This window comes from Anolis carolinensis, chromosome 2 (assembly GCF_035594765.1).
Source record: "Anolis carolinensis isolate JA03-04 chromosome 2, rAnoCar3.1.pri, whole genome shotgun sequence".
Taxonomy (NCBI): Eukaryota; Metazoa; Chordata; class Lepidosauria; order Squamata; family Dactyloidae; genus Anolis; species Anolis carolinensis.
The window spans coordinates 48,506,067-48,794,424 of record NC_085842.1 but is presented as its reverse complement, the minus strand read 5'-3'; the positions used below and the strand labels follow the sequence as shown (position 1 = coordinate 48,794,424).

At 40.6% G+C, this 288,358-nt stretch overlaps 1 protein-coding gene and 1 non-coding gene across 4 annotated transcripts; both read left to right on the top strand.

Annotated features, from left to right (window-relative positions):
- The first annotated feature begins 26,721 nt into the window (after positions 1-26,721).
- On the top strand, positions 26,722-26,805 carry mir5418 (microRNA mir-5418). The gene has a single exon (NR_130018.1). It is a non-coding gene; the product is annotated as a microRNA mir-5418 (primary transcript).
- Positions 26,806-52,451: 25,646 nt separating this feature from the next.
- Positions 52,452-286,014, top strand: pdzrn3 (PDZ domain containing ring finger 3). 3 transcript variants are annotated; one of them, XM_062973821.1, is made up of 10 exons: positions 52,452-54,700; positions 75,609-75,695; positions 77,783-77,890; positions 252,537-252,784; positions 259,104-259,191; positions 274,601-274,699; positions 276,874-276,936; positions 278,149-278,253; positions 281,952-282,068; positions 282,937-286,014. In XM_062973821.1, exons 1-10 carry the CDS (start codon positions 53,972-53,974, stop codon positions 284,473-284,475), a joined length of 3,183 nt encoding a protein of 1,060 aa, XP_062829891.1. In that variant the 5' UTR covers positions 52,452-53,971; the 3' UTR covers positions 284,476-286,014. The 3 variants fall into 3 exon arrangements, with proteins under 3 accessions (XP_062829891.1, XP_062829892.1, XP_008103572.2); XM_062973822.1 differs by lacking the exon at positions 77,783-77,890 and having other exon boundaries at positions 52,453-54,700; XM_008105365.3 differs by lacking the exons at positions 52,452-54,700; positions 75,609-75,695; positions 77,783-77,890 and adding an exon at positions 218,957-219,677.
- The last annotated feature ends 2,344 nt before the right edge of the window (positions 286,015-288,358 follow it).

The window sequence follows — 288,358 nt, the reverse complement described above, 5'->3', positions numbered from 1 at the left end:
ACAACCAAGGTAATTTCTGTCCTGAGAAAATTGGAATGCAGACAAAATTATGGACCTAATTCTAATATTTTGCTTAGAGCACTGAAATGTGTTTACACTAATTGTGCATAAAATATATTGCAGATTGAGGCACAGCATCTACAGATGTTCTTGCACATCTGTACAAGTTGTTTACAAAAGAAAGCATATAATTTGACATGTTTAACACAGACTTCTAGGCATGCATCCAAATTCTTCCAGAAAACATACACCTATTTTAGCCTTATAATGCCTAGCTATTTTAAGAGAATGTTACAGACTGGATTCTATTCTTGGCACATACACACTCACTAGTATACCAGTGCCTGATAGTAGTGGTAAAGGAAATGATATGAACAAGCATATAAAGGTTGTCGCTCTCAGGCGCAACAATGGAAAATAGAAGTCTGCCAAGCAACTTAACCTTATTAACTTTTTTAAAACCCTCACTAGTACTCAAATTGTTTTTTAAATGTAGCTTTTATTGGTTTTAGTAATCTGTTGTAGGAGCCCCCAGTGGTGCAGTGGGTTAAACTGCTGAGCTGTTGAACTTGCTGTCCGAAAGGTCGGTGGTTCAAATCCGGAGAGCGGAGTGAGCTCAACTGTTAGCCCCAGCTTTTGCCAACCTAGCAGTTCAAAAACATACAAATGTAAGTAAATCAATAGATACCGCTACAGAGGGAAGGTAACAGCGCTCCAGCAGTCATGCTGACCACATGACCTTGGAGGTGTCTATGAATAACACCAGCTCTTTGGCTTAGAAATGGAGATGAGCACCACACCACAAAATCAGACACAACTGGACTTGATGTCAGGGAAAAATTTTACCTTGACTAATCTATTGTAAGACAATAATTAGTACACCACTCTCATAAGACAGCTCACAAAGTAATTATTTAAAGAAAACACATTTTAAAACATCTACACCAATCAATTACAGCAACAATTAATGTGCCGTCCGCCGGACAATAAAAAGCTATAAAACTGAAACGTGCTGTCCTTTATCCGGGCGAACTGCAAATCCCTATAAGCTGTCCTATAGATATTGAACGACTGAGTCTGGATAACTTCAAAAAAGGATGTTTATTCATACAAGGTTGTAAACCTGGCGCAGATCTTAAAGTTGCAGAAAATGAAACAAATTTCTATAGGTTTTAGTCACAGAATTATCCCTGGTTCCAGAAGGCAAAAGTGATTATAAAACCACTATACCCTAATCACGCTGCCTATATTAGAAGGAGAAACTCTTTCCTTCCCTATCTTTACAGCAAAGATTAGTTCTAGAAGCGATGGAATAACTCTGCTCCTCTAACTAGATTTCCTATTCCAGATCAATATAATTCAATACTTATCTAATTTGGATAGGCTTAGATTGGCCTGGTTTTGAGGATGATTTGTCCCAGTTAGCCTTGCACAGCTCCAGCACGTTGGAAGACTATAGCCAGAATGAAACTCTAAAATGGAGACTAGACCCTGGTAAAAAGGGCGGTCCTAAGATGTTGCACTCTTTGACCAATCACTGCAAAGAAAACTGCAGCCAGCTCTTGCAGATTCCAAGCCACTTTTCCTAGGCTTTTGCAGCCAGAGGCTCAAACAAAATGCAAAGGAGGGAAAACAAACAAACGACCAATAGGTAAGGCAAACCATCGTCCTGGGGGACGGAACACTCCCCGCTAAATTCCCAGGATGTGGGAATTTACCAATCAAAAACATACAAACACCTTTGTATACACAACAATACAACAGTATAAAACTTTAAACATCTCCAATAAGCAACACGAGGTCACTAATTGGTCTGTCCAGGACAGACATTTTGTCCTTACTATGAGTCTTTACTTGAACTTTTCTAACCTTACCGTCAGGGCAAGGAAAGGTCTTTAGTATAATGCCCATAGGCCAGGCATAGCGGGGCAAGTCTTTGTCCTTTGGCAACACAAGGTTTCCCACCTTGGCATTGTCCTTTGGGGTTTGCCAGAGTCTTCTGGTTGGAAGCTGGCTTAAGTATTCGGCCTTCCACCTCTTCCAGAAGTGGTTGGCTAAGGTCTGCACATGCAAAATTGGTGCCACAGTCCGACCAAATTGACTTAATTGGCCCTCTGAGGGCTATGAACCTTTTCAATGCGTTTATGAATGATGAAGTGTCCATTCCCTCTGCAACCTCTATATGGACAGCTCGTACTGACAAACAAGTAAACAAAACCGCACATCTTTTGTTATTTACAACACCACCCCTGGTTTTCCTAGTGACAACCTCCCAAGGACCAAACACATCGATTCCCACATGGGAAAAGGGTGGGTCTGTCAAAGTCCTATCCTGAGGTAGTTCTGCCATCAACTGACTTTGACAGTTTCGTCTGAGTCGCCGACATTTGACACATTTGAAAATACAACTGTTGACCAAACTTTTAGCATTTACCACCCACAGACCTTCATTTCTAAGGGCTGCCTCAGTTAGAGTTCTACCCTGATGATGGATTTTCTCATGGTAGTGACGAACCAACAACAAAGCAATATGGCTATTGGGGGGTACAATGATAGGGTTCTTTATACACACTTTGAGTTTAGCTTTGGCTAACCTTCCTCCAACTCTCAAAATACCCTCCTTGTCTAGAAATGGGTTTAACTCATTTAGAAGACTTTGATTAGGGATGTTGAGCCCTTGCTCTAGCCTAGCTATTTCCTGCTTGAAAGCAGATCTCTGTACTGACTTGAATATGACGCTCTTAGCCTTTATCATATCCTGGACCTGTAAAGGCTCACTATCTTTGCAAGCTAAACGATGTATAAGCCTAGCTACTGCTCTAAGAAGACTGTGCCACTCCGAAAAACGTTCAAAACGGTGTGGTTCCAGGCAAGATCTTTGGCCCATCTTGATTTCTGTGGTCATCTTGCAAACTTTCACCTCTGCACTTCGTGAGACTTGAGCATTCATAATGTCCGAAAACCTTTGCTCATCTTTCGAGAGCGCTGTGGCTTCGTCTCTCTCAGAGACTTTGAAGATGGAGGAATACTCTGGAGTTATTGCTTGGCAGTAGACTGAGATGTGACTTAGGCAACTGCGCACAAGTGTAGGACGTCCACCTTTAAGCACCTGTGCTTGATTGGAGTCCAACGACGATGGTGGGTGCATCTTGTTTATGCACACTGGGCCTGTAACTGTCCAGCCTAGTGGTAGCAGCTGAGCAATGGGCGCCCCTGGAGGTCCCTTAACTTGGTCGTTCACATAGAACAAGTTCGGACAGTCCGCACCAAACAGAAGGGCAATGTCCACATCTGGCTGAAAGGCTGGTATGGCATTCTTTAACCGTCGCAAATGTGGATGAGCCTCCACAACTTCTCTAGTTACAATTTGTTTTTTGTTCCGAGGGATGGAGGAACACTCAATCAGGTCTGGCAACTTGAACTGTCTCTTCTGGTCGCAAGAGGAGACAACAAAGCCAGATGCTATGCGACCCTGCAACTTCTTTTTTCCTGCACACGTAGTCATAGTGTAGTCGACCATCTTGGTTTTAAGGTCAAACATGCGGAAGAACTCTGGAGTAGCCAGGGAGGAGTCGCTCTGTGAATCCAGGGCCACATAGAGTCTCTTTCTAAGCCAAGGGCTCTTGGCTGGATATACATCCGCTAGGCAGATAGGATGACAAACTCTGTACTGGTGCGAGTCAGAACACAGCTCTGTACAGACGACTGCTGAAACTTCCACCTGCATCTCTGGTGCGGCTGGCTTGTCGGTGTCTTCGACTGCTGACTTTTCTTTTGGTGAAGCGTTCTCTTTGGGGTGGGAGATGATATTGGAGTTGTGCATTGCGGTGCAATGCTTGAGGCTGTTGCATTTCTCACACTTGATGTTTTCTTTGCAGTTGGATGCAAAGTGTGGAGTTGCTCCACAGCACCTAAAACATATGCCCAGCTTCTGTACAATCTGTTGTCTTTCTTTATAAGGCTTCTTGCCAAATTCCCGGCAGTTGGCCAAACTGTGAGGCTTTTGGTGAATGGGGCAGAGCACCTCCTTCACCTCTGACTTGGATTCGTTGGCCCTGTGCTGAGTTTCAACAGCCTTAACACTAACCGGTCTTTTGGCCTCTCTGGATGGTTTTTTCTCCACTTTAGGTGCCTTCTCTGGCTGGGTCCCTTGGTATAAGGTGGGGAGGCCCGTCTGCGGATCATTCCTTTCTCTGGCCGCCCTGGTGATGAACTGTACCAAATGAGAAAATGAAGGGTATGCCTGGGAGTGGGCCTCCTTGTAGTTGAAGACCTCCTGTCCCCAGCGTTCTTGCAAAGTGAAGGGCAGCTTGGTCAAGATCTGCCTCTGGGACAGGTGCTGATCGAGGCACTTCAAACCGGGCAGTTCTGGATTCTCCTTGGCCGACTCTAATTCCGCAAGGAGATCGCTGAGGTCCCACAAGAGTTTGAAGTCTTTGAGTTTTAAAGCTGGGAACCTTTGGAGCTTGTCCATAAGAGATGCTTCAATCTCTGTGCTGGCCCCATACCTCTGCTGCAACCTGGCCCAGGCCTTTTCCAGGGCTTTGTCGGGATCGGCTACGTGGGCTGCGTAGATCTTCTTAACTTGTGAGGATGAGGCTGGGCCCAACCATGCAGCCAGAAGAGTCAGTTCTTCCTCCGGCAATAACTTTAAGTCTCTGATTGCTCTCTGGAAGGTGGCCTTCCAGAGAAGAAATTCCTCAGGCTTGTCCGAAAACTTTTCGACACCCTTGTCCTTAAGATCTCTTCTGGGGCTTCTGATGATGGAGACAAGCTGGGACTCTGGCGTCGAAGGGAACAATTGAGGAGTTTGCTGTTGTGGAGTGGACTCCCACCGTGTACCTTGCGTCAACCTTTGGCCTCTTGGAGGGATGACATCGACCACTGACGAATCGATGGTTCCCTGTGCAGCTGTCTGTAGGGGCCAACTAGCGCTCGGCCTTGGGGCCCTGATTGACTGACCTAGGGTTTTAGCAGGAGGCACAGGTAGCTCGAGCAAGGGTGAGCTCCCCGCTATGACGCTCTGCTCTGCAGGAAACTCAAACGTGACTTTGGGGCCCTGCTCTGGGTAAGGAGAGAAGTCTTCCTGTTCCTCATCCGAAAACTGGCTGTTCATGCTGCCAAGGTGCGCAAACACTTTGGCAGAAGGATCCTGTATTGGTAACTGGCTTACATTTTCTTCTGTGAGTGGCTCAATTAGGGCCTTGGCCAAAGTCTCAGCCCTTACCCTTTTGGCTGCGGCATCCATCTTTATTCTAAGCATCTCTATACGAGCCTGTTCTATTTGCATTTCGCTTTGTCTTTGGGCCTGTTCCATTTGCATTTCGCTTTGTCTACGGGCCTGTTCTATTTGCATTTCGCTTTGTCTACGGGCCTGTTCTATTTGCAGTCGTTGCTCTTCTTCTTTAAAGGGAAGGGTGAGATCAGCTGCCTTAGCATCAGCCTCCGCCCCCGCTACCTTGCTCTTTAGCTCTAGACGTGCAGCCTCCTTAATGTGCAAGGCAGCTAGGGAAGAGATGGCACTCCCAGCAGCAGAAGACTTGCTAGAGTGGCTATGTTTAGATGATGCACACTCCCTTAGTTTAGATACCTGGCTAGAGCGGTTAGACTTAAGACTAAGTGCCACAGCAGGTGATTTTAAAAGATTGGTCTCATGGCTGCATAAGGAAGACTGATTTCCTTTTGGCTCAGACCTTAGATTAACAGGTGGAGAACTAAATTCCAAGGCATCTAGAATTGCCCTCACCTTATTTTCTTTCTCATTAGTGTCAGCTAAGACACTCACTATTTCTAACTCTGAATCCTTGGCGTTAATGCGCTCGAGGACCTGGACTATCTTAGACACCAAACCCCTCCAGAGACCGAAGGTCTCTTCAAGGTCTGTCTGTAATATGGATGGCACCCTTGTAATACCCAAGCTCTCAATTCTGACCATCAATGTTACAATTCGCTCCCATGCCGAACCTAACCTCACATGGAGGAGCTCCTTTTCGTCTATTAGATGGGCTAGCATTTTGCCGTCCGCCGGACAATAAAAAACTATAAAACTGAAACGTGCTGTCCTTTATCCGGGCGAACGGCAAATCCCTATAAGCTGTCCTATAGATATTGAACGACTGAGTCTGGATAACTTCAAAAAAGGATGTTTATTCATACAAGGTTGTAAACCTGGCACAGATCTTAAAGTTGCAGAAAATGAAACAAATTTCTATAGGTTTTAGTCACAGAATTATCCCTGGTTCCAGAAGGCAAAGGTGATTATAAAACCACTATACCCTAATCACGCTGCCTATATTAGAAGGAGAAACTCTTTCCTTCCCTATCTTTACAGCAAAGATTAGTTCTAGAAGCGATGGAATAACTCTGCTCCTCTAACTAGATTTCCTATTCCAGATCAATATAATTCAATACTTATCTAATTTGGATAGGCTTAGATTGGCCTGGTTTTGAGGATGATTTGTCCCAGTTAGCCTTGCACAGCTCCAGCACGTTGGAAGACTATAGCCAGAATGAAACTCTAAAATGGAGACTAGACCCTGGTAAAAAGGGCGGTCCTAAGATGTTGCACTCTTTGACCAATCACTGCAAAGAAAACTGCAGCCAGCTCTTGCAGATTCCAAGCCACCTTTCCTAGGCTTTTGCAGCCAGAGGCTCAAACAAAATGTAAAGGAGGGAAAATAAACAAACGACCAATAGGTAAGGCAAACCATCGTCCTGGGGGACGGAACACTCCCCGCTAAATTCCCAGGATGTGGGAATTTACCAATCAAAAACATACAAACACCTTTGTATACACAACAATACAACAGTATAAAACTTTAAACATCTCCAATAAGCAACACGAGGTCACTAATTGGTCTGTCCAGGACAGACATTTTGTCCTTACTATGAGTCTTTACTTGAACTTTTCTAACCTTACCGTCAGGGCAAGGAAAGGTCTTTAGTATAATGCCCATAGGCCAGGCATAGCGGGGCAAGTCTTTGTCCTTTGGCAACACAAGGTTTCCCACCTTGGCATTGTCCTTTGGGGTTTGCCAGAGTCTTCTGGTTGGAAGCTGGCTTAAGTATTCGGCCTTCCACCTCTTCCAGAAGTGGTTGGCTAAGGTCTGCACATGCAAAATTGGTGCCACAGTCCGACCGAATTGACTTAATTGGCCCTCTGAGGGCTATGAACCTTTTCAATGCGTTTATGAATGATGAAGTGTCCATTCCCTCTATGACCTCAATATAGACAGTTCGTTTTGACAAACAAGTAAACAAAACCGCCCATCTTTTATTATTTACAACACCACCCCTGGTTTTTCTGGTAACAATTTCCCAAGGACCAAACACATCGATTCCCACATGGGAAAAGGGTGGGTCTGTCAAAGTCCTATCCTGAGGTAGTTCTGCCATCAACTGACTTTGACAGTTTCGTCTGAGTCGCCGACATTTGACACATTTGAAAATAACACTGCTGACCAAACTTTTAGCATTTATCACCCACAGGCTTTCATTTCTAAGGGCTGCCTCAGTTAGAGTTCTACCTTGATGATGAATTTTCTCATGGTAGTGACGAACCAACAACAAAGCAATATGGCTATTGGGGGGTACAATGATAGGGTTCTTTATACACACTTTGAGTTTAGCCTTAGCTAACCTCTCACCCACTCTTAAAATGCCCTCTTTATCCAGAAATGGGTTCAGCTCACACAAGAAACTCCGGCTGGGGGTGTTAAGCCCTTGTTCTAACCTGGCTGTTTCTTGACTAAACTCATGCCTCTGAACTGACCTGAGTATTACTCCCTTAGCCTTTAGCATGTCCTGAACTGGCAAAGGCTGACTATCTTTGCAGACTAAGCGATGTATGAGCCTAGCAACTGCTCTAAGAGGACTGCGCCACTCTAAAAAATGCTCAAAGCGGTGTAGTTCCAGGTAAGATCTTTGGCCCATCTTGATTTCTGTGGTTGATTTGCAGGCTTTCACCTCTGCACTTCGTGAGACTTGAGCATTCATAATGTCCGAAAACCTTTGCTCATCTTTCGAGAGCGCTGTGGCTTCGTCTCTCTCAGAGACTTTGAAGATGGAGGAATACTCTGGAGTTATTGCTTGGCAGTAGACTGAGATATGACTTAGGCAACTGCGCACAAGTGTAGGACGTCCACCTTTAAGCACCTGTGCTTGATTGGAGTCCAACGACGATGGTGGGTGCATCTTGTTTATGCACACTGGGCCTATGACTGTCCAGCCTAATGGCAATTGTTGTGCGATAGGTGCACCTGGAGGTCCTTTAACTTGGTCGTTCACACAGAACAAGCTCGGGCAGTCCGAGCCAAGCAAAAGGGCAATGTCCACATCTGGCCGAAAGGCTGGTATAGCATTCTTTAACCGTCGCAAATGTGGATGAGCCTCCACAACTTCTCTAGTTACAATTTGTTTTTTGTTCCGAGGGATGGAGGAACACTCAATCAGGTCTGGCAACCTGAACTGTCTCTTCTGGTCGCAAGAGGAGACAACAAAGCCAGATGCTATGCGACCCTGCAACTTCTTTTTTCCTGCACACGTAGTCATAGTGTAGTCGACCATCTTGGTTTTAAGGTCAAACATGCGGAAGAACTCTGGAGTAGCCAGGGAGGCGTCGCTCTGTGAATCCAGGGCCACATAGAGTCTCTTTCTAAGCCAAGGGCTCTTGGCTGAATATACATCCGCTAGGCAGATAGGATGACAAACTCTGTACTGGTGCGAGTCAGAGCATAGTTCTGTGCAGGCGACTGCTGAAACCTCCACCTGCATCTCTGGTACGGCTGGCTTGTCGGTGTCTTCGACTGCTGACTTTTCTTTTGGTGAAGCGTTCTCTTTGGGGTGGGAGATGATATTGGAGTTGTGCATTGCGGTGCAATGCTTGAGGCTGTTGCATTTCTCACACTTGATGTTTTCTTTGCAGTTGGATGCAAAGTGTGGAGTTGCTCCGCAGCATCTAAAGCAGATTCCCTGCTTTTGAACTAGCTGTTGCCTTTCTTTGTATGTCTTTCTACTAAACTCCCTGCAGTTGGCCAAGCTGTGAGGCTTTTGGTGAATAGGGCAAAGCAACTCTTTTACCTCCGACCTGGGTTCGTCAGTCTTGTGTTGAGTTTCGACTGCCTTTACGCTGACAGGTCTATTGGCCTCTCTAGGTGGTTTCTTGTCCACTTCAGGTGCCTTCTCTGGCTGGGTCCCTTGGTATAAGGTGGGGAGGCCCGTCTGTGGATCATTCCTTTCTCTGGCTGCCCTGGTGATGAACTGGACCAAATGAGAAAATGGAGGGTATGCCTGGGAGTGGGCCTCCTTGTAGTTGAAGACCTCCTGTCCCCAGCGTTCTTGCAAAGTGAAGGGCAGCTTGGTCAAGATCTGCCTCTGGGACAGGTGCTGATCGAGGCACTTCAAACCGGGCAGTTCTGGATTCTCCTTGGCCGACTCTAATTCCGTAAGGAGATCGCTGAGGTCCCACAAGAGTTTGAAGTCTTTGAGTTTTAAAGCTGGGAACCTTTGGAGCTTGTCCATAAGAGATGCTTCAATCTCTGTGCTGGCCCCATACCTCTGCTGCAACCTGGCCCAGGCCTTTTCCAGGGCTTTGTCGGGATCGGCTACGTGGGCTGCGTAGATCTTCTTAACTTGTGAGGATGAGGCTGGGCCCAACCATGCAGCCAGAAGAGTCAGTTCTTCCTCAGGCAATAACTTTAAGTCTCTGATTGCTCTCTGGAAGGTGGCCTTCCAGAGAAGAAATTCCTCAGGCTTGTCCGAAAACTTTTCGACACCCTTGTCCTTAAGATCTCTTCTGGGGCTTCTTATGATGGAGACAAGCTGGGACTCTGGCATCGAAGGGAACAATTGAGGAGTTTGCTGTTGTGGAGTGGACTCCCACCGTGTACCTTGCGTCAACCTTTGGCCTCTTGGAGGGATGACATCGACCACTGACGAATCGATGGTTCCCTGTGCAGCTGTCTGTAGGGGCCAACTAGCGCTCGGCCTTGGGGCCCTGATTGACTGACCTAGGGTTTTAGCAGGAGGCACAGGTAGCTCGAGCAAGGGTGAGCTCCCCGCTGTGACGCTCTGCTCTGCAGGAAACTCAAACGTGACTTTGGGGCCCTGCTCTGGGTAAGGAGAGAAGTCTTCCTGTTCCTCATCCGAAAACTGGCTGTACATGCTGCCAAGGTGCGCAAACACTTTGGCAGAAGGGTCCTGTATTGGTAACTGGCTTACATTTTCTTCTGTGAGTGGCTCAATTAGGGCCTTGGCCAAAGTCTCAGCCCTTACCCTTTTGGCTGCGGCATCCATCTTTATTCTAAGCATCTCTATACGAGCCTGTTCTATTTGCATTTCGCTTTGTCTACGGGCCTGTTCCATTTGCATTTCGCTTTGTCTACGGGCCTGTTCTATTTGCATTTCGCTTTGTCTACGGGCCTGTTCTATTTGCAGTCGTTGCTCTTCTTCTTTAAAGGGAAGGGTGAGATCAGCTGCCTTAGCATCAGCCTCCGCCCCCGCTACCTTGCTCTTTAGCTCTAGACGTGCAGCCTCCTTAATGTGCAAGGCAGCTAGGGAAGAGATGGCACTCCCAGCAGCAGAAGACTTGCTAGAGTGGCTGTGTTTAGACGATGCACGCTCCCTTAGTTTAGATACCTGGCTAGAGCGGTTGGACTTAAGACTAAGTGCCACAGCAGGTGATTTTAAAAGATTGGTCTCATGGCTGCATAAGGAAGCTAGGATTGCCCTCACCCTATTTTCTTTCTCATTAGTGTCAGCTAAGACACTCACTATTTCTAACTCTGAATCCTTGGCGTTAATGCGCTCGAGGACCTGGACTATCTTAGACACCAAACCCCTCCAGAGACCGAAGGTCTCTTCAAGGTCTGTCTGTAATATGGATGGCACCCTTGTAATACCCAAGCTCTCAATTCTGTCCATCAATGTTACAATTCGCTCCCATGCTGAACCTAACCTCACATGGAGGAGCTCCTTTTCGTCTATTAGATGGGCTAGCATTTTGGCTGAAGGGTGCTTTATCCTTTGGGGCCTTTCATTCCTACTTTCAGCCTCAGAAGGAGGTACGCCATCTGTATCATCTTGAAATTGCATAGACATTATGTATTCTCAATAGCAAGTAAATTTACAACAAAAGCAAATACAACATACCAGCAAGTAAATTTACAATAAAAGCAAATGCAATATATAATACAATGCACAACACTTAACCATAGCAATATATATCACTAAGTAACTATACTTTACAAAGATTGTGACCTTTGGCGCCAGACTTTGGTGGGCAAGCTGCAAAATGTCAACTGACAGCAACTTGCCACTTGATACCTCCCTTGCCCGAGTGACGTAAACTGCCAAAATGGCGACTTTGCCAAATTTTCAAGCACCTCGTGCTCTGCGGCTCGAGGCCTGCCGCCGAAGGAGCACCGAGGCTGGCTTTGGAAAGGAGGAGAGAAGAGACGCCTCCTCCCCGCTGTGAAGGGAGGTCACCACCGCAGGTCGATGAGGCAGGTCACCACCGCAGGACGATGAGGCAGGTCACCACCGCAGGACGATGAGGCAGGTCACCACCGCAGGACGATGAGGCAGGTCACCACCGCAGGACGATGAGGCAGGTCACCACCGCAGGACGATGAGGCAGGTCACCACCGCAGGACGATGAGGCAGGTCACCGCCGCAGGTCAATGAGGCAGGTCACCACCGCAGGACGATGAGGCAGGTCACCACCGCAGGACGATGAGGCAGGTCACCACCGCAGGACGATGAGGCAGGTCACCACCGCCGGACCATGAGGCAGGTCACCACCGCAGGACGATGAGGCAGGTCACCACCGCCGGACCATGAGGCAGGTCGAAGCCGGCCGAGTGCTCCGGCCGAACTCGCAGCAGAGTTGCCAGGCCTGTCCAGGTTCTAGCCTGGTTCTGGGGGGCTTCACGCCTCAGAGCCAGCCAAAGAACTGTCGCTGGTGCTCCGCGGCTCGAGGTCTACCGCCGAGGGAGCCCTGGACGTTGCTGGGAACTGCACAGCCTGTGCAAACCCAGAAAGCCACTGGGCCACGTGCGCACACGCGAGCCAAATAGCAAGGAAATAGAGCCCCACTATTTGACTCCTTCAGGTCTGAGAGCGGGCTCCACTGCCTCAGACGCTGGTAGAGTCTTTAGGTATGCAGACTGAGCTCAGGCGGAAAAGCCGCGGCCTATACTAAACTTCCTAAACTATAAAAAACTATAGGCTGTGCAAGCTAGCTCAAGCGGAAAAACCGCTGATCTACCTCAAAACTGTGCCGTCCGCCGGACAATAAAAAACTATAAAACTGAAACGTGCTGTCCTTTATCCGGGCGAACTGCAAATCCCTATAAGCTGTCCTATAGATATTGAACGACTGAGTCTGGATAACTTCAAAAAAGGATGTTTATTCATACAAGGTTGTAAACCTGGCACAGATCTTAAAGTTGCAGAAAATGAAACAAATTTCTATAGGTTTTAGTCACAGAATTATCCCTGGTTCCAGAAGGCAAAGGTGATTATAAAACCACTATACCCTAATCACGCTGCCTATATTAGAAGGAGAAACTCTTTCCTTCCCTATCTTTACAGCAAAGATTAGTTCTAGAAGCGATGGAATAACTCTGCTCCTCTAACTAGATTTCCTATTCCAGATCAATATAATTCAATACTTATCTAATTTGGATAGGCTTAGATTGGCCTGGTTTTGAGGATGATTTGTCCCAGTTAGCCTTGCACAGCTCCAGCACGTTGGAAGACTATAGCCAGAATGAAACTCTAAAATGGAGACTAGACCCTGGTAAAAAGGGCGGTCCTAAGATGTTGCACTCTTTGACCAATCACTGCAAAGAAAACTGCAGCCAGCTCTTGCAGATTCCAAGCCACTTTTCCTAGGCTTTTGCAGCCAGAGGCTCAAACAAAATGTAAAGGAGGGAAAATAAACAAACGACCAATAGGTAAGGCAAACCATCGTCCTGGGGGACGGAACAATTAACGATTTTTTTGGTTGAAGTTTGCTATCAAATCAACTTCAATTTTTGTCAATTCTATGAATGAAAGACTTCCAACAAGCCCAGTCATCAACTGTACTGCTCACATGTTGCAAACACAGTGCTATGGCTTCCTTGATTGAAGTAATCCATCTGCAATTAAAATAACATTCTTTTAACAGCAAGAATAAAAGATCCAAAGATAGTTTCTCCTATAAACATTCACACTCTAATTAAAGCAAGCTGAGATATTTTAACAATTGAAAGGTATTCAGAGTTGAGGCGATGTATCCCGCTGTAGGTAAAAATTAAAAGCTTTTCTTTACCTATCATAGGTAAAATGCACACTTCTCTGTTTTGGTCCTCATGAGCTCAATGAAAGCATATCTACTAACATGTAAAAGAACAAGGCAACATTTTTCAATTGACAGGTGTTCTATTGAAATTGTAGAGACAAAAGGTGCCTGACCAATTGATGTCTGAAATCTCAAGGTCCATCCAGTTTGCCAGCTCTGATCGATTCCAATGAAGACATACAGGGTAGAGGACAGAGTCAGAAATTGCTCCAGTTGGCCACAAAAAATCTAAAACTTTCTTTTACTTCTTTGTATTTGTATAGTGAGGCAAATAACAAGCAGGATAGCTTTAGGGACTGTGGGCACATCTATACTGACCACAAAGGGCACCCAAAACAGTTCTGTGGCAGCCATTCATCCAGGGTAACATGGGAGCAAGGTCACAGTAACATAGCCTTGTCCTGTGTCACTGCTAATCCTTGTTGCTGTTCTTGCTGTCGGCTCTGAAATCATTTCCGATTAATAGTGACACTAAGGTGACTCTATCATGGAGCTTTTCTTAGCAAGATTTGTTAAGAGGGAGTTAAAATTAGAAGAAGGCAAAGGGAACTTTCTTTGGGTTACCTTAGACAAGAGATACTGTGACTTGCCCAAGGTCACCCAGTGGGTTTCCATGGCTAAATCCTGGTACCCAATGCCATAGTCCAATGCTTAAACCATTACACCACACTGGCTCCCTGGCTGCTGTTGTTAACTGCCATTAAGTCAACTTTGACATATCAGTGTGGTTGCTGAGAGTCAGGAGAAGGTGAAAATGGACTTCAGTGTGTGCCCATTTGTGGTCAAAATCTATGAAAGAAAGGTTCAGCTGTTTCATTGGCTCAACTGCTAGGAAAAGCCCCATGAAAGGCCCTGGCTGTGGAATAAACATTCAGTTTTAAAAACAGCACATTTTGTATTTCTCTACTTTAAAATTCTTATAAAGATATAGTTAAGAAATGAAGTTTCTTCTTGTGCGTGGGGGTAAAAAAAATAGCAGTTGTGTTTGCTTTAAGTGAAAATGTCTAACTTGCAGTGAAAGAAAATGTACAGCAATTCTTTTTGCTAAAGTCTTTGTAAAAACTATTATTAGATTAAGCTGTGGAGGAAGAAAAAGAGGTAATTGAATTCACATTACCAGAGATATGGGAAACAAGCTGGCGTATGACTGAATAGTATAAACTGTATCAGCAGTACTTTGAATAATTTGGAAAGTACATGAAATTTTTCCACATCATGTTCCTCGGCCTACTTGGAAATAGAAAACACACTCTGATACTTGAATGTTGAAAGACCCCATTTGTAAAGAACAAAATAATGGAGGGGTAAAAGGAGCCATTCAGTTTTGTCTAGTTTCCTGGGTTTGGTTCAATGAACTCGGCATTTATCTCACAATAACACGATGAGGTAGTTTGGGCTGAAAGATATGACTCGCCTGAAGCCACCTACTGAACTTCATACTCAGCGGCAATTTGAAGCTGAGTGTGTAATAAATCCCTAAATAAGGGTCTGAAGATAAATATGGCACTCTTATCTTCAGGAAAAAATAAGGAAGAATAGTGATGTTGCTTACAGATGATAAAATTAAAAGAAAATGGTGTTAGAATGCTGGCTGTGCTTTAAATTGCATCTTCCCTCCTACTCTTCTTATCTCTATCATCCATAAAACATTCTATTCATTGAGCTGTTTAGCTGTCCTGAATACAGCAATGCTTCCAGTGTTCTGTGGATCTGTAATAATGATAGTATGTGCCTTCACATTGCCTGTCAACATATGGCAACTCTGAATGTCAGAGGGTTTTCTTAGGCCAGGAATATTCAGACACCATTTCTGAATGTCTTCTTTGAAATCTGTGGCCATACTATATTTTAAAAGTTCTTCATTTTAAAATGAGTTCTTCTTAATCTAGATGTATATTTAAGGATTCATCTGCACTGTATAATGAATGCCGTTTGACACTGCTTTAACTCTTTTAGAATAAAAAACAGTATATAAATAAATACAACAACAACAACAACAACAACAACAACAACAACAACAACAACAACCTGACATGGATCAATGCTATGGAATCATGGGAGTTGCAGTTTGGTAAGGCACCAGCACTTCTTGGCAGAAAAGGCTAAATACCCGGTAAAACTTCTACTCTCATGATTCCATATTATTGAGCCATACAGTTAAAAAGGTGTCAAACTGCATTCATTCTACAGGAGTCGTTCTCAACCTGTGGATCCCCAGGTGTTTTGGCCTACAGCTCCCAGAAATCCCAGCCAGTTTACCAGCTGTAAGGATTTCTGGGAGTTGAAGGCCAAAACATCTAGGGAACCACAGGTTGAGATCCGCTGTTCTACAGCATAGATCACCTTACATTCTCTCTGTGGATCTGATAGAGCACAAGTATCTGTTAAAATTAAGAACGCTTTTAAAATATGCCTAAAACAAAATAATTGCCATTGAAGTTTGTCCTCTCTTTGAAGACATGTATTATTTGAATGGGGTTTCCAATCCTCATCTATTTTTAAGCATCACAAAAAGGAAACAAAAGAATAGCAGGCTGCTCTGGCACATATAATACCTTGCCATTGTCCTCTGATAAGGCATACTACATTTTTCCACTGTAATTTTCAGAGTACTTCCTATATTTCTATCTATATGTAAGTTCTCTTATCTCTGTATTGTTGAAGGTTTTCATGGCCGGGATCACAGGGTTGTTGTGTGTTTTCCAGGCAGTATGGCCATGTTCCAGAAGTATTCCCTCCTGACGTTTCATCCACATCTATGGCAGGCATCCTCAGAGGTGTTGAGGTATGTGAGCTATACCTCAACACCTCTGAGGATGCCTGCCATAGATGTGGGCGAAACGTCAGGAGAGAATACTTCTGGAACATGGCCATACTGCCTGGAAAACACACAACAACCCTCTCTTATCTCCCTTTTTTGGTGATGCATTTTATCTTTTATAGTGATACATAAGTGGTCACCCTCCATAAAAACAGGTCTTTGTGTGTGTAAGTTTGTCAATGAAGAACAACCCTATGAATTTTATATAAAGTTTTCTGAGGCAGGTTATCCTTCCTTTGAAATATAGCCTAAAGCACCTGCTGTTCATTGACTGTTTCCCATCCAATTACTAATCAGGGCTGATCATGTTTAACTTCCATGTTGGGATGGGGTTTGGTTGGTGCCTTTACCCATAAAACATGTATTTTCAAATATTTGTTCTGTCCAGCTATTTATACCACTCATGGCTCGAGGGGATGACACAATAATGCAACAAAATGGGCAAGTTCTAGAATTAAGCACAACAACATATTTGTTATATCCAACAGCCAAAAAATATAGTGTATCAAAGCAAGAAAAAGAGATAAAGAAACACAGCTGTGTTTTGAGTTGGGACTATTAGAAACAGTACTTTTCAGATGAAGAAACTCTCTGCTGTTGCAACAAAGCTTTCTACTCTGACCTCCTGCGTGTTTTCTGTTTAGCTTCGATAGTCTTTAGACCACACTTAGTGAAATGCTGCATCAACTCTTACCATGAAAGGCCCTGCTTGCAATCTAGAAGGATGTGGATCTGAGCTTGGTAGGAAGCCAGCCTTCTGAGCTGTGTAGACTGCCTGCCAAGAACACCCAAGTAAAAACAGATGCTGCGCAGAAATATTCAGAACAGATCAGCAAAGAAAAAGAAAGAGATAGACAGACAGACATATGTGATTGTGTATAACATTTAAGGGTCTTGGAAACAGCTCTTTTACCAAAAGTGATAGGAATTGTATTACTCACATAAAAAGTGGGGACAATACCCAGGTAAAAGGAAGGTAGCAAAAATAAACAGAAAAGCAATGAAAGAAAAGACTTTACTGTTTTACTGAGCTCATATAATATTCTCAGGGAGAGGAAGGGGAAATTAAACCAAGTATTTCAAGACTAGTTCCATTACTGAAAAGTACAAAATAATAGATCAAGATGCATAGTGCCTAGGGAGGGTGTTTCCATTTTGGCAACTGTAGATTCCCAGTGCCCATAACTCAGTTCAGTACCTTTCAGAATTGATCTAACTTTATAATAATTAAAATATTCCATCAAAATAGAATGAAAAGTCTTTGAGGTGGTTAGTACATAATTTTTCTTGTCCCATCCCATCCCACAACTGAGACATAACAGATATAACTTTTACACTAGCACTATTGCATTTATTGTAATTTACTTTTGCAGGCTTTTTGTCAGCAGTGCACAGGTCTTCTGCTTTTGCGCGTGAAGTACGATATCACTATGTAAGACTATAGGAGATTTCCTATCATGTGGACAGATATTTGGTCCATGTAAACTCATATTTCCAACTCTGGCAGCTGCTCTTTATAGTTTCAGTTAACCATCCCTTTTAGCTAACAATCCCTTTTATCCAAGTACTATATTGAACTGACCGGATACTGCTCCGATTTCAAAACAAGATGAGATTTGTGTGTTTAAGGTGGAGTGGGGTACATTCAAAATGGGATGGAGATTAAATATAGGATGTAGAACTCTTAAACTAAACTGTTATGTGTCTGAATGTGTGATCCTCAAGCAAGGGCTAGAGTGTATTTAATAGCCTTCCCTGTGGCAATGAGGACAGCAGAGAAATTCATTGCTGCCAACATTGCATCTGCAAAGAACCATCCAGCTGAGCTGTTTCAAGTGGTCGGAGGGCTTTACATACTGGTGTTCAAGGAGAAATCCCTGACCATTCAGCAGCCTGCTGTGAAGAATTTGCAGATAAAGTCACTCAGATCAGTTCCGACTTGGATGCTGTTATTGATAGAGTTCCAATGAATGTAATTCTGGCTCCTGCTTGTCCAGTGTTGATGGAGCCCTTTCAATTTGTTAAGCCTGAGCAGAATCCTTGGAGAGGTGAGAGCTACCACATGTATCCTAGATCCTTGCCCTTCCTGGCTGATCAAACAGGCCAGAGCGGGACTGGCAAAGTGGGTGAAGGTGGTAGTCAGTGCCTCCTTGGAACAAGGCAAAGTTCCAACTTGCCTAAAGGAGGCAGTTGTGAGGCCTATATTTTAAAAACAGCCATCCCTGAACCCTTCTATCATGGATAATTATTGGCCAGTGTCCAACCTCCCCTATTGGAGCTTGTGGTGGCCTCCCAACTCCAGGGATTTCTGGATGAAACAGATTATCTAGATCATTTCAATTTGGTGTCAGGCATGGCTTTGGAACAGCTTTGGTCACCTTGGTGGGTGGCCTACACAGAGAGTTAGACAGGAGGAGTGTGTCCTTGTTGGTTCTCCTGGCTCTCTCGGCGGCTTTCAATACCATTGACCATGGCATCATTTTGGGTCATCTCGCTGGGATGGGACTAGGAGGCACTGTTTTACAGTGGCTCCTGTCCTTCCTGGAAGGTCGTACCCAAAACGCGGTGCTGGGGAACTCCTGTTTGAAAACCCTGTCCATTGACCAGCGGGGTTCCTTGGGGTTCTGTGCTGTCTCCCATACTGTTTAACATATATGTGAAACTGCTGGGAGAGGTCATCCGGAGTTTAGGTATATGGTGCCACTTATATGCAGATGACACCCAACTCTATTACTCCTATCCACCTAAAGCCAGGGAAGCTGTCCTGAGCCTAAATCAGTATCTGTCATCAGTAATGGACTGGATTAGGTCAAACAAATTGAAACTTAATCCAAGCCAGACAGAGGTACTCCTAGTCAGTAGGCTTGCTCAAATAATTCGTTTTCCCCGTTTACCGTTATTGATTCGTTATTTTCGTTTGTTTTGAAGCAATATCGAACCTTGGTTGTCCACACGCCTGGATATCGCGGTTTCGAACCGCGATTGGCCGTTTTCCGTTATGGCGCCTTTTTTTCGTTTTTAAAAAATGCTTTGGCAAATCATCCAAACTTGTTTAAGTCCACTGGGGCAATCTAGCGTGTTGTTTGCACCTTGTAGCCAATCAGAGAGCACGTTTAACCAGGGGGAGGGGCTGGTAGGACTGCACACGCCTCGTGGCTCAGTCGCACTGGGAATTTTGGAGAGGGTGGAAGGGAGATTTTGGTGCAGGCACTGGCAGGCAGGAAAGATTGCTGCGTCACAGCATGGCTGTGTGACGACCGGGAGAAAAGGTGGGGTGGCTGGCTGAGTTTGGGTGGTGTGTGTTAGTTGGGTCTTTCTTTTTCTTTTGTTTTTGCAAAGGGCTGTCCTGTGGGTGTTTTTTTCCTGGTGCTGCGCCATTTTTCCTCTTGCGGGCGGGGTGGGCTTTCTCCTTTCTTTTTTCCACGCAAAAGTGTTTTTGGAAACAAGGGATCCGAGCCAGGGACACTTCCTGATAATCCTAAGCCAAGTTTGGGAAAGAGTTGCATATCCCATACTTCCCTGTACAAAATACAACTCCTTTTGGGGAAAGAAGGGGGTGCCTTTGTCCCTTCACTGCTCTCAAACACAAGCGGGGCTGCTTGTGTCTCAGCCGGGGACGCTTTCTGATAATCCTAAGCCAAGTTTGGGAAAGAGTTGCATATCCCATACTTCCCTGTACAAAATACAACTCCTTTTGGGGAAAGAAGAGGGGGTGCCTTTGTCCCTTCACTGCTCTCAAACACAAGCGGGGCTGCTTGTGTCTCAGCCAGGGACGCTTCCTGATAATCCTAAGCCAAGTTTGGGAAAGAGTTGCATATCCCATACTTCCCTGTACAAAATACAACTCCTTTTGGGGAAAGAAGGGGGGGTGCCTTTGTCCCTTTACCGCTCTCAAACACAAGCGGGGCTGCTTGTGTCTCAGCCAGGGACGCTTTCTGATAATCCTAAGCCAAGTTTGGGAAAGAGTTGCATATCCCATACTTCCCTGTACAAAATACAACTCCTTTTGGGGAAAGAAGAGGGGGTGCCTTTGTCCCTTCCCCAGTCTCAAACACAAGCGGGGCTGCTTGTGTCTCAGCCAGGGACGCTTTCTGATAATCCTAAGCCAAGTTTGGGAAAGAGTTGCATATCCCATACTTCCCTGTACAAAATACAACTCCTTTTGGGGAAAGAAGAGGGGGTGCCTTTGTCCCTTCACCGCTCTCAAACACAAGCGGGGCTGCTTGTGTCTCAGCCAGGGACGCTTCCTGATAATCCTAAACCAAGTTTGGGAAAGAGTTGCATATCCCATACTTCCCTGTACAAAATACAACTCCTTTTGGGGAAAGAAGAGGGGGTGCCTTTGTCCCTTCACTGCTCTCAAACACAAGCGGGGCTGCTTGTGTCTCAGCCAGGGACGCTTCCTGATAATCCTAAGCCAAGTTTGGGAAAGAGTTGCATATCCCATACTTCCCTGTACAAAATACAACTCCTTTTGGGGAAAGAAGAGGGGGTGCCTTTGTCCCTTCACCGCTCTCAAACACAAGCGGGGCTGCTTGTGTCTCAGCCAGGGACGCTTCCTGATAATCCTAAGCCAAGTTTGGGAAAGAGTTGCATATCCCATACTTCCCTGTACAAAATACAACTCCTTTTGGGGAAAGAAGGGGGTGCCTTTGTCCCTTCACTGCTCTCAAACACAAGTGGGGCTGCTTGTGTCTCAGCCAGGGACGCTTCCTGATAATCCTAAGCCAAGTTTGGGAAAGAGTTGCATATCCCATACTTCCCTGTACAAAATACAACTCCTTTTGGGGAAAGAAGAGGGGGTGCCTTTGTCCCTTCACTGCTCTCAAACACAAGCGGGGCTGCTTGTGTCTCAGCCAGGGACGCTTTCTGATAATCCTAAGCCAAGTTTGGGAAAGAGTTGCATATCCCATACTTCCCTGTACAAAATACAACTCCTTTTGGGGAAAGAAGAGGGGGTGCCTTTGTCCCTTCACTGCTCTCAAACACAAGCGGGGCTGCTTGTGTCTCAGCCAGGGACGCTTTCTGATAATCCTAAGCCAAGTTTGGGAAAGAGTTGCATATCCCATACTTCCCTGTACAAAATACAACTCCTTTTGGGGAAAGAAGGGGGGGTGCCTTTGTCCCTTCACCGCTCTCAAACACAAGCGGGGCTGCTTGTGTCTCAGCCGGGGACGCTTCCTGATAATCCTAAGTGTGCTGTGCCAGGACCATCTCCACATTGTATGTGTATGAGCCCCAATGGCGAAGTGTGTTAAAGCATTGAGCTGCTGAACTTGCAGACCGAAAAGTCCCAGGTTCAAATCCCGGGAGCAGAGTGAGCGCCCGCTGTTAGCTCCAGCTTCTGCCAACCTAGCAGCTTGAAAACATGCCAATGTGAGTAGATGAATAGGTACCGCTCTGGCGGGAAGGTAATGGCACTCCATGTAGTCATGCCGGCCACATGACCTTGGAGGTGTCTATGGACAACACTGGCTCTTGGGCTTAGAAATGGAGGTGAGCACAACCCCCAGAGTCAGACATGACTGAACTTAACGTCAAGGGATACCTTTACACACACACATATGCAGGGACTACACCAATTTAACAAAGTTTCAGCCACAAAAACAAAGTTTCTGAAGTAGAGCAATGACTTTCACAGTAAAGACAACCCAATTTAACAGGAAATAAGACTTTCAAACCAGGAACAGATTTCTGCAATTATTAAAAAATGTTTTATTATAAAAGCTATGAAAATTTGCCAAAAATCAGAGGATAAGGGAAACGTTCCACATTTTGGTGAGCTATCAGTGTTAAATGTGTTCTACCACTGTACCAAGTTTGAAGAAGATCACTCAAAAAATGAGGGCAGGAGAGCCCCCTAAGTCCCCCCCCCTTCGGGCTGTTTTTGGGCCACCGCGCATGCGCGTCCGCCATTAACGAATTAATTTCGAAAATAACGAATTTTCGTTAATTTCGAAAAATTTTGGGGGCCAAATTCGTTAGTAGCAACAAAAACGAAAAACTGCCCCCTCTAGTTTTGAAACGAGTTTAGAATCAAATTTTTCATGGATCGATCAAGCCTACTAGTCAGTCGTAAGGCAGATCAAGGAATAGGGATCCAGCCTATTGTGCTGGATGGGGTCACATTTCCCCTGAAGACACAGGTCCACAGTTTGGGGGTCCTCCTGGACACGGCGCTGAACCTGGCGGCCAAGGTTTTGGTGGTGGCCAGGAGGGCCTTTTCACAATTAAAACTTGTGCACCAACTAAGCCCATTTTTTGAGAAGCCAGATCTGGCCATGGTGGTACATACCTTAGCTACATCCCATCTGGATTACTGTAATGCACTCTACATGGGGCTGCCTCTAAAGAGTGCTAAGAAACTACAGTTGATTCAAAGAGCTGCTAACTGGGGGTGGCTATAGGGAGTGGACAACCCCCCTGTTGAAGCAGCTCCACTGACTGCCAGTCTGTTGCTGGGCACAATTCAAAGTGTTGGTTATGGCCGCTAAAGCATTAGATGGTTCAGGTGCAGACTATTTGGCTGATGGCATCTTTTTGTATGAACCTGCCTGGGCCCTGAGATTTTCAGGAAAGGCCCTTCTCAGTGGTTACCCCTCAACTCTGAAACTCCCTGCCTAGGGAAGCCAGAATGGCCTCATCTCTGCTGTCCTTAAGGCGGTAGGTTAAAACCTTTTTTATTCAGGCAGCCTTTTAAAGAAGACAGTTTTTAAGATCATCAGGGGCTTCTGTGATTTTATTTGCTTTTATGATTTTAACCTGAATGATTTTAATATTAATGATGTTTAGTGCTGTTTTAATATTTGTATTTTTGTATATTTTGTGTATTGAGTGTCCGTATGGAGAGAAAAAGTGGGATATTAATAAACATAATAAAATAAATAAATAATAAACTTGTGAAATATAACTACTGAAGAATGGGTCACTGAGGATCTTATCAAACGAAGCAGTTATCCCATAGCAATCACAGGTATCACTTTCACTTTTTCTATGACACCTGTCTATAGTCACTGCAATAATTCATAGATCCATAGTCCCACAGTCATATGCCTAATTAGCCTCTGCTGCTCTATAAATGTTTTTAAAATCAACTTTGCAATTCCAGGAAATTTGGTAACCCTACAATATATGTCATGAAATGTGAGCATTATTTTTCATATGTGCTTGGTAGTGGGGGTGTAATAAAGCAGGGACCGTGTTTGGTGGAGATGGCAGGATTGATATGTTTCTGAAATGTCCTATATTGTTCTATAGTTGAAAGCTACCTATTCTAGCTTCTATCCATATATAGTCATAGACTTTGGGGGGGGGGGGGTGATAAGATCCTAGAATATGCTCTCTAGACTCTAATCCTATCTATTTCTGAATGGTCATGATGATTTGGAAGCATGATTGATAGATTTTAGCACTCATTCTCAACCTAAGAATTTGAATATTAGCAGCAGCTCTCCTTTTTGGTATTCCTTCACTTTCCCAGTACTCCCTCCCATATATACATATGCTTTTCTAAGATAGAGCAGGCATAAAATATGTCCAAATATTCAGGCTGGAAATCACGTACTACAGAGCTATTTCTCACATGCTGGTGATTGGAAGAAAGGGACAGACACGGATTGATGATTTCCTATTAGTATCCCTAGCCAAGTGGTGGCCTTACTTGGTGCCTTAGCCTTAAGTGAGACCATTTGTTGCTGCCAAGTTTCCAGAATTATGAACACTGAATAATACAAAGCAAAGGGAGCAATTCTTCTGTGACAACATTGCTGCTCTGTTTCCGCCTCTCCACCAGTGCCCCCGAGAATGGCTCCCCCTTAAGTAACACCTCATTAATCACACTGGTTTCTCGTTGATGTCATCATCATTGCATAGAGGCCACAGTAGATGAAAATGTATCCTTTTGTACTTTCAAACTCAGCTATAGATTGAACCAATGTGACTGAACGCATACTTATTAGTCTATATGCCCAAGTCCAGGTGCTTGATGAGTTTTTCCCCAAGCCTGTTGTTTTTACAATCTAATAGATACTTTCATAAGGAGAGCTGTTCAATTTTCTTCAATATCAAACACTCCCCCTCTGTCCTGCCAGGGGAAATGATACTATAAAGTTACAGGTGAAAGAGACAATAGGGTCAGGGTCGGCCCTAGGTAATTTTCAAGTGTAAGAGAACAGAATTTTGGTGCCAGCCCCAAATCAATCACTGAAAAATAAAAGCGTTGGATAAGCAAAAATCTTGGATAATAAGGAGGGATTAAGGAAAAGCCTATTAAACATCAAATTCCATTATGATGTTACAAATTAAGCACCAAAACTTCATGTTTTACAACAAATCATCAGAAAAAGCAGTTCAATACATGGTAATGTTATGTAGGAATTACTTATATTTTCTAATTTAGCACCAAACATTGAACTGGGATATAGGGCAGTGTGGACTCAGATAACCCAGTTCAAAGCAGATATTGTGGGTTATTCTGCTTTGATATTCTGGGTTATATGGTTGTGTGGAAGAGCAGTGAGGGTCCTTCCACACAGCCATATAACCCAGAATATCAAGGCAGATAATTAAAAGGCCACCGAAAAGGAATCTGGCCGATATTTAAAAAAACTCTAAAATCAGGACAGTAAATAAGGAACAACACTCTGAAAACAGGGGAAATCTAGACAGGAAACAATCAGGGCCAACTAACACCTCCCAACCAAGGATGCCCCCAGGGAGGAAGCAGCCAGGATTTGAATCTGCAAGGCCATTAAATGCTAATCAAGCTGGCCAATTGCAACATTCAAACTAACCTTAAACAAACAAGAGCTCTTTCTCCCACCCTGGACTTTCCACAGATATATAAACCCCACTAGCTTCCAACAAACCTCACAACCTCTCAGGGTGCCTGCCATAGGTGTGGGTTTAGGTGGGCCTGGCCCTGGAGGCGAAGGCGGCCACAGGCCCCGAAGCAGCCACAGGCCCCAAAGGCGGGCCCACGCCCGAAGGCGGGCCCATGCCCGAAAGCGGGCCCACGCCCGAAGGCCCGAAGGCGGGCCCTGGTGTAAAGGCGGGCCCTGCCCCGAAGGCGGGCCCTGGCATGAAGGCGGGCCCAGGCCAAAGGCTAGCAGAGTGACCCTGGGAGGAGGAGGCGGGGGTACGCACACACAACCTCTAGGATGCCTGCCATAGGTGTGGGTAAAGGTGGGCCTGGCCCCAGAGGCCATCCTGGCCCTGGGCCAGGCCCCAAAGGTGGACACAGGCCGATGGCAGGCTCATGCGTGAAGGCGGGTTCATGCACAAAGGCGGGCCCACGGCCGAAGGCGGGCCCAGGCCGAAGGCCTGAAGGCAGGCCCAGGCCAGAACGACCCTGGGAGGAGGAGGCAGGGGAGCGCACGCACACATGCACACATGTGCGCATGGGAATGCCTCAACTGTGCCCCTTAGAAGATGGTGTCACAGGCAACTGCCTAATTTCCCTCGCGGTTGAACCGACCCTGAATAGGGTCACACAGAGAAGAACTGCAGTATGGGCCAGATTTGAATCAACAATATAGTCTCAGAGGAAGCCATCCATTGACAAGTCATGTTTTTGGTCCTTCTAGCTGAACAATTTCCACATGGATAAGCAGTCATTTTCCAAGATTTGAGACATGATACTTTCCTAGCCTGCCTAGAAATACCAAGTATGGAAGTTCTCCTAATAGCATTGCCAATTCAGGATCATCTGAGGCCCTGAGATTTCTGGGGCAAAACCTGAGACCAAAGGACAATCCCTGGTGCTTATGCATGAAGTATCAACCACAGCTTCTCACTGCTTGTCTTTCTAACTCACAGATCCTACAGGTGAGATGACAGCACTGGACAGGACCTTTCTCCTATGCTTCCTGTTTCTGCATGCCATATAAGTCTGTTTCACCTGGCAAGGGAAGGGATGAACCAGATGCACCTTTCTTTCTCCACTTGTCCAATTTCTCACTGTCTTCCTCCCTCTCTGACGCAGGAAAGATAGTGAGGTAGGAAGGAATCGGTAGGGAGGAACCAATAGGTAGGGAGGGAGGAACCAATACCCCTTTCATTTTCTACCTGCTGCCTTGTTCACTGTCCTGTTGAAGGGTCATAGCGAGAGGCGGTCCACCAGTGAGGCCAGTTAGGCACTTGCCTGTGGCGCATTATTACCGGGGGCGCCGTCGAGGCGCCCCCATGTGCGCTGGGAGTCCTGGGCCACCTAGGCCGCTCCGCACAGCGCCAGACTGCAACAACCACTCTGCACGGCGCCAAGCAATCAACCGCGCGGACGGGTGGGCCTTCCGTGTCTGCGCGGTCAATTGGAAGGCCTGTGCACGTGCACAGACCCATCAACCATGCTTTTTGGGAATGGGCCTGTGCGCATGCACAGGCCTCCCAATCGATTGCTTCCTTCTCGCCAAGAAGGCATTCCTCGGTGCTTTACAGACCAGAGAAGCGCCACCCGCTTCTCTGGTCTGCAAAGTGCCAAGGAACGCCTTCCTTCCCCTGTTGGGGGGTGCCAAAATTCTGACTGCCTACTCTAAAAAATTACCTAAGGACAGCTCTGGTCATAGCAAGCAATCGAACAGATAAATGAAGAGAGGAACTGGGCATCCTTCCTTTCTCAATCTGTTGCATTGCATGCTGTCTTCCATCTTCCATGTAATGAGAAAGGCAGGAAGAATTTAGTGGAAAAAGGAAAGAGAGCCCAGTTCCTCCCTCTCTCTCTCTCTCTCCACTTGCCTGATTCAGCACTGCTTTTCTCACTGCCCACCCATGCCTTTCTCTGCCTTCCCTCCCTACCCCCTTCAATGCCAGGGCAACATAGTTACATTTATGCAGTCTTACAATTACAAATGGTCCTTTGAAGGCAACCATAAGGTTGATGTGGACCTCAGTGAAAATGAGTCTGACAGTCTGATCTGCTAGCTGAGCTGAAGATTTGTATGTCACCCATTCCTCTTGCCTCAAAATGAAGCCACCAAAAGTGGAAAATTTGCATCTTTATGTGGAAGTAAACCATTAAAACTGGAGACTTGGGTCCAAGCTCTGAGATTTGGCAACCCTGTTCCCTTAAGGACCTGTGGCCCAAATGTGTAATACCTTTCAGCAACAGACTTTCATTGAAAAGTTCAATTTCTCATTCTAAAAAGTGACTGCCCAGATTTTCCTTAGTTCTTGCTAGAACAAAGTTTAGCAGTGCAACATTTATGAGACCACAAAAGCCTGGACTTTGAAATTTGCAGAGTCTACAGTCCAGGAAAGTGGATTATCGAGAAAGTTCTCCCAAGGTTATTTGGAGCGTATAGCTCTCGCCAGCCCTTTTGCAATGTGCTCTACTGGCCCCATCTGCCCCCACTCAGTATCCTTTTCTGAGTACCAAAGGCTGCAAGCAGTGTATCGAAAAACCAAATAATGGGCTTTGTAAATGCTCTCTAATGGGAAACAAGTTTAGCAGAACATGAATAAAATGCTGTGGAGGGCAATCTTATTATATGTGCATTACTATAGAAAAACAAAAGCACCAGGACTCAACCAAGCAGCAATTTCTCCCTACAGCATAAAATTATTGCACATACACATTCACAACACAGTAACAGGCTTGTAGTGTGAGGTGATTTTTTTTCCTTCTTTTTGGTTTTCTGTAATGATGTGGGCTGTATTTCAGAGAAAGGCAATGGAAAACCACCTCTCAGGGCCGGCCGGAGATATTTTTAAATGTTAAGCGGGGGTGCTAAAAAGCGCCCCCGCCACCGGCCCCGCCTCCCACGCCCTGGCCCCGCCCAACATGCCCTGGCCCCGCCTCCCACGCTGCGTGGGAGGCGGGGCCAGGGCGAATAGTGCTGGGGGCGGGGCCAGAGTTGGCCCCGCCCCCCGTCCAGCGTGCCCTGGCCGCGACCAGGAGGTAAGGCCCGAATGGCCTAGCTGTGCTGTGCGCGTGCGCACAGCACAGCTAGGCCATTTTGCCCTTAGTCAACAAACTAAGGGCAAAAATGGCTTATCTGGCTGTGCGCATGCGCACAGCGCAGATAGCCCATTCGGGCCTTACTTCCTGGTCGCGGCCGGCGATCGCCCGGGCGATCGCCGGCCGCGACCAGGAAGTAAGGCCCGAATGGCCTAGCTGTGCTGTGCGTGTGCGCACAGCACAGCTAGGCCATTTTGCCCTTAGTCAACAAACTAAGGGCAAAAATGGCTTATCTGGCTGTGCGCATGCCTTACTTCCTGGTCGCGGCCGGCGATCGCCCGGGCGATCGCCGGCCGCGACCAGGAAGTAAGGCCCGAATGGCCTAGCTGTGCTGTGCGCGTGCGCACAGCACACCTAGGCCATTTTGCCCTTAGTCAACAAACTAAGGGCAAAAATGGCTTCTCTGGCTGTGCGCATGCGCACAGCACAGATAGGCCATTTTTGCCCTTAGTTTGTTGACTAAGGGCAAAATGGCCTAGCTGCTTGTCGCGGTTTGGCGTGGGCGCGGGGATTGAAGCCCCGCGGGCCCGCGCCAAACACCGGAGGCGTCGGTGGCGCTACGGGTCGCTGTCGACGCCTCGACAGCGCCCCTAGCAGCCAGCGCCCGAGGCGGCCGCGTCAGCGGCCGCCTAGTAACAACCGGCCCTGCCACCTCTGAGTGTTTCTAACCTAAGAAAACCTTCTAAAATGTATAGGGTTGCCAAAAGTCAACAGAAAGCTAGGTAAGCAATTTAAAACACACATTCAGATTTCATAATACTGAAGAAAATTCGCTAATGAATGATCTCTTTTATGGCTTTTCTCAGTATTGCCTCAGGACCTGCCTTCTTTTTAAAATGTTTGGTGTTTCAAAAATGTATTATTGTAGCATAAACACCATGTGCCCCCTCTCCCATTCAGCAATTAAGAAAGATTCAAACTATCTATCCAGACTACTTGGGAAACTGAGCTTTCACTGCAATCTATCTTTTAGGTAGAGATAAAATATGTGGGTCTGTTTTCTTGCCAATGCTTCTCTGAAAAGGACAACATGCATTTATTTGGGTGGTTTTTTAAGTGATAATTTGAGCAAGAGATGAAAAAAAGGAACTTTTACTCTTTCTATTTTCTGGTTTAGTTTATCTAATATAAGATGTAGAGAGTGCCACCACATCCAACCTGGACTACTCTAGTAGGTGTCTGAATGAAGCATCACCAGATACCAGAAATATCCCAGGAAAATATTCATTCAACCCAGGCTATAATGCTAATTTGGTGCATTGATATATTTATGAAATTCACTGTCATTAGCTATTATGTGTGTCTTCTCCTTGTTTCTCCACGTTGCTGTAACAGAGTCACATGGAGACAATCATATGATGCAGGGCAACTTCAGGTAGGATTCCATGGGACTCTGTTGGATGTCATCTACATATAGATATCACTGCTCTCCCAAGCTCCAGATGATCTCTCCCAGTGCTTCATTGTATATGTTGAACAGCATGGGGACAGCACAGACCCCTGAGGAACCCCACAGGCCAGAAACCAATGAGTCAACAGAAGTCCCTCAACACCACCTTCTGAAAACATCCCTCCAGGAAGAAACAGAGCCACTGAAGAACAGAGAGGTGACTCAGAAGGATACCATGGTCAATGGTATTGAAAGCCACTGAAAGGTTCAAGAGAACCAGCAGAGACACACACCTCCTGTCCAGTTCTCTGTGTAGGTCATCCACCACAGTGACCAAAGCTGTGTCTGTCCCATAACCAGCCGTGAAACCAGACTGAAATGGATCTAAATAATCTGCTTCATCCAGTAACCCTTGGAGTTGCAAAACCACCACATACTCTAGTACCTTGCCTAAAAATGGGAGACTGGAGACTAGTCTGTAGTTGTCCAGTACAGAGCGTTCTAGAGAAGGTTAGAAGTGCTCTTATCACAGCCTGCTTGAGGCTTGTGAGGACTCTGCCCTAAGGAGGCATTAATCACTTCCCTGACCCACTCCACCAGACCCCCTTTGGCCTGTTTTATGAGCCAGGAAGGTTTCAGAGTACATGTGGTGACTTTCACCTCTCAAAGAAAACCATCTACATCCTCAGACTGCACAAATTTAAAAGTATCAATTAACACTGGACAAGCAGGTGCCAAGGTTACATCCACTGGAGTTGTATCAACTGTAGTGTCTACGTCAGAGCGAATTCGAGTGATCTTATCTGTAAAATGGTGGGCAATCTCCTCACAGCATGCTGTTGTATGGCCAACATTCTCTTTTGGGCCAGGTTGGATTAGTCCTCTAACCACCCGAAACAGCTCTGCTGGATGATTTTGTGCTGCAGCAATAGTACAGTAGAGTCTCACTTATCCAACATAAACGGGCCGGCAGAACGTTGGATAAGCAAATATATTGGATAATAAGGAGAAATTAAGAAAAAGCCTATTAAATATCAAAATAGGTTATGATTTTACAAATTAAGCACCAAAACATCATGTTATACAACAAATTTGGCAGAAAAAGTAGTTCATTACACATTAATGCTATGTAGTAATTACTGTATTTACGAATTTAGCACCAAAATATCAAAATGCATTGAAAACATTGACTACAAAAATGCATTGGATAATCCAGAACGTTGGGTAAGTGAGTGTTGGATAAGCGAGACTCTACTGTATTTGTACAAAATGCTCTTTTTTGCTGCTTTTATAGCCTCACTATAGCTCTTTTGAACTTTGGTGCTGGAGGAAAATTCTGAGAGTGCCTTGGACCGCAAGAAGATCCAACCAGTCCATCCTCCAGGAAATAATGCCTGGCTGCTCACTGGAGGGGAGGATATTAGTGGCAAAGATGAAGTATTTTGGCCACATCATGAGAAGATAGGAAAGATTGGAAAAGATCATGATGCTGGGTAAAATGGAAGGAAAAAGGAAGAGAGGCCGACCAAGGGCAAGATGGATGGATGGTATCCTTGAAGTGACTGGCTTAACCTTGAAGGAACTGGGGGCAGCGATGGCCGACAGGGAGCTCTAACATGGACTGGTCCATGAGGTCACGAAGAATCGGAAACAACTGAACGAATAAAGAAGAAGAAGATAGATCTTCAGATACCTTTTTGCTTGTGTTCGGTTGGAATCACTCTCAATTCTCTATCACTGTCTCTCTAATCCGCATCTCATGCATTTCACTGCTGCCAGCTCTTTAGTGAACCAAGGGGCTCGTGAGAAGGGGTGCTTCGGAGCAATCATGTCTATCACCCCGGTCATTTCCCCATTCCAGAGATCGGCCAGGGTTTCAACAGGATCACCTACCCGGTTAGCAGGAAATTCCCCAAGAGCCGTCAGAAATCCACCCAGATCCATAAGCCTCCTGGAGTAGGCCACTTTAATGCCCCCCCCCCCCCACCCCTGCAGAGGTTCTGAGTCCCAGGCAGTCTAAACCTGACCAGTAGAGGGGGGCAGAGCTAATCTGAAAGTTGTGTCACCTTAAAGAATCACCAAGCTGAATTATTTCCATCCCTGGTTGTTGTCGAAATGGTAACTTTAAAAACTGATGGGTTTTGTTCTTTTAAAAATTTTGTTTTAGATAGTTGTTTTTCTTTCTTTCCTCCTTTCCCATCCTCATCCCCTTTCTTTTTTATATATTTTACCTTGGGAAGTCAGTCTTTGTTTCCAACTCATGGGATCTATTAAGGTTAAGTTATCTCAGGGTTTTCTGAGTAAGATTTGTTCAGAGAGGATTTTCCATTGCTTTCCACTGAGGTTTGAGAGTGTGAAATGCATGACTAAGGAGGAATTTGAACACTAGAGTATGTCTACACGGTAGAATTAATGCACTTTGACCCACCCCCTTTATCTACCATGGCTTAATGCTATAGAAACATGGGAGTTGGAGTTTTTCAAGGTCTTTAGGCTTCTCTGCTAAGAGTGCTGATTCCTCACCAAACTGAAATCTTTGGATTTGATAGCACTGAGCTATGGCAGTCAGTGATATCAAACTGCACTAATTCTCCAGTGTAGATGCACCCAAGTCTCCTGGAATTATGGCCCACTACTCAAATCACTATACCATGCTGGCTGTCTCCAGGGGAGGTCACTTGTTATTGCTGCTGTTGTTGTGTGCCTTCAAGTCACTTCCAACTTATGGCAACCCTCATGTGAACCTATCACTGAGTTTTTGGAGCAAAATTTGTTCTTGTTTTTATCTCTAGTTTTGCATCTCACTAATTTAATTCCTCTAATTTAATTCCTCAACCTGCCTTATAATTGAACTTATAAGTTCAAATACTGTGAATTCGCAGGGATGGCTTATAATTTCAAGATCACATAACTAGTTTGTCTTTGGATTGTTAATCCAACCTTGCAACCAAAAGCTCGGATACAACATGAAAAGACTTTTTGTGATTTTGAAATTGATCATAATTGGTTGATTTAGTGTAATTGATGTACATGGTCCTTTAAAAGTAGAACAACAACAAAACAGTTCCTTGTCCTTGTGCTTCCAATCTAAATAAGACAGGACACACAAGGCAGTGTGGGAGGAGATTAAATCCAACAGATATCTATCTCCAAGCCCAGGACAGTAGCAGTTGGGATGGATGGAAAGTTCCCCAATCTATTTCTGGGCCTAGGTATTATAGAACTTTGCTTGCCTCTTCCTCTTCCCTCTCTCTGATGCCAGGCCAGTATAAATTTATGACTTATGATTTATGTCATAAACCTGGAGGATTTTGACATTGCTGCACATGAAAGAATTATTTTACCAATCCATGTTAAGGTGAAAAGTTCTGCTCATAGTAAATAAGTACTCCTAAATAGATTATTGTTAGGCATGCCAGGCAATGATGTATATTTGGGATGACAAGGGCGTATTTCAATTCATGAGTCCCCACATAAAATATGCTGTTGGTAAAAAGACATGTTGAAAGCTGGCACAAGCAAGAAGCTGTACATCTCAGCTACCGCTTTGAGTGTCTCAACTGTCAAAACCTTGCTGGTAGAGATGTCTATGTCTCTGTTCTCCTGTCTGTGAGAAATGTTCCCATAAGCAAAGAAAATAGTTGCTGCAGGAAGAATTTATTCTTTCTTGACTTCCACCTAACTTTCTGCCCCCTGATCTAGTGAAATCTAATGTGAGTGAGAACTATGTTCCATGGAAAGCAGCGGAGGTTAAAGTAATCCTCATGTATAACTCATTCCGTTGGTTACAAATTGAACTTAGTCACAAATAATATAGGTTTTGTTAGAGTATGATCAGTTCCAAATTGCTACTCGTTACCATACATTCATCTAAGTTACAGCATGAACATTTAGTGTTATGGAATCAAATTTGCTTTGAATATACATCCAAAGTTATGAAAATTATTGAGATGAAATGTTTTCAAAAATGACCTCCATGTGTTTTAAATCAAGGTTTTGTTAGACATATACTAAGTAGTTTACCACACCACTAAATTTGAAACCAGTTTGTCTTCCTGTATCAAAAAAGGAAGTTCTTGATCAATTACATCATTTATTCATTATATCAATTGCTGGATTGTTTGTGTTCTTACATACAGAACTATTAAGTTAATTACAATGATACCAAAACCACAGCAACAAAACACATAACATTCCCAGAATTATCAATGATATAGCAGTAGATTCCATGTCATGCAATGTTACACAAAGTTGCTTGTTGCTTTTTGAAATGATATAACTAGCAGGAAAGTCTGTTTTTGAGAACATTAGCTAATCGTTTTTACGCACCAGCAGACCTCTGAAGAGGAGGCATGGTAGCCCGGTAAGTTTTTAATTTTATTTTAAGGCTTGGAGGGGGGGGGGGGGGTGTTGGTGGCCCTATGCCAGTGCAGAAGTTACCGCATGGGAACAACCCCTGGGAAAGCCCGGTCCATGGGGGGAGCAATTTTCCTCCTTGGCCCACTCCCCGCCTCCTGGCGCATCATTTCCACATGCCAGGAGGCCTCTGGAGAGGAGGCATGTTGGCCCGGTAAGTTTTTCTTTTATTTTAAGGTGAATGTGGGGGCTGGCTCCCAGGTGTACCTAGTAGTCAGTCCCCATAGGCCCAATACCCTATTAGACCCAGGCCTTTCAGGAAGGCCTGGGTCTAATGGGGTATCAAATTAATTTGGGGCAAAGCAGGATTTTGCTTTGTCCCCAATTAATTTGCTTTTACCTGAGGCATTGCTTGGATGCCTCAGGTAAAAGTCTGACATTTTGGACCCTGTCTGGAAGGGCCCTAAGAGAATGTGACTTGTCCAAGGTCACCAAGTCTATTTCCTTGGCTGAGATGGGATACAAGCCCTAATCTGCAGAGAGTCATTGTGGTATAGTAGTATTTGTACTACTATATCATACTGACTCTCAATTAAATAATTTCACATTCTCATAACTGTGTGACTTCTTATTGCTTTCATCACAACTAAGTTTTATTTTTATTTTCAAAAAGATTCGGTTGGTTTTCAAGTCATATTTAACACTGTAAAAGTATGGAAAGGAAAGATCTTGGATGTGATTAAGCCTACATTTTGAAAGGAAAAAACAGGATTTTTTATCGTGTCAGAAGCAAATTGAGAGCATACTGCAAGTCACTTCTGGTGTGAGAGAATTGGCTGTCTACAGAAATGTTGCTCAGGAGATGCCCAGATGTGTTACCATCCTACTGGGAGGCTTTTCTCATGTCCCTGCATGAGATGCTAGGGCTAACAAATGGGAGCTCACCTCATCTCACAGATTCGGACCATCAAATTTCAGGTCAGCAGTTCAGCCGGCACAAGGGTTTAACCCATTGTGCCACAGTGGAATGGTACTGAAACACTGAGAAAATGCAGTAAGGAATTGTACAGGAATGGTACTGAAACACTAAGAAATGCAATAAGGAATGTTTCCAATTAAGGAGGAGGGGTAGTGATGGATATCAACAACACTGAACAATATAATTAAAATAGATCAGTTACAGCATATTATGCAGAAAGAACAAAAATACAATGATCAGTTGATAAGGAAAAAAAGGTTTCAAAATACAGCGAACACTATGAATAGTATTTTTACATAATAAAGATCTGTTTATTCAGTCTTCACATTTGTATGCTGTGGGAACTCCTCCTGTGTAAGTTAACTGTTCATTTAAACTTTTACTTTTGCCCCCTCTAGCTTCCAAATTTGCTGTGTGTTTTGTCTGCTTTGGTGAAGTGCAAATCTATTGAAGTCCTAGCCCAAAGATCTGCCCTATTAGCACAAGTTTAAAACAGGAATGAATACACTGCTGTTTCCAGCTACTTATCATTATCTGGAAACCTCTAGGGGGTTGTTCTTATAACCTTTTTGGTGTGTGGTAGCTGTAGTTTCCAATCAATCTATGTTCATTTTCAACTGCAACTGTCTATGCTATGGCTAACATGCAAATGCAGACATCAGAGCCACAGCTCTGCATGGAATGAGTTTTTGTGCATTACCACACTTCCTTAAAGCATTGTGTGAACAAGAAAACCCAACTATAATGAATGTAAAACAACTTCTGGATTCTTCAGGGCAACAACAGCTGAACATCAACACATTAGGACAAGTACCAAAAAATTGAGCTGTTGCCACAATCCCCAGCTCTGTTTCCTTTTGGCTTGCTCTGCTTTAGAGCTGCAGAACAAGTGAATGTCATTGAAATGTCCATCTTGATTTTCATGCAGCATTACTATATATATATATATATATATATATATATATATATATATATATATAAAAAAAAAATTCTGACTATCCTTCATTCCTTACTGTTCAATTGACTTGTGCCATTTTTGGCCTATTAGGCCATCCAGAATCTACTTACAGGCATTCACAATTCAACAGCTGGCACCCTTCTTTTTCATGTGGTCAGCTGCTCGGATAATGGGTGGTTCCAGATATTAAAGGAACTAGCCATGGTTTTAAAATCTATTCTCAGAATAGGTTCAGCACCTTGAATATAGGCCATAATTGAAAACCCACAGTATACTCACCATCCCACTGGTCCCAGAGTCACCTTTCTGTCCCACCACAGCTGACCTCTATTTAAGGATTGCAGTTTGACATCAATGAGTATCCCCCTCTAGAGCTTTTGGGAGTACTTTTATTGTGTCTTCCTGCATGGCAGAATGGGGGTGGATTGGATGTCCTGGTGGTTTCTTCCAATTTTAGACCTCTAGGATTCTATTATTTTTCTTACGTATATGTTTTGCCAATCATTTCATGTGACACAACCCTAAAACCAGATTTTTACTGTGCAGGTTGGGCATCCCTTTTCCAGAATTTCAATCTGGATTCGGGGGGGGGGGGGGTCAAAACATTTCTGGTCCCAAGCATTTTGGATAAGGAATACTCAACCCATACCACTCAAAGTACCCATTGTTCTCATAGCAAATGGGGAAAGGAAGTATGAAGAAAATGTTTCACTGGAGTATTTTCCAGCAATATGCATCCCCCTCTAGGATCAGACCAAAATGTGTTACCTGAAGGAAAAGGCAAAATGCTCTTTCCTTTTGCATATCTTGGACAGTGCAAAATAAATAAATAACACGCTATTCCCAGTCCACCAACTGGTACTTGATTCTTATTCCAATACCAGTGGTGGAATAGTGTCCTCCATTAAAGTTGATGAAGTAAAATAGTCAAGGGAGCCCAGGGCATGATCTGTGGCATACTCAGCTCTGCCCTTCAATAGAAGGAAACAGCTGGAAGATTCAAGAGCATTTGCCATTCCTCCATCCATCCACCCCAGGACTGTTCCCTTCTTCATGCTCCCAACTTATTGCTATTCACTGGAAGTTAGGAAAACAGTCAATGTGGAGGATGCATAGCTGATTTTGCTTGCAGGCCACATCTTATGGAATGGAGGAGGGAACATGGGTTTGGTCTGGAAGCAGAGTGTGTGACTCATCCAATGGGTTTTCATTGCCAAGTGGGAAATTGAACCTGGTTATGAGAGCTGCAGTCCAACCCTCAAAGGACTACATCATGCTGTCGCTCTAAGGAAGCTGCTGTCCATGTTATAAGAATGGATTATAAACATTCAGGTACTTCCAGACTGAGGGTCCTGGAATTACCAATTCAAAGACACGGTGAAGCTTTCCCTCTTTCAGGGATTTTCTGTTCCAAGAAGAAAGACAAAAGCACTGGGAAAACATAGCAGGGCTAGAGGAATGAAAGTTTGTGCAAGACCCCCCCCCCATTAAAGTTTCATTAAAGAAGCAAAGAGATATCACCAAAGAGATATAAACAATAACACCAGTTCTTGAGAGCAGTTGTGTTGTAAGTGTGTCCATGCAACATTTTTGACTTAAAATGCATTTTTAAAACAATACAAGCTTCCTAGTATAAAACACTTATACATTTTCCTCTTGAAAAGGTGGCATTTCAATTCTCTCAAGAGATGTTTTTGTTCAGAAAGATTCAGTTTCAGAGAGACAACTACTTCTGTTCCTATCGATGGCAAATGGGAATTAGGTCAGGGACTTCAAAGGGAGAAAAAGGCTGAGCTCAAAGTCTTCAGAGGTAAATAAAAACCTACCTTTAATCCAGAGGTTTTGACCTTTCAAGTTCTCACGTGTTTGCACTATAAGCTGTAATTTCACTGTAAGCAAAGCACCCTGCTGAAATAGAGATGAGTGAAAAGCAATTCCCTATGTACTGTCTTCTGTGTTCTCTTTTGTTGTGAAAATAGGTTCATAATAAGGGATTTATTTAACACCATAGCTATAATCCACCCAAACTTAAGCAGCCTTAGATTTCAGTGGTTTCAGTAAGAAAGATTAAAATGCATGAGCAAAGAACACTGAAAAACTAATGGAAATAAGAAAAGCTTTACCTGGATCTGTCCCTGACTGAATGGTCACTTGTACTGCTCTGTAACATTTATTACAATACCTTTTAATTCATCTCTGTACAGTTGATGTCCTATACTATATTATAAAGTGGATGGCATTTTATATGATGAAACTGTGGATTATTATTAAAAATTGATGGGCAACAGTAATGGACAATAACGGTACAAACCCCGGGAGCGGCGTGAGCAACCGCTGTTAGCTCCAGCTCCTGCCAACCTAGCAGTTCGAAAACATGCCAATGTGAGTAGATCAATAGGTACCACTCCGGCGGGAAGGTAACGGCACTCCATGCAGTCATGCCGGCCACATGACCTTGGAGGTGTCTACAGACAACGCCTGCTCTTCGGCTTAGAAATGGAGATGAGCACCAACCCCCAGAGTCAGACATGATTGGACTTAACGTCAGGAGAAACCTTTACCTTTACCTTATTAAATTATAACCCATCAATCTGGAATTCTAGCACTCCAGTGTTGAGAGAAATAAACTAAAATAAAAACAAATATAACAATAAAAATTATTAAAACACAATTAAAACACCTCTAGGTGAGCAAAATGGGCAACTATTTAACCATCATTTTACAGTCAGCCCTCCACATTTGCAGATTTTGCTTTTGTGTATTTGATTATTTGAGGATTTGATTAATATGTTCTCCCTAGGAATATTTAAGTCTTCTAGCGTGATGGTCAACTTCTTCCATAGAATTGCACTAGAGCATCCAGAAATTCTTAGACTGAACATTTTTGTAGACATTTGTAGGTTCTAAGAAGGTTGATTATAGGGTTATGCTGGAAGACCTAGAAATCCCTACAGGCCCTGCCCCATTTACCTTCCAAGTGCCAAGGACAGAGAGATAAGTGGGTTTAGGGTAGCTCCGATGGAGCAACCTGTGTTTTTTGGGCTCTTTCTCATTGGTGATGGGGACAGGGCACCAGTGCACCTTGTCTCGCCCATTTTTTTAATAATTAATTTTTATTTACATACATTAACAACTTAGAACAAAACACAAAAGCAATGAACATTTTACAAACACATAACCCCCCACCAAGGCCTGAACAAGTATCATTTCCTTTACCATAAGATTTATAAGTCAACCATTAAACAAATATCATATCCAAAATTCCTGACCAACATGATTATATTGTTTTCCCTTTTCACTTTCTAGAACATATTTAATAAAAACTGGCCAGTATAAACCAAAATCAGATCTATTAGTTTTCCCCCTGAAGACCCTCATTTCCATTGATAATTTATCATTTAAGGCTACATTCCATACCTCCCCATACTATGCTTCCAATGTAAGATTGGTTACTATCTTCCAATTCCTTGCAATTATAAGTCTCGCCACTGTGAGTAAGATAATCGCCAATTCTTTCTTTTCCATTTCTAAATTCAACTTTGTTGCATCCATTAATAATGCTAACCTAGCATCCGGAGTGATGTTTGTTCCTATAATGTTACTGATTTCTATAAATATGTTGTTCCAAAATCTCTTCAACTGGGGGCATTCCCACCATAGATGAAAATATGCCCCTTTGTGCATGCCACATCTCCAACAGAGGTTACTTTGCTTTCTATCCCTCTGGTGTAGTTTAACCGGTGTGGTATACCATCTCCATATGACTTTATATACATTTTCTTTTAATTTTATTGACAAATTCTTAACCACTCTCCACTTTAAAACCCTTTTCCAATTGAAGTCCATCAGAGGCCCTAGGTCTCCTTCCCATACTTGTCCCGCTCTTCATATGTGATGGGGAAGGAGGCAGAGCACATGGAGTGCCATGAGGCAAAGTGGCACAGACCCCCCCCCCCCCCGGACATGTGAAGAGGTCCCTAGTGCAAAAGAGCCCCTGATCTTTTCATTTTCCTATCACAGTTGAAAGGCAGCTTTCACATCCTAAGCACTGCCCTCCTGGGGAAGTGACACAGAATATTGGTCCATTTAATGTCACATGGGGCGGGGGGACACAACAGGAAATCCAAGTCAGTTGTATTTCCTACCCTTCTGACATATATGAAAAGTTTTACAGATTTCCTGGAATTTTTAAGGCATGAACAAAAAGTGCTTACTTTTATATTCAAGTCAATGTAATCATCATTGGAGGTAGCTAGTCAGTTATAAACTCCCTGCCCCATCTACAACAGATTTCTCCAAGTGTGTGTTCTCCAGATGTACTGGAATACAACTGCCATCACCCCCAGACAACATGGAACCAGACTGGGAATGTGGGAGTTCTCTAGACAAGATTGAAGTTTATAATTACCGTATATACTCATTTATAAGTCAACCTCATGTATAAGTCAAGGGCAGGATTTGTTGCCAAAATTATGAATTTTGACCTGATTCATGGATAAGTTGAGGGTCATTCCACAGAGAGAGAAAAGCACTCCTGGCCATCATCACTACCATTTCTTCACCCAGGTATTTAAAAAGGCTGGAAGTGATGCCACATCTGAGAGGTTTGTGTGCTTCTTTTAGGTTCTCTTGGGCCTTTTCCATCCCAAAGAAGGGAATAGTTCCTTTCTTGATAAGAACTAAGGTACAATACTCACACTGACCCAGGTTGATTTTTTGATGAAAATTTCTAGACTTATATATGAATATATAGCGTATGTAACTTTAGGGATTGTTGAAAACAGTCCCTAGCCTTATGCTTGCTGGAATTAAGAGAAGAAGTGAATGAATTTTCAGTCTATTGTATATTCATGCATAGCCAAATAAAGACTAATGCAGGGATTTGGTAGGGATTTATCATCTTCCTTTCTGGATTATTATATACTATTTTAAAATTTTAACTCCAGAAAATTTTATAAGACTTTATGTAAACATCCATCACTGAATAATATCTCCTGCTTGCCTTATAGCAGAACGTGCCACAAATATTAAGCAAAGTGTGTACATAGACCCACCCCTGTATACACTTACATAGATATGCGCACATATACATTCTGTAAGTGTAAGAGTCTCTATAGGCTTCTCCAACCATTTACTGAAGGCTCACCATGGCTTTTAAGTAAGCAAAACCAAGAGAAAAAAGGAGTGCCAAATTCATAAAACTCCATAGAAAAGGATTTATTTCCATGGCTATGTTATGCGGTTTTCCTTGGGTATCTTGTAGCAAACTGTTCCCCCATTTTTTAAGGAAAAGAAAAAAGTCTCAAGGAATGCTTTCTCTTGAGATGCAACAATACTTTTGTTTCAGAATTGTGTAGGTGGATATGAAAACTGGGCCGTTGTCCAAGAACGGAAAGACAGAGAAGGCTGGCTGAATGGGATTTGCTCGATGGATTTTGCTGCAGTAGGGAGCTTTTGGCTTCATTGCTGCAGTAGCAGACTCAAATGCACACTCACACACACATAGAGATACAAGGCTAGAGACCTGAAAGAGACCCACTGTTAAAAACAGCCTGCTGCAAAAAACAACAAAAATTCCCTGTTGGAATGGGACCAGGGCTGAATCCCTGTAGTATAGACAAAGCACCTTCACAAGACAGCTTGTGACAGCTACCAGCATGTGTGGAATGAAACCGCCCTAACGGTTTCAAGAATTACTCCACCCTAATACACTACCTTTGGTCTAGAAAGACCGCCAACTGACTGCATACAGTTCCTCCCTCTCTTTGGCAGCAGAAATCCATCACTGATGGCAATTATGGGCAAAAGCAGGGCTTCCAAACCTCAGTTTGAAAAGGCATTAAAAAAAACAATTTTCGGGGGGAAAGGGGATATGATGCTGCCTCCTCTTGGAAACCCAAGACTCATCACTCCAACTGAGAAGAGTTCCTTTCATAGTCTCTTTCCCCCTCCTCCTTTTCCCCACAACCAACATGTAACGGCTTTTCAAGAAGGGATCTGAGCTCCAAGCCAATGTCAGCCTTTCAAAGTAATGCATGGGCTAAATGCATGGCACACGATGGGTGGCTGGCTTGGAAATCAGATTTCCTTGGCCCCATTCATAAACAAAAGTCTCAGCTCATGCTGAGCTAATATTCAAATGTAATGTATATTTTAGCAACATCAGTATCAGCAGCCAGAAGAGAACCTCTAAAGGAAAAGAGTTTTGTTGACGTTGTTGTGGCAGGCATTACCTGTATTTTCCATCCTAAAATTTATGTGGGATCTTGAAGACACCGTGAAGATTCTGGCAATCTGGGCCAGATTTCTAAACATGCTCTCCACATCATAAAGGCTCCTACTGGGGTGACATTATCAAGGAGATTTTTTTTTATTTCTGGCAGGGAACATATATATACATTCCCTGCCTTGTAAAAATTCTCCTACAGCTCACATTGTGATTTCCTTTGTCCTGGAGGGGCAGAAACAGCAGCGGCTATGTTATGCAGATGCTGGAAGGAGAGAGGCCAGGACTGTGGAAATCTGCAGAACAGGAGAGTTACATTCTCTATACTCAGGCATGTTTTAAAGGTAGCCTGGGGAGGAGCCTGTCTCAGCTCAGGACACGACAGCTGTGGAAAAGGCAAATTTCATGCTAGGGATTATTAGGAAAGGGCCTGAAATAAAACTTTCAATCCAATCATGCCTCCTTCACACAAATGTATGCCATGACTGCATTTGGAGCACTATATACAGAGTTCAGTGTTCTCAAAGGATAATGTCGAGTTTGGAAAGGATTTCTCAAAAATAGGGTATTGTGTAGAGGTTGAGAAACTGCAGGGAAAGGTCCAGGCAAGCAGTGAGCTTGGGATGCCTTCCTTCTGAGGTAACATGGAGAGACTGTGGCTTTATTTTTGGATGACTAAGGGGATCATCATTATCATTATTTTAATGCTGTCATCTTATGGTATTGAGGAAGTGGATGGGGCGGGGACGCGGGAGTGTAGGCACTTCTTTCACATTCATAGCACTTGAACCTGGAGTTAACTATGGATTTTTAAAGTCTTTCACACAATGCAAAATTCATTTATGGAATTCACTGCCACTACAAAAGCTGTGCTGGGGAGAAGTCCCCTCAGTGTCCCACCAGTGGAAGAGGGGCAATATATTGTTAAGGGGGGGGGGGGGTTAGGATGACATGGAAAAAATCTTTCCCAGCAGAATACCCTCTCTTTAAAACTTTGATTGATGCAACATAGGTGTCATTCTAGCATCAAATATAAACATGACCTTGAATACTTTCTGCCATTACGGGCATCATAATTCAAGAATAATTTTGACAAAGATCTGAAAGACTGGGCCTATGAGGAGCTATTTAGGGAGTTGGATACATTCAGCATGGAGGCAAGAAGGTGCAGAAATGACATGAAAGCCATATTTAAATATTTGAAAGGGTATCATATTGAGGAGGGAGCAAATGTATTTTTGCGGCTCCACAGACCATGTCAGGACCCAGACTGCGGAGCACCAATAACCATGCACAGAGATCAGAATCTATCTAATATCTTTATTAAGGAAATATATAAAGTCAATAAAAATAAGTGTAGAATATAGTTCAGAAGTAGACCTTTCAGGAAAGGTCAAATATAGTCCAGGGAAACGATGTCCAATATGAGATATTAAAGTCCAAAGCTGTAATCCAATAACCGAAACACACACTTTGCCAAGCAAAGTGAGGGGAAATGACAAGGTCCTTTAGTCCATGGAGCTTGATGCAAGGCTGGAGGGCAAACTAGATTCTTGGCAAATAAGGCTTGATTCAAGGTAACAAGAAGCGAGGAACAAGAACAGGGTCCGTGGCAAAAATCCGTGGCGAGGTCCAGGGAACAAGGCAAGGCGGGAACGAGAACAAGGTCCTGGAAACTGAAGTAGCGTAGTCCACACACAATCTACTCCCGAAGTTGACGAATTGACTCCGCAAGGAATCCTTGTGGCCAAACACCTATATAGGATCTTGTTTTCCCGCCAAAGAACACTTTCTCTGGGGAACAAGAAACGAAACCTATTCTGTGTCCAGATGCAGGACTCCTTAAACTTTCCTAAGGGAAACAGACTTAATCATCTAATTGTCTGGCAGCAATCCTGGCGCTCCTGCGAGTCGCCTCCCGAGCGCTTCTATCTTGATTATAATAAAGGCGGCGAGAAAATGGGGGAGATTTCTGCTCAAGGCTTATTTGGCTGACTTCTTGTGGGCAAACATCTTGCAGCTGCAAGGGCTCCAAATCCGGAAACCCAAGTTTTCCTCTTCATCTGTCACAACAGTACTAGGAACGGGATTACATGGCCCATGAGTCATCACAGACCAGGACAAGGAGAGTGGATTCAAATTACAGGAAAGGAGATTCCACCTAAATATTAAGAACTTCCTGGTAATAAGATCTACTCAAAAGTGGAATACACAGGCTCACAGTGTGGTGGAGACTCCTTCACTGGAGGATTTTAAACAGAGGCTGGATGGCCACCTCTTGGGAGTGCTTTGATGGTGTGTTCCTGCATGGCAAAAGGGTTGGACTGGATGGACCTGGTGGTCTCTTCCAAACTCTATGGTTCTATGGTTCTAAGGCATTCTTAGCTTGATTTTTTTTCATCCAGATCTGCATCTTCGCATGGTTTTAAACTGTTTTAACCGGTTTTAAACTGCCTTGTTGGAAGTGTACAAAATTGATCAAATTGATTTTATTTTATATACACTCACAAACACACATTCATTCATCTATCTATATACTAGTGGTTCTACACAAACACATAACTCAGGGTGAAATTGGGGGAATTATGGTCCATCCATACTGCCCAGCCACACTAAAGCCGGTTCAGTACGGCTGAGCAGGTGTCCGATGTCCACCGCCTCTTCCACCCCATAGCTACCAGCTACAATTATATAATAGCATAGTAATTTTATTTTTAACCTGCCTCTCCCTGTGACTTGAGGGGGGTTCAACATGGTTAACACAGATAGAAACAACACTATTAAAATGTACATACTAAAAAGACATATAGAAGACCAAAACCAATAAAATGCAGGTTAAAATTTACAGTTTAAAATGGACTGGGTAGGGCTGCCGAAAGAAATGGGTCTTCAATTGGATTTTAATTCTGACAGCTCATTTAGTTGTTGGAGCTCTTTCGGCAGGTCGTTCCACAGTCTTAAGGCAGCAGATGAAAAGGTCCCCTGGGTGACAGTTGTCAGTCAGGTTCGGGCAGTGCTGGAGTAGATACCTCTCCGAAGACCTAAGTGTTTTGTGTGGATTGTACAACAAGAGGATCTACAACATGGCCCTTTGCTAGTCATATGAAGAGAAGCTGCCAACCATGTGATAGGTCCCCTGTCATCCTTGTAGCTGGTGGGAGATAGTTGAAGGGGACAGCCATCCCACATCTCCAGTCCACCTGAGCACAGGAAGTATGGGATCGCTGCCGAAAAACACCCACTGCCAATTCTGCACAAGAACTGGATGTCTACACTGCCTGAACACAGGTGAATGCCCTTCTCCTGCATCTTCCTACAAGCTGATGTGTGTGTGATTTTCCAGCAGAGCTTTTATGTAAGATATTCTGATGGCTTGGGATTGTTAATTACATAAAGCATTTTTGAAATACTTTTAAATGTGAGAGATATTTAAGAACCCATCCTAGTTAACTCCAGGTTCTAGTTCTATACATGCAAGATACATACCACCACCCACGTTCTCAATACCATAAAACAACTGCAGAATAAGATAACAGAATTATAAACAAGGAGGAAGAAGAACCCCAGAGAGAGAAAGAGAAAGAAAGAAAGAAAGAGAGAATGAGATTGCACACAGGGTAAATCTCTGAAAGGCTATGAGTCACAATGACTAAACAGAATTTCTATGTTTGCATCTCTTCTAGTACATGGGCCCATTCATCTCCAACTAAAGGGGAGGGGTAGACTGCCTTCTCCAACAACATGCTGCCAAATCCTTGCTTCTACGGTCTGAAGTGAGCACTTCGGCTACTGATTTGAGTTTTAAAGGCTTCTAGATACTTCATTGTTCATAGATTGAAACTTTATTGAAGTTTTTATCTCAAATACTTTCCATACCTTCCCTGTCCCCTTAGGTATCTTAAAAACTAATGTGTACATTACCTAAATGCAGTTAACAGCAGTGCTATATTTTCCTGGTGACTTCATACGTTGGCCATCATCCATGGCTTGTTATACATTGGCCATCATTCGTTGTGAGCTGCCACCCTGTGGATATGGCCAGAAAATGTCCTTGTGCCACACCCAGCCTGGCTCTAAAACCAAACAATCCAGGCTTAGTTTTCAAAAGACAGATATATTGCAATGGGTAGTTTAAGTGCATGTTCATAGTAGCATTTCACTCTCTTCCCTTCAGAAGAAACTCAACATATTTTCCAGATCTTATGTATCTTCTAGTGTGGTCTTACATACTAGCTCTTGATTATACCTTCAAGAATGCACAGAGATTATATATGTATTGAAACAGATTTTCCAAGTACTAGGCCTCCCTGGTCTTAATGCACACACACATAATTCTCAATGACAGTATTAGGACAGTAATAGACCACACAGCATAGAAAACATATTTTTCCATAAAGAGACACAAGTGTACATGTGGAGATTCATTGCTTCTGTGTGACAGCCTATAATCCAGCTGAGAAAGTGAGTCCCTCATAACTACTGAAATGGTTCTGTTTAGAAAAAGTTTATTAGTACCATCCTCTTCATCTTTAAACATATTTCTCTGGTTATCCCATCAGTTCCAATGGGATGACCTTCTAGATCCTATCCATTCAAGAATTAGTCTTATATATTTTATAGGTGTATTAAGTACTAGACAAAATTTGAAACTGGACAGCTTCCATTTCCAAGTTTGCAATATGAAAGCAGTACTTTAAAAAACTTTAGATTGTACATAAAAAGAACATGACTCTGAATTAGGAATATGGCTGAGATGTGCATCTACACATTGGGATTAATGCAGTCTGATACCACTTTAACTGCTGTGGTTTAATGCTATAGGATCACAGCAGTTGCAGTTTGGTGAAACACCAGCACTTTTGGCATAGAAGGCCAAAGACCCTGTAAAACTATAACTCCCATGTTTCCATAGCATTGAGACATGGCAGTTAATGCGGTGTCAAGCTGCATTAATTCTGCAGTGTAAATACGCCTTAAATAGCAACAGTGTGGTTCAAATGTGGCGCAGTCATCCTACTAAGGCCCCATCTACACTGACCATTTAATGCAGTTTGGATCTTGCTTCAAATTGCAGTCTCCAGACAACAAACTCCCAGAAAGATGCACAAAAGTAAGCCCTTAATGTACATTAGTGCTCCATCGTGCGATTCCATAGCACTGAGCCACGGCAATTAAAGTAGTGTCAAACTGCATTAATTCTAGAGTGTAGATGCATTCCCATTGTTGTCCAGTATAACATTAAGAGTTCTACAGGCAGAAATCCACTATAATTGCTCATTCGCCATCCTCACAACTCAGTTTTGCTGTGAACAGCAAAATAAACAGAAGGGGGGACCAGAGTACTATTTCCCGATACTACAAAGCCATAAGCAGACAGGAGGCAAAGCAGATCAATGGTAAGATCTGAAGAGGACTCAGCACATGATGTTATCACTCTGAATCTTGTTATGGGACCAAGCCAAACACTTTCCCAAAATATGCCTGCTGTCTAAAAGCCACAGCATGTCCATTCTGGGGGAATGTTGCAGAATAACCATGAATTCTGGGGAAGCTTTGCAGAGACGAAATGCCTGCATGTGTCACTAGTAGGATGCTGGCCAGATGCTGGTTGGTTGCAAAAAATGCCTATGGGAGTCTTTGTCACTCCTAGGCTGTTGCATTTTGCCTATATATAATATTTGGATATTTGTTTTGGAATACTTTCAGAAAACTTTAGATTTTGGGTGATTGAAAGTATTTACATTTTTTTCATTAAAACTCTAATAATTATTGAGCTGGGAAGGGACTGAAATCCATAAATGCAGGGCTACTATCAAGAAAGCCTGGCTGCTAATGGGCATAAATTTAATAAATACTAAGGATAAAACAAGAAATTAACCCCCCAAAACTGACTTGTAAATAAACTATAATACTGATTCAAATTAAAAGAAACCTCTAAAATAACTCTCTTCTGTTTTCTTTCCTGCACAATTGAATTCATGTATCATATGAAAAAAATTGAAAAGAACTAAAAGACATTTTGATATATTATATTTATATCCAATTTTCCCTCACCATATTCAAGGTAATGTCCATGGTTCTTCTCTTCATCATTTCAACAGCTTTTTGAGGTATAGCAGTGGGAATTATTAGGAATGGATCTATGCTAACTAATCCAGTTTGATACTACCATTAACCATGGCTCAATCATGTGGAATCATGGGAATTGAAGTTTGTAAGGCACTTGACAGAGAAGACTAAAGACCTTGTAAAACTACATCTCCTATGATTCCGTAGCATTAAGCCATGGTAGTTAAAATAGTGTCAAATTGCATTATTTCTACCATGTAGATGAATCAATCCTTGCTTATCCAAGGAGTCCAATGGGTCAACACTGAAAGCTGGATCATCCAACTAGCATTGAACCTCATAGGTTTTTGCATTGCTTTTTCATATGTGAACCTGGAGACATAAAGGCACTGTCATCTTGCTGTATTTTAGATTTTGAGTGAAATGAAGTAGACAGATCTGTAGTGAAAGTTGTAGGAAATTTTAGTTTTGACAAACATCATAAGAACTGCAGAGATGTTGTGCTGCTTGAAGAAAGTCTGCAAAAGCTACATTTGGAATCTTAAAAACCAAAAGTTTAAGCTGGCAGAACTCTCCAGCATGTAACACCCCAGAATTCTTCAGTTTTCCTTGAAGTTTACACTAGGAGGGCACCCTTGGCTATCAAATAAGCTAAAACACAAACTTTTTAGTAACTGCTTTTAACTCAACTCTAACCCAAAAGGTTTCATGGCTCTGTTCTGTGCTTTTAGCAAATCTGTACTTGATATCATGCTCTAACTGCTTATCCAAGGATGAACTTCTCATATTTATACTACAAGGAGGAGGGAGGATTTGAGATGTGGTTTATGGCTCACTCCAAGCCCTTTGAGCAAAATTTCTTACCCCTGCCCTTCATTACCTGCCTTCACAAGTCTGCTGAGGGTTGTTTTTAAAAATGCGAGACATTGTCCTTTGACCCTCGTCGGCTGCCTTTTCCCCACCTCCACAGTCTGCTAGGAGTTAGAGAGGGTGAACAAAGGCACTTTTGTCACCCTATATGAAGCAGGAGGGTATGGGATAGGTAGCCAGATGTCCTATATTTTCCAAGGACTGTGTTGGCGGAAGGGTGAGAAGCTCAGTAGTAAAATAAATGCTTTGCGTGTGAGAAATCTCTGGTGTATCCCTATCATCTCCAGAATGTGCAGGGCTAGGAACTGTTTGCAAACCTAGGATGCATCTGCACTCTCAAATAGATGTAGTGTAAAGTTTCACTTTAACTGTCATGGCTCAATATATAGAATCATGAGAGTTGTAGTATTACAAGTTCTGCAGCCTTCTCTGCTACAAAGTGCTGGTGCTTCATCAAACTGCAACTCTCAGGATTTCATAGCATTGGTTAAGGTGATGGCAAACTGCATTAATTCTACAGTGTAATTGCATCTCAAGTCACATTTCCTCAAGGATTAGGAAAGTAGCCTTCTCATCTCAGTAATTGATTCATATCACTAGTTTCAACAAGGATGGATCCATCCTGCTTGGCCAGGACCTTGGAACTCTCTGCTAGAGGGCTGCTAGAATTTCATGCAATTCCCTTGAACTACAGCTGTGGAGGATTAAAATTACTCCACTGCCAAACTATAAATCCTAATATTTTCTAGGATAGAGATAAAACAATATCAGACTCTAGTGCCAATACACAATATGCTCGTAGAAACAATCCAGTAGTACTTAAGAGAGAGAAAACATTCTACCCAATAGACTGGATAATTAATTATTCCTCTCCAGTGTTTATTATAATGCTCTGAAGAAACAGGGGGGGAAAGGTGAAGCAGATTGCAAAGGAGTGGGTGGAGTTGTAGTCTCCTAGAATGTTATAATTGCCATCTTTTGATCCATCAGGGATCAAAATACTGTGTCCAGTTCTGGGTACCACAATTTAAGAGAGATGTTGACAAGCTGGAAGGTATCCAGAGGAGGGCGACTAAAACGATCAAAGGTCTGGAGACCATGAATCCCTATGAGAAGCGTCTTAAAAAGCTGAGTATGTTTAGCCTGCAGAAGCGAAGTTTGAGGGGAGACGTGATAACCATGTATAAAAGGGTGTCATAAGGAAGAGGGATCAGGCTTGTTTTCTGCTGCCCTCGAAACTAGGACACAGAACAATGGGTTCAAATTACAGGAAAGGAAAATCCACCTGAACATTAGGAAGAACTAATAACCATAAGAGCTGTTCAATAGTGGAACTCTGCTTCAGAGTGTGGTGCCCCTTCCTTCCTTAAACAGAGGCTGGATGGCCATCTGTCAGAGGTACTTTGCTTGTGCTTTTCCTGTATGGCAGACTAGAAGGTCTCTTTCAGCTCCATGATTCTATAGTTCTACCCTGTAGAATTAATGCCACCGTTTTAACTGCTATGGCCCAAAGCTATGGCATGTGGAGAGTTGTAGTTTTAGAACTCATGTGTCAAACTCAAGGCCTGTGGTTTGAATTTGGATGTGGCCCTCCAGATCTTATGTGGCCCCTGAGATGCTGGACTATAACTCCTGTATTCCTCATCATGAGACATCATGACTAGAGCTGATGGGAGTTGTGATACAATAACATCTGGGAGGCTGGAGTTTTTTCTGTTTAGTCAGGACAGTGGGGTTTGTGAATATGATGTTTAACTTTAAAATGTCCTTTAACCTTTTCTCAACCTCAGAGCCACAAATGCTGTTGGGTTGCAATTTGCATTATCTCCAGTGCACATGGTAGGTCATCAAATGCGATGGAAGTTGCCATTCAGTAACATGTGGGGACCCAAACTGGATAAAAACTAAAGAGCACCAACCACAATGTAATGTAATGTAATGTAATGTAATGTAATGTAATGTAATGTAATGTAATGTAATGTTGTCCCTCTGTATCCATGGATTCTCAGTCCATGGATTCACCAGACCTTTGGAGACAACCACAAGGCTGAAGTGGCCCTGGAGAAAAATGAATTTGACACCCCAGTATTAAAAGGTCTTAAGCTTTCTCTGCCAAAGTGTGCTGGTGCCTCACCAAACCACAAATCCCAGGATTCCATAGCATTGAGCTATGGCAATTCAAGTGATGCCAAATTGCATTAATCCTACAGCAGGCATGGGCAAACTTTGGCCCTCCAGGGGTTTTGGACTTCAACTCCCACAATGCCTAACAGCCAACCGGAAATTAAGCAACTGAGGTTTATATATCTGTGAAAGGTCCAGTGTGGGAGAAAGAACTCTTGTCTATTGGAGGCAAGTGTGAATGCTGCAATTAATCACCTTGATTTGCACTGAAAAGCCTTGCAGCTTCAAGGTCTGGCTGATTTCTGCCTGGAGGAATCCTTTGTTGGGAGGTGTTAGCTGGCTGTGATTGTCCCGATTTTAGAGTTTTTCAAGGAACATGAAAGTCACTGCAGACTAACTCAACCAGAGAAGTCCGTCATAGCAGAGCACTTGATGGACCAACCTGGACACAGCATAATATTTGAGAACACAGAAATACTGGACCACTTTAACAACTACGTCAGACTACACAGAAAAGCCACTGAAATCCACCAGCATATGGACAATTTCAACAAAAAGGAGGAAACCATGAAAATGAACAAAATCTGGCTACCAGTATTAAAAAAATACTAAAATCAAGACAGTAAATAACGAACAACACTCAGAAAATTGGGGAACTCCAGACATGAAACAATCACAGCCAGCTAACACCTCCCAACAAAGGATTCCCCCAGGCAGGAATGCTAATCAAGGCAACTGATTGCTAGATTCACACTTGCCTCCAACAGACCAGAGTTCTTTCTCCCACCCTGAACATCCCACAGATATATAAACCCCACTTGCCTAGTTTCCAACAGACCTCACAACCTCTGAGGATGCCTGCCATAGATGTGGGTGAAACTTCAGGAGAGGATGCTTCTGGAACATGGCCATACAACCTGGAAAACTCACAGCAACCAATGATTCCACAACACGTCTTCAGATCTCTCTGCCAAAGTGTGCTGGTGCCTCACCAAACCACAAATCCCAGGATTCCATAGCCCTAAGCCGTGGCCGTCCAAGTGATGCCAAACTGCATTAATCCTACAGTGTAGGGATGCACTCCATGGACTGTAATCCTCCCCGCTGTACACTCAAGAGATGCTACGTTCCGGAATAAACCCAACTCCCAGCTGTGCTAAGTCATACAGTCCCTTCCAAATGTGCGTGTATTTAACCCAAAGGAGGGAAGTAAAGCCAGCCAGAAAAGGAAAGGAGGAGGAGGAGGAGGAGGGGTCTGCTTATTGGGGAAAAGCAGCGCAAGAGGGGGGAAGAGGGGAGGCGGAGGAAGCGGCTGCGCTCCCATTCGCATCAATGCGGTAGATGATCCCTTTCCCCAGCGCGTTCAAGGAAGTCTGAGGCAATTCGTCCAGTCAGTCGACAGCCCCGCAGCCAGCCAGTCTGGGCTGCTCCCTCCAAGGGGCTCTGTCCAAGCGGGGACCGGGCTGCTTTCCCTCCTTTTGGGGGGAGTTAGGGCACACTTTCGGGCTGGAGGGGGTGTTCGGAGGAGGGAGAAGTTCGTGCGTGGCTGGAACTGGGCTTCGCGTGTGTCGAGGAGTTTGCCTGGCTCGAGTTTGGCTCTGTTGATGTTTGAGGGCTTTTGTGCAGCTTGAGGAGTTCGCCTGCTCTTTGAAGGAGTTCCTGGGACGGGAGTTTGTGTCTGCTTATGTGTGTTGCTGTGTGGGGAAGCCGTGTAGCGTTGGAGGCGCTTGAGGAGGAGTCCGTGTCGGGGTGTGTGTGTGTGTTCTTGCGGGGTTGCTCTCCCCAATGCTTTGCGAGTAAGGACCCCAAAAGGAGAGCGGGGCAAAGCGTTTGCCTAGAAGCGTCTCCTGAGGGGAGAGTTCTTTCCTTTTTTGGATTTGGAGCGGGAGTGGAGGGCTTTCTTTTGGGCTCGAGTGAAGCCCAGGTTATCTTAAGCTTGTGTCTTTGTGGGGTTTTCTTTTGGATCATTGAAGGAGTTTCTGGGACTAGAGTTTGTGTTTGTGTGTGAGTTGCTGTGTGAGGATGAGCTTGTGTGTTTATGGGGTTTTCTTTTGGATCAGTGAAGAAGTTTCTGGGACTGGAGTTTGTGTTTGTGTGTGAGTTGCTGTGTGAGGAAGTCGTGTGGCGTTGAAGGCGCTTGAGGAGGAAGTTGTAGTTTCCAATGCTTTTCAAGGAAAGCGGGGCAAGGCGTTTGCCTGGAAGCATCTCCCTTTGGGTTTCCCTCCCTTCTCCTGAGAGCGTCCTTTCCCTTCCTTGTTAGGATTTAGAGAGAAGGCTCTTTCTTTTGGGCTCTCCTGTGAAGCCCTCTTTTTCTTGAGGAGCTTGTGTGTCTGTGGGGTTTTCTTTTGGGTCATTGAAGGAGGTCCTGGGACTGGAGTTTGTGTGCGTGTTGCTGTGTGAGGAAGTCGGTGTGGCGTTGGAGGAGGTGTCAATCCCCAATGCGTTGCGAGGAGAGCGGGGCAAGGCGTTTGCCTGGAAGCATCTCCCTTCGGGCCTCTCTCCCTTCTCCTGAGGGGAGAGCCCTTTCCCTTCCTTTTTAGGATTCAGAGCAGGGAGGGGCTCTTTTATTCGGCTCTCCAGTGAAGCTCCGTTTGTCTTGAGGAGGTTATGTGTATTCTTTGGGGTCTTTGAAGGAGATCCTGGGACTGTGAGGAAGTTTTGTGGCGTTGGAAGCGCTTGCGGAGATTTCTTGCGAGGCAAGCGTCACGTCACCCTTTGGGTTTCTCCTGAGAGAAGAGTCCTTTCCCTTCCCTTTGGGGCTTCCTTTGGGGATTTAAAGCAGGCTCCCTCTTTCCTTTGGGCTCCCCAGTTGTTGTTGCGGAGCCTGTGCGTGCTTGTGCTCGGTTCTCCCGTTCTTTTCCCTCCTCCTCCTCCTCCGCCATGGGCTTCGAGCTGGACCGCTTCAGCGGGGAGGTGGACCCGGACCTGAAGTGCCAGCTGTGCCGCAAAGTGCTGGAGGACCCGCTGACCACGCCGTGCGGCCACGTCTTCTGCGCGGGCTGCGTGCTGCCCTTCGTGGTGGCCCGGGGCAGCTGCCCGTCGCAGTGCCGCCGCGTCTCGCCCAAGGAGCTCAACCACGTCCTGCCGCTCAAGAGCCTCATCCTCAAGCTGGACATCAAGTGCGCGCACCGGGCGCGGGGCTGCACGCAGGCCGTGCCCCTCCAGCAGCTGGCGCGCCACGCCGAGAGCTGCCCCTTCGCCCCGGCGCCCTGCCGGCACCGCGGTTGCGAGGAGGTGCTCGACCGCCAGGCCCTGGAGGGCCACATGCGCGACGCCTGCCCCTGGCGCCCCGCCGGGCTCTGCCGCCAGGGCTGCGGGCTGGCGCTCACCCGCCGCGAGCGCGACGCCCCCGGCGCCCACGCCTGCCTGCCGGCCCTGCAGGCCCACGCCGCCGCCCTCCGCGCCCAGCTGGCCGGCCTCGAGAAGGAGCTCAAGAAGGAGGCGCTGCGGGCCGGGAAGCGCGAGAAGGCCCTCCTCGCCCAGCTCGCCGCCGCCCAGCTCGAGCTCCAGACCACCGCCCTGCGCTACCAGAAGAAGTTCACCCAGTACAGCGCCCGCCTCGAGGCCCTCGCCGCCCGCAGCCTCGCCCACGCCGCCCGCGCCGGAAAGGTGAAGCACACGCACATACACGCGGGAAGGAGGGAGGGAGGGAGCCCACCTTCCCATCTCTCGCCCGCCTGGCTGGCCTGCCTTCTCTCCCTCGCTTCCCTTCCCTCTCTTTTCCCTTCCTTCCTTATTTACCATTTTTATATCCCGCCTTTCCCAACCCCTGGGGGGGGGGGGGCTCAAGGCGTTTTACAAAAGGCCCACATAGTGCCTACAGAGTAAAACATAAGTTGCATTAAGATTAAAATAAAGGTAAAGGTTTCCCCTGACGTTAAGTCCAGTCGTGACCGACTCTGGGGGTTGGTGCTCATCTCCATTTCTAAGCCGAAGAGCCGGCATTGTCCATAGACATCTCCAGGTCATGTGGCCAGCATGACTGCATGGAGCGCCGTTACCTTCCCGCTGGAGCGGTACCTATTGATCTACTCACATTTGCATGTTTTCGAACTGCTAGGTTGGCAGGAGCTGGGGCTAACAGCGGGCGCTCATTCCGCTCCTGGGATTTGAACCTGGGACCTTTTGGTCCGCAAGTTCAGCAGCTCAGTGCTTTAACACACTGTGCCACCAGGGTCCCTAAGATTAAAATAAGCATATATAAAAACATTTAAATGCAATCCAATGTTAAGACGCAGCATCCACAAGCATGGTCTAAGGCTGATCCAAGGTCAAGTGCACAATTTTCACATAAACTTATTGCACAACTATTTCTCAAAAGCTTGCTCCCAAAGCTAGGTTTAAACTCTCTTTTTGAAAACCAGGAGGGAGGGGGCTGACCTGACATTGCTTGGGAGGGAATTCCACAACCAAGGGGCCATCACTGATAAGGCCCTATCTCTCGTCCCCACCAACCGCGCTTGCGACGGACGTGGGATCGAGAGCAGGGCCTCCCCAGATGATCTCAGACACTGAGGTGTTTCGTAGGGGGAGATACCTTCGGACAGGTAGACTGGGCTGGAACCGTTTCCTCCCTCCCTTCCATAATCATCATCATCATCATCATCATACACTTTATTTATATTCCACTTTATTCCTCCAAGGAGATTCAGAGCGGATTACAGTTTAAATATATAAGGCAAACATTCAATGTGTTTTTACACAATGAACTACAACATAAAATACACAGAGAAAGGTAAAGGCCTTCCCCTTTCCCTCTCCGGCATCTGGAGGCGATGCTCAACTCCAGCCATGGGGAGATACTCTTGTTTGGCATGTCTGCATAGAGCATCCTTTTTACTTGCCCACCGAAGTGGCACCCATTGACCCACCCGCACTCCATGCCCCGAACTGCTAGGCAGGTAGAAGCTAGGGCTGACAGTCAGGAGCCCACCCCCGACTTCCGGCTCCGAACCGCTAACCCTACAGTCAGCAGATTTCCTGCAGCAGGTTTCCTTTCTTCCCTCCCTCCCTCTTTCTCTCTATCCGCCATCTTTATTTCTCCCCGAAGGGACTCCCGGCAGCAAACAAAATAGCAAAGCCCCGCATAGAGACAATACATAAATCTAAAATGATAAAACGATAGAATTACAATCACCCACATACATAATTACCATGTAAAACATTAAAATTCATAAAATGCAGTCATAGCTGCAGATAAAAACCAGCTGTTTCGATTGACACAGCCCAGTGCTGATGTGATGCCCACAGTACGTCCTCGTACTAATCCTTCAAAACCTATGAAGCATCAAGGCTTGCTTTAAAAGCCATGTTTTTAGACTAGATCAAAAAGCTTGAAGGGTGTGGGCTAACCTAATCTCTCTAGGGAGGGCATTCCAGAGCCAGAGTGCCACCACCGAGAAGGCCCACTCTCTCGTCCCCACCAACCGTATTTGAGCTGGTGGTGGGACCGAGAGAAGGGCCTTCCCAGCAGATCTCGATAGCCTCACTGGTTCATAAAAGGAGATGTGTTCTCCAAGATACATTGGACCCAAAGCATGTAGGGCTTTATAGGTAATCACCTGCACTTTGAATTGGACCTGAAAACTTGTTGGGAGCCAGTGGAACTGCTTTAGGAGAGGCATGGTATGCTCTCTAAAGCTTGCCCGGTTAGTAATCTGGCTGCCGACCTTTGCACATCCTTCCCTCCTTTCTTCCCATCTCTGCCCTTTCCTCTTACACTCCTTCCTTCCCTCACTCTCACTCCATCCCTCTCCCCTCCCTGCCTCTCTCCCTCCCCTATTCCTTCCTCCTTTCCTCCCTTCTTCCATCCCTCTCCTTTCCATCTTCCCTTATTCTTCCTTCTCAACTCCGTCCTTCCTTCCCTTCTTCCTCTCATGCTTTTTTATTTCTCATCTCACTCTCTATGTAATAATAAGAACAACTTTATTTTTATACCCCACCACCATCTCTCCAAAGGGACTTGGGGCAGCTTGCATGCGGGACTAGGACAAAAGAATGCAGGAAGATTACCAACTAAAATGCAGTTAAAAACATAGTAACATAACAGACCAATTAAGCAAATTTAGACAGCAGGTTATAAAACATTGATTAAAATGTGTCAAAGCAAACCTAATGAACCAGTAACCAGAAATATGGTGGGGATGATCAGAATTGGAGAGGGCTGGGTATGGGTTTGTGAAAAAAGCCAGGACTGGGGTAAAGTGCTGAGTACAATCTATCAGTCAATTAGGGCTGGATGTTGATGAGCATCATCGAATGCACACTGGACCATCCAGGTTTTGAGGTCCCTGCAGAAGGTGGACAGAGTGGGGGCTAGCCTAATCTCCCTGGGGAAGGGAGTTCCAGAGCCAGGGGGCTATCACCAAGAAGGCCCTCTCCCACCTCCCCACCAACCATTCTTGTGATGGAGGCAGGAATGAGAGGAAGGCCTCCCCGGTAGATCTTAAGGCCCGTGCTGGTTCATAGGAGAAAATGCAGTTGCAAAGATAGGCAGGACCCAAACCATTTAGGGCTTTGTAGGTGATAACTTGCACTTTGAATTGGGACCGGAAATTTACGGGTAGTCAGTGGAGCTGCCTTAATAGGGGCATTGTCTGCTCCCTATAATTAGCTCCAGTTAGCAACCTGGCTACCGAACTTTGCAACAGTTGCTATTTTTGGGCCATCCTCAAAGGCAGCCCTATGTAGAGTGTAATGCAGTAATCCAGTCATGATGTAACTAAGGCGTGGACTACTGAGGTCAAGTCAGGCTTCTCAAGGTATGATCGCAGCTGGTGCACAAGTTTTAACTATCCAAAAGCTCTCCCAGCTACCGCCGACACCTGAGCATCAAGCATCAGCACTGAGTACAGGAGGACTCCCAGACTGCGGATCTGTGTCCTCGGGGGGGGAGTTTAACCCCATCGAGCACAGGTTGCCACCCTATACCCCAATTGACTCCGCGACTGACCAGGAGGACGTCTGTCTTGTCTGGATTAAGCTTCAATTTGTTAGCCCTCATCCAGTCCATCACAGTAAAAGAGTAATAGAGTTGAATGTTATCTACATAGAGATGGCACTGAACTCCAAAACTCCGGATGACCTCACTCAGCGGTTTCATGTAGATGTTAAAAAGCATGGGAGATAGAATGGAACCTTGCAGGACCCCACAGGTCAATGGCTAGGGGTCTGAGCAGGTGTCCCCCATCTTCACCAACTGGATATGATTCTCCAAGAAGGAGCGGAGCCACTGCAAAGCAGTGCCCCCAAGACCAATTCTGGAGAGCCACCCCAGAAGGATACCATGGCCAATGGTATCGAAGAAGTACTTTTCCTCTCTCCCTCCCTTCTCTCCCTCCCTTCTTCTTACCCCCATGCCTCTTGCTTCTTTTTCACTCCTACCTCTCTCCCTCTTTTTCCTTCCTTCCTCTCCCTTCTTCCCCTCCCTTCCTGCCTTTCTATCTCTCCCTTATTCTTCCTTCTCCCTTCTCATCTCCCTCCTTCCTACCTCTCTTCCTCTCATCCTCCCTTCTTCCCCCTCCCTTCCTGCCTTTCTATCTCTCCCTTATTCTTTCTTCTCATCTCCCCTCTTTCCCTCTTCTTCTCACCCTTCCTTCTTTCTCATCTTACTCTGTATGTACTTCATTCCCTCTCTCCTTCCCATCTCCCTCCCTCCTTCATTTCTTTACTCTCGCCTCCCCTCCCTCCTTTCTTCTCATCTCAATTCTGTATTTCATTCCCTCCTTCCTTCCCATCTCACTCCCGCCTTCCTATTCTATTCTTCCTTCCTTCCCTCTTTTCATCTCTCTTCCTCCTTACTTTCCTTCCCCACTGCCTCCTTTCCTCCCTTCCCCTCTCCCTCTCCTTTTTCTTCCTTTCTTCCTCTCTCTCCTCTCTTTTCTCTCCTCTCTTCATCTCTCTTCCTCTCCATCCCATTCTTCCCTCACAGCCCATCCCACTCACCTTCCTCACTTGAGGGAAGGTGACAAAGTGCCTTGTGACTTCTTAAAGACCACAGTGATTTCTAGTGGTGTGCTGAAATCATATCAAACTGCTACCTGCAGTGTGTAATGGGGGTTTCACCCTAAGGGGAAAAAAGAGCCTTGTGGCATCTTAAAGGAGACACTAGTTTTAGCAGTGTCTGCTTTAAGCAAGGCAGTGGTTTGAACTGCTCATTGAATGCTGAGATTGTAGTTTGTCAAGAGTTCTAAAACTCCTTGATGGAGTGCTCTAATGCTGCAATACATTAGACTTTCTAACTGGCGAGTCTCAGTATTCACCCCACACAACAAATCCCAGAACTTTATAGACTGGGGTGTGACAGCTGAGGTGGCATCAAACTGCTGTCTGTACTTTGTAATGCAGATTGCACCATAAAACAGCAAATCAAAAACTTCAGGCATTGGATGATGAGGTGCCATTTAGTTTACAAAAGTTAGTCTGATGTTTCAGTAATATAACATCTTGAGCACAGAATCATCCACCACACCAATATTCAGGAAAAAAAATGCCACAGTACAGCTAAATTCTCAGCAAATATGCATGAGATTGTGTTGTAAAACCTACTTGTATTCAAGATGCAGCAAAGACAAGGCTTTCAAGCATGCTACTCTGGTAGGATTTGTGAGATATTGGTGTTTTTTGGGAAGAATGTGTCACATTTACTAAACTGTTTGCTCTTTTTCCTTCTTTTGGCCCTTCCTTAGTCTGTTCTAAAAAATATCATAAACACTCGGCTACAGGATGCATTTGTTCCTTTCCTGCAACTCCCATATTGGATTCCTACAGGACAAATGCTTTCTAGAGTTTGGGCTTCTCAGAATGCGCCACACCTTCACTTTAGAGATTTGGCACAGATGTTTTGGTGAGAGGAAATATTGTTTTTGGAGGGGGCAGGCAGCCCACACCCAAGTGCTACACTCCTATGCATCCTGTGATGAAAGAGCAAAGTCTGGGTGTGCATATGCACTGGGAAGAGTAAAAAGTTAGAATGAGCAGATGGGACAGGGGGTTGTTTATCCCCCCTTTTTCTTTATTAGTAAATATTTGGGAGCATACATATCACCCCTCTTTCCTTTGAAAGCTGTTTCTCTCCTCCTTTGAAAGCTGTTTCCACATCCCCTTGTCTTTTCCCTTTGCTTGCAGGCATGTCTGTCAGCTGGGGCTTCAGCCAGCTGGAGGGCTCAGCATGAAGGGCAAATATTTACAGCTAAGCTCCTCAGCACTAAGGAGAAATAGGACCTGCCTTGGAAAGGAGAAATACAAGAGGGAGGAAGGAGAGAGTGTCAGCAAAACTTAAGAGGGCTGGTTCTGAGTTCCCATGTTCAAAGGCACTGTATATTTCAAAACAACAGGAGAATGTTTCTCTGTAGAGTTTATGCAGTGCGATATTTGCTTGCCTCTTATTTCCTTTTAAACACAGATACCTCATTTCCCTCTAAAATTGTTGTTATTCTAAATCTGACACTTTCTCCATTACTGTGAGTTTGATGAGTTTAATGTCTTGACTAGAGTTTGGTTGCAGAGAGAGACTCAAATGGATCAAATTCACTTAAGAAGTTGATTAAGTTTCATGTTTTTCTGGTTGCTTTCAAGATGATTTTGGTAGGTTAGGTTTATGTATGTTGTAGCACTTTTTCATTTGTGAATCAACTAGATTTCCCAACATAATTTTTATAATGTCATCAGGACTGAAGCACAGGTTTCTTTAACAGAAGAAAAATCCAGGTCATAGTTTATTTTCCAGATCTCCCCTATTTCTGCCCCCCAAAAAGAGGACTTTGATATCCCACAACTGGGATTTTAAAGACCTAAGCAAATTGAGAGGTTGAATGCCTGAAATCTGCTACTAAGAGGCAGAATCACTGACTAAAGAGTTGCTAATATTTGGTCTTGCAAAATATGGTTATTCAGTACATTTCATTAATTCTGGAATTGGTTAAAGTTGGTAGGAGTTCATGAGCATCAGTAGTTCTTGGTGCACAGATCATATCAATCTATAGATTGAGTTGAATAAGTTTTTACCACATAGTCTGTAGACCTGTTCTGTTTACAAGAACCAATCAGTATGTCACAAAGACAAAGCCAGATCTTGGGAAAATTGCTCATTTGGACTTGCAACGTATAGAATTATTCAGCTGGAATACTAACTAATAGGTTCTGGAAGTTTTAGTGCAAAAAGAATACAGCTTTTGTAAGAACACAGAAGGCGTAATACTGGGTAAGACTGGAGGCCCATGGAGCAGCCTACCATCCTGCTTCCCACAACAGCCAGACAAATGCCCTCAGAAAAAGCTAGACATGAAAGCTTTGTAATCTCACATTATTGGTGTCCAACAAGTGACATTCAATGGCATAAGGTTTCTGGTTTTACTGGTGGTTCTGCATAACTATTATGAGTAATTGCCCTTGATAAGCCAACATTCAAAAGATCAGGATGAGGAATGTGATGAGTATTCCAGAAGATTTGCATGCAAATGCTTGCAAGCAGGACAGAGGCGATTATGACCTTACTTGGTCCTGTGAGTTGCTCCCATTCTTATTGCTCCAGGAACCAGCAATCACACTAAGGAAGGAAAGAAAGAGATGTCCACACATGCTACAAGGGCCCCGAAAAACCATCCTTCCCCTCCAGGAATGTTAGGACACTCTTTATTAAAGCTCGGAAAGTTTTCTATGGCATACCCTCCCTGCTTCTCCAGTCTCAGAAGTAAAGTCTGGCCTTAGAGGCAAGTGAAGTGGAGATAATGGAGGTGAGCATGTTGAAGGCAACTTCCAAATGACAATGTCAATCTGCAGTTACTATTTTTCTTGTATACAAGAACAAACATGATCAAAAGCTTCTCTCCAAGTTTCTTTAATGAAAATTTTCACACTCCAGAAATGTTTACATCAATTTTACTTAGGCTTTTTAAAAATAATGAACTTTGGTTTTTCAGTGAAAACCATGGTTTTTTTTGTTATTGTTCAAAATACATTTTTGTGAAAATTCCTTTATGACAAATTTCATCTCAATATCCCACAAACTGAAAAAAGTTGTCCCAATGTCCCACAAAGTAGCTGATAGTTTTTCCAATATCCTATTGAGAGTTCTTTTCTAATCAATAATGAGGAAACTGGTATGCAATTTTATCCTTACTTCAGAAGGCTTGATGAGCAGAAAATGCTTTCAACAAATCACTCCTTTCAGGGACCATTCTAGGATGCTCTTTAGTTGAGTTGGGATCTGTCGCCCTGATGTAGATTGCTTCCCCATACATTGGTCATCATCAACGTATTGTCATCATTTTATATCCCACCTCTTTCCCAATAATGAATGATAGAATCATAGAATGAAATTTAGAGTGTCCTACAACTTATTAAAAACAGTATCAATAAGAAAATATAAATGTACAAGTTATTTAAAAATAGACTAGTTGTAAAGTTGTAAAGGCCAAAACATCTGGGGATCCACAGGTTGAGAACCATGGCTTAGACAAATGCAGGTAGAGGGCTAGAAATTAACAGGATGTCATACTAGTTGGGTCATCTTCAGGTAAATGTTAGAATACAATGCCCATGGTGCCATCTCACCATACAACCAAGTAAAATGGTTATAGTGTCAATGGCTGTTGTAAACCAACTGTATAGCCCACCTTCAGTTTCAGACAAGATCCTGGGGGTTGTAAGGCCAAATGTATTTTCCAGTTGCTCATTCATGAGCAAGAGAGTATGTAGGCTATGGAGGAGGGATGTGATCTTACAAGCAGTTTGCCAATCTACTTCAAAAGTTTGATGTGGCCCAAACGAGCTGTCATAATCTGCATTCAGTCCCGTGTTGATTTTCTCAACTTTTAATCTGTAGAATTCCACAGCTAATAGTTGTGATTTTATTGTTCTTTGCCCTTTTTGCAGCTGCTTATCTCATTCTGTAACTGAAGTTGATGTGTAACATCACTTCTGCCTGAACTACAACCTGAATGGTAGCTTTTTTTTCATGTAATACTTCATTGCTGACTTCAACTGTTCAGAGAAAACATCTTTTTCTGAAATTATCCCTCTTTTATGACCTAGAAATGCTGAGTTTGGTGTCTGTATGCCAGTGACAGATTGGTCTGTTTCTACCTTTGTTGTAGCACAGAGCGCTGAGGTCGGCTTCACCAGTGATGATGAAATATACATAGGCTGTCATGTCCTTTTTGTAGTTATGCATGTATGCACTTCCTTTATGCAACATTCTGTAGCTTAGGAACCACAAGAGTTGGATCAAATGTTTTTCAGCAACAATCAAACTTATTTTCATGGAATGTGTTTGTATTACACTTCAGTAATGATGGTGGATAAAGCTCATCCATACTAGTGTACTGACTTCCTTTGCCTGAGGGTCAGTCATTACATTTCCTTCCCAGATATATTCAATATCTGGGTACCTGCGAGAGTGTGATAGATGCCCATATACACTTTCTTTGCTTTTCCTATGAATTGAGCACAGTATGACCCTTGTATCCATGAGGAGTGCATCCACAAACTACGTGTGGATATACGAAACTGTGGATACTAGCAAACTACTGAAATGAAAGACTTCTGACCCAAGAATATCATAGAGCCATGATGGAGGATCTTGAAAATGCCTGTAGAGGACATATTTGTAGTGTGTAGATAAATGAAAACACTGGTAAAATTCTTGTGGATATGGGGGTCATTCTGTGCTTGACATTTTTGACATCTGGTTTTTGAATTCCCAGTTACTAGGGAAGCAAGTTCTGTACAACCCACAATATGTTTTCATGAGTGTCCAGACACAGAATGATCTCATTACTGGAGTATGTAATGTCTGAATCAACGTTTTTGCTGTTCAGCCGTGGTGTTATTAGATTACTCTACTGGGTGCTTCAGTTTCTTTTCTTTCTTTTTGAAAAAATGTCTCCCATAGTGCCTGCACTATGCAATGTGTGTAGCAATGTTTTCATCAGATTTATGGACACAGCTGGTTAACATGACTGTTTGTTTTCAGCCTGTCCACAAAAAGGCTGTTATGCACTTTTCAGAGAAAGGCAGCGTGTAATCTGCAGAAAGCCAAAAGGTGTCATGTCGCCACAAAACTGTGGTGTAGTGCTCAATCAATTACATGTCTTTCATAGCCTTTTGGGCAACTTTCCAAAGTTAATAGTTTCAGCCAGAAGAAATCCAGTCAGAAAATATACATCTTTGTGCAGTAGAGAATGGTGAAGGAAGACCAGCACAAGAATTGTCCTTCTAGGTGGCTGGTTTATGTCTGTAGACTGTGTGTGGGGAAAGAGGGGATGGCATTCTTCCAGTATTTTAATCCTCGGATTATTTAATCAGGCAGCGATGTCAACATAGTTATGTGCAGTAAAGGGCAAAGGATCTGAGCCAGTGGTGGGCAGACTCCACTAGGCTCAGGGGTCTCTTCCAATATGTTCTGGTTAAATGTTGTATATAATGTAAAATAGTCCCATTCAGCTTTGTCAGAGTGGACTCACAACCTTACTGTTTGTTGTGATGACAGTTGCTCATATTTAACATACTTTGCAGTCCATTGCAGTTGCTCAACCAGTGTCAAAACATTCATTGCGCTGTTGAGCTATATAAATAGAAATAATTGGTAAAATTCTTGTACACAAGTTTGTTTGTAATCATGATGATTTGCATGTGTGTTGCTGCTTATTGGTAATCTGTAAGTGAAAAGCATTTATGCCATGTGATTTGATTGAAATATGGAAGTAAAGTAAATCAGAAGAAAATCATAATGTGCTCTTTTGTTGAAAGAGTCCATTTGGAATACAATGCTGTAATCCAGTTTGGAAACCTAAACAGGAATGGGGAGAATTTTGTAGGTATTTCTTACGTAGTTGAAATTCCATTTAGAAGTCGACAGTCTGAGGACCCTTCCACACAGCCATGTAACCCAGAATATCAAAGCAGATAATCCCACAATATCTGCTTTGAACTGGGTTATCTGAGTCTACACTGCCATATATTCCAGTTCAAAGCAGATAATGTCGGATTTTATTCAGCTGTGTGAAAGAGGCTCAGGCAAATTCAAGCTACAAATTGCTCTTTCTAGCAGGGTAGACATTTATAGCTTCCAGACACAGCTTCTCTAAGGATCTTTGTATTTTCCACCTCCTCAACATTGTGGAGACATGTAGCTTCCAGCTCAAAGGTCATTGTATTACCACGCAGCTATTGAAATGTATAAATGCCTTTTCTCATATACTTTGATCATGGAAGTCCCCAGTGGTACAGTGGGTTAAACCCTTGTGCCGGCAGGACTGATGACTTGAAGGTTGGGTTGCTGGTTCGAATCCAACCTGGGGAGAGCACAGATGAACTCCCTCTATCAGCTCTAGCTCCATGCGGGGACATGAGAGAAGCCTCCCACAAGGATGGCAACATCCTTGCAGATGGCCAATTGTCAAGTTGCTCCTGACACACACACACACAAAAATCATATAATTAGTTCAAGGTTTAGTCAAAAAAGGTTGTTTCACAATCCTGAAAGCCCACCTTGTTGCATATGGTGTTATTTTCAGCTTTGTGCAATGCCATCAGCTTGTACTCTCCTGTCATATCCCATCTGGGAACATTGGTTATTACGGACATGGTATCCTGCTGGCTGAATATGACATATTCAGTGTAAACAGGTAATTCCAGTGTCCTCCAGCAAGTTGAACTGTTATGTTGCCATTTAGTCCTTAGGCCCTACTCTGGCATAGTGATTACTCTGCTTTACCAATTGTGCCACGGTTGTCATTTAAGTTTTAATATCTATTGGTCAGTTTCTAGTACTCATTTTCATGTGTCTATTGTTATTCACACAAATGCTGTGAAAATAGTCTAGTACTTTGTCATATGCAGCCAGTTTGGAGCACAATGCTATTCCCCATCCAAATGTTGGTACTCCAAACTGGATTGTGATGATACAAATGTGTGTTTCCAGAGTAACCCATTATGCTTTTTTCTGGTTGCATTTACTGGTTGAATTTCATTCCAACCACTAGGCATACACCATTTGCCATGTGTTTTCTTTCCCTCTACCCACACACATTGTCTCCATTTACTTGTTCTTCACTTTCTGGAATATGTTCAACATACTTTAACCTTGTGCCCTTTGTGCGTGGGAGACTATGCTTCCCATAACTTCACTGCTATGGTTCATAGAATTAATGAGATACATGAATAGTTCCCAGAATTAATAGTTATAAGTTACATGGAGGGGTCAATAAAAGCTGAGTTGCACATGTGATCAACAAATAAATCTTAAGGAACAAAAACATTTCTTTTAGACAGATTCCCCAACCAGGGATACTCTTTGTTGTACTATGAATCAGTGCTGACAGGAGAAAATGGGAATTTTGGTCCAACACATATGGAGGGCATCAGGTTGTTCAGTCAGTTTTTTTAAATCAAAGATCTGTTGTCCATATATTTTTCATCCATTCTATCTAGCCTAGGAATGATCAACAGCCCAGTAGTTCCAAACTGTTCTAAGGCTTCCTTTTTGTTCATAGATCATGCTCAATTTTGTATGTATAAATGGTGTAAGTCCATCGCTTGCCTTAGGGTTTTCTTGGCAAGATATATTAGTAAGAGATTTGTCATTGCCTTCTTCTGAGACAGAACATTTGACATGCCCAAGGTCACTCATTGGTTTGTTGTGGCTGTATGAGGATTTGAACCCTAGTCCCTCAGAATCCTAGTCGAACACTCAGATCAGTTTATCACACTGTCTTACACTTAAAATGGCTTACAGTATAAGATTAAAATAAACTTATGATATATGGTAGAACAATTTAAAAATGAAATAGGTGATCATATTAAATACTGAAAGCGCAGGGTAAAACACTAGATTTTACATAAAATACATAAAACATTAGATCAAGCTTTGGAACAGTTTTTAAAAAACTCTTCTGTGGTTTTAAGGCCACATCTACACTGTGGTGGTATAGACTCATGTACTTCAGTTCAAAGCAGTTAATCTGCATTCTGAAACTGGATTATCTGGCAGTATAGATCCAGCCTAAGACTGAAGACCTGTTTAAATAAAACAGTATTTGATGGTGGAAAAAAATCACAGAAGAGGTCAAGCTAGCCTCTTATAGTAAGTAATTCCACAGCAGCAACCAAGAGAGTTTTAGTTGGGTAACATCAGCCCTATTTGGCAGAGAAGGCTAAAGACCGTGTAAAACTACAACTCTCATGAATCCATAGCATTGATCCATTATAGTTTAAAGTGGTGTCAAACTGCATTAATTTTACAAGTTCTGATACAGCCTAGGATGATTTTTTCCTACAACCATGCCACCTTACCTGAGGTAGTTGTGGGATATAGAAAAAGGACTCCTCCAAAGTTCTTAAGGTTCAGGGAGACTTGCACAAGGAGAGATGGTCTTTCAGACAGTCTGGATTTAAGGTGTTTAGGTCATGACTAGCATTTGAATTATGATCAGAAATCGTCTGAAAGCCAGTGAATCTGTTTCAACAGTACTGATCCATGTTCCCTATAACCATGATCTTATGACATGATAAACCAATGGAGCCATGTATCTTCTGTACAGTCATCTACCATGAGAACCCTAGCAAATGGTATGCTAATCCAGCCTGTCCAATTGTTAGTGCTTGCTGTGGAAAAACTAAAACTACATGGCTGCATTCTGTGGTCTGTTTAATGTGTTGACCGAATGAGAGTGCTTTCTCTTCTCAATTTCCCCCTTCTTCCAATAAACTAACAAAACAACCCCAAAACAAACCCTTGATTCTTCCTCTGGTTTGTTGGGAGAAAAGCCAGCCATAGAAGAGAAAGTATCTGTGTTTAAACAACACGATCAACAGACCACTGAACAAATTTCTGTGGGTTTTTTCAAGCCATTTCCATTGCAAGTGGTAGAATTCATCATTCTGTTGTTCATAAGCAATGAGAATGGCTCCTGTGGCTAATTCGTCAGACAACCTTGGCAACCTTGAAGCTGAACCTAACATCTGTGAATCAGTACGCTAGCCTGTTCTGGCTAGGCTGGCTGAAAATGAGCTAAGTTACATTATTTCCTAATAAAGTAAGAAGTTTAACACTCCCATGTTTGGAAAGGAAGTAGGAGGTAGTTCCAAAATCCTCAGCTGGGAACTGATGCAGTTTCTAAAATTAAATTTAAGAGTTTGACTTGGTTGCAATGAGATGGACATGCCAAAGGAATTGGATTTGTTGCAGAATTGGGTGATCTGAGCCTGGTGGGACTCGGTAAGTCATTTGCAATGAAACACATTATAAAGACAATGATTAGAGTGATAGTGCATGACCTTTGGTGAGGGGATGAAGCTGATTGGGCACCCCCTCATCCTCTTGCTTGGAGATATACAACCTGTTGGCCATATGTGGGTCCCCTCCCCAGACATACTTTTGTGGCCTTTGGTACCTCCAGAATCCTCAGGCTAACCTTTTTCTGTCCAAAAGAATTGCTGTTCTTAAAACCCTCCAGTTGCAACATAGAACCTTTAAAATAAATTGCAAGGCTCCCTGTTGAACTTAAAAATATCTTTTTAACAGTGGACCTCTGGTAGCTTGGATGTTTCACAATATCCCACCCAGCTCTGAGAGAATATGCTCTAAATATGGTTCCATTGTGACCTAGACCTGGAAACTGATGAAAGGGCTTCCATATTCAAACTTCACTTCAGTGGCTTGTAGGCACAGCACTATTATGTTTAGGCACAACAACTTGTGAAAGCCCCCCTCCCATTATCCCAACTGTCATTGCTAGGGCTTCTAGTGGGAGAGAGTAACAAGTAGCATTGCTGCTTTTGTTATTGTTATGTGCCTTCCAGTTTCCAACTTACAGTGATTTTATCACAGGGTTTTCTTGGCAAGATTTTTTAAAAAGGGGTTTGCCTTTGCCTACATCTGAGAATGAGAGCCTAAGACATTGTTAAGGTCACCAAGTGAATTACCATGACGATCACTGGAGTTGTATTCCAATGCTTGAACCACTGCAACACCTGGCCCGCTATCAGCCAGCCACAATCTGCTCCACCACTTCCAACTTCTTTTCCTTGTATGTCATGATTTTTAGATTGTAACCCTGATATCAAGGAATTGGCAAATTTAGAATGTTAACTACTCATGTAAAGTTCTATGTGCGCTGATGATGCTATATAAATACATCGATGATGATGATGATGATGATGATAGTAAATGTTTCTAAGAATATCTCTTTCTAGTTCTGCAGAAGAGTTGTTTGAACAGTACAGGAGCATCCCATAGTGTCCTGATTTAGAGCAGTGGTTCCCAAAGTTTAGTTTTCCAGATATTTTAGACTTCAGCACCCAGATTTCCTGACTGTTAGTTCAGCTAGCTATGGCTTCTGGGAGTTGAAGTCCAAAACACCTGGAGGACTACAGTTTGGGGACACCACCTCAAAAGTACATACCATTGGATTATCATCATGGTTCCTGCTTCAGCATTACTCTACTAAAATGGAGATAGTGGATCAGTTGTGGACCATCATAGAGGCCTAGCACCAATTTATTAAATTCTCAGGGAGAATAGTTAAAGATATTTGATTTTAAATTAATATTGCCAAAACATTCACCTTGGAATAATTAATGAAAGAGGAACACTGTTTTATTACTGTTTTGTGTATCCTGCCCCCAAGTCCTTTTTTCTAAAGAAACCATTTGAATTAAAAGTGGTAATGGAAACCTTTTTCTTAAGCTTTAATTACTGTGCAATCTAGTAATTGTTTCTTAATTGTATTGGTTGTATTCTTTCCCCTTCCATAAAGCTATTTTTACAATGATATTCTTGTGTTTCCAATTCTGAACTTATTAGACCTTAAAAATGGTCTCTCAAGACTTGAAAGTTTTTGCCTTGAAATATTATCTGACATCTGGGCTTAGGGATTTCCAAGGAAACCATTTTCACCTTTTTCTCTAGTGCTCTTCTTTCAATAAAGCTGAGCATGCACAAAGACAAGCTGAAAGCAAAACAATGTAGCATCTTATGGGATTGGTTTTGCTTTTACTCCATATTGTGTACAAACAAAGGAGAAATTGACACATAGTAGAAGGGAAACTGTCAAGGACAGAACGCCACAAGGTTCAAGATAACAGAGTTTATTGGATTACAGAACTCAAAAATGCCCGTAAAATACAAGGGCCAGGCAGTATTAGCCTTTAGGAGCAAAAAGGGGCAAGGAAAAACGTTCAAAAGATAAACCGGATTAAACCGGAGTTTAATCCGGGTAAAAACAAACTGCTTGCTTCAGCCTGGGGATAAACAAAACAAAAGCCGAGGAACAAAAGATACAAAAGAATGCAACTAATTGGCAGCAGATTCCTCTCTGCTGCCAACACTGTGCTTAGAGTAACTTGCGTCGCTCCCACACACACAGCAGACAGGATTTCCAACACGAACAGATCAGCCAAGGATTGTAGCAGTAGAGTAGACCCAGTTCCTTTCCGTAGATCAAAGCCAGAAGCAGACGTTTGTAGATTCCAAGTCCAAGAAGGGGGGAAGACAAGCCGTGGTCAGTTCAGTCCGAGTTTTCAAAACAGGAGAAGACGACGGAAGGTCAAGCTAATAAGAGTAAGCACAGGTTTGCACAAACAAATGCCCACACAATTCCTCCCGCCGTCTGACCCTGAATTCCAAAACAACTTACGTCTCAGCACAGGAAAACACACCAGTCTTCAGGAAAGCGTCCCACACAGATCCCAAGCGTTCGTCCAGATTACCTTGCCCAACGCAATTTGCAATTGCTCCCAAGCCCCATTTTATGCCAGTTACAAATCCTCATCACTGTCAGCTGTCCTCCTTAACCCGGGCGTTTCCTCATCACTTTCCTCATCAGAGCTGGAACACCTCTGACTACGCCCCACAGCATCTCCAGCTGTGGATCCCGTCCCATCCCTCCAGCTAAGCCATGGGTCTAATCCTGAAGGTCCCCATTCATCTTCTATCCCATCATGACCAGTGGCACCCAATTCCTCCCTTACCCGAGTCCAATCCATCTCATCCTCCTCCGAGCTAACCAGCCCCTCCTCCATTCTCTCCGTAAACCCCTCAAAAGACTCTTCGTCAGATGGTGCTGCAAAAATGTCTCGCAGTCTTTTTCTTTCTCGCTCCTCGAGAGTATCTGACTCTCGAGGAGTCTTACGCCCACGTCTGTCAGTAACAGAGCCATGAGGCTCAATCATAACAGAAACTGATTGGTCTTATCTATGATTAGGATGGGGAAATAACATACCGTATGTTGATTCTTTGATCTTAATTGATTATGAAAACTGGACATGGAAAATAACTTCTTCAAATACTTGAGTGCATTCATAACTTTTTTCACTCGTCAGCTACTTAGCTACATAGCTTCCTAAGTTATGTACCTAAAATATCTCTCAGCCCAAGCTCCCATAACTCCCAGCCAGTTCAACTTGAGGGCTGATGGGCATATTGTTTATTATCAACTCAGTATGAAATTAAAGTTAAAATCTGAGGAAGTAGTAATTTAGGTAGAAATAAGTAATACAATGAGAAACAGGAATGAAGAAAGCAATGTAAGCAGGTCTCAAATTTAACAAAATTGCACCAGTTATCATCATCCCCCTATATGAAAGTCTTGAGATTATTTTGCCGTTGTACTTCTTTTATTTTCAAAATCAGTAAACCTCATTTGGAATGGGACTGGAGGAACACAAGACACAAAACAATTTTTATAATCTCCAATATTGATGAGAGATTAGAAAATGAGAGAAATTTTCCAAGTCGCCCAGGAAATAAAATGCTTCAACTTAACAAATTGGATCAATTGACTCATCTCATGCAGTAATGCTAACCCTGAGTAGAGTGCATCTTGAACCTTGTTCTTCAGGGTCTGAAGCAGAAGCTGTTACCAGTCCTGATATGTGAAATGTTATTAAGTGGTGATGCAAGAGCCTAGACTTGAATATATATAAAGCATCTTTCTCATTCTGAGTTATGGCCTCTCCCTTTGAGCTGTGGGGAAGTATATTATACCAGCAAGTGTCATTCCTTTATTTGGGAACAATGTGTACAGCAGGCTAAGCTGGATTGATTGAGAGACTCTCACGTTCTCACCTAGTGATGACAAAGTATGCATTTATTTATTATTTTCATATTTAAATACATGTCTGAAGTTAAGACTTATTTCAAACATGCATTACTGTAGGATTTCTGAGGAAGTTTCTGTATATACAGGATTATAGAGTGCCTATTAATAGTTGGTGAACCTAGAGAAAGACGTTATCATATCTGACCCTGGCATTCCCTCTGCTTCACACACCTGATTCTCTGCTAGAGAGGCTATACTACAGTCTCACTTATCCAAGCTAAACGGGCCAGCAGAAGCTTGGATAAGCGAATATCTTGGATTATAAGGAGGGATTAAGGAAAAGCCTATTAAGCATCAAATTAGGTTATGATTTCACAAATTAAGCACAAAAACTTCATGTTATACAACAAATTTGACAGAAAAAGTAGTTCAATATGCAATAATGTTATGTTGTAATTACTGTATTTACAAATTTAGCATCAAAATATCATGATATATTGAACACATTGATTACAAAAATGGCTTGGATTATCCAGAGGCTTGGATAAGCGAGGCTTGGATTAGTGAGACTCTACTGTATTTCCTTTGAACAATCTCCCAGAGCCAGATTCATTTTAGTGGAAAAAATTGAGGATTCACACAGCTTTTATAAATGCGATAGTTGTAAAGGATAGTTCCTGTAAATTTTGAACTCAACACACTTTTTGAAAGAATCTCCAGGATTTAATGAAACTGATGCCCAGATTGTGTGAGTGTGGTTGTTTGTGTCAGTACCTGTGTGGAAGTGTATCAATTAGATCAAACATGAAGAAATACTAAGACAGATATCGTTGTTAACCCTGTTCTGGAAGATTAAAGACTGCCTGAAGGCAATCCTGTGAACATAATTCGAAAGTAAACTACACTGAATACATCAAACTAAGTAGATGTTGTGCTTGTAGAGTCATTAAATGTAAGGATGTTACAGAAAATAATAGCTAGGGAAAGGAATTTGCTCTGCTTGCAAATAGATTAAATTAATAATAATCTCTTTGCAAATGTTGCCCCCGCCCAAAAAAAAGTTGCAGGATCCTGGCTCTCAGTTCTAATACAAACTTTAAACAAACTGGCCAAATAGCTGATCTATCCATAGTACAGCCAGTCCTCCACGTTTGCAGATTTGACATTGGTAGATTTGATTAAAAAGTCATCTCTAGGAATCAGTAGGGCCTCCATTTAGATTTTGTGGTCAACTTCTAGCAGACATTGTCCAAAGAGTCATGTTGGATGACTTGGAAATTCCTAGAGAGATTACCTTTCTAGGATTAGTGCGATTCTATGGGCAGCCTCATGCTGGAAGACCTAGTGATTACTAGAGAGGTGTTCTCCCTGGAAAGAATCTAGCAGGTTTTTCATTTGTCATTTTTTCACTTTCTGTACCCCTAACCCCAGCAAATGGAGGGCTGACTGTAGCTGTGTTGTACCATGGATAGTTCACACTGAAAGTCAATATGGATTCATTGGCTCACTATGTTTGGGACTACCATCTTCCACCAATTGTAACCATGGGTGACTGTTTCCTATCTCCTTGAAAAGCTTTCCTTGCCCACATCCCATAAGGTTACGACCCAATTTGGAATTCCTTTCCCAAGCCATACCAGGAAAGGTGAGAAAGCCATGTTGGCGAACCAAGAAGCCAATTTTATTTTTTAAAAATGCATTTCTGTCTCTCTGACAAACCAGAATCGGATCATAATGGAAGCCCTGAGTTTGTATAGTTTAATATAATTATACACTTTAATATTATTTGTCAAAACATTTCTGTGAAGCACATTTTTCCGAGAAAATTCCATAAATGTAATAAATCTGGTAGGCTAGATGCCAATTGGTTAAAAGGTAAACAACTATTGTCTGGTCTTTGCTGAGTAACCCATCTCCAGTTCTCTGGCATCATAAGGGGCAGCTTTTACAATGTCTTTTTTTCTGAAAGAAATTTCCTAGGACCAAGACACACAATTTAAAAAGGGATACAACCATTTTTCTGGGTTAAACCATGCAAAATCATGTTAGTTTCCCCTTCAATGCAGCTATGATAAATAGGAATTAAGAAGGCATACTGTCAGGAAGTCAATGTTGATGAAGTTGTTCCAGCTTTGTGAATATCTTTGTAATTACATGCTGTATTAACTGCATTACTACTCCCGTACACCAAGGCAAGCTGTTCTGACGATGTCTATTAACCCTATCTAAAATTATTCAATGCTATTGCCCCAATATTTCTTTTAACAGTTGACTTTCAACAAATATTAACAATCATATACTCAAAAACAGTTTCTTTTGGTAATGGGTCATGCAAAACCAACAGTTCTGATTCCAAAATATCACATTTTCTCAGCAGAAAGAATTGCAGGGTAATTTTTAGAAAACCAAGGTAGCTACCGCTTTACCTTAAGTCTGATCTTGTCTTAAAATGTCAAGATCATGAAATCTATGAGCAAGATCTATTCAGGAATACTTGGTAAATTGAATCCCTTCAAATATGACCACTAAAAACATGGTGACTTAAATATATCATGGCTTCATTGGGTCCAACTAGATCAGTGGTTCCAAAATTGGCAAAGAAAGAGCTCAGGGGGAAGAGAACCAACAAAATTTGAAAATATAATATTAAAAGAAGGGAAATATGGGAGGAAGAACTGGGAATGAAAGTAGGAGAAAGAAATTGGGAAAAATATGGAAAGGAAGACATCTTAAAAATTTATCAATTAGAATAAAAGAAAACTTCTACGAGATAATATGGAAGTGGTATTTGGCCCCAATAAAGATACATAATATGGATAAGAGCTGTTCAGAAAAATGTTGGAGGGGTTGTCAAGAAAGGGGGAATGTGGTGGGAATGTAAGTATGTACAGAGTTTTTGGGGAAAGGTCATAGTAGAAATAGAAAGTATCATGAAGAAAAAAATCAATACAAACCCAGTGACTATACTATTATCTATTTATAATACAGATGAATGGAAAGAAAATGAAAAGAATTTGATGACAATGTTGCTAATGGCTGCAAGGTTATTAATAGCAAGAAAATGGAAAGGAGAGGTGGAAATTAAAATAGAAGAGCGGTACAAGGAAATTTGGAAATTAGCAATAAATGATAAATTAACATGTAGTTTAATTGTTAAAAAGGCCTAAGGAACTAAAATGATTTTGAAAGTATATGGAAGAAATTTATCGAAGAAACATTAAGGAGAGAAGATGGGAACCCTCACCAGAAAAAATGAGGTTCTGGTTGGACTATAAAGAAATGGACTCCAGTGATGGGGAGCACAATGGGTAGCACACTGGGGGAAGGAAAAGACTTAATTATATGAATTGTAAAGATTTTTCTTTCCTTTGTAACAAAATGAATAGTAATGTAATAAAAATTTATTATTTAAAAAAAATTTTGTGAAGGTTTTTGAATGTTCATTGAGTTGAATTTTCTTTCTCTGCCTTTTATAGGATGAAGAGACTAAAGCTCTGACTCTTGTTCTTCATCGGGATTCTGGGTCCCTTGGATTTAATATAATTGGTGGCCGGCCATGTATGGTATGTTAATCACGGAATTGTATTTGACTTTACTATTCGTGCTGTAGTTGAGACTGACAGTTGGATGTAGTCCAAAAGTGGGAATTGTATGGCAATCCACATGTTTTGAACTACAGCTCTAGCATTCCTTGTCTTTAACTGTGTGCTGGTGAGGGCTGACAAGAGTTACAGCCCAATAGCATCTGGGTTTCTATTGAATTATCACCTCTGATTTAGCCCACTGATATCTCTTCCTTTTTTATAGTGTAGCTTTTTTAGAACCTAGATTATCCAACTGAATGTCTCAAAAGTGGAGCTTATAACTTATTGCTCTTAGTAACACATTGAATCTTTAAGGTCAGGAAAATTATTATTTCACATTCCTAAGCAGTTCCATGCAATGGTTGTTCATTCCTTTATTAATATATACCCCACCCTTCTATTGTAAGGCAGTACTTAAGTATGCTTATAAAAACACAGCAGTAATCAAATTTGCTACATTCCTGGTCTGCAAAAAGATATAAAATGTAAATAATTGAAGGCAGTGGAAACATCTTTTGTGTTTCAAGGCATCTGCGTGTCCAGATACTAAGAATTTCTCCATTCTCTAGTTAATAAGCCTCAAGATATGGTGATTCTATATTTAAAACAAGAAGATTTTAAGGGGAGTTTTGCTTGGGCCTCCTGTAGAGTTTAAAAACAACAAAATATTTCAGATTAATTCACTGTCATGCTATCCAAGCAAAATCAGACTCCTCCTGCTGCATGGGTAGTACATGAAAGGAAAGAGGTTAATTTTCTTATGTAAAGGTTTCCTTAGTGTGCTAATCTTGTTGGTCACTGCATTTAAATGAAAGCATTTTTGTGTAAGTAACAGAATTTTAATGGCACTTCTGTTTCATCTCTCTGATGATGCTAAAAAGACTCTAAAGATATTTGCTGAATGATCAAAAGCAGCTTTTTAGTATAGCTCATCACTGGTGGTGCTGCAGATGGTAGTTGGCAAGGAAGTCTTTGCAAGAAGTGTAGTCCTGCATGTGTTTTTTTCTGAGAATTAAGTTTGGCTTCTATTAGTAGAGTACTCATGAGTACACATGAGTGCAAGGTAATTGGGTGTTGTTGTTGTTGTTACATGCTACTGAAGTATTATTGACTAGGTTCTCCGTTGTTCAGTTAATTGCTTAGTACATGGTTAACAGTTATGTAAAGGTATATTTCTGGACCAGAATTTTTTTTAAGTTGTTTCCTCCTCACCACAAAAGAGAAGATGGGAGAGTAACAACACCAAGGGAGGGGGAAGAGATGGAGGATGGTGCATACAGTATGGCCCCTGAACCCAACTGAAAGGTTTATTATCTCTAGGAATTTTCTAGATTACTAATTGCTTTCCCAATGTGCTTAGGTTGAGCCACCTGTATTCAATCAGCTGTTTTGGGGCTTTTAAAATGTGCAGGTGCGTCGGGGCAGTCCACACAAGGGGATGGAAAGGAAGTCATGTGTTTTCTATGACTGCAGGGATATACAGATGTGAAAGTGCACATTTTGGGGGCAGAATTGAGTTTTAAGTGCACCTTTTAAACATGTGCCCTCAGTTAGTTTCCTTCAGTTGGAATTAGTAGATGGATTTAAGACACTATCATTTTACTCCATCCGTTTTATTTTTCCATGACCATGCTCAGCCATACTATAGTCTAGTTCTAGACATAATGCCTTGAGGGATATGAGGAGGGATATAAATAGGTGGGCTATTTATTTGTAAATAAATATACATAAAATGATAGGAGATTATGTAACTGATAAGATTTGTAGGCTAAAACAGCAAGGCAATGTTTGCCTGTCCTGGAGCCAAAGGCAATTCCTTCTTATTTATCTGGAACATCTAAAGCATCTCCTAGAATGGCGTGAAGATAAACACCATCCTGTCTGTGGCTGCATTTGGTGTTATCCATTGACATTTGGATGCACTGCATCACCATGGTGCTAGACAACAATGTACTTAGGCATCCATGTGGCACTCAGTGTTTAAATTGTGAGCAATGCCACAACTTTAACCTCCTTTTAGTTTTCTTGAGCAGTGTTTACCCTCTTCTTGTTCTTTCTCCTTAAAGGACAACCAAGATGGCTCATCCAGTGAAGGAATTTTTGTCTCTAAAATAGCTGACACTGGACCTGCTGCCAAAGAAGGAGGACTGCAGATTCATGACAGGATTATTGAAGTAAGAACACTTGCTCTGATCTCTTCTTAATAGGCAGATTTCCTTTTCTGTCCCTTTGCATTAAGTATAATGCAAGTCTCCACCTTGGGAGAGATGTGACAGGGCTAGCAGAGGCTGGATAAGAGGGCAGCTAAAATATGCATGACTTGCTCAAGCGCTGACCTTCCTGGCTTTAGGTATAGTTGTTATCTAAATATAGAAACGAGATTATGGAAGGTATGTGCTGGTCCTGGCATTTGGAGGAGCTAGCATCTACTTGGTATGCTGCAGTTATTTCTTTCTGAAGCTATTGGAGACGTGCAAGTTATTTAGTTAAAACCATATGTGAAGGCAAGTATCTGTTGTGAGAACTGGAACTTTATTTAGCTTGGTTTCTAAGGCATTTTTTTCAAGAGGACCCAAATGTTTTGAACAGATGATAAAGGACAGAAGCCTCTTTTAAGTGGGCCTTACAGCACATCAAGATGAGCTTGTTGGAGAAATTCCTTGAAGTTACTGTGAACTCATTTTCAGTCTGGACGTCTTCCCATTTTCCTAGCATGAAAAAGTAGTTCCTGTGGATGAGTTCCTTTCCTCAAAATGATTTCTCAAGCCTTTCTTTTTAAACAAATTGTTAAAGAGAAAGTTTGATTTATGGAATGAAAAGGAGTTTAATTTGAAATCACATTCCATTGTTAGCTATCTTCAAATTAAAATTTATTCATTTTCTTTAATTGCTATAAAAGTGGGAAAGTGAAAGGGACTGTTATTTGTTGTGTTTTTTAAAAAGATAAATGCTGTTTTTATTGCCAAAGATAGAATGGAGCAGCCAATTTCTCTGACATTGAATTCCTTTGCTCTTATGTTTTGCAAATGAGCAATAAACAGCTGTTAAGGATTTTGTATTGGCAAACAGAATATATATTGCTATTTTCTGCATGGGTAAAATTACTTGCATTCGCAATTTTTGGTAACAGTATGAAATATTATAGAGAACAGTTTGTGCTAGAAGTCTGTATGGAGGTGCAAACGGGTGGGAGAGGAAAAAGACTTTTTAAATAACCATGGCATTTAAATTATAGTCTGGTATTCTATATTGTTGTTACTTGTAACTATTTGAACCTAGAGATACTGACCTAGAGGTATGGATTTGTAACTATTTGTAACGTAGAGGTACAGATTTGTAACCTAGAGATATGGACCCATGACTGCTCCATATTCAGTAACACTGCATAGTCATGATCATAGCACTGTTGCCATTATCAGTAACATCCACTATGCCATCCACCTTAACAGCCAGCCACCTCATTGAGTAACGTTTTTTTCATCTAGCACAATGGTTCTCAACCTGGGATCTCCAGATGTTTTTGGCCTTCAACTCCCAGAAATCCTAACCGCTGGTAAACATCTGAGGACCCCAGGTTGAGAACCACTGAAGTTTGAGTGGAAGGAAGGTGGTGTTATTAGCCCATTTCTGTTAACGAGTAAGATTGTGACAATCAGAAGCAGGAGACAGTCACAATGTGTTGTTACCTCACAACCTCTGAGGATGCCTGCCATAGATGTGGGCGAAATGTCAGGAGAGAATACTTCTAGAACATGGCCATACAGCTCGGAAAACATACAACAACCCCACAGTCACAATGCTTTGTTTTAATCTTGCTTATTCATCCTGTTTGCAACTCAGTCACCATCTGAACAGACTTCTTTTGCTTGATGAAGCTGCTTCCTATTAAGGTGAATTGTGGGAGGTTAGGCCAGGAAACATTGCTTGGTTACCTGTTTGCAACTGAGTAAGTGGAATTTGACTGTAGAGTCATCTGGAGAACCAAGTGATTCCTAGAGAGAACATCTTAATCAAATCTATGAATAATCACATCCACAGAAGTTAAATCTATAAATGAGACAGGCCATCTGCAGTTTCAATTGTCGAATCAACTGTCAGAGGCTACGTGAATCTCACTGATTAGTGGGGTTTATTTAAGCTGAGATGAACAATAGGATTTAGTATACAGTTTTTAATTGCATAAAAGCTGAAACATTAATATCTTGAGGCCAGCCAGGCCTTTTGAAGAAACACATCTTCCTGTATGAACCTCCCTCTTCATACCTGTTGTCTTCTAAGGTTCTGCTGTTATGTCTTCCACTAAGGCAAGTGCTTTTAGTGTAGACATGAGAAGAGGCCCTTTTGCTGCTAGTATCCCAGGCCCCTTCTATGCTGCCATATGAAATCCAGATTATCTGCTTTGGACTGGATTATATGGCAGTGTAGAAGGGCCCCTAGATGTCAAATTTGCTGAAGGGAAGGTTAAGTACGATTCCTATTATTTTCCTTTGGGTAGGTGGCTAAGATGGGAGCCCCCAATGGTGCAGCGGGTTAAACCGCTGAGCTGCTTAACTTGCTGACTAAAAGGTCAGTGGTTCGAATCCAGGGAGCTCCCGCTGTTAGCCCCAGTTTCTGCCAACCAAGCAGTTTAGAAACATAAAAATGTAAGTAGATCAATAGGTACTGCTCCAGCGGGAAGGTAACATGCTCCATGCAGTCATGTTGGCCACATGACCTAGGAGTCATCTATAGACAACAGCAGCTCTTCAGCTTAGAAATGGAAATGAGCACCAACCCCTAGAGTCAGACACAACTGGTCTTAATGTCAGGGGGAAACCTTTACCTACCTACCTAGGTGGTTGAGACATATTTGTTCACATATGCATTTTAAATGTTTGGGCTTTGTCTAGGCTGTGTTTGTATATTGGCTGTTATATTGGCTCTGAATGCCCTTTTAATTGATAGTTTACTATTCAAAACTGCCCTGGGGGCTTTTTTAAAGTTATTTTTATTGTTGTGTTTCTTCAAGTCATTTCTGTTATACTCACAAATTTTGAAGTGATAATTGAATAACTTCCCTGAAACACAGCTAATGAGCATTCTGCTAAAAGTCCCTAAGATTTACAGTCCAGTTCCTGCACAGTATGGCCATGACTACCACCCAAAGTGGGTAGTCAGTGAACAGACAGTGGTCTTAGATCTGTGTATATATACACAGCAAAGTCTTAAAACATAGTCTCAGGGGAAAAAGAAGTGACGTATTTTCCAACAATTATCAGTGATTTCCCAAGTGTATGTCCAGCCTAAGCAAATCTCCTAGCTTCAAAGGCTCATGATGCCTGTGTAAGTTATCTTCAGTTCATTGCGATAGCCTAGGAAGAGGGAGCTTGTGATAGTTGAACGTTTGAACCATGTTTTATCTCTTTAATGTCCAAACACATTAATGCTATCTGGACTCCCTCACACAATCCAATCTAATGTCTAAGGATGAAGATACATTTCAAAGGTGACCTTGTTCAGCTGGAAAGAATGTGGAGCTGACAAATAGTGATGTCACTGGAGTTATTAATCAGTTAGAAAGGGTATCTCCTGTTGAGCAATTGAAATGTATTATTTTATATTTATTGATCCGAGTCCCTGCTTTATCATTGTAAGTAGCAAGGTACAGAGCAATCTGCCCTGCAGAGCAGCAATGTGGATTGCTATCTTTTAAACAGAAGGATTCAACTCAATTTATTCTGTGCCATTGCTGAACAATGTCCATTAATTTGGGTTTTATTGGATGAATGGAGGTTTGGCATCAGCAGTTCTTGGTTTGTGTTCTTTGTTATCTGTAATAATGCCTATGGGTTTTTCTGTAGCAACTCAGGGCAATAAGAATATATGGAGCATCTTTGCTGCTTTTATCATCCCAGGCATGAGGATAGTTATAGGACAACCTGCCTCCGGTGAAAAAACAACAGTGATCATTCTTCACATATGTTAATCTGCCTAAGTGTTATGCTGATGAGCTAAAGCCAGATTACTTTTTTGTTGTTTGCTGCATGCCTTCAAGCCATTTCCCACTTAGGACAATCCTAAAGTGAACCTATCATGGGTTTCCTTGCCAAAATTTGTTCAAAGTGGGTTCGCTTTTGCCTTCTTTCAAGGCTCACAGAGTGTAAGTAACTTAAGGTCATCCAGTTGGTTTTCATGGCTGAGTGGAGAATTGAACCCTAGTCTCCAGAATCCTGATCCAATTCTCAAACCACTATACCACACTGACTCTAGTTTGTTTAGTTAAAAATAATTCCCTTTGTTTGGATTCCACTGTAAATAAAAATCAGGACTCAGATTTCCCCTGCTTTCAAGGTGAATGTATAAATCAAGAAATATTTTTTCCTTGATAGTTTATTCATAATTGTGATTTTTTTCAACACTGAATGTATAGAGATTTTAGAATTAGCAGTGCTGTAAGCTAAAACATCTGGAGATTCCCTTCTTGCATAAACAAAGCCAGATCTGCTGATAGACAAACCACGAGAACAAGTCATAAGGGATTAAGTTAAAATCACTTAAAATAAACATTCTGGCTTGAATCCTATTGGTAGTTCTGAATAGAATAGTCTCACTGAATTAATCATTGCATGGTGAGTCATCACATTTGTAAAAAAAATATTTAATAGCTCTACTTAAAGAACTCAGATTTAAGATCAGACAGTGCAAAGTTTGAAAATATGATAATCCAAGTTTTAATCAATTTTATCTATGAAGAGAAACGACTCAAACCATGTTTCAAAAATCAACAAGAAGCTATAGTGATGAACTGTTAATAGTATCTGCAAAAAGAGCACTGTGTTCATACATAGCATATTGGCCTATGACAAAAGAAAAAAGTAAATAGATGCACAATGAGAAAAAAAGGTAGGTCAGAGTGAAAACTGATGTATAATAATGAAAGATGAAAAAATCCACCAAAACTCGATTTGAAAGAAAGAAAGGGGGAAATCTTGTTTCTGTCATCTAATGCCCACTTAAACTGAAAATCTACAATAGGTCTGCCCACTATGTGTTAGGGGCATCTCTCTTCCACAGGGGCTTAGAAATTTCTCTCTCTTGGATGTCTTTCAGTAAGAATCAGTGTAATTAGGTATCCACAGAACGGTCAAAGCCCTAGGGACTAATTATTCACTTTTATGACCAGAATGTATAAATCCTTTTTATAACATTGTGGGAATGTTTCATCCACTTAAACTGTAGAGCAATATAAATTGGAAGCAACACATTTGAATCTCAGTGGGAGAGCATCCAACCTCTTCCACTGAGATTCAAGAATAAATATTTAATATGTTTCAAATGTAAGCACTGTGAAATACAGACATTTTCAGTGGAGTACTAGTTTGTCATCCAATACCACAAGAAAATGGCAGCTTTTGCCTCTCTATGGAATGGGTCCAAGGAGTCCCAACATTTTACCCTCAGCTTATCTACAGACCATAAAAACCTGCCTCAACTTATACATGATGCTAGCTTATACACAAATAAATACAGTACTTTAAAACAGACACACTTATTTGGCATTAACTTTTGGATTGGAATCCAGTTCTTCCAGCCCGGGAAGCATTTTATCTCTGAGAAAGTATTTATACACATGTTTGGGAGGGAGGGGACATAAAAATAAAATCTACAAACACAGAAGATTATTTTAACATTGTTGCTTGATGAACAATAATTGGGAAATAGTGTTTTGGCAAGTCTCCCTGCCTGAACCTTTTGAGTTTCTCATTACAACCACACACCCATAAGGGTTCATCAGGTATATGTGCAGGTAACAGTGGTGCTGCAGGTTTTTTTAATTGGTCCTCACCTTCCATCAACCCTAGTCAGCAAAGTGGGTTTAAGCCCCCACTGACACCCAAAAGAAGCGGACTTTCCCAGAGGTTGTCCCCATTCTATCTCACTGGAATAGGGCCATCTCAATATCCCCCGGATCACCATGAGCCTGCTCTGGCAGCCCTCCTGGCACATAAAAATGATGCCTGACACATCATTCTTACATATCAGGGGGGCTGCTGAAGCAGCCTCATGGTGGCCCAGTAAGTTTTTATTCTATTTTAAGACTTTTTGTTTGCCCTCTTCGCTCCTTTGAGCTCATGGAACCCAAAGAAGCAAATTGGGCTGTGGAGACAGACTACTGTGACTCTGGAAGCAGTCTCCAGAGTCTGTCCCCACATGGCTCATACCCCATTAGAACTGGGCCTTTCAGGAAGGCCCAGATCTAATGGGGTACCTAATTAATTTGGGATAAAGCAGAGTTTCCCTACTTTGTCCTGAGTTAATTTGCTTTCATCTGAGGCGTCATGCCTTAGTTGAAAGTCTGACAGGGCCCGCATTTTGGGCCCTGTCTGGAAGGACCCAGAAATTAAGAATAACGAAGTCTAAAAACAACTGGAGAAACATTCCTGCTCCCTTCTAAAGGTTAAACTCCACCTCTTGGATTTGACAACATATTTTCATCATGATACACATGGTAAGTTTATTTCTGCTAGGATGCCCATGTTTACCTCTTAGAAAGTGTTTGTTAAATGACCAATGTTTGTAGACCCAAAAAAGGACAAGCGAAAGTAATAAACTCCCATATGAGAAAACTTTACATTACAATGTTTGTGGATGATCAGTTAAGTAACAGAGGAAGAATGATAAATAAGAAAAGATAGTGAATGAGAGAATTCTTTTCTTTGACTCCCATAACACTCAGGATCATGTGGAAAGATTCAAGACTGGGGAATTTGCTTAGCTTTGATCAGATTCATGGAGGATCAGGCTATCAATAGCTAATGCTCATAACGGCTACATATTATATCCAAGATCACAGGAAATAAGCTCAGTTGCTGGGGATCACAACCACAAAGTTACTGCTATACTGGCCTGTATAAGATCTTCCCATGGACAGTTTGCTGGCTTACTAGACTAGACAATCCTTGATGAAGCAAGCCTTTTGTTGTCTTCTTAAATTGTGCTAAATTGCAATTATAGACATCTGAGATAACTGAGTTTGTTAAAATGTAAGGATTTAATTTTTCTCCACATCTGCATTAGTTCCTTTAGCTTTATGTAATTCCCTGTTCAACTTTCCACATTTGAAGCCAAAGTCATCATGATTCTACTGCCGGAATTTAATTTGCAGGTCTGAACACTCTTTTTGAGACTTTACAGAGCAAACACTACCGAGGTCTTTCCATATCTATAGTATTATTTTGGAGTTCATGCGTATCACAATAATTGGGCAATCAAGCACAATCGACCTTAATTTACTACATGTGCAGTAAATTACCATGTCAATTGTATGAAAAGATAGGAATAGAATTAGCATAGATCAGCTAAAAAGCTGTTGAATATTTAGAGCTTTGTGATTGAAATAGAATTAATGCTCTTTTGTTTCATTTTTAAAATTGGGATCCTGCACAGCCTCAGCATATACAGTAAGATCAATGGAATAAATTAGTTTTACCAGTGTAAAAGATGCTCTCTAGTTTGCTCCAGTTTTGTATATAGATTTTGGCCCATGTTTTATTCTTCTTTTCTGAAACATGTTGGAAGGGAACCCAAAGCCATCTAAGTTCACCCCTGCCAATCAGTTTGTCTAATAATATTTGGCAAAGTAGGAGACAATAGGAAAAGAGGAATAGATGTCACAGCCCTGAGTCTGCGACCTGAGTAGGCTGATGATGACAGGATGTCTTGGAGATACTCAGTCATAGGGTTGCCATATGTTGGCACTGGCTTGATGGCAATTAACAACCGTTTTCCTGTCTTTTTTTCCAACTGAAGGATCTATGGGCATTAAACTCAGTACCACGTGGTATCATTTAACAGCCATGCAGGAACACAAATCAAAACCAATTGCCATCCATCCTCTATTTAAAAACCCCCAAAGAAGGAGACTCCTCCACACTCTGAGGCAGCATATTCCACTTCCAAACAGCTCTTATCCTCACAAGTTTCTTCCAAATGTTTATAGAATCATAGGATTGGAAGAGACCGTTTTAACTATTATGTCTATGTTCTGCAGAATCCTAGGATTCTAGGATCAGTTGTGGAAATAGCCCAAAGATGGAACCATAACAGTTAAATTGCTATAACAGTAGTATAGGGACACTCAAAGTTATTTGGCCTGCATTGTGGTTTTGTTGCAGTATCATCTGAACCGATCATAAATAAGATTTGTTTCTTTCTCAGAAACCACTGTCACAAATGGAAATAAAGGCACTTAGTATCTATATATTCAATATCTGTGCATTGTACAATATCTTTGTTTGAGTTCATCTGTCCAACACCTGTTTTAAGATATCGTTTGAGTATCTGAACCAGTGCTTTGAAAATTTTGAAGCAGCTCAGAAATAACAGCAATTAATTGACATACAAGCAAAATTAAGAGCTGCTATTATACAAGCACCATGTAATTAGTCACAGTGACCTTGTTTTGTATGTTACTACAAAGCAGAACTCTTTGATCACATTTGAATTGTACAGTGTGGGTTAATGCAGCATCTTTCACAACTAAAGCTTGTAAAGCTGTTAGATCCCCATAAATATAAATGATAACAGGTGGACAATATTAAGAGTTTAGGAGTTGGGTGGGAGATTTGCATTATCTTAAGGGCATTCAAAGGGTTCTCAAATATTGGTCCTCCAGATGTTTTAGACTTCAGTTCCCCGAACCTCACCTTTATCCAAGCTGGCTAGGATTTTTGGGAGTGGAAGTCCAAAGCATCTGGAGGACCAAAGTATGAAAACTATTGCTGTACAGCATTAGAATGATTGCTTTGAGATTGTATATGTCTATCCAAAGCAAGTTTATTGTAGACTTCATCTCAATCATGGAATATAAATATGTTGTTCAAGCTGCATGTAATGGGTACAAAAGAAATATCTAGAGTAGATATAGCACAGCCTTTGGCACCCTTCATCTAGCTGTTAAACAGTCTTCAGAACAGCACAGTCTTTTGCCTTGATGGTTTGATCTTTGCCAAATTAGCCTGTAAGGCAGAGTTGACCAGGGACTATGCCAAATATGTACCAGTTTAGAAAGTATATAGCATATAGTAGCATATAGTTTATTGGCTGCATGCAACGTGTCAACCCAATATGCAACCTTGGACAAGTCACACTCAAACTCACAAGAAGCCATGGCAACTCCCCCCCCCTTGAGAAATCCTTTCAAGAAAATCCTCTGAAAGATTTGTGTTAGAGTTGACATAAGTTGGAAAAGACTTGAAGGCACACAACAACAACAAAGTGCCTTTGAGGTGTCTTTGAAGATTGAGAAGTAGGGTTAAAAAAGGAAGCAGTATCAAATAGACTACATTTCTTCACTACTGAAACTTCAAACCTGTGATTTAAAAAGTCAGATAATGGATTGTTAAATAAATCAGTGTACATTTCCATTGGCTAAGTTTGCATTGGACAGACCATTTCTTCAGATGTATGGATTATGTGTGATAAGTTATTTGTGCCTCAGAAGTTCACAAAATAATAATTCTAGTTGCAAGGGATATCTGTAAAATGTGTTTTTGTAACCTATTATTTACAGCATTTTCCTTTGTCAAAGACAAAGTTGGAGTCAAGATGACAGGTTCCTGAGATGGTCTTAAGAGCTGGACAGAGGTGTATATTATAGAACATTTCCCTTTTCCTTAAAACGTCTCAACTGTGACTAGGATCCAAAGAAATTCTGTAATGGGTATACACTGCAAAAGAATTTGAATTTCTTATTTTTGAATAGCACTGCCAGGCCATATGGCAAACTGTTTTCAAACCAGAAATTGTTTTTGAAAAACAATTGGGGATATGGCAAGGAATTAGATAATGTTGTGATGAGTGAAAAGGTGGGTTTTAAAAAACCCAAGCCGTTGAACGTACCTCAAATGGAATGGTGTATTTGCATCCCACACTAAGTTTTACATTGATACAGTTCACAGAACTGTATGCAGGCATATAATTTAAATTCTGAAAATAAAGGTCAGAATCTGAAGAAACCACAGCCTATGTGGTTGACAAAGCACTTCCATATTTCCACAGTGAAATGTCATTCTTTTCTTTTCACTGGAAATCTCCTGTGCCATGTTGGATGCTATTCTGAAGAGTTCCCCCTCCCACTGCCATATTGAGAGTAGCTTTGTGTGTTTAACAACTTTGAGCATCTAACTGTGTTGCAGCAGGGGGGAAATGTAGAGGTCTAAAACCTCCCACTGTTTATATGGAACAATGCCAGTGGCCTGTTTGGGGCCACACTTTTATAGACCTAGTTTTACAGATATCATCATTATTATTTTTTTCCAAAACAATCTTTTGATATTTTCATTTTGTTCTAATAATAGAGCAAATCTCTGCTTCTCAAAAGAAGAAAAGCACAGCTGAAGAGTAAATTAACAACTGCCTTCAATAAAAACATCTTGTTTTATTTTAAAGTATTTCCACACACGGATGGGATGTTGGCCATTTTCTGCATCTTGTATTGTTTCTCATCCCAGTGGCTTTTTCTGCTGCTGCTGGAAGCTTTGAAGGTGTAGTCTGGTTGCAGCAGGGGGGTTACTGGCTCCTTCTGCTTCCAAACCTTTCCCAATAACTGGGGCCACCTTTCTTAACTCTTTTCTAGTTTTAGCCGTCTGGTTAACTGTTACATTCGTTTTCTATTTTGGTCAGTCTTTGAAGTGTGCTTCTTTGCTGCAATGGGGATGGCGCATTTAATTGGACAGGGTTATTCCTTATAACACAGAGTCCAAAATAATAAAAGCTGCAGAGTCCAAAATAATAAATTGCCAAGCAGAAGAAAGGAGAAGAATGCATACAAAGGTGCCAAAACCAGATAGATAATATATTAGCCCCCTGTATGATGAAATAAATCTCTAGGTTTATAGACTATTAAAGCTGTTTTGTCTTAGTTTGTGCTTTGTAATATTGTGCATTCAATTTCCAGTATTCCAAGCTTTTCTTCTTTCCTTTTTGACACTTTGTTCCTTTTTGACACAGCTGGCAATAACCTGGTGATTTAAGAGACTGCGGGCTAGATCCAGTTGCTGTTGTCAATTAGAGTAGATAAGTTGAATCAAGAAAACTTACATAAGTGTTGAGGTACTATTCGATAGTTGATTTAGTGAGTCTGGGATATTATTATTATTTCTATACCACCTCTCCTTGTGGCTCGAAGCAGGTTACAATATCGCTAAAAACACACCATCATCTAAAATCACATATTAAAACATATTTCTACAAAATACATTTTAAAATACACAGAACAAAGATTAAATGTAAGACACAAGTTTAGAATTTATTATTAAAACTGGCTGGGTAAGCCTGTCAGAAGAGATAGGTCTTTAGATGGTTTTAAAATTCCGACAGCTCATTTAGCTGTTGGAACTCTTCCAGCAGGTTGTTGCATAGTCTTGGGGTGGCCGAGTGGGTGACGGTTGTCAGTCAGGTTCTGGCAGGCTGGAATAACTGCCCCCTAGAGGACCTGAGTGTTCGAGGCACATTGTATGGGAGAAGGCAATCCTTCAGGTAATCTGGCCCCAAACCATGTAGGGCTTTAAAAGTCAAAACCAACACTTTGTACTTTGCCCAGAAACTAATTGGCAGCCAGTGGAGTGACTGCTGTATTTTCAACCAACTGGAGTTTCCAAATTTGTTACAAATTTAGCCCAATGTAAAAGCACATTGCAGAAATCCAACCTTGAGGTTACAAGTGTGTGCTGCTCTACCATCTTAAGGTCCTCCAAATCTAGGAAGGGGTGCAGCTGGCATATCAGTCGAAGCTGATAATAATAAGAAATAAGACAGTTCAAGTTCAGGCTATTTGGCTGACCGTGTCTTCTTGTACGAATCTGCCCGGGCCCTGGGGTTTTCAGAAGAGGCCCTTCTCTCAGTCCCACCTCCATCTCAAGCTCGGTTGGTGGGAACGAGAGAATGGGCTTTTTCAGTGTCTGCCCCTTTACTCTGGAACTCGCTACCCAGGGAAGTCAGAAAAGTCCTCTCCCTGCTGTTCTTCCGACGGCAAGCTAAAACCTTTTTATTCAGACAAGCTTTTAAAGATGAAGGTGTTTAAGATCATGTCAGAGGCTTCTGTGGTTTTATATGTTTTTATGGATTTAATCTGAATTGTTTTAAATTTGTTGTTTTAAAACTGTTTTTTGATGTGTATGTTATATTGTAAGCTGCCCTGAGTCCCCTGATGGGTGAGAAGGGCGGGGTAGAAGTGATGTAATAATAAATAAATACTAATGATGTTTAATACGGTTTTAATATCTGTATATTTTAAACTGTATTGTAATGCTTTTAATAATAGCTTCTATGGATCTCCTTATGGAGAGAAAAAGCAGGATATAAAGATGATGATGATGATGATGGTGATGATTTTTAAGTACAGTGGAGTCTCAACGGGCCGGCAGAAGCTTGGACAAGCGAATATCTTGGATAATAAGGAGGGATTAAGGAAAAGCCTATTAAACGTCAAATTAGGTCATGATTTTACAAATTAAGCACCAAAACACCATATTATACAACAAATTTGACAGAAAATGTAGTTCAATACACTGTAATGTTATGTTGTAATTACTGTATTTACGAATTTAGCACCAAAATATCACGATATATTGAAAACATTGACTACAAAAATGGCTTGGATAATCCAGAAGCTTGGATAAGCGAGGCTTGGATAAGTGAGACTCTACTGTACTAAGTTTAATTTAATTGAAGATTGGGGTATTTTACAAGTGCTAGCGTTGATTTTTTAAAATTACCAATGTTAAACATTGGTGAAGGCCTCTTTATCGTTTCTATCTACCAACAAACATTTTAGAACAAAACCTTCATTTCATTAAAATGGGACATTGAGAATTAATCTATTGTGTTAAAATTCACCCTTACTTCTCCGTCTCCAGTAAAATGTCTGCATTATTTTCAGCAAGTCTTGCCTTCATCACATATGCTTAATTAAACCGAGCTGTCAATGAGGCGATAAACCATAACAAAATTCGCTTGGGAGCAGAATGCAAATTTTGAGCTGTAAACTGAGGTCTTGGGAAAGGTCTTGTCTGCTTTTGCCAGTCCAGTTATCACCAAAATTCATTCATATTCATAGTGAATTAAAGACAGGTATCTTATTCCAAATGTGGTAGTGCTCGTTAAAGTAAATTGCTAAACAAATACTAAGAGGAAAGAAAGACTATTGAATCCTGTTATTCAACACTACTGTATTCTTTTCTTATCAGTCAGGCTGATAATTTAAAGCCGATTGCAAATATTCCAATGTCGTTGGTTTTTATAACTGGGTTTCAAACAATTTAAAATGTAGAACCATTTTACACAACACAACAAAAGTACTATGATTCCACTTTATCAGCAATGACAACATCCTATAGTTCGTAACTTGTAATGAGGCAGTAGAGCTGTTTGGCTGAGAATTTCAAAATAACCCTTCCTAGACTGTAAATCCTAAGATTCCATGGGATGTTGCGAGGAGAATTAAAGTAGAATCATTACCTTGACTACTACGTTCAGAGATAATAATACAGAATGTGGGAACTTCTAGATGTTGGAGTGCAATCCTGCTTTGCATTACCATTGACAATGTTTACTAGGATGGATGGCAGCTGGTTCAATCGACATCTGGCGGGCTGCATGTTCCCCATCTCTGGCATAGATCATTAAATTTGTGCAGTTCATGGAGGTCTATTGACTCCAAAGCTTGGTTTCATTTTTTATTTTATTTTTTGCCGTTCTGCCTATTAGTCACACCTATGTTTTGTAACAAAATGTATATACATCAGTTACTGTTTTCATTGGTTGGTGCAAGTCCTGTGAATATTCCTGCAAGGTTCAAAATTAACTATAATCTCCTTCAACATACTGAGAAAGTCCATTGAATCAGGATGAACGTGAAGGATATGTTGTGCAATATGTGCTAAGTCAGTGTACATCAAAATATACATGAAGGTCAAACTCATTCCATTATGGTAAGCAGGCTTTGCCAATTGAAAGTTTCAGAGAGTCTTATAATCACTATCCACTTTGTAATTGCAGTGGAGCACCTTTAATAATAATAATAATAACTGTATTTTTGTATCCCACCTCCATCTCCCTGAAGGGACTTGGAGCGGCTCACATGGGGACAAGCACAATCAACGCAGTTAAAATATAGCATAATAAAACTGCTAAAGCAACATCTTAATTGGACAAAATAAAACAACACATAACATAATTCAGTATAAAACACAATTGAACAACCACCAATGGCCTGAGTGGTTTCTGAGGGCGGGCAGGGCTAGTACAAGTCAGTTGCAAGGACAGGACTGATGGATAAAGTGCAGAAGCTAGATGACGAATATAGGAATGGAGGGTAGTATAAAGCAGAGTGCTATATCTCTGTGTAGAGAGCAGTAGTAAAGTGCAAAGATTAGACTTCAGACCATAGCTGGGGCCAAAGTTATCTGGGGAACTGTCTAAGTTATCTGGGGAACAGCGGAACATCTACGTTTTTAGTTCTTTACGGAAAGTGAAGAGGGTGGGTGCCACCTTTGGAAGTTACCAAATGATGGAAAAGTAATCGCTATCTGTCACAAAGTAGATATCTGTCAGAATTTGATCTTCACCGTGGCCCCAGACAAGCAAAGTATCTCAAGTAGATACTAACACTTTCCTTTGAAGCAAATAAACCCTGTGGATTAAAAACAACACTTTCTTGTCCTAGAACCAGGAAGTGGCACAGACATAGGTAGACAATGGCTCTTCCAGTGTGTGGCAGAGTATGTTTTCCTGCAGGTACTTGGGATCATTTTATGGAGGAGCAGTTTCCTTCCAGTGGTTCTAGTATTTCCAGATTCCCTCCCAAAGCTGACCTTAGACATTCAACTGCTTAAATCACAAGAGCAAATGATGCCTCCACACCTGCAGAGAAAGGGTGATGGCTCAAATGTCCCATCTGGACAGTGAACTGGTCTGAATTGGTCCTGATTCCATTGTCCAGACTGTCCTGGAATTGTGGGCTATTCTGGAGTTTCCAGCAAACTTGACTTTGACTTTGTCCAAACTAGTGTAAAATTTGTTTACATGCAATATTCACTGGAAGTGAGTGAGCATCATTGGATAAGTCAGAAGTGACTTTTCAGTGAGTCCTGCGTAGAATTGCCCCAATTTTTAGTTTTTTTGGATATAATCTGTATTATGTGTAGTCTGAAACATCTAGTCAGTAACACCTGTCAGGCTATGAAATCAATATTAATGACATAGCTAACAATTCACACTTCAATAGCATATGTATATCCTGTGACTTCTGCATCATAAAAGCTAGTAATTCCCTGGATTTTTTTTTGGATTTTTTTCTGGGTGATTTTATTGAAGATATTTGTCTTTATATCTTCTGCAGGAATGCAAAAACATTTTCTATATCTTCTGAAGGAATGCAGAGTTTCCTTAAATTTGTTTCTGTATTTTTCAGTTACAAATTTTATTTACAACCATTCCAATATTGTATCCATTAACGATAAAGATTTTACCTTCAAAATGGTCCGTTTATCTGTTTATCAATATCATATATTTGCTTTTATTGATAATATCTATTTAAGCCTGCATCACTGCTCAGAGTTCTTGAAAATAATTGGAAACTGGGAGATGCTGACCTTTCCTATTCTCCTTTGTATAGTTCTGAGAAATCTATACTTTGTCCTTCAGCCTGTGTGTTTTATTTCCCCTCTAATCAGATTTTTCTCTGCAAAGTGTATAAATGGTGTCTTGGAGGACACAGTTAGTTTAACTAAGTTTGTCCTCTTAATTCCTAGGGAATTAATACCTAAGGTCCATGGTTATACATTTTTTTTTGGTTAGGTGAGCCAAGTTTTATTGCCAAGGTCAATGGTGAAGCAAGATTTTGGAGCATAGCTTTGGTTTCAAATTCTGTTTTTCTTGGCAAGTATTTCTATCTGTCACTTCATTGGCTTTGCCTTCCAATATATAGCTGTGTGCAGTTTTAGACTCAAAAGGCATTCAAGTGCATGTGTTATAATTGCTAACGAGCTTGCTGTTTTGTTTTGTTTTTATAATTTACAATGCTAGACAGAAAGGATGCCTAATGCCTGTCAGCACAATCACTGGCATTACAAAAGGAATTGTCAAGCTAATGGTGGATGGCTTAATGTTTCAGACCACCAACTCTGAGAACAGGATTTCTTGAGTATGACTGAAACATCAGGCAACTGTAAAGTTTCTTTCTCAAACAACTAGAACAACAGGAGCTAAAAGAAAAACAATGTATGAAAGTTTTAGAAAATACTGTTGTCATTTTTTTGAAGTAAATAAAAGACGATATCTGCTTCTTTATGTTAAGGCAAGGGACCTAAGTGATTGCACCTTAACTCCTCAGCTACTTTATTATCAGTTGTTATATTGTATGAAAATCCTAAGGGGTTGTACAATTTTTAATTAATTAATTAATTGCTAGCCTTGTTGTCATTGGAATGTATTGTCTAAATCAGTGATGGGCAATGTCTTTAAGTCCAGAGGTCAAATTTCCCTACTCATTGGAACCAACAAAATGCAGATACATTCTGGAACATGGCCACACAGCCCGAAACACACACAACAGCCCTGTGATCCCGGCCATGAAAGCCTTCGACAACACGCAGATACAATTCTATCATGTGTGGCTGACCTCAGTCTACAACAAGACAGACAGCTGCCAAGGAAAGGAAGTCAACACATTCCTGAACCCAGAAAGCAGGTCTTTCTGATCTAAGACTGGACCAGAAAGAAATAGTCCACATTTTGTTTTGCGCTCAAGGCTGGTCTGACTCCTAAAGCCAGCTGGGGCTGACCATTCATTTTCCAAGATAGGGCGGGGTTGAAGCATAGCAACCAGGACATATGCTAAAGGAATTAGCTTTCTCTACTCCCATTACACACACACACACACACACACACACACACACACACAGTATGTGCACATTTTATGTAGAACAGGATTGAATAATTGCTGTGGAGATCATTTTGCCTTCCCCCCCCCCCCCCAAAAAAAATATTCCCAGTGTGCTCCATTGTACCACTGCACTATGGTCTGGTATTTTAAGGTGTTTAAGCATTCAGTTTGCATGTGCTTTTTCTGTCCACAGCTCTTTAGTATTTCAGTCTCTCAATTCATCTTCATATCCTTACTATCAGGGATTTTGAAATGTGAAGGAATGGGCAGCAATGGAAAAGGGGATTTAGATCTTTACTTTTTTACTGCCAAGAATATGTGTGCTTCTGTCCTAAACAACAGAGGAGATTTTGTCACAGAACTAGACTGTCCGCATATTATCAGTAAAACTGTGCTATTTCTAGGTGGGGCTGAGAGTATAACTCTTTGGAATGCATTTCCTCTTTATTGACAGCTATAGAAGGTATTGAGCCCATTTGTGAATCCATGCAGCAGGTGGTAGGAATCAATCTGCAGTTCTTAAAACTTTCAAGCTTTACATTCTTTCCTTTTGAGCTGCATAAATGTTTAATTTAGTTAGGTGGAAACTGCAGAAAGTCAGATACATAGTGGCTTATGAAATAAGCAATTGCAGATAATATTTCAATTAACCAACAACTGTGTGTCACATGCTTTGCTGCCGTTCTAGCATGTAACTGAATACAATCCCTGTAAAGCAGAGACAGGAATTGTGTACTCATCCAGATGTTCCTGGACGGTAACACATAGCAGCCTTAGCTAGCATGACCTGTGATGAGGATTGCTGGGAGTTCCAGTGTAACATCTCAAGGGGGGAAATGTCTAAGTGGATCTGTAGCATTTTCTTAATGCTCATTCCGAGAGGGATCACAAAGCAGACTGTACTCTGAATGGACCAATAGAAATTTAGTTGTTACTTAATTGAAACTGGATATAATCACATAGAAGTTAGCAGAAAAGAACCAAAAACAAAACAGCTGCAGAACAAAACTGCTGGGTTTTTTGTTTTTTGGGGGGTTTTTTTGCACTTTTAGATAAAACCAAAATAAATATATCCAGTTTTCCATCAGGTAGTTAGGTCATGGTCAAAACTTAACTTACCTCAAGTAAAATACTACACAAATGTAAAGGAACAATACAAATCTACAAGTGTTAGTTTTCAGTGGGGGCTCAGGGTTCGGGACTCTGGTGAAAATGGAAAAACCATGCACTTTTTAAAATCCACATTTTAAAAACCTGAGCTTATTTGTGAATCCATGCAACAGGTTGTAGGAACATCATCTTAAGAACCTCTATGTATTTTTAACTGTTTTGATTCTTGTGAAAGAAAGTTATTCCTGGGATATCAATTGCGCAATGAATGCAAGTGAAAAGAGAAGTGTTCGTAATATGAAAAGCTTGCCAGTGTTTACTTTTAAAATTAGTGTTTCTGGTTAGATCAACAGGATCTTAACTGCTAATCATGAGTATAAGGAAGAACAATGTGTACATGGCTTAGGCTGCAGCATCACACAGTAGCCAATGTAAACTTTCTCTGGCTTGTGGGAAGTGTCAAATATCTGACTGCTTTGCAACTGTCTTGTTATTTCCGACAACTGTGGTATTAGAATAAAGACCCTTTGCTCTTCCCATTTGTTTTCACTCATCCTCTATGCCACATATGGTTCGCTAGAGTATGCCAACAAAGTGGTATTACCTTCTTCCAGAAATACAGATGTGTTTGTCTGTGATATGACTCAAGCCATAAAAGACAGACTCCATTCAGATCAAATACCATAATTATCCTGGCCAAGAAAACTTCGCCATGGTTTGGTGTGAATTTGACAATAATGTAGTTCATATCATCATTGTACTTCAACAAATCAACAATATAGGGATGGAAGAGAATTTTTGATTATTCAAAATAACATTCAAGACAAAGTGAAGTGAAAGTGGACAATGATCTGTAAAGTATGTTGTGTATTTGGAAGCTCAAATATGTTTTGAGAGTTAAACACTGTTTCAACAAGTGTTTCACTAACTATTACTGTGATAATGGAACAAAGCCAGCTTTATATGTTATCTTTCAGGACTGCGGGAATGTTTGTTTGAACAAAATGAGATGGAGAACGGAATGAGAGAGATGGAGAAATGTTCATAAGGCATGTGTTTCTTGATGGCAAGGAACTCGTTTACACAAATACTTTGTGTGGAAAACCAGACCTGACTCTTTTCTTTCATATATGTAAATTTCCTGGCTTGTAGCTGAAAGCAACCAATGAATACACCTTTGACTAGAGATTCCATTGATAAGGTTATAAGTTTTATATACTTACATTCTTTTTGTCAATTTCTTTACACAAGCTTTCACTTCTGAAACTCCCATTGATTGCAAGTTAAAACAGTAATGCCACTTACAATACATGGATGTGATACAAGAGCTGCTTAGCTGTATTCAGACATGATTGGCCATCTGTTGGGACTGCTTTCTTTGTGTATTCTTGCATGGTAGTGGGTTTGGGTGAGACGGCCCTTATAGCCTTTTCTAACTATAATTCTGTGAAAAAAAATCAAATAACTAGCTCCCAGTTTCCCAGCTGTGCTTAATTAGGAAGTAGCATTGTGTCTGTAAGGTTAGTATCTGAAAGATATTTCATATATTAAAGAAATAATTTTAAAGCATATCTGTTCACTTTTGACAGCATACTCAATAAAATGTTTTCAAAGTTCTATGTTATGACTCCAGTTCATTGCATTAACATTGAGTCCTATAATTTCTGTTGCTTTCTCTCCTGCCTTTGACACCAAAGCTGGAGTCATCTTTTGAGACAAACCAGGGCGTGTAACCATTCAAGCATTCTCATTCTGGGGCAGTGCTATATCAGTCTGGCAGCTGTTACTTTGATTGAAAGGGTATGCTTGACAGCTTAGAACAAGTTTTGTAACAAATGGCAGCAACTTCTGAAGGAGGAGGGGATATCCTTTAGGCAGAATCATTTCCAAAGCCTTAAAGGTACCATATATTTTAAAATGTATATTTAAACAGTAAATGTAGAAATTGAGTATTTTTTTTCTAAAAAGAAGAGAAATTCCAAGATTCTTGGAGATTTACAGTGAAGGCTGAGATACTATGGCCTTTCCATTATAATTCATCTACTTGTAACTTCTGACACACTCGTTGCATTATCTCGAGATATTACAGGGAGATGGTGAAGTTTTCAGTTATTTGCACATCAGAAGTCTCTTTTGGTCTTAAGTTGTAAACTATCAGCCCATTTCTATTAAATCCCAACATAAGGAGTGCTTAGTTCTAAGGCTACATTTACAAATAGGAGTGCTGGATAGTTTCAGTCCAGACTGGATGTTTAGAAATCTGTTGAGGTAAAGCTAGATCTATGGTTTTGAAATATGTTGCTATGCGTATGGCACATATCAGGCTGTCAGTGGTCTAAATAACACAAATAAAGGAGATGGGAAAGGTCATGCATTCACTTAATACATTTGGTTTCCTTGCCCTCAACCTTTTACTCCATTCATTTTCACTCTGTTGGGACTCCTCTTTACCCATCTATCTCAAATTGACAAAGGATTATGGCAGCCTCCACATCTTTATTCTGTATTTCTTTTATATGATACAAGATGAGGTTTGCCATGGTGTCCTTAATCTAATTGGGTGTCCCTGTACTAGATCCATTGGATTAGTGGAACTTTCTAGAGTTAGCATACTAAAAAGTGTGCTTTGTTTATTTTGCAATTATGGGTTTATTTACAGTGTAATTGAAATAGTTGAATGGTCTCTTAGTATTCTGTCCTTGGCTAGAATCTTGCTGGTGACATATGCTGATGTAGCAAATTATGCTTGTGTTTGTTATATTTCAGAGGAAGGAACGGGCAAAACCACTTCTAAGTATCCTTGCCTAAAAACACCCTGTGAAATTCATAGTTGTCTCCATAAGTTGACAGGCAACTTGAAGGCACATACTTGTCCTTTTTTGGTCACTGCAGACAGAGATCTCCATCCTCTATCCACAACAATGCTCAGCCTCTGCCACCTAATTCTGTGCTGGTTGGAAAACTCACTCCCTATAACTATATTCATATCTGGCTTTGTTCCTGCCACCAGACTTATAAAGAAACAGGGAGCTTCCTGGATGTCTGGTGATCCAGGATTGTGAATTCAGCTGCAGGAACCCAAATGGATGCTGTTTAGTCACCATGTGTCCTCTGCTAAGCTAGCAACGGAGAGGGAGAGGAACCACAAGTATGCCTGATTGAATGCTATGCTCTACCAGGTTGAAGTGACAATGAGGAGTGCACAAACAATATGTGTGATGCTCTGTCCTATTGCACAAGGGAGTTGGGTTTGTACACTTGCCTTCTGCACTATTACTCAGGCAAAGATTGAGAGTGCTTATAGTATTTTTCATTCCATTAGTGTTCATGTTGGATTTAGGCTTATATAAACAAGCCTTGAAGGAGTTCTGGGACCAAATGTTGCCGCCTTCTCTCACACATAATTTCCCCTCATCCCTTTATTTTCTGAGGAACTGCAAAGGAGAGAGTTGAAGTATGCAGGGGTGAAAAGAAATAATGGAAACGGGAGAATCCCTCAAGGCTTGTTTATTAAAAATGTGGTTTATCTCAACTATTACAAGAACTAAGACTCAAAACTTAAATCCTTTTCAAGGAGAATATGCACACAGTGAACTATTTCTGTGATGTGTATGATCCCCTTGCTACTTCCTAAGCCACAGAACTTTTCCCTTATATCTTGATAAAACCCCTGCCCCTATAGTTTGCCATTTCCTATGACAAAGCTTTAGATCTACACTTATAGCTCTTGAACTCTATGGTTACATACTGGGTTTAAGAATTATGTTTCCAATTGCCTTGGGATGGTCTAAATCAGGGGTCCCCAAAGTACGGCCCGCGGGCCACATCCGGCCCATCAGAGCCATTTATCCGGCCCCCGCGGTGGTGGCTCCTTCCTCCTCCGCCAAGAAAGGTGCATGTAGTGTGGAGAAGGAGGAAAAGGCACATGCCTTTCTTATCTCCATCGCCCCACAGGCACTTTTCCCACTGCTGCTGCTGAGGAAGGGCCGCACGGGGCGAGGAAAAGGTGTGCGGCTTTCCTCCCTCACCCCAGGGGCAGCTTTCCCACCATCGAGGAAGGGCTGCACGGGGGGAGGAAAAGGCATTCCTCCCCCGCTGCGTGGGACGCTTTCCCGCTGCCACTGCTGAGGGAGGCAGCGGGAAAGGTGAGCGCAGGGTGAGGGAGGAAAGGTGCATGGCTTTTCCTCGCCCTGCACTCACCTTTCCCGCTGCTGCCGCCGAGGAAGAGCTGCACGAGGCGAGGAAAAGGCATGTGACTTTCCTCCCTCACCTCGCGGGCAGCTTTCCCGCTGCCGCCGTCGAGGAAGGCAGTGGGAAAGGTGCGCGTGAGGTGAGAGAAGTGAGAAAGGCGCACGCCATTTCCTCGTCACGCACGCAACTTTCCCGCTGTCGAGGAAGGGCCTCACGGGGCGAGGAAAAGGCGTGGGCCTTTCCTCCTTTCCTCCTCGCTACCGCTGAGGAAGGCCTGCACAGAACGAGAGAGGAGGGAAAGATGCGTGCCTTTCCTGCCTCCTCGCTCACCTCGCACACTCCTTTTCCTCCTCCTCCCTCACCTGGTATGCGCCTTCCTGCAATGGAGGAGGCGAAACAACAATAGAGGCATGCCTGTGGTAAAAGGTAGAGGGCTCCCGTTTTATCTTGCCACACAGACTCCCTCCTTTGCAGCCCTGTCGTGGATTCATTTTTTTTGAAGGCTAGCAATTTCTTCCAACCCTGATTTTTAGTGTATTATTGTTGTTGTTGTTGTTGTTGTTGGTCAGGGGTGCTTTATGTTTTGGTTCACAAAGGGAGAAAGGGGTTGGACTCTATGGCCCAAGGGGTCTCTTCCAACCATGTTTATTATGGTGTTGTTGTTGTTGTTGTTGTTGTTGTTGTTGTTGTTATTGGGTGGCTATCTGTCAGGGGTGCTTTGATTATGATGTGATGCACAAAAGCAAAAGGGGGAGGGAGTAGATGTCCCAAGGGGTCTCTTCCAACCCTCTTTATTATTTTGATGATGATGATGATGATGATGATGATTATTATTATTAACATTGAGACTGTATTTGTTCCTTTTTTGTTTTTGTTTTTACTTCAAAATAAGATATGTGCAGTACGCATAGGAATTTGTTCATAGCTTTTTTTTAAAAAAAACTATAATCCGGCCCTCCAATGGTCTGAGGGACCGTGAACTGGCCCCCTGTTAAAAAAGTTTGGGGACCCCTGGTCTAAAACAATACAACAGGTCTTTGGTGCTATATTTTAAAAATGGCTGGGTGAATAGGTGCCAAGAAGTTACCATAATCTCCCCATCACAGAGTACTCAATAAAACAAGAAGACAGTGATTGTCCTGATGGATTGGACCTGCCATAGTATTGCCATTGGTTCTTTTTGGAAAAGATGGACATGATAGAATCTGAATAACCTCTGTTACTGTGATGGTTCAGAATTCCTTGTTGCTACTTGAATTTTGCATTCTCACTCTTCTACTTTCATGGTCCATAAAAGGGTCAGAGAGCTAATAGGTTATTTGATTTTGCAGCCAAAGGAAACTCCAAAAGCTGACCTGTAGCCTTGGCTTTCCTATTAAACATCTGTTGAAACTAGATGTCCTCATCTGGACACTGAAATATAAATAGCACAGGCCTAAGTTATGGGCAGTCTTAACTATTTCGCTTGATGATAGTCACAACAGCTGAGGACAATAATGGAGAAAGACATTCATTTCACAAGAGCTGCTCTATTCAGTGAATGACATACAAGCGTGCTAAATATACCTATTTGTTAGCCTACATGCCTTCCAAGAAGGAAAAAGTGTATCGATAAAAGCCGGATAGGCTGTTGTAAAATATTTGTATTAGAGAGTGTGGTTTTTAAACTTAGAAACAAGAAAATACTAATCAAAACACATTTGAAAAGATAGGCCACTATCCACATTCCTGCCATTTGTATATTTAGACCATTTCAACACCAGAGGCCTTCTTTGGGGTCTATGTACAAAATGTGAACAAACAATCTACACATTTAAAAAGAGAATTTTAGAAACAAGCAAACTTTTGACTGTGCCATACAACAACATTGCAGTATTAAAATGCAACTGAACAATTCTTTTGTCATATGTGGCCATTCTTCTTACTATTCTGGCTTTTGTAATATACTGTAATACAGGAATGATGAAAGTAAAACCTCACATGATGTCCTGCTGGTCCCACAGTCTTATAGTAATGAACAACAGTAGTTGAATGCATGATCTGAGTGTAGACAGTTGAAGGTTCAATCTCTGGTATATCCAACCAGAAATCCCAGAGAAACACTGGTCTGGTGAAGTAGATAATACTAGGCAAGATAAGCTGGCATAGGACACCTTCCTCTATTCATCCGAGTTCTAGATATTGGAAGATTACAGTCAGATGTTTTATGTAGGTTGACGTTTTGTTGCTTAAGTTAAAAGAATTCATTTTTTTTCTTTTATAAAACGGCCCAGGCAGAAGGAACACATGTTATAATCGCATAAAGGTGATGAAATCAAAGGCTGGTGCTCCCATCTGTTTTCCTTCTCCTTCAGCAGGCTTTGTGCTCTGTACCATATTTCTCAGGACCCTCCAGAGAGAGATTTTAAGACAACAAAGGCAGCTGCAGAGCAGATAAAAATATTCCTTCCAGGAACCTCACATATTATACTAAAATTATAACCCGAAACACAATTACTATGCTCATTTATATCCTGCAGAAGACCCCCCATGTTTTCTAAAAATAAACAAGAAGAGAGTTATTTTTGCATATACTGCATATGCTCATGCCTAAGTCTAAACGTTTTAGTCAAAAATTGATCCAAAAACCTGGATCAGCCTATCCATGGATCCATATAAGTACTGTACCTTACCTTTTATCCAATAAAAAGAAACCATCTCCAAATGGAGCAGTGAAAGATGAGAGCTTGGTGTGTCCTAGGAGAACTTAAGAGAAGCACTAGCTCATCTACTCTCTCCACCATTGCACTACCTTCCACTTTTTTGAACGCCTGGGAAGGAAAATGACAGCAAGGTGCAGCTGCCCCCCCCCCCCCCGGTGTGGAATCATCGTTGTATTGATGGATCATATCAATATCCATAATTTTGGCTCCCAGACTTGTCCTCGACTTATACATGAGGTTGACTATAGATTAATATATACAGTACAGTAAATATAGGGAGAGTTTGCAAACCTTATGAACCCACATCTTTATCACTTTTATGCAATTCTATGCAAAATGTTTGAGGGGAAGCGGGATGGTTGGAATTATGTCTTGAGAAGGAGGATCAGTGTAGCAGTGTACCAAAACCAGCATTTAATTGGTTGCCAGCAGATTCCAGGCTTGTGTCACATGTTGCCATATCAAATGGTTCACACTGAATTTCTCCGTGCCTGGACTGGCCAAGTGGTGTTAGAAAAACAGTACAAAGGTACAGCCTTTAGTATTTGCTTGTTGTTGGCTTGCTCAAGCATTTTTGACAAACGTGTGCCCAGCCACATTCCCACTAACACAGAGAGAGTCTCAAACAGAGCGAGTGGGAAATTTGGAAGCACAATACAGGATTGGCTCCTGCAGGTTTTGGATTGAGGCGTTCACTGATTGAAGCACGAGAGGGGATCCTGCATTATTCTGTTATTATCCTCAGTAATGTCCATCTCTGCTGTTGCTTTGGAAAATACCCTTTATAAAGGAGGCCTGTCTAATCTTAAAGAAAATGCTTTTACAGTTTATTGGATCTGCTAGATGCTGTGCAGCCACAATTGATGTTTGCTGGGTTTTGGAGGTTCCCTTGCATGCATCACTCGCAAAAACAAAAAGGATGCCCCGTATGTTCCTACATTTAATATGCTTAAGAGGAAGAGAAAAAGCAAGCAAGACAAAGGCAAAACGTGTTGATTGCTAAAGAAATCCAGGTACTTAAGTTGATTGACAGCAGGCATTGTCCCCTGTTAATTGAGTTTCTGGGAAAGCTTTATTTGCCAGTGTCGCACGCGCCTTCAGGCACCTTTACTAACTATCCTTTGCAGTACATACAGGAAACAAAGCAACATAAACAAATACACAAAGACGTGGTTTGTTGCAGTCTGCACATAAAGTTCGTGCATATTACTTAACTGTACAAAGATCCCACTTGGCCACCACGCTCACCAAGAGATGCAACAAAAGCAAAACATTCCCATCACATGCACCAGCTGTGGCATGTTCCGCTTTTTCACACAAAAACTAGACAACTACATCTGCTCCAAATGCAAACAGATGACTCTGATGGAGCAGAGGATCCAACAGCTCGAGCACCGTATTAAGACCCTTAAGGACATTCAGGCACTCGAGCTCTTCTTGGACACTGCACAACACGCTGCTGTAGATCAGCAGCCTGCATCACACCAACACCACCAAGACCATGATCAGGAACCTTATGGGGAGATCAACTCAAAGGTAGACAACCCTCAGGCTTGGAAGGAGGTCACCCATAGAAGGAGACGCAGGACCAGGCAGCCTCCGCAGAACTCCTCTGCTCAGCTGCATTTACACAACAGATTTGAAATTCTTACATCATTAACATACAATCAGGAAACACATCTTGTGGAGGACCACAGTTTCTTAGATACCACTCAGTGGACCATCCTGGATCAATGCGCAGGGGATAGCCCTGACAGGGACAGTGCATCACCACAGTCACACTTATGTAATCATGCAAATGCTCCATCCCCAATCATAGACCAGGAGCAACAGGAACATCCTTGGGAGAGTAATGGGCTCTCGGATGTACCTCAATGGATTGTCATTGATGAATGCACTGGGGATGTTGAGGAGGAGGACAACACTTTACACCTACATGATTCACTTCAACAGGAACACTCTTCAGGGGACATACACACTGTCTTGCACAAAAGGGACCCTGTCAATCCTCAAAGGAAACAGGTCTTGGTAGTAGGTGACTCCCTCCTTAGAGGAACGGAAGCCATCATTTCCAGACCGGATGGGATGGCTCGAGAAACATGCTGCCTCCCGGGGGCAAAAATACACCATATCACTCAGAGGCTCAGCAGGCTCCTAAAGCCCCATCACCCTCCCCACCTTATGTTGATTCATGTAGGTACCAATGACACCGCTAGGCATACTTTTCAAAAGATCACAAATGATTTTCGAGCTCTGGGAACAAAGCTAAAACTGTATAATGTACATGTGATCTTTTCATCCCTCCTCCCCGTTGTAGGACATGGCTCTACAAGGGCCGGAAAAATAGTACAGGTCAATAACTGGCTCAGAAAATGGTGTCAAGAGGAGCATTTTGGCTTCCTTGACCATGGTCTACTCTTCCAAGAGGATGGACTACTGGCAAGCGATGGGGTGCATCTCACACAAGTAGGAAAACATCTTTTTGCACACAGACTCACAAACCTCATCAGGCGCACTTTAAACTAAATCCACTGGGGGAGGGGAACAACAGCCTGGCGAACACTATATTACCCACGACCACAGGGAACCGCCGTAAGACTAAACGGAGGGCTGCACAAACACAGCAAGGACCAAGTACAGAGAGCACAATAATCCCAAATAAACAGTTCGAGGGGAGGTCACAGGGGCTTACATGTCTTTACACTAATGCTCAGAGCATGGGAAATAAGCAAGACGAACTCCAACTCCTAGCACAGCACCACACATACGATGTCATAGGCATCACTGAAACCTGGTGGGATGACTCCCATCACTGGAATTTAACCATTGAGGGCTATAACCTCTTTCACAGAAATAGAACAAAGGGGAGAGGAGGGGGAGTAGCTTTATATGTCAAAAACAGTTACGTTGCAGAAGAAATGCAAGACTGTAATCCGGGAAACCAGCTTGAAAGCATCTGGATAAGAATCAAGGGAACCGGGACTCAAAAAGATCTTGTCGTGGGTGTCTACTACAGACCTCCGAGTCAGGATGAAGGACTTGATGAAGCCTTCTGTCAACAGCTGACCAAACAGGCACAAAGAAGAGATATAGTAGTCATGGGCGATTTCAATTATCCCGATATCTGCTGGAAAACAAACTCAGCCAAGAGTACAAAGTCCAACAAATTCCTCACTTGCCTTGCAGATAATTTTATGGTCCAGAAGGTAGAAGAGGCAACAAGGGGATCAGCAACTCTTGATCTAATCTTAACAAATGTGGAAGACCTGATCAATACAGTTGAAGTGGTTGGATCCTTAGGGGCAAGTGACCATGTGCTCCTGCAGTTTGCAATACAAAGGAATGCTGAAACTAAGACAAGTCAAACACGCATTCTGGACTTTAAGAGAGCTGACTTCCAAAAAATGAAGGAATTACTGAGCGGCATTCCATGGACGCCAATATTAAAAAACAAGGGAGTTAAGGATGGATGGGAGTTTTTCAAAAGTGAAATACTCAAGGCGCAAATGCAGACAGTGCCAACAAAGAAGAAAAATAAGACAAGTGCAAAGAAGCCAGAATGGATGTCCAAAGAACTTCTAACTGAGCTAAAGCTCAAAAGTGACATGCACAAGAAGTGGAAAAGGGGAGAAATCACCAAAGAAGAATTCAAACGTATAGCCAACTCCTGTAGGGAAAAGGTTCGCAAGGCTAAAGCGCAAAATGAGCTCAGGCTTGCCAGGGACATAAAAAACAACAAAAAAGGTTTTTTTGCTTATGTTGGTAGAAAAAGGAAGAAAAAGGAGGCGATAGGGCCACTGCAAGGAGTAGATGGGGTGATGGTGACAGGGGATAGGGAAAAGGCAGAACTGCTTAATGCCTTCTTTGCCTCGGTCTTCTCACAAAAAGAAAGCCATCTTCAACCTCAGCAACATGGAATGGACGAAGGATTGGGGGAAATCCAACCCCAAATAGGGAAACAAGTTGTCCAGGAACACCTGGCCACTCTAAACGAATTCAAGTCCCCAGGGCCAGATCAGCTACATCCAAGAGTATTGAAGGAACTAGCGGAAGTTATTTCAGAACCACTGGCAATCATCTTCGAGAGTTCTTGGAGAACAGGAGAAGTCCCAGCAGATTGGAGGAGGGCGAATGTGGTCCCTATCTTCAAGAAGGGAAAAAAGAACGACCCAAACAATTACCGTCCGGTCAGCCTCACATCAATACCAGGCAAGATTCTGGAAAAGATCATTAAGGAAGTGGTCTGCAAACACTTAGAAACAAATGCGGTCATTGCTAATAGTCAACACGGATTTACCAAAAACAAGTCATGCCAGACTAATCTGATCTCTTTTTTCGATAGAGTTACGAGTTGGGTCGATACAGGGAATGCCGTGGATGTAGCATATCTAGATTTCAGTAAGGCCTTCGACAAAGTCCCCCACGACCTTCTGGCAAACAAACTAGTAAAATGTGGGCTAGACAAAACTACGGTTAGGTGGATCTGTAATTGGCTAAGCGAACGAACCCAAAGGGTGCTCACCAATGCGTCGTCTTCATCATGGAAAGAAGTGACAAGTGGAGTGCCGCAGGGCTCCGTCCTGGGCCCGGTTCTGTTCAACATCTTTATTAACGACTTAGACGAAGGGTTAGAAGGCACGATCATCAAGTTTGCAGATGACACCAAACTCGGAGGGATAGCTAACACTCCAGAAGACAGGAGCAGAATTCAAAACGATCTTGACAGACTAGAGAGATGGGCCGAAACTAACAAAATGAAGTTCAACAGGGACAAATGCAAGATACTTCACTTCGGCAGAAAAAATGGAAATCAAAGATACAGAATGGGGGACGCCTGGCTTGACAGCAGTGTGTGCGAAAAAGATCTTGGAGTCCTCGTGGACAACAAGTTAAACATGAGCCTACAATGTGATGCGGCAGCTAAAAAAGCCAATGGGATTTTGGCCTGCATCAATAGGGGAATAACGTCTAGATCCAGGGAAGTCATGCTCCCCCTCTATTCTGCCTTGGTCAGACCACACCTGGAATACTGTGTCCAGTTTTGGGCACCGCAGATGAAGGGAGATGCTGACAAGCTGGAAAGCGTCCAGAGGAGGGCAACTAAAATGATTAAGGGTCTGGAGAACAAGCCCTATGAGGAGAGGCTTAAAGAGCTGGGCATGTTTAGCCTGCAGAAGAGAAGGCTGAGAGGAGACATGATAGCCATGTACAAATATGTGAGGGGAAGTCATAGGGAGGAGGGAGCAAGCTTATTTTCTGCTGCCCTGCAGACTAGGACACGGAACAATGGCTTCAAACTACAGGAAAGGAGATTCCACCTGAACATCAGGAAGAACTTCCTCACTGTGAGGGCTGTTCGGCAGTGGAACTCTCTCCCCCGGGCCGTGGTGGAGGCTCCTTCTTTGGAGGCTTTTAAGCAGAGGCTGGATGGCCATCTGTCGGGGGTGCTTTGAATGCGATTTCCTGCTTCTTAGCGGGGGGTTGGACTAGATGGCCCTTGAGGTCTCTTCCAACTCTACTATTCTATGATTCTATGATTCTATGATTCTATGAAATTAAGGAACACTCACGATTTCAGATGTGACAGCATTTCACCCAAGTATATTTTACTGAAATCACCCTCAAGGAAAGCCAGTGTTAGGGATAAATGAAGCTGTTGTTGGAAACAAATATGCCTATCAACTAATAGGAGCTTCTGTTCTTTTATGTGCTTCCAAATCACCTCCAGCAATCCTCATTATAAAGTTTTTTTTGCAAGATTTATTCAGAGGAGTTTTGCTATTGGTTCCATCTTACCCAAGAGAGCATCACCTGCCCTGGATCACCCAGTAGGTTTCTGTGACTATGTTTTTCAGAGTCCACATTTAGGATTCAAACCACTCCGCTACATTTTTTCCTCTGTTTATCTTCCTTAAAAATTTATTTGTTAAATATACTAGTACATCAAATACCATATAAAATATTATTCAGTGAAATAATGCATACAGTGGGACCGTGGTATCGGCTGGGATTTTGTTCTACAATCTCCTGTTGATACAATAATCTGTGGATTATGATGTCCCATGATATCCAATGGCATAGTGCAATGGTGTCCCTTATATAAAATGGTAAAATCTATGTTATTTTCTGGAATTTTTAAAGAAAAACTTTCCAGTCTGTGGATAAGGATGTAATACCTTATTGAAATATTGACCAAGTAGTACATTACAGTATATAAGGATTTTGTGGTACGTTGTTTAACTGTTTGATGTTACATTTGTAGCATGGAGTACAAAGACAGCAGTTTGAAAATGGATAATCAAAGACCCATTTCCAAGTGGATCTGAAAGCTGTCTTGGTTCCGCTTGTTAAAGGGGATTGTGGAGAATAATATAGGATGCATATAAAGTTACTGGCCAGGTTCTATTGAACATGGCTGTTGCTCAGATTAAAGTGAAAGAGCACAATCTCTGTTATTTTCCTTAATGATTTACATCCTCTGAACAATGCATGCATATGGTCCTGTTTTATGTTGTTTCATTGTGGCATATAAATACAGTAGAGTCTCACTTATCCAACACTCGCTTATCCAATGTTCTGGATTATCCAACACATTTTTGTAGTCAATGTTTTCAATACATCATGATATTTTGGTGCTAAATTCATAAATACAGTAATTACTACATAGCATTACTGTGTATTGAACTACTTTTTCTGTCCAATTTGTTGTATAACATGATGTTTTGGTGCTTAATTTGTAAAGTCATAACCTAATTTGATGTTTAATAGGCTTTTCCTTAATCTCTCCTTATTATCCAACATATTCGCTTATCCAGCGTTCTGCTGGCCCGTTTACTTTGGATAAGTGAGACTCTACTGTATGTACCATATATTTGTATATTCATATCCACACATGTGAATTTGCATCAGCATTGCAGTGGCAATAGATTAGTGCAGTATTTAGTGTTAGGTGTATTGTTTTATGAACTTTGACTAGTGAAATTGTAATTGCAACTGGTTATTCTCCATGCATTTCTAATATACACAAGAGCTTTGATTAAGATATATGCATGCTTGCATTTAAATATCAGACTGGTTAACATATTGATCTTCCATGCATCTGTTTATGCTGCAAGTTATTATTTTTGCTCTGTTGCATTTTAGGGCTCACAAAATCAACTATCCCAGTTATTTAAGTGTGCAACCACAATGAAGTGCCAGCCATTCCCCCTCCTCTCACAGGCATAATAAAAATGTGCTGTAGCAGCAGCTGTCTGACTCTGTGGATGTAAATGTGTGTTTCAGAATGTGCTTTTGTTTAAGGTTTAAATGGCTTTTGCAGTCAAGTGTTGTAATCCATTAGTGATAAGTAAAGGTATTTGTCTATCGGTTGCGGTTAACTGAATCCTTGCATTAGCAACAATTTAGTCTCTAATGTAAAACGGGCACAGGAAATTGTTTAGAGGGAGTCTGGCTGCAGAGATGGAAAATTGGAGTAGCCAGATCTCTCCCTCCCCCTTCGGTAATGGGACGTATAACAGAATGGTGACAGCTCACATCTTAACCTTTGCAAGTATCTTGCACAGAGCAACCCTGCAAACCTTTTCTCCCAGGATTTGAAAGTGAATCCTGTTAAGTAAACTTAAAAATGCATGTTTTTATGAGCCTTTGGTGACTGCTTTTAAAGAATAGCTTGGTTACTTTTACTCTTTTCTTTCTCTTCCAAACCTTGTGAAGCACCACTTTTTGACAAAGAGATTTGTGTTCCCTTTAGGCACACACGTCCAGATTCCCTGGACAAAACACTGTTTGAATGGAGATCACAGAAAAGGACGATGATTTCCCCACAAATAGGAGTCTTATGATGCAAACAGGAACATTGTTCCGACCCTTAAGGACTGTATCATGATTACAACTTAGGAAATAACAACACAAAGAGAGAGTTGTACTCCCAAACAGTCACTTTCATATTTGGAAAAATGCCTGGGAAGAAGACCTCAGCAAGAAGATTAGGCATACTTAAATTAACAAAGTAAATGTGTTCCTGCACATTACTTTAACAGAAAATCTGTTACCATACGCAGAGATAACATAGAAAGAATAGGGATTGGTTCCTTTGCTACAAAAAAAGAACACCAATTCAGTGTGTTTCAGCAAATGTTTTATTAAAAACTAACAATGTTCACAAGTGAAATGAAACAACCAGGTCAGTTAAACTTTCCATAAGTAAACAAAAAATAGCACTGGAAAGTGTCTTTCAAAATTTATATTGGGATTTTTTTTCCTTTCACCGTTCTTAAGGTTCCCATTTTGGTGACTAGAATATATATATATATATATATATATATATATATATATATATATATATATATATGCATGCATGCATGCATGCTTTCTCAAAACAAGCTGGAAGTGTCTGGTGAGGCAGGTTGCCCAATTTCTTTAAGTTTTGCTCAATACAGGCAATGCCCAAGTTACAAACATCCGACTCACAAATTACATAATTGAGAACGGGGATGAGACAACAGGAAGTGAGAGAAATCTACCCCTAGGAAGGGAAATTCACTCCTGAAAGAATTATCATAGGGAAAGGGTGTTTCAACTGGATCTTTATCATCAATCCTTGCTTCCACAACAAGCCAAATTTTTCAAAATCCAATTATCAAAGGGACAGGAAGTGCGGTGAAATGTTCTGAACAGAGGCATAGACAGTAACACAAACACAACCAACGTGTTAACCCTTCCCTATGCTATCCAAAGTCACACACACACACACACATACACGACTGGAGTTAAACTTTAAAATGCACCTGTTCCAACTTACAAATTCAACTTAAGAACAAACCCACAGAACCCTTGTTTAGATTGTTAAGATTTCACCACATTTTCTGTCTCTGTGACAATTGGATTTTGAAAATTTGAGGTTGTTGTGGAAACAAGGATTGGTGATAAAGCTTCTGTGAAGACACCATTTTCCTATGAAAACTCTTACAGGGGTGAATTTGTTATTCAAGTATCCGGTGGTATTCTAGGATTTGCCAAAGAGCTCCAATGCCTCACCAGACTCTAAATCCCAGTTTTCCATAAGATGGAGCCATGGCAATTAAAGTGAAATCAGAGTGCTATACTTGTGTAGTCCAAAAGGATGACTTCCGGTAGTAGGCTGGTAAACTGATTAGGACAATATAATTGGTATCTGGAAATTTAGCTTGTTAATTGACAGTACTCAAAAGAGTGTTCACCAATGAACCCATGTCAGTTTGGAGTGCTGCCCATCTGTAGAGCTTTCTTAATAATGGGATCTCCTTTGTTAGAAGTAGACATATCTCATGCACCCATCTATCAAGAGTGCTGTATAAATGGATTTCCAGCATTAAATGGGTGTTGGAGAAGATTTTTTGAGGTACCTCTGAGCTCTATAATTCAGTGATGTTTTGATGTTTCTGATTTGTTGATCTCTACAGAAACTTGTGTGATGCTAATGGATTCCTCTTTTGGTTTATTTGTGTCTCTTTCTGCATACGTCTACTGTTTTTGTAAGGAGTAACCAAGGAGGGAGATAGCCAGTTCAACATTCACTGGATAAATGCATAATCCAGAGTTTAGCTCTAAGTAGGAAGTCAGCTCTGTTACAGGCCATAAATACAGTTACATAAAACAGTAGCTATAGGAGGGCAGACTTGGGGCTCCAAACTGTAAACACAATCAGTTTCATAAAGTAGTTTCTGTTTTTTATAAATGGTATTAGACTTTTGATATGCGATTACAAGAAGCGTTTTCATTCTAGGAGACTCCTTTTTTTTCTCCAAACACTGCCTTCAATTCATGAGACTCTTTCCCCTCTTTTATAGAAAGTACTATTTGGCAAGTTCTTGCACGAATTTAACTAACTTCCACAACACACGCTGAAAACATGGTTTCCATTTATAGCTAAATGAATTAAGCTGATTTTAGAAATGCAGCATGCTGACAGTCCACATGGGTGGCTCACCCCCTTTTAACATATCTTACAGTAAGAAATGGTGACCGCCTAATTTCAGTTATTTTTAGAGCAAGGCCATTTCCCATTCTGTAGCAAAAACGATATGCAAACAGAAAAGAAAATAAAGCCTACCAGTTGGGAAGTGGTATCATGGAAACACTCTCTTTATAAATAAATTTATTGGGTTTTCAGAAAGATACCAGGGAGGAATATTGTCACATTCTACAATTGTTTGTGCCTAGGATGTTATGTTTTCTGGCAAATCTAATGACCCACACATTGTCCTGATTCACTTAGCCTCATTTCTCCACCTCATTCATAGTTTTTGCCAGCTATGATCAACATGGCCATTTATAATAAAATACTGTAGATTGCTGCAAAGCCATTTGTCTATGTAATCTCTGCAACTGTGAAGTATTGTGTTTCTTTATAGTAGTGGTTCTCAACCTGTGTGTCCCCAGATGTTTTGTCCTTCAACTCTCAGAAATCCTAACAGCTGGTAAACTGGCTGGGATTTCTGGGAGTTGTAGCCCAAAACACCTGGGGACCCACAAGTTGAGAGTCACTGCTTTACAGTAACTGCTTTACAATATACTCTGATTCAGTGACAGCATGGTGGTCTCCATGTGACTCACTGCACTCTGCATTTGTGGTCCTCACCAGCATAATATATAAAACCTTTAATGCAGGGACCACAAGGGAAGACAGAAATCAGCAAAGGAAAGGGGTTATGACAATAGTGAATCCGATATTGAAATAAGAAAGTTTCATTTTGATGGACGTGCCAGATAGTGTTATGAAAGCCCCTAAATATTACAATTAAATATAACACCACTTGGTGATGGTGGGATAAAAACAGTGTCATGTTTTCCCCACCACAACAACTCCTTCAGTTTATTAAGAAGATCAAGGAAACCAGTGGGCCCATGCCAGACTGATTTAGTAAATTAGCAAAGATTTGAGTTATCATGACTGACATATAGTTTTTAACCTTGGAGTTTGGTCATGTTTACTCCCCATGGTTTACTCGTCCTCGTCATTGATTGGGGCTCCCACTTTCTGTCTCATCAAAAACACCTATATTATACTTTCATCCCATATGTATGAGAGGAGGTCTTGCATGGAGAAAGTGAGAAGCAATCAGTGTGAGGAGAAAGCAGGACATATATAGCACCTGGAAGTGGTGCTGCTCCTATGCAGCAGGGATCATTAATAGTGGATATTTAGTCTTTTCCCATTTGGATCACAAGAGATGAATTGTATTGCTGGTAAACTGCAAGTAGCACTGCAGCATAACCTTCATCTAGCTTCTTCCTTTCTTGCTAAATTTCATGAATTGCAGCAGTAAGAGGTCGCAGTGAACACTTCTTATTTGATGATGCACAGATATAAGAACCCTGATATATTAATTGATGGTCCATCAAAGGTAACCTTGCATAATTTTCACAATTTTCTTCCCGCTGCAAGAAGGTCTACACAGATTCCACACACATTTTCTGCATGGAAAACCAGCACTTTCTCTATAGAAAATAAAATTTAGACACATATTATTTGTGCACAGAAAGTCCTATTTTTTGTGAAAAACAAACATGTGAATTTTGTGCTGAGTAAGTCCTGAACTGTAAAGGTTATCAGTCCAGGTTTCTTCTCATCAGTTTTTCATCTTTCAAAAACATGTTTCTTAACCATTCTCCCAACATTTTGTAATATTCTTTATATCTCTTGTGTTGAATTCCTAACTTGGGTGCATACTTTGTCTTAGTTTTTCCATTGTTTATGTACCAGTGACTCCCCTGGCCATACAAAACAGGGAATGAATCCATTAGCTTATATTGAATGCAAAACTTTAAAGGGTACCTTGCTTTAATTTGTATGATTAAATGAAAGGTATTCCAAATTCATATAGACTGGAGCATTTGGTTAATATACATTGCAGTACTGGTATGCATTGACTGTGCATTTTGATTTAGGATTACTTGTGGGATTGCTTTGGAGCTGTTCGTCATTAATAACGAGCCATAAATAAGACTTTTCATGTTCTGACATAGTAGAGTTGTACATTGCTGCATTTGTTGTTTATTAAGCTGATATTAAAAACACACATTATTTTGCACAAAAGTGAACTAGATGCTGTTAAATACTGAATACGGTATAGTTTTTAGTGTACAGGGATTTACCACAAGAGAACATAACTACTCAACTATTACCCTGACACAAGTTCAAAAAAATCATTCGCAGGAAGCAATGGAAGATAATGTTACAAAGATGAGCCATGAATAAATCGTGGCTCACTCTTGGGCTGGTCAAGAGCCTCTCACTTTCACTCATGACCACACTGGGAATAAGATTTCATATCACTTTGTATGCCTCACTGAATGTCTCAAGGACTGAAATATAATGCTCTCGTGATAGGTTTCATGTTTAGGTTTCAGTAACAACACATTTCCCAGAATGTAATAGGACATCTTTATTTGTTTGAAACATGTATATGTTGTCTTTAATCCTACAGGATCCTAAAGTAGTTTACAGAAGACAGTAAGAGCACAACATTTCAACAAACTCAAGAGATTATCAACAGATTAAATAGTAAAAGACACTAAGAGCAACACTAGTGTAATTTTCAATTCTTGGTTGAATTAAACTGTGCATGTGTCTATTGCCTACTAGGTAATGGCATATGTGCCAGATTTCCCTCCTTGGAGAGGTTATACCATAAGCCTTTATATGGGAGCTTGAAGCTCCTTTGCCAGAAAAAAAACCATATATAGGCTACTATGGCTGCATGATACTGGGATTTGTAGCCCAAGAAAAATGTAATATTTCCAAACTCTGGGTTTCTGAAGAAGTTTTGCCCTTAACTAGGGGTGGGTAGGTGTGCAAACAACATAATATATATATATATCCTACATTATACAACTTATAAAAGTACTTTTCGGGTTATTTCATGCCAAGGACAGGCAGCTCTTCATTTCAGCATGTTAGGCATCAGCTGCAATTATTTTTTCCATTCCTAGAAGCTTCTCAGGGACTCACATCCAAGGATTCAGGGACTAATACATATTCCAGGGCTATCACTTTAAGTAACACGGACTTATCAGATATTAAAATAGGGTTTTTTTCTCAGAGAGCACCATAGTCTGAAAGGTGGTCAGAAAATTTGGAACAAACATTTCTGAAGGAATGTCAGTGGAATCGTGATTGGCTCCCAGCAATTAATACCAATGATGTGTTAAAGGATAATACAAAAATTAGTTGGGGATTTGTGTTAGTAGAAAAAAAAACAGTTTTGTAGAAGTTGTCGCATAGTTCCAAGGATCTTCTGCTGAGTCCCGGGTACGCAAAATGTTATGGGTCATCTTACTTCAGCTTTTCTCAAGGAAATACAACCTGTAGCAAGTAAGTTGTCTTTCCAGACTTGCTAGCAGGACTATACAGTTCAAACTGAAGAATTTGGTTATATATTTGGGTGGGGAAGTGAAGAATATAATTTTACAGCAAGAGAAGAAAGACTTGCTTCAGATCTGGAAAGGCCTGATATTTTAGACCTCCTTGCCCTTCCTCCATATAGTCACTATACATGCCTCTTTATATTTTAAACAAACATTGCTCTGTTCATTACTCCAGCGTGCATGAGATTCTTCTAAATAACTAACAAATGTGCATGCCTTTAGAAACAAAAACAGATTTCAGTATCAGGCTGCCAGCATTTATTACAGCCAGTACTTCATTTTAAACACACACTAACAAGAAGAGAAAATTCTTTTCTTTTTTCTAAAAAAAGTGTCATGTAGAAAAATGTCATTATTTTAATGTTACTACTCCTTCTAAATGCAGCACATTTCCTTGGAGCATCAGAAAACTTGGCCTTTTGTCAAGGCATTGCAGTGTGAATTCCTGAGATGAAAATGAGTGTTTCTCAAAGCCTTTTGTCCTGACCTCTTTGCCCTTTTTTCATCCTGTATTAAAGAAATATTTAATATTGATGTAAAGTTGGGGAATGAAACATGATAGTGATTGATTGAAATGCAACCTTTGCAAAAACTCCTTGTACCAACAAAGGGGTTCTCAAAACTAGGAACTATAGGCAACTACTTTCCTGTTGTTACCTGCTGTTACCACAATTGCTACCCACAAACACTTATCTTTTCTGCATGGATTGTGTGAGATGATAGGTTGCTGCTAGTTGGATAGAGTTGGCCTAGAAACCACCATATTAAAAAATAGGAAATATAGTCATATAGATTAGGGTGCCCTCATAAGAAAAGTGATACTCCGTTTGATGAGGTCCCTAGTCTAACTATGCTTCATTTGAATGATGCACTCACTGTAGATGGGCCAATTATTGGTCATCATTGTAACAATATAATATTTAAGTGGTGTGCAGAACTCCATAAACCATACAAATAAAACTTCTGTTAGAAACAGAATATTGGAAGCCAAGCAAGGTCAGCCCTGCTTGCCACATGGATGGGAGACCACCAACAAATACTAGGTGACCTAGGCCATATTTCAGAGGGGGGAGCAAGCAAAACCATCTCTGAGTATTACATGCCCTGTATTAAATTAATGAAGTCATCAGAAGATGATGCATGACTTGAAGGTATGCACATTCATACACCACAGTAAACTTCAAAGAAATACTAACATGTATGGTTGAAGGCTTTCATGGCTGGAATCACTGGGGTGTGGTTGTGTGGTTTCCAGGCTGCATGGCCATATTCTAGCAGCATTTTCTCCTAACATTTCACCTGCATCTGTGGCTTTTTATTACATGGTTTTTATTATATAAGTTTGAAACATGCAATAACAAATATAAAGAATATAAAAATATAAATAAAAAGCTACAATAACAAATGTTATGAAAGCAATACTCAAGTCCGGCAATTTAAAATTTCAGGTTTTTACACTATCAAAGGTGATATTCTAAGTTCTCCTGCATACGTTGATGAAGAAATATCTTTTTTTTTACTGTGAAAGTTGATATGCAACTTTTGCTGCTGTTTCCACTTGACAGAAAGCATAAAATCCATTTGAGTGTGCTTAAAATAGCAACTGATTGGTAACTGAGTTGATAGTGAGGGCCCTAAACCAGCAGGGTTTGTTTGGATAACCTTTGAGGAGAAAGATATAGCCAGATAGGTAGTCTTCTTAAAATACTTTCAGAGTTTCTATTAGGTCTGCTGAGTTCAAAAGCAGCCACTTTTCAAAATATGATAAATTGGTCTTCATCTCATAGCCAAGAAAGAGACATTTAAGGAGGATATTTAAATGCTCAGTGATGAAATGCACTACTGAGATATTATTGAGTGCTTGACTTGGAGTTTTTACTGATACCATTAATTATAATCACTAAAGAATGTTATTTCTCAGTCACAGTAATAGAAGATTAATTAGCCACCCTACAGTCATTTTCATTGAAATAGAAAATTGAAAGAATTTATGAAGGGCTCCATGCACTTAACTATTTTATGGAAAATTCATTTGATATGTGATCCTTCTCTTGATCTATATGTTGAATTTCCATTAGGCTCTCAGAGGAGAGAACTCTTTCAGATGTCATGTTTCAGAATATCATGCTTGCCATGGCCAGAGCAGGGAAAGATCTTGAAGTTTTAGAGATGAATATGTTTCTGGTGCCATGAACTTCCATAGTCAAGTGCTTTCTTTGTCTGATGTCTCAAATGGATCAGCTACGTGAAAGGGAAGACAGCCACGATCAGCTTTGCATTTTTTTTATCCTGTGAACAGCATGGCTAATTTTGAACATACAGCAAAGGAGTAATTAACTATATGTGTTACACGCAGTTGTCTTAATTATTTCTACTTCATTAGCATTATCAGTGCTTTATTTCTCATTAAAGAGCGATACAGGTTGAGTATCCTTTATCTAAAATGCTTGGGACTAAACTTGTTTTGGATTTTGGATTCTCTTGGGTTTTCGAATACAGGTAGTCCCCGAGTTAAACATCTGATTTACAAATAACTCATAGTTACAATGGGGATGAGACAATAGGAAGTGACAGAAATTTACCCCTCAGAAGAGAAATTCACTCCTGAAAGAGTTAAAAAAAGGGTGTCCCATTGAAGCTTTATCACCAATCCTTGTTTCCACAACAAGCCAAATTCTTGAAAATCAAATGATCACAGACACAGAAAATGAAGTGAAATTTTCTGAACAGTGATATGGACAGCAAAACAAACACCACATGAGTGTTAAACCTTCCCTATGCTGACCAAAGCTTTGATATGTGTGTGTATGGGGGTGGAGTTTCACTTAACAAATGTACCTGTTCTGATTTACAGACAAATTCAACTTAAGAACAAACCTACAGACCCTATCTTGTTCGTAACTTGGGAATTGCCAGTACTGGTATTTGCATATGCTTGTATAAAAAGATATAAGCATATGCAAATGGAGATGGGACTTGTGACGGCGCGAGTGGCGCCATCTATATGTTGGAACTATAAGTTTCAAGATTTGAATTGTTGTATCATGCCTGATTTTGCCCTTACCCTGTAAATGTAGTTGGATTGGTTATTTATATCTGTCAATCAATGTTGTTTGTACCTGTTATATTGCTCACTCAGCAAAACTGTTTGGCTCCACCTCTTCCTGGAGTAGGACTGTGTTTCCTCCTTTTCATTCCATCAGCAAGTTCTCTATCGGATGGACGTGAAAGAGAGGCTTGGCTCAAAAAGCCCTTCAAAAGTTACCTCTCAGCACCAATTCTAAGGTTCTTACCCTTGGGACTCACACTTCATGTTCAGGGCCAACCTGAACAACGTTGAGGAGTCTCAAGCGCCTTCACATCAGTCCTTTGGCAACAGAGGAAGACTCTTGTCTTCAGATATAGGTCATTGGACTGAGGCTGAGTTTGCTCCGGCATTCACAGCCAGAGAAAGAGGGATCTGGACAAGCTTCATGGACTTAAACAATCAAAGACTGTAATGTATATTTTCTTTTATCCCCTTTGTGAACAATAAACCCAGTTTTTGAGTTAACTACAGTGTTTTGGTCCTTGGGAGTTCCAGTTTCCCTAAAGGAGGGCAAGAAGCAATCCCCTGGGGAAAGATGTCATGTCCATGCCTCTTTCACTAAGAGTTTACAGCCCCAGGCGCGACGGCACAGGACTCATGTTTAATCATGCAGTCCATTTACGTTTGATATACACTTTGTGCACATAGGCTGAAGGTCTTTTTATACAATATATTTAGTACCATAATTTTTGTACATTGAACCATCAGAAAAGGCATAACTATTTTAACTGTTCATTTGGAAATTATAGATTTTGAAATTTTGAATAAATATCTACAATTCAGCAATGATTACTATAGTGTTGGGTTTTGAGGATAGATAGCCATTATTCTACAACCCTATGTGGTATTAGTCACATGATACAGAGATTTTAGGTTATTGGTTTCAAGCAGCAATTGGTGGTTCTTGGTCACTCCAACTTCGGGCAAAAATGCCTTGACAAACCACCAGTTTTGCTCCATGGTTTATCCAGCAAGGTGCCTGTGGAGGAAAGGATGCTTTCCCTTCTCTGGTGTGTTTATCTCAACAAACCAGAAAAACAAACCAATGCTGAATTCCTCCTCTGACTTCTTAGAAGAAAAATAAACATGTAAAGAGAAAGAGCTTGTGTTTGAATGCCATGATATACAAGCCACAAAACAAATTGGTTGAGTTTCTCCTGTTGCAAATGAGAGTGATGGGGCAGCATGTTCCTCTGTTCTGCTTGCAACCAACATGCCAGGGTTCTAATAGCCTTGGATTATGAAAAGAAGACCATAACATATGTTCAAGAATTGCTTTAGATATGTGACACATTTTCTGTTGGAGAGCAAATAGAGGTATGGGTGTGCACATAACATTGTGGATCGAGCCTATGATCCTTGGATCATAATTGATTCAATTTAAAGATTTGAATCTAGACATAGGAACTTCTCAGAAAAGCAGCAAGCATATTTATTTACTTTAATGAACCAAATGAGAGTCAATGCCCTACTGAAACTTATAGTAGCAGGATGCAGACGAGTGTATGTTAAATAGCTAAATGGCATCGTTCTGGAACTTCCATGTGTTATGCTTTACAATTCTGCTAGGAAATATGAGTTAGTATTTCTTCCCTTTTAGTAACCCCAAATATATTTCTATTTTTGTTTAAAAGCCAGGGCTTTACTTGTGATTGAGTCGAGGGGAATTTAAGAAGCCTAAGTAAGTATTTACATGAGCAAAAACATATAAAGCATTAAGACTTGGATTTTACTGTTCATTTCTAACTTTTGGCAAATACTCGATGTATTTCTGTCAAAATGCTGGAATTAGATGCTGAGTTTTTACATCAATGTGGGGAAAATATGTTATACTATACTCAGTATTACCTGGTTCTCAAAGAGTAATACGTTGCAATACTTCTTTGTCAAAAAGTTGAATTGTCTTTTCTGAATTAGATAGGAACACATATATCAGTCATCACTAATGACCAGCTAGAGCAGTTTTTGAAAAGGGAAAATGTATGCAATGAATATTCCACAGACATGTTATACATATGGTATAACAACATTGTATCTTATAGTAAAGGTAAAGGTTTCCCCTGACATTAAGTCCAGTCATGTCTGACACTGGGGGGTTGGTGTTCATCTCCATTTTTACGCCGAAGAGCCGGCGTTGTCCGTAGACACCTCCAAGGTCATGTGACCAACATGACTGCATGGAGCGCCATTATAAGAATCTTATACATTCTTCTTAATACAGGCAATCCTCAAGTTTCAAACAAGATAGATTCTGTAGGTTTGTTCTTAAATTGAATTTGTAATTCGGGTTCATTTTTTAAGTGTAACTCCAGCCAAATATATATGCTGTATTTACTCAAATGTAATGCTCACATTTTTTGGCTAAATGACCTCTTCAAACTTAGGGTGTGCGTTGTATTTGCATCATACAGTAATCTTTGTGCTAAACCAAAGCCAAAGAGGTAGCTGCTTCAGGAGCTGCTCCTGGAGCTCCTTCTTTGAGGGACATCATGTCTCAGTAATTGCCCTGGCTCAATGCTGTGTAATCCTGGGATTTGTAGTTTGCTGAGGAATCAGCATTCTTTGGCAAAGAAGGCTCAAGACCTTGTCAAATTACAGCCCCCATGATTCAGCAGCATTCAACCAATGCTATGGAATCATGGAGGCTTCATTCATGCTACAGTGGTTTCTGAATGTTTTTTTTTTTAAAGAAGGAATTCTAAGGAGGCAGCAATTGCAATGTACACCTTTTTTGTTAAATGACAAAAATTACAGTTTTTGCTGCTGCACATTGCATTTGCCAGCAATTTTTTGGGATTTTGGAAATTGAGGTGCACATTAGATTTGATAATGCATTTGACTCAAGTCAGTATGAGTATATAAGCTTTGGATAGCATAGGAAAAATTAATATCCCTGAGGTGTTTGTTTTGCTACCTGTGCCACTGTTCAGAAAATTTCACCACACTTTATGTCCCTTTGATAATTGGATTTTGAAAAATTTGGACTGTTGTATAAACAAGGATTGGTGATAAAGCTTCAATTGAGATACCCTTTTCCCATGATAACACTTTCAGGAGTGAATTTCTCTTACAACCAGTAGATTTCTTTCACTTCCTTTTGTCTCACCCCTATTCTTAACTTGTAAGTCAAATGTGTGTAAATCAGGGATTGCCTGTACTTGTGACCTATTCAGTCAATTTTTGGTACAAAGATAAAATCATTGTCTTGTGCTTTTATTTAAACATTATGCAAAGATGATTCTTTGATTTTATGAAAAAATAAATTATAGTAATTATTTATTTATTTACAGCATTTATATTCCGCCCTTCTCACCCCGAAGGGGACTCAGGGCGGATCACATTACACATATAGGCAAACATTCAATGCCTTTAACATAGAACAAAGACAAACAAACATAGGCTCCGAGCAGGGCTCGAACTCATGACCTCTTGGTCAGAGTGATTCATTGCAGTTAATTACACTGGCTTGCTCTCCTGCCTGTGCCACAGCCCGGGCTATGGCGCAGGCGGGAGAGCCTGCAGTATAATTCCTGTATGTACTTTTTTTTTATTTCGCATGGATAAGTGAAACCATAGATAATAGCAAACCCAATTTGAAGGAAGGTTGTTTGGTCCAAGAATACCATGGAGATGCACTGGAGGGCCTAGGACATATTTTGAGGACATGGATAAATGAAACTGCGGATAGTGGTCCCATGGAGTTAGGACTTGTTCTGTATTTGTTCTCAGGAGAACAGTGGGATATAAGTAGCCGCCCTGACTGATGAACTCTGGGTGAAAGACATGGGGAGTGTTACCTTGTTGATCTTCCTGGATCTCCCAGCAGCTTTGCTTAACATTGGTTTTGCTATCTTAATGATTTGATTTGCAGGATGGGAGGATAAGGCACTGTGTTCTGCTGATTCCACTCTTAACTACAAGGCTGGTTCATAAATGTACTATTAGGAGATTCCTGTTTATCTCCAGAGCTTTATTTCAGATTCAAGTAATTAAAGGCTTTGTGGGAATAATGATCTTATCATATATAGAGAGAGGGGGGGGATTAAATTACCATATTGAATATATTTATGGATGGTTTAAATTATATTTTAGTGTTTTAAATTATTTTATTTTATTGCATAATACTCTGAGATCTTTTGATATAAATATTTAATTAAATAAACCTCTACTCAGAAGTAAACCCTGAGTAAAGCATTGAGTGGTGCTCAGTATGTGATTCAGACTGTGTGACTGGGGTCAGAAATAGTTTCCATCTTTCATTTCCTTCCGTCTTGAGTACATCAATAATTCTGATCTCCTGCCAAATAAAGTTGGTCTTGTCCTTAATAGTATAGATGAGGTTGCCACATTGCAGTACATAAATTGTCCTTCCTTTTCAGCAATAGTTCATTCTTAATGGCAATTTGTCTATCTGGCAACTTGAATTCCAGTTTTTCTTCAGCAGGTCCGAATGGAAGGTGGGCAACTTGAGTAGATGCCATGTCTTACATTTTAAAAAAATAAACATTTGGCATAGCATGGCTTCTAAGGAAAAGATGTCCCTCCAGGTTGTTCCCTGATAGCTCTAGTAGTGAATATTTATTCCCATGTTCACACATGGGACCTTTGAGATCCATGTGACAGAGAAGCAGTATAGAAGTTTTGACAATAAATGTAAAATAAGACATTTTGGGATAACTTCCTATTTTTTTGTGTAGCATGCATGGGATGTACACCACGAACGCGCAAATTTAATTAAGAATCTAATGGAGCCTATTAAATTAATCAGCCATCTTTACTTCTGACAAGTGTCTATATATGCATTAGCATATGATGTGATATCATGTAACATACGCCTGGCCTACCAATAAGGTTTTTGTTTTGTTTTTGGAATCGCTTTAGAAGAAGGGGGAAATGTCACTGCTTGCTTCATAACATCTCCTGAGAGCCCAAACATTAAGCTCCCTCTCTGTTGCTTCCCTTCAAGCTCAGATGCTTTTTATTAGCCCATATAGTCACTTGTGCCAATAAAGAATAATCTTGGGAGCGTTTGTCTGGCTCTTGCTTGAAACATTTTAAGAAAAACAGGCTCAGTTTCAGCATTCCTGTGGTAGCAGAACAATGCCTTCTAAAATTTAGACATAAGAAATACACATTTCAGGACATGTTTATAAAATAAACAGTTTTAGTGCCCAAGATATTCTCAGTGAATAAATATTCTCAGCATCACATTTAACAGGGCCGTTGCACAAAATGTAGCCCTCTACTTAGCATAGATTACCTGATTCTACTGTGGATAGCCTTGTTCTTATTGTAAAACTTTTTGCCCTATCTATGCATTCTTTGAATTCAGTGTGCTAAATTCTGATTTCCATACTGCATTTAATATGTATGTTGAATACATTTAAAAAACAAGGACTGCATTTTAGCCAAAGGCACCGAAATATAATACTGTATGGCTGATTATGTATGCCTTTTAAAAAGGCATTAAAATGAACACTTTACCCTCTTGGTTGACTAACTACATTACTCTGTAACAGAAGAGCCATTTTATGGAAGGAATCTGTAGATTGGTGAAATCCAAGTGTTATAACTGTACTTCCACTTAAACTGTTCAACTTCATGTTCAGTGCACTTATTTACCTTTAGATATAAGGTCTGACTGTGGTTGCTACAACTTTTTGTAATATGTGAATATGATTATTTTCCTTATTGCTACAGATTAAAAGTGTCTATCTATTTCTTCTAATGGACTAATAACATTCATCTTGATTATTAACTATAATTCAGTGCTTTGCGGAGAGTACTTTCTCCTTCCATTTTGTGTCACATCTACCATACTATTAGTACTAATTTCATACCAAAAGAGTTCAATAGTGATGGTAGAGTATGAAAGTGTGGTTTCATTAATGAACCAATTCTGATTCTTTCTAAAATAGTAAGAGCTTGTTTGATTACATCAATACCAGGCAAGATTCTGGAAAAGATCATTAAGGAAGTGGTCTGCAAACACTTAGAAACAAATGCGGTCATTGCTAATAGTCAACACGGATTTACCAAAAACAAGTCATGCCAGACTAATCTGATCTCTTTTTTCGATAGAGTTACGAGTTGGGTCGATACAGGGAATGCCGTGGATGTAGCATATCTAGATTTCAGTAAGGCCTTCGACAAAGTCCCCCACGACCTTCTGGCAAACAAACTAGTAAAATGTGGGCTAGACAAAACTACGGTTAGGTGGATCTGTAATTGGCTAAGCGAACGAACCCAAAGGGTGCTCACCAATGCGTCGTCTTCATCATGGAAAGAAGTGACAAGTGGAGTGCCGCAGGGCTCCGTCCTGGGCCCGGTTCTGTTCAACATCTTTATTAACGACTTAGACGAAGGGTTAGAAGGCACGATCATCAAGTTTGCAGATGACACCAAACTCGGAGGGATAGCTAACACTCCAGAAGACAGGAGCAGAATTCAAAACGATCTTGACAGACTAGAGAGATGGGCCGAAACTAACAAAATGAAGTTCAACAGGGACAAATGCAAGATACTTCACTTCGGCAGAAAAAATGGAAATCAAAGATACAGAATGGGGGACGCCTGGCTTGACAGCAGTGTGTGCGAAAAAGATCTTGGAGTCCTCGTGGACAACAAGTTAAACATGAGCCTACAATGTGATGCGGCAGCTAAAAAAGCCAATGGGATTTTGGCCTGCATCAATAGGGGAATAACGTCTAGATCCAGGGAAGTCATGCTCCCCCTCTATTCTGCCTTGGTCAGACCACACCTGGAATACTGTGTCCAGTTTTGGACACCGCAGATGAAGGGAGATGTTGACAAGCTGGAAAGCGTCCAGAGGAGGGCAACTAAAATGATTAAGGGTCTGGAGAACAAGCCCTATGAGGAGAGGCTTAAAGAGCTGGGCATGTTTAGCCTGCAGAAGAGAAGGCTGAGAGGAGACATGATAGCCATGTACAAATATGTGAGGGGAAGTCATAGGGAGGAGGGAGCAAGCTTATTTTCTGCTGCCCTGCAGACTAGGACACGGAACAATGGCTTCAAACTACAGGAAAGGAGATTCCACCTGAACATCAGGAAGAACTTCCTCACTGTGAGGGCTGTTCGGCAGTGGAACTCTCTCCCCCGGGCCGTGGTGGAGGCTCCTTCTTTGGAGGCTTTTAAGCAGAGGCTGGATGGCCATCTGTCGGGGGTGCTTTGAATGCGATTTCCTGCTTCTTAGCGGGGGGTTGGACTAGATGGCCCTTGAGGTCTCTTCCAACTCTACTATTCTATGATTCTATGATTCTATGATTCTATGATTAGTTTTACTTTATTCCATATTTTTCTTTTGGCAGATAACAAATTTCAATATGTCTTTTTTGAAAGCCTTTTTTCATCTGATTCTTTCTTTGGAACACATGAAGAATGAAATATGTTGTTTATATTTTGCTCTTCGGATTTATGAGTTCCTTCCTCTTCCTGTCCTTGCAAGATTACTTCAGAAAATGTTGGCAAACCTACAAACTCATCATCATGTTTAATTTTTTTTGGGGGGGGGGGGAGGGAGAGGACTGCCATTTTTTATCTTCACTCTGTTAATTAATACGTTAACTCTTTCTTTCTTGCATTGTAGGGAAGGGAAACTACCATTTAGATAAAACTATCAAACAAAAATACAAACTAAAATGCTGAAATAAAGGGTTTTTTTGGTCCAGGAATCAAGGGGCATTTCAGTATTACATTGAGGCGCTGATGGACAATAGTCTTTTTAGGAAGGAGGCTGGATCATTGGATGGCAAGGGAGTTAAGGGACTGCAAAAGGAAACTAGGAAGATCCAGGAAAGTGAAAATAGGGAAACAATTCTCTCCCTTTCCTTCTAGCATAGCATCCTGGGTCATCCAACAAAGTGGAATGATAGAAAATTCAAGGAAGCTCCTTCATACAATATGTTACTAAACCATGGAATTTTCTAATTTGCTGAAATGTGTAGGCATAAATATCCGATCTCAGAGCAGGTCATAAGATTGGAAGATGAATGGACTGGAAGTAGCCCAGTATATTATGGCTATATTTAATTCTTTGCTTTGGCTGCAACAGAGTGATAGCATATGGACATTAGAAGAAAATGGGAAAGTGGTTTGAGCACACATAAACTATCTTTCTAGGCATTTGTTTTCAGTGCACAGAATATGTATTCAAACCACTTTCACCACATTCAAAATATATGTCTATCTTCATTCTTAGATTATGCTGTTAGGTTTTTAAGGCCTAGGATCATTACACAGCCTGGCTATATTCCAGGCCAGCTACTGGGTCAGCACAATGATTTTCTGAAGTTGAGACACTGCCCAGGGTTTGGGGATTCTGCTTGCATACTACAAACCAGTGATCATGCATTTGGTGTGGTATATATGTCTCGCCACTGGTAAAAACTCACCCTTAAGATATGCAACTGTTTCTATATTCTTATCTTTAAAAGGACTTGGGAACTTTGATGTTCTGCTTTAGCAAATCATCCTTTCTTTGTCTCCTTCCCTTGGGGAAAATGGCACTTGATTTCATTGCTTTTCAAAAATGTAAACATTGCAAGTGCTGACTTTATTTGACTGCACCTACTAAAAGTACCCAGGTGGTACAGAATACTATATTACTTACATTGTCTCTCAGTTCTATATTTCCATTGAAAAGTCCTAATGGCTAGCTTAGCTAAGGCACAACAGCAAACAAACTGACACCCCCACCCCACCCAAACAAACCTTTCCATCGAGTTCAATAGAATTGACTCCTAGGAAGAATGAATATAAGATTACAAGCTAACTATAATCCTTTGCATGCTTGCTAAGAAGACAGACCCATTGAGTGCAATAGGATTTACTCACAAGGTGAGTGGATATAGGATTGACAGCTAACTCCTTGCAGTGCTATGCAAGTCTACTAAGTAAGTTTCATTGAGTTGAATAGGATGCACAGGTTGATTGGAATGAGGATTGCAAGATAAATAGGAAATGTTTATATATTCCATAGCAATAATGTTTACGTGGGTGGGATCTGGTGGATCATGACATTGCATTGATGGTTCTCGGATTCTTAAAATTCTGGGGAAACATACACGTAGACCAGGAGTTCTCAACCTGTGGGCTGCAGCCCAGCAGTGGGCCGCGAGAATGAAAATCCAGTCCGCGAACCTCTTTCCTATTTATTTATTTATTTATTTATTTTGTTTCTGCTCCTTTCCGCAGAGCTGACCATTGCATTGGATAGACCAGATCAGCTCTAGATTATTAAATATGGTTTTCTGTGGGTGAGCAGATGGCAACACACCTTTCTGCCATCACAAGTTTTTGCACGTTGTGCCTAAGTTTGTCAGCTGAAGTCCTGGTTTTAGTATTCACTTTTGCTAATGGGAATTAAGGCCAAATTGTGACCACATGCTAAGTTTTTATTACTGAAGTCACAAACGGGAAACATGCTGGAGGAAATTGGATCAGAACTGTTCAGTGAAATGTTTCCAGCTTTCAGGTTCCAAAAAAAAAAAAAAAGATAATTCAAGTTTCATAAACTCAGACCAGCTGGTTTTCTTTAAAACAGAATAATATTTTCCTGCAGAAATGGGACGGCTATTTTAGCACAGGGGAAAAGAAGTACTTGAATAAGGGCAAGTCAGCTGTTCTTTATCTTTCTAATTCTGAGTTGCAAGACATTATTGAGAAAAGTTTTTCAGATAATTGACTTTACCTTGTAAATGTTCACCCAAAATCATACCATCTTCTGAACATACAGGTCTTAGCAAACAAAACATTACAAGGCAAACAAAACACTACTGCCATGGTGACATCCTATGCAATCCTGGTGGCTCCCGACTCATGATTGATATGGCACAGGATTGGTATGGTAAGTAAAAGGGAATCATGATGCTGCAATACAGTGCTCAGCAAGGGCCCGTGAAGAAGACCTATTTATTTAGATTGAATCCAGATAAGAGTTTGCTATCCTACTACACATATTGATTAATATAGCAAAGCTACAATGATGACCTAATGTAATGTAACAGGGTCACTTTCCTTATCTTAAACTTCATATAGAATCATTGCAGACTGAAATTTCTGTATTTCGTGGTTATTTGGGTTTCAGTCTTTCTATGAACTAGTGTTGACTGAAAGCAGCACATCATGAATCTAATAGAGTGGGCTGTAGTCCACAGAGACATATATCACAAGTAATGTATTCCTTGGGGACGGGAAAATCCAATATCAAAGTTTTGGTGTTCACCAGAAAACTTCTCAGAGTTGTCCTAGAAGAGAAAAACTAGGAGGCAGGAATGGAAATTCTCATTCCTAATGTATGCAAGTACAAACAGGTACTGTGCAGCAGCAATAGTGCTGGGTGCCACTGGAGGATGATGTATCAGAAACAACAGCAGTGGCATAGAAGGAGGCATAGTAAACCACCCTTTAATGTATTTTACCATAAAAATCTATGCTGAGACAATCCAAAATGAAACAAGAGAACAGGTCAGAAGACAAGAACCAAAGCTACTGCAGTGCAGATAACAACTATGATTAATGTTATAGCAAATGAGGCAACTAGACTCAATCTAAAAGGATGTTTAGCTGTAGGCATACTCAGAAGTGAAAGGAAAACATAGGAACACGGAATGTGAGAAGCATGGATAAGAGGAAGCTAGATACAGACCCTATCTATACTGCTATATAATGCAGTTTGAACTGCATTATATTGTTGGTGTAAACTAATATAATGCAGTTTAACAACATTGAATTGCCTTATTTGAGCCAACACTGACCATACAATGTAATTCGAACTGCATTATATGGCAGTGTAAATGGAGTCATAGGCACTAAATGGAGTGTGTAAAATTGCAGTACTTGGGGTGAGCAAGCTGAAGTATGGGAAATGGGAAAATCTGGAATCACTTGCAGAGTGCTTTATTCAGGAAATGAAGATCTAAGAAGAATGGAGGAATACAGTGAGAAAACAGAAATAACAGTCAAATGATATAATGCAAAATTTGACCAAATAATATCAATAAGATGTCAGGGATGACCCATCAATATATCTGTAATCTAAGCCTTTGCTCTAACTACAGAGGTAGAAGAAGAAGAAATTAAATGGTTTTATGATAGGAGTCCAGGAGGAAATTGAACATGTACCAAAAAGTGATGACTTATTAATCATAGGTGATTGGGATGCTAAAATAGGAAACATAGTTGAATTATAGGACAATTTGGCCTAGGATCAAGATAAGAGACAAGCAAGTCACTGATTGAATTTTGCAAAGCCAATGATTTGTTCATTGCAAACACATTCTTCAGATGACCAAAGAGGCAACTGTATACATGGACATCACCTGAGATATATATATATATATATATCACATAGACTACATAATTGGAAGCAGAAGATCCACCACCCCCAACCTCTGCAGGGGTGGTGGACCTAAAATGGTCCGCCCCAGGAGACTTATGGATCCAGAAGGATTCCTGACGACTCTTGGGGAATTTCCCGCCTCCTCGGCAGGTGATCCTGTTGATGCTCTGGTCTCTCTCTGGAATGGAGAGATGACTAGGGCAATAGACACGATTGCTCCGGAGCGTCCCCTCTCGAGTAACCGAGCTAAACCAGCTCCTTGGTTTACTGAGGAGCTGGCAGCGATGAAGCGAAAGAAGAGGGAACTAGAGTGCGTGTGGCGATCAGGGTATAACGAGTCAGACCGAACACGGCTAGGCTCCTATCTTAGGGCATATGCCGCGGCAATCAAAGCTGCAAGGAGAGCCCACCTTGCGGCCAACATTGCGTCCGCACAGAACCGTCCGGCGGCGCTGTTCCGTGTCATCAGAGGGTTGTTAACTCCCACCAATCAAGGTGGGAGCCCTGATAACTCGGCAGCCCGCTGTGAAGCATTTGCTCGGTTCTTTGCGGACAAAGTCGCTCTGATCCGTTCCGACTTTGACACCATATTAACGGCAGTCTCTGAGGATGTAACGAGTGCACCTGCTTGTCCAGTTTTGTTGGATTCATTTCAATTGGTTGAGCTCGAGGATGTGGACAAGATCCTGGGAGAGGCGAGACCGACCACATGCATCCTAGACCCCTGCCCATCCTGGCTGGTGAGAGAAGCCAGAGGGGGTTTGGCCGAGTGGGTGAAGGTGGTGGTAAATGCCTCCCTTCGGGAGGGCAAGTTTCCAGCGAGCCTAAAAATGGCTGTGATCAAGCCGCTGTTGAAAAAGCCATCATTGGATCCCACTCAATTCGGAAACTTTCGGCCTATTTCCAATCTCCCCTATTTGGGCAAGGTCTTGGAACATGTGGTTGCTTCGCAGCTCCAGGGTTTCTTGGTTGACACTGATTTTCTGGATCCGGCACAGTCTGGCTTTAGGCCGGGGCATGGTACTGAGACAGCCTTGGTCGCCTTAGTCGATGATCTACGCCGGGAACTGGACAGGGGGAGTGTGTCCCTGCTGGTTCTGCTGGACCTCTCAGCGGCCTTCGATACCGTCGATCACGGTATCCTTCTGGGACGCCTCGCAGGAATGGGACTTGGAGGTACTGTCCTGCAGTGGCTCTGGTCCTTCCTGGAGGGTCGGTCCCAGATGGTGTCATTGGGGGACGCCTGCTCGGCCCCACAACCGTTGACTTGTGGGGTCCCGCAGGGTTCTGTACTGTCTCCCATGTTGTTTAACATCTACATGAAGCCGCTGGGAGAGATCATCAGGAGTTTCGGGGTCCGGTGTCATCTGTACGCAGATGATGTCCAGCTCTGTCACTCCTTCCCACCTGTCACTAAGGAGGCTGTTCAGGTCCTGAACCGGTGCTTGGCCGCTGTGTCGGACTGGATGAGGGCCAACAAATTGAAATTGAATCCAGACAAGACAGAGGTCCTCCTGGTCAGTCGGAAGGCCGAACAGGGTATAGGGTTACAGCCTGTGCTGGATGGGGTCACACTCCCCCTGAAGGCGCAGGTGCGCAGTCTGGGGGTGATCCTGGACTCATCGTTGAGCCTGGAGCCCCAGGTCTCAGCGGTGGCTAGGGGAGCCTTCGCACAATTAAAACTTGTGCGCCAGCTGCGACCGTACCTTGGGAAGCCAGACTTGGCCACGGTGGTCCACGCCCTTGTTACATCCCGTTTAGACTACTGCAACGCACTCTACGTGGGGCTGCCTTTGAAGACTGTTCGGAAGCTTCAATTAGTCCAACGGGAAGCTGCCAGGTTAATAACTGGAGCGGCGTTCAGGGAGCGTACTACTCCTCTGTTACGTCAGCTCCACTGGCTGCCGATTAGCTACCGAGCACAATTCAAGGTGCTGGCTTTAGCCTATAAAGCTCTAAACGGTTCCGGCCCAGCTTATCTATCCAAACGTGTCTCCCGCTATGACCCACCTCGAAGCTTAAGATCGTCGGATGAGGCCCTGCTCGCGGTCCCGTCAGCCTCACAGGTGCGGCTGGCGGGGACGAGAGACAGGGCCTTTTCAGTAGTGGCTCCCCGCCTATGGAACGCCCTCCCCATTGAAGTCAGGCAGGCTCCTTCCCTCCTATCCTTCCGTAGGAAGGTAAAAACTTGGTTGTGGGGCCAGGCTTTCGAATAAGAATCAGCAGCATTAATTACTATTATGTATACTGGAACTCAATTGACAGACCCAGTCTTTTAAACTTGTACACGCCTATCTATATTTTATAAATGCATTTTATGAATGTTATATGTAAGTTAATTTTTAAACTAATTTATAGTGTATTGTACTGTTTTTATATGTCTGTTTTATTGTAAGCCGCCCTGAGTCCCCTGTTGGGTGAGAAGGGCGGGATATAAATATTGTAATAAATAAATAAATAAATAAAGATGGATTTGCACTATTAAGCCTGAGAGCCAGAAGAACCTTTGGATTGAGGCCAGGGACATTGTCAGAGAGAAATGTAAAAAGACACTAGCTGATGCCAAAAAGAAATGAAAGCTTCAGTTGGTGACAGATTAAAAACTCTTCAAGCAGTTAAGGATGGATGCAAAGCAAAAATAAAGACAGAAGTAGAATCAGAACCCTGAATGCAGCTCTTCTATAAAAATGTATACAGGGACAAGAGAACTACTATAACAATCAATGCAAAGAAAAGGAAGATGAAAAAATGAAAGAGAAAGAGCAAGAGAATGTTTCCATAGGATCTGAGACATTTAAACCAAGAGTGAAGAAGCTATATGACCAGCAGGAGAACACATTACATGACCAAGTACAAATAAAAAGCCAATAGAAATAACACACTAAAGAATGCTATTAAAAGATAAAATGTTGACAGAATCATTCAAGGAAGAACCATTTGAAGTTAAAAATACAATTTTAGAAAGTGAACTAGAAGCTCTGCATAGAGCACTTGGGAAAAATAAATCACCAGGAACAGATGGCATACCAATAGAGCTGTTTCAATCTACAGCAGGGGTCCCCAAACTTTTTAAGTGGGGGGCCGATTCACAGTCCCTTAGACTGTTGGGGGCCCGGACTAGGATGAAATAGTCCAAAATTAAGATTGCTGTTGTTGTGCCTTCAAGTCGTTTCAGACTTAGGTCAATCCTAAGTCTAAAGTTTAGGACAGAGGCCAGGTCAAGGACCTTGGGGGGCTGCATCCAGCCCATGCACCTTAGTTTGGGGACCCCTGATCTTGACAATCTCATAAGACCATAGGCAACCAAAGAGACCTCCAAAGGCCATCTAGATGATCTCATAAGACCATAGGTAACCAAAGAGACCTCCAAAGACCATCTAGATGGTCTCATAAGACTATAGATAAGGAAAGGTACCCTCAAAAGCCATCTAGATGGTCTCATAGGACCATAGGTAAGGAAAGTGACCTCCAAAAGCCATCTAGATGGTCTCATAGGACCATAGGTAAGGAAAGTGACCTCCAAAAGCCATCTAGATGGTCTCATAGGACCATAGGTAAGGAAAGTGACCTCCAAAAGCCATCTAGATGGTCTCATAAGACCATAGATAAGGAAAGGTACCCTCAAAGGCCATCTAGATGGTCTCATAGGACCATAGGTAAGGAAAGTGACCTCCAAAAGCCATCTAGATGGTCTCATAAGACCATAGATAAGGAAAGGGATCCTCAAAGGCCATCTAGCTGGTCTCATAGGACCATAGGTAAGGAAAGTGACCTCCAAAAGCCATCTAGATGGTCTCATAAGACCATAGATAAAGAAAGGGATCCTCAAAGGCCATCTAGCTGGTCTCATAGGACCATAGGTAAGGAAAGTGACCTCCAAAAGCCATCTAGATGGTCTCATAAGACCATAGATAAGGAAAGGGATCCTCAAAGACCATCTTGATGATTTCATAAGACCATAGGTAAGGAAAGGGGCCCCCAAAGTCCATCAAGATGATCTCATAAAACCATAGATAAAGAAAGGGACCCTCAAAAGCCATCTAGATGGTCTCATATGACCATAGGTAACAAAAGTGACCTCCAAAGACCATCTAGATGATCTCATAAGGCTATAAGTAAGTAAAGAGACCTCCAAAGACCAGGGAGACTTAGGTCAACCCTAAGTCTAAAGTTAAGGACAGGGGCCAGGTAAAAGACCTTGGGGGGTCGCATCTGGCCCCTGGGCCTTAGTTTGGGGACCCCTAATTTATAGGATAGTAGGAATGAAAGCAAAAGAAGAAAATGCACACACACATACACACACACAACATTTTTTTTAAAAAAAGAATTAGATGAAGATGTAACATTGAAGGCTTTCATGGCCAGAATAACTGGGTTGCTCTGAGTTTTTTGGGCTGTATGGCCATGTTCAAGAAGCATTCTCTTCTGACGTTTCACCCACATCTATGGCAGACATCCTCAGAGGTTGTGAGGTCCAGTTTCCGACAGACCTCACGCCTCTGAGGCTGTGCTATTCTATACTATACATCAGGGGTCCTCAAACTTTTAAACAGAGGGCCGGTCCACAATCCTTCAGACTGTGGAGGCGCCAAATTATCATTTGAAAAAAAAAAACTGGACAAATTCCTATGCACACTGCACATATCTTATTTGTAGTGCAAAACAACAACAACAACAATGAAAGACCAATACAATATTTAAAAATGAAAACAATTTTAACCAACATAAACCTATCAGGATTACAATAGGAAGTGTGGGCCCGCTTCTGGCCAATGAGATAGTCAGGTTAATTAGGATTGTTGTTGTTGTTGTGTGTCTTCAAGTCATTTCAGACTTTGGGCGAGCCTAAGTACAAAATTATTTATTCATTTACTACATTTATTCACTGCATTTATATCCCACCCTTCTCACCCTGAAGGGAACTCAGAGCAGCTGTATGTACATACAATGTATTATATTATTAGCATAGCACAATATTAGCATTATATCTATATATATAAAAGGCTTTTGGCATCACGGCGACTCACAAAACAACAAAACCCCAAAACCCCCAAACTCAAAAATTGCCAACACAATCAATCACCCCCGCCTCAAGTAAGAACAACTATGTACAACTGACCTCATATAATCCAATTCTAACCACCTAATATAACATTATAAATATAATATATAAGACTTACTATGGTATAATAATAGAAAACAATATGATCTCTAAAACCAGGAGACGAAATAAAGACCAACACTCAGAAAGCAGGGAAATTGGGAATTCTACAAACAAAACAATCAGGGCCAGCTAACACTTCCCAACAAAACATTCCTCCAGACAGTAAACAAACACCCTTTCAACCTGCAAGGCCATTAAAAACTAATCAAGGTGGCTAATTCCACCATTCAAACCTCCCACACCGACACTATTAATTCCTATTCAAACTGACCAACCAAGGATTCTGCAAGGTCAAAACCGACCAGGCTAACAACCATCAAGGCTATTCAATACTTTTCAACCAGGCCAACCAACATTTCCCCTACATACAAACCCCCCAAACTTTGAAACCACAACACTACTCTGTCCCATTCAACCTCGCATAGCAACAATACCCTATGTGCAAACCGACCAGGCTTTTAACCTACAAAGCTATTCAATACCATTCAATCTGGCCAAACAAGAATTCCCCTATTAAGGAAGTACTCACACTTCAAAGCGCCTCCTTGATTAATGCTACGACTCCAACCACTCCACAAAACGGCCAGACTTTCACGCTGCAAGGCTATTCACTGCTATTCCACCTGGCCAACAAATAATTCCCATAAGCCACAGCAACGCATGGCCGGGCAAAGCTAGTATTACTATATTGAACTATACCACTATACTGTAATATTATATGTAATATATAACATATAATTAATATTATTATTTGGTATTATTATTAGTATTATATTGTATAAAATGATAATATTATTATCAATATCATATGTATATACAATATATTATATTATTAAAACTGATATAAAAATATTATATTATAAATGAGGGCAGGGGCCGGGTAAATGACCTTGGAGGGCCGCATCCGGCCCCCGGGCCTTAGTTTGGGGACCCCTGATCTACAGATACAAAAATCTACTTTCCTTCCAACAAAAATCTGTCAACAAATATGGAAAACAAAGGAGTGGCCCACAAAATGGAAACACTCAATATACATTTCAATTCCCAAAAAAGGAGGTCACAAGGAATTGCATTGGCCATGTGGCCATTGCTTTAATCTGCTGTGCAAGCAAAGTGCGTGCTCAAAATTCTACAACAAAGATTAATACCAGATATGAAACAAGAAATACAGATGTCCAAGCTGGGTCCAAGAAAGGAGGTAGCACTCAGGATAATACTCCAAATATAGGTTGGGTAATGGAGCACACCAAAGAATTTCAAAAGAAAATCAGTTTGTGCTTTATAGATTATATATGTAGACCATGAAAAACTATAGATACCTCTTAAAGAAATGGGTGTGCCACAACACTTAGTTGTCCTGATATGTAATCTGTACTTAGTATAAGAGGCAACTGCAAGGACAGAATTCAGTTGGCACGATTATAATACAAGGCTGACTGCCTTGTCAATTTTATCATTCTGTCTGCTTAACATGTCTACTGAACATATCACACATAAAAAAGAATTAGACATAGAAAAGGAATTTAGAAAATTGAAAGGTAGCAACAACTTAAGTTATGTAAATGCCACCATACTACTATAGAAAGTAGTGAACTAGTAAAGACTGGAAACAATTACAAGGAAGAAAGTGCCAGTTCAACATTAAGAAAACAAAATTTTGGCTACAGGTGATTTACATACTTTTAATTATGAAAACATTTAAGTAGTTAAAGTTTTTCTCTACCTTGGCTCAGTTCTCTCAATCAGAATGGAGATGGCAGTCAGGAAATCAGAAGACTAGGACTTAAAGCAATGAAAACTGGAAAAGAACACATGTACTTTTAATGGTTGTGTAGAAGAGAAAAATGTTGCTGGTTATTTGGCTGAGTAACAAACAAAACCTGCTAACATGTCCTCTTCTGCACAACAATTAAAATACAATTTTCAGTCTGACAACCCTAAATCTCACTGCTTTCTCAGAAGCAAGTGCCATGACTATCAGTGGTAGTTTAAGGAGGATTGTCTTCCATCTCCGGTGTCTTTGGGATGGGTTCTTAGGTGGCTGAAGGGACCTATTCTTGATTTGCATGTTCTCCCGCAGTGAGGACATCGGTTTCCAGGTGGAAGGCGGTCCCAGTCAGGGTTGGCTTGACGGGCCTTCCTCTTGGCACGTTTCTCCCTTAAGCCCTCCATTCGTGCCTCTTCGAACTCCACAGCACTGCTGGTCACAGCTGACCTCCAATTAGAGTACTCAAGGGCCAGGGCTTCCCAGTTCTCAGTGTCAGAAGCAAGTGCCAGCCTTAAGGAGATAGCAGTATACAGTATAGGTTAGCTGTAAATATTACTTGAAGAAGGTAAAGTATGTTAAATATTTGAAATGTTACCTACAGATTTATAAAATCCTATAATTTCTACTTATCACATGAATCATGTTATTTTTATAGTTATGGTGTTGCCTTCAATGGACTGTAGTTTCGTTTTGCTTTGTGAGGTTCAAGTAAGGAAGCCTTCCAACTACCTCTTTAATTTGGCAAGGACAGAAAGGACAGGTGTTAAATCAATAATTCTGAATGTTGGTTGTGCGGTCTAGATTTTTCCGAAAGAAACTCAGCCTGACATCCTTTTACTCTGTGTACAGGCAGCTGTGTGTACACTTCTCAAACACTAATAACACCCCATGCATTTTGCACAAACAGTATGGCTTCTGCTTGCATCCGTTTCCTTGAAATTGAACAGGGTAGTAAGAGGCCTCAGTATTCTACAGACCCTGCTAGATGCTTCCATATAGTCTTAACAATTGTGCTTTGCAACAAAGCTAAGCTGACAGTGCAAGCCTTTTTTGGCAGGGTCACGATGACATCTGTGTATTGCAGTGCTTAATCTCTACAGTGAGAGGCCCTTCAGTTGAAGCCTGCCTGGGGAGTCACAGAGCTTGGCTGCAACTTGTTCACTCTGATTCCAGTGGTGTGGCTTTAGTTGTATCTAGTCGATGCATTCCCGAAGGCACCCTCCATTTTGTGGGGTTTTTTCACATCATCTCTGAATTAAACAAAGGTGTTAAGACTAAGCTCTAGCAAATCTCTTATTCTGTGCTAGTGTGTTACATATTGTTGACGTGTACATTTGGATTGGCAGGAAGATGCCGGTGATGAAAACATGAAAAAGACAGTAATTGGAATGAGGGAAAAAGCTACTTTCTGTTGCTTTATTATTATTATTATTATTATTATTATTATTATTATTATTATTATTATTATTATTATTATATTTTTTACCCGCCTCTCCTTGTGCCTTGAGGTGGGTTACAGAATAATTAAAACACATACACATTGTAAAAATACCACAGAATAATACACATATTAAAATGTATTTCTATAAAAGATATATGCTAAAACATATTTCTATAAAATACATATTAAAATACACAAAACAGATCAAACAAAGGATGCAAGTTTAAATTTCATGTTTGAAACCTGGTTGGGGTATATGCTTTCAGGTTAACTCCAACTTCTAGCAAACCTAACATATTCTAGAGTATTCTAGCAAGATTTATTCAGAGGAGTTTACCGTTTCCTTCCTCTGAGCTTGAGAGAGTATGACTTTCACAAGATAACCAAGTCAGTTTCCATGACCAAGAGGGGATTTGAACCCTGGTCCCTTGGAATCCCAGTCCAACACTCCAAACTGTCTCTTTATTTTGTCATAGACTAGCATGTATGAAATAGAAAATACTACAAATTCATAACACCATGGCCTAAGCCGTGCTAAATACAAGTTGGAATATGAAAGAAAGAAGTGCCGCTTTCTAACTTCCTTCTCTTTGAAAGTTTATTAATGACTGCAATGCTGAATCTTGCCAATCAGTATTGTTGATGCTTGTGACTTAGCTGGAATTTTGCATTTGTTAATTGTTCTTCTCTGTTATGATTGTATTATTTTAACATCTATTGATTTATTTCATTGAGTTTTCTTATTTTATAAAATCCCTCTTTTATTAATTATGCTGTTTTTTGTCTTAAAGAAAATAATGATTGAACATCAATACAATATTATGTACATATTAAGGTTTGGCTGAAAATAGCGAGAATATTTCAGACAACTCTCCAGCCCCTTAGGCCAAAGAATTCCCAAGCATGAAACCTGAGATCTTGTAAGCAGAGATGTTGTGGATTGAATAGAGTACCATACATTTGCAGACTAGCTGATCAGGCAGTGAGAGTTTTATCTGGTGACTCTGTTGAATTTAGCAGTCTTTTAAAAAAAAAAACACAGTGGGAAGAGGTCTTGCAAAAATTTTGTCTGGTTTATACAACTGTATATGTATCTCTGGCCCAGATCCAAAAAGCAACTTCTTTCATCACACAGAAAGGTGAAACCTCCCATTCATGTCCATGTCAGTTACTAGTCCTCCCCTAATGAGCAGACCCACGAGGCCACAATTAATTTATGGGCACAGTGCCATTGAACAGAAAATTAGTCAGCAAAGGAAAGCAATACTTGACCTGCTACAAAGATGACTTTGCTAAGAAATGTAAAAACACCAGGCATCAGCAATATGGGGCCATGTCACTATGAGACCAGAATTATCCTTAAGAAAATATCTCTTCTGAGCTCCCCATTATGTCATTCTCTGTATCAGTCCAGAATCATACAATCATAGAGTTGAATGATACCACAAAGGCTGTCCAGACCTACCTCATCTTGCCATGCAGGAATACACAGTCAAAAAACTGACAGATGGCCATCCAGCCTCTGTTTAAAAACTTCCAGAGAAGTAGATTCCATCAGACTTTTCTGCCTGGTGCTGTCCAAATGTTTGCACAGCAGTTCCTTCAGTTCCTCATCCAGATAAGTTGACTATATTTTATCAGCATTTATTATTATCGATTGCCTTCTTCTTTGCCTTATGAGTAAGAGATCCTCAAGTCATCTTATTATCAACAACTCTGTTCAGATCTTGGTTACTTCAGGCGTGGCTTCCTTGATTGAGGACCTCATTACTTTAAGGCTGGGATTTGCCATGCATTGTGGCAAATCTGGCAAGGGCAGGGAGAACATGTCATCACATGCTTTGCATCACCTGCTTTCCTCCTTACCCCATCCCACAGGGGAAGCGTCCACCACCTGACTTCCTCCATTGTTTCCTATGCTACATGGAAAACCTCCCGTGTTGCCATAACGGCTTACCATGCTTCCACTTCACTAGCAGCACAAAGCCCTGCCAGAAGTAGATCGCCATCATGGTATGGGAGCTGATGGTCTCCGTACTGCAAGTTAAGTGGATAGAATCATAGAATCATAGAATCGTAGAGTTGGAAGAGACCTCAAGGACCATCCAGTCCAATCCCCTGCAACAAGCAGGAAAATCTCAATCAAAGGATGTGTCATACTATGGGCAAATTAATTTTGTAACACATTTATTTTGTTAATGGCTTTAACTAAGTAACTTTAGTAAGTAAACTGCATCTCTCCTCCAGAGTTGAGACTGAAGTCCGCTTTCAAAAATAAAACAGATAAAGATAAAAACATATCTAGATAAAAGCATACAAAACTATTTGTAAAAACTATTAAAGTATGCATAGAATTAAAAATATTAACATGCCTTGTAAAAAACAAGAAATAAAAATAGTACAATACACTAGCTAATGTCCCATTTCTCTCCCAATATTGGACCTAAAGTCACACTATTAAAAGCCCTTTCCTTATAAAAACTTGCATTAAAAGCAAAATGTTTAAAAGCAATGCTTTTGGGTTGGAAAGATTAGCTGTTTACAAGAAACGTTGCCCAAGGGACGCCTGACTGTATTTACTCTTCGGGAAAGCTCTTTCTGTGAAGCGGAGTGATCAGATCAAAAGACAATTTGGCAAGATGGCACTACCTGGAGGAATCCTCCACATTGTGTGACTGTGGAGCAGAACAACTCCGCATATATATGCTTGCCCACAGTGTCCTGCCTCATGTATGGAGGAGGAGTTGTTTAAAGCTACAGACAATGCGATCGCTGTTGCCCGCTTTTGGTCTGAAACTATTTAGCTGTGTGTCATTCCTTTATTTCATCACTTTTAAATTATTTATTATGCAATACTTTTGACACTAAATAAATAAATAAATCTTGCATTTCCCAAATCCTGTTGAAATAGAAAGATCTTCACTTGCCCACAGATGGACACTAAATTGCTTGGAACCTCAGTACTTGAGTGGGGATGTCTCTCACCTCCATACATGCATACATACATACATATTGACACCAATGTTGGGATCATTTTTATGCCAACTCAAAACTTGTTTTTTTAATTAAAGTCTATGTCAGAATTTAAAACATATTTGAAGACCTATATCTTCCAATAGGCCTACCCAGCCAGTTTTAATCACAAATTTTAAATTTGGGTATTGTGTTTAATATTTGGTCTGTGTGTTTTAATATGAGTTTTGTAAAAATATGATTTAATATGTGGATTTTATGGAATGTTTTAGATGATTATGTGTTTTAGCAATGTTGTAACCCATCTCGAGCCACGAAGATTATTATTGTTGTTGTCATTATTATTGGCATAACTGGTTTTACTGAGGCTGAGCATTTTGTGTGGTTCTATTATTTAAAGATGGGTTTACCCAGTTTTAAATTGTCTGGTTTTAAATTCATTTTTTAGCCTTTCAAATTATTATTTATTTATTTTAAAATTCATTTCATTAAAGTGGTCCTGAGATCTCTGCCTCTCTGGCTCAGTGCAAAGTCAGACAGTCCTGCTGCTCTGCCTCACAGGACAGTCTGTTTCCACTGGACTCTGGGAGAGGAGAGGAAAGGAGCACCTCAATCCAGCTTGTATAAGCCATGTGTAGAGACAGTCATTTGTCATTGCCTGCTGTTTCCTCTCTACATTGCAGGGCAGTTTGTCGCAGTGAGAAGGATAGCAGTTCAGCCAGAAAAGAATAATAATTGTCGGTATTCCAGTTATGTCTATTTCCTACTTCTACCGCCTTCCTTTTTGTGCTGTTACTGAAAGCTCCTTTGGGGCCTATAGAGCTTGCCTTGAACACATGCTATCCTACTTCACTCATTTACTGTTCATCTACCTGGATTGTGCCAGTAAGCTTAGTTTTGGTCTTAATTACATATAGTGGGGCTCATGATGACAAATGCAGAGAATCCCAGTTAATAGTAGTGGGAATGAAAAGTCGGGCTAGACAGCTACAGAAGCCTGCTGGAGTCCTGCTGTTCCTCTTGACAGCCGATGTAGAGGCCTTTCAAGGTACATCTTGGGCACTAAGCCATCAATGGCAAAATCCCATACTTGCCTCCAGGGAGTGCATTTATACTGCCTAGCATAGACAATGAAAACTGCAATGTTTGCTAAATCCTTAACTTCAATAAGACTGAACACTACAAGGGGCTGAAACAGCAAAGTAGTTGTGTATTTCTAAATGTAATACTACCTATCTTTGAGGAGGGGGAGGCTGTTCTCTAGCAGAAAAGGCATTTCTTGTCATACTCTGAAAAGAACCATGGCTTGACCTCAACTGTGCATCTACCTGCCATACAGAATGTGATCATCTGCCAGACTCTTTCTTGTTAAATTTCTCAGTTTTCAGCTACCATTCTCATTCCAACCTGTTTCCATATCACATTGCAAGGCTTACTTTTTCTTCACTGAAGTGAAAATATAGACATTCAGAATGTTCGTATTTCCCTCTGTTTTTTTTCTCAATGACTCAGCTTTATGCATTTTGCATTCATTAAAGTCTGTGGTCATTTTTCATAAATACACGTGCTTAGTTGTGTGCATTTTTGAAACATACACATGATGTTGTAGATCTTTTCCTCTTCGAAATACTCATTTTCCTAGATCAAATGTTTTGTGTTCTATTGGCAGTGAGAAATGGCTGCTTCCATATCAAATTCCAAAAAAATATGACTTGCCAACTATTAGGATTTACCCAAATACAGCTAATAGTTTCTGCCCTTGTTATGTAGCTTTTCTCATGGTAATTGCCATTTACTTCAGAAACTTCTATGTATCTATGCTTGAATTCCGTGTTTCTTCATTGCCAAGATTCACTTTAGCTGCTCCTTCTGCATGATTAAGTTCACAATATGGACTAACCCAAGCCATGGTGACCCAAAGAGAAACAGCATGAATGAAATACTTTGGTTTTCCAGCATATTAGAAAGCCTAAATCTTCAACAGCTGAGAAAGCTTTTCCAAGCTTTTCCTTTTTCAGTTTTAACTCTATCTGTTGTTTTTGGCAGCTTTCCTTGCAACTTTCCTCAGACCTTTTATGTTGTTATCTTTTAGAACTTTGCCACATTTACAAAGTGAAATATTTGATGACTTGGATGAGAGAAATGAGTAGATTCTGCTTTCCATCCTTTACTCATACAACCCCACTGCTTTCTTGTCAGGAACAGGAGGCTGCCAAACCAGGGCTTTATTTGTTGTTGTTAAAGTGCATCTGAGAATGAAACTGTATTAGAGTGTACACAGGGCTGTGGTTCTGCTATATCTCCCTCTCCTTCCCCTTTCCCCTCCAGGGCCAACAGTGTCTTTGGACGTGCTCAGCTGCTGTAATAAGATCTCTCCACTTCTTGCTGCTGTGGACCATGTTTGTCTTGGCACTCAACTCACTGAGGCACTTTAGAACAGAGAGCCAGTCAGGGAAGGCTTTGCGTTGTTGTTTCTGCACCTCTTCTCCCTTCTTGAAATGATTTTGCAAAGAAAATGGTGATGTTATCTTTGAGATGCTTCCATTTGCAACAGTGAAGCAGAGATTTTCAGGAGGGCTTTCACTAAGCATGTAGAAAGGAAGAAAGGAAAGGGCCACTCATGTGCCAAACATAAAGATCCACTTGGGCTGGCAAGTAAACCCTCTAGTAGATCACTTTGCGTAGGGGGAGCCCCCCTTAGATTTACCTTGCACATGTAAAACAATAGAACAAAGTTTGCAACTCTATTTCAGGGAATGTTTTTAAGGAAATTTTATTTATAGAAAGAAAAATTCCCGAAAAATCCAGGATGACCCAAACATAATAAAACTTGATGGGCTAAGAGTGGTAAATGTGCCCTCAATGTGTTGTGATTTTCATCCCTCTAGCCCTAAAACTGAGGGGAAGGGGAGCCTGGGGAAGCCCGCCCATTGCCGCCAATGGACTGAAAATTTTCGTATTTTCGAATGCAGAATGAAAATACCCATTTGGAAACGTGCTCCTTTTCGGAGGGCACTTGAAAATGAAAACGGGGGCCTTACGAATGAAGCAAACAGAAAAGGATAACGATTCTATGCAAATGCACAAGTCTTATAGGTATGTTTTCCATGCAGGCAAGTGCATATGAGCGGTATGATAATTCTGTATTCCATAATTCATTCATTTATTTCAAATGATATATTTTGCAATATGAATATATTGCTGAAATGGGCAACAATTATTCAGAAATAGTGGACTTTGGTGCTTTATCACCATTTTTGGATGTATTTCTATCCACTTTTCCTTAACACAGTTAAAGCTTAATCCATCCAGTAGAAATAAATGGATGCATTATCAAATAGATCAACTTCTTGCCTTTTTCCTCTGGTGAATCTAAAAGATTTAACTTTTTAACACCCCACCCACTTTCATTTCCCTCCTACCCCTCCCAGTTTCTTGTTATTGGAAATGATTTGAAGGCACACAACAACAACTTTATCCAACTCCACCATTTAGATCTTCCAAAGTGTGTAGCTTTTGCCATGGTTTTTCTACATTCAAACTTCCCAGGGAAGTTAGCTATCGGAACTAAAAAATTCCAATCAGAGAAAGAGTTAAGTTCCCCTTTACTGTTACTTTTTGCCTCTCATTCACCCCATCCATCTGAATTACAGAAACAATCCTTGTGTGTTGTGTAATTTAGCCATCTGCTTGTTGAACTCTGTGAGTGAGGATAGGGCAGAATGCCTATGAACCTCCTCCATGCTGTCTTGTGGTTTTGAAGGGTGAACTTGGTGGAAGTACAACAACAACGAAAACACTCAGTGCTGATCAAAGTTCTTCTGGAGGACGGTGTTTAGTTCAGGATGTTAACATTGAGAAAGCCCTCAAGAATGATAAAATGAGAATGTTGAAAGCAAGTTGTATGGGTAAACAAGAGAACTGGTCTTGATTAGTTTGGAACAGACTCAGACATCTTAAACTCTTGAGTGCAGTCCATATTTATTATGGTGGCCAGGCACTAGACAAAAGCATCCATCCTTATTCTCTGTAGCCCAGGGAAAGAAAGAGCTAGAACTGCTTGGCCCCAGTACATTTACAAACATATGCTCAAGGACTACATTGTGAGTTGGTGAATTGCACATTGTGCACTTGGCTAGGGAAGAAAAGAGACACGTTTTCAGGGATTTGGGGGCCTTTTACATGATCTTGCGAGAACGCCTCCCAATTGCAGTCCAATATACCATTTCCAGGCTCTCCTTCCACAAAAAGGGCTTGGTACTTGCATAGGATGCTTTACATACAGCATGATTAACTTTTTTGTAGGCTCAGGACAGATCTTCTGTTATATAAATGAAAGGAGGTTCTTTGATAGTTCCAGCCCTGTTGATAAAGAATCTGATTAATGGATACAATTGAATTTACCAGTCCTGCTTTAAGATATTTATTAGGCTGTTATTATTGTGGGCCATTGACAAATCATGATAAGGAACAAGTCAAAATATTGGTTCATTCTAAGGCCAGATCCTATAGTGATCTTGTGTGATGGTCTATTATGCAAGTGGCTTGTTACGTTCAGGTTTCCAAGATGTCAGCTGCAGCAATTGTGGCAAAGGGATAAAAACAGAGTTAGCTTTGAGCTTCAATCCAGAGCTTCAAGGGACAGGTCCATAGTACTCGTATTTTGTTTCTGATGATACTCTACTCAGCAGCTCAGAGCCATCTTCTTCCTCCTCCCTTTGCCACTTCCTTTTCTTTTCTTGCCCTTTCTTCACATCTTCTTGCCGCCGCTACCTTCTTCTCCATCTTCAGTGGAATTTGATCTTGATCTAAGTTGCTGCATGTTAAGAAGAGTTTGGATATATGTGCTTTTGGAGCCAGAGCAAGGCACTAAATGCAAGCATTTGTCTTCTGTGAATAAGACAATAATGTTAACGTTTTGTTTCCCTGTCTAATTTAATGGGAAACAAAATACTTGTGTAGTGGCTAACAATCATGCCTTTCTGTGGAGTAGGACTAGAGGCCGTAGTGTAGAATGGGCAATATATTTGTGTTTATTAATAAGATTAAAACTGAAGCAAAAATGTAACAAAAAAGTGTTAACTGTATTCTAGCTCAATTAAAAAACAACCATGAATCAGGGGTATAAGCATTACAGAAAGATTGGTGGCATGTACAGCTTGGGAAAAGAACTTTTGTGGGCTATAATATGCAGTATCTATACCAGCCAACACAAATTGTATCTGCTGGTTGTGTAGTATTCTGGGACTTGAAATGTCAAAAAAACCATGTGTCCTCACAGGTTTTACTGACATCACTGTTGAAATACAATATAACTCCCATATCTGTGGGAGATGTCTTATAAGATCCCTTATGGATTCCTGAACCTAATATTAAACCATGTATATCTGTGCCAGAAATATAGCATACAATAGGTCTGAAGGGCATAAAGTGTCCCACAAGCACTTACAAAGGGGATTTTTAATGTGGCCAAATTAAACCATGGATATTGGGTTGTATGAATTATTTCGTGCTAAAATTACTCCATTCTGTAAAAAAAATGAATTCTCAAACTAAATATTTTATCAATCCAGGAGTTTCATCATGAGTTTCATCTCATCAGAGTTTCTTATCTTTGAAAGACACATTTAAAAATATTTGGCAGAAGGTGAATCAAAGTATTTTGCTGACAAGTAGATGCTGAATAGAGTTTGCACTCAATTAATTATCTTCAGAACCTTTCAGAACAGATGAGTGTTAAAAAGATTACAAGAAATTTCTCACTATAACCAGGAATGAGAAGGGAAGTTTTATTTAGGCTTGCAAGCTTGTGTACATTTTCCTTGGGGTACTTACTTACTTAGGCAATCCCTCGTTGTTCGAGGATGATGGTCTTCCAGTTGTGGGGTCTTGAGGGTGGGATATTAGGTGGCTGAAGAGACCTATTCTTGATCTGCATGTTCTACCGCAGTGAGGACATCAGTTTCCAGGTGGAAGGCGGCCCCGGTTAGGGTTGGCTTGATGGGCCTTCCTCTTGGCATGTTTTTCTCTTAAGCCCTCCACTCATGCCTCTTCGAACTCCGCAGCACCACTGGTCACAGCTGACCTCCAATCAGAGCGTCCAAGGGCCAGGGCTTCCTAGTTCTCAGGGTCAATGCCATAGTTTTTAAGGTTGGCTTTAAGCCCATCTTTAAATCTCTTTTCCTGCCCACCAACATTACATTTCCCGTTCTTGAGTTCGGAGTGGAGCAACTGCTTTGGGAGACGGTGATCGAGCATTCGGACAACGTGGCCAGTACAGCGGAGTTGATGGCATAGGAGCATCGTTTCAATGCTGGTGGTCTTTGCTTCCTCAAGCACGCTGACATTTGTCCGCCTGTCTTCCCAAAAGATTGCAGGATTTTTCTGAGGCAACGCTGACGGAAACACTCTAGGAGTTGAGTGTGATGTCTGTAGACCGTCCACGTTTCGCAGGCATAGAGCAGGGCTGGGAGGACAATGGCTTTATAAATGAGCACCTTGGTATCTCTGTGGATTTCCCGATCATCAAACACTCTCTGCTTCATTCGGAAAAATGCTGCACTCGCAGAGCTCATGCAGTGTTGTATTTCAGTGTCAATGTTGACTTTTGTGGAGAGGTGGCTGCCAAGGTAGTGGAAATGGTCAACGTTTTCTAATGTGACACCATTGAGCTGTATTCCTGGCATTGCAGAGGGATTAGCTGGTGCCTGTTGGAAGAGCACTTTGGTTTTCTCGAGGTTCCATGAGAGGCCGATCTTCTTGTATGCTTCTGAGAAGGTGTTTAGAGTGGCTTGTAGCTCTTCTTCTGAATGCACACAGACTACGTTGTCATCGGCATATTGGAGTTCTATAACAGATGTTGTGATGACCTTGGTTTTGGCTTTCAGTCTGCTGAGGTTAAATAGCTTGCCATCTGTCCGATAGATGATTTCCACTCCGGTGGGAAGCTTCCCATCAACAAGGTGAAGTATCATAGCGATGAAGATGGAAAATAAGATAGGGACAATAACACATCCCTCATTGTGGATTGTAATATCGGACCTTTTCCTTCACACAATTGAAACGGTCGTTGACTTTCTGAAAAGAACTAATCCTTACTCAGACTCTATATCTAAATTCTTTTGGATTTATAATTGTTTTAATAAAGATAGAGTGTGTTATATTGGCTCTTGTCTGGTTTTCAAGTGCTCACGCTGCAAGAAGGCAGTTTGCAAGGATTATTGCGAGAATTTTCCCAGCGGAGGTTAGAAGGGAGATAATTCCCGCAGTCTGTTCTATCCTCTTTTTTGAAAAGGGTGATGATGGTGGCATCTTTGAAGTCTGCTGGGATTTTCTCGGTCACCCACACCTTTTAAATGAGCTGGTGGAGTTGTTGTATCAGCTCAGGTCCACCGTCTTTGAAGATTTCAGCAAGAATCCCATCAGGTCCACTGGCTTTGTTATTTTTTTGTTGGCTGATGGCATTGCTGACTTCTTCCAAACTAGGCAGTGCTGCAAGCTCATCCCTGGTTTGTTGTTGCGGGATTTGTGAGAGGGCCTCTTCGGCCACATTGGAGCTGTGATTCAGCAGGTTCTGGTAGTGCTCTTTCCAACGTAGTGCAATTGATGTTTTGTCCTTCAGAAGTTTGGTTCCATCTGATGAGCGTAGAGGCTGTATGCCATGGTTTCTTGGTCCGTAAATGATCTTTGTGGCTTTGAAAAATCCCTGAGCATCATGGGTATCTGCAAAATGTCTTTTTGTTATCAATTAGCTGTTGGATCTCTTTGTCGTTATCATCAAACCAGTCTTGATGTTTCTTAGTTTGGTATCCAATGGTTTCTTCGCAGGCTGTGATGATGGAGGACTTCAGTTTGTTCCAATGTTCTTCAACATTTTTGGGGTGTTCTGTGGGTAGATGATCCTTGAGTGTTGTTTAGAGAAGGGCTCGTTTGGAGGGCTCCTGAAGGGCTTGGGTATTCATTTTGCACCTTGTTTTTCTTCCTCGGAGTGTGCGTTTGGGGGCAATCTTGATAGCCATCGTGGATCAGATTAACCTGTGATCTGTCTAGCAGTCATTGGCACCTGTCATGGCTCTTGTGAGAAGCACATCGCAGTGGTCTCTGGCACGTGTAATTACATAGTCCAAGAGGTGCCAATACTTTGACTGGGAGTGCTTCCATGATGTCTTGAGCTTATTTTTCTGGCAGGAGAGCGTGTTGTTGATGACAAAGTTGTGTTCTCCGCATTTGGTGAGAAGCAAGATGCCATTCGAGTTGCTGTTTCCGACCCCATCTTTTCCTATGATCCCTGGCCACAGGTCGGAGTCCCGTCTGACTCTTGCATTAAAATCCCCTAGGAGGATGATTTTGTCCTCCTTAGGTATCTCTGATAGGATGGTGTCTAGCTGACAATAAAAATTTTTCCTTGATTTCTTCATCAGCATCTATTGTTGGTGCATAGGCACATATGATGGTTGCCTGTTGGTTTTTGGCAAGGTTAATTCAGAGGTTTGAGAGTTGTTCGTTAATGCCAGTGGGTGCTTCAGTCAGGTGTTCCACTAAGTCATTTCTGATAGCAAAGCCAACACCGTGTATTCTTCGCTCTTCTTCAGGCAGTCCCTTCCAGGAGAAGGTGTAGCCTCCTTTTTCTTCCTTCAGCTGTCCCTCTCTTGCTCTCCGGGTCTCCTGAGGGGCTGCTATGTCAATGTTAAAGCATCCCAGCTCCCTTGCAATGATAGCAGTCCTGCGTTCGGGGTGTTCACTGTCGGCGTTATCCAACAGTGTCTGTACGTTCCATGTTCCAAAGTTCATTTTTCTTTTTTGGCCACAGAGTGGTGACCCCTCTGGACGCGGCAGTCCAGTCAGGGATAAGAGAGGCAGACTATGTTTAGGAAACCTTTTCTAGCCCCTTCCCCATGTGGGATAAGCAGAGTGGGTCCTAAAAAGTGCTGCTCGGTCATGGATACAGCTGCTGGACTACTCAACTGCCTCTGTCCTTGAGGTAGAACGACTGAGTCCATATCCACCGCCCATGTGCCAGTCTGTGACTAGGGGCTTCCAGATTTCACAGTCCTGCCCCCATTGCCACTCGCTGATCGCCATGGGACTTCTGTTAGTTTGTTTTTATTTTTCTTGAAAGATGCCTGTGTGTGATTTTTTTTAATGTGTGGAGGTCAGTGCACGGCCGGTCAACACACAGTCTTCACAGAATGAGGTCCCAGGAGTGGTGTGATTAACACAACAACAGTGGCTTCTCAGTCTTTTGCAGCCTTCTTCCACCTTCACAGCCATTGTAACATGTACCATGTTATCTTCCGCCTGCTCCGCCGTTGAGGTCTTAAGGTCTTCGGATTGTGCTTGGTCTGGATCCACCCCTGTGGCCCCTCCTAGGAGTGCATGACTCCAGTGGTTGTGCCCTCAGGTTTATTGGAACACGCAAGCCCCCTCACCATGACAAGGTGACAATCTATCGAGGGGGTTTCCTTATTGAGTTCCTTATTGAACTCAATTGAGCTTACGTCTGAGTAGACAGGATTGCATTGCTTAACTGCGAAAAAAACCTCTATCAATTTACAAGTTGCTTTTCCACATTATAACAACATACCATGATTACAACAAACATATCACCTTTTCTTGTTGCCAGAGTTTCTTAACTCGGACAGCTGGCAATACAAAAAAGGCAGTGAACTGGATTGTTGTTGTTTTTTCTACTTTGAAGTCATGTGTTTTTTCTTTGTTCATCAAACATGCAATATACACTCTTACACAATTCAAATTCACAGAATTCCATATATGAGCAAAAATTGTACTATGTAGTTGCTGGGGGGGGGGGTGGAGGGGACAGACCTGACTTAAATGTTTATATAAACATACAGCCTCACTTGTGGAATGTTTGCTCTGAAAGCTGTTAATTTGTGCAGAAGACAGTAAGTTAAAATCAATTCCCAGGAAAGAAAAACCAAACCAAGCTTCACATTTCAGATCCTCAGCTGTGACCATGTCTCCACTTGGCTTGGCATTCAGAATGATCAAGGGCAATTCCCTGGCAGATGTCAAGGACAAACCAAATGCTTCAGTGGTAGAACCAGAAATACTGTGCAAAGAGCAAATCTTTCCCAAGGAATTGAGCAGATAATGGATAGAGATATAAGATCTCACAGTGCAGTTCATTGCTTTGATTCTTGAAGTGAGGCCTTGGGTAGACGATGTAGCGTTTAAGCAGCATCTTTCCCAACCTCTCTGTAATGTCTTTGTAATTGATATGTGGTGGTCAGTTGTGTAGTGGAGCCTGTGTTCACAGGGTGAAAGTGTCAGGGGTTCAAAACAGCTTGAAATTCCCTGATGCACAGCTGAAGGGACTCCTGTTAGGGAGCCAAATACCTTCTTGCTGTGAAGTGATCTCCTCCAGAACACGAATAACACAGGTTTGTGCTTTCCAAATGGAAGGCTTCTCTTTCTTCAGTTGCAGCAATAGTACAAATACTAACACAGTACAGTAGAGTCTCACTTATCCAACGTAAATGGGCCGGCAGAACGTTGGATAAGCGAATATGTTGGATAATAAGGAGAGATTAAGAAAATGCCTAGTAAACATCAAATTAGGTTATGATTTTACAAATTTAAGCACCAAAACATCATGTTATACAACACATTCGACAGAAAAAGTAGTTCATTACACATTAATGCTATGTAGTAATTACTGTATTTACGAATTTAGCACCAAAATATCACAATGCATTGAAAACATTGACTACAAAAATGCGTTGGATAATCCAGAACGTTGGATAAGTGAGTGTTAGATAAGTGAGACTCTACTGTATATACAACCACCCTCTCTCTCTTCATCCATCAAACTCATAACCTCATCCTCCTCAACTAACACAAGGTTACTACAACCTATATACAACAGTCTCCGCACTCAACTACCACACCCCAATTAAAGTGACACCTGTGGTTAGGCCTGAGACACTGATACTGTACTTACTTAAAAGAAATGCTGTGTAGCTTACAAATCCTGACAGAAAGTGCTGGTACTTTCTGAGTAGCAAGTGGTTTAGAAAAAAAATAAATTTGAAAAGGTTTACAAGATAAAATGGAGCCAGCATGGTGTGAATGCAGTGTTGGATTAAGACTGGAGATCAGGGTTTAATTCCTTGCTTGGCCAAGGAAATCTGCTGGGTGACCTTGGACAAATTACACATTCAGTCCCAGAAAACCATGTGGTATGTTTAGCTTAGGGTCACTATTACTCAAATGTGACTTGAAGGCACACAACAACAATGTGAAATGCAAGACAAGGTTCAAATAGAGAAGAAATTTCAACAGTTATCGCAAATTCACAAAGTCCTGTGTTAATTGTAGAGGTATCTATACCCTCAAGCTTACATATCTTTCCTAAGGATAGTTCCAGTCCCTATATTAGCTCTGATTGTGGAGATGGAGAATTTTCCAAACAAATACCATATATATTGTTAGGAGCTATTCCTATAATCCAAAGTGTTTTGATTTGGTTTGGTCTTCAATGGGCAGTTAAAATTCATTTTTCTTGATGAGAATTGATTGAATTAGTTTTCGGAGAGGGGTAAACACAGCTTACTCTGTTTTTGACTTCTCTTTTGCTCTGGGGAGGGCCATGCTAAATGTCTTCACTTCAGAATTTACCATCTCACAACCAGTGATGGGACAAAAGATCTGGATTACTTTGTAAGGAGGAGAGCATGGTACAAAGGAGTGGGAGCTAATGAAAAATAACCTCAATATTAGATTATTGTGTATAAAGAGAAAGGCCTGTAGAATATATATTGTTGTTGCTGTGAGTAAAAAAAAAAACTAAAGAACATTGGCAGTGTATTTCATGAAAAAGGAGAGTGGGGTGTCTGGTACAGTAGACAGAGTGTCGGACTATGGGCTGATGTTAATCTCTTATTTTAATCGTATGGTTCACATTTGTGTGCAGTAATTTTTTTTCCAGCCATGGAGAATACTAAGGCATTGTGGAAGGTCATTAATTATGGACTCTACTTATGGGGAGAGTGCATGCATTTCCTGCAGAGAATTACTGTTAGCAAGAGAAAACAAAACTGGAGCCCCTTCTACACTGCCATGTAATCCAGTTTCCAATCCAAGATTATCATCTTTGAACTGGATTATATGGCAGTATAGACTCATATAATCCAGTTCAAAGCAGATCATCTGGGATCAGATACTAGATTACATGGCAGTGTAGATCCAGCCTGGGCTAGACTGAGAAACCTTCTACTATAAAGCAGCATCTGTATTCAGGTGACAGTATGGTGAAGGGTCTTTAATATTGGACTAGGATTCCCAGTAGACCAGAGTTTGAACCCTCAATTTAGCCATGAAAATCTACTGTGTGACCTTGGGCAAGTCACATTCCTCTAACCTCGGAGGAAGGCAAAACAGGTTGGGTATCCCTTATCAGAGATGCTTAGCACCCAGAGTGTTTTGAGTTTTCTCAGATTTTGGAATACCTATATTTGCATATGTGTATATAAATTAAGATATTTTGGAAATGGGTTCCATGTCTAAACAGGAAATTTATTTACAGTACAGCCTGAAATTTGATACAATATTTGAAATCATTTTGTGGATTAAACAGATCTGTATACATTGAATCATCATAAAGCAAAGATGTCACTATCTCAGCCACTCATGGACAATTTCAAATTTTGGAATATTTCAAATTTTGGAATTCCAGATAAGGGATGCTCAAGCCTCCTCTGAATAAATCGTGCCTAGAAAATCCTACGATAGATTTGCCCTAAATTGGCATTGACTTGAAGGCAGAAAACAACAGTTATATTGATGTGATCAAATAGCTCCATCGGATGGGCTTAGAAAAAAAGACAAGATGCCTTACGCTTTTAATGACTGTTTGACAATCAAAAGATGTAATCAAGGAAGTTTTCGACATATCAGTGAACGTTTCACCAGTTGCATGTTCTGCCTATAAAGCTGCTCCCATTGATGGTTGTAGTTTTCAGAGACCGGTGTTAAATGAACAGTGACCCAACTGTGTGACCATGGTTGATAGCATGAAATTTTGAAACAGTCAGATTAATAGAGAGGAAAGCCTTTTTACACTGTAACATCTCTTCAGTCTTTGACATTTCAGTTAGAGAAAGAAATAAGAAGATAAAAAAAGAATCTCATCTTACAATGTTTGAGCTCTGACTTGGGTCACTAAACTTTAAATCTTGCCAAAAAGTGTTCAGCAAAACATAAGATTAATTAAGACAGAAGAGCTGATGGGGGTATTGGCCTTACTTTTATAAATCCTTCATTGTTGCTTCATTTAACTCTGCCAGTGAATCTTATTCCCTTTGATGTTAATGTAATAGGATTAAGAGCAACTTGTTACGATGAAGAGTAAGGTCACAGGATGATTCATTAGGAACCAGGTTTGATTAACATGGCTGCTTTTCTGGAAAAGTAGCACTGTTGCAGAGCTTATTAGTCTAATAAGCCTTCAGTTCTTCTTTCATGCATCACCTGGTTTTACTCAGTGGTATTGCACAGTATTTCTGAGGCTAGAAGACAGGATATGACAGCCCGTTGTTTTGAGCTGAGACAAGGATGCACATGGGCAGGCTCTCCTATCTTTATGCCTTTGATCTGTATCTCATCTTTAAGAACTAATGTATGACATCTATGGCCCCATCTGCACTGACCATTTAATGCAGTTTCAAACTGGTATTGAAGAAAGTGGTTTTGCTTTGTAGGTCCTGGAACCAATTTGAGGCCCAGATGATGATTACACAAACCACATTAAGAACTTTCTTTTGTGAGAGTTTGTCGTCTGGCCATCGCAGTTTGAAGCTAGCTTCAAATTGGATTAAATGGTCAGTGTAGATGTGGCATGTGTAAACCATAACTTCATTGGAACATTGTCCTTTAATTCTTAGCAAAGGTGTAAGAAAAATATATCCTTAAATGTTATATTATTCTGATAGCTTGTTTAAATAATACCCTCAAAAACCTATGGGATTGGGATTCTACATATAGTTGGACAAACATTTTCTGTATGTGGAATGAACAACAAATAACACTATAAACTGAAGAAATGCAGAATGCTTTACAATAGGCTCATGGTATTCACTGGATTCCAGGACACCATGACCACCACAGCACCTCATGATCTACCATGGGTGCTCAAGTCCTATATATATAATGGAATTTCCACAAACTGGAGAATTCCTTGACTGCCTGAAATGAGGCAAAGCCAAGGAAAACCCACAGTACTCACCAGAAATAGTAAAGTGGGGACAGCTAGAATTCAATTAAGGATGAGTGTATTAGGGTGAAAGAAAGAAGGTAGCATAAGCTTTCTTAGACATTGGGCCCTTCCACACAGCTGAATAAAATCCCACATTATCTGCTTTGAACTGGAATTTATGGCAATTGTGAATGCAGGTAACCCAGTTCAAAGCATATATTATGGGATTTTCTGCCTTGATATTCTGGGTTATATGACGGTGTGAAGGACCCTAAGTCTGCAAATGAGGGAGTAGACATGAGGTAAGTATGTAAGCAAAAAAAAAAACCCCCAAAAAACCCAGACTCACCTTGAATTGACTTCTGGCTGTCCCTATGAGATTCAACTATTTCTGGTGAGTAATACAGATTTTCTTGGGTTAAACTGGCTTTGCCCCACTTCAGGCAAAGTCAGGGGATACTGACTTTCCCATACTTTGGAAACTAGGAAGTATCCTGTGGCTTTGGGGCAATCCTAGGGCCCTTCCACACAGCCAAATAAGCCAGAATATCAAAGCAGAAAATCCCCCATTATCTTCTTTGAACTGGGATATCTGAGTCCACACTGGCATATATCCCAGTTCAAAGCAGATAATGTGGGATTTTATTCAGCTGCGTGGAAGGGGCCTTAAACAGCTTGATGGGGTCCAATTTAAACTGGTCCATTATCAAGTCAGATAGTTTCACTGTAAATTTTTCCCAGTGTAAGGAAAGAGGGATATATCATACCTGTGTCACTGTTCCCAGCTGGACACTGAGCTCCATGTGAGCTCCTAGACATCACTAGTGCCCAACTGTAACATCAACAGAGGTGCCCATGTGGCCTGGAAGGAATAGTGAGATCACACCTGCCCTCTTCCTGATTGCACAGGGATCTCTGCTCATATCAGAATTGGGCACCTGCAATGACCAGGCACTTACATGAAGCTCTGTGGCTGACTGGAAATAACAGTGGTGTCAGCAGAGGGTGAGGTCCAGTGAGGGGCTTCTGTGGTCCCAACCTGGTGGAACCATATGGACATAAGCCTGGTCTCTTAGAGATTTTGCTGAAAGTCTGGATCATGACTGCTCTAGACTGGCTGTGGATTTCCTAGCCAGTGTAGCTTTGCCCTTAGTCTATAAATGCTTATTCTACCAACCAACATCTTTCTCTCAGTCTCTAAGGTGCTACAAGATCACATTGCACATTCACAGTCTGGAATGTTTCCCGTATATAGCATATGAAAATAGGATGCCCATGAGGTAGACTCTGAAGAAATTAGTATTTAATAACTGTAAAGTATTCCTCTATAAGCTTTCTCTTGTAATTTATATCAAGTTCCAAATTTATTATGTCCTGCAGCTTCTTGCTATTAACAACGTTTTATTTTGGCTGCGTGCCGTGAAGTTCATCTCATTAGTAGCCATATATAATATATAATGCTTTATGGGAGCTAATTTACAGTAGTAATTCCTATTTGGGAATGATCTTAAGTGATAGCTTATGCTTTTGTAAGTATGGTTACTAAGCTGTAGCATCTGCTTGTGTTACAGGAGATAGTAAAGAGGCAACAGAATGGTGCCTATAATATAACGTATAAGAACCATAAAACAATCATGTAGCAGATCCTACCTTTTTTTTTTTGTATCCTGAGAATGGTCTTTACACAGCTCAACTGTGATCTACACTCTGTAAATACATAGATTTCTGCCAGGAAATTTTGTGTTTGAGGGGCAGAGTAGCAGTTACTTTCTTTTACTCCTTTTTCATTTAAAGTGGAAATGGATGCACTGTAGTTACATGTATCTTCTGAATGTGTAGAAACCAGTGTTGTGCTTTTTAATCTTCCTGCTTTGCCTCTGAGAACTCAGTTGTGTTAGTTCATTGCTAGAGGGGATCACCGGTCCTGTAGGCTATATTTCAGAGGAAGGGAACAGTGAATCACTCCTGGGTATTTCTTGCCTACGAAAATCCTATGAAATTCATAGGATTACCTTAAGTCAATATGTGACTTGAAGGCACTGAGGGAATGGTTTCCCTTGAGTCCTTGTCAACAATGCCTTTAGAGATTTTCTCTCTCTTCCTTTAAGCAACAGTTATTCAACTAGGATTGAGAGGGAAAAACTTCAATTAGTGCTGATGTGGCAAGTTCTCGGTTGACTAGTGCAGCTGTTATGATTCACCCCCCTGCTGGGGCTGTTTTCTGTTGATTTATTAATCCTCTCTGTTTATTTTTTTCCAGCTGAACAACTTCTGCTTTAATGTGATACTATATCCGTTCTAGAACTAAGTTTATTAAATTGAGCACAGTTAGACATATTGCTGATTATTTCACTGAACTGTTAGCACAGTGCTTCCTCCAAATACACAGCACCTGCATGATCACACACAAAACGTAGCATCTAGTCCCCTATCGTTCATTTGAAATGGACACAATTGTGTGTGGCATCTTGCCCTTTCAAAAGGATAGTGTTCCACAGAGCAAGCAGTTTTCAAAACCTATATAAGTTTTCAAGGGAAAGAGAGCTCAGGAGTGGGTGGAAAAGAAAAAAAAACACCCAGTGAGCTGACTCACTGAATCTCTTTTAGCCACCTTAGTTCATTTGGCTTGAGGAGCCAATTTTTTCACCTGATAAGAACTAGTTGAGCCCCAGAGCATCAACCTCAGATTCTCTAGGTTGAAGTCCACCAAGTTAGCCCCAGGCGTATAATTAAGCTATGGATTTTGAGCAAAAAGGTTTGCATAGGTAGATAACAGGTTCATCTCTTTTTGCAAAATTTATAATCTTGAACAGTCACATAGAATGAAATGTAAGTCAAGAAAATAGTGTTCAGTAGAGCTTAGCAGATCACCCTTTTTCTTGAAATTCTGGGCATTTTTGTACATCCAAGAGTTGTGTTTTATGTTATAAGTCAGCTGCAGAGATTCCACCATTGATCAGTGTTAACAACAAAAAATGTTTTTAAAAGCCAGGTGAGATCTTATTTATTTATTTACAGTATTTATATTCTGCCCTTCTCACCCCAAAGGGGACCCAGGGCGGATTACAGTGACCATATATATGGCAAACATTCAATGCCATCAGACAAACAACATACAGTATAGACACACACAGAGGCAATGTAACATTCCCAGCTTCATGAGGGTATGCTTGATTCTGGCCACAGGGAGAGCTGTTGCTTCACTGTCCACTAGTGACACCGAGTACTGTACTTCCCCATTCCTTTCCCCGTGCTGCTGGCAGTTTTAAAGCGTACCTAAATTTCCTAGTTGACAGATGCAACTGTCTTTCTTGGGCTGCTTAGGTAAACAGCAAGCTGGGCTATTTAATGGTCGGGGGCTTAACGTGACCCAGGTTTCGAACTCATGACCTCTTGGTGAGTAGTGATTTATTGCAGCTGGCTATTAATCAGCTACGCCACAGCCCGGCCACAACATTGGATCCTTTGTTTTTTTCAAAATACTGTTGTATTATTTTGCCTAAAGTGTAAGCATCAAGCTGCTTACATTTCTATTCTCAGATACCAAATGCATAACAGATTGCTTATGAGTACTGGCTCTTTCCCTCTGTGTTGGAGGTGAATGTGCCAATATCTATACCAATGCTCCAGTCATATTGTCTTATGTTGATATTTCTTTCTTTTTATTGTAGGGTATATTAACAAAATTACAGATTTGTAAATGTCATGTGTGTTTTCCAGAAAAGTAAAACTGGAAAGCTTTTCAGGAAAAAAAGTCCAATTTTCCAGGGCTCTAGCTAATAATACCTGGTTTAGCACAAATGGCATATGGTATATTCGAACCCAAAGTAATGTGGTAATTACTTTATTGGAGAAGCCCCTGGTGGTGCAGTGGATTAAAGCCTTGTACCGGCAGGACTGATAACTTGAAAATTGGGTTGCTGACCTGAAGGTTGCCAGTTCAAATCCAACCCAGGGAGAGCGCAGATCAGCTCCCTCTATCACCTCCAGCTCCATGCAGGGGCATGAGAGAAGCCCCCCACAAGGATGGTAAAAACATCAGAACATCTGGGCATCCCCTGGGCAACGTCCTTGCAGATGGCCAATTCTCTCACACCAGAAGCGACTTACAGTTTCTCAAGTTGCTCCTTACACACACACACACACACAAATGTTGAAAATTTCATAGTAATATAAAGAGAATGCAAAGTAATGTGGCAATTTATTTGTTGGAAAATTCATAGTTAATGTTTGACAACTGAACTGCAACTTGAAAGAGCACTATTTTTAAGGACGCATACCTAAAAAGAGCTGTACACAATATATCAACAGTTTAATTTACTTTTTCTGAGATACAACTACAGTACCTTCAGGTTCATTCACTCACTGTCTGCATTACTGAACGGTTCTATTTCACACTGAGAAAAATCTGGTTTAGTTCAACTAGTTGAACATTGTATTGATTGTAGAATACCAACTCAGACAAATGAGTACATGTATACATATTTTTCACAAAATACTTAGGAAAACTTTTCCATGGAAATTTTTCCAGCTCACATCTCTGGTTTTATTGTGGATTTGAGATCTTGCATAATTTTGGCATATATTTTTGGATATTTTGTTCTGGGTCGAGGGAGTAATGGGGAAATTAGTAAGACTTGTAGCTGATTTACAATGCTAAACGTTAAATGAAAAGGGAGTCCCAAGTCCTCAGGCTGCCTTTTGAGCACCATTGTCAGTTGCTCTGACTGAAATCAGTATACTATCTGTATTGATCTAATAATCCTTGTTAAATAACTGCTTGGTGTTTACCTGAAACCATAAAATCTACAAGGTTCCCAGTATTTGTTTCTCCTCCAATCCCTTGAGCAATTACAGGCTTTTGGGGGTGGCTGGTTTCATCTGAACTTCAAAAAGAGCGTCAAGGCATTTTAATCTTTGCTCTGGATGGCATGAAAGTGGTAGCTGTGCTGTTTGAAGGATTAACTAGCTGGTGCTTTAAGCCGACCACTCCTCTAAGGTAGCTTCCCAAGGCAAGTTTCAGCCAAGCATGAAGAAAAAGAAGCCAAATTGGGAATGTGCATGAAGGGAGCACTCCTACACTACATGCTTCTCTGGGTTTAATGGAAGGCCCTTGACTCAGAAAGGCTTGAACTCTGACCTTGACCCCCAGCAAGAGTAATTTGTTAAGCATTATTTTGTGCAATGCAAAATCCAGGCTGTTGAGCATTGTTTGTAGGGAAGCGGTAAGTACATTCAGCCTGCTTGTAACAGGGTCTTGGGGTTTGGTTTGGTTTGCACATGTTGGACCTATCTAGTCCTTTTGTTAAGCCTTTCCTTTAATATATAAGTAAAAATAATTCTATATCCTAGGTGTTTTTACATTATAATTAAAATTTTTCAAAGTCAGGGAGTTCGGATTAACAAAATATCTGAACCATTTCTCCTACTCAAATGACATTTGGCCTGTTTCTAATTGAAAAAGTGCATTTAGCACAAAACTAGAAAGGTCAAGGATAGATCTCAAAAATTTCGTCTGAGTGGACTCCATGGCAGCAAAATTACTATAGGCACATCACTGTGCACCATATAGCACCTGTGGCAATACCTTAGCATTGAAGACTTGTATAGCTGATGGAACACATTGTCCTCCTTTAACAAAAAAGATTTAATTGTATCCCTATTGGTTTAGTGATTTCTATAGGAATCTGATACACAACTGAAATAAAAAATAATTGATCAATTAAAGTGACATGTAACCAGATCCATATGGCATTTTCCTGAGAGTTATTAGGAACTGAAATGTTCTTAATGTGAAATTGTTGATATTTTAACTAAAAATACATAACTTGACACTAAAATTAACCTTCTTACCAACAGATTGGGAGATAGCCAAACTTGGGGGAGGGATAATTTTTTAAGGGATTCAGGAAATGAAAAGAGCCGTCACCCTCTAAATTCTGTTCCAAGTAAATTGGTGGAGTGGAAAAGATTATTACAGTTGGTGTTGTTAAACTTGTGGAAGAATGAGCTTTACCGAGGAAGAATCTTAACTGTATATTAATCAATCCCCTTAGAGAAAATATGAGAAGTGAATAACCTTAATTTTAAAAAATTAGGTTACAGTATGTGTTTTGAGGGCGATGGAAAAAATATTGGAGATGAATCATTCCCCATTATTTCATCTGCACTGAGAGCTGGGTTGAATGTTTATATGCCTTGAGTGTTTTTTTTGGGGGGGGGGGGGGGGGCTCTAAAAATTCACGTGATTTAGCAGATTTCTACATGGACAAAAATTAAATATTCCTTTCCTAAATGGAGGACACTCTGAGTTAAACGGAATCATCTGTTTAGCAAATATTTAGAAGATATAGTCCCAAAAGTGGCAAGACCTCTGTTTCTCTTAGTGTGCATGATACATTGGAAAATAAATACAGGCTTAATATGCTCAATTTGTTAAAGCACATTTATCTTTGAAAAGGGTAAATGTGTTCATCATGTCAATGGCTATGAATTTGCATCCTGCTCATGGTTTAATCGAATCCTAAGGGCAGTTTAGAGCAGTGGTTCTCAACCTGTGGGGGTCCCTAGATGTTTTGGCTGTCAACTCCCAGAAATCCTAACAGCTGGTAAACTGTTAGGCCAAAACACCTGGGGACCGACAAGTTGAGAACCACTGGCTTAGAGAGAGCGGTTTAAAGTTCTCAAGTCAGCAGAGAACTATGAAGGAGGCTGACACATCCTGGGTTTGTGTGTGTGTGTACCTTCAAGTGGCAACCCTATAAGTTTCATAGGGTTTTCTAAAGTAAGGAAATCTCAGAGGTTGTTTTGCCAGTTCCTTCTTCTGAAATATAGGCTACAGAAACTGATATTCCTTGGGGATCTCCCAAACAGGTAATAACCAGAATGGACTCTACTTGGTCCCGAGAGAATGCTAAAAAGAAGCTGAAATTCCTTTTTGTCTTACTAGTACTATCTCCATGAGATATTAAGGAATTCCTTACAGTGAAAAACATGATGGAGAAAACCTAATAAATAGTATACTAGAAGCTTCAGAATTGTTATTGTTGGATTGAAAACATCTGTTAAATTGGACTAAGAAGTGCAAGGAATACCAACATCCTTTATTTGCAGGACCTAAGAGACTCCCTAAGATGTATGCTGTTTTCCAAAATCTAAAACAAACCAATGATTGACTGTTTGTTTTAGCTCTAAGAAGGAAAATAGATAAATGTGGAGGCAGAACAGAAGAGCCCACCTGAAACAGTGATGCTTTTGAAAATAAGCAAAATGAAATCAGAACTAAAACTATTGCTGCTAAGTTCTGTGTAATGTTCTAATCTTTTCAACTTTACAATACTTCTTGCTACGACTCAAGTCATACTTGATTATAAAAAGTTTATCAGTTATTAGTTGGGAATATGGCTGCCATGACTTGTATTTAATTGAAATTTATTAAATTACAGAATGCTAATAACTGCAACTCCTTTCAAAATCAAGACCAGCTTGGAAATAACTGATCTTACATCAAAGCATCTAGTAAGGACCAAGTGTTCTTTCACTTTTTTTAATAAAAGGATTTTCTTCTGTTAAAAGGGGTGCACCTGACATTGTTTGCATCTATAGCAAGTGGTCTGTAATAAGTGGCCCAGTGGAAGCATAAGCCTGCTTTCAAGGGTCATTGACTTTCCTGGCTGGTGCTTGATCTGTTGATCTGACTAATTTGCTTAATCAGAGGAGGGCTTAAATTTTACCCTTATTGGCTTCTGAATAATATTGGATTTTGAATAGAATTAAGTATTTAGGTACCTGTGAAAGCTGGTATTTCTTATGTGTGATGTTTCCAATATTTTCTTATAAGCCATAACTAGGGAGCTTCTTTTTAACCAAGTTCTTGTTTTAGAATTGAATTTGATGTGTGCTAGAGTGCTAGAATAATTTGAATATTGGACTATGATACTGGAGAAATTCCTTCAAATACCTGCTCAGCCATGGAAACCTATTAGGCCATCTTGGGCAAGTCACACTTGCCTCCCTCTGAACAAATCTTGCCAATAAAACACCATGGTAGATTCACTTTAGGGTTACCATAAATTGGAAAGAACTTGATCACACACAACAATAATGGAATTGCTCTCCCGTGTGAATGAGGTTGAGAAAAATGCAAACAGATTGTATACTCACATACTCTCTTCTCTTCCTTCCCACCCTTCTAGATTTTCTCCCTGTTCCATGATTCACATAATGATACTCTGATGAGTTGTCTGAATGCCACAAACTGTAGTATTCACTAACATTTGCTCCCAGACCATGACTTGAAACCACATTTTGCAATCCGTGGTTTGGGACATTCTTTCAAATTGCAAAGCTGATTGTTGAAGATTCCTGTTCTTTTTTCCTTACAATTTTAACCTTAAAATTGTGGCAGTTAGCTAGAATTGTTAACAACCTATGGTATATAAGTGTTTTCCTAGCATTTCTTTAATTTTTTCTTATGCCATAAAGAAAACACACATGCAGTGACCAAAGAATGTAAGATCCCTCATCCTTAGAACATCCAACTAAGAAAGATCTTTTTTATTTTTGAGGTTCTCCCTGATAATTATTCCTTTTTTCCTTACGATTGAGGCACATGGCAAGTAATGTTCACTCAGTATGTGTGCTTACATTTTAAGTACATTTTATGCTACTTTCATACACATATCTCAGTTGATTCCAGGAACTAATAAAATCATACTTTGTTGGTATTTGGATGGAATACCACTAGTGCATACCAGAGTTTGTGTATTACTATGACCCCTTGAATAGTGCTATATTCCTTTGGTTGTAGAAATAGCAAATATTTATTTGTTCACTTGCTTCTTCATAGCCTCACATATTGTGCCAAAATATCTGTATGGGAAGATCCCGGCCCCGACTACCAGTGTTCCAGGAATCAAGAAGCCAATGCTTCATTTTTTCTGAAGGAGCTACAGAGCCTGTTTGTTTTCTTAAAGGCATAAAATTCCCACTACATAGAGTAGGGTTTATTCTGAATTAGATCTGTCAGTGTATGATATCAATTTGTCTTTGTTACATGGATCCTGGATGTGAATAAGTATATAGTATTATGTTAAAAATTGTTAGGTAGCCAGATACAAAAACAACAACAAATAAACATTGGCATCTTCAGGAATTTCAGCAGATAAAAAATAGATGGCCACTGGCCAGTATATGAAATTTCCCTCATCAGCGGAGCACTTAAAGATTGAAGAGCCCTGTTGTCATTTGAAACTGCAACACTATACATGATTACATGGAAACAAATTAACAGCTGCTCTTTTGACTGAAAGTTGAAGAATGATGCATCAGCAACAGTAAATGGCTCTCATGTGGGTCATCTCATTAACTGTACAAACCAAGGAAGGGAGCGGGGAAGTCATGGGAGAGGTGGAGGCACGTGAAGAGGTGGCAAGAGGAAAGAGGCAAAAGTGGCACACATTCCCACATCTCTTAGTCAAGGTTTGCCTACGTTGCAACTGAATTAAGAAAACATGTCTGTTTCAGTCCTATCATATTGCTTTCAATAAATTTATTTTTAGATTGGAAAGTAACTTGTGAAGAGTATTTGTGGCTACTGCCCAGTCTTGGCATTGAAAGGAAAACAGCTTGACAAAACATCAGCTACAAGCAGAATGTTTCAAGCTGTATTAAAGTGGCAGGTATATGTTTAAGAGGCTCCTTTAAAAAATAAAAATAAAGTGCTGTTTTGGAAAGCCTCTTGGAAAGATACTTGACCTCTGCTCAGAAGCATCTGGTTTCCAACTTAGTTTACACCCTCTGGGTCTCATCCACCAAGTACTTTTCCAGCTCATGCTATATTCATTACAGTGGATCTTGCATGGATCTTCTCTGAAGATGCCAGCCACAGATGCAGGCTAAACGCCAGGAGAAAATGCTGTTAGAACACATCCATACAGCACAAAAACCACACCAACACTCTAGTGAGTCTGGCTGTGAAAACTTTTGACAATACATTATATATTTTCATGGGCAGCAGACTTTTGACAGGATGGAGAAGATCAGTGGGTTAGTAAGTTGCCTGCATATTTTTCTAAGCTTGGAGCAATATGTCACATTTGGTTAGGATCAATCACTGCTTCTACAGAAAACTGCTTCCTTGCAGTGGGTGTGCTGTCATGCTGCAGTCTTTGTATTTGCTTGTAGATTTAGTGCTGAAATGATCACACATCATAGCACACAATCTGCCCAACCGATATGGGAAGACAGCTGCAGGTGTAGCAACTGAAGGCTACTGACAGTGTTGTGCTCCTCATCAGGATTCAAGTCAGTGGTCCATGTTTTCTTCCAAGATTCTTCATTCCGTTCCCCTACTCACTCACTTTATGGCCCCATGCTTCCATCTGTCTCTAGATTTTTCCCCCTGCTATTTTCTTGCACTTCTGCAAAGCATTGGAGTTTCCCAGTTCTGCTGATGCTTTCTTGTTGTACCTACATGGTGTTGTTTGTGATTACATTTAGTTCTGAACTTTGGAAATAGAAGGAATTGTGGTTGCTGTCATGCTGATCCCATATATTTGTTAAAATTTAATGAAAAATGTTGATGTGATGTATCTTCCCCCACCCAGACATAGTTTGCTTGAGTAGCTTTGCTTCATAAAGTTTCTTGGAAGCGAGGTTGTGGACCTCCAACATTCTCATTGTCTTCTGAAGTCAGAATCAATATATGAAGTAAAGCATAACCCTAGACCATTAACCTTTAAACAGAATTGCTCTAGTTAAAAAATAACATTGCTGGGACTAGCTGAAATAGCCAGAATGCAAGGAGCAGTTTGGATAAGTGGTGGTTAACTCAATGGAAAAAGCAGGAGAAGTGTACTCCGTTTTGCATACCCCGTGAAAATGGACCTTGTGATGTTGGGAAAGGCTTTAATATATGCATAAAACAAGAGTTTGTTATAGTAATGAATGTGAGAACATGACTGCAGCATCAGTTACACAATTCTATGCATTCATTCTGAAACCTTTGTGGTATTACTGACAGCCTAGGGTTTTGGATGCAATATTCATATGCTTACTGTGAAATAATCTTTCTATAATGTCAGTTATTCTGATCTAGAAGAACATTACTAATCCAAAGCACATCTGGGGAATAAATACAACCACATATAATCAAATACAGAATTTGCTGTTACCCACAGTTTCAGTTATCCAGGCATAGGGGATGTATCTCCTATGGATATGGGTTTTATCTTCACCTAGCCCATAATAAAAATTATATACATCACTAGTCCTCAAAAACATGTTTGTAGGTTCCAAAGATTTCACTGAAAATATCCCAGAATAAAAATTCACTTAATGTAATTCCAAGAAAAATCAGAAAGAATATCTATTGACACATATGTATTTTATTGACTTCAGTTATTCATTTCTGGTGATTTCTCTGAGATGATCTAGAGCAAAATGGCTTTGTATCTGTTAAGATCATTCTAACTGGATGATAAAGAAGCAAGTGAAAAATAATTCTAAATATAAAGGAACACCTAGGGAAAATGGTGATCAATAAAGAATTGATTTCTGTGAAGGCTCATAGCAGCTTGAGCTATGAATCATGCTTTGAGACGCAGACAATAAGGTGTTTGTTAATCTCTATATATAAAAATGTTATGTTCATTTTATTTTGGAGTAAACAGCAAAACTACTGAACACAATCACACCAAATTTGGCCACAAAAGACTTAATCATCCAAAATATGTCTTTCAAAAGAAAAACCTAGAAAAAATAAAGACCAAACAACAAAATGAAGACGAAATAAAAACCCTATTGCTTACCGTGCAAGCGCAGAGCCCCCCCTGAACTGAAAAACTACATTACCCAGAGGACCTTGCACCTGTGCGTGGAGCCTAACCCCACTTCCTCAAAACGTTGCCATGGTGGGCGGGGCTTGTGTTGACAGCTGCTCCTTTCCTTTCCTCGGCCCCTTTCCCCCTCAGAAGAAAGAACATGCAGCAGAGTTGGAGCAGCAGCCTAATTCTGGAAATTCTAGTTCTGCCTCAAGAGAACAAGGAGGATGAGTCAGGGCAGGATCAGGAACTCCCGGAATTAAGCATCCCAGCTTGGTTGCAGTTGACAACTGAGAGCATTCAGCTGAGAAGATCTCATTGGTTGGCTCATGAGGTGCCAACAGGTGTGAGCACATGGGAAAGTAACATAAAGAGCTGAAGACTGGACTGATTCTTTGTTGGGAGCAACTTTTCTTGAATTGCACATGATGAAGTCTTACCTTGAATGTTCACTCTTGTTAGAATGCCTACGCTTGTCTTGAGCTTGACTCATGCTAGATTGACTATGCTTTCCAAAATGCCCTGAGTCCCTTTGGGGAGAGAGGGTATTTTAGAAATAAGGTTTTTTTATTACTTTGAATTGTGCCCAGAACAGACTGGCAGCCAGTGGAGCTGCTCACTGTAGAAGCACATCTTCCTGTAGCCAGCCACCTCCTTTCAGATGGCCTCCACCATGTTCCAGATGTTGTATAGAATTGCACTAGAGGACCTAGAAAATGCTTAGAGAGAGTATTTCTGAGGGAACACAAGTAAGTAAAATCATGGGTGCCAATCCCACGAATATGGAGGTCATTCTATAATAGATTTTGAAATTAGTCCCATCTGCATAAAATAGAAGAGCCATTATAGGGCTACTGGAAGGAGGTACATTTTTTAGAAAAAAATAAAACAGCAGAGATCTGGGGACTCGGGTGTTCTTACAATTACATACACTTCTCACAAAGAAAGTATTTTTTGACAAAGATTTTTCATTCATAGCTGCAAAGTTATGTATATTAATGTATACATATGATAGTTTCAGTGGAAGATAATTGGTACATGGGATGATTCTTGCGTTTAAATGTAGGATGTGTGTATGTGTAACCACCAGAAGATCTTTTGTTATTTTGAAGAGATAGTGGCCCGAGGCCTAGTTATTCCTCCATATTGTCTCTGTCTCTCTGAGCTGTTTAGAGATTATTTGTGATATAACTCTTGTACCTTGTCTAGTTGCAATGTAAGATAACACAGCTAGTACATCGCAAGGAGGGATTAGTAGCCTTGAAGGGTATAGGAGTTTAGCCTTGGAAACAGGTGCAAGATAAGGAATGGTGAGATAGCCAAGGGTGGTGTGATGTTCAGAACATTTCAAAATATAAACACGCAGGTTGTAAAAATGTCCTGAGGCAGGGCACAAGTTGGGGCTTCAGCACAGTTGTGTACCAGGTGGCTACAACAAAAGGGTCCATCCTGCTGTTTTCCAGGGCTCCCAGCAGTGTTACTGAAGGTGACTTGCATGGTATGTGATTTGCTTGTTGTGTAATAAATTTAAAACCTTTTTCATCCACAACTGGTGTCTGTTATTGTTTCTGAATACCCCCCCCCCCCAAACCTCACTTGCATTTGGCAAGACAACGTGTAGCCCCCTTTTGCCTTGTTAAGGAGAAAAGAAATAGAACAAGATTGTATTTTTCTTTTCTTAGTGCCGGTTCAGGAGTGTGGAACATTCGAAATCATTATTTTGCTTAGAATTAGATAGTGTTTAAAGATTAACTGAGCTCAGAAGTATATGGAACTGTGGGGGACTACAAGATTCGTTTATCATTACCCTTAATGGCAACATTTTACTATTCAGAACACACTCCTCACTATAGTATAGATGCGGCACCTATATCCTTGCTCCTGTGTAGGCACCACTAATTTCTGTGGGGTTTGCTTGACTTTCCCTGTTCAAGGTCTATCTAGAAGACTCAGTGTGCTGTGAACAGAAAGCTACACAAGATCACAGACTCCTGAGGTTAAAGTCAGAATGTGATACAGAGCAGCCAAGGAGGAATAAAAACCAAAAATGAAACATTCAGTTTGTTTTCTCAAAGAACCACGGTGTGCCTTTTACAAGTTTTCCATATCAGTAATGTTTGGGAAAAGATTTGATATGGGATTCATGATGGTTCTCATTTCACAAATTATAGTCCCTGTTCATTTGAGTTTATGAAAACTGTGGAAGGACAAGAATCTGAACTGATCAGTTCCAAAATTTAAAGTATGCTCATACTGATGATACTTTACCACAGGAGCCCAGGTGTTTCCTGTCTAAAATTTGAAATTGCTGTTTAGCTTATAGTGGGTTTACTAAGACATGCTTTTTATACATGAAATATGCAGCAGAGAAATATTTAACTTTAAGCCTACATCAGCAAAACAGCAAAAAATACTGATGAAGCCAACAGAAATAACTTGCAGCTAATAGACAGACTGAACAATTGGATGCATTGTCCTTAAACATCTTCAATACAGTTTCCAAGCTTTAAAAAAGGAACCTATATACATGAATTTAATCTGTAGTTTGTTTAATCCTTTGTGCACCTAATACATCACATTAATGTCAGATGCAAGTGTTGGCAAGCTGATGTTTGCTGACAGCAACAGGTTAGTTTGGCATTTTTCTCCTGTATTATGCATTTTGAGTTTGGTAAATACTTGCATATATTGGGAATAACTCCTTAAGATGAGATAGTGTGCATCTGTTGAACTAACAATCTAATTGGTAAAAGTATAACAGAAAAGTTAATTTTGCAAGCTTGTATTATATACTTCTCATTACAGTAAGGTTCTAATATGTTTAAGAGTGCCTTTACACAGTGGAATTAATGCAGTTTGACACCTCTTTAACTGCCATGGCGCAATGCTATGGAATCATGAGAACTTTTACAAGGTCTTTATCCTTCTCTGCCATAGAGTTATAGTGCCTCACCAAACTATAAATCCCAGGACTTCATAGCATTGAGTCATGGCAATTAAAGAGGTGTCAAATTGCATAAAATCTACAGCAATAATACAAGTTCCCCCCTTTATAAACTTTATGGAGCTCATTTTTATAATAAAGATTGCATTGATTTAGAAATGGATATGTAAATGTTCTTCTCTCATTTATCAGTCTGGCTTCTCAAGTTTCAAGGAACTGAATTTTTCTGCAGGTTGTGTTTTTAATTTTTTTTTGTATTGTTTCTATTCTGTATGTTTCTATTTTAAAAAAATAAAGATGAGGAACAGAGTTTAGTTGTTAGTTTTTGGTAGGGATGAGGGTTTAGGAGTGGGAATATTATTTTGTATTGGATACTTTTATTTGTTTTTTATTTTTGTGCGTGTTCTTTTTATTTTTAATGGGTCATGAAAACATGCTGAAAATTAATTGAAAAGGGGGAGTGAAGTGTTCCAAAGAATGAATAACACATGGCTGATAGCATGACAGCAGTTGTTCTTTCATTATTTGGGACACATGGGAGCTTAAAGCACACTCTTTCTGTCCTGTCCTTGATTCTTTGGACATGGATCCTCTTTACAGCTCTAAATTTATTATTAGGAAGCCATCTAGTGGTCACTTGTTTCCTGGCTTAAGCACTAATCCTAAACACGCTGCGTAAGAATTACTCATAAAGCAAGTAAGCTGTGCTGGTCCTTAAGGAAAACATGAAAATCTACAGTCTGCCAGCACCGATGGATGAACCAAAAATGTATGAAATGGTCAGCAAGTTTTGAAGATCTCCAGATTCCTGGAAAAGATTTGATCTTACACAAAGCAGGAAGGGATAAAAAGAACTGTTGATCTGAAAAGCACAAACTTTATATAACGACAGTCTTAAAATACAATGAATCTTTACCAAATGTAATGTAAGTTGGGGGTAACACCTAGGACTGTTAGGACAGAGAAAGATATAACACTTGATTGTTCTGTTGGTTCATCCTTGGGTGAAATTGTCAGGATTGTGCATTACATCATGTCATTATGGTCTTGACTTAACTCTCGAGCATGCCTTTGAGATGTTGCCTGGTGGAGTAGCAGTGTTGTTTGGAGTAGTCCAGAGTTTATATGCTTTGCTGTGTTTTCATTGTTCTTGAACACAGTTGTTGTACATGGATTTGCTTCTCTGAATACTATTGATGGAAGGACAAGAAGGAGGGGCTCAATCTGGCCTATCTGGGAAGGGAGTTAGTGAGCCACTATGAAGGTCCTCTCTTATGCCCCACCAGCTGTGCTTGCGATGGTGGTGGGTTCGAGAGAAGGGCCTCTCATGATCATCTCAGAGCTTGGCCAGCTCACATGGGGGGATATGGTCTACCAAATAGCCCAGACCTGAGGCACATAGGGTTTTATAGGTCATAACCAGAACTTCGAATTTTGTTTCAAAACAAACTGGCAGCCAGTGGGCTTTTTGAAATACGGACATAGTATGGCCTCAGTATCCTGCCCCAGCTAACAGCCTGGCTGCAAGTGTTTGGGACAGCTCACCTTTCCAAACACTCTTCAAACGTAGTCCCAAGTAGGAAACATCACAGTAGTCCCAGAAACATGTACCACAATGACTAGATCTGGGGTGTCAACGAATGGGCACAGTTGGCACACAAGTTTTCAATGTGCAGATCCATCCCTGACTACTGCAGAAACCTGAAGGCCCTTCCACACAGCCATATAAGCCAGAATATCAAGGCAAAATAACACACAATATCTGCTTTGAACTGAGTTATCTGAGTCCACACTGCCATATATCCCAGTTCAAAGCAGATGATGTGGGATTTTATTCATCTGTGTAGAAGGGACCTGAGTCTCCAGGTTCAAAGCTTAGTCCAGGAGGACACCCAAACTGCAATCCTGTGCCTTCAGGGAGAGCGTAACTTCATTTAGCAAAGGCTGAATCTCTATTCCCTAATATGCCTTCTAACTGACCATAGCACCTCTGTCTTGTCTGAATTAAGTTTTATTTTCTTTGCCTATTACTAATGACAAACACTTAGTTTTGTACAAAGACAACATTCTTGGACTGGAATGGAAATGCATGGTATAGTATCATCCATTGATAGTACTGTTTGAGCCCTGGATATTGGCTTTGTCCCCCATGCTTTTCTGATTTAATTTATTTAAAAGTCAGTGAATTCTATTTTGTTTGTGGTGTTCTCTATTTCATTTTGGCTTGGTTCAATACAAAGGAGCAAAGCAGATAAGCATAAAACGGGGCATGTAATAAGTAACACATTTGAATCTCCTGTGCCTCATCTGAGAATAACTGCTTGTAAATAAGATATAGTTGACCTTTATATCAAGAAACTCCTTTTTGAACAACATCATTAGGTATTGTGCAATATGTATTGTAAATATTTGCCAAAATATTAAAAGCTGTATGACCTATTCATATGATAGAAGTTAATATAGTTTAATGCCCAATTAAATAAACTTTTATGAAACTTTAAAAACGTTTGCTTAGTTTTCCCTTGTGTCTGTGGTGGTTAGTCTGAGCCAGAGTGCATTACAGCATTTGTTTAAAATGCCAGAAGTCTAGAAAAGAGCCAATACCAGATGAAGTCTTGAGTCACCGAATGGCCATTACTATGCTGAAGCCATTATGCTAAATGATTGCTGGTTAATAAACATATTTTAAACACATTATTAAGTGACATGCTGAATATGTTACAATAAATGAAATCTTTATTGCAAAGGGTGAAGAGAATAACATTGTTGGGTTTTGTTCTGTGTGTGTGTGTGTGTGTGTGTGCTGCCATGGAAACAAAACCCCTTTCTGGGCAATATAAAAACAAAAAAACCCTGTCTGCTGAACTAGACTGGCTCAACTATTTGCACAGGTGGTTTTCTTAGCAGACAGGTCAAAGCAAATCTCTTCTTCCTCAGTGCTTTCATTATGTATTCCCATAACAATGCATTTTGTTTCATTGCCATTGTAATTAATAGGCCATTATCAACTAATTAAATTACACTTACATTTTATATGGATTCATATGTTACACAGCATTAACTCAACAAACCCCTTTTTCCTGGGCATTTTTGGGTCTCATAACAGTTTTAATTAGTGGACGCAAGTATAGCGTTTTGACATGCTGGCTAATTCCCCGCTGCTTAGCCAGTTGCGCTGCAGGACTCTTGTGTCACAGCTTCAACCTCTTATCTAGTAAAACTACTGCCAGCAGGGAAGGTTTTTTTTAATACTATGCCTGCAGCCTAATCCTCAACATGTTTACTCAGATGTAAGCCCCATTGCACCCCAAGTGAAGTATGCATTGGAAGTCAATTTTACCGTGATGTGTGAAATAGAATCCTTATGTACCTAAATCTTAACACTTAAGGAAATGTGGCAGTGGAAAATTATTTTAAGTTTGACCAGAGCCAATGAAAGTAGAGTTGGGTCCCTATGAAAACAAAAAAAAAATCAGGTATCAGAAAGGGTAGACTAAAAATGATTTACTATGAAATATGGTGCAGATTTGCAAGCTGCTGTTCCATCTTTCTATCTGGTGTTGAGAATAATAATAATAATAATAATAATAATAATAATAATAATAATAATAATAAAAACTTTATATACCGCCCTATCTCCCGGATGGGACTCAGGGCGGTTTACAGTCATAAAAGCAACACAAACATTACATAACAACATAATGCACATTATTAAACAAAGTAAAATAATACAATTATAACAATAAATCACACTTACCCAGAAAATCGTATCACATTTAAGTGTGATTTATAATGCATCGTATTATGAAAAATGTATATAGCGTTGATCCTGGAGGTTACATGCTGCCTATTGGAAATACAGAAGAGAACATCACATTCAACACTGATCACAGAAAAAAATTGTGACTGTGATGAGATTATATTATATTATATTAGAATGATATTAAAATATACTAAAGTCCTGTTCTTAATATGTAATTAGTAGTTGACTAGAGTCTATATTGCCCAAAACTTTGCAGAAATTTGCATATCAGTATTTTTTTTTAAAAAAATAACTAATTTTATAATAGATGCTAGACATTATCCAGAAATCATATGGAACACAGTTGGCCCTATGCAGCTATTCCGCCAAGGCTAAAATTTATTGGCTTCCTTCCTCTCTCTTGTTGGCCTTGGGTTGGTCTCTCCTTTTTGATTATCTATTGAAAGGAGGCAGAGAAAGAACACAAAGACTGTGTGAAAGAAATTCTTGTACCAAAGAGGAAACAACCTCTGATTACAAAACAAATACAGCCCCCCCCCCCCCCCATTTAATGCATGCCATTTCCTTTTGGGGTCTGTGAGAGTTGGCATTTATTTATGGCACTTAATTTATCTCTGTCTTCTCCAGCAGTCATCAATCTGAAATGCAACATACATAAATTAGAAAATTTAGGTTGTAATTAATAAAATAAAATAGCTAGAATTCTGTAAAACTTTGTTGTGGGGAAATAAGGGAATAGTGGCCTATATATAGGGAAAAGATTGCAGCAAGATATAAAGAAGATGTCATAGGTGCAGGGGAAAGGTATGGTCAACCACAGGAAGAACTGACAGGTTTAGAAGAGCTGTGAATGATTAATTAGGTAAAGAGTTAAAGAGTGATCTAATTGTGCTTTAATAAACTTCCGTTGTTTTTTTTTTACAACCATGTCTGGTTGTTCCCGTAAAGTTTTGATAGAGAGTTTGGTCACTCTTCCCACAGTGAGCTCACTTAACTGGTCCTTATAGGGGTCACTTTGAGAGATCTTGAGGGGGAGAGAGGTAATGGGAGTGATAGAAGCCTAAGTTTTGGAATTGCAAGTCCAGCTTGGAGAGGGACTCCATCACATATATTTGGTGTATGTATATGCAGCAAGATGACTCTACTGTATGTGTGTGTGTGTGTGTGTGTGTGTGTGTGTGTATATGTGTATATATGTGTGTGTGTGTGTGTATGGAATGTCCAGGGTGGGAGTAAGAACTCTTGTCTGTTTGTTTGTGTAAGGCAATTGTGAATGTTGCCATTAGCAAGCTTAATAGCATTGAATATCCATGAAGCTGCAAAGTCAATAATGCTTAAAATGTTTGCTGCTTATTTCTGGTTAGATTGTCAACCTACTGAAATGATTATGTTATCAAGTTATTCAGTTATTCAGTTCATGCCAGTGCCCATCTTTAAAACCAAACACTGTACCTAGAAAGAAAGATACATTCCAATTAGGTGAGGTTAAAAACCAAATCAATGATACCTTTATTGGGCCAATTAAAATACCTAGCTTTTGATTACAGAGCTACATTTTGTTTTGAATGTTATAGGATGTGGGATATGAGTGTGTAGACAAAACGTGATTCCGTCCCCACATGGTCAGAAGTTGATCATAGAGACTTGCCAAAGGATCTAGGTGGTCATCTGTTTTGGAATCTACAGAATCTCTTCTGGTTTTTATCTTTCATAGGGGTTTTGTTCCCCTAATTCAATTGAGTTAGAAGGCTGATAATAGGCCACAGCTTTTAAGGATTTGCATTTGCTTATACACATGTAGTTGCTCCTGCAAATGGGACTAATTGAGCAAGGCGGAGAAAGGGAATTTGTCCCCAAAAGGAAGACCATGGTTTCTTGTTGCCTTACATCTCTGTCTTGTCTTCTTGGAATGAAACATCATGCTATTTGGGAAGAAATATCAAATGAACTATAGCCAGAAATTCCTGATTTGTTTTGCCAGTCCCATGTGTAGGAAAAGCAAAGCAGGAGTGACCAATCATTGATTGCCATTAATACCATTCATGAACAGTAAGCCAAGATTCCCTGGCTTCCTCATCTATTATTGTGTCTGAATGCAGCATAACTTTATCTGGTTACCGAAACATTGAAATGGCATTGTGTTGCAGTTGAAATAGCAGTGCGGAGCTTGATTAATCACAAGCTGTCTTTCTTTTTTCAGTTCACCTCAGCCCTGATTAATTCCTTGATTGTATAATGCACAAATCAGCAGTTGAATCATATTAACCGTTGCTTTTACATTGCTAATGATGCAAACAAATCATATAGTGTGCAAATGAGTTGGAATGATAGAGAACTTGGGAGAGCAGGATCAGATAAATGTTTATGAATTGCAAGAAGGTTTTGAAAGTGTGTGTGTGCTTTTTTGACAGCACTCATAGTTTGCTTCATAGAATTTTACATGTCTTTATCATGGCCATCATCTTTCACTAGATGGCACTAGAATGCCATAAACCTTCAAAGAAATTCTTAGTAGCTTAACAGCTCATCTATAAAGTAAGCCTTTCCAGATGTCAGGAATTGAGCATTCCTGTTTGAGCAAAAGCAGAATTCAATAGTGGTGTGGTATCCTGTAATCCCATTCTCCTCACTTGACTAAATTAAAGAAACGTTATCTTTTGTTACCTTATACCAGTGATTCTCAACCTGTGGGTCCCCAGATGTTTTGGCCTTCAGCTCCCAGAAATCCTAACATCTGGTAAACTGGCTGGGATTTCTGAGAGTTGTAGGCCAAAACACCTGGGAACCCACAGGTTGAGAATCACTGCCTTATACAATAACAGTATTACAAATTTTGGTTCGAAAGCTTAGAAGTATTGTTGCTTTTGTTGTTGTGCACCCCCAAGCTATGGCAACCCTAACACAAGCCTATCACAGGATTTTCTGGGACTGAGAGTATGTAACTTTCCCAAGGTAATCCAGTGGGTCTTAGTAACCATGGGGGGGGGATTCAAGCCCTGGTCTCCTAAGTCAAACTATTACTGCACATTCACTGTCTTTCACATACTGTAATATAAGACTCTAAATAGTATAAAATAATAGAGAACCAGTCTGGTTTTTTTCATGTCAGGGGTGACGTGAGAAACTGCAAGTCGCTTCTGGTGTGAGAGAATTGGTCGTCTGCAAGGACGTTGCCCAGGGCAACGCCCAGATGTTTTGATGTTTTTGCCAACCTTGTGGGAGGCTTCTCTCATGTCTCCGCATGGAGCTGGAGCTGATAGAGAGAGCTCATCTGTGTTCTCCCCGGGTTAGATTTGAACCTAGCAGCCTTCAGGTCACCAACCCAACCTTCAAGCCACAAGGCTTTAACCCACTGTGCCAGCGGGGGCTCCTACACCAGTTTGGTATAATGGTTTGAGTATTGGACTATGATTCTGGAGTCCATGGTTTTAATGTCTGCTTGGCCAGGAAACCCACTGGGTAAGCCTGGGCAAGACATACTCTCAGTCTCAGAGAAAGGCAGAGACAACCCCCCAAGAAAGCAGTTCAGCAGTTCAGAAAACAGTAAATCATCCACATGTAAGTTAGAAAAGTAATTGAGAGAGCAGGTTTCTGTAGGAAGGAAAGAATGGAAAGGAATTGTAATTTAGTAACTTTGCAATGGAGCTAGTGTGGTATAATACTTTAAGCATTGGACTACAACTCTGGGGATCAGGGTGCAAATCTCAACTCAGCCATGGAAGCCCACTGAGTGACCTCAGGCAACTCACACTCTCAGAGGAAGGCAATGGCAAGCTCACTTTGAAGAAATCAAATTGTGACTCCCTTATGAGAGAAGGCACCTTACTTACCCTCCCTCTAATTTTTATACCAGATTTTAACTGATAATCTCATTAAAATGCATGCAATGAGCGCAAAAACATAATTTACCTGGTGTTACAGATTTGTTAAACATCAAAACAGAACTTGATGTAGTAGAATAATCCCATTTTTCACTCTGCATTTAATGTCTTTTCAAAATAATTGTATTCATTTAATGAAAAAGTTTCTTAAAGTGACTATTACACTGGTTTTTAGCAGCATTTGTTATTTAAAGCATTCACTACTTCTTCCCATTTTAGTATGTTATAGAATACATATTGGAAAATATCTGAGCAAATTGGTACTTTTAAAAAAATGTGCTCCTTAATACTCATTCAAAAATAAAGAGATGGGGACAGTTTCATTAGGGCTTCCTATATTGAATTTTCCCTTCAGTACCACGGATTAGTCATGGCAAACAATGACAGTTATTTGACTTTAAATGGGATTATCTTTTTCCACATTGGAAAGTCACATGCATAGAACTTTGTATCAAAGAGCAGAGGATAGCAAATTAGTTCCATCCTCCCCTCCCTGTCCTTAAGAATGACTTAATGCCAAAGGCATCATCGTAGTCTTTCAAAGTGTCTAGATCAGCTCAATATGAAGGTGACATTTTCCTGTGGTCGCAGCTTTCAATTCACACTGCCCAAGTTGCCCATAATGATAGTGAGAGCAAGAACGAGGAGTGTATAATTCCCCAGATTTTGCTTGTATTTAAAGCACTTTGCGTGCTCTGCAATTATGTTGTGGTTGTCTCTTTACAGTTCAGCAGTTCTGAAAAACGCTCAAAGCAAGCCACATGACAGTAGTGTTGGGGTAGGCTGTGGGGAGATATCAAAGCATGGAAGAGTTACTTTATTAGACTGGAACTCCCTGAATCTTCCAGTCAACATGATCTGGTGTTCTGAAGCTCTGTCCCAAAGCGGAAGATCTGTTCAATTGATTGAAAAGCCACTTGCAACCTGATACTCTTTTATGCCTTTGAGTGGTGGTGATGGTGTCATGTTAAGACTTCCTCTTCTAATGGTGATGGCATATCATTTTCATGGTCCAAACCCGTACCAGTAATTTTAACCAACAATATCATATTTTCCAATTGTTGTGGTTTGACAGGGATATCCCAATTTATCATCTGTCATTCTACATTTTAGCTGCTTTTAAAATGTCTCAGGTTGAGTCTTCACTAACTGCTAAATTTGCAGTTGGATATGCTGTACCACTGTTTTGATCTTCCAGTCAACATGAGCCTCCTGTGGAGGCTGGATGACCATCTGTTGCAGATGCTTTGAGTTTGTGTTGCTTCATGGCAGGGATGGACTGGGTGGCCCTTGGGGTTTCTTCCAACTCTGTGATTCTATGTCCACACAATTCAGTTGTGCTGAAACTGCATCTCCCTACAGGGCTGTTACATGAATCTCCAAGTCACCACCATCACTCCCAGCAAGACACACAATTCCATTTTTCTGCTCTGTTCTGACATTTGTCTTACAGAGAGAGGTCAACCCTCCTATTTAAGGAGCTCCACTGGCTGCCATTTATTTACCGAGCCCAATTTAAGGTGCAGGTGCTTACCTACAAAGCCCTGAACGGTTTGGAACCATCCTACCTCCGTGACCGCATCTTTGTCTACGAACCCACGCGTTCACTTCGGTCATCTGGAGAGACCCTGCTCGTGATCCCGCCTGCGTCACAAGCGCGGTTGGTGGGGACACGAGACAGGGCCTTCTCTGTGGTGGCCCCCTGACTCTGGAACACCCTCCCCAAGGATCTCAGACAGGCCCCTACATTGGCAGTCTTCAGAAAGAATTTGAAGACCTGGCTGTTCCAATGTGCCTTCCCAGATTAATAGGAAATCTCCAATACCAAGTCCCATAAGCACTTTATTAGAACTAAGATCGCATATCGCACTCTGCACTTGCCCTATAAGCCTTATATATCACCTGTCACATCAGCACTTTGAATCTTGTACCCATTACTCTGGCCCGGCCCAGTTCTATTGTGTTCTAGCGTATTGTTATTGCTTGTGGTTTATACTGTTTTAATTGTTTTAATTTGACTTTTGTTTTGTATTGCTACATTGTGTGTTGAGGCCTTGGCCTTTGTAAGCCGCATCGAGTCCTTCGGGAGATGCTAGCGGGGTACAAATAAAGTTTAATAATAATAATAATAATAATAATAATAATAATAATAATTCGTGGAGGTGCTCACATGACCAGTAAGAAGGACAGGGAGATCTCCCCATCTCCTTCCTGATCACATGGGTGCCTCTATTGATGTCACAATGAAGCACTTGCTAGGGCCAAGAAATTGCATGGAGCTCTTCATGCGACTGAAAGTGGTGATGACACAAACACAATCCATCCTCTCCCTGATAGCACCAGTATTCCTTCTGGGCATCATGTCGGTCCGAATCGGATCCAGTCCCATTGTCCAGGTACATAACCTTTTTTTTTACTACCAAGCACCATATTCTCCAAAATACAGTCTGAATGGAGCTCCAGATGTTGCTTCCCAAGTGCAACATCTGGAGAACTGCTGGATTACCATCCCTGGTGTCAAACATAACCAGAGTGATGGGAGTATGAAAAGGAAAGAGCCAGTCAGTTAGAAGGCACATTATACTTGCTTAATGCATGTGGAAGAGGCAGCGGAGATGGGGAATCCAGCAAAAGTTAAAGGGTGGCATGGCAACATTGTAGCAGAACAGAACAATAAAATAAAACAGAACCTTACTCATCCTTCATATGTATGTGCATGCCTACTTGCAGTGTGTGTGAAATGCTAAAGTAGCAGTTGAATTAGCTTCTGATTTCCATTTACAGCTTGACCCACAATCTTATCCTTTAAAAATCTCGACTTTCATGGAATTATGTTCTTTGAATTAATCATGAGCCTTTATTAAAGAAGCAAAATGTGAACATATCCCACTGAGCTTTTGAAAATACTATAAAGTTTGGGAAATTAGGCCCACTGTGTCCATTAACCATGTTGTATCATCACAGTGACTATATTAATCTGTGTGTTATTCATGCAGATATAGGATCTTAAAGCCCTGACAGTTGTTTTATTTATTGGCAACTTTGCCCTGTGACATAGAGGAATCAAATAATTGGACTTTGGTGGCAATGCCAACATAGCTTTTCATGTGTGATTGCCTCATATTTTCAATATAGTTGGGAATAATTGGCAATGTGCATGTCACCCCCCAGCGTTTATATGAAGCAGAAAAGAAAAATCATAGCATCTTCATTGTGCTCCATTAATTTCTTGCTATAAAATTTTAGCTGTTGGTCCTAACTATATTCATTGACACAATGGGACATACAGTTCCCATTCATTCAGTGGTTCTACCCTAGTTGGATAAACAATGCAGTTTAGCCCAATATCAATTACTCTATGTATTTTTAAAATTAACATTTGAACAGCACAAGCAGTTCTTTATTTTACAAGCATTTATTTATAAAAATCCATAGAAGTAAGAACAATTGTAATTTAATGGATTTTCATCAAAGCTATAGAACCAATGCTATTTGACACCACTTGAACTTCCATGGCTCATTGCTGTGAAATTAAGGGAGTTTCAGTTTTGCAGTGTCTTTAGTGTTCTCTGCCTAATAGTGCTGGTGCCTCAGCAAAATATAAATCCCAGGATTCCATAGGATTGAGTTATGGCAGTTGAAGTGATGTCAAACTGCATTCATTCTACAGTATATAGATAGATCTTGAATTGCAACCATCAGAGGCTTTTTGTTATGGGTTAGTGGGTATATTTCTTTTAGCTCACCAGCTCTATTTTCACTTTCCTATTTATTATCATGAATTCAGTTCTGGTCCCCTGATTTATAATATAAACAGGAAAGAAAGTGTTCTTCTGGAGTTTTCTGTGTTCTTCAGAAAGCCAGATAAACCTGTCTTTTCTCAAAAAGAAAGATCTACCTGTGAAAAAAGGGCTAAAACCAAGTGGTGTTGAAATATAACATCACATAAACACCAAAATATTAAAGTCAGATAAAGAATCAATCCAAAGTGAAACCAACATCAAGAAACATGCTCACTGAGAGTGGGTTCAAACCCTGGTCTCCCAGTGTCTTTGTCCAACACTAAACCATTACACCGGTTCCTGGGTAAACTTAATGTTGTATTTTATATCTAGAATATATCCCCTTTCAATCAAAAAATGCTCCTACAGTGGCTTACAAATTGTTAATTTGACAGTTCCCTATCTGCAGGCTTATAATGTAAATAAGACAGGACACACAAAGAAAAGAGCTTGGAAATGGAAGAGGGAATTAAATCTAACAAATACCACCCCTTCTTCTTTTCTTCAGAGGCCACAGCAGGAATGGGGCCAAGGAATGATTAAAAAGAACATCATTAAAATACACAAAAAAATGGTCAAATAGAGCAAAGGGCAGCTGACTGTATTAGAAGATGTCTTGTCTTCTCAAAAACATGCTAGGCCGATTATTTCAGTATAGAATTTTTTTTAATATACATACATCTGGCGGCACCTGGAATATGTTATTGTCCTCCATCTCTTGAGCATAACAGAAATAGTAGCTGATGTTCCGAATATGATATTCGGTCAGTTTTGCTTCCAATATTAGTACACATAGTAGAATTACATTAGAGAGTAGAAGTGAGTAGTTGTGAATAACTAACTGTTTGTAGATAGTTCTTCTCCCATTGTTGTTGTTGTTGTCATTAAGAACTTTAATTGTACTCTCCCAAAACTAGCACTCAAGGATGCTCACAAATAAAAATACAATAAAGTATGACTCCTGGTACCATTGGGATACCGTTGCCAAGTGTTATTTTGTGGCTATTTTAGTTCAAATAGCAGATCTTCATTGGTGAATGTATGTAGTAGTGACCAGAATTTGCACCTCACATCCGGATCCTGAAATGTTAGTTCTGTGCTGCCTTTTTGACCACGCTGGGGTAGACATTTGCAGAAGACACCATTATTTAGGTCCAATGGATGTCCCAGGGCAAATTGAATTTCTGCTTGATGTTCTTTGCAGATATCATTGCCCTACTTCCTTATATGCAGTTTACCTTCTCCTTCTCTCGCACAAGCAACACACTGTTCTTAGTACCTCTATTGTTCATCCAATTGAAAATAATATTTACAATTATCTGCAGTTTCCCGTATTCACACAAAATCTAGGATATGGAGATATTGTATCATTAAAACATACAAAACATCAACATTGAAATGAACAAACAAGGAAATATTACTCTCTTCTAGATCACAGTGAAAGTCATTTGCCAGGGTAATCAAATTTGTCTCATCTGTAACCCAGCCTAAAACCAGATTGAAATAGATCTGGATAATCTGTTTAATCCATTACTGCACACTAAAACTTGCATGAAATTGGGGGCTGGCCAGTAGTCCACTAATATGGTGGGATTTAGGGATTTTTTTTTCTTGTAATGCTCACACCAAAGCGTTTTGCAGGTAGGATTGAGACCTGCTTTGCTTCAGTGAGGCATTAAGCCCTTTACTCACCTGGCCAGTCTGTCCTGCATCCCAATATTCTCAGTAGAGCAGTGGTTCTCAACCTGGGGTCCCCAGATGTTTTTGGCCTACAACTCCCAGAAACCCCAGCCAATTTACTAGCTGTTAGGATTTCTGGTAGTTGAAGGCCAAAACATCTGGGGCCCCCAGGGTGAGAACCACTGCAGCAGAGGATTTCACATTGTACCAACACCAGATCATGTTGGCCTTGTTTACTGCTATTTCATGCTGCTTGAATATTGAGATGACAATGTGGATGAGCAGAAAGTATGTTTTCTACCACAGGCTGCAACATTTAAAGATTATTTCTGAAAAGTAGCAAAATTAGTTTATAAAATTGAAAGTTACATTTTTTAAAATAAAGTCTGCTACTATAATGATTGTTTTTATTGTTATCTTTGGAACTGTAACAATAACTAAATGAGTTGTAACAGTAACTTCCATGGATAAGTTTACAGTGTGTCACGTTTACTTACACATCTCCGAGCAGGAAGTGAGAGCCTGTTTATTATGTACTTCCAAAACTAGATGCTATTATGGTCATAATTGAGAAAGGAAGTACTGTAAACCTCACTGAATGATTAAAGATGTTATTAACCAAACACTTCACTGAATAATTCTTGTGTAACACAGCCATCTAAGCGAGAGCAGAAATGCCCTGAGATGGCCACACTTACCCTGCAGAACCCACTGCAGTGCCAGATTGATGTCTAGCCAGGCTGAGACTACATCAGACCTTCTGGACTGTCATGTTCTGTGTCACAATCGCTGATCCTAGCCAGCCGCATAGCTCCAGCAAGCTTCTAGCCATTGCAGGCACCCAATTCTTACATCAGCAGAAGCACCCGTATGATCAGTAAGAAGAAAGGAGAGTGATCTCACCTCCTTATTTCTGGTGATATGGATGCCCCTGTTGATGTCAAAACAAAATGCCTGCAATGGCCAGGAGTTTATACAGAGCTCTGTGGCCAGCTAGAAGCAGTGACCATAGTGACATGGGCACTTATGATGACAGGAAAAAGATGGTGGTTCTTTGTGGATAGTACAACAGTCCAAATTGAACCCAGTCCAGCTGTCCACATTGCCAAAAAGCCTTGACGTATTCTGGAGTTTCAAGGAAAGCATTCCTAACCTTGTGACACCAGTTTAATTCAATATAACCTACTTACTCACCAGAAGTATTGGAATATCATGGAAACAACAAGGAACCAACTCAGAGTGAATCTGAGTTTTTGTGCCTTTCTCTTCCTTTCAGTTTCAGATTTTTTCCTAATCCATGGTCATTTTGGCACCAAGCTATATCATTTTTCTTTTCTTTCTTTTCTGCTTTCCTTTTCTAATTTCCAAAAAAGCTATTTCATAGGTTGTAAATATTTCGTGCAATAAATGTTATATGAGGTGCTTTAGCATCTTTAATGATGTTCTCTGAGAGAGCTAATGACCTTGCAAGCTGCAGGCATAAATTATTCTTCTGTACCTTCCCTTGAGTAGCTTTATGTAAATATGTACGGTGACTACTGCTCTGCAGTGAGCTATTCACTTAAAGAAGAAAAAGCAACATTGTCTTTCATGTAATTTCCTGTAGGTGTAAGTATAATTTCTTAAGGTGATCCAAATTCTAATCAGTAGAATCCTGAATAATTAGAATGAGGAAGTGATGAGAGCTCCACTCTCATCAGTGAGACAAAAGTGTTTGTTGCATTTCTCAGTATTTACATATGCCTTTCTGGCCTTAAGTCTTTAGAATGTAGGGGTTGATAAAAGAACTTCAGTTTATGCTTCAGTTCAGGAAGGCTTTTATTTTTTTTGCTTCTTGTGCACCTGTGTTGTGATTCTGTTGTCTAACATTCATTTGACTGGTGATCAGTTTATCAGAGATTGGCATCTCTGGTGAATGAAAGGCCCCAATCCACTGCCTTGTTGTGTCTTCAAGTCATTTCTGACCTATGGTGACCCTGAGGTGATCCTATCACAGGATTTTCTTGACACCATTTGTTCAAAGGGGGATTTCCATTGCCTTCCTTTGAGTGAGGATGACTTGAAAGGTCTCCCAGTGTCCTTCTCCAATCGTCAAACCTCTATGCTTACTGCCCTACTCTCCATAATTCTCGCCTTCAGCATACTGCTGAAATTGAACAATGCAGCAGTAACTCAAATTTGAAAAATGGAGGGTTTAAAAAATAATTTAAAAAGTAGGTGAGAAGAGGTTTTTCCTGTAGAGTTCCTCTAAATCAAGGTGACCCTTTACATTAATGAGAACATTGCTGCTATTACTGTGCTGCTGAAATTCAGGCGATGTTACATGAAGCTCATGGATTCATATTGCCCATTATGCTTCATTGTGTTTTAGTCAACTTTTTAAAATTGTTGGATCTTTGCCTCAAAAGAAATCAGTCAATCAATAATAAAATCACAGAGTGCAAAGCAACTATTAGAGCCTTTCTAGTCCAACTCCCCGCCATATAGGCATATTCCAGCTGGCCTCTGATTTTTATTTTTTTTAGAGGAAACAGATCTTGTATGATGTACTGGGCATTTATTTGTTGTTATTTCTTAATGTTAAGTGGCTTTAATTTTATTATAGCTTGCTTGCTTTTTAAATTTATTATATTTTGAATGTTAACTGTGCTTGTTTTAACTGTTGTAATCCACTTTGAATTCTAAACAAGTAAAAAGAAGGGATATGAATAAATATACTATAACAACAACAACATATAATAATGATAACCCACAACAGAAGTTCCCACATGTGATTATCATCCAATCTCTATTTAAAAGGCTCAACTAAAAAAAAAAAGAATCTATTACTTTGGACTTTTATCTCATGAGGGAGGCAAGCTGGCCTTGAAGCAGGACTGTCACCAAAATGACTTTTGTGATGATCCACATTGCATGATGCTATTCACATCCCATTGCCCCCACTATTGATGGGTAAAACCTGTCAATAGTTGCTCAACTGCGATGAGGCTGTTCGGCTTGTGCTATCATGCCGACACTGAAGTAATGGCAAGGAGTGGGGTTCTCTTCCCACTTTCCTCTCGCAGCCTCACTATTCCTGATCCAATCTTTTTTAAAAATTCAGTAGTATTCACCTGCAATTGTGAAATTGCTTTAAAATTTGTGAAATAAAGTTACAGAGAAGTAGATGTGTGGTAGGACAGGATTACAAGTTTTTTTTATTAGGAAATGCAATTGCAAGGCCACGAGTTAGAGATTTCACATGTTTCATTCAAACAATTGTTTGAATGGAGAAATATGTGAAAGCAAAGGTGCTCATGATCGCATGTTGCTACTATTGGTGATCACGTAACTGCCATGGAATAGTGACTTCAAGCAGCAAAGTCCTTTCTGAGTCAGCCTATTCCACCATCAAATAACTCTTGCATCAGGAAGTCTTTCCTAATGGTTAAGCTTAATCTCTCTACTTGTTATTTGGTTTGCCTGCTCAACAGTTGAGCAGCAGAAAACGAGCTCATTCCATATTCTTCTTTACCGCCTTTCAGACATGTAAAGATAAATAAGACAGGTACCAAATGTAGGTAAAACAGTGGATATATTTTAAGTTATTCACATTATCTTTCTGTGCTTTTATCTGTTATTGGAACCAGTTCTTCCAAAAACCAACTAACTGCAAAGTATATGAAGACAGGTATCCTAAACCTTTATAATTATATCTATACTGCTTTGGCAAATTTGTAGAAACTAGCCTAAAATAGGGGGAAAAATGTGTATTTACACTTTTTTTTAATCTGACGAAGTAACATGAGAACTGAGATCTATTTAATTAAGGAATTAAGGTAATACTTTTAATGCCAGCCTTAAGTAGTGTATGGCTTGGAATTGCATGTGCTGATTATGTGTCATATGGAATAACATGTTCTTAGTATATTCTTGCAGCTAATGTTGTATCTATTCCGAAATGGATCCCAGTGAATTCAATTATTAAATGTACAGGTGGTTGTTTGTTTTTAGTTAATTAGACAAAATCATGATAGATAGGGATGAAACAAAGTTCCGCATGGGGTGGAGTAAATGCTACTATGAATACTTCAACTCTACAAATAATGGCTCTCTCACAAAACTTGCAGAAATTAATTTTGGACTATGATTCCCACAGTCTCCTAGCCACATATTGACTGGGAAATCCTGTCTTCAGGATCATAAACAAAGTCTGCATTATCCATTGTATAATATTAATTTTTAAAAGTAATACATTATAATAGATTATGTAGGAACTGCTGATCACCAAATACATTACACCAGGCATCACAACATTTTGTTGTAATTCCAGTTAAGTGTATCCACACAAACTAAGGAAATGTCATTGTTTTAAATGAAGGAATTATAATCTGACAGTAATCTTCCAGTGTGGATATATTTGAGAGCTAGTGGGAAGCATTTTAACTTCAACAATTGAACAAATTTTAACATTTCTAAAAGGAAGGTAGAAAGATTGCATGACACCAGTTTCCCGCGTTCTTTTGAGTAAGAGGAATCCAAGATACTGACATTAGTCTAGTTTCACATTTTGCTGTTTTTTTTTAAAGAGAGCCTTTCCTTTCTTTGTTCTGTTTTACAGCTTTGGATAGTGAGATCGTTAGTTCGTTCACTTTAAATGACCCCACATTTGTTGTGATTATGTTCCTCCATATATCTTTACAAATAATACAGGTGCAGAGAGATTGTACTGCCAAGAAGACATACAAAGGATCTTGTTTTGCACATTAAGGTGAAGATGAGACCTCTTTCATCTATATGTGCCTATCAAGGCTCTCATTAAAGTGATGCTTCTTTGACCTATGCCATTATAAACCAGACTCAAATGCAAGAAGGCTGGTACTAATGAGTAGTGAGCATATCTTTGCTTCTCCCAATTATGATAAAATCAGTGCACAGCCAGATGGGGCATTTATACGCTACTTATACAGAAGTCAGGAATCAGCAGTGATGCTTCTTTTATTTTTAAAGCCAGGAATCTAACTGGATTGTCTAAGAAAAGACTTTATAGTTATGCACAAACAGAGAGAGATGAGGAGAGGCTTTTAGACCTTTAGCCTACCCAGTTCCCAAGCCTGGACAGATTAGACGAATTTTAAATGGACATGATTTGACCAAATTAAAATGAATGAATGAGGTAACAGCACAGCAACTAACCAGAAGCATTAACCCCCTTCACAAAATGTCAACTCAAATTCAATTACTTTTAACATCTTCAAAACATAGATTGGGAGCAGAACGTCTTTTCTCCCCTCACAAAATGAACACATGAAACAAGATATCCGATTATTTTTTCCTTAGCGTGCATCTACATTGTAGAATTAATGCAATTTGCCACTAATATAGCTGCCATGGCTCAATGCTATGGAATCATGGGGGTTGGAGTTTTACAAGGTCTTTAGTTTTTTTCTGCCAAAACTCCAGTGTTCCACTAGTAGGCATTTTATATCTCCCTCCGCCCCTTTATTTCATTTCACAACTGAGTTTTGGGGAAATGTAGTAGAGGAAGGAGTAACCATTTAGGCCCCTCCCACACAGCCATATAACCCAGAATATCAAGGCAGAAAATCGCACAATATCTGCTTTGAACTGGGATATCTGAGTCCACACTGCCATATATTCCAGTTCAAAGCAGATAATGTGGGGTTTTTATTCAGCTGTGTGGAAAGGGCCTCAGTTCTTCTGTATTCATCTATGTTCATTACATTCTAATCACTTCTTTGCATAGAGATGAGGAAGGAGCCATTAGCTGGCTCTCTCTTAAGGCAGATATATGCAGGGGCAAGTTACGCTATTCATGCAAAGTATTTTTTAACAATATATACTGGTCATTCCACTTATGGTGTCATAAATGGGGTTGTACATGTGAACCTGTTGAACATGCTGTGGCATACTCAAATACACAGTACCAGGTGAATTTTGATTGCCGAAATGCATTGAGTTTGAACATTACCCACTACAGTTGTCCAATGTGTTGTCAAGCATACACATTGACCATCAATTCACATATGTTGCATTACATTGTTATTCCATATGGGAAATGTATAATATAAGTCTGATGGCTAATATTTACACTTCACCGAAGTGATGTGAGATCTCGGACAATGCCTGTGAATCTCCTAGTAACTACACAGAGGAAAAATGATTCCGGTTTATGACACTGTGACCCTGTGGAAATGGCACTTGCTACTTTAAGGATGTTGTTCAAAATAATTATAGGAGACGCTTTCAGTTACTATCATATCACTACAGAAAGGATGAAAATGATATGCCAAGTTCCATATCCTATAATTAGACCTTAGAACCATGCCTTTACATTTCTCATTTCTGTTCATCCACGTTTTCTTCCATGCTGTCTGAATCACACTGATTAGAATAAAATAGTTGTGTATGAAAACTACTAAAGCAGAAGCCTTTTTAATAGCTTTGGAACTAATTTGAGGAAATGAGAGAAATGAATCACATGCAATTATTTCTATATATGTCAGCAGCTACTTGATAAAGTTTCAGCATAATGCCATCTTCAGTACTTATAGTGCATGTATCATTATGGAGGGATTGCATTTGCTCATCCCAGTGTGCCTTTCAGCTCTTCCACTTCTCTTTCATTCCCACATTGAAATATGTACAAATATTCCAGATTGAGATTGATAAATGTTGGTTTAACAAGGCGGTTGCCTTATTGAATTATAAGCTGTTCTGTATTAGATATATTTGATTACATTGTGTTGCAATAACATTATTTGCACTCAATGTGATTATACCATGTAGTAACTACATGGTAAAGCCCATCTCCCATTCCTGCTGATATTTGTTCATGCCTCTGATGTGCCACACAATGGCCATGTGCCAGCAATGAAATGAAGAAAATTAGTTTAGTGGATGTTTTTAAAAAGCTCAATCTTATGCTTTTGTGTGCTCATAGGGGTTTTCTTGATATTGTTATTTAGTTGTTCTACAAGGGCTAAAAAGTATCTTCAAATGATATGGAAAGAACTAAAACTCTTTAGGACAAAAAATGGAAAACTGTCTTTATTTAGATCAGATCTGCACAATGTATGGCCTATGGGTCACATGCAGTCCCCAAAGGATTTTGTGCATTGTGCTTTCCCCAGTTCCCCTGCTGTCAGTCATGGGAGTTGTCATTTTATAAGGTCTTTAACCTTCTCTGACAAAAAGCGCTGACCTTTCACTTAAGAAAAAACTCTATAGTATTGAATACTATAGGGTGTCCTCTCAAATGAAAAGGCATGGTTGGTACAGAGGGAGGTGCCCATGGGCTTTTGCTATAAGGAATGCTGGCTGAAGTAGTTCGCAATTGAGCTGGTGGGACAAGATTGGTCTTTTTTGTGTCCAGAATATAGAAAAGAGCACCTGGTGGTTGGATGGAGAGAGGAGGCGGAGAATATGCCAGTGGCAGTCTTGTTTTGGCTCCTGCTGTGGTACAGCAGCACGCAAAGTGGAGTTGGTGTACAATGGATATTTGTTGTTGGTGAGCTGATAAAATTGTGGTAAAGAACATCATGTTAGATCATATCATCTTATATTTTGATGTTCCCAGTTGATTTACTGCTATTTTATCAACTCACCAGCAACAAATATCTGGAAGGAAGGAGGAAAACTTGAAATGATAACTTGCCCCATAGCATCTAGAGAATGATAGGAATAAATTTATACCCATTCCATAAACACATAGTCATTTGTGGGCACACAGAATCATAAAGTTGGAAGAGACCACAAGGCCCATTCAGTTCAACCCCTGACATGTAGGAATATATTATCAAATGTTTAAAAAAAATTGATGGTTGAATTTATTCCATTTTAACTTCTATGTGGCATAGAGTGCATCATTTTATATCACCTGGGCATATCACTTTGTTAAAACATACCTTACAGGATAAATTCATGTAAATCTACTGGAGTCTTCATCCACTTAGATTTTGAAATTAATTACGAAGCAGCTACAACTGGGAACAATAGAAAGCTGAATTCAAATGTCTCTATTGTCGTTTAAAAATGTAACTGATGAGCCAAATGTCTGCTGACGTTTTCCATGGAGTGGCAAAATTACTTTTAGCATGAACAATACAGAACCATTGTCCTGCCCCTTGAAGCAGCTGTTATCTTCTGAACTGATAAAGGAAAAGTCAGGGTGGTGGTATGATTACCCTGCATCTGGTGTCAATTATTGTATAGTTAATTTGAAAGCAAAATAAGTAGGGCTCGCATCATTGTAAAGTCTTAAGATGTCTATGAAGACTAAAGAAAGCTTATTGGAACAATGCAAAGACACTGTTCCTTTCAGAGATTAGTTGTTTATTTGAGATTCCTTGAGTTGTCTTAATGCCCATCTTGAGAGGTGTACTTACTTACTTCTTTCTCCCTAAATAGGATTGTTGTGATAATGGCTAGATGAGGAAGTAGGTTGGGGGTGATCTCTCTCAACATTGGAGCAGACAGGACCTTCAGGGCAAGGAGGTGGTGTTGTCATCTTGAGTCATAGGACCTCATCACACTTTCCAATTTAATCATCCTAGGATGCTTGCCAGCCAGTTGAGATATTGATGGGCATGCAGCCCATCACACAATGTCCCTTAACTTCCAGCGGAGGCCCTACCCCCCAACCTGTACTGGTTGGACCCTAACATTACCCAACATAGTATAGTGGTTTGAGCAGTAGATTACGGGCCTTATCACACACACCCCACTCATGCCATTTCACACAGGGGAAGCATCACCCAACTGGAGCAGAAGTCTTTCTATGCTGACGAGAAAGCACCCTAGGACATTTCCACGCCGGTTGAGGGTGGGACCTCCACCGGAAGTAGAGAGATGTCATGTGCTGGGCCATGTGCCCGTCCATCCCTCAACTGGCTGTCAAGTGTCCTAGGAAGCTTAAATTGGCAAGAGTGATGAGGTCATATGACTCTGGAGGCCAGGATTTCAATCCACACTCAGCCATGGAAACCATCAGTGAATGGAATACTTTCTCTCTGCATGGTTTTAGTAAGCTTTCTTTGGTCTTCACAGACTTCTTAAGACTTTACAATAATGTGAACCCTACTTGTTTTGCTTCTAAACTTTCCAATAATGGACATCAGATGCAGCCTAATCATGCAAACATCCTGACAATTGCCTTGAACAAGTTAAAGTCTCTCAATTTCAGAAGAAGACGAAGGAAACTCCCCTCTGAACAAATCTTGCCCCCCAAAAAAACCTGCAATAGAATGGTCTTAGGGTCACCATAAGTTAGAAATGACTAGGAGGCAAATAACAATTTCATTATGGTGATTCTACTGCATTTTGTGTTTACTACCGTGTTTCCCCGAAAATAAGACAGTGTCTTATATTAATTTTTACTCCCAAAGATGCGCTAGGTCTTATTTTAAGGGGATGTCTTATTTTTCCATGAAGAAGAATTCACATTTATTGTCGAACAAAAAAAATGAACATTATATACTGTACAGTAGTTGTCATCACAAACCAGCATAACCAGACAAATTGTGAATCCTATCAAGAATTTCTTATTACTACCTTTATTTCCATGTATATGGTACATACATTTACCAATCCTGCATGCTCTGGTGTTCTGTTCGATGGCCATGCTTCCAAACAAAAACTTTGCTAGGTCTTACTTTCGGGGGAGGCCTTATATTTAGCAATTCAGTAAAACCTCTACTAGGTCTTATTTTCTGGGGATGTCTTATTTTAGGGGAAACAGGGTATGTAAGATAGGTAGGAAGTATTCAGTTTGGATTTGCCTCTCCCAGCCCCTGCGAAGAAGCAGAAAGATCTAGTCACTGTTTGTTCTTCTTTCATGAATCATAGAATCATAGAATAGTAGAGTTGGAAGAGACCTCACGGGCTATCCATTCCAACCCCCTGCTGAGAAGCAGGAAATCGCATTCAAAGCACCCCGGATTAGCTGATTAGTTGTTCACCAAGTAATCTCTTTTCAGCAACAGCAGGCATAAGAAAGATTATGATTTTGGCTTTGGACCAGCAGTACAGACATTGCACTTTACTTTAAATGTGAATAAATCGGTTATATAGATCATCAACAAATTCAGATAATAGTGCATTTGACTTTGGATATTGTCCTTTAATAATGTTAGATTTTACATTTGAGTTCTCAAATAAGTGTTGCCTCTGTGTTATTGCAGGGCCTAACGGGGTAATCTTGTGAGCACTTTCCTCACTGTGTGTCTTGCTGAACTCTGTGGGATTTATATCATAGATAGCATTGTTTTGCAGCTGAAAAATGTCATCAGAAGGAATGGGGAAACACAGCACTGTGATGCAACAGCTTAAAAAGCTGATAAGATCCTAAACTGCAGCAATAGGAGTATAATGTTTAGATGGAAAGAAGTAACAGTACCACTGCACTCTGCTTTGGTCAGAGCTCACCTAGAATATTGTATTCACAATGTAAGAAAAATGTCAACAAAAAAATTGGAAAATGCCCAGATGAAAATTATCAAAGCACTTAAAGGTGTAGAATGCATGTCTGATGAAGGGTGGTTTAGGGAGTTGTGTATGTTTAGCTACAGGAAAAGAGATTCCACCTAAATGTTAATATAGTAAGAACTATTTGAAATACACTGCCCAGAGGATTTTAAACAGAAGTTGGATGACCATCTGTCAAGAGCGCTTTGATTGTGTGTTCCTACATGGCAGGAGGTTGGACTGGATGGCTTATTTCTCTGTTTCTATGATTCAGTCTTGCAGGTCCTGTTAATTTATTGTACACAGCTATGATGTAATCGTTAAGGGTCCATAATGAAGACTGAAGGTTTAATAATGCCAAGTGTTACAAATTTCTATTTAATCATTCCTAAATTGATTAGTTAGTCCTGCTCAAATGCCTAGCCATTCAGAGGAAGGGAGCTAAAGATACAAACTCCTGTGGCCAAGGTTTAGGTTTGATGGATGTGGCTTTGGTACAGTGGTAATTAAGTTATTGGATTTACTCGTCTTCCAAATGATGTTTGCATTGTCTTGGCCATATGTGTTTAGGGCCAAGGGAAGGTCATTAGGAGCTTCAGTCCTGGGGCATGTTCAGGTTAAAGTGATTTTGAACAGCCAGCGTGGAGGTTACTCAATTAAAAGAAATAGCACAGTGAGATGCTATGGGGCTGGGGAGGGGGCATGTCACACAGTGGTCAGTTCCTAGATCCCAAAGGCCTACTTAAAATAGTCTGAAGGTCTTTTAAGTAAATGTCTACTTCTAGCCTCAGGCTCTTTAGCCATTGACAAATTGCTGCTTTGAGTGAGAGGTAATTTTACATGAAGGACACCTATAAACAAATCCCTCCCTTTTTATAGCTAAAGTTAGGATATATAGGAGCAAGGTAAAACATTTAATAATAACCTCCCAAATCTAATGAAAAACTTTGAGAATGGGTTGCTTTGATTACAATAACACTGCAGTTATCCTTGTCAAGATAGATTACTTAGGAAGTCAATTGAGAGTAGCAGAACTAAAAATATTAGAACTCATATCTCTTCATTAAGATGAAGGTTAATGTAGTGTAGCTCTTAAGGGCATACTTAACAGTCAGGTCTCACCAGAGCTGTTTGCGGAGCTTGGGGAAATTATTCTTTGGATTGCAAATCCCAGCCAGTGTGAAGATTCTGGGACTCTATTCCAAAAGATAGCCTTCCCATACTCTGGTTATTTAAAAGCTAGACCAGCTTCCTATAATTTATACTTGTTGCATGGATAGATATAAGCAGCGACTTAAGGTGACAATATGTTGAATTTGGAGGTGGATATAATGTTGCAGTGTTTTCAGATAATAATAATAATAATAATAATAATAATAATAATAATAATAATAATAATAATATGTGGCCCAAATGATTCATTGGAATTTATGCCACATGTACCACCTCCCAGGAGTAAAGAACAGGTGGGATCACAAACCTGCAAAGGTAATGGAAAATGAACACGCAAAGATACTTTGGGACTTTCGAATCCAGACTGACAAAGTTCTGGAACACAACACACCAGACCTCACAGTCGTGGAAAAGAAAAAGGTTTGGATTATTGATGTTGCTATACCAGGTGACAGTCGGATTGATGAAAAACAACAGGAAAAACTCAGCAGCTATCAGGACCTCAAGATTGAACTGCAAAGACTCTGGCAGAAACCAGTACAGCTGCTCCTGGTGGTAATTGGCATACTGGGTGCTGTGCCAAAAGATCTCAGCCAACATTTGGAAACAATAAACAGTGATAAAATTACAATCTGTCAACTGCAAAAGGCCACCTTACTGGGATCTGCGCGCATCATCCAAAAATACATCACACAGTCCTAAACGCTTGGGAAGTGTTCGACTTGTGATTTTGTGATACGAAATCCAGCATATCTATCTTGCTTGCTGTGTCATACTATGTTATTGTGTCAATAAATAATAATAACAACAACTTTATTCTTATATCCTGCCACCATCTCCCCGAAGGGACTCGGGGCAGCTCACACAGGGACGAGCTCAAAAAAAAATAGGTTAAAAACACAGTACATGAATTAAAACAATATAAACCTAATAAATATACAATAGCATAAAAGACATAAAACACAGCAATTACTTTAAAACCTGACCACAAGTACAGCATATGCAGAGAGTGACTAGTGGAAGACTCTAAGTAGAGTTCGTGGGAAGTACATGGACAATCAAGGATAGGGGCAAGAGGAGCAATCTCATAGAATCATAGAATCACAGTGCAGTCCTAATTCCTCAGCTAAGCAGCCTGAAGAGTTTGATTACACATACTGTCATAACACAGTTGCATTGAGATTTAGAATACAGCTACACTGTAGAACTAATGTAGTTTGACACCACTTCAACTACCATAGCGCAATGCTGTGGAATTCTAGTATTTGTTTGGTGGGTAGAGAAGGGCAAAATCTTGCAACTCCCAGGATTCCATAGCATTGAACCATGGCAGTCAAAGTGGTGTCAAAATACATTAATTCTACAGTGCAGATACACCCTTAGTCTCATTAAATGTACACCAGTTGAAACTAATTGGATTCATAAGATTCGCAAATTTGTTCTGGCTGAATCAGTTTTTACGAATTAGACAACCAGCCAAGACTAGGTTCATATGAGGTCAAAAGGCCTCCTATGCCATTTAGCATTTTAGGGGAAAAGAAAACTAATTTTGGCAGGTACCAGTTATGATAAGGAAACGAATTGCCAGAAATGTTGTATTTTTCTGCAGCAGGCATGAGCAAAGTATGTACTTCCAATTGTTTCTTTATTCAACTCCAAGCAGCCTTAGAAATTATAATGGAGATCCTGGAAGGTACAGTCCATCAGCATCTGAAGGACCTCACTTTGCCTATTCTATTTCTATACAAAAAGTATTAAATGGTGCATGAAAACTGTCCACACTCAACACTTTATGTAATCAGTGTTTTCAGTATTCTCAGGCCCCTTCCACAGAGCTGAATAAAATCCCACATTTTCTGCTTTGAACTGGAATATATGGTAGTGTGGACTCAGATAACCCAATTCAAAGCCGATGTTGTGGAATTCTCTGCCTTGATATTCTGGTTTATATGGCTGTGTAGAAAGGCCCTCGGTGTGCTTTTGGGACCTTGTTTCCTTTATATAAAAAAGGAAATTCCAAAATACTAAAAGAACGTTAAAAGATTGGTATCACCTAGATGAAGAACAGAGCACATTTTAAATCATTACAAGGCAGCTCCATAGGATATTGATACATAGATGCCGCCAGGATTATTCTGCCATAATACCATTGTAAAGGCTCTGCTCTTTGTTATAGATGCTCCAACACCATTAAGGAAGGAATATGAATCAAGGGTCCAATCCAACTATTTAAAGGTAGAAAGGGAAAGAAGTTCCTAGCTTGCATCTGGTCAACACATTTCAGTTGTGAGTCTGTATGGAATGCTAATTGAGTGACAATTAAAACCTAGTGACAGAATATATGTCATATCCCAGAGTGGGCATTTTTTCCAGATTGCCAACTGCTTTACCTCATAAGTATGATATACTTCAAAAAATTTCAGTAAATCCTTCTGGGTTCCAGCTGTTTCATTGGTTTCACTCTGAAGGAAAATGATACTGTGTAAGTAGTTCTTTGTATCTGATTTCTGTCTCCAAATACTATTTAAATCAGAAGTAATATTTCTTAATCCTTTAGGATGCATGTGCAGGGAGAAAACCCCAGCTTCTAATCAATAAGCATTTGAGAATTACATCGCTCGGGGATGTAGCTCTGATTGAAGGACAGTAATTGTGGAATTCCATTGGCACTTATGTGGTGAAATTTCATTTAAAAGCAGCCAACTTGCTGAAGTGCCAGGTACATTCCAAGACAAGACATTCAGTATGCAAAGGTATCTTGTAGCATCATTGAAATTAACAGAGAGAGAGAAGGTGAAGCGTATCTGTACACAGCATCAACTGTGATGACTCAATGCTGTAGAATTCCAAAGTTTGTTATATAGACACCAGCACTCTTTGGCAGAGAAGACTGAAGACCTTGTAAAACTACAACTGCCATGATTCCATAGTATAACAGTTACAGTGGTGCTGAACTGCATTAATTTTGCAGTGTATGTGCACCATTGGTCGGCTTCTTCAGATGCATCATGGTTAGCAGAGTTTGTCCTGAATAATGGGAACAAAGAGCATTTCCCCAGTTTCATTCTGGAAGCTTGGCTAACAGCAAATGTGTCTATCTTGAATACAGGTGTAACGACGACACCAGGTTACCGTGAGAAGTTTACTTTTCCTTTGAAGTGTAGCGTAGCTTGATTTAAAAATATACGTAACAGAGGCTTGGATGTAAGAAACTGTAATAAGTTTATTGATGTACAGAAGCTTAACGGTTTCAATGTTTCTTCACTCTTGGAGGTACATTTCTTTATTGGTTACATTGATAACATTCCATGAAACAACTCTCAAGGGGACTATTCCTTCTACTAAACAGGTTTTAAACTTTTTTCCTTTAAACTGGTGTTTCTTGCTATAACTGATCACTCTATGTGCTAGCTTTCTCTATCTTTCTCTTCGCTTTGTTACAGTACAGACTCCTAATGGGGTTTTCTTCCCTTTGTTGCTCAAACCTTTGCTACTAATTTAAATGTCAACTTGACCTATTTAATCTACACAGGCTAGAGGCCTAAACTTTCCTGATTCTCAACACCGTAGAATCAGCCTTCCCTGCAGTTCCCTGACCACAGACTGTAGAACCAGCCTTCCCTGCGGTTCCCTGACCACGGACTGTAGAACCAGCCTTCCCTGCGGTTCCCTGACCACAGACTGTAGAACCAGCCTTCCCTGCGGTTCCCTGACCACAGACTGACTACTTTTTAAAAAATATGCCTCCTCTTGCCAAGTGGCATTTGGCTCCTCCCTTGTTTCTATGGCAACCCACCTCAGAGCTGAGCTGGCTACCATCCCCCCAAGTATCTCAAATACTTACCCTTTTAAAACATCTACCTATAATTAAGCATAACTGTAAATTAAAATTCACACTTCACCACAACAGGAAAAGCCATAACCTATCCCAATTTTGGTTCCAGTATTAATCATTGCATAAACTATGACTCTGGGTAGTTGAAGTGGTTTTCCCAGGCAGCCTTCCTCCCTTGAAATGAGTGAGAATCATTCATTATCATTTTTGTTATTTTATATATGAGGGTTATCCAGAAAGTAGATTACGTTTTGGAATTAAAAATGAACAAAGTATAGGAGAAAACATTTACCATATGCAGTTGAAAGCCACACCCAAATACCACTTCTCAACATAGTTGCCATTCAAATCTAGGCACTTATCATAGTGATGAATGAGCTTGGCAACTCCTTCCCCACAAAACTCTACCACTTGTGTCCTCAACACAGCATTTTGGTGACGATGCGCAGCTGCGGGAAGGGGTGACTGGCTGATTGAGGATGCAAACGGCAGAGTTTTGTGGGGAAGGAGTCTGTGAATAGAAGTAAAATTTACATCTGTGATATGTAGGAAATGGCATCCTTGTGACTTGGATACTCATCTTGCCAGAATTGCCATATGAATTTGATTAAGGGATTTTTAGTGAATACACAACACGGAGTTCTTCTCTCCCTAATACAGGGTCTTTGGGAAATCTCTCTCTTGTCCCCAGCCAAGAAGGAGAGCATCACTAATCTCTGAAAAATTTATATGATTAGATCTACCAACATGGTTAGCTGTTTTCTTGCTGTTGCATGCTGTCAAGTCTGTTAGCGGTTTGATGTCATTTTAACTAACATATCTCCTTCATCCTGGTGAGATTTTTCAAATGTTGTGCCAGAAATCTCTCACTGGGACCCTGGTGCTATAGTGCTATCATTCAGTACATAGAATTTCTTGTTCCTGTTGTTAAATACCATCTAGTTGAGTCCAATTTATGGCAAACATATCCTGTGGTTTTCTTGGCAAGATTTTCAAAAGTTTGCCGCTACCTTCTTTCCAGACTGAGAGAATGTTGGGAGTGCGTCTAAACTATAGAATTATTGCAGTTTGACACCACTTTAATGGCCATGAAACAATGCTATGGAATAATGGGAGATGTAATTGTACAAGGTTTTAGCCTTCTCTGCCAAAGAGTATTAGTGATTCGCCAAACTCCAATTCCTAGGATTTCATAGCATTAAACCATTGCAGTTGAAGAGGTGCCAAACTGTATTTATTTATTTGTATTTCCTGGTGTTATTTTATTTTGGTTTGCTGTTTTTATCCGGGCTTGGCCCCATGTAAGCCGCCCCGAGTCCCTTCGGGGAGATGGAGGCAGGGTATAAAAATAAAGTATTATTATTTTGTATGACACAGCAAGATAATAATACTTCATTTTTATACCCTGCCTCCATCTTCCTCTGCTTCTTGTGTTTTATTTAGCATGAGTTTTCTTCTATTGCTTTAGTTTAGATGTTGAATTTTAAGTGTCTTTATGTTGCAAGCCAGCCAAAAACATAATCTATTTAGGGGTGGCCTAATAGGAAAATAAATTAATGAAAGTAGTGCTACTTCTTGCTTTGGGTTCTTCTCCTAAAACAGGCCTTGTAAACTAAATGTACTTTGGAAAAGTCATCTTTACAAAACCAAAGCCCAGCTTCTTGTTCCTTGGAGTCGGGAGTCATCTGTTAAAACCATCCTGTTGTACTTGGGTTTGCTCTAGGTGATTTTTACTTTGCTTTTTCATGCTTTGCTTAGGTTACCATATGCCATGTTTGTAAAACCTTGTTAACAACATGTGTTTTTATGTTCCTTCATGAAAGAATTATAACCCTTGCATAGAGGAGGGGGGAAAAAGATCAGAAGGGGCCATTATACCACTCCCTGCTGTGCAATAGAAAAAAGGTATGAGGACAAGAGGGGGAAAAGAGAATAGGAGGAGGAAAGAGGATGATACCTTTGCTAACAATGTGCCTTTACAATGCAACTCCAAAATTATCAAAGCTTTGCATTGCTTTGTAGGTATTTGAAACTCACCTGGTTATAGCAGGAAAAGTATAGAGTCCAAAGCAGAATGTAAATACCTAAGTAGTGTTGCTTTTGTTCCATGCATTCCCACACGTCAGATATGTTTTGTCACCAAAAAGAGCCACAAGTTAGATTGGTGATGAAAGAGAAGATGATTAATTATTTGAGTTCTTAATGAAGAGGAAGGCAAATACCAGCACCGTTTGGGGATTTTAATAGATCAAATTCAGTATATTAATTTTCTTTGTTGCTCTTGCTGTGGTTACTCAGGGCAGCACCAAAGATGACAACCAGGCAATTAAGGAAAAATGTGTCCAGGCTATGCCCTTGTCAGACTGAATCATGACCTTCTTTTGGCAGCCCCATTCATGAGTCTCTCTAGCAGGGGGGCTGTAGACAATAGTCATTTTGTCAATTGACATGATATGACTTTTTTTTCATTACATGCATTTCATGTTAGTGATATTATGTCCCACTGGAAACCAAACATAGCATGGCTCAGTAATGTGGTTCTCTAATTAGCATTTAAAGTCTGCTTCGTGAATAATAGTAGTGAGTGGAAACTAGAATGTTTATTATAGGTGTAGAGTTTTATCCTTTCTTAGTTGCTAAATACACATGAAAAGAGAAAACACTGAGGAAATGAATATAGTTTTGTGACATTTTCCTTTCCATTTACTTAACCCACAACTGAGTAGCAGAAAAAAGTAACCATGGGCCCTTCTACACAGGCCTAAAGTCTATGACTGTTTCCAGATTAGCCTTGGGCATCCAAATGACATTTTAGGCTAATCTAGTTTAAACCAGAGTAAACCTGGATTTCCAGGTTTACTCCAGATTTTAAAAACCCTGTAAAGGTCCAGACCTTTCAACAAAGTCCAGATATTTGCAGGTGAGGGCCCTGTGGAGAATGACTATCAGGATCACCTTCTGCAATCCTGAGGGTCAATCTCCACATCACCCCAGTTTTTCAGACTCCAGGAGCTCAAAGAATCAGGATGGGGGAGAAACTACATGCACCACACATGCTCATGTTTCCCCTCATTTGATTGCCCTCGGCTGAAGCTGGGCAATGTGTGGTGTGGGACTCCAGGTTCCCCATGCCCCTCTACGATGTGGAGCACCTCTGGCAGCTGTGTGACATGGTCATCAATGTGATGAGGTTAGATTGCCAGAGTTCTCCCCTTTCAGGACACTTCTGCCTCTTTTCAACCACGGAGAGCTATGCATGGCACCCAGAAGTCATTTAACTCATGTGATGAGCTCAGTGCCTCTTCATGCTTGAAAAGAGGATGAAGTGTCCTATGACTGGGAAATTTCTCAATGTGATAGTATGTCCTCCAATCCAATTCTATGGTATGTTGGTAACAGAAGTGAGATATTTCAGTGGTGTTTGGACATGTCCAAGGTTTCACATAACTACAGTCCTATTAATTTGCATCATCAGCTACTGAGATTCCCACCTTGGTTAAGGAAGGAAGAAATGAAGGAAGAAAAAATGGATGGACTTTGGTCTTTAAAAATCAGACAATAAAATAAAAGATACAGGAATAGTTCTGTTCAATAGCAATTCAATATTTAGAACCAGGGGAGAACTCTCCATGGACCATAAGATTATACCTTAATTGTTTTAAATGTCAGTTAAATTTTCTATATTCAGATACGGTTTACACAGAAATGAATCTGAGGAAACTAACCCATCTGTTTCCAAGCTAGAAAGCACAATTTTGAAAGGGATGGTTTGGGGTAGAAATTTAGAAGGGAAGGGGATTCATTTTCCCTTTCTCAGTCCCACCATATGATTTGAATCATATATTAATTTTAGTGCCTAGAATACGTTTGCATGATGAGCATTCTACAGTCTGCCCCAGTTGCTGGCCTTTATATTTATATTGAATGTCATTGCGCCTCATATAAAGAAAAGCAGGCTTTCAGAATGATAATTTCAGAGCAAGTTGAGTAGCTTAGCAAGATACATCAGCAAATGCATAGGTAATGTCACAGACTGGTAGTTTCATACTCAGTGGCTATAAGTAGCAAACTACACATTTCTTTACCGCCATTGTTTCCCTGTTCATCAAAAGCAAATTACTCCTTTCTTGTTTTGTCTCAGTAGCAATCATTCTGCAAAAGTGGTGTTTTACTTGTCATAATTTAGAGTTCTTGTATATCCAGTAATATTAACAAAGAGGTACTCTGTAGCAAACAGGCTGAAATGCCTTTTTTTTCTCCCCTGATTATCCCTAAGACAGTGTTTTGTTTCAAGGTAAAGAAGGAAAGGACTTTGCTTCGAATTTCAAAGAGGTACATCTCAGGCTTAATTCTGCTAATGGCAATTAACACAGATGGCTAAAAAAAGTAATTATCTCTTCTAGTTTTCTGCCACCTGTCACAAGTGAACTGTTTTCTTTAATTGCTCCAAATTATTCTTAATCACACAAAACAGCTATTTAAATCAGAGTCACATCTTGAAGCTCAGGAGGAAGATTAAACACCTGAGTGGTATGACTTAAAAAAAAAAAAGCCATCATGGTGGCATAAGGTAAAATCCTCAAGATTTACTTTAAGAATCAGAAATGCAAGTAAATACCAGCATTCGTTTAGGTAAATGTGTGTCCTGATCTAAGTAATTGCAAAGTCAAGCAGAAGGTTATCTCTCTAGACCAGGGATACTGTTTCCCTTCATTAATTTGCAGCCACATCCTCTGATCCAGGCAGCCACTGAAGGGGAGAAGAATGAATGTCTCCGTGTAAGTCTGCATAATTTGTGGTGTTATCTATCTCTATGTTGCACTGCTTTAGTCTTAATGCATACAATTTGCAAAAAAAGTAGTAATTGTGTAGAGGCTTAAAACAGTGTGCTTGTGCTCTCTCTCTCTCTCTCACACACACACACACACACACACACATAAAAAAGGTAAAGGTTTCCCTTGACATTAAGTCCAGTCATGTCCGACTCTGGGGGTTGGTGCTCATCTCCATTTCTAAGGCGTAGAACCGCCGTTGTCCGTAGACACCTCCCAGGTCATGTGGCCGACATGACTGCATGGCACGCCGTTACCTTCCCGCCAGAGCAGTACCTATTGATCTACTCACATTTGCATGTTTTCGAACTGCTAGGTTGGCAGGAGCTGGAGCTAACAGTGGGCGCTCACTCCGCTCCCCGGATTTGAACTTGGGACCTTTTGGTCTGCAAGTTCAGTAGCTCAGCGCTTTAACACACTGAGCCACCGGAAGCTCATATACATATATGCATGCATGCATATAGTTAGCCTTCAACTTTTGTGGTGGTTAAATGTGCAAGATTACTGCAAAAGTGGGCTATAGGCTCACTTATTATTATTTTTACTAAAGGGAGGACTTCTTAAAGCATTTCTCTGTCCTCCAGTGTGATACTTTTACCAATTCCCGCCCGAAGTTGACCATGAAATTGTGCTGGAGGACCTAGAAATGCCTAGCATTAACATATTTTTTGGTTACAGTTGAATTGGTGGTAAGTAAAGTAATCCATGAACAATCAAGTACACAATACAAACACACTCATGAACTGTAAGGTTTTAGTCAACCTCATAGCCTATTCTAGGCATGCAACCCAGGTTCTCTCAAAACCTGAAGCCATGTCTAGGACCATTTATGGGGCAACCAACTGAAGCTTTCCTCCTGGGATTTTTGGAAATGATATGGATGAGAAGACAAAGAACAGATAGCTTCTTTCCCTTCCCTTGATTTTTTTTTAGCTTTGATCCCAGGTTTCTATTTTCTCTTCCGTGAGGCAGCTTCTCAGTGTGTTGTCTAGAAGCAATACATTGCCTCTAGATAGTAAAGTATGCAATGAGAGGAAAAATGAATAAGATAGAAAAATTCTGGAGACTTAACCTTCATGGAAACTCTATTGGTCTTAACTGTGTTTTAGAGCCTGGGAATGACTACTCAAAGTCCCACCAAAATCAAAATTGAGACACCAACACAACCTTTTGGACCCTTCTTGGTAATAGTGATGATAATAAAATAGATATGTCTTTTGTCTTTCCAGTTGACTTTCTATTGGCATTTGTTTGGGAAGCATCATGCAGCCGTGACCCAAAGTGACAGCCTTTTCCCTCAGTTGGTTTAATCAGTGTGTCTTCTGACCCATAACATAGGCTCCCCAAAGACATTTTCAGTCAAAATACTCAGCATTTCTGCACTGACAGTTGATCATTTAATGTTAACCTAGTCAATAGATACATTATCTGCCTGAATTTTTCAAAACAGGACAGGATGTCATTGAGCCAGCGGGCCACAGACTATAGATTATAAATATTTGTATGAAAGATAATAAATTTAAACCTTCATTCATCTACTTTTTGTGAATTTGCATTTGGTGTGATTGTGACTAAACACAAACACAAGAAGGTAAAGTTGACTCCAGCTTGAGCATATATTGGATTGAAGGAATTGTCTTGTTTCTCAGCAAATATTGCATAGAATAAGGGGATATTGTACAACTCATGGTGGTCCTAAAATTGCAGGAGATTGCTGAAGAAAATGAGCATGTCCTACAAAAGAAAGCTACTTGGATCTAGGTAGCAGTTTAAGACAGTGGAAGTCCAGTCATGTTTTCCTTTTTATGTGAATGTTATGCCCTTACAGACCATGCTACAAATCAAATGTTCATTGTCCAGACTTTTCCTGAAAACACATGGCAGTGTGGAGTTTGAAACAGCTTTTGCAAAATATGATTAGCTTGCATTGGTCTCTAAAGATCAAGTCTTAAGAGAACTGAAGAGAGCATCTTGGATGTCTGTCATCCCTGACCTGGACATGTCTGTCACTGCCATTCTAGGAAAGATGCATGAGCATACCAGAGCTCCTATCCATCAGAAGTGAAAGGGCTGCAAAGGACTGCTTATTATTTCACATTGACACTTGCATGTTGTGTACTAATGATGGAGCCCACCATTAGTAGCTTCAGGTTACTAAGAAATATGCACTCCAAACCAAAGTTCTAAGAGTTGATCTCATTGGCTATCAGATAAAAGAAAATTGACTAGATTCTGGAAAAAAGCCTGGCAGTCACAAATGTGAGAAGATAATTATATTATTGATCCTTAAATATTATGGTTCTTGTGGGAATGAGAATTTTTGCAAAGACTGCCCTTGGATTGCAACTGATGAAGTTGAACAAATTCATCTCAACCTACTCATGACAGGGCTTTATTAAATTGAATATTCATCTCTTGTGTGAAATTAAAAGCAGGAGGATTGTGTCACAGAGAGATACACACATCTTTTCCTAATTCAGCATTGTAAGTCCTTGCATGATTAACGGTGTGGCAAGAAGAAAAATAATTGTGGGTGATAATTTGCAAGTAGGGGGGGTCACCATACACAACCCCTCATAATAATCCAGATATCAATATGTATCCTTGGAGAATCCTCCCCAGCAGACATATACATTCCCTGTCTCAACAGGAGATAATGCAATTCAGGGTGGCCTTTGCTCATTTCCCTATGAATGGGAGGTTGAGGATACCTAGGGGTAAAGCAGGCATTGTTTTTAAAAAGAAAATGTTTAACTATAACCACTGGGACTGGAATCATTGCTTTCAATGCCCTAATGTGAATATCAATAAGACAGTGGTCCATGGAGCTCCTTGCTTGATTTGACAGTTTAAAGGATCACTTAGTTAATTAGGAAATGACACGGTATCTCTGCATCCCTTAGCTGTGCCTTGCCTTCTGCCTCCTCTTTTCATTTTCTCTTTTTCTTCTTCTTCATTTTTTTTTGACATGCTAGATTACATCATTACTGGTGGTTTCACTTGTTAACCACACAAGAAATGGAGAATATTTTATGCATTAAGTGGTTTCTCATAGGGTTTGTCTCTCCTTCAGATTCTAAAAAGGAAAACATAGCTTTCCACATTTCAAGGCTTTTGATGGTGTATAATGTTACCTAGTCTTCATCTGGACAGCTAGTGTTGTTGTTTTTAAAGGGCATTTTAAAAAAGAATAAAAACACCTAACCTTTATTGGGCTTTCTGATGGCCTACACTAGAAATCTGATTTTGCTTTACCCTTTTGTTCTTATACTTCAGCTAAATTGTCTTGTTTTTGTGCTAAACATTTTCTTATGATTTAAGGAGTTCTTGAACATTACCCACAAACATGCCATCCTTTTGACAAGTATCTCTTCAGTAGGGGATGTTAGCTGCACTGTGCAATGTTCACTCTACTCAAGCCCATCTGTATGAGTGAGCTGAAAAGTGTTTGAAATGATAGTTGTGTCAACATTAACTGTGGTTTATAGTTTAATCCTGAAAAAGTATCTTAAAAGTAGAAAAGCAGAAATTCATCAGCCCCAGATGGTGCAATGGGTTAAACCCTTGTGCTGGCAGGACTGCTGACTGAAAGGTCGGAGGTTTGAATCCAGGGAGCGGGGTGAGCTCCCGTCATGTCACCTCCAACTTCCCATGGGGGGTCATGAGCGAAGCCTCCCACAGGATGGTAGAACATCCAGATGTCCCCTGGACAATATCCTTGCAGACAGCCAATTCTCTCACATCGGAAGCAACTTGCATTTTCTCAAGTCGCTCCTGACACGGAAAAAAAAAATCAGGACAATTCTGAAGTGTGTATAGATTCCTCATCCATTTTTATTGTTTATAAAACTCATACCTTTTTTAAACATATGATTAACAAAGGTGTTAATCTGAGTTGATTTATACATAAGTCAGTGTAGTACAGCTATCCACTGCAGCATCCTTTTGTGATGTCTACTCAAAAACCAAAATTACGGCAGATTTTTGGAGTTTCTTTACCTTGACAGAAAGAGCAGAGGGAGTCAGTGCTTCTTTTAGACTCTTCCTGGACAAACAGTCCATCTTAGGAGACCCTGAAAGAAAACCAATCCTTGTTGTCTTGCCTGCCAGTGTGCTTCTCTACTGGGACAGGGAGAATGGAGGAAGTTGGTAGAAGCTGCGGGGAAATCGTGCACTCTGCGCTATCTTCACAACTCTTTGATGCTTATTCACACACACACACACACACACACACACACACAAACATACATACTATCATCATGATGTCATTGTTATGTTTCAGTTTCAGCAAACTATACAATTAGATACATATTACTGGGTTGCTTTCCTTGGCTTGACTGTTGTCTTATAATTGTGATCTAAAGTTCTTCCAGTTCAGTGATCTATTTCCTTTGCTCTGTTTCCTTTACTCATTTTGACAGAACCAAGTAATTCAGTATTTGAAATTATACCTATCACTGTTAATGATTTAACATCATGCCAGTCATTCTCTGAAACATATATGTAGATTAAACAGCTGTGCTTCCTTTGGAACGCTTTTTAAAGCAAACATCCATTCACAAGTGACCTCTTAGGAGTTCTCCCTCAGGCACTGTTTTACATAAAGGAAAATTAGTAATTTCAAATTTAATATCATTCAGATTTTGTTTGTACAACTGAATGCCAGGCAATCCAATCCCCCTAACAGAGGTAATAGCCCTATGGAGGAGAATAGTTATAGATTAAGCATTCTTTATCCAGAATTCCAAAATCTGAAATTGTCCACATAAGTGGCTGGGATAGTGACACCTTTGCTTTCTGAGTGTTCATTGTACATCAACACTGCTTCATGCACAAAGTTATCAAATATGGTATAAAATTATCTTCAGGCTTTGTACATAAGGTGCATATGAAACAAAAGTGATTTTTGTGTTTAGACTTCGGTCCCATCTCCAAGATATGTCCTTATGTACATACAGTATATGGAAATACACACACTTGTTTTGTTCATATTTTAGAAACATGCTGGGGGGGGGGCTCTTGCTCCTTCTCCACACATATATATATATACATACAGATACAATATAGGTTTGGCATGCACTCTATATTTGTTTTTCTGTTTCTACAATATAAACAAAACAAAAATCCTTAAAATAAACCAGAAATAATATTTCCAACCACATTTTAGACATCAAACTTCCAGAAAGAAAAGTTTTGGAAATGTTCTGGCTTGATTTTCTGAAGTGAGTTTTCAGCTACCATCTCAGAAGTTTGACAGACATGAAAGGAAATCCAAATTTGGCCCCAGAAGGTCCTCATATACTGCTACATTGATCCTGTAGTATTTCCATTTTTATCTTGCATGGCTTCCATCAGGATACATAACCAGACTGTCCCTGGAATGTGGGAGTGAGCTATGATTGGCTCCCAGACTGACCTTTTTGTGGGATTTTCCCAACTGAACAAAATTAAAAGCCTAGGAAGCATTCCCCAGTTGCCCACTCAGATAACAGTGGCATGGTACTCCTGCAATAAGCTTCAAGTGATCAGAATGACATGCTGCCAATGTGTGGGGGTGTGTGCACAGAACATGAGGGAGGAGAAAGCAAATGCCATATACACATGAAGTTTGCATGCTGTGGATAGCATTTTCCTACGAGTAAGAGGACTAAGCAAAGTGATATGCACAAAATGGCAAATCTATAGCTGATGTAAAAAAAGCATGCATGTGATATCTTTCTGTACCTTTTTTCCCATTTAGCAGGCAGCAGTGGTGAAAGTTTAAATACATGTCCCGGGGCAGGATATCATCTTTGTGTAACTCTATGGATAGATAAGATGTTAGGTTGTACTGCAGAGAAACATGAGGACAAGTCAAGAAGCAGGCTGACCCCTTACTGTGTCTTCAGTATGGATTTACATGAATCTTCGAAATCTGGAAGAAGTCACCTGCAGTATATGATCTATTAATCTAATAATTCCAACAGAATTGTTTTCATTATGATTCTTCCAGGCTGGATAGATGAAGGAATGAACCTCAATGGAGAGGGCTTTTACATATGGAACTCTAGCAGAATGAATATACTATCTGTTGTGAGTGTTTTGATTTCATACAAAAGCCTCTCCACTTTTTGTGGAGTAAAAGGTGCAGGACAGCCACAAAAGTGGGAAACCATGAATACAAAAGCACTTTTAAAACCTAAAACAACACCTCTCTAGGTTTTCCAGTGTCGTAGAGTTGTAGAGAGATGTTCTCTCTAGGACACTTTAGGTTCTCCAGCACAATTCTGTGGTCAATTGATAGGGGAACCTGATTTTAGAGTTACTGTATATGATGCAGGTAATCCTAAAGAGACCTTATTAATTAAATTGATAAATAATCAAATCCACAAAAGTTAAACTCACAAATGTGCAAGACTGACTGTATTTCCATCCACATAAAACAAGAAGCGTGCTTTGTCATGGCTCCATACTTGTTCAGATTGCCCTTGAGGAGCTACCTATAGACTTTAACCCTAAGGACCAGGGCAGCAGTGCGAATCGCACAGTCTTCTGGATATGCTGAATATATCTTAGGGTTTGCCACCATTGGTTATGCTAACTCGGGCTGCTGTGAGCTGCAATCCAACCACATCTGGAAGAGCCCAGAATTGAAACCGCTAATCTGGAGCCAGGATGGGCAACTAGTAGTCCTGAAGAGGTTATTTGATTGGAACTCTCACTATTCCTCACTATTTGCAATTCTGGATAGTTTTAATTGTTTAGCAATATCTGGGGAATCCTAAATGTCCTGCTCTTCATCTCAACTAGGTAGCTGCATTCATCTGCATGGTAACCTGTCATTTTACATTTTTTCACAAGCAAAACCGTGGAAGATTGTTTTTCTTTCCTAAAGCAGATAAGATGCTGGCGATATAGCAAACGTACCTCAGAAACAAAATATGTTGGTCTTATTAATTTAAAAAATCTATCTGCACTTCAGGGCCGAAATATGGTTCTGATACTTCATAGAGCTACTGTGATAAATCTGCCATGGTAAAGCAGTTGAAAATGTCAGCTCTTTGTGGTCTAACAATTCCAAGCTTAATTCTTTCCAATAGAGGGCAGTGTCGTCATACTACCTTGTAACGTGAACTCACATAATTGTTCTACACAAAACAGGCAGGAATATTGTGTATGTGTATTTGTGTATTCTTTAATATAGCTTAATTTGCTCAACCTTGAAAATCATGTCATTGGCATATTCCTTTGAAATACACTCCACATCTATTTGGAACATGATGGGTTTGCCAGATGAGATCTAGATTTGTGTGCGTGTGTGTGTGTGTTTTTGTTAAATGCTCATTCCACAGAATCACAGTCCTACATCAACACAATGGAAATCCCATATTGCAGAAAACCTGGGTTTTAAGTACAGTAGAGTCTCACTTATCCAACATAAACGGGCCGGCAGAACGTTGGATAAGTGAATATGATGGATAATAAGGAGAGATTAAGGAAACGCCTATTAAACATCAAATTAGGTTATGATTTTACAAATTAAGCACCAAAACATCATGTTATACAACAAATTTGACAGAAAAAGTAGTTCAATATGCAGTTATGCTATATAGTAATTACTGTATTTACGAATTTAGCACCAAAATATCACGATGTATTGAAAACTTTGACTACAAAAATGTGTTGGATAATCCAGAACGTTGGATAAGCGAGTGTTGGATAAGTGAGACTCTACTGTATTTCAGAAAATGAAAACAATATCACAGATATTTTAATGTACATTGTTTTAAAATGTTAAATTTCCTATGCCAGCCAAATCATTGTCTTACCATATTATCAAATCTTGATTTGTTTTTCCGAATTGTGGTTCTGCCTTTTTTTTTTTTTACTCTAATATCTAACCTGGGGACCTATTCAACCCTGATTGCACAGCTAACTAAATCATGCAGATAATTTCAAGTGTTCCTGTTTGGAATATAAAAAGGACAGAAAGTGAAAATGAAAATAAGTTGAAAATCATTTTTAGAATGCATAGAATTTGCATGTATTTCAGGTCTTTTTCATTACAGCAAGCTTATCTCCTTTGTTAATACTTTCCACACACTGGGAAAATGAGGCAAAGCTTTATCATGAACTCGCCACATAAATAAACAGATAAGCAGGGATGTGAACCTATAGCTATATAAGAGGCTTTCTAATAAATAGTCCTGTACTGGTTCATCAAAAGCAGGGTGGGCAACCCTGAAGCATATGCAGCCTTCCAAGATAGTTTTTGAAGCTCTTTTATCTCCCTCCCAAAAGGTGAATTGACTGAAAGTGCAGTTCTAGCCCATTCTGTTTTCATTTTAATTTGAGGTTTTGGCATTTTCAAAAGTCAGGGAAGTACCCCAGCCGAGCATAAAGGCAGTACCTGAAGCCTCTGCAGTTGTCAACCCCAATCTAGAAATATGAGATGATATCCTGTGCCTTGCCAACTTACTGTCTTGCTTTTGACTTTTACTTTTTGGGTTTGCCTTTTGACTTTTCCTTTTGGGTTTATCTTTTGACTTATGTTATTTTGTATTATATAGCATTGAATGTTTGCCTTTTTATTTCTTGTAAGCTGCCCCAAGTCTCCTCCTGGGAGATAGAGCGAGATAGAAATAAAGTTTTCATTCATTTCATTCATTCTTCTTCCTAGGAGGTATCTCACATGCCTCTCCTGTAAATCTTCTATAAAGGGTCACCCAAATTGTAGAGCTATTTGAGGGTCTCTAATGTAATGAGGGGGAGCACCAGTGGCTCAGTGTGTTAAAGCGCTGAGCTGCTGAACTTGCAGACCAAAAGGTCCCAGGTTCAAATCCGGGGAGCGGAGTGAGCGCCCGCTGTTAGCTCCAGCTTCTGCCAACCTAGCAGTTCGAAAACATGCCAGTGTGAGTAGATCAATAGGTACTGCTCCAGTGGAAAGGTAACGGCGCTCCATGCAGTCATGCCGGCCACATGACCTTTGAGGTGTCTATGGAAAATGCCGGCTCTTCGGCTTAGATATGGAGATGAGCACCAACCCCCAGAGTCAGACATGACTGGACAATGTCAAGGGAAACCTTTACCTTACCTAATGTAATGAGGAGAAGGAATCTGCTCTTACTATTGACTGTCCCACTGGTGAAGAGACACCACTGGATATCTTAATGGATATCTTTTCCAGAATTTCTATCACATCATGAAGGGGGTGTGGGGAGTGCAGAGCACACCAAGTGCCATCATTGGGGGATGACACGTGTCAAGTTGAACAGTCACTCTCCATTTCAAGGCCCAAGGCATTCCTCTCCACTGACCAGGGCACCCAGTGTGGGTGGGATGCCGCTCCACCTGTTGGCCACTTCTGGGTCCAGTAACCCTGCTGAGTGGGTCAGGAAAAGGAGGTGGTGACAGTGGTATCCACAGACTCATCACCTTACTCAGAAGAAAGTACAGGGTGGAATTGTAGAAGGGATAGAGGGGATGCAGCACAAGATAAACATAGTGTTCCTGGAAATTGGACTGGAATTGAGGCCAACAAAGCAGGCAGGAGTGGGGGGACAGGTAGCATAGCAAGCACCCCTTCCTACCTTCTGTCACTCCCTCTGCTGCCCCCTACCTGCTGCACAGGAAGGGTTCAGATCATCAGGCTAAATAGAGTTTGCTGTAAGGATTGCAATGGTACCCTCCTCTTCTTCCATGCCCCTCCCTCTGCCTTCTTTGGGGGCTCCCTCTCTATTTTTGTTGTGGTAGGGGAGTAGGCAACCAAGACCCAATTCTTTCCTCTGCCAACGACTCCCAATAACTGAAGCTGTGAGGTGATACCATGCGTTACCATCCTGTGGTGACACCAACCCTAGTGCAAATGCCCTACTTTAAGTGTAGTGGAACATGTGCTGAACAAACAAAAACTTAACATGATGAATCAGTTCATATAAGTATAATCACATATGTATATAAATATAGGGGGAGTGCGCATGTGTGTGTGTGTGTGTGTGTGTGTGAACTACATCTATGGTAGGAACAATATGATTAGGACAAAAGAACAAGGGTAACGGAGGTCATGGCTGTTGTGACAAGTTGGCAAGTTGACTTGTAACTTGTATATAGAGAATTACACTCGGCAGTGGAGGGCAAAGGAGCCATGACCTGGAACTGGATAAACTGGCATTAGAGGTGTATTAATAGAATTTGTTCTTAGAGCCATTTTTTCTTGTATTTTGGCACTGAGTCTAACTATTCATAAGTGAAAAGCTTCAGTCTACACAAACAACAAAGTCTGCAAGCCTCTAATGATTAAGAACTGAACACATATGATGGTCATAAGAGCTTTGTGATAGTGGGAAAGCCCTTATAAATAGCCCTATTGATAGTAAAACACATTCTCTGCATGGATTTCAGGTCTCTACAGGGCTGATTAAGCTGACCCAGTTTCTGTACTTGATTAGAAAAATCTAAATACATAGAGAAACAGCCATTCTAAGCACACCCCCCCCCCCCAATAGTGCTATTGTTCACATCAAACATCTCTCTTCCATTCACCCTCTTTTCAGCAATGGTCATCATCAGTATAATAAACTCAGCATACATAAATGGTAAGATTTATTACAAAGGAACAGCTGTTCTCTTTCTCTCCCTCCCTCCCTTTCCTTCTTCTCTTCATCCTTTCATATGAGTAAAATGTTTAAAATGAAAGGAAGTTAATGAGGCTATTGATGCATTAAGCAAAAGATAATTTTATTGTACTCAGCCTATATGGAGACAATTTGCTTAAACTTTTGCTGATAAGCTCAGGCATCATAACTTGGGTCAATATGAGAAATAACAGTAGGCCAGAATGGAGAACTGGGTAAACAAAGTGTGTGTGGGTGGGTGGGGGGGGGGGGCTTCCAATTCCTGGAAGAGAAAAGGCGTGCTTCTTGGTTTTATATGAGCAACAACTTTTCAGAATATGTTGCCTAGCCATCTGTCAGGTCTGCTATAGGTATCAATTCCTGCATTGTCAGGGGATTGGGCTAGATGGCCCTTAAGGTACCTTGAAACCTGATGATTCTGTGACCTTTTATTAAATCCAAAAGGGATCTACAAGCAGAACATGAACTGCCTAATTAATTAAGTCCCCTCTTCCAGTGTGGGTCGCTAGCAGGCAGAAAGAGGGAAATGAACCTTCCTAATTAACTAGATCAGCACATTAATATAATCCAGGAGCAATGGCCGCCCACATCTCTAGCCTTATTCCTTCACTGATCGCCCATTCCAGTGCCAAAGAGGATTGCTTTGCTCACCCCCATGCAAACCCTAAGGCACACAGTAAAAGTGACTTACTGTAAGACCTTTAGAGTCTTATGGCTAGAGGAAAAGACAGTACCTCAGAACATACAGCAAGCAAAGCCATACATCACCCATACTTTAACCATCTTTCCAAAACTGGTTTCTCCTTTTTTAAAAAGACTAACATTGTAGAGGGATCCTCTCACCTCTGCAGGAGTCTATCGTATACCATGCAGCTGTAGACAAGTCTAAATAGGGACCACCAAACTCAGCATTGCCCAAACACGAACCAAGGAACATAAAAGGCACTGCAGACTAATTTAACCAGAGAAGTCAGCCATAGCAGAGCATTTGATGAACCAACCTGGGCACAGTATATTATTTGAGAACACAGAAATGCTGGACCATTCTGAAAACAGGGGAATTCCAGACATGAAACAATCAGGGCCAGCTAACACCTCCCAACAAAGGATTCCCCCAGGCAGGAATTAGCCTTTAGATCAGCTTCGGTCCATGTACAACCACTTTGAGTAGCACTGTTGTAGTGTGCATTTTTATGCTGGGCTTTTAGTGTTTTGCATCATGAACATTTTCATTTAACTTTCTCCCATTTACTGATGGAGTACACTAGCTAATCATTTTAATTGCAGATGAAGATTTACTGCCTAGTTACTCATATTTAGCTCAGTATCTGTTGCAATGTCTGCTGTGGGAAACAAAAACTAATTATCACAATGAGTGGCTACCAGAAGGGAGAAATGCAACCACTGAAGAATCAGCTTCCTTTCATCCTCTGTGAAGGACAGTGGGATGAAGCTTGGCAGACAGGATTCCCAGTTAGACTTTCCAAATAAACAGATATGTTTGATTTTCAAGTTGAATCCTGTCCCAGCTGCATAAGACTGTAGCCAGAGAATGTGAAACTTCAGGAGATTCCAAGGCTAAATCAGTGTTCCCAAAGTTGTCTTCGTCAAAAATATCCTGTGGTTAGCAAAGATTTTCCTTTCACTCCACTATGTTTAATGGTCTCTCATGCTCAATTTACCGCAGTTTTAAAAGATGCAACCCTAGACAGGAGGAATGTCTTCGTGGTAACGAACAGGCTAAGACAAGCAATGATAAGGAAGGGCAAAGGAAGTAAGGTTTGCATTATCCGTCCCACAGGACAGACATGAACCGGTTAACTTTTCCACATCCCATCACTCCCTCACAGATGAAATTCAGTCTGTTGGCCCACTGAAGACACACTCTCTACACGAAATAAGTATACAATATTTACCAACTGAAAGCAGGAAACAGAAAAACATTGATACCTATCTTACAGTAAAGCTTAGATGTTACTTTTTAAAGTGGTTAATTGAAGCCATAGTTCCAGGTACCTCAAAGTAGTTGCTTGCTATGTTATTTACAGTTTAAGAGCAACACTTGGTTTTAACTGAGGCTTTTAAGTAGAGGCTGGATAGCCATCCGTGAGGAGTGCTTTCATTGTGCCTGTATGGCAGAATGGAGTTAGATTGGGTGGCCTTTATGATCTCTTCTAACTCTTATATGATTCTGTGATTAATGTTTTTCGAAATAAGATTTTGAGAAACAGTTATTTTTGGTTACTTAATAGCATCTGAATGCTATAAGCCTCTGGACTGTGCTACAAAAAGATGCTTTTCCCATCCACTTCGTCATTGCTTTAACACCTGCATTACTATGAGCCAACACTTAAACTATGTCATATTCCTTCTCTGCCATTTGATGAAATCACATCCCCATCTATCTATACACAAAATAAAAGTGAAAATCTGTATGTGTGTATGTGGCACAGGTGTCCATTTACACAGACAGCCTCCAGCCTCCACAAACAGGCTATAATTCCCAGTGCTGAGGAGCCACTAAGTCATTCTCTCCAAGAACATTGCAGGTTACAGCGAGCACATCCCAGTGTTCTTTTCTGTTCCATTTGCATGACCCCACCCACTGCCTCTCCATTAAACCTTTCCTATCCTTTCCTACGGGACACAGCAAATAGATGAATTGATCTGCAACTGAACATATCGGAGAGGTTTGGGGAGAATTCACCATGATTTATAGGAGTTGTAGGGACTGGATGTATAGTTCAGCTGCAATCTAAGACCACTCTGAACCGCACTAGTAATGGACCTGGAACTAACTTTGCACACAGACCCAACATGGCCAAATTTGCATCTTGGCGAGGTTTGGGGGTGATTGACTTTGACATCCAGGATTTATAGTTCACCTGTATTCAGAAAACATTGAATACAGATGATGGATCTGGATGAAACTTGGCACACAAATTCAACATGGCCAACTGGGAACACTGGTGGACTTTGGAGGCCATTGACCTTTAACTCTGGGAGTTTTCGTTCCCCTGTATTCCATGAGCCCTCTTAACCAATGATGGATCTGGACCAAACTTGGCACACAGACCCAACACTGCCAACTTAGGGTGATTGACCTTGGCACCAGAGAGTTCTAGTTCACGCATATTGAGAGAACACTGAATCTTGTAGATGGGGGATCTTGACCAAACTTGGTGCACAGACCCAACATGGCCAACTGCAAATATTGGCAGGCTTTGCTGGTGACTGACCTTGGCATCAGAGAGTTATAGTTTGCCTGTATTCAGAGAGCACTGAATCCTGCAGATGGCGGATCTCAACCAAACTTGCCACACAGACAACATGGGCAACTGTGAATACTAGCAGGTGTTTCAGGAAGATTGCCCTGAGAATCCGGGAGTTGTAGTTCACCCTTATCCAGAGAACACTGAACTCAGCCAATGACCGATCTGGACCACAGACCCAACACAGCCAACTTTGTATACTGGCGAGGTTTGGAGGTGATTGAATTTGGCGTCCAGGAGTTACAGTTCACCTTTCAGATCTGGACCAAACTTGGCACACAGACCCAATATGGCCAACTGGGAATAGTGGCATGGTTTTGGGGTGATTGCCCTGGGAATCTGGGAGTTGTCGTTCACCCTTATCCAGAGAACACTGAACCCAGCAGATGACGGGTCTGGACCACATTTGGCACACAGACCCAACATGGCCAGCTATGAATACTGGGGGAGTTTTGGGAGGGTTGACCCAAGATTTTTGAGAATTGTAATTGCCACTGTAATTGCCATGACTCAATGCTATAGAGTCATGGGAGATGTAGTTTTAGCCTTCTAAATTGTTTATGCACCCTTAGAGCATTTTCAGCAGAAAAATCCCCCCCCCCCATTTTAACATTATGCATAGCACGCATAAGCAAAGAGTTGTCACATGAATATTGTGAATGGATGTTGTAATGATATGTAGGTATTCTGATATCAGGTGGAATTTATGTGGGAAGAACTGTATTCTTGTGAGATTCCCGGGCCATTCTGTGGCTGAATGGGAATAGGTTGTAGCATGTACGTATCTGCTGCCCTCCTGCAAGATGTCCTTCTTTCTAAAGTATTTTGGCTAAATATGTGCCTGTTCACCACAGACCTTTCTTCACTTGTGGCCAAATTCTCACCAATATTTTAAGGAGCGTCTTATTTAACTTTGCCGCACGGCTTAACAAGGCTCGTAACAGTTTTGTTTCAGCGGCAGATTCCTTTTGCTTATGACTTCCATTTAAAATGTATTTGTAATGGGCTTAAATATGCTAAGAATTATCCTTTGGGATTACAGTAAAATGTAGTTGTGTTTATTTGTAATAGCTGCAAAATGGTTTACAGAATTGTTAGTGTCTTTTATTATGCCCTGCTACTGAAGTACTTGCTTGTTAATTAGAGAAATTTCAGCTGTCATAGGCAGCAATTATAGCTTCCGTATCACTGTCTGGTATGAATAGTCAATGAGAGCTGATTAATATGCATGAGGAGCAGTATATAGGGTGTGCATTGGACTCTAAGGGAGGAGAGGGAGTGTTGTGTACTGCAAGTGGAGGAGGGAGGGCATTAAGGAAGAAAGGCAGAGTTGCTTGCGAGTGATCAGAGCATCACCAACGTGAACCATTTCCATTTCATCTGACTATATTTAGTGCACCAAAGGGATATCTACTGCATGCATGCTTGCTTACAACAACTTCCCGGGGCTCTAAGCACGAATAAGGAAGAGCCCTTTGCTTAAAAATGGGATGCAGCTTGTGCTCGCTGCAGAAGCAAGAGGAACAGTACAAATTACTCTATGAAGTTTGCCAGGTAATGCTGCTTGTTTTTTTAATATATGGACAGATGTAATTTAGATCTTATGCTAATAGCAATTGCTGTTGCTTTTCTTGTTCTAGACAAGGGGAATAAATAAACAAGGGTCTCAGTTGGGGATGTCAGAGGGCTCATCTTTTAGACAGAAGGGGGAATATTGGTCATCACTGCTGTTTTGTGGTACTGGTTCAAATGTTTAACTATTTGTATAAATGATTCAAATTCAAGGGAGCCTTTATAGCCACAAACCAGTGGACCATGGGACATTATTCTGTCCTCAGCATGACACAGAGGGAAGCATCTCTGTCAGGGTCAAATCTTGGTCATGCTGTCTTTGAAGACGTTTAGAAAGACGTGGGTGATGACGGATGTGGCAGAAAAACAGGTCTCTGTTTACCAACAGTTCTGTGGGACATCTTACTAGAGGGCACATATGCATGGTTACTTTCCATGATTTCTACAAATACTTTGATAGAAGTTTAAGTCTTGTGGGTTCTGTGTTTCCAAGTTGCTGACAGTGGTCCCACCGAGAATTCATTATCATTCCATAAAGGAACTATATTCAAGTGTTTTGCCTATGAATGTAGAGAGAAGAAACAAACTCTTTAAAAAGTATTATTCAAGTTGAGATTGAAGTGATAGTTGTGTTAAATAGTTCAATACTGGACTGCGTTGAATATTATATTTAATATTGATCTTAATATAGAAAATATTTTAATATAGAAAATATCCAAGCCACTTCTTCATAATATAGTCCTACAAAGAGAGATACAGTCATTTCTTTAAATTTTAAAAATGTTCACGCTTAGTGAAAGAAAATACATTTTTTCTTTACCAATAGAAATATGGAAACAATAACTTTATCATCTGTATTATTGACTGTAAAAGAAAGATTATTGCTCATACTAATACTTATGTCTATCAGTGCATGTTTAGTGAATCTCAGTTTATAAAGTACTTTCAAGAAATGAGAAATGGTCAGAGTGCTTGCCAGCAATATTGCATCTGTTGGCTGATGTGAAAGGTTTCTACCTTGCCAGCAGAGGGTGTTGCAAATCACAGTGAAAGGTGATACGGTCTTTGTTGTGGAGCTACTCTTGTCATTCAGAAGGTGGTAAATAAAACAGGGCTTACATTTTGTGCTGGCAAAAACCATTAAATTTTTAACACCAGTTTGGATGTATTTCTTCTATATCTCCCAGAGGACATCATTGTTTTACTGAAAACTTTGTAACTACAAACAGAGGGGCGTGTAAACTGTCATGGTTGTTTTATATCAGTGAGCTCTCAGGATAAGCAATTGCTCCCTCTACTACAATGAGAAATGTTTTGTAGAACTGTGAACTGTAAGGCTTTCTGGATGCGGGGGCTGCATTTCAACAGTGACTAGAACACAGAAAAACTAATGCTTATATTATAGGTATTCATCTCCTTGCATGGCTTAGCGGTATCCTTCATAAGAGTTTTATCTGTTTTCTTGAACAATGTTAACTGTTCCATGAGCTGTTCAGTCAGCAGAATTAACCCTCCTTCTCTTCTGTGTTGCCCCATACGAGCGCAAATGAAATCTGTTCCAAACTGAATAGAATAAAAGTGGGGTCACTCTACACTGTAAAGTTAATACAGTTAGAAACCACCTTAACTACTATGGCTCAATTATATGGAGTCATGAGAGTTGTAGAGAAGGTCTCTAGCCTTCTCTACCAAAGTACAAATCCTGAGTGCGTAATCCATCCTCCCAATAGATGGATACCCCTAGATGTAAATGCTTATGAGATATGGAAGATGGTTAATCTGTGATGCTATACACATCTTAGAATATGCCACATTTATATCCATGGGATCTCCTTTCCGGAGGGGGGGGGGTATGATTAAGTGACTCCACACTAAGAAGTGACGTACCAAGCATAAGCCTGGATAGACTTTGAGAACAGTTAATTTTTTGTGGAACTAGGAAGTTTGCACAGTGTTGAGAAAGTCTCAGATGAAAGGGGGTTGTCTTGATAACATATTGGCAGCAATAATGAACCTTCATTATGGAAGCACTTAGATACAGGTTTAATGAAGGCCATGCGGTTGGATTATTTGAAGTGTTGATGAGAAAAAAACAGATGCACATTTTACATTAAATCTCAGTTATTCAACATACCAATGCTATCCTCTGGTCTTTAGAAAAACGAGTCCTGGTGAGTTATATTGTAATATATCAGTCAGTAACTGCAAAGTGCATAATTACATTTAAGCAAAAAATACAGTTAATTTCTGCATAAGATGTTTTGCATGGCCTCAATTCAGTCACTCAACCCAATGAGATTAAAACCATCTAACAAGCTGCCATTGACTCAGGGGCCTGTTTATGTTGACTGAGCAAGTAGGCCCATACTGTAAATTGAGAAACATCTTTTACCTCACCCTCTATTCACTGAATTTTACCCTTGGTTTAAGCAGCCTGATCCATGACCTAGTTAAATGGAAGGCCTTGGATTTTAGCCAGTTTACCTCCTAAACACTGCTAAGTTGAAGAAGTAGGATTTAGTCAATGGACAGCTTGGTCCTGCTGATCAGCTTTAGCAGTACAAACAGCAGTCTGTGTGGCGGAAGCTGACAGAGCACATGGGGCAGTCATGTCCAACGCTACCACATTTGTTACTGCTTGCCTTACTATTAGAGAACAACATCAGAGGACTGAACTCATGTTCCCCAGCTGCAAATCTCTTTCAATTTTACTTAAGGCACCAAAGGTCTTGGGAAAAGCTCAGCTAGAAAGAGTACTGACATAGCAGAATTGTTCCTCTAGCAATCCTGGAGGTCATGATCCACTTCCAAATTTCTTTTTTCCCAACTGACACAATATATTCCCAACAGACATCCATGCTGTTTCATGGTATGCTCCTGCTGCTATAATAGTCTGACAACCCAGTGGAGTCAGGCATTGAAATCTTTCAGTGCCAACAATGTGGTTGCTTTTTCAAACAGGTGTTCACTGGTGGTTATGGGCACTTCTCTGCAAACATGATATAGCAACAGAGTAATAGCATTGGAGAAAATCCTTCCCTATGTGCTATTACTTTGCTATGCTGTGGACATTGTGAAGGATGAATATCATGTATTTTATTCAATGTATTCTCATAGCAGCAATCATTTTACTTCATTATGGAGGGATGGTACAAAAGCTGGTTGAGATAGAGGCTAAAAGCCTCTATGAGCTACATAATTAAGTATACTTAACTAGGTAACTTCTGATCCAACCATCCCCAAACCTGACAGAAATGTTATTCACCCATTCTCTAATCTCTTAACAATAATGACCAAGCACTTATCATGAATGACTAAATAAATAAATAGTGATCATAAACCAATTGCCTAGATTTACTCACCAAGAACTACTTCATATTCACGATGGCCATAATACCTGACATCAGCTGCTTGGGGAAAAGGTAGTGCAGTCTGCCATTTGGAAATAGTTGAATCACATTTCTATCAGGCTTGAGGGGGCTGAAAAAGGAGAGGATATTCAGGATTCTGTCCATAATGGTGATAAGAAAAAAATTCTTTTCCAAGTTGTAAACAAAAAAATAGTCAAGAGAAAGGAAGTGTGATTACTTCTGTGTGACACTGCACTATAACAAGGAAATGCTTTGGGATGATTTAATGACCCATTGTCAGATTTCCATTTTCCTTTGCTTTTCATTTGCATGTATCCTGACTTCATATTGGAAAGAACTGAATAAATCATAGAATCATAGAGTTGCAAGAGACCTCCAGTCCAACCCCTGGCAAGAAACAGGAAATCACATTCAAAGTACCCCAGACAGATGGCCATCCAGCCTCTGCTTGCAAGCCCCCAAAGAAGGAGCCTCCACCACACTCTGGGGCAGAGAGTTCCACTGCCAAACAGCTTGCACAGTGAGGAAGTTCTTCCTAATGTTCAGGTGGAATCTCCTTTCTTGTAGTTTTAAACCATTGTTCTAGTCTCCAGGGCAGCAGAAATATAGCTTGCTCCCTCTTCCCTATCACTTCCCCTCACATATTTATACATGGCTATCATGTCTCCTCTCAGCCTTCTCTTCTGCAGGCTAAATATGCCCAGCTCTTTCATCCACTCCTCGTAGGACTCTTGATCATATTAGTCTCCCTTCTCTGGACACCTTCCAGCTGGTCAACGTCTCCCTTCAATTGCGGTGCCCAGAATTGGACGCAGTATTCCAGGTGTGGCCTGACCAAGGCAGAATAGAGGGGTAGAATGACTTCCCTGGATCTAGACACTATAATCCTATTTATGCAGGCCAAAATCCCATTGTCTTTTTTAGCTTAAATATAAAACAAAATAATTAAAGATAATAAGCTTGCTTACCATGTTGGATTCTCTCCTCTATTATCCCACAGTTTGTGGATGCGGTGTGAGCCTTGGTTATCAAAGGTTTTGACAGTGAATCATATATTCTGGCAGCTTCTACAACGCTGGTCGGGCTTCAGTTCTAGAAGGGGACAATGTCCCCCATAGCTAAAAACCCTATATCCACAAGGGATATGGTCCTGAGCATACAGTGTAAACAGGAAACCATGTATAATAGCGAGCCCTAATGAAACCAACAACTTCTGTCAGAAGATACCTTAGAATTACAATGAAGACCCTTTAAAAATTCCAAGAAGTATCTTCTCCAGGAGTTTTCTAGGTCAATTTTGTGGTAATTTGTCACAGAAGCATTCTATAGAATTGCCTGAAGGACCTAGAAAATTCCTAGAGAGCATATATTTTGCCAAATGTAGATAGTTGAAACTACCAGCATCAGTCTTATGGTTAAGGAGATCATATTGTGTGAAGAGGACACACCTCCCCAGTCTATGCTGAAAAGATTGGTGGGTGTGGCCATGGGTACAAATCATGGCTAAGAGGAAGGATTAAATAGCACACATGATGGAAGTTTGCCTGAGCTTTAGCTCTATGAGGATGGGGTGCTTTCTTGAGTTAGGTACAAATGTATGCCTGCATGTTGCCTGTGAAAAAACCCAGATCTCTGGAGCCTTAAAAATAATGTCGTAGGTTTTAGATAGATGGATAGGCATTCCTAACTCTTTCAATATGACATCAGTCATGCACCAGCTGGTGGGGCCAGTATATATACTGGCAACTAGAGAGTGAAGTTAGCCCACATGGTCTGTTGAACTTATTCATATCTTCAGTAGCTACAAGCACAGGAGATATGACTGGGGCTTCAGCTGAGCTGTCATTAATGTCTAGGACTAAGATTATTGAATAAAAGCCACCCTGGAAGATAGAGCTATCTTTCAACAAGAGCAACACCTAATTGAAATTTCAAAGTTCTCTTTCAGTTCCACTATATTTATAACAGTCTTTATACAGTCTCTCCAGCTGAGAATGAAGAGGAGAGAGTGTCCCCTTTTCAAATGACAGAAAGTTAACACTACCTTGTGAAGAGGGGGGACCTTTCATGGCAGCACCTTTCATGGCAAGCCCTGTGTCCAAATGCTTCATTGTAGGCAGGGTTTTCTGCCGCTAAATTGGTTTGGTATTCTCCCTGATAGATTGGAGACCTGTAATCTTCTGAAAAATGGGCTTTAATGATTGTGGCGCCTGTCCATGGCTCAGAATCCCCTTTTCTTAATTAGACCATTTACTAGAAACTGGCAATTGAAATTTTCCTCTTCAGTTAGTGATGAATAATGCAACACCTCCGTTGAGCTCCCTATAGAAAATCCCATTTTACATTGTATGGTAGATGGTTTCCTCGAGTATTTGTTTGTGTAATAAAAAAAAGAGGCATTGTGTAAAAAAAAGGGTAAGTGTAAAGGCTGAGTAACTAAAAAGAGCCTGACCAATAAAGATGATCCCACAATCCTCCAAATAACTTTAGCAGTAAATATATTCCAAATTCAGCACATTCACTTTTTTCATAATGTGGGATTGGTGGTCTACATATTTTGATTTACACAGAAAAATGTATTTTTCCTCTTTAAAATGATAAATGATTGGAGTGAACAGGTTTTGTAATGGTTTACATATATACATCTGTTCAACGCTATGAAGCAGGTGGTAAAAATTCCCAAGGGAGGAAGCACTGAGGACATTTACTTGGGGCTTTACTGTCACATGTCAGATACTAGAAGGAGAAAACAGGCATATGGAGCACAGGAAAAAATGCAGGTTTAATAAATGAGCTGTGTTCCATTCATTAATAATGAAAAGGAAGGCCATGGCTCATTTTCAGGAGCACCAAAAGAGCACTAAAGTTGCATATATTGGAATTGAGTCAATTGGCAAGCCATTCTCATTTTTCCTCTGTCTTGCTTGTTTTGTCTGATTCTCATTGTAGGAAAAGTTTGTGGTGGTTGTTGTGTTAGAGAAGAGCACCAAAAGATATGCTTCCAGATATTGTCACCATCTTTTATTCCTCAAAAACCAGACGCTCTTTCCCTAGTATTAAAATGATTTAGGTGGTTGGAACATTCCCCATCTATCTCAGGATGAGTGGATTCCCTATGAAAGCACATCAGTTCTCCCCTTAGATGAAGTGAAACAACTGCCCCAGTCAACAGATTTGGACTCTCATTAAAAGGCAGCAAATTGTTTGTCCTTTATTTATTTATTTGTTTGTTTGTTTGTTTGAAAAATTTATATCCCACCTTTCTCTGACCCAATTTACACTATTATTACTCTGCTATCAAAAGAGGAGAGTATTTCTCCTGGGATTTCATGCTTCACATACCAAAATAACTCCATGGGATTGACTTCTGTTTCAGGCAGCAAGTCTATTACCTGCCAGGAAAAACACTGTTTCATATTTGGTGCCTTAATGAGGCAACAGAAAAAGTTGATTCATGCCAGAAAAGATTTTCTTCTTGTCTATTGTGATCTACCTTAGTGCAGTTGATCTTTTCCCTCAGTAACTTCTTCTATACATTGTGTACTCCAGGCATTATCCCTTTCATCTTCCCTCAACTTTATCAGGGATATCAGGGATATTTTTGGACCATGTTTACGCTAAACCCTCATGTGAAGGCCCATCCAGGAATAAAGACAGGCATAATGTAAACATTTATGCCAGAACTCACGTTCTTTAGCTGTGTTGTTCAAGTGGGCATGTCAAGAAAGAAAACAGGAAAGGAAAGTGAAGTTCCTCTGGAGTCTGCTTCTTTGACGTAAATACGAGCTTGCCAGTAGTTTGTGGGCAAGCAAGGATTTTCTGTAGATCCTGCATTAGATTAATGTCTGTTTTCATGTTCAGTGTTGTATAAGTGGGGCTCTGCAGTATGGGGTTTGAGAAATGACAATGAGAGACCAATGTTCAAATCCCTGCTCAGCCATAGAAACCTACTGGGTGATCATGGGCAAGTCACACTCTCTCAATCTCAGAGGAAGGCAAAAGCAAACCCCCTCTGAACAAACCTTGCCAAGAAAACCCCATGATAGACTCATGTTTGGGCTGTCATGAGTCAGAAATGACTTGAAGGCACCAACAACACCAAATATAATGGGATTATTACTTCCCTCTACTTGGAAACTATACTTCTTTGAATGCAGGCTGAGACAGCATTTAGATCTACTTATGATCAACAACAATTTTAAGAAACGAGAAGACTATTTCTGAATCAGATTACAACTCAGTACAATGGACTTTGGGCGTTTTCCCCCTAAGTCAATAATACTAACGTATAGCCTTCCAGATGTTGCTGAACTGAAACACAGTTGTTGCTTACCACTGGTTTTGTTGATTTTGATTGAAGTCTCATCCCAAATAAGAGCTATAGAGCCATGCCTTCTCCTTTCACTGCCTGGTTATAACTAGTTGGGGAGAGAGTGTTGTAAAAAAAAGTCCTTACATACGTACTTGCAATGAGCTCATGGTTTACAACAGGCCTACAGTTGATCTTTGTTTTGTTCTGAAATGAAACTTTCAGTATGCTAGAGGCACAGCAAAGAGATGACGCAAGGTTCATTCTAATTAACCCATCTCAGTGTCATTTTCTTTAGGGCCGAGATTTCCCAATCAGGGAATTTTTCCCCCTTTGGAAAGCTAAATATTTTTAGAGAGGAGAAGTGGATTTTGTTTCATTCAATAAAGAACTCTCCTTTTATTCTTAACTCATGGAGGGAAGGGGGACATGAATAGCTTACAAGAAAAAAGGGAAATGTACACACAGACGCACAAACACTTTGAAACAGTCTATTACTAAATAATAGAGTTCTGCCGTTGTTGTTTAAAAAAAAAAAAGACTATCCATTCTGCTCTAATAAAAGACGGATTAGATGAATCAGTAAAAAAAGAATTAACCTGTACTTTGAACCTCTTTTCCCCAGACTCTGAAAGAGAAGGAGAAAAGAGATTTAGAATATAGGCTTTTTGGCTGTGGCTTTTGTGATACAGTTCCGCTGTTTTCCCCTCCTCAAAATGTAAAACTCTGAAGAACTGGCAAAAGAAGTTTATCAGACCATAAAGGCCACTCTAAATGGGACACAGACATTTGTAGTCTAATAGAACTGACATTTTTTTGTAGCACAAATCCCAAGGATTGGCATGATTTTATACAAAGGAAAGCTGCTTAGTCTGTCTTAAGCAGAAAAAAGTTTTCTTCGTCACATTTGTCAATGACTAAGAGTGTAATGCTATACATGTCTATTCAGTAGTAAGACCCATCAATACTTCAACAGGTCTTAAATAGGTTTGTAGCCTTTAACAACTGACAAACCATATAATGCATAATAATTAGTTCATTTTTTTTCATATCAGGAACAACTTGAGAAACAATCTGAAAGAATTGGCCGTCTGCAAGAATGTTGCCCAGGGAACACCCAGATGTTGTTGTTTTTTTGTTTTTACCATCCTCGTGAGAGGCTTTTCTCATGTCCCCACATGGAGCTGGAGCTGATAGAGAGAGCTCATTTGCGCTATCCCCAGGTTGGATTTGAACTGGCAACCTTCAGGTCAGCAATTCAGCCTTCAAGTCATCAGTCCTGCCAGCACAAGGGTTTAACCCACTGCACAACCGGAGGCTTCATGATATCAGTAGTCTTGATGTATAGTTCAATAAAACAGGAAGTTGACTGGTCTTGTTTTCTCTGTCTCTCTCCACTCAATACATTTGCAAAGCTATGGTGCCCACAATATTCATTATATGCTGCCATGTGAAAAAGAAAAACCTTTGCCCATCCCTAATATAACCTCCCTCCCTCCCTTCTGGACAGATATAGCAATGTACAGAGCCACTTTGAATGTTGCTGAAGAGCAAATAAGAGTGTTTTCTCATATAAGCTGCTCATCCTATTTTCAAATATAGGCACATGAGATTCCCTGGTTCTCCCCATGACAGCTCTTCTGGCTTCCTGAAAATAAGGTTAAGGTAAAGGTTTTCCCCTGACATTAAGTCCAGTTGTGTCTGACTCTGGGTGTTGGTGCTCATCTCCATTTCTAGGCTGAAGAACCTGCATTTTCCGTAGACACCTCCAAGGTCATGTGGCCGGCATGACTGCAAGGAGCACCATTACCTTCCCGCTGGAGCGATACCTGTTGATCTACTCACATTGGCATGTTTTCAAACTGCTAGGTTGGCAGCAGCTCGGGCTAACAGTAGGCGCTCACTCCGCTCCCTGGATTCGAACCTGCGACCTTTCAGTCAGCAAGTTCAGCAACTCAGTGCTAGAACACACTGTGCCACCAGGGGCTCCATTCCTGAAAATGGTCAGCCTCAAAACATGTACAGCAGAAGAGAAGAATCCTGAATTGGCAATCTATTCAACAAGACTATGTGATAGGGGAGGAGGAAATAGGAAGGGAGGATAAGTGGGTTGTGGGCACTTTGGTTTTGGAGCTGTTGCCCTACTTAGTACTAAAAATATTGTAGAACACACCTTGATTCAGTAAATTTTAATTGATTTAATCAGATGAGTTCTGGTTGATTAAATTTGCATGCAGAAGAAAATAATGACTTGGATCATAAGACAAGTTCTTTTAAATAAATTTATGGAAAGAAGGTTTAAAGGTAGCTTTTCTTGGAAATCGTGTTGGATGGATCTGCCTAACATAAACAAAATAAAAAATCAAGTTACGTTATTGCCTAGCTCAAATTTTCTCAACAAATAAATCAGGGGAAGAAGAAATTCATCCTTCCTGATGTTATCTGAGTGCTACTCCTTATTCATTATAAGTGGCTGTGCTGATGGGAGTTGTAGTCCAGAAGCATCTGGATATTCTTTGATATTCTTATCCTACAGTACAAATTAATCCCATTGATATGTAGAGCAATGCTCTATCTTGGTTATAGATAGAACTCATTCTCAAACCTTTGCTTGAATTCTACAAAACCAAAGATAGCCAACCTAAACTAATTAATTAAAATCTAACAAGGCAATAGGATGTTAACTACATTCCTCCAGAGATAATAAAGAAAAACATCAAGAAGTGAGTGCCAGCTTCAGCAGTGCTTGTTAGTTACAGAGATCAAAATACTAGGGAAAATGTTACAGTACAATTAATGTTCTGTCCCATTATTCCTCAAGTGCATTCTTCAAGAATGATTTTGGAAATAGCAAGTTTTTGCACATAAAATAAAGAAATGTGCTAATTCAGAAGGGAAATCTTGCGGTTTTCCCACTTTCATGAGACCTGCCACCCTAACCCTAGTGAAAGTGGAAGACTGGCTTTAATTATGTCAGTGTGTTGGCCCATATCATGATAGTGTGATTTTCATCTTGATCATATCTATGCCATCTGGAATTATAAATGTAAATTTCTTAATACCTGAGATCCTTTAGAGATAGGGTAGGGGCAGGTAGCTCCAACTTCCATCTTGTCCAGCTTTCATATGCAGTGGTTACAAATAATTAAGTTTGTCAAACTCCAGTAACAATCTATACATTTTAGCTGGCAAATAGGGTATCTTCAGAATATTTGATACTGTAGCCCAGAGATGAGGAACCATAAGGCCTTGGAACCAAATGTCACCCTCTATGACAGTGGTTCTCAACCTGTGGATCCCCAAGTGTTTTGGCCTACAACTCCCAAAAATCCCAGCCAGTTTACTAGCTGTTGGGATTTCTGGGAGTTGAGGGCCAAAACATCTGGGGACCCATAGGTTGAAAACCACTGCTCTATGGTTCCCCAGAAAGGCATCCCTTCCCTCTGATCTATGTTAGGAGGTCCAGAGAAGAGGGGGATGGTGCACAGGGCCTGTGTTTGTGCAAAGAGCACTGAAGTATATTAACTGTGAATAGAAATGAATGTGCATGTTATTTCTCTTTTGCTCACACACACATGGGGGCCTTTCAGATATTCCTTGATTTCAGCTTCTTTCACCATCACCAGCTAATGGTGAAGAATGATGTGGTTTGCAGCCTAATATCATTGTGGGGCCACAGATCTAACAAGGCCAAGCCTGTCCTAACCTTTACACACTTTTTGAACTTCAGAACTTAGCTGCTTTAAATTATAGAAAACTTCACTGTATATATGGGAGGCCAGTAGATAGAGGTAACCATAAATCATAGAAATGACTGCTTCCTTATTAATATATTCTTCTTTCAAAGAATGATTGGGTTGTATATATTTTACCATTGATCTTCTTCACACACTATGGGATCATTATAATTGGATTCCTGGGGCAAGATAGACATCTTGTTGGAATACCTCATTCTTCATTAACAGTGTTCAAAGCTGTCTCACTGGTAGGATATGGGGCAAAATGTCAACCGTTCTGACACTGATATAAATCTAAACAACTCCCATGAAAGTAGTAGTGTTATGCTGGATTCACATGGCTGATCTTCTTCCATATCCTGGTGACTTTTTCAGTCACCCCAGATATTCCCATATGAAAGCTCTAATATGCATTCAATATGCCAAACATCAGACATGCTCTTCTCTTGGCAGAAGCGAAAATCAAGCATATGTTTGAACATTTTCGAATATCAAAAACTCCATTTAAATCTTGCCCTGAGATGATTGGGAGAAAAAGTGGGGAAAAGTAGTTGCATAAATTTTCTACTTAAAGCCCTCTTACATGCAGTGTGTCTTACATGCAGGTCATGATTACTATCAGGCAAAAAGATCGCACTAGATCTGGAACCAATGCTCTGGTCTGCTCTGTTTTGACATACCTGAATTTTAGTGATCCATTTCATACATCTAAAATACTATATTTACAAGAGCCTGCTAAAATTCAAGGTGGACAAGAGTTCTAATAGTCTTGTACGTAGTTCCAGCCACACACATTTCTGGACAGAGTAGTATCTGTCTGCTCTTCCATCTAATTGAACTTTCCACAATTTGCAGAAGAGCTGGATTATAATAACCACCATTGGCCAGGGATTATGAGAATTGTATCTCACCATATCTGGATGGCATTGGTTTGGGGAAGGTTGATCTAAAGACACACAGAGCAAGAAAAGGGTCCAAGTTCCAGAAGTTCCAGCTTTGGCACACCCACATTTTTTAGGTGATCAAAACATTCAACAGCCATTCTAAAATAACAACACACCAGTCTATCAACAGTCCTTTTCTCTCAGCATGATTTTTAAAAAATGAATGTAGGGTTATTTTAATGAGCTCTAATATGAGGAAGCATTTCATTTCTAGTCTGAGCTAAATTGACAAACCTCTTTGTAAATGTGTGGCATAAAAGCTAGTCCCTTGGCTTCCATCCATTACTGGCAGTGCTGCCTTTCTAGCACAGGCTTTCCTCCTAAACTCTAGGGAGCAAGAGAATTATAGAGAACTAGCTTGGGGACCCGGCGGTGCCCGGGTTATTTGAAAAAGGCATTAGTTGTCTTTGAATGTTGTGTATTCTCAGTTTGCAGTGGGTGAACTACAATTCCCAGAATCGTGGGGCAATCCTCCCCAAACCCTGCCAGTATTCAAAGTTGGCCATTTTGGGTCTGTATACCAAGTGTGGTCCAGATCTGTTGTTGGCTGGTCATTGCCTGGCTGCAGTGCTCTCTGGATGGGGGTTAACTACTACAGCTCCCAGATTCCAGGGGCAATTGTCCCAAAACATCTGTCAGTATCCACAGCAGGCTATGTTGAGTCTGTGTGCCAAGTGTGGTCCAGATCCGTCATTGGCTGGGTTCAGTGGTCTTTGGATATAGGTGAACTACAACTCCCAAAATCAAGGCCCATTCCCACAAACCCCTGCAGTATGTTCAGTTGGTCATGAGGCTTCTTGTGCAAAGTTGGTTCATGGTCCATTATCGGTGGGGGTCACTGTTTCTCCGGATGCAGGTGAACTATAACTCCCTTTTCCCCAAACTTGTTCAATATGTTCTGTTGGTTATGGGGACTCTGTGTGCCAAGTTTGGTCCTGGTCCATCATGGGTAGGGTTCAATTGCAGGTGAACTATAAATCCCAGTACCTACTACTCCCAAATGTTCAGGCCAATTCCCCTTAAAACCCACCCTTATTCAAATCTGGGCATATCAAGTATGCATGGCAAGTTTGGTCCAGACCCATCATTGTTTGGGTTCATAGCGTTCTGGGTGTAGGTGAACTACAACTCCTCTAAATTCCCCAGTAGGAGTCACAGTGCTCTGACTTGATGCAGGGTGAACTACAACTTCCACCATGTGGAGTCAATCTCCAAACTCCTCCAGGAAATTTAGTTGCTGCTCAGTTGTGCTCTGTTTGTTATGCAGATAGATTTGAAAGGGAAAGACAGTAGGCAGGGTCATGCAAATTTCACACCAATGGAGAAGAACCCTGGGATGCCTGCCTGTGGGGGAGGAAAATGCAAAATCTAGGATGAAATGGTCCCCAAATGAAAGCATTCCTTGGGTGGTGGGCAGTAGCATTTGGGAAGGACATCGGCAAAGGTTGGGCTACATGTTCATGGCGTAACCGCAATGTCAGTGAAAAAGAGTGACTTGGTGGCTCCTCAGCACTGGGAACTATAGCCTGTTTGTGGAGGCCGGAGGCTGTCTGTGTGAACTGACACCTGTGCCACATACATACATACGCGTTTTCACTTTTATTATGGATAGAGATATAGATAGATAGATTATATGTACAGAATCACACAATTGGAAAAGACCACAAGAACCATCCAACCCCACTGCTATGCAGGAAAACAGAATCAAAGCTCTCCTGACAGATGGCCATCTGCTTAAAAGTCTCCAGAAAAGGCAACTCCAGAACTGTGATGACTCATGGGCCTTGTAGTCCTGCTCATGACATTGTAATGCCTGATGAAGAAGAAAACTTGGGTTTTTTACCTTCCCAGTCAGAACTGGAATCTTCTCAGCCAGATCTTTCCCAGGCAGATCTGGGAACCTTGCACCTGCAAGAAAGTTGTGTCCCAGAAGTATGTCAAACAAACCCTGAGCCTACATCTCCCGTGTTCTCTCGCCATGAGTTTTGTAAACAACAGAGGGGTTTGGAAGCAGCTTCGCGCAGGAGTGCGAGGATAGCAGCTAAGAATGTACCCAATTAAGTCTGCTTTTCGTGAGAATCTTTAAGGAGTCAGACATCTGGTCTCAGAGTTTAGCTTTCGTTTCTGGTTCCCAGAGAACTGCTTCGGCGGGAAAGTTAGACTCTATATAGGTGTTTTACCCGCGTAGTAACTTCGCGGAGTCAATTCGTCAGCCTCCGGAGCGAGTTGTGTCTGGACAGCGCGCTCCGATTCAAGCCTCGTTCCTGCTCAAGCCTTGCCTTGTTTCCAGCCTCCGCTCCTGTTTCCCAGCCTTTGTTTACCTACGGATCTTGCCTTGTTTCCCAGGACTAACCCTTGCCTTGTTTCACGGATTTTACCAAGTTATTCCACGGACCTTGTTCTTGTTCCTCGTTACCTTGTTCCACGTTTCAAGCCTTGTTTCAAGTATCAAGTTATTTCCTAGCCTTGCTCAAGTTCATGGACTAAAGGACCTTGTCATCTCCCCTCACTTTGCCTGGCAAAGTGAGTGTTTCGGTTATTGGATTACAACTTTGGACCTTAATATTTCATATTGGACATTATTTCTTTGGACTAATTTTGACCTTTCCTGAAAGGTCTGCTTCTGGACTAACTTTTACATTTGCTTTTACTAACTTTATATATTTCCTTAATAAAGATATTAGATAGAATCTGGCCTCTGCGTATGGTTATTGGTGCTCTGTAGCCTGGGTCGTGACAGCTTGACTCCGCCACCCTAAGCACCAATTAACCTCGGCCAGAATGTCTACCGGAACCGTACCTGGGCCGAGCGGCCAGCCGATTACCTACACCATCGACAAGGATGAGGTGGACCGAATCCGTGATAAGCTCAATGCACAGGATGGGGAAATAAAGGGTTTGAAGGAACGCGGAATCCGTCTTCCGGCCATGGCGTTGCCAACCAAGTTTACTGGAGAAGCTTCTAAGGTTCATGTTTTCCGTCGCCAATGCCAAGCTTATCTAGAGGCCCGTGATGCCGAGTTTCCCCAGGAAGACATCAAGGTGGCGTGGATTTACAGTCTCCTAGACGGGCCAGCGGCTAACTGGGCGACGGCTCTGTTCGACCAAGCCTCCCCACATCTAAGGTCAGCGCAACATTTCTTGGACCACCTTAAGGCGACCTGGGGAATCGAGGACAATTTGGAGGCCGCCGGGCACAAACTCCGCCGCCTCTTCCAAGGAGACAGACCCATGTCTCAGTACATAGCCGAGTTCCGAGTGCTGGCCCACAACACCGGCTGGAACGATGTTGCCCTCAGAGGACAATTTCGGGAGGGTCTCAACATTGAAATGCTGGAGGAAATCTCCAAGGTGGATCCTCCCCAAACGCTGGAAGCACTCATCGATCAATGTTTACGGGCTGAAGTCATGATTGCCAACAGAAAACAGTGGGTCCGAGGCCAGAGCGGTAGAGCTGGGGCAAAACCCTCCGCTCCCGCCAGCGTTCAGCCGCGTCCAGTGTGGAGACCCCCACCACCATCCCCATACCCCAGAGGGAGCGAGGAGGTGCCGATGCAGTTGGGCAATGTGCGTCCCAGATTAGATGCCGCCGAGAAGGCCCGCCGCCAACGCCTAAATCTCTGCTGGTATTGCGGGAATGGGGGCCACTTCGCCAGAGAGTGCCCAGCCAAAGGGAAGCCCGCCGCCCGTCTTGCGGCGGCGTCCTCCACGGAGACGAAGGCGTCTGAGGCGGCTGGCACACAGCCGGCGGGGGAAGCCAACGACCGGGCGTAGAGAGGCTCGCCAACCCGGTCAAGAAACCCGTTCAAGAGCCGCCAACCGGGGTCCTGTTCCTTCTAGTGGTCACCTTATGGTCAGCAAAAAGGGGACCCGTCATGATCCACGCCATGATAGACTCAGGAGCTACCAACAATTTCATTGATAGAGAGTATGCCGACTCTCTGGGATTACAATATCATGACTTCAAGAATGCCCGTGTGGTGCAAGCCATTGATGGTCGCCCTCTCAAGACGGGCCCCGTAAGCCAGTGGTCGGAACCCACCAGGATGTGGATAAGGGAACATATGGAAGAGATTTCCTTCTTTGTTACTGAGGTTCCCCATTTCCCTGTGATTTTGGGGATTCCATGGCTGACACTTCATGACCCAAGCATCTCCTGGTCCAACAGAGAACTGCAGTTTGCTTCAAAGTACTGCCAAAATCATTGCCTCGTAGCCAAGGTCTGCCATGCCACAGACACCGAGCCCATTATCACCTTGCCAAAGAAGTACTCCGAGTATTGGGATGTATTCAATGAAAAAGAAGCCGAAAGGTTACCCCCACATAGACCTTATGACTGTGCCATTGACTTGGTGGAGGGGGCCCCGATCCCGCGAGGGCATCTCTACTCCCTGACTGAACCAGAGCAAGAAGCTCTCAGGGAATTCATAGAGACAAACCTTCGCAAGGGATTCATCAGACCCTCTCAATCCCCAGCCGCCTCCCCAGTGATGTTTGTGAAGAAGAAGTCAGGGGAATTACGCTTGGTGGTGGACTACAGAGCATTGAATAATATCACCAAGCGGAACAGCTACCCCCTGCCCTTAATCTCGGATCTACTAGACCGACTTCGAGGAGCCAAGGTTTACACCAAGCTGGATCTTCGGGGAGCTTACAACTTAGTTCGCATCAGAGAAGGGGACGAGTGGAAGACCGCCTTCCAGACTAAATTCGGATTATTCGAGTCCCGAGTTATGAATTATGGATTATGCGGAGCTCCCGCAACGTTCCAGCATTTTGTCAATGACATTTTCCAGGACTATCTAGATAGGTTCTTGATAATCTACCTGGACGATTTTTTGGTGTTTTCTAGATCACAATCAGAACATGAGAACCACGTCAAAATGGTGTTACAACGATTGCGGGATCATGGACTTTATGCCAAGCTGGAAAAATGCGCTTTTGATCTACAAGAGGTAGATTTCCTTGGATACCGTATCTCGCCTCTAGGGCTCTCCATGGATCCAGCCAAGGTTTCCGCAGTATTGGAATGGCGGGCGCCAACTAACAAGAAGGAGGTGCAGCGATTCTTGGGGTTCGCGAACTACTACCGCAAGTTCATTCCAGATTTTGCCCGCTGGTCTGACCCAATCACTAGCTGCATCCGTGGAAAACAGCCCTTCCGCTGGACTGATCAAGCAGAGAAAGGGTTCCAGCAACTAAAGAAATTATTCACATCCCAGCCAATCCTTCAGCATCCAGATCCTGAAACCCTTTTTGTGGTGCAAGCGGACGCCTCTGACGTGGCAATTGGGGCTGTGCTCCTACAACCGGTGGGAGATCACCTTCATCCTTGTGCCTATTATTCTCGTCAACTAACCGCACCAGAGAGGAACTATACCATTTGGGAAAAAGAACTATTAGCCATAAAGGCAGCTTTTGAAACTTGGAGACATTGGCTAGAAGGGGCCAAATTTCCCATTGAAGTCCACACTGATCATCGGAATCTAGAACATCTAAGAACTGCCCGCAAGCTAAATCAGAGGCAGCAACGTTGGGCTTTATTCTTTGAACGTTTCAACTTCCAGATTCATTATGTGACCCCAGCCCAAACCAAGCAAGCAGACGCCCTGTCACGTAAACCGGAATACGCTGCAGGACGCAAGGAGACCTTTGAATCCCAACTACTACAACCCGAGAACTTTGCCACGCTCACAGTGGGGAACACCAAATCCACTCCCATTGATTCAACTCCCTCTACTCCAGGGCCCATCTGTGCTCAAGAAATCATGGCTAGTCAGCAAGCAGATGCCTGGGCGCAGGACCAACTTCGTCAAGGTCTGCATTTTCCCTTTTCGCTTAAAGATGGACTGCTTTGCTATAGAAATCATGTTTATATCCCACCCGGACCGGGCAGGGAAAAAGCACTTCGTCTGTGTCATGACTGCAAACCAGCAGGGCATTTCGGACTATTTAAAACCATGCATTTGATCCTAAGAGATTTCTGGTGGCCCAAGATCCGCAAGGATGTGGAAAAATATGTTAACACCTGCCCAGTATGCCAGCGCTCCAAGATAAGAAGGGAGAAGCCCTCAGGGCTTCTACACCCCCTTCCTAACCCATCTCGCCCATGGGAAATAATTTCTGCGGATTTTATCACTGACTTACCACCTTCCTGTGGATTCACCACGATCCTAGTGGTGGTGGACCTTTTCACCAAGTTAGCCCATTTCATTCCCTGTGAAGGTCTTCCCACGGCCCAAGAGACTGCAGATTTATTCCTCCAACATGTTTTCAGACTACATGGATTGCCCAAGAGTTTGGTCACAGACCGTGGATCCCAATTCACCTCTCGTTTCTGGAAGGCACTACAAAAACTATTGGGCATAGACTCTCGTTTATCTTCAGCTCATCATCCCCAAACGGATGGGCAAACGGAGCGCACCAATGCCACTTTGGAACAGTACCTTCGCTGTTATGTAAACTACCAACAGGACAATTGGGCTTCTCTGTTACCACTGTCGGAATTTGCCTACAACAATGGAGTCCAGGCTTCTACAAAAGAAACGCCGTTCTTTGCAAACTACGGCTTCCATCCACGTTTCTTTCCCCCTGTCATTGAAACTTCAGAAGTTCCCGCAGCAGAAGATTGGCTGCAGGAACTCACAGCGGTGCAACAACTTTTGCTCCAGCAACTGGAACAAGCCAAGGAGGACTATAAACGTCACGCGGACAAACATCGCCAGCCGGGCCCCGAAATCAAGGTAGGAGATCGGGTTTTTCTGTCCACTCGCTTTTTGCCCTCCCACCGCCCTTGCCGGAAGTTAGATGCCCGTTTCATTGGCCCCTATCCAGTGGTGGCGCAATTAAACCCCGTGACTTTCAAACTCCAACTTCCACGTTCAATGCGCATTCACCCAGTGTTTCACCGCTCCCTGCTCCTTCCGGCGGATGGTGTGCGGCCAGATGTAGACCGGCCGGCCCCCGTCCCTATTTTGGTGGATGGGGAGGACGAGTTCGAGGTTCAGGACATTTTAGATTCTCGCTTTCACCGCCGCCGCCTGCAATATCTCATTGACTGGGTGGGTTTTGGCCCTGAGGAACGCTCTTGGGAAGACGCCTCCACAGTCCATGCTCCTGATCTAACCCGTCGCTTTCATCAGACCTATCCCGCCAAGCCACGACCTCGCGCCTCGGGGAGAGAGTCCCAGTTTGGGAGGGGCCTTGAGGAGGGGGATAGTGTGATGACTCATGGGCCTTGTAGTCCTGCTCATGACATTGTAATGCCTGATGAAGAAGAAAACTTGGGTTTTTTACCTTCCCAGTCAGAACTGGAATCTTCTCAGCCAGATCTTTCCCAGGCAGATCTGGGAACCTTGCACCTGCAAGAAAGTTGTGTCCCAGAAGTATGTCAAACAAACCCTGAGCCTACATCTCCCGTGTTCTCTCGCCATGAGTTTTGTAAACAACAGAGGGGTTTGGAAGCAGCTTCGCGCAGGAGTGCGAGGATAGCAGCTAAGAATGTACCCAATTAAGTCTGCTTTTCGTGAGAATCTTTAAGGAGTCAGACATCTGGTCTCAGAGTTTAGCTTTCGTTTCTGGTTCCCAGAGAACTGCTTCGGCGGGAAAGTTAGACTCTATATAGGTGTTTTACCCGCGTAGTAACTTCGCGGAGTCAATTCGTCAGCCTCCGGAGCGAGTTGTGTCTGGACAGCGCGCTCCGATTCAAGCCTCGTTCCTGCTCAAGCCTTGCCTTGTTTCCAGCCTCCGCTCCTGTTTCCCAGCCTTTGTTTACCTACGGATCTTGCCTTGTTTCCCAGGACTAACCCTTGCCTTGTTTCACGGATTTTACCAAGTTATTCCACGGACCTTGTTCTTGTTCCTCGTTACCTTGTTCCACGTTTCAAGCCTTGTTTCAAGTATCAAGTTATTTCCTAGCCTTGCTCAAGTTCATGGACTAAAGGACCTTGTCATCTCCCCTCACTTTGCCTGGCAAAGTGAGTGTTTCGGTTATTGGATTACAACTTTGGACCTTAATATTTCATATTGGACATTATTTCTTTGGACTAATTTTGACCTTTCCTGAAAGGTCTGCTTCTGGACTAACTTTTACATTTGCTTTTACTAACTTTATATATTTCCTTAATAAAGATATTAGATAGAATCTGGCCTCTGCGTATGGTTATTGGTGCTCTGTAGCCTGGGTCGTGACAAGAACACTGCCAAACAGCTCTTACCATCAGGAAGTTCTTCCTGATGTTTAGGTGGAATCTCTTTTCCTGTAGTGTGGTTATACATTTCAGTCTCTTAGTATCTAGAGCAGCAGAAAACATTTCTTTTGTAACATTCCTTCAAATACCTAAATGTGGCTCTCATGTCCCCTCTTTTTTTCTCCAAGCTAAACATACCCAGTTCCCTAAGCTGCTCCTCATAGGGTTTGACTTCCAAAGAGATATACTGTTCTAGAAACATGTGTCTTCTGCTGACTTCTTTGAGACAAAAGAAGAACCTGTTGAAATGAGAGCAAAACTTGCCCCTCAACCTGTCCTTTCTCTGGGGTCAGCAATGCCCTGAAGAGAATGTGTCTATCTTCAGCCCCCTCATTATCTCCCATACACATCATTGGCTCCAATTGACCTCTGTGAGAGGATGTTAATGCAGACCATGATAATACTGATGGACTTTCATTCCTTTCACTCTAAACAAAGGAGGCCAGTGTGGGAAGAAGGCCATGAACCTCCACCAACCCATGGCAGGAGAACAAAACAATATGAAGATTAAATGTTTGTGAATGAAAGACTAAGGTAGTAAATAATTCATTATTTGTGAACTTGAGAACAAATCATTACCTTCTGTATATTTGTTATCTTTTCACAAAACAGTTGCCAGCCAAAGCATTGTACATTACTTCACCCATTTACAGAGTATGGGAAAATAATGAGAACCATTTTCCTCCAAGCATTAATTCTTGGCCCAATTCAGACAAGAACCCTTCTGTAGTCATGGTAGGAAGACATAAATGCCTGCATAGTTGCATCTTTTATGCAGTTTAACCATATGAGCATAAAGAAAGGAGCCAAATATGAGCCACATACTAAACATTCATACTTCAAACTCTTATGGTGAATTTTGTTTTCCGTGTCAAGGGTCACATTCTCTTAGGAATGACAGAATTAGTGCCATATTAGTTCTTTACTAATTGACTAGAGTTAGAGAAAACATGTTACTTTTAAATTTGACTAGGCAATGCCATCTAACATTCACATACATTTTAGTGCATGTGTTATTTAAGTGCTTTTCTGCTAACTGTGAACAGACATTTTTAGCAATGTTACACTCGATGTAACGTGGGCTGTTTGGGTCTGCTTTAATTTTGATTGCTTTGTCACCCTAATTGCTTAGTCTTCTAAAGAAAAGATCAGTACAAAACCCCAGGCATTAGAATTTGCACGTTTCATTTATTGTAAATAATAAAACTTTGGACACAATCAGCATTTCTTCTACTAACAGAAAACATTAAACTGGGCTTAATTTTACAACTGTACAAATTGTAATGTGCTCAAGCAGGCAAGTTAATGATATTTAATTTGCCTGGGCCAAAATTTAGCACGCAATTTCTTATAATTTTGCAGCTACAGTCAGTTTCAATTGCTTATGAAATCTGTGGTAAAACATAAATGCTTTCATTCCTAGCTTGGCTGCACAGCTTAAATTGAGAGCATACAACTTCAGTTATTTAGAGGGCAACTTCTTTATTTGTGTCAATTTAAGAGGGCAAACCACAAAAGCAGTATAGGCAGTCCCCAAGTTACAAGCAAGATAAGTTATGTAGGTTTGTTCTTAAGTTGAATTTTTATATAAGCTGGAAGAGGTACATTTTTAAGTGTAACTCCTGTCATAGATAGATAGATAGATAGATAGATATGCACATACATGCTTTGGATAGCATAGAGGAGGGTTGACACTCCTGTGGGGTTTGTGTTGCTGTCTGTGCCCCTGTTCAGAAGATTTCATCGCATTTTCTGTCCCTGTGAGAATTGAATTTTGAAAAATTAGACTTGTGGAAAAAAGGATCGGTGAGAAAGTTCTAGTTGAGACATCGTTTCCCCATCATAACTCTTTCAGGGATGAATTTCCCTTCCTAGGGGTAGATTTCTCTCACTTCCTGTTGTCTCACCCCCATTATTAACTATGAGTCATTTGTAACTCGGGTGTTTGTAACTTGAGGACTGCTTGAATATGAATGTCCTCTTTATCATATTTCTCTTTCCATCTCTATGATGATCTCACTATCCCCATCATGTTTTTTAGTGAGTGTATCATTTGGCAAGTCCATGCAACCCTTTCAAGAACAGATATTTTGAAGGACAGGTGGAATTTTTTCAGGACCTTGGACAGTGGTAACTATCCCATGTCTGTGGAGTGTAGATTTTCAAAGTTCCCAAACTTACATCTCCATATCTGTAGCTGTTATTCAGAGTGGCTATATAGTGCCTTAAGTGTTGAGGGTAATATGCTCCTGAATACAGTTGCTGGAGAACTTGAGCCAGAGCGTGCTATTGCTCTCATGTCCTGCTTCTAGATTTCCCATGGATCATTTTGATTCCTCTCCCGTGGGATAAGAGATCTTGGATTTAGTAGACCTTTGATCTGACTCCACAGTGCTCTTCTAATGTTCATTTTTTAATGGTAGATACTTAAAGAATATTTTTGAGCAATAGGAAGAACTTGTAATGTGAACCCCTATTCTTGATTCACAGCATGCCTTCCTCGCTATTGCTGCCATTGTCCTGTCTAATCTTGCTAGGTTATAATTATAGCAGACCCGCTGAATCAATGGATATCATAGAAATCATAGGCTCCATGAAAAAGGGTAGGTCAGCCAGCATGCCCTGTTCAGCAATCCTAGTGTCACTCATACAGAGAGTCTCAAGAGTTCTCAACTAGGAAATTAGACAATATACCAGTGAAAGTAGCAGGATAATGAACTGTCCAATCCCTGCAGATGTTTTAACTGAGGCCGGCAGCTGGCAATCATTCACCCCTGATGCCAGGAAGCTGGGAGGCAGGAAGGAAAAATAAGACAGTGTCTTATTAGTCCTGCCCTTTCAGAGTGGGACTTACTTCATGTTGACTCATCACTCAACAATAGATTTAATGGTTCATTTTAGCTAGGTCTGTTCTAGCTTACCACTGTTTTCAGTGCTGGCAAATAGATTGCTACAAGTATCTTGGCCTGAAAGAATCCAGTGTCTGTATTGTGAATCTCATCAGGGTCTCAGTGTGGTAGAACAATTGATAACCTTTTAATATGAGGGTAGCACCTCATTTTAAGGGATGTTCAGCAATCTTCATCCTCCTAATTCTAGGAATCTCACTCAACTAACTATGTATCTACTTCTGTTTCCAATGCATTTGCAGGATCTCAAGATTTGTGAGTACACATGTAATTTTCATCTTATGCTATTTCTTCTCCTCACTCAACCATATATCTGTATGTTACAAATTCATTTAATTATTATTTTATATCACTGCAGAAAAATCTATCTTTTTTAAAAACTATAAAATAGAGATAAGGAGATGAACATAATAACATGTGAGGAATTCTCACTTAAAAAAGGGAACTGCTGCCAACCCTGAAGGAAATCCAGAGAATAAATTATTTGCATGACATTAGTAGATTGGCCAGGACAGGAGTAGGATGTAGACAGTATTCAAGATCCCCCCCCAGCTGAACTACAGCAGCAGTTGCAAATGGGTGAGCAAAAAATCAACCAAAATCAATCAGAAAAGACATGAAAATGTAAGAATGGCCAATATGTTAATTCAGTAGGCTGTTCCTATGGTCAATGAGATGTGTACTGAAAGTGTATTTATGTGCTACTGGACATAGTATACAGCTAGCCTAACTGGTATTCATTGACATCCACTTCTTCCATTAATTTGCCATTTACTTTTGTGACAATCACTACCTCTAATGGTACTACTACTTCTACTACTACTACTACTACTACTACAAAGCGTTATTTATATACTGCTTTATCTCCGATAAGGACTCAGAGCGGTTTACACATCATAAAAAATGGTAGCAAATTTGAAAGTTTAACTAGGTAATATGCAAATAAGATGTTCTTTTTGTCTGTCCTGTTTCGTCTTGTTTGGCTTAAGTGGATGACTGCAAGTTCAGTTAACATGAGAGAGAGCTGAAAACTATTCTTTATTCACTTTCTTCACACAAGCCATAATCTTCTATATTTCTATCATGTTTCCTTTGCATCTTCTATACGTGAATGTAAATCCTGAAACTGACTCCAAAGTGCTAGTTAATTCCGAAGAGGAAAGGATCTTTCTACCTTGAATGTATCTCTCTTGTTGAAAATACCTGACCCCTTATTGTATAGGATCTACTTTTTAATAGTCAAAGGTTCCCTCATTGATTCCCAGAATCCACACTCTGCAACATGCTTATTCTTATACTCCTTACGTATTCCTTTATGGCAACTCGTCATCTTTCTAAATTTCTTCCAAGTTTCAACTGCCATGGTCACATCATTTGAAGTGCCAGTTGGTGTAGATGAATTCATTTCCACTGAGGTAGCTGATAGTCATTCAGGATATGATCAATGGAGTGTGGCAACAAGGATGATTAATCAGTCACTGATTAATAATGCTTGTAACATTTATTGGAGTGAGATCTGGCAGGCATCCTACATTAAACAGGAATATTCCAAGTCTCCCTCACGCCCTTAATTGATGTTGGCATTGTAATGATGCCAAAACTGTTGCAAAGATGTCACATGTTGTCACATTTATTGAAATATAAAGATGGTGTTTGGTCAGTAAATCAACATTAGCTTGCACAAAAAGCAGACAAATGACATGTATCTGAATCAAAACTAATGCATAAAGCTAGTTTCATGTGGCATGATTGAATTGGGGAATACTTTGACCCAAATTATTTTCTGCACTTGTCAGTTGTGAACACCCATTTCTTAAGATAATTTCATTCATCACTTAAGCAGGTCTGTTTCCTAGAGAAGATAAATGAATAAGATATGCCAGGCCTTGCTAGAGCAACAGTCCTTTTTCTATGAGAAGCTCAGGAAAAGGAAGAAAAGCAAAAGTGTTTTATGATCAAGTGAACTATGTTCTGAGCAGCTAATCTCACAAGGCTTTTGATATACATACCACAGGCAGTTTTGTCTTCCCACAGTACTTCAAATGCATAGCCTATTTCAGTCCACTTCTCTATAGATATCCTATCAATATATGGAATCTTTATGATCAATTTGGGTTGGTTTTAAACCTGAAAGAAGCAGCTACATACCAAGCCATTACTTCATGTTATGGCATCAGAGATTTCAGATGTTCTGACCATTAAAATAACCTGAAGGTCTGATCTACAAAATTTAAGTGGAAGAAGAATCTGCTTGACTTTACATGGGTCTAGACCAGAGCTTTCCAAACATTTCATGTTGGTGACACACTTTTTAGACATGTATCAGTTCGCGACACGGTAATTAAGTTTTACTAATAAACCAGAGGTTAAAACATCCCCTATAAGAGATATGGACACATACATAAATTGTAACCACAAAATGTATGGGAACACAACATGTTAGTATATGCTTTTAAGCATATATGATTTGTAAGATAGTAACATACATTTCCAAGATTCTTGTCATTTCTTGTTACATTTGTGTGACACACCTACACACTGCAGCCAACACACTAACAGTTTGGAAAGCTCGTCTAGATCAGGGATTCTTTCTTAAACTGTGGGTTCTGACATGAAATGGGTTTTTTCTAGCTCAATGGCTCCTAACCTGTGGTCTGTTGACCACCAGTGGTCCTTAGGAACTAAAATATGGTCTGCGGCCTCACCATTAATACACCATTGCAATGAGAGCAACTGGCCTCGCAAAACCTTATAGTGCCGAGGCAACGGGAATGTTGTGAGGGGAGAAGCACAACAAAAGTTGCGACAACAAGCCTTCTGACTGCTGCTTCTTCTTCTCCTCCCTCCCTGAGTGGAGCCATTCCATGTGGCACCTAAAAGTGGGGGCGTCTTGCTGTCTTCATTTTTAGGCCTGTTTCTGGAGTTATTTGGGGTTCTGATTCAGAAAATTACATTGGATAGACCACATCAGCTCTAGATTATTAAATGTGGTTTTCTGTGAATGAGCAGATGGTGACTACTGAATGGCTTATGTTCTGTATCAGAAACTAGAGCTGATGTGGTCTATCCAATGCAGTTTTCTGAATCAGCACTCCAGATAACCAAACCAAATCTAAAGTTGACCAGAAACTGATTCGTAACCCTTTTGGTACTAATGTTGGAGAGCAGTCCCTGGTCAAAGTGGTCCCTGGTTAAAAAAAAAAAAAAGGTTGGGAACCACTGCCTTAGCTCACTCTTGGGTTCTTAAAAAATGTATACATGGCCATAGATTTATTCTCCTGCTTGGTTTAAGCTTTAAACTGAAAAAAATACTACTTTTTCATACCCAGTTTCAAACATTCAATATAGTAGGTTTGCAAAGCTTTGAAGCATTTTGCTGAATTTTCATTTTTCTTGACTTTGAAGGGAAACAGATATCAGGAACCAAGGATGCTGTCCTGGTCCTTGACTGCCTTGAATAGTTTCATGACACTTCAACCATGAAAAATGTCAAGGGAAGGGCAAATGCCCAAGATCTTATGCCTGCATAGGGATTCTGATGGGAAGCAGAGTGCTTAGTGCAACCCAAAATAAATGGGAATTGGCCAGAATCCACTGTTGCAGTGTAAAAATGGCAACCAGATTGGTGGAGAAATGTTTGTTTCTGAACCCCTGCAAGCAGCCATGCCACCCAGCCTTCTTGTGCAGCCCAGGGGAAAGCGGCAACACTGGAAATTCCTACATATAACATCTACAACAAGTTGGATGAGTAACACCAAAGTACCCTGTTTATTTTGTTAGCTCATTTGTGTCTTTTTTCAACCCAGAAATCAGTGCACCTGTGCTAAATGTGAGATATTCTCAGGAGGAAAACAAAGCCCTGGATGCATACTATTGTACTCGCATTTACATATATATTAATGCTCCAGTACATTAGCCTCTCTCCTCCTTGTCTCTTGTGCTTTTGTAATTGTGACATCTTTAAAGCTTGGATCTGTTTTATCTGCTTACACTATCTTAGTTAAGAGTCATGTAGATTTCAGGTGGAAAGATGATAACAAACCTCAAAGAGCTTTAAAGATTGTAACTGAACTGTTGTATAATGTCTCTGGATTTCATGTTTGGCAGCAAAAAAGAGGAGGAGAAAGGAAAGGAAATGAGACAACAGCAAGGAAAAAATCCTGATTGTCATTGTTAAATCAAGCTTCATTATATGTGGTTTCAACCTTCTTATAGACTACAGGTGCATCTATACCAGGCATGGGCCGAAGTTTGCCCGTACCTGATCTACACTATAGAATCAATGCAGTTTGACAACACTAACTGCAGTGACAGTGCTCTGGAATCATGGGAACTGCAGTTTTACAGGACCTTTAGCCTTCTCTGTTAAAGAGTATTGGTGCCTAACCAAACTACAGCTCCCATGATTCCATATGATTAAGCCATGGCTGTTAAAGTGGTCTCAGATACATTAGTTCTATAGCGTAGATGTACCCATGATCTTTCGGAATATTTATACTGGCAGGAAGAAGTAAAATTCTCTTGTTCAGAGTTGCTTATTTACCTTTCTATACTTTTCCCCATACATTGAAACTGATAAATTTAGGTACTCTGAAAATGTGGAGCAATGTTTATTGCACTTTTCTGGAAGTAGCAACAAATTTCCTTTTGTCTTGAGAGCAAATATGTTCTATTTAGAGAAAGGAAATACAATTGTGCCTCTTGTTCTCAGTGTATTTTTAATGCAACCAGTACTCAAGATACCTTGCTTTAACAAAGAGAAAATGAAATTAAAATGACAATGGTTCTTCAAGCGTGCCCCATGGTTTTTAGAAAGCTTTTAAATTGAACTCTGGGCCCATGTGTATTAGCCTGATCTGTTGAAGTCAGCAATCACAATTTTCACATGAATGATCAGGACAGAGTCATACATGAAATAACCCAAAGCAAGGAGCCTGAGTTTTTAAACCACATGCAGTGAGTTTGTGAACACTTTGACACTGAAATTGTGATATTTCAGCATTTCAGGATTGCTTTTTTTATATCATGGTAAAAAGACAGATCTAGTCATGAGGAGCCTACACCCCAAACTTGAGCAAAGACAGGAAAAGAAGGGAAAGCATATATGACCAAAAGAAGAAACATGGCTGCATTTAGTTGTGCATCCATGCCATTACATTCAGCAGGGGATTAGAAGAAAGGCTTTGCTCACAAGGAATATTTTCAGGAGACATTTGAAAGATGGAGCTGATGTTCCGAGAATTTAGGAACTAAGAGTATTTGAAAGGATGGAAAACTAATGAAGGTGATAGAGTTGGAGGAATAATGGGTCATTCCATGCCAAGTGGTCTAAAATTAAAATAAAGTTCCCACCATCATGTTCTCCAATTTTGTTCAAATTTTACCTGTAACACCACTCAGGTGTTAAACTAAGAAAAAAACTCTACAGGATCTCAATATACTCACCATTCTTATACATTTAGTTTCAATTTTATTAGACCCCAAAATTGCATTTTCTTAAATGTCATGCACATGCTGACTGACTACCCTTCAGATAAGGGGGTCTAGATCAGCAACTATTGCAGTTAGAGACCTCACATTTTGGTAGACTTAGTTTAACACCAGACTGTTGCTACAGCTAAAATTTGAACAAAATTGGAGACATGATGGTGGGAAGGTTTAGACCACTTGCCATGGAATGACCCTAATGTATAAGAATAAGATTCTTTGTCCACAGAAATAGAACCATCCCTTTTCTTTATGTTGCCCTGGGCTTCTGTCAATTTTCTGATTCTACTGACATGTTGGTCTTTATTTATTTACAATATTTTTAGCTGGTGGGTCAGGGTTGCTACTGGATTAGAGCCCATTGTCAAGTGAGTCACAAGGACAAAGGCATCATTCATATATATCATTATCTGCCTTCAAGTCTACTTTGACTTATGGTTTGTTAAGAGGAGTTCTACCATTGCCTTCCTCTTGGATTGAGAAAATATGACTTGTCCAAAGTCATCTTGTGGGGTTTTGTGGCCAAGCAAAAGATGTGAACCTTGGTCTAAGCTGACAATAAAAACCCTGTACTGTGCTAGATCTCTCCACCATACAGATGCATGGTATGAATTTTAAAAACCAGATTCCAGATGTGTTTTCAGACTAAAGACAGCTCCTGAACCTGCAAAAGTAGAGAACTGTTGATCTAGCAATTCTGTCCTCTCATTAGGCCTTCTCACCCTAGAATGACAAATACAAAATGTATTTGTTTCTCAACTAGTGGATGAGTGAGTCTTTTATCTTCAGCAAAGCCACCTGCCTAGATTAACAAGCAGTTTGTTGGTAGGTGGTGCTGTGAATGGAGGAAGCAGATCTATCCTCATTAACTGAGCTCAGCATCTTTCTGATGTCAAGTAAAATAATTCTCTATGACTGGATGTACAGTCCCATTCTGATAGATTGCTTCCTTTGCTAGGGAGGTTTTGCTAGTTTTGCATCGCCTGGAATCTTGGCACTCATATATGGCAAACCTGGAAGATATGGTTGGAGAAACCATATTTTTATTAGGGACCTCTGAGGAGGGAGTCTGATGGAACAATACTCTGGTTTCATGTGTAGAAGAGACAGGTCTACATCCCTGTTGTTTCGCATGTTCCTGTCACTCCAGAACACCTAATTTGAATGAAAATTACCTGTTTTTAAATAATAAATAAATAAAGATTGCCTGAGACCTGTCATATATCACAGTGGAGATGTCATCTTGAACAGTAGATGGTACAAAAAGGGTGGAAACTGGGGGGCAAGTAAATTGAGAGAATGGAGGGGAAAAACTTTAGATCTCCTTTTGCAATCGCTTGGAGAAACTTGTACAGCCAAATGAATTGTATCCCTATCACTGTATCCAGATGTGAACCAAGTCTGAGGATGTTCATCAGCGTGTCACTTAGTAGCCCTATCTAAATACCATTTCTTTTTAGTGCATTGCTTCAATACAATGTAATCCTAGGAGCTCTAGTTTTACAAGGTTTTTAGTCTTCTCTGCCAAAGGGTGCAAGTGCCTCCCCAAACTACAATTCCCTGGATCCAATCATATTGATCCATGGCAGTTAAAGTGTTGTCAAACTGCATTAATTTTACAATGTACTCCTAGTCTCCAGACCAGCAGAAAACAAGCTCATTCCATCGTCAATATGACACCCATTCAGATATTTAAGCAAAGATAAATTGTCACCTCTTAACCTTCTCTGCTCCAGGCTAACATTCCCAACTCTCTAAGCCTCAGAGGGAATTGTTTCCAAACCTTTTACCATTTTGGTCACTGTCCTCTGGACAAATTCCAAACTACATTGTGGTGACCAGAACTGGACACAGTAAGATGCCAGGGATTACATGGGGAGAGTTTTCAAGGGAGGTACCTAATATTTTCTTTCTCTGCTACTTCATAGCCATTTGCAATGTCCCAGGAGGTTGGAGGATAGAGGAGCAGATATCTAGATCTTGGCTACCAGTTGCATATACATAAATTATACACAAAACTGGGAGGGATAGTTAACACTCCAGAAGACAGGAGCAGAATTCAAAACGATCTTGACAGACTAGAGAGATGGGCCGAAACTAACAAAATGAAGTTCAACAGGGACAAATGCAAGATACTTCACTTCGGCAGAAAAAATGGAAATCAAAGATACAGAATGGGGGACGCCTGGCTTGACAGCAGTGTGTGCGAAAAAGACCTTGGAGTCGTCGTGGACAACAAGTTAAACATGAGCCAACAATGTGATGCGGCTGCTAAGAAAGCCAACGGGATTCTGACCTGCATCAATAGGGGTATAGCGTCTAGATCCAGGGAAGTCATGCTACCCCTCTATTCTGCCTTGGTCAGGCCACACCTAGAATACTGTGTCCAATTTTGGGCACCGCAGTTGAAGGGAGATGTTGACAAGCTGGAAAGCGTCCAGAGGAGGGCAACTAAAATGATTAAGGGTCTGGAGAACAAGCCCTATGAGGAGCGGCTTAAAGAGCTGGGCATGTTTAGCCTGCAGAAGAGAAGGCTGAGAGGAGACATGATAGCCATGTACAAATACGTGAAGGGAAGTCATAGGGAGGAGGGAGCAAGCTTGTTTTCTGCTGCCCTGCAGACTAGGACACGGAACAATGGCTTCAAACTACAGGAAAGGAGATTCCACCTGAACATCAGGAAGAACTTCCTGACTGTGAGAACTGTTTGACAGTGGAACTCTCTTCCCCGGACTGTGGTGGAGGCTGGATGGCCATCTGTCGGGTGTGCTTTGAATGCGATTTCCTGCTTCTTAGCAGGGGGTTGGATTGGATGGCCCATGAGGTCTCTTCCAACTTTACTATTCTATGATTCTATGATTCTATGAAATTCAGACTAAGTCCTGAAATTTAAAATGTAGTATTTCAAACTGAGAAACTGTGTGGTGTGGTTGTTTCAACCTTGCATTATAATGGTGGGATTCTAAAATTCAGATCCCTGAACAGCCATGGAAACACAGGGTGACCATGGAAGTTACTCTCTCTCAACCTCAGGCCCCTTCTATGCTGCCATATAAAATGGAGATTATCTGCTTTGAACTGGATTATATGGCACTGTAGACTTATATAATCCAGTTCAAAGCAGGTAATGTGAATTATCTGCTTTGGTAATCTGGATTATATGGCAGTGTAGAAGCAGCCTTTGAGGAACACAAAGGCACCCCCTTCCAAAACAAATCTTGCTAAGAAAACCCCATGATAAGTTAATCTTAGGGCTGACACTGGAAACAGTTTGAAGGCACACAACAACAGCAAATTACTCCTCTGGAGCCAGGAAATATATTTCCAGGATGTTGAAGGCTATCATTTATTGGTGGATGTCTCCAGTTTTGCCGCCGGTATCATTTTCTTGTATCAGAGAGCCAGAACAATACAGCTGTGATAATATAGTTTAAAATGTTTAGCCTTTGATAATGTGCCCAGCATTGCACTAACAGCTGGGTATGATCTTAACTGTTTTTTTTCTCTCACTCCCACACTGTCCCTTGGCTGATTTTGAATTAAAGTGGATTTGAACTTGCCTTTGAGAAGTTGCCACAATAGAAGAAATCAAAAGGTTTTCAATCCTAAAAACAAATAGTTGTAGTCCCTTTTATCCTATCCATTATGTATTGCTTAACCTTATTGGTCATTCAGGGAAATAATCCCTGAAAGATGGTGTTAATTTCGGATATCCCTTGAGAGGATGTTTTCTCTTTCAAATGAAAATGTAATTTTTATGAATATTTTTATATGAAGAAAATGCTAGAAAACAGGACTAAATTTTCTCCTTGTGTTTTTTTCTCTCCACTCACAGGTAAATGGGAAGGATTTATCTAAAGCAACTCATGATCAAGCAGTAGAAGCATTCAAAACAGCGAAAGATCCCATTGTGGTCCAGGTCCTGAGGAGAGCCCCTCGCACCAAGGTCTTCAGCCCATCTCCAGAATGCCTTCTGGTCGATACAGGCACCCAAACAGACATCACCTTTGAACACATCATGGCTCTATCCAAGATGGGCTCACCGACCCCACCTGTTTTGGATTCATATCTGTTACCTGAGGAGTAAGTATCTGCATTTATAAGACAATGATCACTGAAGCAGCATTGCTTATGCAATTAATACAAGTTTTGAAATACACATTGGTAGCATCTCAAGATGTCTCAGTTTTCCAGCTTCTTCTCTAAGCTAATTCAAACATAAATGGTCATTATTAAATGCCTTCTTCATCAAGTGGCCACTTGCACATTTAAATTGCCATCTCAGAGATAGCACTTTAGACACATTTTTTTTCCTCAAACATTGCTCTTACTAACACAGTAATAAGGATACAATAAACCACTGTGGTTTCCCTTTTTAAGATTAAATACATCAGTGGTAAAAAAGGTTCTGTTACTTTATGCTGTTCACACTGTTTCCCAAAATGGTAGAAGGTCGGGACCTTGGGTATAAACAAAAAGACCACAAGCTGATCAGCTATTTGAATAGGAAACCAGATGGACAATAATGTGTTTGTTGTTGTGTGTATTTCCAAGTTGTTTCTGACTTATGGCAACCCTAAAACAAACTTTACACAGGATTTTTTATATAAGATTTGTTCAGAATATGTTTCCCATAGCCTTCCACTGAAGCTAAGAGAAAACTATTAAATGGCCAAGGCCAAGTAGAGATTCAGATCCTAATGTCCAGGATTCCAACTCTCAAATCACTACCGTATACCAATGCGTTTTCAAACTCAGACATTCAAAAAGGCCAGAAGTGGTGACATGTATCTTCTATGTTCTCCCATGAGAAGCTAATCTCTTACCTTTTACAGCTGTACTCAGAGAAGGGGATAGTTCATTTTAAGGTACAATATTCACATTGACTCATAAATAAGTCAACCCAGGTTTTTTGAGTTGATTTTTAACTAAAATTTTTAGCCATTTCCATAAGCATATAGGGTACTGTCTTTTCCATGTGAGCCAAAACATCTGTGGAAGTATCTCAAGTGCTAAAGGATAAGGGAACACACACACACACACACATTATGGAAATCCTTCCCAATTGTGGTGTCATTTGACTGATACACCCATGAATAATTAATTCACATTTCAGAGGATTGTTTTCATTAAATCATCAGGGAGGAATTACAGAATGCCGGAAGCATTCAAACAAAAAAGTAGCCTACTCTTGTTACAATAATATGATCTAGGACCACATATGATAATAATTAGTACTCCGGTTTGCCAGAGGGGCATTCATCATGGCCAACAACTTTCAAAAAATGATAAACCTGTTATATATAATTAAACATTTAGGGCAATTAACAGCTAGACTTTGGGTAGATAGACACAGTAAAGGAAACCATGCCCCTGCATTTGCAAAACCTGAGCAGGGCTGTTAATAACAGGTGACTTGGAAGTCTTTCACTCATAGAATCAGCATAACACAAATGTAGAGTAATTGCATTTTGTGGTAACAACAACTAAAACCCCAGAAACAATATGACAGCAGATAATTAAACCATTAGGAAATCATAACATTCCAACTCTAATATGAACTTTCTTGTGAAAATCTTCTTAATCATAATCAACTAGATTAATTTTAAAAGAGGCTGAAATAAGGTTGCAAGATTACACAGAGAATTGGGTTCTTCTAATTGTAATTCTTAACAGATCTTAAAACAGGATTTGGTACTATACATTTCTGTCAAGCAGAACAGAGGCACATGTCCTTCTTCAATTTCCAAACCCAATTTCAGTTGCAGCTATTCCTCCCCAGCCTGGCTATTACCTTGCCAGTGGTGAATATGGTAAGCACAGAGGAGTGCTCAGTGGGCAACCAGCAACAAGAACAGCATTAGGTGATCTGCTTTGCCTCCTCCCTCCCACTCCCAAATGGAACTGATGTGTTAGACGTTCTTCATTATCTTTTACAAATTTGGTAACAGAAGATGCTAATTAAATTGGCAACCACAATCAGTTCCTTGGCTTCTTCTCACCTCCTCCAACACTCAGCTGCATCTCCATAGTTATTGATGAATGATGATAAAACTCTGCAAAGAGGTAAAAGGTAAAAATAAAGGTTTTCCCTTGATGATAAGTCCAGTCGTGACCAACTCTGGGGGTTGGTGCTCATCTCCATTTCTAAGCCGAAGAGCCGGCGTTGTCTGTAGACACCTCCAAGGTCATGTGGCCGGCATGACTGCATGGAGCGCCGTTACCTTCCCACTGGAGTGGTACCTATTGATCTACTCACATTTGCATGTTTTCGAACTGCTAGGTTGGCAGGAGCTGGGACTAACAGCGGGCACTCATTCTGCTTCCGGGATTTGAACCTGGGACCTTTTGGCCCGCATGTTCAGTAGCTCAGCGCTTTAACACACTGTGCCACCAGGGGCCCCTGCAAAGAGGTAACTTGACTGTTTTTTGTACATATGTCCCTCGTGTCAACCCTAAAGGCAGGCACCTTCCCAGTTCCCAGAACCCAAAAAGGTGATTCCAGAGTCCTACCTTTCACCCAAATGGTGCCAACATGTCCACTAACTTCTAGTATTCTCCCTGCAAAACCTAGTGGTAAAGCCTTGTTGAAGACACCACCCTGAAGCCTGTTACCTAGTCCCACAGAAGCGGTATGGAGTAAGTGAAGGAAAAACTTTGAAGAAGGGGAAAACATCCTACCTCCAGTAGGCAACTAGGGAAAACCTCATGCTGCACTGAGGGCAGGTTCAAAATTTCAGAGGAAAGAACTAGCAAAACCACCTCTGTGGATTCCATGCCTAAGAAAACCTATGAAATTCATAGTATCACCATAAGTTAAGAGGTGATTTGAAGACACATATACATGACAAAGCTGGTAGGTCCATCAGAAAGTGCACACTTCACTTTTAAGTTTAATTTTAAAATCACACAAATTCATTAGTGAAGGTTGAATTCTGAAGGAATGGAATACTGTTTTCATGTAGTACCAATATATATTTATTAAAGAACTACTATATTATGCTTTGGTGTATTAATTCCTTTATTATAATCATATGGCAATGCTATTCCATCAAGTTGTTCAGTACAACTAATCACTCATTGAAATTCTTCCAAATAATTTTATTATTATTTAAAGTGTTTATTGATAGAAATAATTATGATTGTCACCATTTTAATTTGTAAGCAGCCTTAAATCTTGGTCTTGGAGGAAAGGCAGGTTATAAATAAAGATAATGATATGAGGATGATAGTGCTATTCATTATTTTTAAGGAAGGAGATCATTCCACCTGATAGAAGCCCACCCATAATATTAATGGAGGAAACAGATCTCCATATCACCCATTATCATTCCCCAGGATACTTGATATTTCCTTTGTCAGCAAATAGAAACTGAAAGAAATTTGTAGAAACCATAAGTATTATTTGTGATGGATTTCATCCCAGTTTGTGCACAGAAACTGGCAGTGACATTCCTGATAGATAGGAAGGAAGGCACAGATGTGATGGAAAAGAGTATTCTTATCTGTGTGTGTCTTGGCAGCAAGAGCCAGGAACCTCAAGCAGAGTTTTGGCTCATATTCATGCTTCAACGGGGCTTTTGGTTAAATGCGTAAGATTTAGGTTGCTCTCCCACTTGGACTTTTTTTTTTACAGTGCTGAGCACCACTAGATACAAAAATCCTTCAGAAATGAAATCTTATATTACTGTTATATCAAGCATTGTTTCCTTTAGGTACTACAAAAGAAAAAAAAAGTTATGATTGACTTTCTTTTCACAGAAGTGCATTTCTTTGTTCTGTAGTCCTGGTTCCTAAAAGTGACTTTAAATTAAAGCATCCAACCAAAAGTGGATCTTGCTACTCTGTTGGATCCTGTCATGGATCACATGCCTGTGTGTATGGAGAATCTCAGATTCCACTTTCTCTTGGATAATTTACATATCTGCATTTCCCCATAAAATAGCATAAGAGGGTCCTGGGGGAACCAGACTAAATATCCACTCCTGTATGTAGCCTTCTGTATTTAAACACTGAGCATTCATGTGTCTCCAGGAAGCCTGTTAAACAAGACAGTAAATGTAATACCTTCCCTTCTTGTATGTCCTTGAACACCTTGTATTCAGAGAGAGTCTCCCTTGGAAAAGAGAAGTTGCATTTTGTTGCTACTGATAGATCTAGCCTGCAAGAAACTGAGGCCCCATCTACAACTCCATATGATACAGTTTCAAACTGCAATATATGGTCATTATAGATTCATACAATAACATTCAATGCTGTTAAACTGCATTATATTAATTTGTGCTGGCGATATGATGCTGTTTCAAACTGCACTGTATGGAGGTGTAGATGGGGCCTGAGTAACAATTTTTAAAGTCATTTAAATGTGTAATTATCCCCCTCTCCAAAGGAAAATACCAATGAGTTACATGGGGAATTCCAGAAATTCCCTGTGCATCTATGGGACTTCCTTCAAAGGAGCTGGTTAACTTCATTAAACTACTCCAAGGTCTAAGTATTCCTAGAGTGGAAGAAAAACCTTTGTGTGTGCTGTCCTTCCAAGCCAGTAATTGTATTCAGTCATTCAAAGCTTTCAAGTAAAATAAATTATTATTGAAGACAATTAACTCCTGCTGCTTGCTGAATGACTTGCATAAGAGGATTATTTCACTGTGCACGCTTCATATCGGCTCTGTAAGATGGGGTGACTCCTCCAGAGCAGAATTCAAAGGCACAGTCATGTTAGTCATCCAAAACACACCATTAAGACTGAGAGAAAGAAGCTAGTAGAATAATCTTTCATACCCTGCTTCATCAGGTTGGTGATGGTGATGATCATGATTTATTGCATTTATATACTGCCTTTCTCCCAGAGGAACTTCCAAAACAAGATGCAGATGCATTTGATGAAGTAGACTCAAGTGTACAAAAGCTTGTGCTTCCAACTTCTTTCTCTTAATCTCAAAGGTGAAACAGTGTCCCTCCAGAGCAGGTTTGGGAGATGTGAGTCAATGTAGTTCAGGGTAAGTCTTTTTGTGACTTCTGGTGGCTTGCTGAATAAAACAAATTGTCCATCAGTGCCCTCTAGATGCCATTTTGATACTTCTTGAGTCTGCCAGTAAAGGTAAAGGCAAAGGGTTTTCCCTGACATTAATTCTAGTTGTGTCTGACTCTGGGGGTTGGTGTCATCTCCATTTCTAATCTGAAGAGCCGGCGTTGTCCGTAGACTCCTCAAAGGTTATGTGGCCGGCATGACTGCATGGAGCACCATTACCTTCCTGCCAGAATGGTACCTATTGATATACTCACATTTGCATGTTTTAGAACTACAGTAGAGTCTTGCTTATCCAGCATAAACGACCCGGCAGAACGTTGGATAAGTGAAAATGTTGGATAATAAGGAGGGATTAAGGAAAGGCCTATTAATCATCAAATTACATTATGAATTTATAGATTAAGCACCAAAACATCATGTTTTACAACAAATAGACAGAAAAAGCAGTTCAATACACAGTAACGTTATGTAGTAATTATTGAATTTACGAATTTAGCACCAAAACATCGCAATGTATTGAAGACATTGACTACAAAAACATTGACTACTTAAAAAATTGACTACAAATAAAGATAGAATTGCATAAAATGAGCTTATAATAACAACACTTTTCGAAGTTAAATTTGTAAAAATTTCAGTCCTTGCTGCCTAGAGAAACAGTTGTGGATCCAGGCAGGAGGTAGACTGCATTGGACAATCCAGAATGTTGGATAAAGAAGGTTGGATAAGTGAGATTCTATTGTACTAGGTTGGCAGAAGCTGGCACTAACAGCGGGAGCTCACCCCGCTACCTGGATTCAAACTGCCGACCTTTCGGTCAGCATGTTCAGCAGCTCAGTGGTTTAACCTGCCGCGCCACCGGAGGCTCCTGGTGTCTGTTAAGTCATTTTAAATCCAGGAGAGAACTTTTAAAGAACATGAAGTTATAGAAAAAATAGTTGAAGGGGAAACAAAAACGTGGTAAAATGCCATCTACAGTAGACTTTCAGTTAACCAGCACCTATGGGGATTGGTAGATGCTTGAGACTTACTATTTAAAATAGGCCTAATACTAGACCCCATATTATGTTTGTATTGGCTTGATATTAATATTGGAATACAATAATTAGAAGCAAATAAAGACAAACTTAATATAACACGGCTTTACTGTATTATAGCAACAGGAAGCAAAATAGTTTTTCTGTTTGTTAGCTTTTTATGTTTTGTTTGTTTAATATGCTTATAGCCTCTGAACCATTGATCACTGCAGCACATTGGATGTGGACGTACGTGTGACATATTAGTGATGATCTGCCACGAGTCTGAGGGAGGATTAATACGTCAATTAGAATAGGGAGTGATAACCTAAACTGTGCTTTATTTTCCCAGGCATTCATCAGGGCATGAATACTACGACCCAAATGATTACATGGGAGGCATTCATCAAGACATGGACCGAGAAGAGCTAGAATTAGAGGTATGAATAATAACTGGAAGCCGTCATTTAACATACAGAACATTTTAATATATTTTCTTGTGCCAGCCTCTCAGCAGCTAGTGCTACATTAAGATTATGCATCCACAATTGCCAAAGTACATGGGGAACATAGCCGAGAGTGACCTTTGCTGTTCTACAATTTGGTGTACAGATTGTAAGAAATCAGTGTTTATTCATTTTCAGATACAGCTAATTAAATGTTATGTAATCAAACGATTAGAGGCTGGGTCCTCAACTGGTAGAGAAGTGAACTTAAGTCTCCTTTGAGCTCTGTTGGTTTTTCTATTTTTAAACAGGGGTAAATAACAGAATGCAGTGAGATCAAAGATTTGTGTGTACTATTCTTTTAAAGGAATAATGTTGCTTGCATTACATTTTATATAGGAATATAGTATCAAAACCAGCATTTTATAGATCCCAACAAATAATCTTTTAAAAAAAGATTTTCTAATTCACGTTGATACAGTATGTAGGAACACTGGAAAGCAAGCATGGGCTGAGATCTTGTTGGTTGGCATACCATCAGTTATGAAATTGTAAGTCAAAATGTAGGTAAACCCCATTGGTTAAACTGAGTCTGCTGTCTTCAAAACTGACAATATATTTTAACCTATGCAGTGTCAACCTTAATTTATGCTCCCAATATATTTTAGCAATTGTGAGTATTTCGTTCACCTACAATGCTTTTTGTTATTCTCTCCTAGTCTCCAGTCACAGCATTTCCCCTGTTATCGCATTCAAAATAAATTCATAAATCATGCTTATACAGGTTATGAAAACTGAGCAATACAAATGCAAAGGGGACCATTTTCCAGAGATAGTATTTATTTGCCTATTTTAATTTCACTCTGAACAAAAACAAAGAGCTGGATCTGGAGGAAATCCATCACACTTCGGTCTTATTAAACTCATTAAGACTTAGATAGGGGTTGAGAAAGCCCAGTGTGTGGGCTGCAGGTGCCCTCCAATTTCTCTTTGCAGCCCCTGTAACAGGCATTGATTCTCTCAAAGCTCCTAACACACCACCCAAATTGTTGTTCATAGAAGCCATTAAAACCCACAGGTTTCTGAGTTGTACTGTCCCTTCTCCTTCCCCCAAAAATTTCAGGTCAGGTTGATAGCCAATTTTCAGGAGATTTGAAGGTGTAATGGCTAAGCCAGACTTGGTAAAACTTAATGCCACAGATTTCAAACTCACAAGAGCATACCTAACTTACTAAAGAGCTAATGCCATGTTTTGCTCTAACTATGTTAGACAAGTAAAAAAATAATATTTTCATGTCAATAAAATATTATTAAGCAGAAATTAATAATGAGGTATGGTCCCTGGCAATGTTGTCTGGGGAGTTCTGAGGGTCTTAGTGCAAAACTGTAACATTTCAAAGTTTAGAAACAAGAGCAATCCCCCGCTCCTCTTTCCCCTTCCTTACCTGGGGAAGAATGAGAAAAAAATGAATACTACATAGTTGGTCAGAGTTATTTCCCCCTTGTACTGCATTCAGCCAGCCGTGGGGTAAGAAAAAAGTAGAATAGGAACCTACCAGCTGAACTCCAACTCTGAAGTCTGGCTTGGTGGTTATTTGTTTTTTTGCCTTTAGAAAATGGTACCATTTTGCAGTCTTTAACCTAGATGACTCTCCTTTTTTCTTTTAGCATTTGTGTTGCATTTGTTTTGCATTTTCAATCTTTCTATTTTACTGTTGTCATCATTATATTGTAAGTCCCCTTAAGCCCACAGTGAGAGGAGAGGTAATTCAACAATATATTGAAGAATTGATTATATTGAATCAGTATAATATGTAACTGATTCAATATATTCAATCTTCCATATATTGTTGAATTACCTCTGTACTCATTGTGGGCTCAAGGGGGTTTACAATATAATTGAAAATGTTGAATCATAAGAGCCAGCATAAGGTAGTCTTTTTAACATTAGACTACAATTTTTGAGACCACCGTTCGATTCCCCACTCAGCCATGGAAATCCACTGGGTGATCCTGAGAAAGCTACACTTTCTCTGCTCCAGAATACCATACGTTTGCATAAGTCAGAAATGACTTGAAAGACACAGCAGCAGCAGCAGCAGCAGCAGCAACAACAACAACAACATATAAAACACACAGTTACAGTTACAAATTTGCTGCCCATTCCAAAATTTCTGAGATGACCTGTTTCCAACAAGTAGATTTTTTGAGAACACGGACAATAATCCTCAGCAAAACTTTTTGTGACCAGATTTTGCAAATATTACTTTTTGAAACTATAATTCTCAGAATCCCTCAGGAAGAACAGCCACTGAAATATCTTTGATTGATCTTTTCAAACTTGGGAGGTTAAAATCAATGGAAAGGGTCAAGGTGTAATAATCCTCAGGCAGCTTCCAGCTATATTGTTTACTTATTGACAAATTTGTCTTAAAGAGACCACCAAGGTACTTGTTTCATTGACTCTTGAATGAATTCTTCGAAGAAAGTAAAATATTAAAGCAGACCGCATGGGCTACTCTCTCTATAAAACATACTCTAAATTCCGGTCCATCTTCTCTCCTTTTATGGTCACCCTAACTCACAATTAATGACTAAACAGATATTGTCAACTAGTCCCAGGTGTAAATGACTAGCGTTATTGCTAGAATTCAAGGAAGTGCAATACAATTGCCTACCAATTTGTATAGGCTGATATTAATCAGAGGAATTGAGTAGCTGCCAAGACCTGGCCATTAAAACCAAGAGCTCTTTCTATATAAGAAACACGGGTCCAGAGTTACAAGGAATTTGGTCCCTGGGTTGTTAACACGGCTTCTCTAACAAACAAAATATTGGTATTAATGATCCCATGGTGCCATATCAACAGATTTTAAAACTGCAATTCATTTTTGAGCTCCATGTAGGAACATATGTCAATAATCATGAACTACAAAGCCCTTTGAATATTACCAAGGAACTAATAGCTTTCTAAGACAGATGTGATGCCTTCAATTAGGCCTTTGGGAAAAGTTAGAAAAGGTGATTTTATTTTATTTTTTGCCATGCTGGTTGGGGGATTCTGAAAACCTAACATTTCCAGACTCTGGTCCAGCATCTAGAACAGATGTTCCCAACCTTTTTTTTTTACCAGGGTCTTTTACCAGGGCCCACTTTGACCAGGGACTACTTTGACCAGAGCCCTCTTGAACAGGGACCACTTTGAACAGGGACCACTTGACCGGGGACCACTCTCCAACATTAGTACCAAAGGATTACGAATCAGTTTTTGATCAACTTTAGATTTGGTTTGGCGACTTGAGGTGCTGATTCAGAAAATTGCATTAGATAGACCATATCAGTTCTAGTTTGATACAGAACATATGCCATCCAGTAGTTGCCATTTGCTCACCCACAGAAAACCATATTTAATAATCTATAGCTTATGTGGTCTATCCAATGCAATGGTCAGCTCTGCGGAAAGGAGCAGAAATAAAATTAATAAAATTAAACAAATAAACAGAGGAAGGACGTTCGCAGACCAGATTTTCATTCTTCCGGGCCACTGCTGGGCCACGGCCCACAAGTTGAGAACCACTAGTCTAGAACCTTTCAGAGAAGAGTTGGTTTTTAAGTTCCATATCAGTTCAGCAGTAAACCCACTCTTGAATTTTATTCCAAACTTTAAATGAGCTGTCCAGGTTACTGAACCTATTGGGTTGATAGTGTTCAGCACTGCGGACAGTTCTTTTGAGCTGATTCATTGTTGATATGGAAGCCATCAACTGTAGTTGCTATAATCGAGAGTTATATCTAAGTTTTTGTAAACTACTAATAGATATCCTAATAAGAGGTAAAGGTTTTCCCCTGACGTTAAGTCCAGTTGTGACCGACTCTGGGGGTTGGTGCTTATCTCCATTTCTAAGCCGAAGAGCTGGCGTTGTCCATAGACATCTCCAAGGTCATGTGGCCGGCATGACTGCATGGAGCGCCGTTACCTTCCCGCCGGAGTGGTACCTATTGATCTACTCACATTTGCATGTTTTCAAACTGCTAGGTTGGCAGGAGCTGGGGCTAACAGTGGGCGCTCATTCCACTCCCAGGATTTAAACCTGGGACCTTTTGGTCCACAAGTTCAGCAGCTCAGCACTTTAATACACTATGCCACCAGGAGCCCCATAGATATCCTAATAACTAGTCATTAATGGACTCATTTTCTGTAAGAACATCATAGAATAATAGAGTTAGTGGGCCATCTAGTCCAACCCCCTGCTATGTGGGAAAAGCACAATCAAATCATCCCTGACAGATGGCCATCCAGCCTCTGTTTAAGAACCTCTACTCCGAGGCAGTGAGTTCCACTGTTGAACAGCTCTTACAATCAGAAAGTTCTTCTTAATGTTCAGGTGGAATCTCCTTTCCTAAAATTTGACCCCATTGCTCCGAGTCCTAGTTACCACGGCTGCAGAAAACAAGCCTGCTCCCTCTTCCTTATGACATCCTGTCACATATTCATACATGGCTTTCATGTCTCCTCTCAACCTTCTTATAGCCCCTTTGTCTCGGACAAAAATTCATTTCCAGTAAAAATATTCCTTTATTCCTTAGTGTCCTTTAGAAAAATCTGTCTCAATTTTTATAAAATTTTAAACTATCCTTAACAGGAGATTGTCTGCGTCACAACTCAATAATCTGTTAAGCGCAAATTTGCTTTTCAGCATGCAGAGGTTAATTTGCTATTATCTTTTATTTTGAAATCTTCCGGTTATGACTGCTGCAGGCGTAATAACATGATAACGCCACTGCTGTATTCCTGTCTCACTGTAAATATCACTTGCATTTCGGTATTCAGCTTGTTTAGCTCACCTTATCTTCTGCCAGTTGGCAAAGAGCCAGAATAATTTTGTTCAATTGCATTGCATCCATTTCAGAGGCATAGATCACATATCTGCAAATACCGTGGTTTTATCAGAGCTCTTCTACAAGGAAAGGGTAATCTACATCTTTAAAAAGTTATGCTAATGCTTCTTCATGACACTTCTCATATCTAAGCTCTTTAGATCATTTCTGACTTCTAAAACAGCTAGTAAACAGGCATCATACACTCTTATTGCATCTTCATTTTCTCCATTGTGTGTCTTGAAAGGAATCTCTATATATGTTTTCAAGATATGAGTTGGCTTTCTGCCATAGAATCACAAAGTTGGAGGAAACCACTAGGGCCATCCCCCTGTCATTAAGAAATATACAATGAAAGCACTCTCAACAGATGGCCATTTAACCTCAATTTATAAACCCCCAGGTATCATACATCCTATATCTTTACATTGCAATTTTTCTTCCTAAGTGCTTTATGCTTCTCCCATTGACATTCTTGTTGTTTGTTAATGCCATTTTGGATTATGATCCTGTCATCTGCGGTATTAGCTATCCTTCCCAATTTGGCTTCATCTGCAAATTTGACAAACATGCCCTCAATTCCATCATCCAAATATTGATAAAGATGTTGAATAGCACTGGGCTCAGGGCAAAACCCTGTGGCACTTCATTATTTACTTCTCTCCAGGATGAATAGGAGCCACTGGTCAGCACCCTTTGGGTTTGGCCAGTCAATCCGTATAATAGCTCATTATGTACACAGATGCAAATACAGTAGAGTCTCACTTATCCAAGCTTCACTTATCCAAGGTTCTGTATTATCCAAGGCAGTCTGCCTTTTAGTAGTCATTGTTTTTGTAGTCAATGTTGCAATGTTTTGGTGCTAAATTCGTAAATACAGTAATTACTACATAACATTACTGTGTATTGAACTGCTTTTTCTGTCAATTTCTTGTAAAACATGTTTTGCTGCTTAATTTGTAAAATCATAATGTAATTTTATGTTTAATAGGCTTTTTTCTTAATTCCTCCTTATTATCCAAGATTTTCGCCTATCCAAGGTTCTGCCAGCCCATTTATCTTGGATAAGTGAGACTCTACTGTATAAGTAATCCAGCTTCAAAAAATCCCATGTCCAAAACACTTCTGTTCCCAAGTGTTTCAAATAAATGATACTCAATCTGTAGTAACATAGCACTTGTTGCACTGGATTTTAAGGTGCCAAATACCTTATTGTATCTGTGAAGAGAAGGGCTTCTGTTGTCAGTACAGACAAGATTTGAGTTAACAAAGTCTTCCTTCTGTTTATGTGAAAGGCTCTCCTCTGTTTGTGAACTTTATTACAACTACCATGACACTTCTTGACTATCTAGGTCAATGTAGTCCAACCTTTAGTTACCCGAGGGCCAATCAAACTTTAGTATAGGAATGTGAGGGCCAAAGACATTCCAGAAAGAAAACGAATTGCATAATATTGAATTACATAATTTAAATATTAATATTTAATTACATAATTAAAATATTTTTCCAGTAAGAAGGGCAAGGGCCAACAAAAATGAATTGGTGGGCCACAGGTGGGACCACACTAATCTAGGTGATGCAGATCTATAGATCTACTTTGTACTTCTGCCAATCGTACTCTGATAAGTGAGTCCAGTAATTAACATCTTGGTACTTCTAGGGACTGTTTGTTTAAAGCAAGTATTGCTAAAGGCACAATGGAATTTGAAAATGTTCTTTTATTTAAAAAGCAAGGATAAAGTTTGGGGTTTGTTTGTTTTTTTGCTTTGATGGTTTGAAGTTTATGGAGTTGATGTCCATAAAGTCTTTTGAAGCTTTATGATTACATTAAAACTTTACTGAGGCACAGGCAACTGAGAAACAGCTGTTCTGCTATCTGTGTACACAAAATTATCATATCTAGGGTAGCATCAAATCCCAGTTATTTCTACTTCTAACCAGGGCTCGGGGGATTGTACTCAAAAGTAAGTCTACATCTAATTACTCATAAAAAAATCCAGGTACGAAGCACCTGCTCTGAGGCTACTCTGAAGGGACCTTTTTTTTTCAAAGACCATTTGCTTTAGCACTGTTTCTTCAGATGTGTGTGTACTTTAATATTCCTGTAGTGATTTACCCCTAGACAATATATGCCAAACAGTAATTCAGAACAGGAAAAGTGTAAGTGATGCATGCTGATTTTTTAAACCTATTGAACATCCCAGGCTCTTTAATGAAATGCATGGGAATGAAAATGCCCCCAAAATCAACATTCTTAAAATACCTAACTTGGTCTTAATCCTAAAACTTATCCACATAAATGTGGTTTCTTTATAATCTAAATGGATGACTGGTCATTCAAATGGTACTACTGGCCAGTCATTGGGCTGATCAGGGCATTGGGCTGCAACCTGTGCTGGATGGGGCCACACTCCCCCTGAGGGCACAGGTTTGCAGTCTGGGGGTCCTCCTGGACTCAGCGCTGACCCTGAAGGCCCAGGTGGCAGTGGTGGCCAGGAGGATGTGCGCACAGTCAAAGCTTGTGTCCCAGTTGCACCCATACCTTGAAAAGGTAGTACATGCCTTAGTTACATCGAGATTAGATTACTGTAACATGCTGTACGTGGGGCTGCCCCAGAAAATCATTCAGAAACTTCAACTGGCCTAAAGGTCAGTGGCTAGACTGCTCACAGGGGTGGGATATAGAGAAAGAACTACCCTGTTCCTGAAGCAGCTACACTGGCTTCCACTCTGTTTCTGGGCACAGTTCCAGGTAAAGGTATAAAGCTCTAAATGGTTCAGGCTCAGACTACTTGAGGGCCCACATCTCCTCTTACAAACCCACCCCAGCCCTGAGATCATCAGGAGAGGCCGTTCTCCCAGTCCTGCCACCACCATAAGTGTGATTGGAGGGAATGAGAGAAAGGGCCTTCTCGGTGGTGGTCCCCCGGCTCTGGAGCTCCCTCCCTAGAGAAGTGTGATTGGCCCCCTCCCTAATGGCCTTTCTCTCAGAGATTAAAACCTTTTTCTGAGCCCAGGCCTTCCCTGACAATCCCAAATAAGCAGTGGTCAGACAGCTCTAGTAATTGCAGACTCTAGACACTATTTTAAACCTAGCAATGATTTATACCCCCTAAAGAGCAATGGGTTTTCTAGGAGCTCAATAAAATTGTTCTTATGGATAAACCTCAGTGGCCTGAGGTTTAAGGAATTTTATGATATACATTTTAACTTATTAATTTGTTTAAATTTAGTATGCATTGTGTGTTATCAGTTCATTTGACTTATGGTGTTTTTGGTGAATTTTTTGTTACGTGTATTTCTGCTGTTTTAGCCGAATCCCACCAATGGGGAGAAAAGCAGGATAAAAATAAAATAATAATAATAGTAATAATAATAATAATAATAATAATAATAATAATAATGACATATAAGAAAGGAACAACAAAAGACTCCTAATGAAGATTTTCCAAAGACCATTTTTGTGTGTTTATGGAGGGAAAACTTGGCTCCACATCAGTGTTAAATTCCATATCAAACATGGAAAGTCACCTTTTAAAATAGGTTTTTAAAGAAGTAGCCATTAGTCTCTTGTACTGTATAAAAAGGAGTAAGTAGGGAAGAGGAAAAAAGAGTGTAGCAGCAGCTAGAGTACTGCATCTGATGACGTGGGTTCATCTTCATGAAAGCCCATGCAAAAATAAAGAGTCTTTAAAGATGCTGCTATGTTCCCTTTTTCATCTCACTTTCATTCCTCCTCATTTATCTTAACTTTTTAAAAGTAATTAATTTTACTATCCATTGCTGTGCTTGAAAAGCAAACCCACTGACATTACTCATTGTAAAATGAAAACATCTGACTCATTACATTCCTTGGTGTATATCATTCATTTTGCATTACTTTTTGTTACCTCAATGCATTGAAAAAACCCTTAGGAGTTTTAAGACAAAGCATAACCTTTCAAAAATTCTTATCAAGTACAATAAATATACCTTCATAAAATATTGTTTGAAAGTGACTACAAACCATTGCTCAGTATACCAAAAATACAAATTCCTGTAACTAATTACATTGTTTTAGAAATGTGACTTCAATAGATCCTGGTGACCAAAAAAGTAACAAGTTACAGATAACTATGTTCTTTATTTATTTATTTATATTGTGTCAGAAGTGAATTGAGAATTCAGTTATAATTTCTAGAAAAACCACAAACAAAGTTAAAAACTTGGCATTGTACTAAATTTCCTTTGACCAGAAGCTGGCCACTTGGAGTGCCTCTGGTGTCACTGTGAGAAGGTCCTCCATTGTGCATGTGGCAGGACTCAGACTGCTTTTAGTAAGTGGTGTGTGGTTTGCTCTTCTCTATGCTCGCATGTCATGTCGTGGACTCCACTTTGTAGCCCCATTCCTTAAAGTTAGCTTTTCATCTCATGATGCCAGAGTGCGGTCTGTTCAGTGCCTTCAATGTCGCTCAGTCTTCTGTGTGCACAGGAGGGAGTTTTTCATCTGGTCTCAGCCACTGATTGAGGTTCCGGGTTTTGGCCTGCCACTTTTGGACACTCACTTGCTGAGGAAGCTATTTCTTGATTTAAGTCATTGGCTTGCTGGCTGATATCTGAACAGAGGATGAGCCGGAGATGTCAATGCCTTGGGGACATGAGAGATGCCTCCCTGAAGGATAGTAACACATCTGGGCATCCCCTGGGTGACATCTTTGTGGACAGCTGATTCTCACACACCAGAAGCAACTTGCAGATAACTATGTTATGACTAACTAATTACTTCCAAAGTATGTTTCATATGAATCCTCTTCTTTATTCACCTCAATAGAAGGAATGACTATGAATAGGGACATCACAGTCCAAGGTGTGGAGGCAGGGTATTCATCTTGGCCCAAAGGAGGTTGAAAATGATTTCTTAAAGCAAACATTTCACTATTTTTCCTGATTTTTCCCCAATTTTTTTAAAAAATAACAAGGGAAGAGAATATAGCTGCAGTGCAACCTAGATTACTTTTTCCAATACAAGAGCATGAAGCAAAGAGAATACTTGAATTATAGAAGAAAAGTTGGACATTGGAGCTTTATGAAACCTAGCAGTAACGCCTTGTGTGTTAGCCCATTCATGTTCTCTGAACATATGGAGATTGGTCATCTCTGACACTACCCCACCTCGGTAATTTAAGCACTCTAATATAGGCAGAAGCTTTATCTTACCATTTCCGTGTGATTGTTTACAAAACCTTATTACAAAACATCCTATTACAAATAAAGCCAACCAGATTTTAGACTTACTGGAAGATGGTGGCACATTCTCCTCTTGCTCCCTATTACTCCTGTACTGTTTCAGACTTGTTTCTTTTGTCCTGTTGCTTTTGGTGATAACAAGTCAGGTTCTACCAGAACAGCATCACCATAATGTATACAAATGAATCCGTTCCCAAAGATAAGCACAGTAATCTGTGAGGCTGGTCTGATAGTCAGTAAACTGTCTTGAGTTTCAAGTGATTAACCAATTGAACGATTTCAAGGTGTAATAACTAGCTCAAGGTAAGTATTTTTTCATGAGTATTTAATGAAGAAAACTGGTTTGCTTCATTAAGCATGGCTACATGCTCAGTGAATAAGCATATTACGGCATCCAAAGAGGGGTGCTCTGTTTGTGCTGCTTTTTAATGGCCAAAGAGTTGGATTTTAACCTTATCATTTTGAGATAGATTTATATAAATCCAGAGAATATGTAGGATTATCTGAAAAATGTCTATGAATTCAGGGGGAGGTAGACATTTCAGGAACTCTCTGTAATTTTATCTAACTATTGAATATGAGAAAGAATGGATAAGAGCCAGGATAAAGATTTGTAATTGTTAATGAACTTGAAATGAAAAGGCTTTTAAAAATGCATTAAATTATATATATTTTTCTAAAATGCATGAAATGCACCAGATAAATTCCTCCTCTCCCCACACAATTTGTAAAGTAACTCTTAATTCAACTAAATTCAACATGTACCTGTAAACATCTAATTATTACTGTTCTAACATCTAAGAGATTATGTGTACACTATTGTGTACCAGATTTCCACATAGTAGTGTACAGGCAGTCCCCAAGTTAAAAACAAGATTTGAATTTGTATATAAGTAGGAACAGGTACATTTTTAAGAGTATTTTTTACTTTTGGATAACATAGGGAGGAGTCAACACCTCTGTGCTGTTTGTTTTGCTGGCTCTGCCCCTGTTCAGAAGATTGGTCCCAGAACCATGTCTTCAATTTTTCTGAAGGTCAGGAGGGAAGGGGCTAACCTGATTTCACAGGGGAGGGAGTTCCATAGTCTAGGGGCCACCACTGAGAATGGCCTGTCTCTCGTCCCCATCAACTGCACCTGCGAAGGAGGTGGGACCAAGAGCAGGGCCTCCCCAGATGATCTTAATCTCAGAGAGGGATAAAATAATAATATATAACAATAACGTTATTTTTATATCCCGCCCCATCTCCCCGCAGGGACTCAGGGTGGCTCACATGGGGCCAAGCCCAACCACATACAATAAAATACAACACTATATACATATTATAAAATACCACAATATAAAATACATAACTATCACAGTAAATCAGCAACACAATTTCAACAGAGTAAAAATTTGGCCATTAAAAGAGGCAATATCATGGTGCCTCAGCCCATGATCTTGGAGAGGGGGGGAAATTATAATTGTACAATGGATTAGAAAAGCTAATCACAACCATTCGTGATAACGTGCAGAAAACTATGATAATAGGAACAGATGGGGACTCAGTTCACTGTTCGCCTCAGTCAAAGCTAGCTTGAAAAAACCAAGTTTTCAAAGCTTTTCTAAAAACAGGTAAGCTGGGCCAGAAAGGATTGCAATTATATACCTTGTATAACCACTTAAAGTATAAGTAAGTAAGTAAGTAACTTTATTTTTCTATCCCGCCACCATCTCCTGGCTGGGACTCGGGGTGGCTAACACGGGAAAAAGGCCCGAAAACAATAACCAAAGTACAACAATTAAAACATATTACAAAGAATAAAAACACAGTAAAAATGACATTATGCAGAACAATACATTAGACCATAAAAATTCATATAAAGTTTCAAGAAAATGCTGAAACTTTACCCAATATCAATTAAAGCCATAGCATTTGCTGCCTTCATTCGCCTTCTGCCATATAAACCTTGAGTACTGGTTGCTGCAAATGTATTTGGTTTGACATTATCTGATCTTTCTTATTGATCAACCCCAGTCCCCTTTCTAAAAATAATGGCAAAGCATTAGAAATATGGAAAACTTCTACCATATCGATGCATTCAACCTTTCTATAACAAAAGGAGGCAGGCCGAGAGAGTGTTGAGCCATTTACAATAGTGCCTATTGATAGAAAATCATTTAAATACCATCTGAAATGTCACTGACATTTACTGCTCTGTTTTTTCAAAACAAATTACACATGTTGACAAGTAAATAACAAGAGATTGCTTATCGTGGCAGCTGTCATCTAGACATGCCAATAAATTATTCATATCGGTGAGTTTTATTGTCTTCCCCCAGTGAATGGCACTGTGGATTGAAATTGAGAGATGCTCAGAGGGTAGACAATTAGGTTATTAAGACTTGTAATGCATTAACACCGGGAGAGAAAAGCCCATTAACTTCTTTATCAACTTTTATCTGAACATAGGGTGTTTTTCCCTGGTCTCAAAAACATGTGAGGATCTGGAAATAGATTTCAAGTCTATTATTTCAGCACCGTCTTCAATTTCTCTATAACTTTAGCTTTCTAAAAAACCTATAGCAATTTGAAGCACTGCTTTATTGCATATATTGGATTAATATTATGCAATGTCTACATTCTTAACATTTTGGAAAAATCTGTAGACATGGTTTTTATTCTACATGATTTGAAACCTATAAAAAAACAAGACAATCAAAGAACCAACAGCAATGACAGTAGCTTTAAGATCTGCCTCTCCCTTTGAGACATTAAATTAGCCCTTAAAATGTCACAGTTCCTGTTCTAAATATTCTTATAATGACAAATTAGGAAGATGATGAGGAAATGAGGTATCTAATTATTTGAAAACATAATCACATTTTTTTCCAGAAACTCTCAAGGTTGGAAAAATTCCTTTGCAGGAGAAAAGAGACAAAATGGTTGTGCCTTCCAAAAATGAACTCATGAAAAAAAGACTTAAGGGATATAATTGGGGGAATCTGAAATGATCACAATTTCTAAGATACAAACTCTTTTTGACCTGATCCATCAGCAACTGATGCCTTATGCAGGCATTCTCTTTTAGGTTATGTAAACTGATGAGGAGAAAACCATGTTCCTTCCATCTCTTTATCTTTGGAAGGTGTTGACAGTGGCAGAGATTCTTCATGGTTTCTCCCCTTCCCCAAAGCCTGTGACTGTTCTATGAATGTGCACATAGCACTTCCAGAGATGGGGAAGATGAATGAATGCTGCCACCAATCCCTCCCAAATGCCATTTTTGTTCACCCATTCACACAACAGCTTCAAGCTTTAGAGGGACATCATGAGGAATTGCCACCACCAAACTCCCCCCAAAGACGAAGGGCATAGCATCAATATGGACACAACAGTCTCAGCCTTTGGGAGAAGAATTGGTAGAAGAACAAAGAAGGAGCCAATCAATTCTCTGAGAATGGAGATGCAGATCCTTAGAGCAACCACTGAGAAGGTCCTCTCCATATTCCCACCAGATGCATCTGTGAGGGTGGCCGGTGAAACTAAGCAAGAGACCTTCCTCAAAAGACAAACATAACCAAAGTTGCAGTTTGACAGAACAGTTTTAAGAGATACTATCCTACTAGAAGTCATTATTTCACAAGCTAGAAGGCTAACCCCACTGTTAGTGCTCACGCTTTTCCCCATGTGATTGCCTTCCCTTGGATCTGGTGATCTGGGATGTGTGGCGTCTTAAGCCAGCTCTTGTCAGCAATGAAATGATAGGAAGAAGGTGTTGCTGCACATATGTTCAGCTTGTAAAGTATCTGCAGCCAATTGTAGAAACAGAATCCCAGACCAAGTGTGCATTTGACCTGGTCCTGCATGACTTATCTTATGTTTCTCATTGCACATCTTCATAGTCATGAAATGTTGAAAAGTATATCTTTAAGGCTTTTAAATAAAAGAATAACTCTCACATTTTCATTAGCCAGCTACACAAGTTTGTTTCATGAGGTAATCCAAAAAGTGATGAGAATTACTTTAAAGCAAGGGCCGAAGTTAACATGAAAATGTTTCCAAAGGACATGTCAAAAAAAGATTGCCTTTATGCTGTAGTGTAGGTAGAGAAGAAGACATACCATTAGGTAAGGCTATTCCCTGGCAAAAATAAAATGTCACATTAATCAATCCACATACTTGCCCGTGGGCTTCATAACATACTCCACATAAGAACGGACAATAGTAAAAACATATTTCCTTGAAGTATGCTATTCATTCCATCCTTCTAACTTAATCTTTGAGCTCTGAGTCAAATCTATGGACCTTCTAATTTCATATTATAAGGACTTTAACTTGGATAGCTGATGGTATTATGTTCTATGTATGTATGTTCTATGTATGATGATGTGAGCTGCCTTGAGTCTGCTCTGGAGAAAGGTGACATAGAAATCTCTGAAATAAATAAATATATAAATAGATTTGCCATATTTTTCCCCATGGACCGCAGTAATGTCTGCTTTCTTAACAGTTTTAGAATGAGTAAAATTATTTAATTCTTCCATTTCCTGGACTCTGATATTCCAATGTGTAGTGATGCATTTTATAATATCAATGTAAAGTCCCAGTATATGTTTTGAGAATTTGCAAGGATAGTTCATCGAAGATAAGTCATTTGTTGGATCTATTGAAACAGACAAAGCAGTTCGGATCCAAGGAACAAGTACTTAGAAAATGAATTTCCTGGTAACACCCTGGGTATTACATAGTTTCCACATTTCACTCATTGGCAATAAACACTCAGACATGGTGTTAGAAAGGTTGTTTTTTGTTTTTGTTTTTGTTTTGTTTTTTTGCAAAATTAGCATTTCAAGGAAAGAAGGAGAACATATTTAAAGAAACGGCCTAACATCAAATTTTATAGTCAGCCAATGCAAGAGTCGGTGGCTATAACGAAAAAATCTAGTATTCATTCATCCATTTCATGAATTATGTTACTTTTTCCCAAGACTGTTGGAAGACTCAGGAAGACTAAAAATAGAGGTTTGTAAATGCTTTGATCTTTTATAGTGTTGCCACTCCATAAAAGACTAACCATTTTTCATCCCTACGATCAATAAAAGAGTCTATTTTCAAAATGACTTCATATTGATGGAAGAGTCACAATTGCCCTGAGTATTGATTGTGTGCTCATAATCACTTCACTCCTAGCTAGTAAATTAACCTAGTGCAATCATTTTAAACACATAAAAAGAAACAGTAGACAACTTAAGCAAAATATTTTCCTATATTTTAAAAAAAACAGATGTTCATCAGGGTCTCGTTTGTTTGTCCTAGGAAGTGGATTTGCATCGAGTGAACAGCCAGGACAAATTTGGGCTTACAGTGTGCTATAGAACCGATGATGAAGATGATATTGGCATTTATATCAGTGAGGTAAGATGAAACAGGGAAAAGAGAAAATAGAAAAAACACAATGTACGTACACTGGGTGGAATATGGATAGGAAGCTAGGCTGTGTGCAAGGTTGGTTCTTGTATCAACAAGGTGGTATCATCATGGCCCAACTGTAGAGAGACGTGGAAGTGAGCATCCCAATTATGGTATATTTCTGTTGGTTTAAAGCAGGGGTCCTCAAACTTTTTAAGCCGAGGGCCGGTCCACAATCCTTCAGACTGTTGAGGGGCCGGATTATCATTTGAAAAAAAAATACAAACAAATTCCGATGCACACTGCACATGTCTTATTTGTAGTGCAAAAATAATAACAACAACAATGAAAGAACAATACAATATTTCAAAATAAAACCAATTTTAACCAACATACATTTATCAGGATTTCAATGGGAAGTGTGGTCCTGCTTCTGGCCAATGAGATAGTCCAGTTAATCAGGATTGTTGTTGTTGTTGTTGTGTGCCTTCAAGTCATTTCAGACTTTGGGCGAGCCTAAGTCTAAAATTTATTTATTTATTATTTATTTATTTACTGCATTTATTTACTACATTTGTATCACACCCTTCTCACCCCAAAGGGGACTCAGAGTGGCTTACAAATTATATGTGCATGCAATATATTATATTATTAGCATAGCACAATATTAGCAGTATATATTACTATATTGAACTATACCACTATACTGTAATATTATTAGTAATATTATATGTAATTTAGAATATATAATTAATATTATTATATGGTATTATTATTAGTGTTATATTGTATTACATTATAATATTATTATCAATATTATATGTATATACAATATATTATATTATAAAATTGAGGGCGGGGGCCAGGTAAATGACCTTGGAGGGCTGCATCCGGCCCCCGGGCCTTAGTTTGGGGACCCCTGGTTTAAAGAATGTGATTCCAACAAGACTACAGCCTGATGTGATAAAGTCCATCGTGATAGGCCTCAAGATCTACAAGAAAAGGCTGTAATCATGCTGAAATGATCTAGCCTGGAAAAGAAACTATAAACACACTATAAAATAGATATCTTCAAATAAATGTGCAATCTGGTGTGATAAAGCATTACTGCTCCCTTTCTCATTCCATCTGTATACATTAACATTTAACAAGCACATAGCTTAGGGGCTGGTGAACCAGAGGCAAGAAGTAGAAATTGCACTAAGAAGTGTATTTTAAAGAGTAGTTGATGTCTCTCTTCCAGACACTGATATGTATGCCCATACATCCCTCTTGGAAGGAAAGGAAAGCATGAGATATGTAGTGGCAACAGCAGCACAAGCATTATTCCATTTTCTGGCACAATCCAAGTGATAGTTGTGATCTATATGGTGTGGATACAGACTGTCAGAAAAAACATGATCAGAATCCTGTTCACGACTTATGCAACCACAAATCCCTTTAAGCATTTTTGTCTGATGTTGGCCATATGGAATAAATTCAAGGTTACAGCAGGGGAGTTCTGCAGGCCACACTCCTCACTTGTGGGCATACATTCAGTTGCACAGCAAAAGTTACTAAAAGTTAAATTTAGAGTAAATTTCTTTGGAGCTGCTCTGGCTACATGAGATTGCCCAAACACCCTTTTGAAGTTTAAATGGCTAGCCAGGCTGACAGTTCATTAGGGCTGTACCTATTGGTGCTGCCACTATTTTGATCCAAAAGTAATGTCATCAACAAGGCTTTGCTGGGTGCTGTTTCTAGCTGTCAACATCAGTTGGGTCTTTTGGGGATGTGGACACTGCATTGGCCCGTATCCAACTATCCACACCTCAAAATCTCCTTGTGCCAGACTAATGGCTAGAAGCAGCACTTACGCTATAAAAAAAAAAAACAGCCTTGTGTCATGTGGGTTGTTTGCAGTAGTTGCAAGGTGAGTTCATTTTATTTGGCCCATGTCGATATGACCTCAGTCTCCCCTTATTGAGCTTCTTGCACAATCACTCCTTCCATTCCTATTATGCACCAACCATTTCTGGACTATGTATTTGATTACGTTGATCTTCCAAGCCCAATTTTTAATCATGTTTCCAGTGACTCTGAATTATTTGGGCTTATATCTCATGCTGTTGTTCAACCTCTGGGAAGATAAAAAGTGCAGAGAGCTACAATTAAGTAGCTAACTTTATCTTCTTTTATAGATTGATCCCAACAGCATTGCAGCAAAGGATGGTCGGATCAGAGAGGGAGATCGAATAATTCAAGTGAGTTTGCAGATAATTCATGGTACCTGAAATCCTGCCTCAGCTTTTTGTATTAGTTCTTTATTTGCTGATTTTGTGATCCTGGAGAAAGTCATGTCAGAACCATATTTCAAATGTTTCCAAAATAAATATCTACAGTCTTTCAGTGAAATATCTGTAGGCCAGGTGCTAGCAGTTTAGTCCAAATGCAGCCGTATTTACTTTGATAGATCAGGCATGAAAGGCAAAGTATTACCTGACAGTATTATGTTTGTGAGAAACTACCTATGGGGACAATCGAGCAGTCTCTTAGCACTGGTGTAATATTATCGAATTTGCCATCATATAACACTTTTAGCATGCAAAGAGATTTATAATCCTTATTTTATTCAGCCTCACAGCAGCTCTGTGAATCCCAAATGTCACATTATATTTTGATGCCATAAAGTTTATGTGGCAGAAACAGGTATTTATCTTGCTGGGCAAAGTATTAAAAACTAGAATTTGTCCTGACATGGAAAAAATATGTCCCCCTCCCTCATGTGAAGATGCCTTTAAAAAGAAAGAGTTGTTGGTCAGGCTGGTCAAAAGTATTTTTCTGCCTGAAGCATAGGATAAATGTCCACGTGTGCATGCAATACACAGTAGCATATAAAAACTGGCCAGAGCGATGATTAAATCCTAATTCAGCCATTTTTGTGGGACAGATCTTCATTGCCTGAGGACAGCAAGGTAGCTCAACAGCAGTGTGTTTCTGTCCACCAACACATCCTTACTGCCCCCTTGCATCTGCTGCCTGAGGCATATACTTTAATTTCCCTAATGGTACAGCCAGTCCTATTTATCATTCAAAACTGTTGCTTTCAAATAGCCACTCAATGAATTTACTTTCAGGAAATTTTGGTGTAAGGTCCATTATTCCCCTTTTAGAAATAAGAGGGATAGTGTTGAACGGTACTGGTAAGTAATGTTATGATCCAGTGTGGAATTAATCTAAGATCTTTCACCAGGGTCACCCATTCATTTCAGTGGGATTTGTGTAGACGTGTATAGTGGATTGCACTCCATTTAAAACATTTTGTGTCGTAGCATGGACAAATATTGTCTTTGTCAAAATTATTGATAGCATTCCAGGTTTTCTAGAAGCATGCCGCACTGCACATGCCATTAAGTGATATTCTTCTTTGGACTTCTTTACACAGGGATTTCAATATGCATTTTCTCTTTTCCCAGATTAATGGCATTGAGATACAAAATCGAGAAGAAGCTGTGGCACTCCTTACCAGCGAAGAAAGCAAGAATGTCTCCTTGCTCATAGCAAGACCAGAAATTCTCCAGGTTCTGTACCTATTTTACCCCTTTGTTATTATTTATAGAGCACCTTTAATATGTGTATTTCTTTAGAGAGCATGACTATATCTGATGTTCTAGAGTGATACAATTGGATAAATAAACAACATGGGCATAAGGATATTAGAATTGAGGTTTAAAGGAAATTAGGGCCACTGAGACTTTTTACTGAAAGGACAAGTATGTGCTACGTTCAGGGCAAACAGAAAGCCAATGAAGGAAGAATATCATGTAGTGCAAGCTATAAGAGAAAGGAATACCATATATACTCGGGTATAAGCCAGGTTTTTCAGCCCTATTTAGCGCTGAAAAAGCCCCCCTCAGCTTATACTTAAGTGAGGGTCCTAGCCGGCTTATATTCAGGTTGGCTTATACTCGAGTATATAGGTAATCGGAGTTGGACAGTCTTATCTTATTAAAGTCGTATTATCTTAAATTACAGTTTTATGTAAATATTCAAAAACATTTAACCTACTGATGCCTCAATTAATGTAATTTTATTGGCATCTCTTTTTATTTTTATTTTTGAAATTTACCAGTAGCTGCTGCATTTCCCCATCCTCATCTTATACTTAAGTCAATACGTTTTTCCAGTTTTTTGTGGTAAAATTAGGTGCCTCAGCATATATTCTAGTTGGCTTATACTCAAGTATATATGATAATTTGATCAGCTAAGTGGTAAACATAGCTTTAAAAAAAGAAGGATATGTCTGTACTGTAGTTTAATGCAGTTTGACACTATTTTAACTTCCGTGGCTCAATGCTATGGAATTCTGGTAACGATCTATATATATAAAAGAGTGATGGCATCATGGCGATTCACAAAACAACAAAAGTACAGGCCCCCCAACCTCAAAATTTGACAACACAACCCATCATCCACACCTCAAGGTTGATACAACAAAAAGAAAAGAAAAATAAAGTCCTAATTAGAGGGAGAGCAATATTTTTTTTATCCAATTGCTGCCAGTTTAGAGGGCTAATCTCTGCCCACTTGGTTGGCTAGCAACCAAGGGACAGCCAGGTTTCAGTTAGGGGACAGGCAGATTTAGGCCTCACTTAGACTTCTTCCACAGATTATCTAATTTGCACTGGATTATATGGCAGTGTAGACTCAAGGCCCTTCAACACAGCTATATAACCCATTTATAATCTTATATTATCTGCTTTGCACTGGATTATCTTGAGTCCACACTACCATATAATCCACTTCAGTGTGCATTTTATACAGCTGTGAAGAAGGAGCCTCATATAATCCAGTTCTGAGCAGATAATATAAGATTAGAAATATACAATAGAGTCTCACTTATCCAACGTAACCAGGCCGGCAGGATAAGTGAATATGTTGGATAATAAGAAGGGATTCAGGAAAAGCCAATTAAACATCTAATTAGGTAATCGTTATACAAATTAAGCACCAAAACATCATGTTATACAACAAATTTGACAGAAAAAGTAGTTCCATGAGCAGTAATGCTATGTAGTATTTACAGTAGAGTCTCACTTATCCAACACTCGCTTATCCAACATTCTGGATTATCCAACGCATTTTTGTAGTCAATGCTTTCAATATATCGTGATATTTTGGTGCTAAATTTATAAATACAGTAATTACTATATAGCATTACTGTGTACTGAACTACTTTTTCTGACAAATTTGTTGTCTAACATGATGTTTTGGTGCTTAATTTGTAAAATCATAACTTAATTTGATGTTTAATAGGGTTATCCTTAATTCCTCATTATCCAACATATTCGCTAATCCAACGTTCTGCCGTTTATGTTGGATAAGTGAGACTCTACTGTACTGTATTTACAAATTTACCACTAAAATATCACAATGAATTTAAAACACTGACTACAAAAACATTGATTATGAAAAGGCAGACTGCGTTGGATAATCCAGAACATTGTATAAGCGAATGTTGGATAAGTGAGATTCTTCTTTAATATGAAATAATTACTGGGATAGAATAATGCAGAACAATATAATCTCTAAAACCAGGACAGTAAATAAACAGGGGAATTCCACACAGGAAACAATCAGGGCCGGCGAACACCTCCCAACAAAGTATTCCCATCATCAAAGTCTGGCAAATCCTGTTTTCTCAGAGCCACAGACAGTAGAAGCACATGAAATATCACAAACAACACCACTCTGAAAACAAGGGAATTCCAGACAGGAAACAATCAGGGCCAGCTAACACCTCCCAACAAAAAATTCACTCAGGGAGGAAACAGCCAGGCTTTAAAGCTGCAAGGCCATTACATCCTAATCATTTTTCCTAATTGCAGCATTCATACTTGCCTCCAACAGACAAAAAAAAACCAATCAGAAATATTGTATATTCACAACCTTTAGGAAATAATATCCCCTGATGGCGCAGCGTGTTAAAGCGCTGAGCTGCTGAACTTCTGGACCGAAAGGCCACAGGTTTGAATTGGGGGAGCGGAGAGAGCCCCCACTGTTAGCCCCAGCTTCTGCCAACCCAGAAGTTCGAAAACATGCAAATGTGAGTGCATCAATAGGTACTGCTCCGGCGGGAAGGTAACGCCGCTCCATGTAGTCATCCCACATGACCTTGGAGGAGTCTACGGACAACGCCGGCTCTTCGGCTTAGAAATGGAGATGAGCACCAACTTCCAGAGTAAGACACGACTGGACTTAATGTCTGGGGAAAACCTTTACCCTTGACCTTAACTACCACCAATTCCTCAATACTTTATTTCCCATACCACCATACTTCGCCACAGCAAAGTGTGGCCGGGCACAGCTAGTAGTGTTATAAAGTCTTTAGCCTTCCCTACAAAAGATTGTTGGTATCTCATCAAACTACAACTCCCAGGATTCCATAGCACTGAGAAATTGTCGTTACAGTGAAGTCAAACTACATTAATATCTACAGTGTGGGTATGTCCTAAAGTAGAAGATGAAGGAAGCTTCAGTAGTCAAGGTAGGAAATGGCCATGGCATAAATAATTTGTAGCTACTGGGCCAGTACAGTGGTGGTTTGAGCATTGAACTCTGGCTCTGGAGATTGGGGTTGAAATCCTTGTTCAAGCATGGAAAACTGTTGGGCAACTTTGGGTACGTCATACTTTCCCAGCCTCATAGAATTCTATGATTCTATGACTCAGAGGGTAGGCAGAGATAAACTGTCTCTTAACAAATCTGGTCAAGAAAATCCTGTGATAATGTCACACTTGAAAGCCAGAGTACTGTAGTGGATTGAGTTCTGTACTCTGGAGACCAGGATTTGATTCCGTGCTTACCCATGGAAATTCACTAAATGACCTTAGGAGAATTATACACCCTAGGGTTCCCATACATTGGAAACAATTTAAAGGCATTCAACAACAGGGCAAATGGGTAAAATATAGTATAGTGTTTGTCTCTGAAACATGGGGAGGGTAATGTAAGTCCTCCCACATCAGATAGACTGAAAACATGTTGAGAGACACTTATGTATACAGAGAGGAAATTAATTTAGCAATGATTTACTACTTCTCTGTTGTTGCATATACAAGTTGCTGTTAAAGTGTAATCCACAGAATTCCAAACTAACATGTAATTCTGTTGACAACCTTAAGCTAATACCATGACATGTCATGCAACAACTAACAACAAAAGTAACTTTCCAGAATCTCCTTTTTCAATTTTTGGTCTTCTTGCTGTGCCTTTGCAGCTGGATGAAGGATGGATGGATGATGACAGAAATGTTTTCTTAGATGATTTGCACATGGACATGTTAGAGGAACAGCACCACCAAGCAATGCAGTTTACTGCCAGCATGCTTCAACAGGTAAATCCTATTGTACCTTAGACTGGCCAAATGCATTATTGGCCAACCTGCTGTAATTTCAAGACACCTTCCAGAAAGGAGGGCCTGTTGCAATTCCTGCTATTGGTAGAAATGATGTTGGTTATTTCACGATACAGGGCTTTCTTGGTAGCCTCAGTTAAATAACTCCTTACCACAAGAAGGCAAGCAGGTTGCATCCCTTCTGCAATTCAACTAAGCAGCTATGACTGTGCAGTTTTCTAGTCTTTGCTCATGAAATATCAGACTTCATTTTTGTGTTAGTTTAACTGTGATTGTTTAATAAGAGGTATAGTTTTCTTTATAAATATTGGTTTTGACTGTTTTTATCTCTTAAGTCTTGCTTCCAAGGCTCTGGCGGACTGAGAGGCACTAAACAGATATTTTAATAAAATCAATGCATGAAATAATAATAATAATAATAATAATAATAATAATAATAATAATAATAATAATAATAAAATGTATTGCCCGCCTCTCCCTGCAGCTCAAGGAGGGGTACAACATCATTAAAGCAAGAAATAAAACACTATTAAAATACATGCAACAAGATGCACAGAGTTAAAATACAAGTTAAAATCCACTGATGAAATGCAGATTAAAATTCACAATTTAAAACTGACTGGGTATGCCTGCTGGAAGAGATGGGTCTTCAGCTGCATCATAAATTCTGACAACTGATTTAGCTGTCAAATTTCTTCCTGTAGGTCATTCCACAGACTTGGGGCAGTTGATGAAAAGATCCTCTTGGTTGCACATTAGCTGTTCTAGGGAAAATCCATCTATATGAATTGAACAGCTTTGCCTGCTACTTTTACTTACATGGTTTCTAAACAAATTTTCTCTTTAGAAGAAGAAAAATGAAGAGGATGGAGGTACAACAGACACTGCAACCATTTTATCAAACCAGCATGAGAAGGACAGCGGCGTCGGGCGTACTGATGAAAGCACCCGCAATGATGAAAGCTCAGAGCAAGAAAACAATGTGGACGATCACACTACCGCCTCCAACACTTTGGGGAGTCAGAAGAAGCTGACATACAGCCATGACACTCTGGGCAGTGGTGACATGCCATTCAGTAATGAGTCATTTATTTCTGCTGACTGCACCGATGCAGATTTCCTGGGCATCCCAGTAGATGAGTGTGAGAGGTTCCGAGAACTGCTGGAACTGAAATGCCAGGTGAAATCTGCAAACCCATACAACATATACTACCACAACAGTACTCTGGATATGAGCAAAAGTGACCATGAGAGTGTGGACAGGGAGCTGGAGATGCTGAATGAGGAGCTACGCAGTATCGAGCTGGAGTGTCTCAACATTGTGAGGGCCCACAAGATGCAGCAGCTGAAAGAACAGTGCCGGGAACCGTGGATGCTGCACAATAGCGGATTCCGCAACTATAATACAAGCATTGATCTCCGTCGGCATGAACTCTCGGATATTACCGAGCTGCCTGAGAAATCAGACAAGGACAGCTCCAGTGCTTACAACACAGGGGAAAGTTGCCGAAGCACACCTCTCACACTGGAGATCTCACCCAACAACTCTCTCTGCAGGACAGCAGAAGGCCTCAAATCCCAAGGCAGTGAAGGGGCAGAAGGCTCTGAGAAAACCTTGCTGACTAGCCCAGAGAGTCTTGAATCCAGCACATCTCAACTTCACCCAAAAGATGTTGACCTTAGCAACCCATTGGAAATTAATGAGAGAAAAGTCACTGATGGAAGCAGAAGCCCAGGTCAACCCTCCAAACCGGGTGGCTACTTGTCTTCCTATCAGCACTCTCCTTATAAACATGCCCACATCCCTGCCCATGCCCAGCACTATCAGAGTTACATGCAGCTGATACAGCAGAAGTCAGCAGTGGAGTATGCGCAAAGCCAGATGAGTCTAGTGAGCATGTGCAAAGACTTGAACTCCTCAAACCAGAGTGAACCCAGAATGGAATGGAAAGTCAAAGTCAGGAGTGATGGTACCCGTTACATTACTAAGAGACCAGTAAGGGATAGGTTGCTGAGAGAACGTGCCATAAAGATCAAGGAAGAGCGCAGCGGCATGACCACAGATGATGATGCCATAAGTGAAATGAAGATGGGCCGCTACTGGAGCAAGGAGGAGCGGAAGCAACATATTGTAAAAGCCAAGGAACAGAGGCGACGACGCGAGTTTATGATGCAGAGCAGATTAGAATGTTTGAAGGAGCAGCAAGGGGCTGAGGAGAAGAAGGAGGTGAATATCATAGAACTGAGCCACAAAAAAATGATGAAGAAAAGGAATAAAAAGATATTTGACAATTGGATGACAATCCAGGAACTCCTAACCCATGGCACAAAGTCACCCGATGGCACAAAAGTTTACAACTCCTTTCTGTCGGTGACCACAGTATAATCTTCCAGTGCCAAAGCTGTGTACATAAAACCCTACTGTTGGGGTAGAGATTCCTGCCTCGTTAAATGTGGCAACACTTTTGCTTTGTTTTGTATATAAGACACAGTCATCAATAATATGGTTCAGGTTCTGAACTCTGGGTGCAAATGTTCTCAACAGAGGAGTGAAAGAGTCATCCACCCAAAATCTTAAAAGGCAATATTGAACAATCAGAGCTTATTTGGTATACCAATAGTACCTTTTTTTGTAACTTGTTACCCTTTTACATAAAGTGTTAAAAATAACAGGAAAAACATATTAATCATACTTACACAGGTAATATCTTTTAAATCTATATTCATATTTTTTAAAAAGGTTACACATGCAGAAACACTAAGACAACTTCAAATAGTATTTTTAACAAGACAGTATTTTGCAATATATCGTTGACTTTTCTCTGCACAAGTTGCCGTTTTATCAGTATTCTAGTTGTACTATCAAACTCTTGATAGAATTTTTCTGCAGCATTATGCACCACTTATCAAACTGGTTATATCTTTAGGGTTCTTTGCACATACCATTTTGCCTTCTGGGACAGCATGCCTGCCCAGCCTGTGGCCAAATGTAGTGACTCATCATATGCTCAATAAACGTCCTGTCTTGGATGTCTGATAAGGCAGTGCTACTCAAAGCAGTAGAGTTTCTAGACTAGTTCTAGTCTATCACTGGCTTTTGGTCCCTGCAAAATGTTTAGGAAAGAAAATACAGTTGTAGCCAGTGGGAACTAGTCCCAGCCACACTGAGAGGGATGGTGCTGCTAGCACCCCACATCAGGTAGACTGAGAAACTGCAATAGGGGACAACAAAATCACAGGACTTCCAGGCAAATGCAATAAACCTGAGTGGATTGTATGACTGTTGAAAATGTCTAGGTAGCTACAGCTTGACTTCAAAGCAGTAGCTGGAGTAGATCATAGAGATTGGATGATGACACACAGGCTATAGTACAGAAAAGAGATGGCAAACATGTGGACCTTCAAATGTCTCTGAACTGCAGTTGCCAGCATAGCTATTATAAAGATGGTAGAAGCTGTAATCCAACTATCCCTGTAGAATCAAAAATTCCCCATGATTTTTACAGAGGAAGCTGGCACCTAGGCATATGAAGACAGAAGGGTATGGGAATGCAGATAACCTAAGTATTCTGCACACAACTGCTGCAGGTTTGGGCTGATAACCACACATTTTTGTTTTTCTCACTGTGTATTCTGAAAGTACATAAGCAGCACTTGAAAGAAGAGGTGAAGTGCTGCACACCTCAGCCCTGAAATATATTGAAACAAGTTTTTGCCGAGGCTGTGGCCTACAGAAAGAACGTGCATGTGTGTCTTACCTTTCTACAAAACTGTTTTGTGTAATTTGAAATGCCCATTGTAGTAGCTGTCTGCTTGGTAGATTTGAATGTATTGAAACTGAGATCAGTTTTCATGAAATCATGACTAGTTACTAACAAGTAAAATGAAGTTAAAAATAAAAAATAAATTATTGTTTTATATTTCATATTTATTTAAGTTGAGGTTTTATTCCTTGCCCTACCAGTTCTCCAACAAAACCTTCCAACAATTGCATAGTGTACACTTAAATTGGATGCATTGTTTATGTGGATTACATTTTTATGTTTGTTGCAGGGCCAGCATAAACAGCATACAAAGTGATTGCTAAATATCCATATGTTTTATAAAAACCTTGGATGAAATCTAAGTGTCAGTGTACACAGACAGATCAGCACTGGTGAAAAATTATTCTAGGTCCCAGAATCTAGACATATGACTGTCTGAAGTTTCAAGGCTGAAACCTACTGAATAACACCCAATGCAGACCGATTGAATCAGTTGTCAAATGGTGAATCAACAGAGAAGTAAATCTCATTGATTCAACAGATCAACTTCTGTTATTTATTCAAAAGCAAACAACAGGATTTAAGACTCATGGTTTCAGTACAGCTGGCCTTCTGTATCCACAGATTCCGCATCCAAAGATACCACCATCCAAAGATTTTTTTCAAAAATCAAAAGAAATTCCAAACAGTAAATCTTGATTTTCATAAAGGACACCATTTTATTTTGCCATTGTATATAATGGGACAGATTGCTATACCCGTGTCAGATACTGGAACCAGTTGCCAGCGGATACCAATGGCTCACTTTACCGGGTGAAGATTGCCTTTCTCTTTTCTACCTGCCAGACTAGGTCGCAGGGAAAATTTAAATAACAATAATATTAATAATATACTTTCTTTTTATTCTGCTCTATCTCAGAGCAGATTACACAATACATACAAGGCAAATATTAAATGCTGTTACAATTAATAACAAAGGTAGACAATACATAGACAGAGGCAAGGCTTCCGACTTTTCAATCTCTAGCATCTGGAGGCTGTGCTTGACTTGGCCATTTTCCATGCCAAGGGGGCTGGTATCCATAGACACCTTCCTGATCGATTTTGCAGGCATGTTTTTCAGGGGTGCCTTTTACCTCCCCACCAAAGCAGTACCTATTTATCTACTTTAATTGTTGTTTTTGAACTACTAATTAAGCAGAAGCTAGGGCTGATGGCGGAAGCTCATCCCGACCCACGACTCGAACTGCCGACCTTCCAGGCGACAAGATTTTCAGTAGATGGTGGTTTTGCCTGCTCTGCTAGCCGCAGCCCCCTAAGAAAACCAGCAGACAGCTGGGGAAAAAAGCAAATAAAGGATTTATGTATTCCTAGAGCAACTAAAAGTTGTGACCATTTTCAGGGTTCTGAATTGCAGGTTCCACTGCCCTTTTGAGGGTGTTTGAGAAAGTTTAACATTCAGCCATCATTCTGGATCAAGACACTATTCTTAGTTAACAATTTTCTGAATAATGTTTAGTCTTGATTTGTGTGTATACACATACTGCTATATCTATACAGACAAGTTCACATGCACTTTCATTGAGAGGTAGGAATGGGGGGAGGTCAGCCTCAGAGCCATTTGAGAAGATGCAATTAGTTATATTATATACATATATTTATACCACACAAACATACTTTACCAGATATTCCAGACCTCAAATGCCTCAGCTGATACACCTCGAAGCAAGCCCTATATACATCTGAAGAGATATATATGCCATGCCCTCCAACATTTAACAGGTGAAAACTGGGACATCTGTGGCCAAGCAACATCAGAATGGGATCAATATGACAAAAGTGATTAATGAAGAAGGGCACACATACCTGAAGAGGCTTCGCCAGTTTGCTTCTGCCTGAGCCTCTTGGGAAGGGCATGACTCCATCTGCTCCTCTCCATTGAGTGAAAACTACTTTTGTATTTCAAACTCACTTTGCAACAAATGAAGTAATCTGAGGAGGAGAAGGATTAATTGGGAGTGTCACTGTCAGATCAGGACAGTTGGAGAGTATGTTGCAAACCTGAAGAAAATTACAACAGCGGTCTGCAGTCAGTTTGTATTTATTGACAGAAGATTCATAACCAGCATACCACTACCCACCTATATTGTGAGGTAAAGTGATAAAAATCCTAAACCTGACTCTAAAAGAATCATTCTGAGGTTGGGTTTGCCTTGCTCCAGCACCCCAGGCTGCCCCCTTTCAATGAAAACCCCAATTTCTTTCCATTAGAGATCACAAACAAGAAGTAGGTAGGCCAACATATTGCCTGGGGGCTAGTGGGGGCTAATTAGGATTATAAACTGGAAGTTATGTAAATTAAACCAAATATAATTATCTGCTAGTGGCCTTTGGAAATAGGTTGGGAAGGGTACTTCTTAGCAAAATTGCTCAAATGCCTGGAAGCCAAACAAAAGCAAGCCATCAGCAGTTTAAACTCCCTTATTTTCTTTTCCACAGAATCTT

Bases quoted from the DNA above. Each gene is read 5' to 3' on its own strand.
- pdzrn3 (XM_062973821.1), top strand. From the start codon at position 53,972: ATGGGCTTCGAGCTGGACCGCTTCAGCGGGGAGGTGGACCCGGACCTG. The intron at 75,696-77,782 runs GTATGTTAATCA...TTCTCCTTAAAG, and splicing joins TTGGTGGCCGGCCATGTATG to GACAACCAAGATGGCTCATC. The intron at 274,700-276,873 runs GTAAGATGAAAC...CTTCTTTTATAG, and splicing joins TTGGCATTTATATCAGTGAG to ATTGATCCCAACAGCATTGC.